This window comes from Daucus carota, chromosome 9, assembly GCF_001625215.2.
Source record: "Daucus carota subsp. sativus chromosome 9, DH1 v3.0, whole genome shotgun sequence".
Taxonomy (NCBI): Eukaryota; Viridiplantae; Streptophyta; class Magnoliopsida; order Apiales; family Apiaceae; genus Daucus; species Daucus carota.
Window position 1 is genome coordinate 10,851,706 of NC_030389.2, and position 288,358 is coordinate 11,140,063.

General features: G+C 34.2%; 21 protein-coding genes, 5 long non-coding RNA genes and 1 pseudogene across 33 annotated transcripts in view; 16 read left to right on the plus strand and 11 right to left on the minus strand.

Annotated features, from left to right (window-relative positions):
- Positions 1–2,349: 2,349 nt before the first annotated feature.
- On the plus strand, positions 2,350–3,796 carry LOC108202221 (ADP,ATP carrier protein 1, mitochondrial-like; annotated as a pseudogene).
- A 15,750-nt stretch (positions 3,797–19,546) lies between these two features.
- On the minus strand, positions 19,547–21,717 carry LOC108202277 (uncharacterized). 2 transcript variants are annotated; one of them, XR_001803053.2, is made up of 4 exons: positions 21,107–21,717; positions 20,243–20,548; positions 19,998–20,079; positions 19,547–19,814 (listed from the first exon to the last, which is right to left on the minus strand). It is a non-coding gene; the product is annotated as an uncharacterized LOC108202277 (long non-coding RNA). The 2 variants fall into 2 exon arrangements; XR_010287801.1 differs by lacking the exon at positions 21,107–21,717 and having other exon boundaries at positions 20,243–21,099.
- Positions 21,718–25,383: 3,666 nt separating this feature from the next.
- Positions 25,384–32,047, plus strand: LOC108200771 (E3 ubiquitin-protein ligase BIG BROTHER). 2 transcript variants are annotated; one of them, XM_017369021.2, is made up of 9 exons: positions 25,384–25,578; positions 25,703–25,784; positions 26,877–27,046; positions 27,490–27,709; positions 28,102–28,136; positions 28,629–28,673; positions 30,428–30,555; positions 31,487–31,595; positions 31,678–32,047. In XM_017369021.2, the coding sequence occupies exons 3-9, from the start codon at positions 26,903–26,905 to the stop codon at positions 31,726–31,728; spliced, it is 732 nt and encodes a 243-aa protein (XP_017224510.1). In that variant the 5' UTR covers positions 25,384–25,578; positions 25,703–25,784; positions 26,877–26,902; the 3' UTR covers positions 31,729–32,047. The 2 variants fall into 2 exon arrangements, with proteins under 2 accessions (XP_017224510.1, XP_063941644.1); XM_064085574.1 differs by having other exon boundaries at positions 25,424–25,466.
- A 1,736-nt stretch (positions 32,048–33,783) lies between these two features.
- Positions 33,784–36,788, plus strand: LOC108200885 (uncharacterized). The gene is made up of 6 exons (XM_017369150.2): positions 33,784–34,097; positions 34,188–34,240; positions 34,922–34,977; positions 35,064–35,561; positions 36,044–36,218; positions 36,409–36,788. Exons 1-6 carry the CDS (start codon positions 33,959–33,961, stop codon positions 36,571–36,573), a joined length of 1,086 nt encoding a protein of 361 aa, XP_017224639.1. The 5' UTR covers positions 33,784–33,958; the 3' UTR covers positions 36,574–36,788.
- A 1,727-nt stretch (positions 36,789–38,515) lies between these two features.
- On the minus strand, positions 38,516–39,315 carry LOC108201249 (uncharacterized). The gene is made up of 3 exons (XM_017369542.2): positions 39,178–39,315; positions 38,866–39,087; positions 38,516–38,739 (listed from the first exon to the last, which is right to left on the minus strand). The coding sequence occupies exons 1-3, from the start codon at positions 39,229–39,231 to the stop codon at positions 38,587–38,589; spliced, it is 429 nt and encodes a 142-aa protein (XP_017225031.2). The 5' UTR covers positions 39,232–39,315; the 3' UTR covers positions 38,516–38,586.
- A 9,513-nt stretch (positions 39,316–48,828) lies between these two features.
- LOC108201250 (36.4 kDa proline-rich protein-like) lies at positions 48,829–54,506 on the minus strand. The gene is made up of 2 exons (XM_017369543.1): positions 54,296–54,506; positions 48,829–49,433 (listed from the first exon to the last, which is right to left on the minus strand). The coding sequence occupies exons 1-2, from the start codon at positions 54,504–54,506 to the stop codon at positions 48,829–48,831; spliced, it is 816 nt and encodes a 271-aa protein (XP_017225032.1).
- A 5,670-nt stretch (positions 54,507–60,176) lies between these two features.
- On the minus strand, positions 60,177–61,022 carry LOC108202418 (uncharacterized). The gene has a single exon (XM_017370790.2). The coding sequence runs from the start codon at positions 61,020–61,022 to the stop codon at positions 60,177–60,179; it is 846 nt and encodes a 281-aa protein (XP_017226279.2).
- A 403-nt stretch (positions 61,023–61,425) lies between these two features.
- On the minus strand, positions 61,426–69,596 carry LOC108202417 (cellulose synthase A catalytic subunit 3 [UDP-forming]). Its single transcript, XM_017370789.2, has 15 exons — positions 69,313–69,596; positions 69,005–69,177; positions 68,566–68,761; positions 68,002–68,207; positions 67,802–67,916; positions 67,528–67,723; positions 66,937–67,203; positions 66,496–66,841; positions 66,273–66,410; positions 65,773–65,898; positions 65,481–65,693; positions 65,029–65,293; positions 64,270–64,472; positions 62,640–62,990; positions 61,426–62,369 (listed from the first exon to the last, which is right to left on the minus strand). Exons 2-15 carry the CDS (start codon positions 69,026–69,028, stop codon positions 61,785–61,787), a joined length of 3,231 nt encoding a protein of 1,076 aa, XP_017226278.1. The 5' UTR covers positions 69,029–69,177; positions 69,313–69,596; the 3' UTR covers positions 61,426–61,784.
- A 5,907-nt stretch (positions 69,597–75,503) lies between these two features.
- On the plus strand, positions 75,504–79,764 carry LOC108202087 (large ribosomal subunit protein mL43). The gene is made up of 4 exons (XM_017370464.2): positions 75,504–75,589; positions 76,134–76,213; positions 78,420–78,526; positions 79,241–79,764. The coding sequence occupies exons 2-4, from the start codon at positions 76,134–76,136 to the stop codon at positions 79,411–79,413; spliced, it is 360 nt and encodes a 119-aa protein (XP_017225953.1). The 5' UTR covers positions 75,504–75,589; the 3' UTR covers positions 79,414–79,764.
- Positions 79,765–83,251: 3,487 nt separating this feature from the next.
- LOC108201252 (F-box protein At5g07610) lies at positions 83,252–84,406 on the minus strand. Its single transcript, XM_017369544.1, has one exon. The coding sequence runs from the start codon at positions 84,404–84,406 to the stop codon at positions 83,252–83,254; it is 1,155 nt and encodes a 384-aa protein (XP_017225033.1).
- Positions 84,407–90,729: 6,323 nt separating this feature from the next.
- Positions 90,730–92,446, plus strand: LOC108201253 (F-box protein At5g07610-like). The gene has a single exon (XM_017369545.2). It carries the CDS (start codon positions 90,768–90,770, stop codon positions 92,001–92,003), a length of 1,236 nt encoding a protein of 411 aa, XP_017225034.1. The 5' UTR covers positions 90,730–90,767; the 3' UTR covers positions 92,004–92,446.
- A 1,654-nt stretch (positions 92,447–94,100) lies between these two features.
- LOC108202010 (polygalacturonase-like) lies at positions 94,101–96,867 on the plus strand. The gene is made up of 9 exons (XM_017370368.2): positions 94,101–94,446; positions 94,521–94,649; positions 95,051–95,218; positions 95,309–95,329; positions 95,464–95,671; positions 95,793–95,874; positions 95,982–96,090; positions 96,201–96,317; positions 96,503–96,867. Exons 1-9 carry the CDS (start codon positions 94,234–94,236, stop codon positions 96,719–96,721), a joined length of 1,266 nt encoding a protein of 421 aa, XP_017225857.1. The 5' UTR covers positions 94,101–94,233; the 3' UTR covers positions 96,722–96,867.
- Positions 96,868–110,510: 13,643 nt separating this feature from the next.
- LOC108200819 (cytokinin riboside 5'-monophosphate phosphoribohydrolase LOG1) lies at positions 110,511–112,410 on the plus strand. Of its 2 annotated transcripts, XM_017369077.2 has the most exons (7): positions 110,511–110,804; positions 110,911–111,008; positions 111,096–111,126; positions 111,229–111,328; positions 111,419–111,489; positions 111,828–111,971; positions 112,113–112,410. In XM_017369077.2, exons 1-7 carry the CDS (start codon positions 110,658–110,660, stop codon positions 112,203–112,205), a joined length of 684 nt encoding a protein of 227 aa, XP_017224566.1. In that variant the 5' UTR covers positions 110,511–110,657; the 3' UTR covers positions 112,206–112,410. The 2 variants fall into 2 exon arrangements, with proteins under 2 accessions (XP_017224566.1, XP_017224565.1); XM_017369076.2 differs by having other exon boundaries at positions 110,911–111,126.
- A 1,461-nt stretch (positions 112,411–113,871) lies between these two features.
- Positions 113,872–122,937, minus strand: LOC108202703 (uncharacterized). Its single transcript, XM_017371218.2, has 3 exons — positions 122,586–122,937; positions 119,307–119,644; positions 113,872–116,744 (listed from the first exon to the last, which is right to left on the minus strand). The coding sequence occupies exons 1-3, from the start codon at positions 122,800–122,802 to the stop codon at positions 114,153–114,155; spliced, it is 3,147 nt and encodes a 1,048-aa protein (XP_017226707.1). The 5' UTR covers positions 122,803–122,937; the 3' UTR covers positions 113,872–114,152.
- A 4,654-nt stretch (positions 122,938–127,591) lies between these two features.
- On the minus strand, positions 127,592–143,106 carry LOC108200264 (uncharacterized). The gene is made up of 13 exons (XM_017368362.2): positions 142,916–143,106; positions 139,118–139,338; positions 138,810–138,936; positions 136,083–136,210; positions 135,935–136,004; positions 135,709–135,811; positions 133,926–134,043; positions 133,766–133,847; positions 132,323–132,384; positions 130,440–130,512; positions 130,283–130,366; positions 130,125–130,205; positions 127,592–127,983 (listed from the first exon to the last, which is right to left on the minus strand). Exons 2-13 carry the CDS (start codon positions 139,312–139,314, stop codon positions 127,813–127,815), a joined length of 1,296 nt encoding a protein of 431 aa, XP_017223851.1. The 5' UTR covers positions 139,315–139,338; positions 142,916–143,106; the 3' UTR covers positions 127,592–127,812.
- A 1,680-nt stretch (positions 143,107–144,786) lies between these two features.
- On the minus strand, positions 144,787–154,136 carry LOC108202673 (uncharacterized). Of its 3 annotated transcripts, XM_064084320.1 has the most exons (14): positions 153,901–154,072; positions 153,466–153,811; positions 151,053–151,230; positions 150,919–150,968; positions 149,907–149,999; positions 149,737–149,825; positions 149,400–149,478; positions 148,930–149,012; positions 147,607–147,685; positions 146,843–147,527; positions 146,176–146,256; positions 145,931–146,053; positions 145,411–145,837; positions 144,787–145,173 (listed from the first exon to the last, which is right to left on the minus strand). In XM_064084320.1, exons 1-14 carry the CDS (start codon positions 153,930–153,932, stop codon positions 145,029–145,031), a joined length of 2,490 nt encoding a protein of 829 aa, XP_063940390.1. In that variant the 5' UTR covers positions 153,933–154,072; the 3' UTR covers positions 144,787–145,028. The 3 variants fall into 3 exon arrangements, with proteins under 3 accessions (XP_063940390.1, XP_017226676.2, XP_063940389.1); XM_017371187.2 differs by having other exon boundaries at positions 144,787–145,161; positions 145,411–146,053; positions 153,901–154,136; XM_064084319.1 differs by having other exon boundaries at positions 145,411–146,053.
- A 19,809-nt stretch (positions 154,137–173,945) lies between these two features.
- On the plus strand, positions 173,946–179,041 carry LOC108201082 (uncharacterized). 2 transcript variants are annotated; one of them, XR_010287485.1, is made up of 9 exons: positions 174,279–174,476; positions 175,540–175,626; positions 175,753–175,984; positions 176,156–176,240; positions 176,677–176,742; positions 177,106–177,190; positions 177,287–177,458; positions 178,092–178,271; positions 178,966–179,041. It is a non-coding gene; the product is annotated as an uncharacterized LOC108201082 (long non-coding RNA). The 2 variants fall into 2 exon arrangements; XR_010287484.1 differs by having other exon boundaries at positions 173,946–174,476; positions 175,753–176,240.
- A 7,749-nt stretch (positions 179,042–186,790) lies between these two features.
- LOC108202219 (protein SEMI-ROLLED LEAF 2) lies at positions 186,791–196,745 on the plus strand. The gene is made up of 21 exons (XM_017370617.2): positions 186,791–186,920; positions 187,019–187,243; positions 188,319–188,393; positions 188,529–188,644; positions 189,595–189,709; positions 189,838–189,966; positions 190,288–190,335; positions 190,490–190,650; positions 190,800–190,996; positions 191,118–191,410; positions 191,564–191,719; positions 191,798–192,190; positions 192,291–192,440; positions 192,808–192,883; positions 193,493–193,620; positions 193,762–193,962; positions 194,075–194,215; positions 194,306–194,434; positions 195,390–195,623; positions 195,909–196,131; positions 196,476–196,745. The coding sequence occupies exons 2-20, from the start codon at positions 187,109–187,111 to the stop codon at positions 196,068–196,070; spliced, it is 3,039 nt and encodes a 1,012-aa protein (XP_017226106.1). The 5' UTR covers positions 186,791–186,920; positions 187,019–187,108; the 3' UTR covers positions 196,071–196,131; positions 196,476–196,745.
- A 3,177-nt stretch (positions 196,746–199,922) lies between these two features.
- LOC108201254 (glycine-rich cell wall structural protein 1-like) lies at positions 199,923–202,381 on the plus strand. Its single transcript, XM_064085124.1, has 2 exons — positions 199,923–199,955; positions 202,052–202,381. The coding sequence occupies exons 1-2, from the start codon at positions 199,923–199,925 to the stop codon at positions 202,379–202,381; spliced, it is 363 nt and encodes a 120-aa protein (XP_063941194.1).
- Positions 202,382–204,532: 2,151 nt separating this feature from the next.
- LOC108200479 (peptidyl-prolyl cis-trans isomerase FKBP42) lies at positions 204,533–209,476 on the plus strand. Of its 2 annotated transcripts, none has more exons than XM_017368647.2 (8): positions 204,533–204,677; positions 204,767–204,821; positions 206,132–206,314; positions 207,554–207,643; positions 207,874–208,058; positions 208,162–208,284; positions 208,382–208,534; positions 208,956–209,476. In XM_017368647.2, the coding sequence occupies exons 2-8, from the start codon at positions 204,776–204,778 to the stop codon at positions 209,280–209,282; spliced, it is 1,107 nt and encodes a 368-aa protein (XP_017224136.1). In that variant the 5' UTR covers positions 204,533–204,677; positions 204,767–204,775; the 3' UTR covers positions 209,283–209,476. The 2 variants fall into 2 exon arrangements, with proteins under 2 accessions (XP_017224136.1, XP_063940901.1); XM_064084831.1 differs by having other exon boundaries at positions 204,568–204,653; positions 204,764–204,821.
- A 1,449-nt stretch (positions 209,477–210,925) lies between these two features.
- LOC135149384 (uncharacterized) lies at positions 210,926–213,055 on the plus strand. The gene is made up of 3 exons (XR_010287855.1): positions 210,926–211,636; positions 212,199–212,461; positions 212,549–213,055. It is a non-coding gene; the product is annotated as an uncharacterized LOC135149384 (long non-coding RNA).
- A 1,589-nt stretch (positions 213,056–214,644) lies between these two features.
- On the minus strand, positions 214,645–216,937 carry LOC135149183 (uncharacterized). The gene is made up of 2 exons (XR_010287386.1): positions 215,853–216,937; positions 214,645–214,972 (listed from the first exon to the last, which is right to left on the minus strand). It is a non-coding gene; the product is annotated as an uncharacterized LOC135149183 (long non-coding RNA).
- An 11,325-nt stretch (positions 216,938–228,262) lies between these two features.
- On the plus strand, positions 228,263–230,833 carry LOC108200853 (xyloglucan endotransglucosylase protein 2). Its single transcript, XM_017369115.2, has 4 exons — positions 228,263–228,715; positions 228,802–228,902; positions 229,248–229,441; positions 230,227–230,833. The coding sequence occupies exons 1-4, from the start codon at positions 228,523–228,525 to the stop codon at positions 230,624–230,626; spliced, it is 888 nt and encodes a 295-aa protein (XP_017224604.1). The 5' UTR covers positions 228,263–228,522; the 3' UTR covers positions 230,627–230,833.
- A 1,046-nt stretch (positions 230,834–231,879) lies between these two features.
- Positions 231,880–233,754, minus strand: LOC108201255 (uncharacterized). The gene has a single exon (XM_017369548.2). It carries the CDS (start codon positions 233,752–233,754, stop codon positions 231,880–231,882), a length of 1,875 nt encoding a protein of 624 aa, XP_017225037.2.
- Positions 233,755–254,391: 20,637 nt separating this feature from the next.
- Positions 254,392–257,056, plus strand: LOC108202975 (xyloglucan endotransglucosylase protein 2). Its single transcript, XM_017371651.2, has 4 exons — positions 254,392–254,747; positions 254,905–255,005; positions 255,128–255,321; positions 256,426–257,056. The coding sequence occupies exons 1-4, from the start codon at positions 254,546–254,548 to the stop codon at positions 256,823–256,825; spliced, it is 897 nt and encodes a 298-aa protein (XP_017227140.1). The 5' UTR covers positions 254,392–254,545; the 3' UTR covers positions 256,826–257,056.
- Positions 257,057–280,967: 23,911 nt separating this feature from the next.
- Positions 280,968–284,948, plus strand: LOC135149118 (uncharacterized). Its single transcript, XR_010287233.1, has 2 exons — positions 280,968–281,762; positions 283,558–284,948. It is a non-coding gene; the product is annotated as an uncharacterized LOC135149118 (long non-coding RNA).
- A 1,628-nt stretch (positions 284,949–286,576) lies between these two features.
- Positions 286,577–288,358, plus strand: part of LOC108200292 (protein TEEBE) — a 2,050-nt gene continuing 268 nt past the window's right edge. The window contains exons 1-3 of the mRNA XM_017368398.2: positions 286,577–286,738; positions 287,127–287,624; positions 287,942–288,358. The exon at positions 287,942–288,358 is cut by the window's right edge and continues 268 nt beyond it. Of these exons, the coding sequence (XP_017223887.1) occupies positions 286,657–286,738; positions 287,127–287,624; positions 287,942–288,358 (997 nt within the window). The 5' untranslated portion in view covers positions 286,577–286,656. The remainder of the gene's footprint in view (positions 286,739–287,126; positions 287,625–287,941) is intronic.

A 288,358-nucleotide genomic window follows, 5' to 3' on the forward strand; every position in this document is an offset into this window, starting at 1 on the left:
GATAAGAAGGAAGCTTTGGTGCACTTGAAAAGGGGTCAGACTTGTACGAATACGAAAACAATAAAGCTCATGAAAGTCTAGCCCCCCTTTTTGGCTAAAGCGTATGACTTAGCGTCCCAAGCAATCATTGAGGCAAAATCCCTGACAGATTTTTAAAGAGTCGAAGCCCCACCATCAATATCATCTCAACATCGATAATTTAGAAAGAAATGACATACCCCTTATCAGAAGTCCGCCGCAAAATTGTAACAAGTCCAAACAACTCACGGCCCGACATCAGCACGGCAAACCCAGACCTTTGTTACAAGTTAGGTCTCGTTACCTACTAACACCTTGAAGAACGTCTAGAGCCACATTTGACAACCTTCAGCATGCCAAGAGCCTCCATACCCAAGATAATATGAGAGAAACTGTTTTAAGATTATAGTCATTTTTGACTTTTGAATAGTCAAATTAATCAAATTTTAATCTTATAATAATAAAATTTGTTTTTATAAATTTAAAAAACCGAAGAATGTATGTTAAGTAGATCAATAATATTTTTAATGATATAATAAAATTGTATGAATTATGTAATATGTGTAATTGATAGTTAAAATTTGTTCAATCTGACCAAATCAAATCAAAACTACTATTTTAAGATGGAGTAAGTAATATATTAATATTATTGGAAGGAAATAAAATATGTTGAGATTAAAGCAAATTGGGCCCAACCCAACAGGTTATCTAGAATCTACACCTTGATGGGGCAGAACAGAAGCATGAGTGTCAGCCCATTTCACTCCGCTTATATTTTGATTATTTTATATATTTGTAGCATTTGGTGTGGGTTCTGTCAACGATCACTGTATTTTTGCTAGTGGGTAATGTTTAATTATATGATTTAGTTTTATCGTTGCGAAATGTTTTCTTGTGATAACTAAATGTTGACACATTGATTTATGATTATTTTATGTTTGATTGATTGATTTTTTTAATATACACTTTCTTCTACAGTGTGCACCCATACACATCGTGCTGGTTTCGGAAATCTGAACATTTTGAATAGTAAAATTATCAATTTTATATATTGAGTGAGTAAATTTATAGATCTGAACATAGATTTTGTTAGTTCAAAAAAATTTTTTGGTCGGAAAAAATATTTATGTCCTGTATTACAAGGTTAAGGATTTTCATTTTGTAACAATATGTCCTGTATTGTATGCAGAGCCTAGCCCTTGTCTCTCAACCGTATATATAGGATTTCTTATCATTTTTATTTTTTGAAACAAAAGGTTTTCTTTGGGATATTTCTGTAATTTTCATATATTGCTTTGACCGTTGTTGAACAAAATTATATTTTATTTCAAAGCAATGTAGTTGAATGCTGCAATTGCATTTTCTATTTCAGTATTGTCATCTGGTTTTTTACGTGGTCACACCCATTTGCATTTTAAGCTTGAATGACTTTCATTTGATGTTATTTGTTCGACATTGTCATTGGCATGTGGACATGTTGTTCTTTTCTTTTTCTTTTTCCCCCCAAGGAATTCATGTTCTTTCGGCTTCTCCAACTTGAATGTTAATTTTAAATATATTGGTCGAAATCATTGATATATTGAGCTGGACTGGAGGTTGTGCCTGATTTTGCTAGTGGAAATTTTTATGTGAAATCGAAATTGTTTAGAGAAATCATATCTTTTGCTTGCATTGTAATCGACCAATATTTATAATATTTGTAGATCTTTGTAGTAATAATAGGCATTACAATTTTATAATTTTTAATTTCTGGATAAATGGTAAACATGGAAGAACATATAGATTACATGTTAATGTGGAGCTTTTTTTTTTTTTTTGTTATATCATTGTTTATATTTATCAATTCACAAAACTATTTGTACTCATACTGTGCAATCGTTGAATATATGTAATATGTTATATAATTATGATATTGTTATGTAATAATACAATCAATTTGTGTAACTAATAGCTTAGATAAAGTGCTCTTATTCTCTTTTGGATCAACCATTTGCTTTGTTATATATTCCCCTTATTATATGTAATTTTTGGCATGTTTTGTATATATGTGGGTGGGTCAGATGGTCATTTCCTCATGCACAAGATGCATGCCACTGTGAATGAGAAAGCTCTATAATTTGTCTAACAACAGGCTATAACTATCAAACTTAAAATGCTAATAACAATGTACTTGTAAATACCTTTGGTATACTTCAATCAATATCCTCGCTCTATGTTAAATTGTAAATATTGGATGTTAATAGTATCATATTAAACCTGACTAGTATTATCTGTTTAATGTTGATGTGTTTCAATTTTAGTGTTTTTTCTTGCATCAGTAAAGACATGGCAATGGATTAAGCACTACATCCAACTGTTACACAGAAGGTAGCCAACAGTCTATTTAGATCTAGCCAAAATCAAGTGCTTGGTATCCAGAATCCATCATTATACCAGAGGCAATTCGTGTTTGGGAAGTACTGCAATGTCGCTTTTCAATATCCAATGGTGAAGACCTGTCGAGAAGGCAATAATATATCAAATACTTCATCAAATTTGTCCCCTGTTTTTGTTCAAGCACCATCGGAGAAAGGCTTTGCAGGGTTTGCTATTGATTTTCTCATGGGTGGAGTCTGTGCAGCTGTGTCCAAGACTGTTGCTGCCCCGATTGAGCGGGTGAAGCTTCTGATTTAGAACCAAGATGAGATGATTAAAAGTGGTAGACTTTCTGAGCCATACAAGGGTATTGGTGATTGTTTCAGCCGAACAATGAAAGATGAAGGTGTCATTTCATTATGGAGAGGAAACACTGCTAATGTCATCCGTTACTTTCCAACTCAGGCTAGTCTGTTTCCTAATTTTTTAAAGGATAATTCTCTTTATTAATTTATGTGCTTATGAATCTATATATTTCCAATAGGCCTTGAACTTTGCTTTCAAAGATTACTTTAAGAGGCTCTTTAACTTCAATAAAGATAGAGATGGTTACTGGAAATGGTTTGCTGGAAACTTGGGATCAGGAGGTGCTGCAGGTGCTTCCTCCCTTTTATTTGTGTATTCCTTGGACTAAGCTAGAACCCGTCTAGCAAATGATGCTAAGGCAGCAAAGAAGGGCGGAGGACGTCAGTTGAATGGCTTAATTGATGTCTATAAGAAGACATTAGCAAGTGATGGAATTGCTGGGCTTTATCGTGGTTTCAATATTTCATGTGTTGGAATTATTGTTTATCGTGGTCTCTACTTTGAAATGTATGATTCTTTGAAGCCAGTCCTTCTTACCGGGAAGATGCAGGTATATGTTATAACTTAATTATTATTATGAGAGAAAAGGCTGATGTGGTTTTGTTGCTAGGCTAACACATCTCATGTGCACCTTTTTTTGGGTTTTAACAAGTCCTTGTTTTATTATTTTTCACTTACATAGAAAAAATCTATGAACATAATCAATATGTCTAAATATAGCTTATAAAATATATCTACATTTTTAATTTAATGGTTTCAGGATAGCTTTTTCGCTAGCTTTGCTCTAGGTTGGGTAATTACTAATGGAGCTGGCCTTGCATCGTACCCAATTGACACTGTTCGCAGAAGAATGATGATGACATCTGGTGAAGCAGTGAAGTACAAAAGCTCAATGGATGCATTTACTCAGATTTTGAAGAATGAAGGTGCCAAGTCTCTCTTCAAGGGTGCTGGTGCCAACATTCTTCGTGCTATTTCTGGTGCTGGAGTCCTCGCTGGTTATGATAAGCTTCAAGTACTTGTTTTTGGAAAGAAGTACAGTTCTGGTGGTGCTTAATTGATGATACAACTGTATGGGTGTTCCATCAACTGTAGATGGTGATCAAATCGTTTCTCTTATATAACTGAAATTTTTTCAGCTTACAGTATTTTAGGTCTTTAAGCAGGAGTTTGCCTTTTGTACTCATGACTTTTTTTTTATGAGAATGATCCATAAACATGAAATTCAATAGTTGCTAGCGCCACTGCTTCAGATTTAGATATTATTGAGTTTTTCATAATGGGAATATTGGGATTTGATACTTTAATGTGCTTTTGAACCTTGTATGAAATTACTGTTGAAATAATGGGTAAAAAAGCATGCTTTATATGTGCATGCTTATATAAGATTACCTTAGATGTTGCCCAAATTGTAAGAACACTTTGTTAAGCTAATGTTCATTGGTGTGTATTTGAATGTCGAGGTATGAAGGAGAAATTATGAGGAATTAAGATTATGGTTTCAGATAAAGAGCGTGTGATTATACCAAGCGATATTCATACAGTTAAATTGCTTAATGCCAAGGGGATACATCTTGAAATTTGGATGATCCCAACCTGGTGACTTGTGTATGCTTTTAGACGAATGAGTAATTAGATATATGTAAGACGAAGTTGAATTATGTAGAGAGGATTAGTTAGGTTTCAAATTTGAGTAAAAGAAAAAAGGAATAAATCTCTTGTGTTTGAAGTGGCCAATCGTTCAACGAAATGACTTGTTGAAGATGGCATTTATCATTCTTTAGTAAAATTTGTGTATGTTTGTGCTATGCAATAATTTAATTGAATCAAATGACATGGAGATGGTAAAAAAGATAATTCCTTGCTTGTTAACAATGGTCTTGTTGGGTCCATGAACACACTTCTGATATACTATCATATAACTAATCAGCCTAATACACTATGCAGTTGTTACTGCTATATATGCTACGTTATTCTTCTCTTATAACACAAGCACCAAGTTCAAATTTTAACAAGCACCGAGCACGGGTCTTATACATTCCAATTGTAACCTTTTCAATGTCATTTTTATAAAATGGGTGGGCAACTTCACACATATATACAAAGACCACAATATATGAGATGAATTGTGTTAGGTCCAAAGTATCGTAGAAGGGGGGGTTGAATACGATACTCACTACAATTTAAAATTCTTTCGAATCTTGCGGATAAATAAATTGCAGTCCTGTAATGGGTTTCGTGTTCCGGATATTTATTGGGTCGATTTCTGAGGATATGAAAATATTAAACCAACACACAATATTTTCCAAGGTATATCTGTATATTGATAAATACCTCGAAGGTGCTACAAATCCAAACCCGAAGGTTGGCTACAATGACCACTCCTCTAAATATTACAAGCCCTATCCACTACAAATATTTATGGTACAAAACTAGGCTAGGGTGTGTGTATATTTGAGAGAGTTTGTGCATAGCACTTGGCCATCCATCCCGAAGGATGATGTGTCATTGTGAGAACCACAATCACATATTTATAGGCTTTCATAAACTAACCATGGTTAACGAGTTCGTCCTGGACGACTTGAGTTCGTCCTGGACGGATTCGTTTTATAAAAATAAAACTAACTCCCAGAAATCAAAGTTGCGCCTGTGAAGTGAAGAGGTCAAAGGTTGCGCTCCCTTTGGTCAAACATGGCGCCATACAGGAGACACACTCTCCACTGTGATGCCTTAGACATTTCTGAGTGAATTAGTTCGGTCAAACCTTGCGCTTGACTTGAAGATGTGCCACCAGTGTATCAATGAATATACACTTAGAATTATTCTAAGTAGAGAACACTCTGTTGGAGGCGCAAACTTTGACTTGGTCAAAGTTTGCGCTCCAACAGGAGTATCACAGTGAAGAACCTGTACTTAGAGTATGAGAGAAGTGTTGCTTGAATCTTGGAATCGCAAACTTTGACTTAGTCAAAGTTTGCGCCCCAAGTGGTGGCACACAGTGTACTGGTGTACTTAGAAAATTTCTAAGTAACAAATTCTTTGACTGTGGTCAATACTTGCGCTGAGAGCAAGTCAAACCATGCACCACTGTTGGTCAAACTTTGCGCCCCTTAGTGTAGTAGTTCCATTGTGAAAGTTGCGCTAGAAGCACTGCAGTGAGAGTGTGGCGCCATCTTTGACTTTAAGTCAAAGATTGCGCTTTGCTCCCCTTCTCCCCAGTAGGTAGGTACTTAGAAGAAATTCTAAGTCCTAATTTGGCACCAATCATATATTATATATGTTATATTATATTCATAATATTATATAAATATATGTATAAATAAAGATATACATATACATATATATAAATAATATTTATATAAACATATAGTAATATATATATATACATATATTTAAATATATTCTCATATATTTAAAATATATATAATATACATATAACTATATGTAAATATAAATATAATTATATATATAGAGATATATATAATTACCTATAGATATAAATATACACATATTTATGCACATAATATAATATATATATATACACTTAAATATATAAATGTTTATGTAAAATATAAATACATATATTATATACATATACATTCATTTAAATATATATACATATAAATATATATATACATATGTTAAAGAAACATATATACATATATATTATATATATTATATTTAATTAAATATACATATATACATATATAATTATATTTGTACATATACAAATATATAAGTGCACACATATATGAAATGTCACTTCCTGATATGGCTTTCTGTGGAAGCTTGACATATGGCATTTGGCTTGACTTTGGCATAGCTGGCATTCGGCTTGGCTTGGCTTTGGAACAAATGACATGATATGACTGGATCAATTCTTCGATTGATAAATACTTTGCAAAGCTCCGTACGTGCTGACGCTTAGTGCACTGGTCTGGTTCACAAGCGACTAACACTGAAGTTAAACATTGTACCTTCTTTGTCAGCAAACATTGATCAGTCGGTTCCGGGTTAGTTTATGCTTCAGTTTGTTGATTATAAATAACCAACCAAGATATATAGAAATATCTTGCTTCAGGGGTTGCACTGAAATCTTTCGAGTACTTGGACAACATCTTCATTGCTTCCACAATCTTGAATACTTCAATCTTTATTCTTCACTGAGGCATGAACATATTAATGAACTTCTTCCAGTGAACTTATTCCTTCAAGACTGTAGATGGCTTCTTCAACCTTTGTCTTCGTATCTTCCGATTCCGGTGCAGGCGTAGTGTTATTTACTTGTCCTGTTCTATTGTTGAGTTATCATCCCTATGTAACAGATAGGGTTGTCTTTACATTTAGACTTACAATCTCCCCCTATTTGTTTGTTAATCATAACAAGCAAATCCTCTGGAGGATAACTCAACTAACACTAGAAAAAGTAAAGTCCTGGACTAGTAAATAATGCTACAAAGTTTCTGGATCATATAATACATTTCCAGATTTCATGAATAGAAACAACAGATGTGCATATCACCTTTATTTCTCTGGTTCTTGCTTTCCTGCCAGATAATCCTCATAGTTTGTCTTGAAGAGAATTCAAAACATTCCATTATGCAAAGAACAATCAGCAGCTTCTTTAAATTCTTCAATGATGATGAATAAGTTCCTGTTTACCACTTTCTGAAGAATAAATGTATCACCATGATTCCTCACAAGTAAAGAACAAGTCTTTGCTTATGCTTCTCCCTCTGTCAGAGATAGTGGTGAACCAATACCACTGTTTCTTAGGAATCATACCACGTACCACCTGAATAAAGATACAACACAGTGGTGAGGTGTACATGAGTTGTTATTACTTCTCCTCCCATTACCTTGATCAAGTACCCCTTGGTGATAAGTAGCTATCTCCCCTTAGATGAAAGATCAATCCTCCTCCTTAGTTGAGAGAAGAATCTCCCCCTCAGTAGTACACAGCTAAAGAGTAGTTTAATCCCCCTTAGTTGTAGACAATAGAAGAAAGCTAACTTACTTTTTCTTCCCCCTTTCATATATTCTCCCCCTAAATATCTTCTCCCCCTTAGTTGTGGAATCCTCCGAGGATATGTGGTATCAAATGGGTCAAGGAATGTGTACAATACTTCCTGTACCAAAAGATAATCTCCCCATAGAGAATTAAACAACACTAAAGTAGGGTTCGAAGAAAGGGTTCAGAAGAAGGGTTTACTTTGATTGGGTTGGTCCCTATGCTGAAAGAATAGGTTCCAAATGGAAAAGTAAGGAACAAAAACTGACATTCCAGTAACAACATCCACTTTGTCTTTAGGTATAAATTTGGTAATTAGTGGGTGTCTCACTAAAATGTTCTGCAGGTGTATCACTCAACACTCAATTTTCTCTCGGTTTTTGGGTAAGGGTGTCACTCACGAGTTCTGTAAGTGTATCCCTCCACACAAATACTGAGCTTCCAAAATGCTGAGTACCTGCAAGAAAATCACCTTAGCCACCCTTAAAGGGGGTCACTGGTGGTGCAATGGGAGTTCGTAATTCCCAGTCCCTGCAGACTCATCGGATAAATCCGAATCATGGTCCACAAGTTGCCAACCATTAAGTGGCTTATCCAATTAAGGATCCAGAGTTGTTTGCTCTGGGAGGTTAGACAAAGGCTTAATTATGGCAAAGGCCTAAGTCCTCCTCAATGTCTGTGAAGACACTTGATTCAAAAGAATCATCAACCATAAGTTCACACCGTGAAATGGAATGAACCGTAGTTGCTTCCGTCAATTCTTTCAACAACTTGTGAGCTTACAATACCAATTATTATTATATGTACCTCACAAGTGTTTCACTCTTCTCAAAATCCTATGTGTTTGCACTCACTCATGCTCACATATTTTCTCATTCTGATATCTCACTGGTCCTTCTCAGAATCTCACCAAGTGTTTAACTCTCAATGTTTGGCTCACAGTGTTTCTCTCAGCACTCAAAGTATGGTCTTCTGTACCTGCATGAGAAAATCACCATAGCCCCTTCAAGAGAGGTCACTGGCGGTGCAATGGGGTTTCGTAAATCCCCGATCCTCAACTGACTCATCAATAAGCTGACTCATAGTCAGAGAGTTGCCGATCTCCTATAAATAGGAAATTCATTCCGATTGGATCCAGATCTGTTCTTATCTGGGGAGGGAGACGAGAATCCTGAAGATTTGGCAATTGAGATCCTCGTTTCCTCCTTACACCTGTAAAGGCATCAACCATCTTATCTACCGTAAAATGGTAAATGAAGAAGTTGCTTCTGGAACAAAACCTTTAACCTTACTGTGCACTCTCTTGTATTGTGTCCATAAGATTTTTGTTTAGGCTCTTCATCAGAGTGATTACTGATGATGTGCTTGACTCAATACAAGATGCTCTGGCTGACGAGCGAATTTCAATGGACTCATCCTGTTGAGAGAATGATGCCAGAGACTGTTTTATTGCCTTTTCAGCTCTATATTCTTTTGAGAGAATACAGATGAGCAACAGTTACCTCAAGTTTGAAAACACCTTTTCTTCTTGAGAGGTAGAGCTGTGGGTACACTATCCCTCACATCCTTATTTGCTGCAACAAGTACAGTTTCTCCCTCATTGACCTCTAGTCTAATAAGTTCCTTATTACTCCAGGGGGAAAGTTGGGATGTGTTCTGAATTTGGTTTTATAGTCTGGGATAAAGATTGTTGGTTTTCAACCTTATGACTATCTAGGAAAGCCAAGAGGCTGATTAAGTTCCGAAGAACAGAAAGAGATATAAATGCACTTTTAGAAAATCTATGATTTTGAATGAGAGCAATTGCATTTAATTTTTTTTGAGGAAAAATGAATCAGTTGTGATTGTAAAAATGATTTTCATAAAGAATGACAATCACAACCGATGAAAGAATCAAAGTTTTCCATTAAAAACTGGTTTGAGTACAAGAGTCTGAAATTATGCATAAAAGGTTTAAATGAACTTGTCTTTGAAAAAGACACAGACTCTTGTTTCTCACTACAATTTTAAAAAGGAAACAAGAAAATTTATGTGCTACAGTGTATAAAGCACTCGCCACACTAATTAGTGAAAAGGCCTCATACTAGCACATCGTCAAAACAGACGCTACAAGTGACAAAGATCACCAAGTACACAAATACAAGATAATTAATGTCTCGTCCTATGACGCTACATGTATAGATGCAAAATATTCTAAGAAATATTTATGAGATAGAGTAGTGGATACCAATTGTTGAAATCTATTGATAAGAAAATTTCTTTGAAGAAACTCACCACTCCAGAACATAAATATGAGACAGAATAAAGATTATGTTGTCTCCCTAGTACTCAGAATATTAAGCACCTAAAATATATTAGCACCAGTGGTTTTAAGAAATATGCAACAATATTTCACCAGTGCCAATACATCACAATCAATTCACAAATAAAACATCAATAAAGCATCAGAAATAGATACCAATTAAATATTTCAAAAATGAATTAATCATGCATCTATTATTCTATCAAAGTCAATCATGAAACAAATAAGCATATAATTGTCATGGATCACAATTTAACTAAGATAAAATAATAATTACCTACGCAATATCATATAATTATCATATCAGCATATAACAACTAAAATCATGACAATCATACAAAGATATACGCAAGCCCGAGGGAAAGTTGAAGAAAAGTTCACGAGTCTTACACAGATAATCATTAAACACAAGTGAACTCACACAACTCCTCGCAGAAAATATTAACAATCAATATTAGTGATCAACATATAAGCATGCAAAATATCACTAACACTAAAAGTATCACACCTATATGCAGTTAGACATGAAATAAAATACCAATTAATAAATCATCAAATATCTAACACAAATAGCTATGCTTCACATATATACACTAATATAAATGGATTCAGCCTAGAGAGAATCTAAGTAACTCCACGAATACTAGTATATCATGACTAAATTCTAACCACATACCAATTACTGATACAAGTCACAAGTCTAGAAACAAATAAGTCATGCTTCAGATTTTATACCTATAAAAGTGAATTCAACCTAGAAAATAATCCTAAGTATGTTCACAAATACAGATATATCACGACCACATTATGATAAAGTTTCTCTACTAGATACCAATTATTAAAGAGGTATAGATCAAGAAAAATAACATAATTAAGTCATGCTTCATGTCATCTCTAATCATTTAAATCATGAACAAATAAGTCACTTAATTGTCATGCAACATAATTTAAATAATTGAAATAACAAACGCTCATGCTAAAACATATAATCACCATCTAAGCATGCAAAACAATAAACATGGCAATCATATATAATAGCAAAAAGCACGAGGTACTGGATTTTAAATAAATTCACAAGTCCTATGTATAGACAATTTAATACTCATGAATTCATTCAAGAAATACGATAGACATGCTCATGAGAGAAGTAATACCTTATAGAAAGTATAGTATGTGATCCACTTGCAGTTAAGTAAAGTGATAAGTTGAATACCTCTGAGACTTGACATTTCAGTTGATGTTACTTTCTTGTACTGATGAAGTCCAGTGGTTGTTGGCATAAGTCTTGGCAGGTCTAGAATCTTCCAAAATGCGCATATTCAAAAGATCCTTGACTTCCTTTTATTGCCATCATTCTTTAGGCTAACTAGTAGACCATAAAGAATTGCAACTTTCCAACAAACTCATCATATCACTAGTCTGCATTCACTTAGCAATTATCTTGCACAAGTGACATTAGTCCACATATAATATAATCATGGTATCACAGCACATATAGTCGTATTGTTTGTGCCTTGTATCATGAGAGGTAATAATTTGGATACCAAATATGACTCTAGCAAACAGATATTAAAATAATATGCTAGTCAGAAGTCATACCACGTCCGTGACGATCATCAGGTGTTGGACAGCAACTCATAGAGAGCTGGTGAAGAAAGAGAATACAAATTCCGTTGGATCTGCAACAGCAAAGTCCTTGAAATGTTGCATGAAGCTTCATCTTCTAGCTCATTGTAATATCCTGAACCCGAGTCTCATTAATGGTGCTTTAGTTCAATCATGAAGGTCGTTGAGTCCCTAAGATGTAGAGTCCTGAACTTGAAGATTCTGTTTCCATAATCTTCATAACCTTCTCCTTTGTAATAACCCTAAGCAACCAAATTGGCTTGTCCCTCGTAACAGAGCCAAAAACATCCAGTTGGAATCTGAATACCCGACAAGTATTAAGTACTGAATTAACATTAGGTCAGGTATTAGAATCCGCACAATCTGCTTTCAAACTGATTGAGATCATCTTGTTGTGCAATCACTCAATCTGGATCCCTTTAAGAGCTTCTGAATCTTCCTCAAGTTTCACTTCAGATTGAAACCCAAAGAAACAACATCCTTTCACAATAGCTCTCCCAGTCTTCACTTCACCATTCAGAACATTTAAGAACTAGAACCCGGGAATGATATTGACTCCAAAGTCCAAACCCTTTGTCTAAGCAGATACGTTCTTCATATGTCCTGTTCATCTTCAATTTGGTGTTGAGTTTGACTAGTGGATCCACCAACTGCTCCCCCTAAGCTGTTGCTGGGATTTCCTTAACAATCCTTATCCTTGCAAGGAGATTCTGCTTGGATTTGATTCATCATAATACGAATGATATAACCTTAACAGCTTGGAGCAAAGTGTCGTTCAATGTCCTGTCCAGACTTACAATCACCTTCTGTTGATTAATCACAATCACCCTGTAGACTGTAGACTCCATTGAGTAGCCGAGGAAAATATTCTTTGAGCTTCAAATGCAAGACTTGCAAAGTGGCATTTTCCTCCAAACACGTACCAAGAGTTAGTGTTTGCTTCTGATTGGCCACTGGCAAGAATGGTGTCTTTCTGGATTTATCAATGATCAGGGTTCATCTTGATCAACCTTCATTTGTGATGTCTCATCCTTCGAACACATACGAACAACACGAAAGAATCTAGAGTAGTCAATGATCATCGCAAAAGATATCTGGCTTTGTTGCAGATATAACATTAACTGATCCGTAGAAATCCATACGTATTATCTGAAGCGGATCAGTAATGTTGATCATATCTTTGTTTCTGTGCGATGCTCCTTCGACTTCCCTATTGACATACCTCATAAGTTTCATCCATATTGAATTCCAGATGAGGTAGTCCTCTCACCAATTCTCTTCTTACGAATAGAAAGAGCTCCTTGTTTTGACATACAAGTGCGAGAGCTTCAGATGCCATAGCTAACACTTATCTCATGAAGCTTTACTATCGAAACAGCTCACTCCATCTTCAATTGAAGTTACATATTAGCTACGAGCAAATTCAAATCCTTCCTGATTTGAGATAAAACATTATTCCATGAACTGACATAATGTCCTTTGTCAGAGAACAGTCTGATACTAGGAATTTGTGTGCTTTGACTCTTTCAAGAAAGATATGTTTCCATGATGACATTCCAGGAAAACAGGCATGTCCCGCAAGAGAATCTTTGTTGTCATCTTTCAAAGATTATTGACGGAACTGCTCATACGATCACATTTGCTAACAGGGTACTTTTAGTGAATCATATGATTTCAGCTACTCAGCAAACAGAGTGCACCAAAAATCATATGGATCATATGTAACCTGCAATCACAAATGGAAAGAGTTCTATGGTCCCCAATCATAACTGGGTCCGGATGGATTAGAGATTTTTCTTTAACAGTGGTAACAACAGAAGCAACCTTAACATGCTAATTCTTATCTAGACATTGCCCTAATGTGATTCTCAAACATGCTTTTCTAAATTCAATGCAAGTACAAAGAAATGCATTCATGACATGAAAATAAGCAGACATGATGTTGATACACATGGCAAACAATTAAAGATAAGACAAAAGCAAGATAGGCAGTTATGCAATTCAGAAGATTCAGTACTCTTTACTTAAACCAATTAACACAAGTGTAACAGGTAGAAAGCAGAATTACAGATATTCAATAATCTCCTAAAAGCATAATGATCATAGACAAATTAATAATCACATTATCAATTCATACTAATCTCACTCTATTGTTATATGGCATTATACTATCTCTATTACCTAAGTCAGTTTTAGATCTAACATGAAGTTCTAAAAGTTCTACTGACACAAGGTAGACATTCCATCATAGAACAAAATAAAATCCTTAAAAAACAATTCAGATAAATAAGCAAATCTAGTTGTACTAGGGAATCTGAAAGTAAATGTTTTAACAAAGTTATATATGCTAGGATCATAACCCCTAAAACTAAGAGTCGTGTTCCAAAGGAAAGCTTCTAATCTCACCAATGCAAATAATCAAATCCTAAATATTCATACACATGTTAAGAATCTGCTAAAGACACATGCATAAGATTATCATCAATCCTAGTTACCAGAACAGTGATCTAGCATACTAGTTCAACATTATCTATTGTGATGCTATCATGCTTGTGTTTGTGTGTTAAACAATTTTACTCAGAGATTTATAACATGCTTTGAATATAAAGAAATATGTATTGCATAGTTAGAAAGAATTCGTACCTGAGAAGTGCGAAGTGAATCATCTTCAGAGAATGCTTGGATAGCCAGATAACCATAATCATCCTTCTCATCAGCAATTGATCCATCTCACACCTTTCCTAAAATAGCATAAGAACTTGTTGTGATGCTTCTTTCAAAACATCCACTTGAGTTTTAGACAATCCCTATCATCCTTGTTTGTCGAGGCTTCAATATATATAGCAACCCTTCTTTGCTAAAGATACCAAACAATATTGTGTGTACTGACCAACTCAGTTTTCAAACAACCTGTCGAACTGAACCCCGAAGAGTCTCCACTTGAAACCAATGGATTCCATCTGAATCTGACATGACTAAACCTCTCAGACAGTGTTATGCTAATCCTTGAAGTTCTGTCCTCACATTCTTCAAAAGTGTTAACTTTCGTCGACTTGAGCTTCCTCAAATTCAGCAGTTACAAACTCTTCTGTTCAATCCTAAGGTTCTGACATAAATGCACGAAACTGATTTGGTGCGGTAGTAACTCGATAATTATATCCTTAAACCTCCACAGTTCTCTGTCTTTGATCTCAGTTGATTCTGGATGGATTTAGCATTGCTACAATTCACTGTGTAATTGTATATCCCCGAATCACTGAGTTAGCTTGAAATCCCTTGAAGATTCGTCCGTAAAAACTTCTCTTTTCCTGCTACCAGTGGTGCCATTCAAAGTTGACATTCCGAGCCCTGGAAAGATGCTTCACTGCAGATGTAGCAAATTCCCATCCTGATCTGGTGATCTGATAATCAAGTAGGAGTAATTACTCAGATCAAGGCCTGAAGTACCTTCTTCAAATTCACTGTCAGTAGTGTCCAATCAGTCTTCAATAGAATCTTCTTCGAATCACAATCAGCTTTGTCGAACATAGAAAACTGCTTCTAATAATCCTTTGAGTAATCAATTGGATTGGGTCATCAATGTACTTCCATTACCGGTTCTGAGAATCTGGTATTTGAAAGTCCGATGTTTGTCTTGTAATCTGTCAGCCTGATCTGTCTCAACTAAATGTCAATCTGATTTGTCTTGGAGTAGAATAATTAAAAAGGTTACGGGACACTTGATTATTTAAACTAAGTTTAAATTATAGAGAAAATAAATTTAAAAATAAGTTTTAAAAGATGAAAGAAAATAAAGTATAAAATAAGCTTAGTCAAATCTATAAAATAAATTTAATTATATTTAAAAAATAAATTCAAATAAATTCATAATAAACTGAAAAGTTTAGAATAAATTTATTTCAAATTCATTTAGTAAATATATTAAAATTTATTGTATAAATTTAATTTTTGAAAATATTCAAGTGTCTCGTCTCTAATTAAATCATAGCTTCCAGAACAAACTAAATTGAACCCTTGAACTTGAACTTATATCCATAATCAGTTAAATCCTCTTAAATTTATATTTTATATTTTAACTTAAATTTAAATCATAAACTATACAAATTTAAATAATAAATTTATAAAAATTTATGATAAACTTGATAAAGTCTAAGAGTAAACTTTACAAGTCTAAAATAAATTTAAGCAAATTTATTAAATGAATTTAGCAAAGTTTATAAAGTAAATTTAATTAAGTTTATAAGATAAATTTAATTAATTCATAATAAACTCAATTAATAAGTTTAAAATAAATTAAGTTAAATTTATAAAATAAACTTATTAAAATTTAAAGTATAAATTTATAAGTCCCGGTCCAAAGTTCAGTATCCGACAGATAATCCTTGCTTAGGCCTACGGACAAATTCAGCAACACAAACCGGAAGAACATTTCCCCTAATCAAATATCAAAAGCTAGGTTCTTGATTTTCCGTACGATAAGGATCCTGATTTGTATATCAATCAACCTGGCTCTGATACCAATTGTTAGGTCCAAAGTATCGTAGAAGGGGGGGTTGAATACGATACTCACTACAATTTAAAATTCTTTCGAATCTTGCGGATAAATAAATTGCAGTCCTGTAATGGGTTTCGTGTTCCGGATATTTATTGGGTCGATTTCTGAGGATATGAAAATATTAAACCAACACACAATATTTTCCAAGGTATATCTGTATATTGATAAATACCTCGAAGGTGCTACAAATCCAAACCCGAAGGTTGGCTACAATGACCACTCCTCTAAATATTACAAGCCCTATCCACTACAAATATTTATGGTACAAAACTAGGCTAGGGTGTGTGTATATTTGAGAGAGTTTGTGCATAGCACTTGGCCATCCATCCCGAAGGATGATGTGTCATTGTGAGAACCACAATCACATATTTATAGGCTTTCATAAACTAACCATGGTTAACGAGTTCGTCCTGGACGACTTGAGTTCGTCCTGGACGGATTCGTTTTATAAAAATAAAACTAACTCCCAGAAATCAAAGTTGCGCCTGTGAAGTGAAGAGGTCAAAGGTTGCGCTCCCTTTGGTCAAACATGGCGCCATACAGGAGACACACTCTCCACTGTGATGCCTTAGACATTTCTGAGTGAATTAGTTCGGTCAAACCTTGCGCTTGACTTGAAGATGTGCCACCAGTGTATCAATGAATATACACTTAGAATTATTCTAAGTAGAGAACACTCTGTTGGAGGCGCAAACTTTGACTTGGTCAAAGTTTGCGCTCCAACAGGAGTATCACAGTGAAGAACCTGTACTTAGAGTATGAGAGAAGTGTTGCTTGAATCTTGGAATCGCAAACTTTGACTTAGTCAAAGTTTGCGCCCCAAGTGGTGGCACACAGTGTACTGGTGTACTTAGAAAATTTCTAAGTAACAAATTCTTTGACTGTGGTCAATACTTGCGCTGAGAGCAAGTCAAACCATGCACCACTGTTGGTCAAACTTTGCGCCCCTTAGTGTAGTAGTTCCATTGTGAAAGTTGCGCTAGAAGCACTGCAGTGAGAGTGTGGCGCCATCTTTGACTTTAAGTCAAAGATTGCGCTTTGCTCCCCTTCTCCCCAGTAGGTAGGTACTTAGAAGAAATTCTAAGTCCTAATTTGGCACCAATCATATATTATATATGTTATATTATATTCATAATATTATATAAATATATGTATAAATAAAGATATACATATACATATATATAAATAATATTTATATAAACATATAGTAATATATATATACATATATTTAAATATATTCTCATATATTTAAAATATATATAATATACATATAACTATATGTAAATATAAATATAATTATATATATAGAGATATATATAATTACCTATAGATATAAATATACACATATTTATGCACATAATATAATATATATATATACACTTAAATATATAAATGTTTATGTAAAATATAAATACATATATTATATACATATACATTCATTTAAATATATATACATATAAATATATATATACATATGTTAAAGAAACATATATACATATATATTATATATATTATATTTAATTAAATATACATATATACATATATAATTATATTTGTACATATACAAATATATAAGTGCACACATATATGAAATGTCACTTCCTGATATGGCTTTCTGTGGAAGCTTGACATATGGCATTTGGCTTGACTTTGGCATAGCTGGCATTCGGCTTGGCTTGGCTTTGGAACAAATGACATGATATGACTGGATCAATTCTTCGATTGATAAATACTTTGCAAAGCTCCGTACGTGCTGACGCTTAGTGCACTGGTCTGGTTCACAAGCGACTAACACTGAAGTTAAACATTGTACCTTCTTTGTCAGCAAACATTGATCAGTCGGTTCCGGGTTAGTTTATGCTTCAGTTTGTTGATTATAAATAACCAACCAAGATATATAGAAATATCTTGCTTCAGGGGTTGCACTGAAATCTTTCGAGTACTTGGACAACATCTTCATTGCTTCCACAATCTTGAATACTTCAATCTTTATTCTTCACTGAGGCATGAACATATTAATGAACTTCTTCCAGTGAACTTATTCCTTCAAGACTGTAGATGGCTTCTTCAACCTTTGTCTTCGTATCTTCCGATTCCGGTGCAGGCGTAGTGTTATTTACTTGTCCTGTTCTATTGTTGAGTTATCATCCCTATGTAACAGATAGGGTTGTCTTTACATTTAGACTTACAATTGGTACAAGCTTAAAATCTCGCTTGTATTGTCTTATACTTCTTATTTTTGAAAACTTACGTGAACGTGTATTTTTCTTGAAAATATATGATTTATTTCTGCCAATAAAAAATGTTAACACCAATCAAATATTTAATATTGAAGAACATTATGTATATGTATTTTTTTTCCAAAAGTAAGTCTTTGTTTTCATCACTTAAAATTTGAGGCACAAGGCAACCGAACTTTTATCCGGATACAAGCTTGTCATTCAATATAGAATGGGTGAGTGAGTCATCCACAAACGTACCAATAATAAGCAAACATATCTTTTTGTTGGGATGATAGACGTTTTTATTTAAATTTTGACACGTATAAAAAATGGTGATGTATATCCTTTTACAAGAAAGAGAGACAATTTATTTATTTAGTTTACTATTAATGATGACACATATTTACATATAATCACTACTACAAATATTGCATTAGACACCGGTCAAACACCGATGTCTGTGTAAAATTCGACCGATGTCTTCGCGTGTGATGTTATATGTATGGTCTTTAGACATCAGTCATAACCCGATGTCAATTGCATGATCAGACATCAAATTTCACAAAAAATTTGATATCTTTTGCTGAAATATTACAAATATATTGCTTGGTTTCAACACAAATAATATATTATTATGATATATGAAGCCCCTTCAACACATACATCACAACGTAAAATGAACCATATGCATCGTTTTTTATAAAAAAGTGATGTTAGAGACACATTAGACATCATCTACAAAAGTTGGCTGATGTGAATAATATCTTTAACATCATTTTAACGGTTGGAACTGATGTCAAATATCATGTTGACATCGTTTAACAAATTAGGACTGATGTTTAGCAACCTTTTAGCATCGTCTAAAAGGTTAGAACTGATGTTAATAATACCTCAAACATCGTCTTAGTATACGATAGTGTAATCAAAAGTATATAAGACATCGTCTTGATAGTTAAAAATCTAAAAGATATCGTTTTTCTTATACACAAATGATATTAAAGTTTCTTACGACATCACTTGCTAAGAAGCAACTAATGTTAAAAATATCCTTAAAACATCACTTGATCTATTTTATTATACCATAATATCCAAAGAGAAATATTATAGAACATTAATCATAAAAATATTAGCATAAATTTATCGCCTCATAGTACAAAATACATGTCCAATATCAAAATGAAGAGAGCTAGTTCTATAATGACATGAAACCATCAACACAAGCCAACTATCACAACGAAATTTAGATGTGCAAGAGTTCAGGGAGAGTCTTTTTTGCAAGATCACCAGAAGCACCAAGCACAACAATAGATACGCATGCAGATTCGGACACCGCTCGTTCACTATCTTCAACAACAAGGTCTGTTACAGAGTAAAAATGCAGTGCAAATAATTCAATATATATTTAATTTCAATTATTTAGAAATACAGTAAAAATTTTAATATGTGTGTGTGTGTCTTAGAACAAGGGAGGTGTATAAAATAGACAGAAAAGATGTATATTTTTGTTAAATATAACTTAAGATAAATTGCAACTTGTATTACCATAATTTTCCAAATTGGAGGCAACATGCTCCAATGGGACTTCTAAACAAGTAGCATCTGCATCAAGGATCCTATGGTTTGCCTGCATTCAACAAATCAAACAAAAATCGAGTTTTCTGAAGAAGATTTACCAAAAAGAATTATAATTGCTTGTGTAAGGGTCAAGTGCTGAATATTAGAGGAAAACAACTAATTGCCTCATGTAATGATCCTCTCAAGAAAGATTACAAGTTGCAAGAACTCACCTAACACTGAGGAAGAACTCCAGACTGCCAATAGAGCAATATGAGGGCAAACCATAGGACATCACCTTTGCTCTTAGCAAACATTATAAAGTACTTAAAATTCTCACCTCCTTATATGTATTGGTGACATCACCCGCTAAGTTCCCTTCTCATTGACTATTGGAAGACAATGCATCAGTCATATCTTTCCTTCCAGAGTTTCAATGAGGCAGTAGGGATCGAAACTTGCTCCAATAAAGGAAGCCCCCCTCCTGGCTTACAAAATTCTTTAACTATTTTATGCACAAGTCTGACTGAAATGAAAGTCTGTATATGTTCACATAATAAAATACAATTAGTTAGCAACTAAAACTCACCACATCTCGACATACTTTTACTGGGGGACTTCTATACTGCAACACAAATTTTTCTAAGAACAGAGCAAGAATGATACTCTTTAGTTTTTTTCATATAATAAAAACAATATCAAAACTGACTAAATATCAAACCTGTTTTAACTCAGAGAGAGGGGGGCACTTGGAAATAACAACAATATCAAAACTGACTAAATAAGACCATGGAACTATTCATAATAAAAACATGGAAATGAAACCTGCTTAATTGCAGTTTGAGATGCAGTTTCAGTGGGCGTTATAGTTTACTTAACATTCTATAATCGATTTGCTTAATAAAGATGTCACTTAACTAAAACCTATAACACAAAAAATACTTGTAACAACAATAGTCACATATAAAACTATGTAGCTAACAAGATAGCATATGCTGCACAAACACTTACAAATAATAATGTTTTATTTGAAAAGATCACGAAAATACGAACAAAAATCAATTGAGATAAAGAAGAAGATACAATAAGATATATACCATGAAGAAGAAGAAGATAGATATAGAGAACAAGAGACCTGCTTTGCTAATTGAAACCCTAAAACCCAATTGAACCGTTCCAAACCAAAAAATCGAATTGACCCCATCACAAATCTGAAATCCATTCGAACTAATTGAGATCCTCCAAGTTACCTTGTAAATCGAACGGATCTTCTTCGAGCTAGTACTGCAATCAGGGTTAAATAAAACAGATTCATATTGGTGAGTTAGTGTGTTTGATATTGATGGTGAGAGAAAGACGGGGGAGGGAGATGGACGGAGGGAGAGAGAGAGATTGAAGGAGATTAAGAGAGAAGAGATTGAGATGAGATGAGAGCCGATAGAGAGAAAGAGGAAAAATAAAAATCTGGTCAAGGGGAATGTTTGTAAGAAAGGCGGTATGTTTTAGTGTGTTAAAAGGGGGAAACAAAAGTCCCGTGTTTTTATAATTTTCAAACTGAAGAAAAGATATCGGTGATTATAAATACCGATGTCTAAAATGCTTTTTAACATCAGTTTTTTCATTTTTGATGTTAAAAACATTTTTAACATCGGTGGTTTTTAAGACCGATGTGGAAGCCGCGATGTTATATCTACTTTTTCTAGTAGTGAATGTTTGACGGTTTCATATCTCGATATTCTTTTTTATGAAATGGTCGACAATTTTGTTAACATATCAACGGACCCCGATTTTATTATTATCAATGTTCTTCGTTATAAGTTGATTGATATTTTACTAATATATTAATGTCTTTTTATATATATTGATCGAACGATTTTATTAGAATATCGTAAATGATAAAATACGTTTTTTTTCAATGAATAATACACGCTTTTACTTGTGGTATAAGAGTATCTCCAACTCCAAGAATCTCAAGTAATTTTTTTATGTGATTTTTAAATAATATTTAGATGACACTTATAGAAATTATCTAAAAATTATAAAACTCTAAAACTCCATCCTCTTAGCAAAAACTATAGTCAACCATGTTTGGATATTTATCGAAATCAAGTAAATTTTTAGGTATAATTTTACACAAACAAACACATAGCAAAATATTTATATAATTAATTTGTCAATAAATATAACCAACTAATATACATATTCCACTTGGAGATACTCTAATCGGTCATAAAAATAAATGATTTCTATAATCTGCTGCCAGGCACGTATATTGCGTATTCGAGTGAAGACTTTACACTTCGATGTTCAAACTGGCGATATTAATACATTGTGATTTAAACTAAAATGAATTTGTGCAGAATAATTGACTTCTAATATATTCGTATTCGGAAAGGTTAGATATCTTAAAAATTACTTCCTTTATCTTATTTTAGTTGTCACATTTCTATTTTTGTTGGTCAAATTGACTAATTTTTTATCTGAGATTAAAAATCATTTTTTCATTAGTTTAAAAAATTGAAAATTACATCTTAAAATATATTAAAAGTTATTTCCGGTGACATATATTTTTATTTTTTCAATTGATAAAATATTAATAAATCACAATTAAACTTTGGTCAATTTGATCGGTACAAAATCAAATGTGACAACTAAAATGAGACGGAGGGAGTATCACTCAATCTAATTAGTAATGTATAATTTCACACTAATAATAATAATAGAATCTCTATTTTCATATCAACCACTTAATTTTAAAAAAAATATTAGATACGAAACTTCGGGTACGTCAAGCAATACAGTGAGGGGTCGATAAATTAATTAATTATCCTTGCTAAGCATCAAAACCGGAAGATAAGAAGAAGATATGAAAGATTAATGTACTCCTCCTTATCTTTTAGCTTTAATGATTCTAAAATTAAACAAGGAATCATACTTTTCAGAAAATTGCAGTAATTAAGAAACAAATAACGATCTCCATCTTTTCCCATATTATTTATCTCGAGGGATTTTTAGACTTCTATTTCATAAATTATCTTAAAAAGGTTTCTTTTCAATAAAAATTAAGTATGTAAATATTTACACAAAAAAGAAAAAAAAATAAAAATAATGTATAAAGCTATATTATATACTCCCTCCATCCCAAATTAGATGAGCTCGTTGACTTCGGACACGCATTTTAAAGTCCATTGACCGCATAGCTACATTACTTTTTTTTGAAATTTTATTTTTACTAATAAAAATTTAAATATGAAATTTTCATTTACAAAAGAAAAATTTTAAAAATAAATTTCGAAACTATACGGTCAATGCACTTTAAGTTACATGCCCAAAGTCAACTAACTCATCTAATTTGGGATGGAGGTAGTACCTATATTTAAAATTTTGTATTAAATAATATGAAAAACTGCAGAGAATCGAGAGAAATGAAGATAATAATTTCTATAAATTTTTGAAAGATAGCTATGTAATTTATCGTCACTGCAGCAATTAACCAACAACATAGGAATTTTGATTTATAGTAGTAAACTATGGATCTAACTCATTTACAAGACAGTGCAGGTCACCTGTTACCTATTACCAGAAAACTATAACATTTAGAGTTAATTACAGTTTGTAACCCCTAGGATTGCTCCAAACGCACTTAAGATCCTGAACTATCAAACGTGACATAATGCACCCTGAACTTTACATTCCCGTGCAAGTTGTAACCCATAGTCACTATTCCATCCAAATATGCCGTTAACTTTAACTGTTTGAGATGTAACAGTGTGTATATTAGTTTCTAACAGCTACTTTACCCCCTGTGACTCCTCAAAGTTTATGTATTATATTTTGAAATTATTTCTGAACACACACAACGATGTAAAAAATATTAAAATAATTTTTAAAATATGTATTTATTTTAAAATTTTAAAGTAAGTTACATCGTTTATGTAAAAATAATAATAAATTTTCAGATTCTAAATCTAGATACATATTTTAAAACTTATTTTAATTTTTTTTACATCGTTGTGTGTGTTCAGAAATAATTTCAAAATATAATACATAATTTTTGAGGGGTCACAGGAGGTAAAGTAGCTGTTAGAAACTAATATATACACTGTTACCTCTCAAACAGTTAAAATTAACGGTATATTTGGACGGAATAGTGACTATGGGTTACAACTTGCACGGGAATGTAAAGTTCAGGGTGCATTATGTCACGTTTGATAGTTCAGGATCTTAAGTGCGTTTGGAGCAATCCTAGGGGTTGCAAACTGTAATTAACTCTAACATTTAATATGACATTACTATAATTTATAATAAATATTCAGTACTCCCTCGGTCCCCCCTGAGTAGTATACATTGGGGGACGGGGACGGGGACGCGGCACGGACTTTAATGCTCCTGTAAAATGTAGTTATGTAATTTATTTTTAAAACTTTCTTTTTCTAAATTAAAGTTTGGATGTAATTTATATGTTTTATAAGAGCATTGAAATGCGTGTCGAGCAGTTGAAAAGAAATGTATACAATTAAATGGGACAGAGGGAGTACGTATTAAGAATTTTAAAATACAAGACACAAGTCACCTCCTATTTAATTCAATTTATAATATATTTAAAAAATGTAATTAGAAAATACAACAATAGTGTTCCAGAAAAATTTCATATTCGTTTCAATTTATAATATAGTTTAAAATCATTATAATATAATTTAGAAATATACTAATAGTGGTCCAAGAAAATGTTAAAAAATTGGAGAAAAATAGAAAAGAAGGCAAGTAGTAGTGAAAAAGCCATGGGGCACAGAGTCACGCGCGCCAACACACAAATCAGGTGTGGCGTAAAAAAAGGGGTGGCGTGTGTTTGAAGTTGGAATAAAAAAAACACACTCTCTCTCTCAGTCTCTCTCTATCTCTCTCCCTCTCTCTCTGCCAACACCAAAAACAAAACACAAACACACTCCTTAGTTTAGTTTTAGTTCTAGTTTAGTTTCGAGACAGAGCAGTTTCAGATTGAGATCAGGGGCGGAGCCACAGCAAAGGCTGTGGTGGGCCGTAGCCCAGGGCAAAAGGAAAAAAATCCAAAACTTTCTATTATCCCGTTCAGGTTTTTAGAATTCAGCCCAGGATAAAATGTGGCCCAGCCCACTTTTTTACGCAAACATTCACTTAAGAAAAGAAGAAAACAGAATAAAAAAACTTAAAAACAGAACTTCAGTTATGTACGTATGATCTCAAATTAACATGTTTCACTGCTTTTCATTTTCAATGCCATAACCGTGAGATATTTTTTTTATTATTATAGTATCTCTATCTTGTAAAATTAAGTGAAGAAAATTTTTCTAAGAGCTAGCCCAGGTGTAATTTATTTTCTCGCTCCGCCCTTGATTGAGATGTGGAGAGATATAAATATGGATAAACAGCTCCAAATTTATTAATGTCTTACGTATGTCATATACATATATAAACAAAGTAAAAGCCAAAACTCTCTTTCTCTCTCCCTCTCTCTTATCTCTCTCTCTCTCTCTCTCTCTCTCCTTGGCTTCACTTTCATCTCTGTTCTTCATTTACCTCATCATTCAATGTCGGTTCTCTCTCCCTCTCTCTATCTCTCTACATTTTTATATACATATTATTATGCAGTTTGGTAATTGTAACAGTTCTTGATTTCTGATTCTTGCACTGTTTTATTGTTTCTTTGCATGTAGATTTGGGAGAATATTGATGGGAGTTGTGAGGTCTTGAGCTTCGGAGTCTGATGAGCTAGATTTCAATTTTTGTTCTTCACTGGTATCATCTCTTACTGTTTGATTGCTTGGTTTGGTGGTTTTTGCATATACTTGTGTATTTTTTTGATTTGATTTCAAGTGTTTTGGTGTAATTGAGGTTAAATTAGGTTGAATGTGGTTCTTGTTTAGGTATAATCATCAAATTAGTGTATTATTTGGTGTAATTTATCTTTTTGGTTGGTTAGAAAATCGAGGGTAGCTGGGTAGGTGTACAAGTGTCTCCAATTTTGTGTTTGGTGATTGCTACAGTGATAGATGAGAAATGTTGAAATCTGTATGCTGTTTTAATTTTTCGGTTTTTTCAGTAATTAGTTTTGACTTACTTTGATGGCACTACTGTTATTTCCAATTCGTGGGGGACGCGAAATGATTTACTCTGCCCATTTTTTTTCGTAAAATATATATATAATTTAGTGTGTAAAAAAATTATTTTTAAAGCTAATAAAGTTTCTATTCATTTTGGTTCTTAGTGTATATTGTAATTGTACATTTGTGTAATGTGTGTGTATCATCCATAAAAGCCTGATCCATTTTGGCAGTCTTGAAGAATTTTGTGTGATTATATTTTTCTTGGCTGCTATTAGGTATGGAATGCAGGGAGGAACTCTTATGTTGGTTATAACATTGTTTTAGGATGAACTTACTGAAATCGTCATAGAAAAAATATGGATCCCCTCATAGAATAAGTGTGGTACAAGGGTCCTTTTGAATTTTTTTCAACTTATACATATTCTACATGAGTCCAAAAATGTAAGAAAGATAAAATTGTTTCGTTCAATGTCAGACTAAAAACACTCTGTACTTCTGATAATTCATGAGGGCAATGATAGAGACAAGTGCGGTAGCAGTTGGTTTGTAATTATATATAGTAGATTTTGAGAAATAACTTAATTGTACAATGAATTTGACTTGTCATTAGTTTTGGCAAGAAAGTCCTACTTTTGTTATTGATTTGATTTTTTCTTGATGTGATCTCCCAGAGTTTTTCATAATAGCCTGTCTTTGTCACTTGCATGAAATGGACTGTTACCTAATCATCTGTTATTCAGTGTTTCATCTAATAGTGATATTGGTACTGTGTGCTTCCCTGCAGTTTATCGATAATTTTTTTTTTCTAAAATGGACGGGAACCGGCAAATGGAGGTGCATTATATAAATACTGGATGTCCTTACACCGTAACTGAGAGCTTTATGGATTTTTTTGAAGGTCTTACAAATCCACATGAACATTATGCTCATGCAGTACCTATGCAGCAGTATCAGGTATTTCATTCGTGCATAAATTGAATTTTGAACTTTGCGGTTATTAAGTGTTTCTAAAAGGATACCACTTACCAGTACTTCAGGTACTTGTTAATTTAGTATAAATCTGTTTCTTGATCCTTTTCATTAATGGGAACAACTTGTATTGTACATCATGTTCTGTAATTAAGTTGTGGCATAGAGTTCTCTACAGAAGATGATTTAAAATTAGTAGAAAGAAATATCTGACCATACATGCTTGATGATAAATCATGTTCATCATATATTGTAACTATACAAACATACTCTGTCTTTATATCTGGTACGAGTATACTTGATTTGATAATGAACTCCTGTGCATGTTATTCATATACTTTATTAGCTTTTAAGTAGAAAGTTGCATGGGAGAAATCTCTGCTTTTGATGATAAGCAGTGTTATTTTCTTTTTGGTGACCTTTTTTAGGAAACGGCATACTGGGTGAATGCCTACAAATTCGGATTACCTGCTTCTGAAATTCCTCCATATTATGGTCACTATGTGGTGAATGATTATCTTCCCAGAAACGATATAAGCAGAAGGGCTTGGGAATACCCTACAATGTCATACAATGAACAACCTACAGCAACAGAGATACAAGCTGAAGAAAATTCAGTTGCTACTATGGAAGCTATTCCGGAAGAATGTCAGTCCTATATCTGCTCTGTATTAATACTCCAAATTAATAAACATGTTGTGACATTGCAGATAAAAAATAAGTTCTATTGGGTTAGCTTTAAAAGTATCAACTTTTTCCTGCACTTCTACTCAATTTTTTTTCAGGTCATTGCTATCAAACACATTTGCCCTTTGCATGAACATGGACATGTTACTTATTAGTGTATTGTTGACTTCACAACAGAACATATTGGATTTACTTTGGTTTTTAAACATTCTTGTACAGTAGAAATAGATAGCTACCATGTCATATAATGATACCTAAGCATGGAATTGAGTTTTAAAGCATGGCCTCACTGTTTAGAATGACACAATGATCACTGATTATGTATTCTTACATTGTTGTCCATACTTTGGCAGGCACTACAAATCATGAGACTGCTGCCAATTCTCAGGTATGAAACTTATTTAGTTAATTAAAAGTAGTGTACTTTGCTTGATATGCTCCATCTTCTTCTTTTTTAATCATGAATTCGAGTAATTACTTTATAATCTCCAGCAGAATCCTCCTGTTTCTTAAGTTTAAAAATCTAATTTATTTTTTATTGTATTAGTATCTGAGGATTTAAATGAAGATTTTCTGTAGTAGATAGGAGACAGTTCCCTTATTGAATACAGTAATAAACTCCATTGGACAACAACTAGACCTCTTTGCACAACAATTGAATTTTACCACCGTCTTTTTGCCTTCAAATATCTGTACATGTCAAACACAAAAGTTTTACTTATAGTGTATATTCTTGATATAATTATTATTTTTAAGCAATTTACTTCCAAGAGATGGGATTTGAGGAACATATGTATTATTAGTTGAATTTTAAGTTGTATATAACTGTGTTTGTATCCGGTGCTAAGAGAACATTTTCTTTTCATTTTAATATTTCCAGGATCTTTGGCAGGACAATATAGACCCGGACAACATGACTTATGAGGTAGAAAATTGCAGTATATTCCCATGTCATCACCTTTTTTGCTATATATTCTCATGTCATTCTTAATATGCAATAAATAAAAAACTTTGTATTTCTATTATATGTTGCTGATCTCCTTGTCGTCCTGACATCGCCAGGACGATGTCATGGCATTGTGCAATTGTGACGAAACAGCATCCTGGCCCTGAATAGAAGCATGGCTGTTTGCCCGGATCGTGTCTTTTGGATCACTGTTTAACATATTTATATAGCATATAAAAAATAGACCATTTGCATTTGGGAATGATATATTTCATGTTGTAGGATACTTAGATATAGTAATTTAGTAATCATAAATTATTTATGTGTGAAATACTAAAATATTGATAATAGATACATAAACATATACAATATATCTGCAGAGAATATATGTGAGCATATTAATATCTTTGAAAATATATATGGGAGATCTATATTGCCATGGCATTCTGGCACTCACCAGCGACGTGGCACCATACATGACCACTATTGTTGATATAGTCACACGATTGATCCCGTGATGCATGAAGAAGGGGGAAAATAGATTAATTCAAATGAGTTGCTTTAGAGCAGTTTAAGAAGAAAGAACATGCTGTGTAATTATAGGGTCTTGTTTTATTTTCATGGACCACTATTAAGAAGAAATATGTATGCTTATTTAAATTAGGTATTGTTAGAGATCATATTAATAGTTGATTCTCTTTCTTGCCTATTGGACGGCTGGCAAACCTTCATATGTCCTGCTGTACCAAAAGGAATGTGGTATACACTGAAAATAATGTTTGGTTGGAGACCACACCCTTTAAAGTGGAAAACTTGAATGAATGCTCAAATCAGGACGTGAGATACATTATCTCAATAATAAGAAAGATCTAATTTAAACCTAAATACAATCAGAGTGCTGCTGACAGAGAAGATGATAGCTCAGGCAATCACTTAGACTCTAGCCCTTGCTACAGCAGTTCTAATGAAAACAATGATAATAGCAATAGCTCTGGTAGTGATTCAGACTCTGGCAGTGACAATAAGAATGAAATCATACCTCCTATAGATGATAAAGAAGACGAGACTGCTAACACTTTTGATAACCACGCTTCAACTAGCAGTGAATGGTTTAAACTTGTTGAAGTGATTAGAGGAGAAATAGAAGCCACTTTCCAACTAGAAGTAGAATGGTAAGTTTGTAGGTGAAAATTTGTTGCAAACACGGATATGATGGTACCTCTAAAAATTGTTGCCTGCACGAGACATGCCTTGTGCCAAGGAAGATATACTGTACTGTTCGTTTCAAACAATCAAGATGGTCTCTTTTGAGTTATTTTTATTGTTAATCAAGCTAAGCTGCCGAAATATGTCAATCATGTGCCTATGTCATAAATCACTGCGCATTCTTTTTTTTCTATATATGATGTGAGGAGCGAAGTACATCCCGGAGAATATATCTGGTTTTGGAGAGGTGCGATTTCATGTGTCATATGGATTGTTTTAGATTAGGTTAGCTACAGAGTAAGTGGATCTGCAACACTTGCATTAGATAGATCTAGATAACCAAGACTGTTGTTGGGTGAAAATTGAATTCCGCCATGCTGAATAATGGATCAATCAGCTGAAATTGGTCTTTTTGTTGTTAGTTAATCTAGACATACTAATTTAAAAGGTCATATTGGTGTCTATAGCTAAGTCTATGATTATTCACTTGGAATTGGTTTTCAAATTGTTTGTTTTACCTTGAGCAGGAGTTACTTGATCTAGGTGAGGCAGTTGGAACTCAAAGTCGGGGCCTTGCTCAAGAACTGATTGATCTGCTTCCAACATCTAAATACAAGTCTAGTGGTTTCTTCTTCAAAAAACGTTCTAAAGAGAGGTAACATCTAGCTTCCTGTAACTTCATTTTTGCTTCCACCATATTTTTTTTAGCTTATAGACAGTTATTCTCACACGCACGCATACCTGCAAGCATATATCAGTATATCACCACTTCAAGTGCACCTACTATACATTTGTATTCTCATGTATTTAAGTATGTACACGCAGACTAGATTACATTTTCTCGTTCTTTTTAACTATGGTTGGTTGGATTAAATCAATAATGCATCACTGCATCTAATTACGACTCTAAGTGCTAGACATATGTTTGTGCTTATCATGTATGTTTATAGTTGGTACTCGGTCCTTCAGCTGAACCAAAGCATCCTAGTATTGATGTGGTCTATGTTCATGTAACATAGTCAACCTATGCGGAGAGTTGTCTACAAAGGATTTTCCTATTATTGATTGCTACTTATATAGATGTTACTAAAGTAACACAACTGTGTTACCTTATTTTGGAAACTGTCGCCATTTATAATCAGCACTCTAATAGAATGAGTTCCCCATACATTCGATAACTACCAGCCATATATAACACACAAAAAATAGGGGCAATATTTAAAACATGTGTCACTCTAGAAGCCTTTGGTTGTATAGTTATACAAGTCCGCTCCCTTGTTTTAGCCTTAAAAAAGCTCATAAGCTCTTCTTATTGAAGAAGATGAAAAGAGATAATCTTGGCCAAGTAATGTACAACATTCGAGATGGTCAAATTAAGATGCAACTCTAACTTGATATTGCTAAGTTCCTGACCCTGGCAGTCGTAAACTAATATTGGTTCCAGTTGTATCTGAGATTGAGAATTGTTCCTATGCTCTTGTTAGTGTTTTCGAGTGATTATTGTCCAAATATGCATTCTATAGACTTTAAATATTAGCCTTAAAGTTTTATGCCCCTCTCACAAAATTCTGGCCTTAACAATCCAGGTGTGTGATCTGCCAAATGAGATATAAAAGAGGGGACCGTCAAATAAGACTGCCTTGCAAACATGTCTATCATAGTGAATGCGTATCCAAATGGCTAAGCATCAACAAGGTGAATTATATGCTCTTCTTGAAGCATAAGCCATAGATGATATGTTATATTTCTTAGAACTAATTCACTCTGTTTTTCTCAGATATGTCCCATCTGCAGCACCGAAGTTTTTAGCGATGAATCGAAGCATTAACACATTAAATGGTGAAGGTCCCATACATTTAACAGGGTTGTGAGACAATAGGTTATATCCCCCCTTTACTTATGTCAGAGCATACAGATAGGTAGTTCATATCAAAGTTGTTCCTTTTTTATATGTTCTCACTTGTAGAGAAATCATTTCGCTTGAAGGTGATTATGATGTACAACTAATTTGGGTGTGCTAGGATAAACTTGGATGTATGTACTAGCTTTTGTTTGTGGGTTATATTAATATGAGCATGTTCCTGTGTTTATTTGACCAAAATAGAAAAAATGTGGCAAGTTGTTTATGTAATATCCCTTTGTAAGTCTGTATGTGCTTTCAAGTCCCTGTAACTTCACCTTTTGAATAACGTGACGAGCACCTGAATTCTGAGCGTTACCGTGACAAGAAAGCACCTGATTTCTGAGTGTTACCATGACAGGAAAGCGGCTGTTCAATGAGAGGAACTCCTTAGTTAGGGGATCATAATTATGGCATACATTGCTTTGTAGCACGTTTTATGTATAACATTTACCTGCATCATCATATATGTTTCTTTTATTTACTTATTGTTGGATGTCTGCAGTAGTGAATGGTTTAATGCTGCTAGAAGTGTGCTATTGTCAACAAGGCTTACTTCTGTCTTCGTTATTGCATTTGTATAACTAACAAGTAACAACGCTTACTTCTGTCTTCGTTATTCCATTGTATAATTAAATTGCATGAATTTATGTAGGGGTTGGTGCATGGTTAATGAGCCTGGTTAATGGGTGGGAGAATCTGAACTTCGAACTCATGTGCTAATGTTTGGATTAGCCATTTTGTTGTGTAGAATGACAATCTCATTTTCCCTTGGTGCACTTGCTACACCTTGGGTACCAAGTCATTCTAATTCGCCGTAGTTACCAAGTCATTCTAGTTCTCATTCCTTCATATTCTCTCCCATTCTCATATCCATCAATTCTTACCACCATCTAGGGGCGGATCCGGGATTTAATTCCTTCCTGGACTGGAGTTAAAAAAAACCACTGACTCGATGAAAAAAATAGACTAGCAGACTAGTTGAAAATCAACATATGCATAAATCATACACTAGTTTACAAATGAAAGTAAAGTTTTACTTAGAGTTGTACTCGTCGATTTTTTAAGCATAAAATTCATCACTTCATCTATAACAATGCCTTCAACATACTCTCTCAATGCGATTTTACTATCTTTTAAAAAAATTACAAAAATACTAGTTTTTTAGAATATATTTGCAAAAATGCGGTTTGTAACTACATGCAACCATATATAACTTCAGTTAAGTGGCCCCACATAGATTGTAAGTACGGTTGCAACGAATTGCATACAGTATTTTTATAAATATTTTAAAAACCCTAAAATATATTATAAATTTTAATTCATATAAAAATTAATCCACTAAAATGAAGTAAGAACCCAGCTGTTCCCACCCACACAAAACCACACTACCCAAGCCCCTCCCTAACATAACAAACATAAAATAAGAGGGGTGTATTCGATTGGGATTTTAATGGATTGTTTTTAGTCTATGGATTTTAATGGATTGTGTCTGATTTTGATTTTGTACGGATTCTTGATAAAATGTCGCAGAGTTGATAGGATTTAAGCACAATGCTTCAAAATCCCATTGATTTTGATGAGATTTCAAAAAACTTAAAATACACTGAAGAATGTCACAAAATCCATCATTTTATGAAATGCAAAAAAATCCATCAGCATTTGAATACCATCAGATTTTAATGGATTTTAAACAATCCCAATTGAATACCATCGGATTTTAAAGCATAATTTAAAATCCCAATTGAATACCACCAGATTTTGTAGCATAATTTGAAATCCCAATTGAATACCTCTAGATTTTAATGGATTTCAAACAATCCCAATCGAATACCTTCGGATTTCATGAATGCAAAAAAATGTTTTAAAATCCCAATCCAATACACCCCTCTAAAACTCACTCCATTAAACACGGCCACTGCCACGTGTCACTCCAACGGTCGGAAAACAATAAATAAACACTTTATTCTTCTTCTCCAACGGTTCAATAAGCGTTACACTCTTAGCTGCATTCAACTCATTATCAATCTCATTACAACCTATACTTACACACAAATATATATATATACAAGCATAGTAATCATCACCCTTTTCAGCTTTCTCTCTCTAAACCCACAAAAACGCAGTGATTTTCTACTTCTCTCTCTAGAATAAGAACATGGATGTGGCTGTGATTGATTGGAAAGACTCAAAATTTGTGAAAGATGAAGCTTTGGAGAATATTAATGCCCCTCAATGGGTTGATTTTAATGCTCCTTTGCAACCTGTTGATGATGATTCTTGGTTCTGTAAGCCAGGTGTGTTTTGATTTGTGTGTGTTTTGTGTTTTTGTGATTGGGTGTTTGATGATTTTTGGTTTATTTGATTTGGGTTTTTGTTTTTTTAAGATTGTAATCATCCCAAGACAGTTGATGATTTTTTGAAGAACCCCCCTTCGAAGGTACTAATTTTTGAATTTTTTATATTTTTTTATAATTTTATTTTTATGATTTAAATGCAATTTTGTTGATTATTGGTTTCGGTTATGTAGCTGATATTGTATTGAATTGCTGTTCCTGTTCTATTTGGTTTTGATTGAATTTGAGGTTTGAATGATTTCCATGGATTTCGATGAAATAAAAGGAAATGTTTATTAGAAATAGAAGCTAAATTACATAAATGAAGAAGTCAAATGGAATTAAATTAGGGGAGGGTAAGGCTTGATTGATCCAGGTACAAATTGATGACTTGACTTTGTTATGAATATGGCAATTAGATAAAAAAGACAGTCACTTGGAATAGACGCATGAGATGAAGACCTACAAGAATCGATCCAAGTACAGATTAATGATTTGAGTTGGGATTTTACGGGCTAATACATATGCTTTTGTCAAGGAACCTACCAGAATTGGCATATATGTGGTGTAATTAGGGATTTTATCGTGTCTGAATCATATTCATGATTTTCGATTGTCTATGAACATATTATTGCCATTTTGCTGTGACATGTGGTCTCTATTTATTCTAGCTACTTGCTTTCTGCCTTTTTGTATTTGTTTACAAATATATGTTCAAATTTCAATTTCAGCAGCTACATTTCTTGATTGATTGTCTAACTTTTATGATTATTCATTTCATAAAGCTTCAAAGATCAGCTAGTGTTTCGGAGATACTTCCTTTTGGTGATCGAACTCGAAGGTACAAAGAAAATTTTTTACTCTTGTTTAAAGTTGGGAGGTTATTTTAAGGAGTATGTTTTAAGCCATTACTTAATTTGCATTTAGGGAGGCAGCCTTAAAGAAAAGAGGCCTTGTGCCTGCATCTTCAGCTAAAGAATCAAAGTTGGAAAAATTGGCAGAGGACAGGGAGAATCAGAACCCTAATTTGTCAACCCCTCTAAAATACAAAGCTAAGTTGAAGGAAGCAATCAAATCGAGTGCCGAGAAGCAGTTTGAAAGTATTTCACTCAAGGATGAAAAGCCGAAGCTCAAAAGTACTCTATCTGCACGAAATTTGTTTGCAGGAAGGGATTTACTGAACCAGATTTCTGATTTTTGCTCCGACTTAAAGAAACTAGCATTGAGGGCGAAAGAAAGGGAGAACATGGAGCATGAGAATCTAAACAAGACTCCGGTGGCTGTACAAATGTATGAGGAGAAGGAATGTTCGGACAGTAAACTGAAGATCGCGGTGGATGACAGAAAGCCATTGCTTGAGGCTCGAAAGGAAAAATCTGAAGTACTAGAGAAGAGCAATGGCAAGGAAAAACTGAGAAGGAAAATGTAAATTTCTCATCATGGTGCCTTTTCCTTATATTTTTATCTAGTTGTGTGTTTGTCTGTGTTCCTGCATATGTGATAATAACGGAAACACTCACTGAATTTGCACATGCTTCCTAAGAAGTTAATAGTTAAAAAGCTTTGATAGGTCATAGTTCATATAATCGATAGATATCATATTATCTGTGTGCACTCGTGAATAAGCAATACACTGATAACAGTCGCACACCATTTGCTGCATGTGTTTCTGAAGGAATCATGGTTGTAAATATTGTTTGTTAATGAGGTGTGATATATAGAAAGGTGATTGATTCACCCAAAATCATGGTTGCAAGACATATATAGTGTGTGTTATGAACAAGTAATGAAAGTAAATGTCATATGTATTGTTGGTTATCTTCTATATATTACATCCGAATGACATTATTGTGCTACAGAGCAGGGCATACTGTAAATAGTAATCATGAAGTTCTTGGTTCTTGCAGAAGAAATGAAGATACAGAGAATACCCCTATTGTTCTGGATTTGAAGTATAAAGGGTGCAAAGAAGAAAATTTGGCACAAATCCGAACAAATCCTCCTTCTCCTCAATGTTTTTCAGCTAAGCGTGGAGTCACAAGTGCTGCACTAACACCAACAGCTTTTAAACCGAGAACTCAGGTACCGTACACAGCATTCATTCAATCATGGAAAATATAATTTTTCATTCAGTTCTGAAAATATGATTTTCTTTTTTATTCTTTCACTTTATTTCCATCTGACTGAAACATGTCATACTATTCATACAATTGATGCCATGTTATTTATTACTCTCTTAATGAAGTATAATAATGGACAACGAATTATACAGGAGAGGGGAATACTTCAAGAACTGGAACTTAGGAAAGATGTAAGGAAGGATGCCGGGGACAGCAAAGGTACTCCCGGAAGAATGGTTCCTCTTCCCGCAGAAAGAGAACCAGCAAAGACGTTGGATGTTTTCTGGTTCCTGAAGCCTTGCACACTTGCTAGTTAGAAAAAGAAGAAAAAAAAATACAACTGTCACAGACTCACATGGTAGTCAAAAATAGTCATTCAATTATTCTTTCATTCACTTAATTTTGATAATTGTTATTACTTGTGAATTGTTTTTGATATGTTACTCCAAACATTTTGGTTCAGTCTATTTAATAATATGAAATTGTAATTTGACAGAAGTATCAATAATACAATGATATAGTTTCTACAGAAGGGATTTAGAATACTTGAGTTGATATTGTCCTGTATTACTGGATTTTGAAGCTTTCTATAGTTTACTCGTAAGATCTGAGGATGTTTAATTCACGACATTTTACATAAACCTGAAGCAGAAGATTATAAATAAACTTTTTCGCCCCCCCCCCCCCCCCCCCCCCCCCCCCCCCCGGTCACAAAAAAGTTCTTTAAAGATCAAACATCCGACAATAATTTTTCCAACACACAGACCGGAGGAGCAACAAAGCTATTAATCGTAGAAGGTAGTTTAGCCAATTGTTCGCCTGTTTTCTAATATAAACAACTGAAACACTAGTCTTGTTTCTAAGGATAGAACAACACTGGTCGATGAGATGCCCTGCTTCCAGCTGGTTATGCTCCATCTTGTTAATGGCCTGTAAATGAATCCGACTCCACAGTGATGGGTTTATCTGATAAATCATTAAGCCATAGTAGCGCTGCTAATATCCCCACCATTTCGGCTTCCATTACCGAAACTTGGCCTGCAAATTTCATGGTTTTGTCTCGAATTAACAGTCTTTCGTGATCCCGAACTACCATTTCAACGGAGAAGAAATTTCCTCCCTCAATTACAGACGCATCCACACTGATTTTTAGAGTACCTTGGGCCAGAGCCACCCACTTCATCTCATGCAGATTAGCATTATTTTGATCACTGCTTTTCCTGCTCTAGACAATAATTTCGAGTTCCAGTTTTGGATCTTTTACCACACCTTGTCCTTTAGATACCGAAAAACAATATTTTTCGACCTGTCAACAAGAGAAGGCAGTCCCAGATATCTACTATTTTCAATATCATTAAATATTCCAATAAGGTTTTAGATTTCATCTTGCTTGTCCCGTCTGGCATTTGAACTAAAGAAGATGGTAGAGTTTTGAAAGTTCAAAGAAATTAGAAAAGCCAAACTTTGAAGAGAGCTCTGCTATTTTATTTCCAGAATCATCATTGCTTTATCAAACATCCATGGACCCCCATTTGACACCCACTGCTTATCATCTTGATGATAGAATTGGAACAGAAATATCCCTTGCTCCAACTCCTTAATGCTAATGCCCCTCATAGGTTTCCATACATCAGCCTCAGCCTCTCTCCGGTGCTCCCATCTCCCCTCAGACTCTCTCTACTCTCTAGTCTCCTTCTCCTCACCCCTGCATTCTCTTCTCCTCCCCGACCTCTCTCCTCAACCATCTCTTAAGCTTCAACTTCAGATGACGCTGCCCGCGCTTACAGACGGCAAAATTTCTAACTATCAAAACTCAAATGAAATTCATCTCTTAAGGCAAATTCTGAATAACTGAAGTGATCAAGGCAAATTTGGTCAATGATTAATCATTTCCCCCTTAAAAAAAAGAAATTAATTTATTAAATATTATAAATTGATTTTCGGTATGAAAATGATACATGAAACTTTTAGGTGAATTTTGTTGGTCCAATTAAAATTATAATATTTACTGTGAAATAAATAATTCCCATTTTTCCCATTACATGAAAATCCTCGGTTAACTCTCCCATTCCAGGAGAATCCAAAGAGCCCGATTTATATTCTGCGTCGTGCAGATAGATAGCAAGAACAGCTAGCACCCAAAAAAAAGAAGCTGAAATTTAGTAAAATGAGACGAAATTTAGTTATATATGTTCCAAATTTTTAGAGTTCTTAACATAAAGATCAAAAAACGGAGACCAGATCTTCTACGAAAAGCCAGAAGCGCTCAGAACCTCATATATATATCACAACAAGATTACACCAAAGAGAGGAACAAAATTTACAAGTCCCTACTTGTTCTTGTGTTTAGTTTTCCCTTTAACACACGACTTAACCAGCTGCTTCAGATTCTTTTTCTTCAATCCTTTCTCATCCGGAGTCGTCGGAGTACTCGGCTGCCCTTCCCCTTCCACCTTTTTATACCCCGCAATTTCCTCTTCTAACTGCAAAAACACAACATAAAAATAACCAGCATCAAAACACTGACCATGTTTCGGTTATCCTATTTTTCCCGAAATAAGCCCTTATTTTTTATAAAAATCCAATATTAACAACAAAAATCATATTACTTGCAGGAGACGATCCTCGACGTGGACTATCCTTTCCATGAGACTTCCTTTCATCTCCGTCTCCATAAGCACATCGTCAATCGGACGGCAGTGCTTCTCTAAGCTCTTCGGCGACAAGAAATCGACGGACGAAACTTGTCCATCACTTGTTAATGTTCCAGTCGACCCACATGAGCTTCTTGGAGTTCCATTGGCACCCCTGATGTCCTCCACTTGCTTCAGCTGCAAAATTTTTCAATATTTTCTATTTATCGAAAGTTACTCACATAAATGTAAATCAAAAGTATTATGTAAAGCTGATTCGGTACTTACAATGTTATCGAGACGATCGAGTCTTGAGAGAATAGGAACTTCTACGCCTGTCATGAGTTTGTTTGATACCAGAGTTTTTATCTTTCTGAATAATGCTTCAGAAAATTATACGTAGAAAGATTGATAATGAAGGAGAATCTATATCAAAATTTAGGAAATGGCGGCGTGTCAATCGCACCACACGTGTCCATGCGTTTACGTTACACGTGTTAAGTTTGAGATAAGGATTTACCCTGTCCCAACACGTACTTGCATGCAGAGATATGATGAAATCAGACGTGTCTGCTGTCATACTCCCTATCTGTACTTTAAACAAACATTGAAAATTTGGTGGGACGGTTTGGTAAGAAATAAAATTTGACGACATGACAGCTATATTTTTTAATTAGAACATTTTATTTTTCTCAGATTCTTAATTAAAAAATCATTTTTCTAAAGATAATACATACAATGTACATATAAAAAAAAATAACATTATTATATATAATTATAAATATATAATCGATGATATATTTCAGATATATTAATGTTATTTCTAATTACTCCATATTATCAATTTAAAAGCAACATAATAAACCTATACTAAATAGTTATATTATACTATACTATTTTTCTTATTACTCTATTAAAACTGAAATATAAATAATTTTATTGGTCAGTCAAGTTTTATCAGCGTGTCGGTATTATTCTACCGGTCTCCTTAATATATAACATGTTCCAATAACTTTTTTTTTATCACTTAAGCCAAAATATTTAAAAATTCAATCAGTAAAATCGGTTTGAATTTCAAATAAATTTAAAATATAAAAACTATAATAAAAAAATAATATAAATCACCTGTGCTTGACACGGGTTATTAAGCTAGTTTCTTATTAAGTTTTATATAATTTCTATTATGGATGTACATCTCATTTCTATACATTTTAAGTTAATAATTTTTAATAATATAAAATATTATTATACACTATTTTCTTCTACTATTTCTATTATATAATAATATAAAAAAAATATTAAACTCACTACTTTTCTTTACTCTATCAAATCTGTTATATAAATATAAAATATCTATCACTTATTCACATTTTATCTAACTTTATTTATTTTTAAGCATTTTTTTGATTTTCAGATCCAAATCGAAGGATACGAAGAAGTACTTGTTCTTACTTTAATGATCGGAACAAACACATTTATGTTTTAACTCCAAATTAGTAGGTATCAGAATGAATTCATCCTTAAAAAATTACTCCCTCCATTCCAATATAATAGTGACTTTGATTTTTTGCACGTATTTTGAGATGCAAAAAAGACATATTTGTATATATTATTCTTCAAATTTTTTTTTAAAATAAAAATAGAGATGACAAACTATTATTCAGAAAAAGAAAATTTAAAAAATAATGTGTAGAAATATGTTTTCTCAAGTTACGTGCACAAAGTCAAAGTGACTATTATTTTGGAATAGAGGGAGTACAAATTACCAGTGGAATACAGATGCACATACATAGACATACAAAATTAACAAATCGAGTATGATATATACATACACAGGCGCATAGAGAGAGTAATTAACAGATGCACATACAAATTGAGTAATAACAAGAATATACATATACACATACACATACACAAGCATATACATATACACATACCAAATTGAGTAAGAATGTACCTTAAAATCGAAGATGAAGACCAAATTAAGCCCTGAGTTTGAAGCTTTCGAACCCTAATTTGCCCTTCTCCAACTCTCCCTTTGCAGCTTTCGAACCCTAATTTTCTCCTCTTTCAGCCCGACTTTGTGAAATGTGACTTGGAGCTACAATAATGTTCAGACAGCACGGGCAATTGTTAGAAACGAAAATTGTTAAAAATTTTCTTTTGTTTAACTAAAAATATGATATATCGTTATATATAAGTCATGTGACAAAATAAACAACCACACATCAGTGGCATAGTGGTCCGCACCGTATACTCATGTGTTGGAGGTCATGGGTTCGACTCTCATGACCTTCTAACACTTAATCAAGTTTTTTCATTTCCAGTCACATTAGTGGGGCCCCTAAGGGTGACTCATATGCCACATCAGCAGTAGTGGGTCCCCTGTGGGTGACTCGTATATGCCACGTCAACAGTAGTGGGTTCCCTATGGGTGACTCATTTCCAGTCACATTAGTGGGGCCCCTAAGAGTGACTCATATGCCACATCAGCAGTAGTGGGTCCCCTGTGGGTGACTCGTATATGCCATGTCAGCAGTAGTGGGTCCCTTATGGGTGACTCATATGCCACATCAATAGCAGTGGGTCTAGTATTGATAACTCATATGCGACATGAGCAGTAGTGGGACACCCATGTGGGACCCACATATATAAAAAATACTGATTTCAAATAATTTATTTTTAAAAATATTTTTTTTTGCTTATACAACTTTTTGGCAACAGTTTATTCATACCAATGCTAACGTATTGAGAAATTGTTGTAATATCCTAGATTAATGTATAGCTACGGCAACATTATCTACAGCAACGTTATGTAAAATTGTTGTAGAAGGCTAGTTATGGTGTAGTGATTGTATAATATTTTGATGTGTGTGTATATATAGGCGATCGTTCGAGAGAATTTGCCTTCTTATATGGAATTTCATAATACATCATTATAAATTTTAAAATTTTATTATAAATTGATATTATAGAAAACATATAAAATATGATTCGTATGGAATATTATGACATATATTATAAATAATTTAACATTTTAAATTTGAATAAAATTTGATTTTTCGAATTGGTTCTATAATAGAATAGTTATGAAAAATTATTATTCTATTATAGAATTAGAATATTGAATAATTTTCAATGATTTTTGAAATAAAAAAAGATTTTTTGAAACTGATAGAGGTAAAAAATGATTCTTAATTATGATTGACTTACTAAAAAGTTCAAAAAAAATAAAACCCAGGTAATAAGGGCATGCAATATGATTTATTAATTAATTTTTTAACTGATTAGTATAGATTAAGTAAAATCCTATTAAACATCCACGTTTGAGGTACGTGGGCTGTCAAACCTTATGGCTCGAGCCCCCAGCCATGTCAAGGCATGTATCTAAAATCTTAGCCTAACTAGGAGGCTACTAAAGACAATCCAGAACTCCAAAGTTCTAGAAGAATTCTAACTGTTCTTCTAACTTTAAGAAGATGACTATGTAGATTCTTAGATTATCAATGACTCAGGATAATGATCAAATATCAATTCAGCGACGGTTTTTAATCATACAATGTGTACTCGTAGTCTTACTTTTAGCGGTAGTCAGCTGCCATGTGATATGTTATGCTTAATGTCTTTAGTTTCCGTGTTCGCGCCCGCAGTTCAACAAACAAACATCTACTTCTAATCCACCTCTAACATTTGAGATCTCTATATCAAAACTAGAACTACGTTTTTTTTATTTGATTCTTGACCCCGGTGAAGATATGTAGGCATCTCGTAAGGACCCGTTCGAGTTCAGATACACGAGAGAATTCATAAAGCACGAAGCTCGCTCTTCTTTTTTAATCCAAAATATCTGACGCGGTTAATGGGAAGAAAACAACAACCATGGCGAGATCAAAAAGAACACTATGCTCAAAAGTTCATGTTCCATCAACCGGAGAAGAAACCGGAACTCAGGATCCACCCATCAGCCAGGTTACCGTTGTACCCACTATAGGAAAGATTCCTTTACTCACCACCGAGGGGTCTGTATACTTAAATCACATCACCACTACACCACCTGTCACACTGATCCTCACCGGAAGTGGTGTTGCGTAAAATACAGATGTGCGAGTGTACACAATTGCAAGCAAGTAACATAGTAGTGAATATCAGATATCGTTCCTCAAGGACTGTCTATTTGTATAAATTGCATATTAATATCAAACAATTCAATTATAGGACACAAGAATTGGTTTAGCATAGTTTTTCTAATTAAACTAATTATTTAGCAACTGAATTAACTAACTACTACTAGCAAAGAGATCTGGATAAGTTTTAGATACTAAAGCTAAGTCAATAATTACTTCCCTCCAATATGTTCATGCTGGTATCAACGCAGTGTAATATTAACGTAGTGGTTTCTCTCGAAATCACTATGGTTTAGATTCTGTAATTAAACTAACATATGTCTATGCCAAATTTAACTTCCAGAATACAAATTAAGCAACAATTTCACACGACTATGCAAGGTAACAATATATGTATATAATGTCACAAAATTAATATCAAAAGATTTAATCATGCACCATTCAAGTTTTGTATCAATTAACTATAACCCTCTCAGTATTATAATTAACTCTATACTTTACTAGAGTTGGACAAACAATAACAAATATTTAACAAGAAACTCACTCGAATGAATAAACTATAAACTACATATAGTACTTCTTATCCAAACACCAACAATCTCATACTAGGGTTCCATAAAAATCCCAAGTCATAATAGTTAGTTCATAATCAAAGTATCAAAACAATCCCAAGATAACCAACACATGTTCATCAGTAGAGATAAATGAAAGATAAGAGGAAACAAAGCCAATGAATGTCTTTAATGGCTAAAATCTTCTCCATTAATGGCTTCCCCTCCTCCCTTCTGGGCTTCTTGTCTCTTGTTTCGTATCTCTGTCTCTAAATTCTCTTCTAATGCTGATTAGGTCTGGATAATCTCTAATACCTCTATTAAAAGTATTTTTAATGAATTAATGCAATCACAAGGAAATTTTCAAATCAGAATAGAATTCCAAAAGAGGAAATTTGTAGCTGACTTTTCGACTGTGTTTCTGGGCTGATGCGACTGCAATATAATTGCAAGACCACTACTTCTATTTTAAATCCATTCTCCCAAGCTTCGCGTGGGCTCTTGAATCACCTCATGTGGACTTTGGCCCAAGTAGTGAATGTTGCGTAACCAGCCGAAAAATCTGAATTTTATTCGAATTAATCTTCAGTGCTTGCTATTTAAGCTTTGGTCCATATTTAATTAGAACTCCTTGCACCCTACAATAAAATATTAAAATTTATTAATTGAAAACAATAAAGTAAAAAACAACTAAAATACATGGACATTAATATTAAGATAAAGTGCACGCTTATCACATCCCCACACTTAGCATCTTGCACGTCCTCGGGAAAAGAATAACAAAAAAAACTATAACTAAAATAACTAGTACCACTTCCGTTGGTGATCATGATTGCATTTAGCATATGTAACAAGCCATTTAAACTCCTAGACAGCTCTAGTGGACAAGTAAGGTCTCGTGAGGGTTTATAGTGAACATACCCACAAAATTACCAAAGTCCCAAATATGCAACATATATGTATGCAAACTAAATGAATATGTCACAATTCAAATCTTGCAAGTATCAACCTCGTTAACATATAATCCTCAGAAATTGCAACATCCAAAGAATTCATCTATCTCACATGTTAGTCATGCTACTCTTTCATTGAAAGTACGAATTGCATTATGTGTGTTCAAAATGCTCTCTAGTGAAACAAAATAGAGACTAACAAACTTCAATAAAATTTTAACAATGAGTCGTTAATCTGAATAATGCTTAAACACTCTTTTACATTAGAGTCAACTCTCGCTTAGGGTCGGGACGCTTCTCAGGATAAGTGAGTTACGACTATCAAGAGACTTCAACAAACCAAATTGTTCAAACATGCGATTTAGGTTACTTATTTGACCGTGCAATGATTGCGATCCTTAAAGATTTATGCATTAATATCCATTTAGCGAGCCTTTAGTCATCAATCCTAAACTATGGAAGGCTTTAGGTTACTAGGCACAAAGTCCCTTTAGACTTAATTACTCGAGTCTTAATGAGCCCAACCTAGTCAATTATACCACCACTTTTTTTATTCGTGAACTTTATTGCTAATGCATGTCTCTATATTTTTTCTTCCTTTCCCATTTTTTCTTCTTTTTTTCCTATTTTTTTAGAAAGGCATGTATACCCCCCAAGTTCCCCCTCACTTATGAATTATAGACTCTAAGCTCAAAAGAGAATAGTAAAAATTCTACACCCGACTCATAACTAAAACTCAAGAATTAAGCTGGCCTAAAATCTTGTCTTTAGAGCATTATATAGTGTAATTAAAATTTACGCACAAATAACATCTAAGCATGCACAACATCACATATAATCGAGATTACTAACCAAGACATTATGCAAAATAAATCATCATAGGATGTCAAAATGGTATAATAAACTTTCGGAATTGTGAAAGCGCACCTAAATAAAATGTCAAAAAAATATTCTACTAAAAAAAACATGCATACAAAATTACATCTCTATATGCTCTATAATTAATGCAACTAATATGAATTTTCTAATGATGAGATAAGACACACACAATTTTATTTATTAAAAAAATATTCTACATTTTTTTATTTTTTTAAAAGGGTTTTTCTATTTTTTATAACTAGTTTGAGATTGAAGTTGATAATTAATCTAGTGGTAGCTTATAAATTTAAAGAAAAAATTACTGAAATGATGAAACTAAGATAGAGACTAGAGAATCAAAGGAGGATCCTAAGGAAATTGAGAGAAGATGCCAAATTTAAAATTGGGAATGACTGGGATTCTACAAGAGATGTAAAATTGAAGCTGAAAACCATGACATCGAGGTGGAAGATATCTTTTCAGCATTCAAGAGGTCACATGAGAATTTACATGAATATCACGAAGTGTTGAATGATATCATAACATATATGAGCATTGGAGTTCTTGTTAGACATAGATGGGTGGTCAATATTTCCTTCGACATAAAGCATCAAAGTCATAAGTACAGGCATGTCACTGAAAAGCTTCTCAAGAGTCTACCTCTTATAGAACTCTTTGTGTTCAAGAATAGGGTAATCGTCATGGGCAAAAGGATAAATAAAATCTTCAGAGATAAAGTCGAGGACTAGATCGAGAATATTGGACTGGCGGTTATATCAATCCAGATACAATAAAGTATTTCAGATACAGAATGTTATGAAGTATCAGCTTAAGGGATGATAACATATCAAGTTGCAATCTAAGCACGAAGATATAATTAGAGGGCCAGCTGAGATTGAAATGGTCAAACACCTAACAAGGAAAAAATACGACGGAGTTCATCTATGCATACATATGTTGAATCATGTTGCTGTCATAAACCAAGATCTGGAAAGTATCAACGGACAAAGTCCATATCCATTGCCTCCCATGGATCCATCAAAGCCACTGAGGCCAGAAGCTACTGCTATTTTATTTGATCTGTTCAGGGTCACTTTTTAGATGCAGAAGTAAGTGAGGCCTCCACTCAAACTCTTGAAAAAATAGGTAATATTTTATCTAAAGATATCTTAAAAGCGGTTAAGAGAGTGAAAGTATTATGTATCAAGGAAGACAAACAGGTTCTGAGGCCACTACTTAAACTTCTTAAGCTAAAACAAAAAATTATGGAAATCATGCATGACACTTCAAGGTTTCATCTCGGATTATCAGAGCAATCAAAGTTATGGAATTAAAATTGTCTTTCAGGAATGTGCGAGAATTAAGACATATACCCTCACTTATGAAATTAAAGGAGAGGTTTCAAAATCCTACTCCAATAAATGCCCTTGAGCAAGCTACACTTAATACTATCACGTCAAGGTTGGAGGATCTTTTAAAGAATCAGGCTGAGCTATGGGAAGAGAAGGCAGCTAAGAAAAAAGCTAATGAAGCTACATTAAATGTAAAGGACAAGGAATCAAAGAAGAATAGTTAAGACTAGAGGAACACTTCAAGGTTATTTGTATTTACTTCTAAATTCTGGAAATTTTAATATATAATCCAAACTGTACTTTTAACTTTTTCTTGTGTCAATTTAGTTATTCTGTTAAAGTATTTGTTTGTCAAACTCTAACAAATAAATATGGGGAGATTGTAAGCCATAATGCATCATAGATTGCAATAGTGATAACTCAACACCATAACCAGACAAGAAACAATAAATAAGCATGATAAGAAATCAACATATCAAATAACTAATAACAACATTGCATTATGCAGTACTCACATAAACACTCTGCAAAGTTTAGTCGTAATGGATTGACAGAATTGTCGAGAAAAATTGTGATTAGTGATTTGTCAGCTTATATCTTACTTATGAGTTAGATTTATGGCGAGGTTTATATAATCCAAAATATATTCCTTGAACTTGTTGAAGTTTGATTACGATTTAAATAAACTAAACGAATTAATCCGTAAGCGACTTAAATCTATAATTTGGTAGTGACGTATTCAACCCCCTTCCCCTTTTACATCACTTTGGGATATAACACACTTTTCACTCTCTTGAAAAGTTAGAGTCAATATGAAGAATATGTGTGTTGATGTGATTCTATTTGATAGGGGCATTAACCTAGTTTTATTGGTTATATAGTATTAAAAATAATTCTATAATGCTTATTCTTGTGTTGGGTATCACCATTCTAAAATATATTTAGATGTTCATGATTGAAAATCGTTTGCCATCTATATATTCTTGAATTCGTTGAACCAATCATCTTTTTTATACATTTTATTTATTCTCTTTGAGGTTTATGGTTTATTTGTATCCCAATGTGAAACCCTTAATAACGTCTCAACAAATAGTTATGAGATGTTCATTATCATTCTTATTAATTAATATTTACCAACCATGATTTTTTTGGCAGGAAATCATCATTTATAATTATCATAATATGTAAATTTTCATATGCCTTTTTCATTGGATGTCTCATGCACTTCCAATAGGACCAACACCAAAGAAAGGCCACTAATGGAATTGTCATGGCCCTCGTGTCGATAGCTAAGGCGGTCGGTCTAGCGATTCATGAAAATATATATATTTGTTATCCTACTCACTCTTGCATCACCACCAAGAACTTCATTACATTCTTTTGTCACATTATTTTAACCTATGTACCAAGCATTCGACAAAACCTCTATATTTGTGTAGGAATTAGCCATATTTAATTTCACTTATTATTATTCCTAGTATAGATCAACACATTGCATGAATTTCATGCGCACATGCTTCTATAATGATGACACTTTGAGCTGAAGTATTTTTCATATATAATATTAAACTTGGAAATAATCCAAATGTTTAAAACTAACGAATTCACAGCGATTATGACCCATTTTAATGTGAGAAGAATGTTATAACAAAGTTATAAGTGACAACAAACAATGCATTATAAGTGGAAATAAACAATGTAGGACAAACAAGACTACGTACTAGACATAATTGTGGTAAAAGCCGTAGATACACAACACAGCCCTTGATCCATGTTAATATAAATATTATATATATTATTCTTTATACATCTTCATTTGGTGAGAAGATATATTGCTTTGAAAAACCTCATCTCATTAATTCCTTCAAAATATAATCTACTTTGAATTTGGCACGCAATATTTGTACTTCCGTAAAATTTCGGAGGCAATACAATTAGATTTCAATATATTTTTATGTGGATGTATGCATATTTTCAGCAAATATTTTGATGTTATGGACAATGGAGTTATAAGATAATAATGAAATAGACATGATGATAATTCACAACGATCCAACTAAACGAGATACAATTGTGGTTGATCAAGTTAATACTAAGCTATTTATGTAGGCCCGAGAGGCACATGGGGTTCTATGCCAGCTGATTCCATTTTGCCGCACCCGACCAATGCTAGGCGTATTGCATGTCCGACATCAAAATCACCAATTTTTATTGCCTTTATCTTAATGGCGTGGCAGAGACAAGCGGAAGCAACTTCCCTCGAAAGGGAGCCCAATGTTGAACAACAATAACCAATAGTATCAGGTCGTAAATCACCGGTTACAAGAATTACGCAAGCTGCAAGACCAAAAGGATCTATTGGACAACCGCTACAATTAAGATTTAAATCACCAATAGTTGGTGGTAACTCAATGCCCAAAAAATCGTTAGAATCTGGTGCTGGTGCTGGTGCTGGAGCCAAGGCCGGATCTAAAGGTGAAGCATTTGGTGCTGAGGCCATGCTCGGGTCCAAATGGGGGGAATTCGTTATCTTGCTTGGATCTAAAGGTATAGGACCCTGTGCTGGACTTGGTGCTAGACCTTCATCACTTGACACTAGGGTCATTCCCGGATCTAATGGTAAAGGACTTGGTGCTGGGGCTATTTCTATGCTTGAAGGTGCTGGGGCGATTCCAAAATGTGGCATGTGAAAATCTGGAATCAAATCTGCATGGGTTGAAGTCAAAAACATAATGTTGAAAAACATGAAGAAAAGAATAATTTTAGAAACCATGATTCTCAATTTGTGAAACTTCTTATCAATGTATTTATAATTTATTTTCCTTTACATATATTCTGTATCTGTATCAGTGTGAAGATTTCGGAGGTGCATATGTGACATTCAAATCAACTATTGCAGGGTTTATCATATTATTCTCAAGCACTATGGTTGAACGTTGAATTACAGCACATCCTAATTTTAGCTTGGGTGCTATTGATTTTATCCGTACATCTTTATTGAAACATTAGTTGCTAATATTCAATCTCGAATCAGGGGTGCTTATTTATAGCAAGAATTAGGGAACATCATTATTCTTTAAATGGAGCATATTATTATAGTCAAAAAAAATAAGTAATTGTAATATTGGAGATTTTATATTTCTTTTTATTAAATAAAATCTTTGTATTCATTCAATTAACTACTTAAGATCTCGTAGTATATAATTTGTACGATGAGTTGTGTCTACGATCATCACAGTATTTTATGCACGGTCACTACAGAGATGTGTTGTCAAGGTTTTAATTGATCAATGTAGCTGGAAGTTAACAACAGGCGAATGATACAATGAACACGTTTGGCTTGTATAAAATGATGAAAATAAAGATTTATTTTGATAAATAACTTTTAGAAATAAATATATACACAGAAAATAAGATCATAAACATTCTTATTTACATAAATAAGTCACTTTTATTTGACGTACCTTTCTCAAACTTATTTTTTGAGAAATAAAAAAATTCAAATAGGATCAATATGCTAAAAGTAAACAGAATACATTCCATATACTTGCACTTTATAAACATTGGTTTATATTTAATAGTTTGAAAATGGGAAGTATTATATACGAGAAATGTGAATACAAGGGAATTACCTTTCGAAGATTACGCGTAATGTTCTTATTAGAATTCTACACGGAAAAGATAGTGTGTCGCAACAAAACTACACTTACGTAGGCCATTTGAGGGATTTAACACCGGGAATTTTAGAATTATCTATTAAAATAAGTTTGAAAAATCAATCTAAAATTTAAAGTTAAACATTAAGCTCTCTTATGATCAATACTCGCATGTTCTTCAACTTCTGTAAGAGCGGTTTATCATAGTAACGAATTACGATGTAAAAGATCAAAGTTGCAGAGCGGTGGTCATAGTAACGAATTATGATTTGAAAGAATATAAGAGTTGTAGAGTCTTAGGCCTTAAACGGGGAGTAAAAAAGTTCCTGCGATTAGTGTTCGCACAGGTTCGTCACCTTCCGTATGAACAGTTGGCCATAATAAGAAACTATGATGTATATAGAGAGTACAAAATCTTGCTTTGATTCGTACACACGCAGGTTCGTATGCTTATACAAGAGCAGCTGGCCATAACAACAAACAAAAGTTTTATCTTAGTAACTTTTCTATATTTTATGTGACTACAAACATGACTTGTTCTGTATCATCATGTCCATGGATATATTATTATTGTATACATGCATATAATTTTGGGTGGTCATTTGTTAAAGAAAGGGAAAACATTGTATACGCGACGTAAGAAAAAATATATCATCAGAAAATGGTTGTACTATAATAAATGGAGTTATTATTATAAATAAAAAGTGATTTTTGATTTTGATATGTTCCTAATAGGTGGTGCTATATGTTATTCTGGATTTAACTTATCCCCCCAATACACCCACTATTTCAGCTATAAATTTAATTTTTAAAATAACTTTACACCAAGAAATCTATCTTTTATTTTAGATCTTGAACAAAATATAATATTTTTTTATTTTAGTACAAGATATTATGTACCATTTAAGTGGTGATTTTTAGTTTTTTTAATATAATATAATTATATGTTAGAAATGCTAATTCAATGAGCGTCATGATCTCATAAGGAAGTTGATCGGGGACTGATGAGGCAACATCATCAACATTTAATATTCATCGGGATCTAGAGTATCAATATTTGACATGTCAGGATTATCATCAACATCTTTTCAGATATCTTCAGTCTTTGTAAAGTAGGAGTGATTGATTTATCGGTATTTCGATTTGTAGGATCGTACCTATCAATTTATATATGTATAGAAACTGATAATGATCGATAGAACATATCTTATAATTGATAGAGGAGCAAGAGATATTTTAGTAGTTCTTAATTACCTCTATAATTGCATCTAAGTCCGCTTTTAATATAGGTAGAAAATTGATGTATGAGAAAAGATCAAGTCTTGTCTCAAACATTGTAAAAATATTAATTCGTAAAAAAGATCGGGATCAAGTTACAAAAGGAAAATAAGGAAAAAAGATGGCTCGGAAGGAGAAAAGGATATTTTGATGATAATGGACACTTCAAATCAAGCGTGTCAATTATCCAAGAACAATAAGAATGAACTTGTATAACTTGAATAGTAGATAAATAAAACATTTTTGTTTTGTATTTTTAAATTTTGGTTGATTCATATTTTATTTTAAATGTACATGTGGTTTGTTCTATTTTTTTAGAGAGGAGTCTTCCTAAATTATTTAGAGAGTATACAATTGGTTGGGACGAACATAATAAATTAATAAAAATTAATTAATACATGTTTATTTATTACATAATATATTAATAAAAAGTAATTAATATCCGTTTTATTTATTACATGATAAATTAATTTAATATACAGTTACTTAAACATTATTTAAAAAAGGCTTAATGACCTTTTAGCCCTCGAGGTTTGTATAAATGTTCTCATGCGGCCTCGATGTTTAAAATCGTTTAATTCAACCCTTGAAGTTTTCCGATTGTACCTTTTAGCCCTTATGTCATATATCGGTATATAACCGGGTGGACAAAGTTGACATTTAACACGTGAGGGTTAAAAGAGGCATTAAATATCGAGGGTTAAAAGGAACATCTAATGCATTTTAATGTATTCTTAAGGGGTCAAAAGGAACGAGATGTATACTTTAGGGGTTAAAAGGTACGCCCAAACCCCCTGAATATGAATTGTCAAGTTTACCTTCCGTTATATACCATTATTTGAAGAAAAAAAAAGGGCTAAAAGGTACAATTGTGAAACTTTAAGGGTTGAATCGAACGACTTTAAATATCGAGGCCGCACCGGAACATCCTTCCAAACTTCAAGGGCCAAATGGTCATTAAGCCTTTAAAAAAATATTAACCGGTCTAAATCACCCAACTCACTGAGTTGTACATGAGTTGAGGTAACAGAACTCGTCGGCCTGTCTCACCTCACTAGCCATACACGATTCACTTCCAAAATAGCTCGTTGCTCTACCACGGAAATATCTAAAATTAGGCCTTGTAAAAATATGTGCAAGTTTTTTCATGATTCCATGTTGCTAGAAATTTAAGCTCACATTAGGAATTATGTAGAAGCTTCAGGAGTTGAGCCCGAAAATAAAAACCTCAAAGAGAGAAGAAAGAAGCTTTCACCAACACAAGTTACAAGCTGCAATCAAGTTTCCTCGATAATTTCAGGGGGAATTTCTGGGCCTCCCAGTCCCTAGATTCAGGACAACTCAAACTTCCGATACGTGTCTTGAGATGTATCATAAATTCAAGAATCGGAAGGAGTCCAATTCGACGTGCAAGCAATCTATACATCATGGCCAAAAGAAAACAACATATATGGAAATAAAAAAAAGCTTTTGTGGATTACAGAATAGTAAAAAAAAAAAGGCTAAAACACACATTAACCCTCCAAGTTGACACCAATATGCACATGAACCCCTCAAGTACGAGTTTCGTATGCTTCCACCCTCCCCCGCTTTTTCCAGCATCAATGCCTGATATGTTACCATTGTTGAGGAAGGGTAGTATGGGCAGCTTGTTTCATGGAACCTCAGTGTACACATTAACCCCGTTCTAGTTTCTTGTTTGGACAGTGTGACTGTATATATATATACATATATGATGCCTACCCTAATCTTTCCATCTCTGTAACAGCTTGATCAACCAAAAAAAATGAGCCGCACACTTGAAGAATGTGATGCAATATTAATCCTCGATTTCGCGTGTGACTGCGACCTTATGAGCGTTGTGAGGACTAGGTGGTACGGGCCGAACGCAGGGTGGAGATTTCGAGAGTGTCGTGATGAAGAGTGTGGCTTTCACAAATGGGTTGATGAACCACCCACTGATCGCACACTGGAGATAATCAAGGAGCTGAAGGAGCGCGATTCAAAACACCTCGATCAGGCTCGGCGACGCCGAGATCGTTTGGTAGCTATGTACGAAGCTAGGCTGACTGCTGAGAAATAGAAACATGAGAACACACTTGTGGGTCTGCTTCTTTTGTGTGATGTGGTGAAGGAAATTACTTTTCAAAAAGAGGGCCCAGAAAACCCAGCTCCCGTGTATAATGGGGATTCAGAGGATTCTGACTAGAGCACTTTAAAGTTGCACACTTGGTGATGGGTATGGTGGCCACTGCTGGGAGGGCTTGGAAGAAGATTATCATGTTCTTAAGTTGTATTTTAAAGTGTATGTGAACATCTATTTAGTTTGGTTAGTTTGATAAGTTTGTGCTTATGAACAATGCTTGTATGTGTTAAGTTTGATCAATAATGTTTGTATATAAACTGCCTATGAATGAAGCGTATGTCTGTTGTTTGGTCAATTAGTTGTTATGTCAGATTAATTACATGCTTCCTTATTAGTGTATTTGAAATGTCATCAGTTTAATCCATGGAAGAATGAAGATGCATGTTTAAATAAAGTTAAGAACACATTCTTAAACGTTATCATAAAGCACACACATTTATTCAAATAGATAATAATTAAGCTTGAATGAAACCCCCTTACAAACAAACCAACAACACCATCAATTTGCCATCTCTCAGAAATGATGGCCATAACAAATGCAGGGGGCGAAACAATGTCGTCCAAACCGCCACGACCAGATAGGCAGTGGGAGGACAAAGCACTTGTTGCAGCATTTGCGGACTCCGAGATGCACTCCAGCTCAAGGCTATCCCATGCCTCTACCCGAAGACTGTTGATCATAGAGACCAAATCAGCCATTGGGTAACGAGGGTCGGGATGGAGTACGTGCCCGATTGCTGATGGACAATCAGTCTCCAAAATGAGACTTTTCCTATGACTCTCCTATGCAAGCTTGAGGCCATAGAAGATGCTCCAAAGCTGTGCCGTCACCCGATCAGCAAGACCTATTAGGCCACCACACCCCTTCTCCCATTCCCCCTCATCATTCCTGATAATGCACCCCACCGCTGTTGCGAACCTAGGCCTATTGAAAATTCCCTTCACATTAATCTTATAAAACATTCACTGATGGTTTGCTCCACTCTGCCATGTCTATTACTAATGCTTGTTTTTGTTTTGGTGCTGTGATGTAGTGAAGGTAAAAGCGTGCTTTATATAGAGGAAAAGTGTAGCTAGCCAGTGTTGTAACCACCCAAATAAATGCCACACACAAATTACAATACCTTGAAACAGCCCAAATAAGACCATAACAGTTTTGACTGAGCCATACAGCAGTTAGGTTAGTGCCACAATTCAAAATAACAACAAAAACTAAATAAAGTTTTACGGAATCTAGGTAGCAGCATTAGATGTCTTACAGTGCACTAACATGTTCACTGATAGGCTAACAAAATAAAGTCAAGCAAAAGTTGGTACAAGTTACTAGTATGCAACTACTGCTTCCACATTTAAGTTGTAATCTACGTGGCATCCTCCCCCACCAACTTCATCTCCATGACCATCTTTATGCATGGTATCATCTGACCAGACAGCTGCATCACTATTGGCCTCACCAAGCTTCCTTTTAGCTATTGCCAGAGCCTGTGATAGAGCACAATGTGTTACCATGTACTTGCCTTTCTTTGTAAATGCTGCCGATACAACCTCAGTTCCACCCACATTTGTCTTGAACTGCTGGACAGGTGTTTTCGAACTACAACCGTGTAAAATGGGTCCATTGTAGTTTGTAGGAGGCAGTCGCTTGTTATTGTTCCCCTTGCCACCTTTGAGAGTGTGCTTGCCTTTGATTACCACATTCACATGTGTTGCACCAACCTCAGAGGGACTCTGTACCTCAACTACAGGCCAAGATGGCCACACAGTTTGTGGTGGTGTGCCAACAACTTCAGGCCACTCAAGAGTACCTTCTCCTTGTGTGCTTTGACTTCCTTGAGTAAGTATTGGTGCCTCATGCACATCCATTTCCAAGATGCAGTCATGGTGTTCATCATCATCCTCAAGAACAGCTGCAGTGTCAAGTGTTGGTGTTTGGACAGCAGTATCACCAACAAGGTCGTCAGTTGAAGAATGTGCATCTTTGCATATTCTCTTATTATGGCCACTTTGCTTACATAGGCTACACCTAACACTAGTCTGATCCACTCTCCTCAAAAGTTTGGCCCCATCTTTATTAGTTCTATCTTTGTCGTCGTTACCATCACGTATTCGCTTCAGTTTAGGTCTTCCTAGTAACTTTTGAATGAGAGGTGGCTTGACCTCATGACCATGCTTTTTCCAGTAAGCTTTGCCATTCATAGGAAAAATGATTCCTGTAAAAAAAAATTGTTGAGGTCGATCCAGGTTGAATTATACTAAAGCAAATATGACATAATTTACCACATACCTGAGTAGCATTGCTTATATGATTTAATTGAATATGCAGCATCAACAAAATCATATGGATCCAAACCAAGCCGGTTGATGGCAGATATGGCATGGTGGCATGGAATCCCATTTATCTCCCATCTACGACATCCACAAGTCCAGTTGTTGAGGTCAACAGCAAATCGATCACCACTAATAGTATTAACTTGAAACTCATTATATCCTACATATGCATCATAAACATTACCACTCCACCTCTTGTATTGTTCAATCATCAATCCACATTTTAGGGTCACTCTCCTATCCTCCCAAGTTGCAGCCTTCTCTTTTTTTTTCTGTAATCTATCCATGAGATATTCCCTTATCATCTCAAGCATTACAAGGATAGAATCAGACCTTGCAACCACAATGCTTTTGTTGAATGATTCACACATGTTATGTAATAGAATATCACATTTGTTCTCACATTTGAAAGCTGACCTAGACCAATGGTGTGGTGGAACCTCTGTCAACCAATCAAAAGCTACATGCAGCTCACTCTTAACTTGTTCCATGTAGTCATTGAATGTTTGCACGTTGGGAGCTCTAGCAGCACACCACATATTATCTTTCAAGGACCTTCCTGGATACTTTTTCTTGAAGTTGTTGTGCATGTGTCTAACACAAAACCTGCATTCAGCTGCTGGCAAGATCTCTGCAGCAATATTTAGAAGTCCTTTTTGTCTATCACTTATAATGGTCCATCCCCTGCCATCCCCAGCATCAATGTCCTGTCTAAGGAGCTTCACAAACCACTCCCAAGAGTCTCTGTTTTCAGCTTCAACAACAGCATAAGCAAGAGGGTACATACAGTTGTTTGGGTCTACTCCAACTGTTGTGAGAATCTGGCCTGTGTAGTGACTTTTTATGTAAGTCTCATCAAAACCAATTACTCTTCTGCAAGCTAACTTGAATCCATGTTTCAATCCTCCAAGGCATAAGTACATCCTTTTGAAAACTCCAGGATGGCCTAAAAGGTTAATTGAATTAAGAAAATAATTGAATATAATCACTGTTTGGGACTTTGAGACATTGATACCTACCTGACTCAAATTAAAGCTCAATAGTAGAATTTGGATTCCTCTGCAGCAACTCCATCCTATAATCCCATAGCTTTGCATACCGGTCAGCATCTATGCCCTTTATGTTCTTCATACACTTCCTCATAGCTCTCCTCAGCACATTGGGATTGAAATCAACTTGAATGTCCATTAGAACCCTCTTATGGAAAGCAGTGATGGGCCAATTTGGATTAATCTTGAACTTAGATTCATATTTTTCATCTAGGAACCCAGAATGAATTAAAGGAAGATCCCTATGTTGTCTAACACAAGTGTGTGCTGCATAATATTTAGATCTAGGGTTACATAAATAATGTACCCATTAAGACATGTACACAGCAAAAAGACAATAATGCACCAAAAAGTAACTAATTCAATAAATACATAAATAAAGAAATAAATAAATGAAGAGAATATAACAGCTTATGTTCACCTGGACCCACTTGCTTCATTTGAAAAGTTTTATCAAAATTCAAGCTTGCATACATATACCAAGGGCATGGATGCTTGCACACAGATCTGACTCTCTTCTTGTCAGATTTAATGAAATGGATTTGTCTGCCCTGCTTGTAGCTGTGCTTGATCATGGAGTCTCTGCATTCTTGCTAGTTTTTGAACAACATGCCAACCTCCCATGCAGGATCATCTGAGTCTTCATAAATTGGCGAAGTTATCTTCTTCATTCCCACAATACACTCATCTGTCAGAGTCTTCATGAACTATTATACAGAATCCACATCCGATTCCTTAGACACCTCTTCATCAGAATCTTGTCCAACACTGTCATCCCCATCTTATGACAATCCCAGTATCTGCTTGTAACTACCTATCCATTCAGCTTCTTCATCCACATTCTCTGCAAATAATCTGTCATCATCCTCTCCTATGGAGTAGTCACTGTCCTCCCATTCATAATCTTCAATTTCATCAATGAAATAGCCTACATCATGACTGTCATTTGAAGCATGTTCATCTAGACAAACATTTGAATAGATGTCATTAGATGTCTGCCCTTTTCTTTCCTCGAGGAAGAAATGCTTAACATACAAATCTATCCTATAGTTGTTATCCTTGGCATACTCTAGCATCTTTGTAAGATCACACTCTTTTTTAATTTCAACCATACCAACATCCATTAGTACTCCTGGAACTCTGTAATAAATGGTTGTGTGCCCAACATATCCGAAGCCTTCTATTTTACAATGAATTTCTTCCAGGGAGATGGAATCTAACCCCCAAAAATCATACACAGTTAGTTGGCCACCTATATACTCGGTATGAGGTATCCAGTTTATCAATCCACCATGATATAACCTCACACTTAACATGTCAACACCACTAGCTACGGACAAAAACAAATTACCATATGTTAACTATATTCAGACAAACAATAAACTCAAATTAACAGCAGATCCACAACACCACAAAAAACAGACGAAATGTAACCTAGATTATGCAAATAAAGACATTACAAGTAGCAGGTTACATACCATATAGTGGTGAATGGGGTCATTGTAATCACGTACAACCATTGTGGGTCGGATGATCATTTCGCGCCACTTCTCCAAGCTAATCAAACGAAATACAGTGGAAAATCAGGCTTGCAAACTCTAGTACCTCTTAGCTCACTCTCCAAAGCTAGCAACTATAAAGCTTGCTCTCTTACATTTTAATTGGAAAGATATTAGGGTTAATGTGTACACTGAACATTGTTTATGGGCAATTACCCCTCTATCCTTTTGAATGTCAAGCATTGATGCTGGAAAAAGAGGGGGAGGGTGGAAGCATACGAAACTCGTACTTGAGGGGCTGAACCGTGCAAAATGGTATTTGAGGGGTTCATGTGCATATTGGTGTCTATGGGTGTGCATTCGGTTAACCGAAACCGAAACCGAATTTTTTTTCGGTTAACCGAAACTGAAATTCCTAGATAGTATATGAAAATCTGAAGGCAAACAAACAACGACTCTAACAAGCAAGCAAGTGTACAGACAATAGGCTAGTAGTTAAAACAGGAAGGCTCTCTGTCTTCAGTCATTACTTTGAAGCATGAATTCACCGATTGGCCTGAATCCTCTCTCCAGACTCCTGAGTGCTGAATTGGTCTGTTGCATCATGACTGGCAAGCTAAGCAACTAACTGAAACCAGAGCACGCAGGTCGGTGGTCGAACGATAGAAGTGTTAATGAACTTTTATTGAAGTGTCCGGTGTCTACTGTCTAATTAGGTATTTAGGTCACGCTTATAAGTTATTGTATAAAATCATAATATATATTATTACTAAGAATACAAAAAAAATATAAAGTATATAAAAAATCGGTTAACCATTCGGTTTTCGGTTAACCGCGGTTAAATAACCGAAAACTGAAAAATCGAAATATCAAATTTTGGCTACCGAAAACCGAACTGAAATTTAAATTTGAGTTAACCGAACCGAAATTATTTCGGTTTTTGGTATGGTTTTCGGTTAACCGAACCGAATGCACACCCTATTGCTGTCAACTTGGAGGGTTAATGTTTGTGTTAGCAAAAAAAAAAAGGGTTAATTATCTAGTGGGACACTCACTTCACACTAATATATTATCCGGATCATTCTCGAATTTTCGGTCTCATTTAAAACACTGTTTTCAGAAATTGTATCTCTGTTAAGATTTTAAAAATAAAATGTTAAATTTGAAAATAAATCGACAGTTTGAGAAGTGTTACTCATAAGACTTTAACACATTAGTCTATAGAAAAGGTACAATTAACTGAATTACCACATCCACGAAATGAGTATATATGGATTATTAGGATTTTTCATTACCCCACCGTCAATTTTACCCATTTTCATTAAAGTTGTCATACTTGTATTTCTATGCAATATAAACTAGGTAGTTCGATGATTGTGGTTTGTGCTTGACATATGTGAACATATATAAGTAAGTTACTGGTGACAAGTAGTGTATATTTTCTCCCTGAAATATGACTGAAAGAAAATGTGTATTGCACTTAATTAATTGATTCAATATTTGCGGCACCCAGCCAATGCTTTCCTTATTGCATCCGGGACATCAAAATCAGCAATTACCAATGCCTCTATCTTAATGGCATGGCAGAGGCAAACTGAAGCGTCTTGTCTTGAGAGGGAGCTTAATGCTGAACAACAAAGATTTAAAGTATCAGGTTTTAAAGTACCGTTTATAAGATTCCCGCAGGCTGCAAGAGCAAAAGGATCTATTCTACAGCCGGTACAGTCTAGATTTAAAGTCTCCTTGGCAAGATCTGGTGGTAAATGGATGCCCATATCAAAAGGGTCGGAATCTGGTACTGGACCCATGGCAGGTGAGCCCGGGTGCACTGATAGGGGAAACGTTTCCATGCTTAGACTTGAAGGTGCAGGACTTGGTGATGGGGCCATACCCGTGCTTGAAGGTGCTTGACTTGGTGCTGGGGCCATACCCGTGCTTGAAGGTGCTTGACTTGGTGCTGGGGCCATATCTGTGCTTGAAGGTGCAGGACTTGGTGCTGGGGCCATATCTGTGTCCGAAGGAGCCAGGCCTAGGGCTGGCCATATATCAGCTGCCACTAAGGCCATTCTCCGACTTGAAGGTTCAGGACTTGGGGCTGTGACAATGTCTGGGTCCAAAGGCGTGGGATTCCTTGTCATGTCTGCATCTGAAGGCGCTGGACTTGGTACTGGACAATTATCACTTGGGGCCGGAGCCAATGTCAGACCTGAAAGTTGAGGACTTGGTGTTGAGGCAAAAACCAGACCTGGCAAATGCAGATTTCGAAATAAATCTGCATGCATGGGACTCAAAAACATGATGTTAGAAAGCAGAAAGAGAATGATGGATTTAAAAGCCATGATTCTCATTGAATTTGTATTAGTGTGAAAATTTTGACATTCATATCAACTATTGCAGGGTGTAACATGTTATCCTCAAAAACTATGATTGAACGTTCAATTACGACCCCATACTAATTTTAGCCCATTTGCTATTAATTTTACCCGTACAAGTTTATCTGCTAATATTCAATCTCTAAATAGGGCTTCTTATTTATAGCAAAAAATAGCAAACATCATTCATCATTAAATGTACTCTGTAACAAAAACAAATATACATTAAATTGTAATGTCAAACTGTTGATACATTATCAACTTTGTATGTTGGTATGCACAATGTGGTACAACTTACAAGACATTTAACCAACAAGGCCAAAAAATGGGAAAGCAATATCAATTGGTTCCACCAACAAAACAAGGCCTATAATCAGAAAGCAATATCATTTGGTTCTATGTGGCTGAAGGTTCAAAAAGCCGAAGATACGGTATACAGAATGCTGGAAGTACAACAAAATCTTAATGTTTACAAACCCCAAGATTCCCAAGTACATTACTTTTGCTCTCACAAGCTTGTTTCTAACAGTGGCAACAAATAAAATGTGAATATATAACTACGTACAATGCATTCTCTTTAGAAAGTCTTTGGACAACGGCAGAATTGTATATAAATACATTTGAATAATTTATATCTATAGCAAAGGTGAATATGACGTGTGCGGAGGGTGAGATTTTTCACCTATCAGCTCATTGACAGGAGTTTTATGAGAATTTGGACAAATCTGATCAGCAATTAATCCCACACAATTGAACGTCCGGTCCAGTAACCCTAGTCGTAAAGGGATCTATCCGCACCCATAACAATGAGAAGATCGAAGCAAGAAGGATGGACCAGACGAGTACAATAGTTGGTGTTCGGTTCTGTCGTCCCATTAGACCTTTGAGGAAAGGATAGAGATGAACAATCACCCAAAATGAAAAGAAAAGTTTACCAAAGAGTGGACCCCATGACTGATAACCACTGTTAACTGCATATGATATACCCGCAACCGAACCGACAATGTTGATTAAGAGGAGGGTCGTTGGTGGGATTAAAAGAGTTGTCCACTTAAAGAGATAGAGTTCAGCAAAATCCCCATCCTCATCTGATGCTTTGGAGGTGACAGTAAAGTTGGTGTCGATTCCAGCAAGTACTTTAAGCAAACCTTGCACCACAGCAAAAAGATGGGCCGACACACCACCGATAACCCAAAACTGTTCATTCCTCCACCATTCATCTATTCCGACACCACTCCACCTCATTTCCAGTATACCAGTAGCGAAAATAGAAAGAAAGAGGGATATAAACCAAATACTTGCAAGGTTGCTGATCTGCAGTAAAAAAAGGTTCATATATTAATAGTGACAAGAGATAACCAGATATTGGTGAGGAGAGTTAAAAGCATGAGTTTTGAACTAAATCTGCAAGTCTTCTAATCTGTTTTAACCTAGTGATTACTCTTCCTATCGTACTACTTGAGAAGAAGGTTGAGGGTCAAAGCCTCTTTAAAGACGGTGTGAGATTTTATTTCTTGCGACAACCTATCTACTTAATAATAAGAACTGAACTGCTATGCTGAGGTTTATGTTGAAATAACGAACCTGTGGAATGATGAACTTTCCAGTGATCAAACAGACAGCTGGAAGAGTACAATAAATGAGAAGGGGTATGGAAGTGATAGGATAAATGGTTGTGTTGATATAAGCAAATCTCTCGAGCCATTTAAGCCTTCCACCATAACCATACCATATTGGGCAATGCCGGCTGAAAAGGATTTCCACCGATCCCAAAGCCCATCGAAGCACTTGGTTTAGACGATCTGAAAGATTAATTGGAGCTGAACCCTTAAAGGCAGGGCGAGGAGGCATGCAGTATATTGATCGCCAACCTCGGGCATGCATTTTGAACCCAGTAAGAATATCTTCTGTAACAGACCCATAGATCCATCCAATCTACAGATAAAGAGACAAACAAGTAAATATAAATTCAGAGCACATATAGAGTGTCCTGAGCATATTATGGTGACACCAACTCGTATAGGGAAAAACATAACATGCTAAAGGTAGATCCTCATGAAGAATGCTCCAACAGTGGAGTTATATCCAGATTATTACAATATAAGTATAGATAACATATCCCTTAACAGGAGAATACATAAATATTGAATACGTTTAAATAAGAAGTTTTAACATAAAATCCATGTACTTTGCACATCAAACTATATTATAGCAAAAAAGGGACAAATGATACTGATGAAAGAATGGGGTAGATCAAAAAGACAGGGCACATTACAACTATTATTTGGAATTTTACAAACTTAAATGTATATCTACTGGAGAGTGTAACACAGTTTGTTTTTGTGATACAATAGTTTTCATTCTAATCACACTGGAGTATTATGTCTTGCCCTATCCAGTGTTTTCTGGAGGATAACCTAGATTCCTTCAACTTACGAAGACAACAAAGGAAGCACCTACGTTACTCGCAATCTTCATTTTGCCGACACTCGGACATGGACACTTAAGACTGACACTTATATTAGGCCAAAAACTTGTAAGGTTTTCAAAATATTATCGAGTCCGAAACATGGACACGTATCCATGTCGGATACTTCAAGCTTGAGTCCGAGTAACATAGGGAAGCACACAAGAACTTTTAGTAAGGTATCAACTGTAGAGCAGATTTTCAGAATAGAAAATTAACTAGTTCACTTTTCATGGAAGAGTCTTCCTTTCTCCTATTTAAACAAAAGGCGGTTCAAGCAGAAAACAAAAACTGACATGAAGTACTGAAGCAAAAGTTGTGAAATAGATCCTTGGTTATATTTTATATTATTTTCAGACAAGAAGCATATCTCGAGCCAATTTGTGAACTAAGTTCAAGCTCAGCCAGTAAATGAAACTCACTACAGTGCAAATAGTAGCAGTTCAAATTTTATAGCATAACCTTGATGTGATATGTATTTTCTGTGTAACGAGCCTGCAAAAAACAACTATTATGGTGTGTAATAGGACATATATCACATTACGTTGGTAACACCAACCACGTTGCATCCCCGTAGATATTAATGTATGGGAATGAAGAGTTCATCTATCAGTTTACCAAACCATAACCCCTCTTGCATTGTACATGATGAGTAAATTTGTAACCCTGAATGTTTTGTGTACAGTAATAATACTATTGAAAAACGTAAAAGTAGTTTAAAGGAGCAAAACTATGCAATTATTATACCTCTTGCCCCCAGTCCGTCTTATCCTCATACCCACAACTGATAACATGAATAGCTTCTTTCAGAAGAGCTTCTGGTGTTGCAGACTGCGGAACACCACCATTCTCCATAAGTGTAGATGCAACAAAAACAGCTGATTGACCAAATCTTTTCTCAAGACTCATTTGTGACATGAGCAATGACTTCTCGTCATCAAATCCAGCACCTGACATGGAAGTGTATATATATTCAAAAAAACCGAGTGACACAAATTGGGCTGATTTTGTTATAATATGCAGATTCGTTCAGTACACATTGTTTCCTATGGTAATACACACCAACATTACGGATTGCCTATAATCTTAATGCATTAAAAATCAACGACAAAAGGCTTTATTTCAAATCTTAATACAGGACTTCTGATGATGTCATAAACACAAAACCAAACTACAATATAGAGTCAACTACAAATAAAATATGAAACCCAGTCAAAATAGGGATCCATGTCGGAATCCAGGGCAACCACTACACATATATACTTATAAGTTAGACAGCACCCTGTGCCCCTGGTTTAGCAGCAATCAAATACAGATTTTGGTGTACTGCATAATGAGTAATGAATACCTTTTGCAGACGTGATGATTATTTAATTATAGTTGATAATATAATGATAATAAAGATACGAGTAAATTAAATTACTCACAATTAAAACTAAAGATGACTATAATGCAATATCGGGTATATTTAAACTTGCATATGTAAATGAAAAGTAGATATTGTACCTTCCACCCCCTCCTCAATATCTTCTAAACTGAATATCGGCACAGTGGGATCTACATGCTTGCTTGATTTCTTTTTGTCAGAACCTTTTTTACTTGATCGAGAAGTTTTCTTCCTTGACCCACCACAGAAGGATGAGAGAAACCCATCTTTTTTATTCTTAGGTTTAAATGGAGGTTCATAGCCATACAGTGCTGTTCTGTTGAAGACACATCCAGTACCCACATAAACTGGTCCTTGAATGCCATCTAAACCTCTCAAGTTAATCTGGTTTCCAAAGAAGTTGATATGTTAAAATGATAATCCAGGAAATAGCTTGGAGATTGCCGAGGCAATATAACAAGTCATATGACAGTAGTGAAAGGTGAAAATTAGCAAATATGGAAGCAACATTTCAAAATAACCCTAAATGAAATATAGTATATGGCAATTTTTGAAGGATGAATTAACTCACATCAAAGAACACGGTATTTCTGTTTGCATATCGATCGTTTCTATCAATCCCATCAAATCTTTGTGGAAACTGAACATAACAAACATATTTCCCAAGATTTGGATCCATCATGAAGCACATGGCTTCTCTAATAGCTTTGCTGTTATTTATGTAGTGATCACAATCGAGATTTAAAAGAAAGGGACCATTAGTAAGGACGGCTGATACACGCACCTGCAAGAGATTTACAGTGAATATTACGTTCTTACAGATCATCTATAAAATGAAAGGACATTAGGAATCTTGCACTCACCAGTGCATTCATTGCACCAGCTTTTTTGTGATGTGTGAATCCAGGGCGCTTCTCACGAGATACATAAACCAACCGAGGAAGCTCATTACCATCAGTGTCAAGACCCCCACTTTGACCTAAGAAAACCTGAAAGTGACAAGTATTTTCACCATTTAATATAATAAAATTTAATCCAGGCTTAGGAAGATAACTGAACTGTCACATGAAATGAAGTGAACTGTCACATGAAAGATATAGTCTATAGACTCCATACAGTGAAGAAAAGAATTAGATATTGACTATGCTAGCATGTTCATCAAAGAAGCCAGAAGAAAGCAACTTATATACATAACAAATAAGGAACATATAGTATCATAGGGTTCAGATTAACCTTGAATAATCTTATATAAATTGTCTAATTATCTGAACCAAGAAAACGAAACAAAAACTATTTACGGATTTGGGTGGTTATCAAAATCATTCGTCATGTAAATAATCTCAGACTGATTGTTTAAACACACCTGGATCATTCCAGGATGATCCCTAGTATTATTTCCCGGCCAAGGTGTACCATCTTGCATGATCCATCCTTCTTCAGGAACTTTCTGGGCCTTAGAAACAAGGCCATTGATGCGAATTTTAAACTCCTCATACTCTCGCTGGAAAAAAGGAAATAAACAGTTAAAAATAAGTAAAAAAATGCTTTGACCGAAACTACAAATGTTTACAAACAAAACTCGATACCTTCATAGCCCTGCGGTCTTTTACAAAAGATGGCTGAACTTTATCTTTTAGGTAATCTATCTTCTGGTTGAAATACCACTCTGGAGCTCGGGGCTCAATGTTGTACTTCTTGGTAAAAGGCACCCACTTTCTTGCAAATTCTGATGTTTCAGACAGAGCCTCAAATGTTAACATGGCAGCTCCATCATCAGAGACATAGCATGATACCTTATCAACTGGGTAATCAACTGCAAGAATCGATAGGACGGTATTGGCTGTCACAAGAGGAGGTTCCTTTAATGGGTCAACAGTACTGACAAATATGTCAACAGCTGCCAACTGAGACGGCTCGCCTTCTCTGTCATATCTGTGCATTTTTAAGAATAAAATTTCAGAGTTTACCTACCATATACAACATGGGATGGGATACAAGACATCTATGATTATAATTATGAGTTGTACCTCAGCGCAAGCCTGTCAAGATAAGTTTCACGATTTACTGGGAGCCATTTGGGGAACTGATCCAATATCCAGGAAAATGCAAACCAAATCTCGCATATTACAGATAACAGCCACAACGGATATGCATTTTTTACAGGATTTGTTATCCGGTAATGCAAAAATATACAGAGAACAACAAGACGAACAACAATAACCATCCTGTAAGGATTTATCCTGGAAGATGGTATGGAAACCTTTCTAGAAAGAGGTTGCCTAGCTTCATCATTCCTGCACCACGGAGGATATAAGCAAAACTATTAACTGCTGTGGTCACATGGCTTATGACTACAACTCAAGACTTTTATGTAATATTTCATTCAACACCAGTCATGCAGTTGCCTGCCAAACATGTCATGTTCAATTTCCGTTTCTCTTATGGAACATTAAACATTATTCTGAGTTCTACGAGGATCGACAAAGTTTGTTATTGACATTAACTCAATATAAATACATACTAATACAACCTTACAAAGAGAAAAAATAGACTAAAAAGATCAAATTTAATCTGTAGCATCAAGAAGAAGTTACAAAACAGTTCAAAAGGAAACTTACAGTAACGAGTCATCAACTATCACATCAGTACTGGCGTCAATGTCACCGCCTCTTTCGGAAGCAGTGTGACTAGTAGTCATTGGAACTACATTTTTGTCTTGCTTCATCTTCCAACCATCAACTCTCTCTTTCCATGCAACATTGCCTAGTCCAGGAGATCCAAACTCTCTCACTGGATCCACAACTCTGATGTTTGCTGCAAGGGGAAATAAAATTCCAGAGGCATGTACACAAACAGTAATGCTAAGTACTTGGGGATTAATAGAAAACTTACGCGACTGATTCACATATGATGAATAAGGAAGGGAATGCATATGTTTTCCCCCTCCTGGTCCAGGAGACGCCATGGACGTATGTTCAGGTGATGCTGCAGATAACTCCCCAGAAACCTAAAAACACTTTTAATCAGCTTCTGTAGCCTGCCTGCAGTGGATGTCTGAGGGAAAGAATATACTTGGAATTTGATTGACATACCTCCACGCTGTGGGTGAGCAAAGGTACATGGTTGTGAGACACCTCTTTATCGTAATTTGGAGTCACAATATCATCCCCGCGTCCATATGTCATGTGCCAGCTCAACATACGTTCTGCAACCTTCTGCTTATCATTTTGATTCTCTGAAGTAAAAAGAGAATCACTATCACCATCCTCCTCACTGTCACCATGTATGGCAGGGCTTCCTGCAATTGAAGAGAACAGCAATAATAACAGTTATCACTTGTACCCAAGAAGCAAATGAGACTTCAACCTATTTATCCTGCTAACCATTATCAGAGTAGGGTTTCACAATTACTAGTTAATACAAACTAGTCAGCCAGGATTTGTTTAATATGTATAATAGCTTAACAAACTATAATATAAAATCAAGCACATCACTCTAAAATTCATATCACCAAAACGACTGATACAAAGATTCATGAATAACGGAAATCTTCAAATCTTATTTTATAAGCACAAGATGAATACGGCTTTCTTCAGAAGATTTGGTGTTTGAAATAAATCTGGGCAGATCACTATGAGTAGATTTAAGCAACAAACCTTTGTGTCTCTTGTATCTAGTTTTGCATTGAGGGCAAGACTTATTTCCATCCTTGCGCTCATACTCGTAGCACGGCCTGCAAACCGGAAACGAACATATATCACAAGCACTAAATAGCTCCCCATCCACCGTCAAGCCAACATTGTCACCACAGATCTGACAAGTCTGGCCACCCAAACTCTTCATCGCCTTCCCCTACACAATTATCCACCACAAACCTATAAATCCATATAATATCTACCACTACAAATATCGAATCAACTTTATTCTGTAAATACCCTTTGCCTAATTTAGATCAAAAAACAATTCTTCAAAATATATAAACCACAACCCATAAGTGACCCATTGCTTAAATCAGATCGAAGATCAACTCTTCAACATATAAATAACAAAACATCAATCAATAGTTATATATGAATTCACACTCTAAATACTAACCCCAGTTTCTCCTTCAGATTCCATTGCTCCTTTGCTTAAAGCAGCACAACAATATCAACTTATCCAATCCAAGCCAGATTTACAATCCAAAACAAGCTAAAAATATGATCTTTCGCAAATTCCACCCCGAAAATCGACTCCTCTCCACAATTCAGCACAATCCCAGCTCAGATCTGTACATAAATACAACAAACACCAAAAATCAACACGACCCTTTTCATCTAAGTCGAAATTTCATTACTAAATGTGTCAATTTGGACATAAAATGAACTAGTTGATCGCTAAAGCTACTTCATTTAATGCATTACCTCATGAAGATCCAGCAAGTGAAGTAAAAGACGGGAGTTTCTAGCAGTGAAGCATCGCTCGAGTAAACACACAGAGTGTGTGTTTTTGTATATAAAGAGAAAGATATTTAAGCAAGATGTGCAAGGTAATAATGGAGATTGATTAGTGTATATATAATATATAAAAAGATGAGGAGATAATAGCTGTAGATGTGATAGAAAATGACAGAGCAGCTGTTTGATTTGTGAGATTAACGACTTGCTTCTTCATGCTCCACTTTCACTCCACCGACACCGACACTCACAGAATTTCTGTCTTTGTTTGCCGATAAAATATATATAAAATTACGTTTATTTTAAGATAAATTGAAGATTACACAAAAATAATTGTTATAATTCCAAATTTGTGCATCACATGTATTTCTTCCTCCCGATCTATTTGTCTCCCTCCCCGGCATTTGTAGCGATAAAATTATCATATTCTTTTCCGTTAACAATATCTCGACATCTTACCTAAAAATTTATCAAGGTCCAGTTTAGAAGTTAAAGGTTTGGGACAAAATTAGAAGTTTGGGGTGAGTTAGAGGTTTGACCACTGGAATCCGCTAATATAACTGTTTGGTAGTTAGCGGATTGAAATAGAGGTTTGGACCCAAAAAGCTACTTTGAGGAGCTTTTTGGGTTAGAGGTTTTGCTTTGTGTCAGAAAAAGCTAATCAATCAGCTATTAACCAAACAGTTTTACGAGAAACAGCTAATTTAATCCGCTAGTCAAAACATCTATTTCAATCCGCTATTCAAAACATCTATTTCAATCCGCTAACAGCTAATCCCCAAACAGGGCCCAAGTATCATTAAAATCACTCTATAATTAATTATGAGATATTCATTTTAGTTAAATTTTTGGTTGACTCATGATATTAGTTAGTTATGTTAGTTAGTTTTTTTGTGATAAGACTTTCACGTCAATGAGTTGTATCGAAATACAATACCGAAGAAAATCGAAGAGCTTCTTTCGTACATGAAAAACTTTCATCCAAGACATGTCGAAAAGCCCCACAAAGTTAGATAAAAATTTTGATAACTCAAAAAAAACACTCAAAACAAAAGCAAAATCCGTGGAACTAAGAAGAAAGGAAAAACTTTCATTCAAAAAAGTCTACAACTAACCAGAGGTCATGCAGATATGGCCCCGGAAATTTAGCCAATAAAACTTTAATGACCGGAAAGAAAACCCGGATGAAAGACAAAAGTCCGCGGAAAGGAAGAAACTAAAGAGGGAGAGAAAAAAAAGAGGAAAGATAGAAAGAATCAAGCACGAAAGATTATGCCAGGCACCGAAACAAAGTCATCAAAAAAGACACAATCGTTTATAAACGACAAACAAAATCGCAATACACGATTAAAAAGCCATCAACTATGGCACTCCCTCGAAAGGGGCACAATAATAAAATCAAAGAAACAACAAGTCTTATAAATCTAGTTATAAAACGAATCATAAAAATCAAAAACTAAATATATAACCAATTACAAAGGACATATAAGACAAATATATTTAAACCCACTAAAACAAAAGATTTCGAACACATACCATTGTCGTGGGGTCAATTCACACAATCCTTACCTTATCAAATATAAATATATGTAATCACTATTATGGCTAAGATTGAATCGCAATCGCTTAACTCGTTATTGGCTCATCTCAATTGATTTATCACCAAATCAAAATATTGAAAATCGAGTAGATCTAAAATCTTGGAACAAATCCGGTAAGGAGTATTATTGAGAAAACGAGAACAAATTAAGAGAAATAAACTGATTCAGAGCTTTTCATCGGTGAAAATCGATGAAATCTCTGATGACGGCCGGAAAAAGAAGAGGGGGGGGGAGGTTAGGGTTTGTGTTGCCAGTCAAAATTGTTAGTTATGACGTGAAAATTTCATGTTATTTATTATCACGTTAGAGTAATATATTTTATTTATAATAAAAAATAAGAATATGTTTACAATTTTTAAAAATAGTCTATCATCCTAATCCATCACATCGGAGCACAACTCTTAAAAATTAAGTAAATTTTATATAGGGAAAATTAATTCAAAGGTCCCTGAACTATTGGTGTTTTATTGTCTGAGTTCCTGAAATAAAGATTCTAATATCTGGGTCATTTATGTTTTCAATTTTCTTGTTTGAGTCCTTCCGTTAACTGAGATTCTAACGGACGATGACGTGGCAGGATTGTTGACACGTGTATATGAATTTTATTTTAAAGATCCCTGAACTATTAGTAATTTTCTTGTTTGAGTCCTTTCATTAATTTTAAATTTATTATGTATTAAGATACTAACATTTAATCGACTTGGAAGCTATTCAATCTTTAGTACAACTTAAGTTTTTTAATTTGTAATTTTTTATTTCGTATATTAATTAATTAATTAATTAATAAACATTAATTTATTTATTGTGTAAAATAAACATTAATATATTTATTGTGTTATATTAATAAATATATTAATGTTTATTTTACTGTGTTATATTAATGTTTTAACTCGTGTTTCCATCTATCTTAATTTATTGTGTATTAGTTTTTTTTTATCACAGAATAAATGACATGTAAAAGAGACTTGGCAAGAATATTGTCATAACAAACGCAAAGGTTCTGTTAAAAAAAACGCAAAGGTTATAGTTGTATTGTAAAAAAAAGGCTCACAAGACATTGTCAAAAAATCTAATAACAAATCAATTTTGAATTTATTTAACTTAAAAGCTCTGTAACAATTCAATATTAATTTGTCAAATAACTATCAATATTAATTTTGCAAAAATTCCAATTAGTGTTACACATAATATTATCTTTTAGACGTCTAAAATAATTATGAATTAAAAAATCTAAGTTGTACTAAAGATTGAATACCTTCTAAGCTGATTAAATGTTAGTATCTTAATCTGTATAAATTTTAAATCATTGAAAGGACTCAAATAAGAAAATTACTAATATTTAAGAGACCTTTAAAATAAAATTCATATACACTTGTCATTAATTCTGCCACGTCATCGAGATTCTAACGTCCGTTAGAATCTCAGTTAACGGAAGGACTTATACAAGAAAACTGAAAACGTAAGTGACCCGGATATTGGAATCTTTATTTCAGGGACCCAGATAATAAAACACCAATAGTTCAGGGACATTTAAATTAATTTTCCCATTTTATATAATGAATTCTTTATATCATTTTAGTCAATTAGTTAAGCTAACGAGATTGAATATATTTATGAAGTGATCAAGATTACATCTTTCTATATTGGAATTCTAAGAATTTTAAAATTCTCTTTAACGTTGAAGTAACCGTTCTTATTATTTGAAGGTTTTTCATCGGCTTTCACATGTGCAAAACCCCAATCTTGTATTCTTTTTATTACTCTTAATCTATCTTTTGTTTTTCTTCAATCTCAATTTATCTATGTTTTGATTGGTCTCACCTTGTTTTTCTTTTTTGGTTTTTGCGTTGTTCATCATGTCTAGGAGTACGGATCTACGAGATTTTCATGTTGTTGGTTCAGTAATAAAGGTTTGTATGGTGATGCATTTATGGTCGCTTACTTAAAATAACAATGGGAGTTGTACATCATGTACATATCTCTCCAAAATTCATCTTGTTGTACCTCTACATAGCGAATAAAGTGTAAGGGGTGTGTTGGTCTTCGAATGTATTGTAGAAGGGGGGTTGAATGTCTTAACATTCATACAAATGGTGAACTGAAGAAATGTAAAGCTATGTATTCACTCTGCAACTAAGCAACTGGAAATAAAATGTATTTTGCATAGAGAAAAGTGATTACACATAGAGCACAAGTAGTGAATTTATACTACTGTTTACAACAGAATTCAGTTATAGTCTAATGTACTTATCACAACAAACTAATCTTTATCACAGATAAGCAAGACTGCATATCAATGCTTATACTGCAATATTCCCCCCCCTTCAGAATGAATGTGCTTGCTTAACATTCAATCTGGAAAGGAGACGCCAATGAGCAGGTCGAGAAAGGCCTTTAGTAAGAATGTCTGCTAACTGAGAGGCACTGGGAACATAAATTAAATTGATCTTGTGAGACTGCACTTGTTCCCTGACAAAATGACAATCAATTGCAAAGTGTTTTGTCTTGGTGTGGAAGACAGGATCAGCAGCAATATCAAGTGCTGCTTGATTGTCACAATGGATAGTGATAGGAGGAGTTTGAGGAACCTGAAGTTCTGACAATAACAGTGTCATCCAAGAGAGCTCACAAGCAGTGTCTGCAAGTGCCCTTAATTCATCTTCTACTGTAGATTTAGAAACTACAGACTGTTTTCTAGAAAACCAGTTGATGAGAGAAGAACCAAGCAACAAGCACATGCCAGTAGTACTTCTGGAGGTATCCATACAAGATCCCCAATCACTATCACAGAAGGCTTCCAATTGGAGAGAAGAATTTGCAGGATAAAATATACCCTGATAAGATGTACCTTTAAGGTATCTGAGCACCCTTTGTACTGCAGACAAATGAGGAACTCTAGGAGCATGGACAAACTGACTTAGAACATGTACCACACAAGCAATGTCTGATCTAGAAACAGTTAAGTAAAGAAGTTTTCCAACAAATTTTCTATATAAAGTTGGATTCTCAAGCAGTGTCCCTTCCTTGTCAGAAAGCTTGATATTAATATCAACAGGAAGAGAAAGTGGTTTGCAATCAAGGAGACCAGCTTCAACAAGTAAATCATGAACAAACTTGTGCTGGTGTAGAAAAATTCCTTCAGGAATCCTATGTATCTCCAAGCCTAAATAGTATTTGGCTAGGCCAAGATCCTTAATAGTGAAAGCTGAATGCAAAACCTTTTTAAACTCAAGAATTACAGCTGTATCATTGCCTGTTAAAAGGATATCATCCACATATACCAAAGCAATGGTAAAAGAAGCACCTTTAGACAAGATGAAGAGGGAATAATCAGCAATAGTCTGCTGAAAACCAAAATCCAGTAAAACAGAAACCAATTTCTCAAACCATTGCCTTGAGGCTTGTTTGAGACCATAAATGGATTTGAGAAGTCTGCAGACTAAACCAGGTGTCCCATACAAAGGATGTCCTTTAGGTAAATCCATGTATACCTCTTCTGGTAAATCACCATGCAGAAATGCATTATTAATATCCAATTGATGAATATCCCAGTTTTTAACAGGAGCCAAAGCCAATAATGTTCTGACAGTAGGCATCTTTGCAACTGGTGCAAAGGTGTTATGATAATCTTGCCCTTCAATCTGAGTGAAGCCCTTGGCTACCAAACGGGCTTTAAATTTATCCAGAGAGCCATCAGCATGATATTTCACTCTGTATACCCATTTACAAGCAACAGTTTTATGACCAGGAGGAAGTGAGACCACAGTCCATGTTTCATTAGTCTCTAGAGCCTGCAACTCTTTTGACATAGCATCAACCCATCTCTGATCAGTAAGGGCTTGTGTGTAAGTAAAAGGTTCTTTAATTGCAGTTTTTGCATCAACAGCACAAGCATAAACAGCAGGAGTTTGTGCAGAAAAATTAAATACTGATAAATTTAAATCTTAATTCAACAACCAATTAAAGATTTAAGTATATCAGCAGAGTAAGATACAAACTAAGTTATGAACACTTGTAGTTTGACTTCACAAAATAAATGGTTTATTTATTTTGCTGTTTCGCTACAACCTTGAAAAAAAATTCTCGAGTTTCAGTTATTTCAAGGAATACACTTGTGTTTCACTCCCTGGGTGTTCTCTCTGTTTGATGTTCTCAAATTGCTTCTTGGCTCAAGTTATGGTTCCTATACTTATATCAGGGTTTAACCTATCTTGGCCACCACGGGTTCCGCAGATCTATAAAGTAGATTTTTGCTTTTGCGGTTACTTTACAGATTACAGCCCATCAGACATTCCTAAAATGCTATTCAACAGTTGTTACATTGTTTGAAAAGCAACCTAAGAGGTGAAGAGTGACTTGTCTCCTTTTCAGGTAACTATCCATGATTTTGTGTATTTTTGAGCTGTAGAAATGAGAAGTAAATAAGTGAATGAAGTGTTTGAAAGAAAACATCTCAGCTTTTTAAAAATGCTTCTGCTTATTTACACAAACAGGTAAAAAAAAGCAGAATACTTTCTGCTTCCCCGAAACAAACACCCCCAATAATTATTTATTTAAAAAAAAAAGTGGCTTTTCACTGCCTCATGAGATTACACAAGTTTTCTGGCGACTGAGAAAGAGAGTTGTAATACTCATCCTCAAAGGTAAAAAAAATACGATATACTTTTTAATAAAGCCTACAGTTAGAAATGTTACTCATACTTGTGTGTTTGTAATTTGATTGTTTCTCTGTTTCTGCTATGTTTGATTCTGTTTCCAATTCTTTTCGTTCAAATGTCTCTGATTTGGATTATAGCTTGCAATTTATATCATTTTGTCCTAATTTCGGTGATATTTTTATGTATGCTCCACTCTAAAGGCCTTTGGGTACAAGTTAGGGTTTGTGGGGTTTATAGCAATAATTGCCGAGCTCATGTTCTTTTAGGCCACATTCGAATATGCTCTATGCTCATACTCACTCGATACTCCGCACTCGACTGTGTCGGGTCACTATATTGTGTTTTTGCTGTGAAATGGTACACAAACTAATTGTGTGTGGTTTTGTGTAGATTCTGTTATTGTTATTATTATGCGTTGTTTGATTAAACTAGTTTTAGACTACTTGATGAGGTGAGTGTTTTTGTTTGTTGCGTATGTTAATATGTATTTGAGGTGAATTTAAATTGTGGTTTTTGCTGGATGGACCAGATGTCGCAGAGAGGAGTTTGGCAACTGAAAAAGCTCGTTGTGAGTTACTGCAACTGGGGAGGCAGTAGTAGGGGTGTCAGGTGCGATGAATATTTTTTTTTTCCCCTTTTCTTTCAGTTGGCGGTTTTCGATTTATTCTAATATGTTTGAATGTTGTACTGTTTAGAAAGAATGTGTGGAGTAATGTTTTGCCATGCTGTGTTGATATGTTAGTTGTTCAATAGTATAATAAGCTATACTTCTGTGAATGGATAATATTTGATAGAAGATTGGAAAATGCTATTCCAGAATGAAGTACTTGTCGTGTTCTCTAATTGTTCCATAAATTAGATTTTATTTGTGTTTGTGTGTGTGCGGCGGGGGGGGGGGGGGGGTATATGTGAACAATGTATGGTATCAGATTAAGTGGCTTTATCTGCTCATGCGTTGAACCCTCTGCTTGTATTTTTGCAATCTCGCCAGCCTCTTTGACACTAATAAATAGGGTTTTATATCAAAGGGGCCACTCATTCTGCCCAAAAATCTCACCTAGACCACCCATTAAAAAACCATATCATTTAAACCACTAAATTGAGTATATATATCATTCTGTTTGATGATGTTATGGTAATTGATAGAAAATGTTGAGTTTTTGAACTTTTTGTCCCAATTCAAAGTTGACGTATTCATCAACGTTGCTTCCGGCATACATTTGACATGGCGTCTAGAAAAAAGGATAAATTAAATAGATTAATCGGGCCAACCTAATAAAAACCTGTAAGTAGAATAAAAGGCCCTAATTAAACTATTCATTCGGGATAAAATAAATTTGGAAGGTCATAAATTCGGCCACTCAAATTTGAATTGGGACAGGAAGTTTAAAAACTTAATGTTCTCCGTCAATTACCATGACGTCATCAAACGGAATGATATATACTCAATTTAGTGGTTTAAATGATATGATTTTTTAATGGGCGGTCTAGGTGAGATTTTTGGGCAGAACGAGTGACCCTTTTGATATAAAACCCCTAATAAATATAGTCGAGCACAAATACGATTACAATATATAAGAAAGGGGGAGGGGCGGATTGTTACTGTTCTTTCAAGGAATTGAGATAATAGTGATTAGATATTTAGATATGAAACAAAGCTTAGTCGAGAATCAGAGATGTCAGAGCATATGCGAGGAAAAACTTTTGTTTAACATTTTAAAAAACCTATATGGATATCTGCAGCAAAAAAAAAACCCACCTGTATGAATATCGGATTAACCTATATGCATATAGGTTAGCAACCTACATGCCAACAATGTTTGGATTAATCAGATTAAGTGTCTTTATCTGCAAATATGTTGAACCCTCTGCTTCTACTCTATTGTATTCTTGCCAGCCTCTCTGGCTGTGATAAATTAATAGTGGGAAAATGTTATAACAAACCTATAACAATATATAGAAAAAAGGGTTAGGGGTGGATGTTAGTGTGCTTGTAAGTTGTAAGAAATCGAAATGGATGATGGTGATTATATATTTAGAGTTAATGGAGATGTTAGAGCAGATGAGAAGGGAATACTTTTATATAACGTTTTCAGAACTATTACTTTTATTCTTTGCTACAGTGTCAGTCCTTAATTTTCCCTATTTTCTCATACTTCTATTTCGTTCTCCAATTTATACTAATATAGCTCGCTAATTTTTTATGTTATAGTAATTTGCCTTTAGCTGGGTCGGGTTCACTCTTGGGCCAGAGTGTGCTACTGCTCACCCTGAGCTTTCATGCACAATAATAGAATTAGTATGCTATAGATAAGGGTTTTAACTTGCAGAAGTTAAAAGCCAGTAGAATTAAATTTTATAGTTATTGGACTCTTCAACTTGTTGCTTAAATTATTTAGTTATTATATTCAATTCTTTAGATTCCAAGTGATAATATACATATGTGTCAGAGAAGTTGTTAAATTAACAAAAAGAGTTTATATATCAGTGTCATAATATTATTATTCTTTGAAGTGAAAATAAATTATATCTATCTTTGTTTCGAACTGTATACATGCAGAAAAGAAACTTTTACTGAACTTTATTTTGGTCAAACTCTTTCTTTAAATTTTATGTATAGAACTGAGCTAAAATGTATGTATGTTCATTGACATGTTCATTGAAGACTTGAAGTAAGGAACTGTATCCCTGTATTCCATATGATTTATGCATAACATTTTCTACAGTTGCATATTGCACACCCTTTGATTTATAACCTAGCTCCGCCACTGGCCTCTAGTACACATTCTTAATCTATTTGTCTCTAATGTCTTAGGGAATTAATGGAAAGTAAGTTGCCAGCATTTAAAGAAAGCAATCCTCAGTTGGAGGTTGAAACCAAGCACATTGGTGGTCAGCATCCGCATTTGGAAGGAATATACAGTAAGAAATGCACCCATTTATGTATATAGTTTAAATAAAATGGGCATTGTGTTTCTTGTAGCTGTCAATAAATCTTGTAGTAGACTGAAGTATCATGTGTTTGGATAAATTAGCGGATCTTTTGATTAAAAGCTGTCCAAATTATGTGAGCGCGGCTTATTCTTCTAGTATTCCCATTTCCTAAATACATGGAAATTTTATCCGTGATCATGTCAGCCAGTTTTGTTGGCCCAATAAATACTATCCCACTTCTGCTAGTACAGGAAAAAAAATATCAGCAGGGAGTTTCTGCCTTGGGTAGTTATCTGATTAGTATATATTAAGGGGTCGTTTTTATATTTGAATGGTGCGTGTTGAATTGTTAAGGTTATTGAAACATTTGGGTTGATAAGTAGGAGAAAACCATTCTACTTGTTCTCTCTTAAATTGGGTTCAAGGGTTTGGTTTGGTTCAAATAAATATCTTAACCTATTTTAATTGATTATAATAAGCAAATGGGCCCTAAGCTTTATCATTTGAAATAGTAAGTGAATGGATTATTGCCTTTTATTTGAATTAGCAAGTGAATATATGATTGCCTTGCGAAAGTTGATGATTAATTATTGTCATATTCTGTTAAGAAACTGCTGCCTTGGGACTGCTGTCAGTGCTTGTTGAGGAAAATTATTTACAATATTATATCTTCTTTACGTTAATTTTTTACTTGACACACAGGGAACAAGAACGAGAGAACTGTCTGTGTCAGGAATATGACCCCTGAAGAAGTGCTCGAGTGTGCAACTAAATTAAGGAATTCGCTTGGAAGAAAGGTGGTGAAGTTGAAGACCAGACATGTTACTAAACACCCCAGTGTGCAAGGAACATGGACGACTGCTTTAAAGTTATGAAAAAAAAGGAGATTGGCTGTTCCCCACATTCCTCTGGCAAAGTCGAGAACCCTTTGTGTTCATCGCTAGTTTTACTAGTATCGTCGCTGCCCTTTGGTGCCCTTCTAGCCAATTTAGTGAAATGGCCTTGCAGGAAGACCTGTGGTTAGGTTTATCTATTTTCATTATAATAAACCTTTAAGTTCCCTTTAGCTATGAAATAGTAAGATCATCTCCAATGGTGTTGCTAAAAATGATTGGCTAAATTGGACCTATATGACATCATATCTGTCGAACCTGTAAAACATTGTGCTTCATGGGAGTGGCTATATTGATTGGCTATATCTTAAAAATAGTATGTAATTATTATTTTAGTTGTTATAAATAAAATATATTGTTTTAGTATGGTAATAGATCTCTGCAATTTTGCTACTGGTCTCTAGAGGTTCCAAATATAGTCAACCATTTCATGTTTGGCTATTTTTTTGCCAAGGGTAGTGAACCATTGGAGTGCATAATTTTTTTCCCTTCTTCCAGAATAATAAAAAGATACTCCCTCCGTCCCAGTCAATTCTATACAGTTTCCTTTTTGGGTCGTCCCATCATTTCTATACATTCCAAAAATAGTAACTTTTAATAATATAAAACACTATTACACCTACTACTTTCTTCCACTATCTTCATTCTATAATAATATAAACACTATTACACCCACTACTTTCCTCCACTATCTCAAATCTATCATTAAATATAAATGGGTCCCGCCGCTTCACCCATTTTTCCTCTAACTTTACTCATTTTTTACACCTTTTCTTGGTCTCCGTGTCCAAACCATTTGTATATAAATCACCGGGACGGAGGGAGTAGCAGATATTAATCATTAGTAAAACATTGACCATTTTATCCACTGAAAAACCAAACCTGACAACTAATCAGAGACCGTGGCAGATGCATGTTTGTGACAAGAAGCGATGCTTTTCTTTTCATTTTTTCCCCCCTGAAAATGACATTAAGTCTCATTTGTAAAATAGTGACTTTTGGGATCATTTCTTGTTCTTCCGATGGAACATCTAAATTGTGATGATCCATCTTTGTTAACAAAACATTTATCATACAAGTCTAGCCGATTCTTATCTTTTCGGATCCTAAGCAAAATAATAAATCAAAGTTACGACAACTATCTTTTTACATAATTTATTAGCGCTCAAGAGAGAATTGGTACTTAAAATAGAACCATGAAACCACTAAAATTCTGCTGCAGAACCCTAAATTTCAAATAGATTTCTAGGATCTAAATCTAAATACATGTTTTTTTCATGTTTTTTCATCGTTGTGTATGTTCAAAAATAATTTTAAAATATAATACATAGATATTGACATTTTTTTGCATGTGAGGTTCTGTGCAGAACCCTAAATAATACTAAAATTAAGGTAAGGGTTCTATATGTTATGATTCTTTCTTGAACATGACCCTATTATATTATTGAAGTGTTTATATTTTACCAAAAAAAGATGCCTAAGCAAATAGGTTCTGACGAGATGCAAAAATAGGGTCTCATAAAAATCGGGCCTACATCAGATGTGAGCCCTTGATCACCGTCACCGCTCTGAACTAATATTTACCAGCCTCTCTTTCATGTTTGCTTGATGGTTGAATGATCGCCTGCCTTGTTTACACCTTTGTTTCCAGCATTGGATGATGGTTGTGTGGACATATCATGCCTTTGTAGACAAAGATCTGGCTCTGGTGTACTTGCAGTTCTAAATAAAATTAAGGTTCTTTCATAATTTGAACGTGATCCACAGCTAGCTATATGTTTCCAGCTGCTGCTGCACCAAAAGAAATAAATTATGTAATTCATAACATGTACAAGCTTGCACTTATGGCTTGTTTTAGCCTCAGTAAGATACGGCGGTTTCTTAATGATACATGAATGTGTGGTGTACGAGTCTGGAGTTGCAGAGTTAAAAATTTCAAGAAGTTGTGCAAGCTCAAGTTGTTGAAAATCTCCCGTGTTATTTTTGCATCATCTGCCAGAAAAAGCTTCATCGATCTTACTTATTAATTGGCACCTTTTAGTTATGTACACACAGGCTTCCTCAGGTGTTCAAAAATGTTGCACATCATAGGGTTAAATTTGAAACATAAATATGAATTGGAGGCTGAAGCTCAAGTGCAGTTAGCCTAATAGTTTTTAAGCCCTAGTTTGAAAACCTATGCTGAGAATCATGAGGTTATATGCACCTTTAAAGTCCGTATCATATGCTGATCATGAGTTATTTCCTAGTACGATTAGTTGATTGAACAGCTTATGAGTAGTATACAGATTGATGGTAATTAAGTTCATCAGAACTATATAAAAGATGACACTTTGGATATGGTGTAAGGTAGTATTATGGATCAACTATTCCAACTTCCTTTCCAACCAAAGTCACTTCATCTTGGAAATAAAAATTTTATGGATGTATTGCTAAATGGATTTTGATGTTCATGCCCAACTATAAGTCCTCAACTCTATGTCTCAGCAATTTGTGCAGAGTCTATAAACAATTTTCTGTGAACAATAACAGCTGAACTGACGTCACAAGTAAATTCCTTTTCTCAAAATCTTTGCATAAGTGGATATTATCTGACATTTTTTCAAATTTCTTGGACATTTTAACAAAGAATTCACATGAATTCTCCACTTACGGGTGAGTATGTAAGCTAAATTATGTGGCTTTTGGTGACTGGTCTGGGTGCAGAAATTACCTTCAGAAATTTCTCCCCCGCCTACAATAGCACCACCATGACCTTTAACAGAGCCAATGCTTGCACAGTGCCAACTGGAGATGCCCTCCACTAGAATGGGGAAAAATAATTTAAAAACTCCCAGGCAAAATTTTTAGGGAGAAAATATTGAAAGATTTTTAATACCCCCCCCCCCCCCCCCCCCCCCCCCCCGGCCAGTGGGGGAGTGGTCATATTTGAGATCCGAACTATCCCCAGCATATTTTAGCTAGCCTAATTTTAAGTAACCTTACCAGGACTTTCGAAAATAAAATTTGCAAGTAAGATGTAATTTTTATAAAATAATTTTTTTAATATACAGTTGTTTATTTATGTATCTTTTAGAGACATAGATTAATTACATGCTTTAAAAACAAAAAGAATAAACGATGATTAAAAAGGCTGCTGAAATAATTGGTCTGCGGAATCCTCTATCTCCTGACTAAGGTATGCCAAAGAAGTTGGTGAAAGCCCAAATAGATAGTCTAATGGTGAAATGGAAGCCTTATATTAGTATATCTGCGGTTGCCAAAAATTATATCAGACAAGGAAGAAAGACAGATCTTCCTGCTTCATACTAATCTTTTCTCGGAGTTTAGTTGGACAGAATGAACAGAGTATTTGAATTTCCTTTCTCAGTTTTAATCAACACGTTCGTTATGTCGATTTCCTCTATTAGTATAGTATTGATGTATTGTGGGATGCCCTTAGAAAAAAGAACCATAGACACCATGACCAACATCAACCCAAAAACTAATACAAGGTTAATCATACACTTTAACAATTCAGGCAAGAGAACACACCAATCACCATCGACAAAAAAGCAACCAAATATTATATATTCAAAAACAGGCTTGTACAAATAGGCTAACACAGTCCAAATATAAAAAAAAACACAGTGCAGTTTTGCACATACATTAAAAGTTCGTAACTACTTGTGTAAATAGTACATTACCGAATCAATCATGCCTATGATCTAGCACCTCGACCAGCAGCATGCTGCAACTCTGCACACAATACAGGTTCTGTGTAGGGGCAAACTTTAAAATCTTCAATTAACCAACAATCAATTTTTTTTTAGATTCAAGGTTACAGCAAAGTCCCATAACAGTTTAACGCTACTACCACGAGATTGTAGCGTATAACCTTACCAGGTATTTCCAATACCAAGAAGGAATCCTCCCGGAAATTTTCTCTTCTGAAGAGTGAGAGCACGGAAACCGCATAATCAAACTTATCATGGAAAATAGACATATGTTTATTCATCTCTGAGAAAACCTTGGCGATTGGAGCAAGATCGACCCAGTACTTGACAAACCAGCCAGAGTAATCACTCTTCATCTCATATATGTTGAGTGAAATAGCATATGGACAAACTTCAGTGACATGCAGATGGCCTTCAGATTCCCCAAAATAATAACTCCTCATTGAAGTCTCCCTCGCACCAATAGGAGGTCTGGGAAATGTTCCCAACCTTTCTTCATCCACATTCAAGTAGAAACAATCAGAAACAGAACAATCTGGAATATCTTCGTGAAATCCGGACAAAAAACATAACCAGTGCAGACATCCATTCCAATAAACAGAAGAATTTGGAATGTCTTTCAGGAAGGAGAATCCTACAGGCTGATGAAAGGACTGAACGGAGGCCTTCCAATTCCCAGTTTCGGAGGAGTAAATATGAAAGTTACCGGATTGATCTTGTGTATAGACAAAAGCAATTACTTTGTAGTGAGGTGACTTTGAAGGATCATAAGTTAAGCCAACATAAAGAACCCCACGCCCATAGAGCAGAGGCTGATTAGGAAGGGTATCTAGATGATCAGTGGAGGGGTTATACACATAACACTTAAAATCTTCGAAACTTATGAAGCAGGAATTAGTGCACATTGCAAGGCCATTGCAGGATTGCACGAGATAAATTTGCTGAAGATTGTAAGTCGCAAAAAAAGTGGAGTTTCTGAGTGGGGAAGCGGCGTTTGGATTGTCTAGAGGGATACAAAAGACTTGATCAGGAAACGGGTAGCGAAAGATGCGTTGAATGAGACGAGAAGAGGCACGGAGAGGAGGGAGGGAACGACGGAGGAGGCGAATGAAGTGGGGATTGGTGACGAGAGAGAGCCATCTCTTTGAAACAGATTTCAGGAGCAGGAGTTGTTTGAAAGGGACGCGTAACAGTATCAATGTTAACAGATCCTCGTCATTCAGAACTATTTCTTGGGAGCTAGAAGCGCGCTTCTTCATCTCTACAACTCAATGTTCTAAGCTTCTTCATCTTCATTCCTATAAATATATATCAGGAGGGATAGGAATCATAATAGGATTAGGAACTTGCATGGGAAATACTATTAGAATCAAGTTAGATTTATATAAACAAACGGATTCATCAGAAACAGACTAGGAAGAGGAATCCAGGAATAATCATAAATCAAAATACAAGAATTATAAGCATACCTAATTGCTGGTGTTTTTTCAAATCATATAGTAAGTAAAAATTATCAGTCAATTGACATGTAAGTAGAAATAACATTTGTAATAACTTATCAGTCAAGTTCACTTATCACTTCTAATTCTCTTCTTTACGTTAAGTAATAAGTTACTTATTTTAAGTTAAACCAAACGGCTTTTTAATAATACTCTACTTTACAAATTAATTATCAAAAATTCTAAATAAAATCATCTAAAACACTTGAACAACTTCTATATTACACTGTACAAAAACTTTGATGACACCTACTTATTTATAATCCTAGCCAAACCAAACACTTCAATAACTAAGAGCATCTTCAACCATCTAAATCTCTTGGCTAAAAGGTGAGTTGACATACTTAAAATAAAAAAATTTAGCCAACAGCTCCAAAAACTCAACTCCAACCATGCTCAGCTGTTGTCTATAAATTTAGCCAACCTCCTATGGATGGCTAAATTTGTCGAACCTCTACCGGTCTGTATGAAAATCTGTAGGAAAATTGTACATCATTTATTACCATATTGAACTGATATATTCTATTTTAATAATTTAAAATATTAATAACATACTATTTTTAAATTATAGCCAACCAATATAGCCAGTACCATTGAAACAAAATGTTTCAGCAAATTTTACATAATGTCTTACAGGTCCAATTTAGCCAACGATTATAGCCAACGCCGTTGGAGATGCTCTAATAAATTATAACCTCCTTGTCATTTATAACTCTAAGCTAAATAGCCTTGTATATCTACAATAAGAGCATCTCCAACCACCTAAAACCTTTGGCTAAAAAGTGAGTTGGCATACTTAAAATAAAAAAATTTAGCCAATAGCTCTAAAAACTCAACTCCAACCATGCTCAGCTGTTGTCTAAAAATTTAGCCAACCTCCTATAGATGGCTAAATTTGTCGAACCTCTACAGGTCTGTAAGAAAATCTGTAGGAAGATTGTACATCATTTATTACCATATTGAACTGATATATTCTATTTTAACAATTTAAAATATTAATAACATACTATTTTTAAATTATAGCCAATCAATATAGCCAGTACCATTGAAGCAAAATGTCTTACAGGTTCAGCAAATTTTACATAATATCTTACAGGTCCAATTTAGCCAACAATTATAGCCAACGCCGTTGGAGATGCTCTAAGTAACTTTTTCTAAACTTAGTTAAACGATGTTAAATATTTATAACAAGTAACTTTTTTTAAATTTAGTCCAACGTCGCCCATATATTCATCGCATTCATATTCTAAATGTGTAAACTGATGGTAAATAGTAATATCATAAATATTATTAGGTAACAGTCCCTAGCATATGATTGCCTGGGAGCTGTTAAACAACTCGCAGATGCTTCACCATTAGATGAATATCCAGCGGTCACGATTATAATTTTTTTTAATACGTGCGGCGCTTTTTAACCGCTAGACGGGGATACGTCGAGCACTTAAAAGTGTTCATTTTCCCCGTCAGCAGTTAAAAAGCGCCAGACGTATTAAAAATTTGTTTTACGCAATCCAGGAACCGTTACCCATATTATTATTGTCGTAATTTAGTGTAATGAGCAGAAATATAATGAAATACAGAAGACAAAGTTTTAAACTTAATCAGCAGTCTATACAAAAGGATGAGTACTCTGCAAAGAGTGAAAAAGTTTCATGCAATGTTCAGTCATCACATCCCAGTGCCATCTTCATAGTAGAATGATCTACTGAGCTCCCGCCCACCAGGCCACCATTAATAGCCATCATACATAGTTCACTTGATTCAAGCTTTGACGTCCAAGTATATTAGGAACATTTTTTAGAGCAGTTTGCCTCTCCATATAGTTTTTTTTTATCACATATTTTAATAAGATACTCCAATAAAAACATATAAAATTTGTCTTTTCCCGAGCATTCTCATAACTCGATGGACGACATTCTTGCTGGCATACAAAGAGTTACATAAAGCAAAATAAACAGTAAAGCTAACATTGTAGTGCTTACCAAGTTTCATTAGTGGCAGAGAATTTAGCCCTCTGCTTCTCATTTCCTCTGTTCTTCTTCAAATGTCATGCCATCAGCAACATTCTTCACAAGCTTGGGAAATATTGGCTCGTATGGCTTCCACGGCATCAAAGAATTGTTGGTCTATTATTTGGGTCATAATGTCGACTACGATACACAAGAAGGATAGTCATGTTGCGGTATACTCCCTTCATCCCAAATTAGATGAGTGAGTTGACTTTGAGCACGTAACTTAAGGTGCATTGACCGTATAGTTCTGAAATATATTCTTTTAAATTTTCTTTTGTAAACGAAAATTTCATATTTAAATTTTTATTTGCAAAAATAAAATTTTAAAAATAAGTAATGTAGCTATGCGGTCAATCAACAGGAAGGAGTATAATCTTTCCTCCAGATTTGTCAATTGCTAGAATCCAAAATCAGGTAAGGTAAAAATTATTACATGACTCATATTATCATTCTTTGTTCTTCCCACATGTACTTCTCCGAGAGCTACAGTTATGCTTAACTAAACCAAAAATGCAGCTACATTTTTCAGTACATGAATTGACAGAAAAGTACCACCATGGCTAAACAATTGAGCACTTATTATAAGCTAAAACAATAAATTTATGACGAAGCAGATCATAGTTTCTGCACACCTGATAGTTATCATACCTAAGGTACGACTAGAGTCCATATCCCATCTCAAGGAGTCTATATCCAATATCTATTTACATATTCTGTACAATGACCGGCCTACAGCGGCTGAAATCAGGGGGCATAAGTTGTGTCATCATTTTGATGTGTAGATGCAAAGTTACTTATTTTGTAATTGCTAGAGATGTCTATAGTCCGGTGTGTTGGAAGCAGAATGCTTTGCAAAGATTGTTAGATAAACACTGCTCCCGTATTGGACTGGCAGGACCGCATAGCCTGTTAGTTTTAATCTACATGTTCGCTATGTCGATTTCCTCTATTAGATGTATTGTGGGACGCCCTTAGGAAAAAACACCATAGACACCATGACCGAGTTAATCCAAAAACTACTACAAGGTGAATTATACACTTAAACAATTAATTTGCTGACAAAGCTCACTTTAACATTTGCAAAACGGGACTGTTTATTATCTAGGTCCCTATCCTATATTTTACATTAATACTATCCTTAAATTTTCATACTTCTCTGATTCGGATCCTTCCGTTAAAAGTCAACTAACATCCGTTAGTCAATGCTTACGTGGCAAATACAAAAAATTAAAGCAATAATAGCTGACTCATCAGAAACTCATCACAGTAATACTCTCCTCCATCACCATCCTCTCTTCTTGATCTTGGACCTTGAGAAACCGGGAAGTGTACATATATATATTAACAGGTGGTGGAGTATACACACACACATACTTACATTCTCGCGCAGAGATACACTCAACATTTGTGTGTATGTATAATGCAAATAAGTGTATTAATAGGTCTTTACTCAAAAAAAAAAAGTGTATTAATATATAGGTCTGATTGATGGGATTTATGTTTAGTTTCTCCCTTCAATTGCATATCCTAGGGAGGGAGAGAGAGAGGGGAGAGAGGGAGAGAGAGATCATGAAGAGAGGATGGTGATAGAAGAGAGTATTGGTGTGATGAATTAGCTATTACTATTTTAATTTTAATTTTTTGTATTTGCCACGTAAACATTGACTAACGGATTTAGTTGACTTTTAATGGAAGGATCCGAATGAGAAAAATTTGAAAGTTAAAGGATCACATTACTACAAATAATAGGATAGGGACCTTGATAATAAACAGCTAATAATTCAAGGACGTTAGAATTAATTATCTCTTTGCAAAACTGATTCGAGTGTCTTACAAAATCAATCAAGTTACAAGTTCCATTCGGAACCTGTTTTCTTTTCCATTTAAGTGACATCTCTTTCGTCATTAGAACCAAAAGCTTTCGTCTTTTCAATGCCGTTTAATATCGACTGATCACATTATAAACACTCCTTATAGACAACTCATTATTAGCTAAACTAAAATCCAACAAACAAAATTAATCTACAAACCAGAGCAATAACTCCATTTTGTTCACAATGATACTAAATCAACATTCACGAAGAATCAAAACTATAAAAGAACTAGATATATAATAAAATCCGCTAACCTATTTTCTACTTTGATTATATAATAGAATCAAGTTAAAAAGCATAATTAAAAAAATATATAATTTGTAAGCAAAACTTATAGTTTTGGAACTAACTTGTAAAATATTATTTAGTTCTACAGTGAAACCAAAACTATAACAAAACTTGACTCTACAATAGAACCAACAGGAATATATAATTTATAATGTTAATAAGAAAATTCTCAAAATCGAAAAGAAAACTAAAAATAACAAATCCGGTTGCAAAACTACAAACAATTCAACAAAAATATGCTATAGTAAATCTTAAATTACAACTAAAATAATCAGAGCTACACAAAACTGAATCTCAAACTATGAACATTTGTTTGATATAAATCAGAAAAATCAAACAAACACTAAAAATAACAAAATCAAAATGAAAAACTACATAAAATCAGCAAAAAAAAAATCTAATAGAACCGTAAACTGTAACTAAAAGAGTCAAAACTATACAAAACTGAATCTCAAATTATTAACAATTCTAAACGGAAAATTAAATTCGAACATGAATATCAACACTCACATATTTGGGCTTGATTTGAGGAACACAGAACTTACCAAAAGGCACCGCACAAAGGGACAGGGCCAGGGGAGACTTATTTACAGGCTACAGCAAAAAATACAGCATTGGCGAGATATACCATGCAGGTTCCATTGAGACTTATTATGCAGATGCTTCAACATCCCACATTCTCCCACACTCTTTACTGAGAAATAGTTCATGACACTTAAGCCGTACAATAAAATTTGATTGAGCACTAATTTTTATCGTCCTACACTATTAGAAGAAAATTCATTAAACCCAAAGAGCGGCACATTAGGCAACTGATGACTCTTTCTCAAACAAAGTATTTTTTATTGCTCAAGTTTGTAAGAGATTGGATTTAGGTTGGGAACATGGCTTAGATACCTGCTGCAGAGTTTTTATAGAGACCACTGAATTTAAGCCTATGGCATAGCACTATGGATTTTTTAAGAATGCCTAATGTTGATGCTGACAATCGTTAGAGAAATACCACCAAATCAAAATCTGTCTTTAGTTACCAGTATTTGAATATAATGGCAAGTATTCTCGGCCCAAACAATATATGAGGAGCATGTTTTGGCAACATACCAACAAACAATTTCTCTTAGATTGGCAGTAGGCTGCTTCTATGCTGGAGAAAAACCAAATGATCTTTTTCTTTCCAAACACATATATTCAGAATTCAGAACAAACATAAACGAAGTTTACAAACTTTTTAGAAGTAATGAAAGATAAAGGTATCAATGCAATAAGCTTATGAAGATTAAAGCTAATAGCCACATAGGAATTAAATTCTATTGGTAACCAAACAAGTACTACTAGATAGGTCATCACTTCCCAGTTTTAAACAGTTGTCCAAATTCCTGGCAACCATATGACCTCTGACAGGGGAAATGAGTTGCCATATTTATTTTATTTTTTCAAAAATACAGAAGTTGTATCCAGTTGCATTAAGTTGATGGTATATTTGCAAATAGCTTCAAAAAATAGTAAAATTATTTTAAAAAAATAATATTCTTGATAAATACCAATTTTTTTATTATAATATCAATTTCGTTATCAAATTTCTAAAATTTAATAGGTCAGATTATTTCAAAATTTTGGCAGGCATTGTACCAGTCTCCTCTCCACCAGCATCTAAGCCGGAAACCAACCAGAGTGGATGTTCGTTTTGATTTGAAAAACACCAGCAATCAGGTATTCTAATAATTCTTGTATTTAGACTCTGATTATTCCTTGATTTCTCTTCCTAGTCTGTTTCTGATTAATTCGTCTGTTTATATAATTAATTAGTTGCTGAAAACACCTGCAAAATCCTAATCTGATTCTAATAGTATTTCGAAAGTTCCTTATCCTATTCTGATTCCTGTCCCTCCTGCTATATACTTATAGGAATGAAGATGAAGAATTAGCTTAGAACATTGAGTTGTAGATATGAAGAAGCGCGCTTCTAGCTCCCAAGAAATTGTTCTGAACGACGAGGATCTGTTAACATTGATACTGTTACGCGTCCCTTTCACACAACTCCTGCTCCTGAAATCTGTTTCAAAGAGATGGCTCTCTCTCGTCACCAATCCCCACTTCATTCACCTCCTCCGTCGTTCCCTCCCTCCTCTCCGTGCCTCTTCTCTTCTCATTCAACGCACCACGAGGTCTTCTTTTCAGTACAGATATGGTACACATAATCAAGTCTTTTGTATTCCTCTGGACAATCCAAACGCCGGTTCCCCATTCAGAAACTCCAATTTTTTTGCGCCTTGTCCACGTTCCAATCCTCATCTCGTGCAATCCTGCAATGGCCTTGCATTGTACAATACTCCCCGCTTAAGAGGTTTCGAAGATTGCAAGCGTCATGTGTATAACCCCTCCACGGCTCATCTAGATACCCTTCCTAATCTTCCTCCCTTCTATGGGCGTGGGGGTCTTTACATTGGCTTAACTTATGATCCTTCAAAGTCACCTCACTACAAAGTTGTTGCTTTTTTCTTTACACAAGATCAATATGGTGATTTTCTTATTTATTCCTCTGAAACTGGAAATTGGAAGGTCTCCATTCAGTCCTTTTATCAGCCTTTTGGATTCCTCTTTTGCAAAGAGGGTGTCTATTGGAATGGATGTCTGCACTGGTTATATATTTTGTCCCAATCTCAAAAAAATATTCCAGATTCTCCTGTTTCTGATTGTTTGTACTTCAATGTGGATGAAGAAAGGTTGGGAACATTTCCAAGACCTCCTATTGGTGCGAGGGGGACTTTAACCAGGACTTATTATTTTGGGGAATCCGAAGGCCATCTGCATGTCACTGAAGTTTTTCCATATGCCACTTCACTCAACATATATGAGATGAAGAATGATTACTCAGGCTGGTTCGTCAAGTACCGGGTCGATCTTGCTCCAATCGCCAAGGTTTACTCAGAGATGACTAAACATATGTCTCTTTTCTATGATAAGTCTGATTATGCGGTTTCCGTGCTCTCACTCGTCAGAAGAGAAAATTTCCGGGAGGATTCCTTCTTGGTATTGGAAATACCTGTTAAGGTCATACGCTACAATCTCATGGATACAAGTTTTAAATTGTTATGGGACTTTGGTGTAACCTCGAATCTAAAAAAATTTGATCATTGGGTCCTTGGACTTGCTCTTAGAATGTGTCCATGGGCACACCAATGAAAAACCAAAATACTAATACAAACGAATTGAACTTTAATGAACCCTTGATGCTCCGACACGACACAGAGGGCAATATAGCTGCAATGGGATCTAATTCGTTGAATCCATGAGTTATCAGGAACCGGAGCAATTATGCGGAAATCTTCAGGTTTGTGGTTACACAATGCTGCAAAATATGAAGTCCATGACCGTGCCACACTTGCCCATACTCAAAAGGTATATTTTCAGCAGCTAGACGACCAATAAAACCGCCAAGCTCTAGTCTTAAACACGCAAATGAGCCTCCAGCAACGGGAAGTTCCGCAGAAAATTCCGTATAACAAAGGACAGAGAGCAGAGCAGACAAACTGAAATGAGATATCATATTATGACAACAGGTCCAGCATAATCCGAGTAGCTTGTCCAGTAATAACATAAACTCCAGCTCCCAAAACAGACCCAACACCGAACCATATTATATGAAACCAGTTTAAAGATCTCTTTTTTTTAGGAGTAATTTTTTTTTTTTTTGGGTTAGGAGAACAAATTTAACGGATCTTCACGCCCGCCACCTTATTAAAAGACAGAAGTAAACTCTGACCACCATTTTTAAATTCGAGCCAATATTTTGTAAAATTTTAAAAATTATGATCACCTTTTTATCGTTTACCCTTTTTTTAAAAAAAGAATTTGGACCAATTTTAAGGTTAAAATGCTAAGTTTCTTGTACAGTCATAACAATTACCTGATTAGAAAAAATACGGGCAATACGCCAATATCTTCCTGTAATATCTAAAAAAAATGAAATATTCCACGAAAAGTCAGACACAAATGCTACAAATGCACTTGTAACAGAAACAGATATTAAGCAAGTAAAAGTTTGATATGATCAAGGTAGGCTAGATAGCAAACAAATTACCTAAATTTTACACTAGCTTTGAAAAACCCAAGTCAACGTCCGTATTGCACAAGTATGGCAAAAGTGATACTTGAACTCCCGTGAACAACCCGCTACCAGAATTTGAAACTGAAAACTGAAAACTGAAAATTGGAGTTGCATCAATAGCACGTATAAATATTTTAAACATTTTTAACGAGCCTTATTGAAATATGTGCACGTGAATTCCATTTATAGTCCAATAGTGTTGTTACAATATGTGGAGATTATGAAATCGAAAGTAATTTTTGATGTTGAATATTTATATTTTGTTGATAGTTTTAAAACAAATATACTTCTCTCTCCCAATTTTCGGATATAATATTTGATTTGTCAATATTGTTTAATCATTATATTTCGTATCAGATATTGTGTTTTGTTATTTTGTATTCATGTTTAGCACTCTATTGGAGAAGTATATTTTAAATATAGCATCACTTTTAACACTAGATATGAATGACAAATACTATCCATCCGATTAATATCTGATCCGTTTCGACTGGATTTTATCATACTCAAAATTTCAGATTTGAATTTGAGTTTGGTGTTTTTTCTAAAATCCAAAATTATTCGGATAAGTTTTGAATTTGAATTTTATGATTCCGAATCTGACCTGAAAATTCAAAGCTCATTTCATCCGAAACGTGAATTCTTTAAATATCATACTATTATATGTTTACATATAATTATTTAATATACATATTATATTTATCTATTTCATTACATATCTACTTTTGATACATGTAAATTTGAATGAAACAGAGGTAGTATTGTTGTACTTGCTCTACTTCGCTTTGTAATGCACGTATGGCTTCTCATCTACTATCTCTCACTAACAAACTAATTATTTTTAATGCGAGCACTAACTAAACACCTATTAACCAAAATAAACATAATTTATCATAATTAATACTAGTGCAGTTTGTTGGTATATTGAACTTATATAAAACCCATAAAACGTATAATTACAACTATAAATTTATATTCTTACTAAAAGTCAACTGCATTTATTCATAATATCTCTGGATTTTCTTATTTATAATGATGCAATTTGGAAATCTTAAAAGCCGGTAAAAATGCAAACTGAAAGCAATTAAAACAGTGTTTGATTTTCTCATTCCGTTGACACAAGAAAAGTTTTGCACCTAAAGTTGGCTAACCCCATGTAATCTTTTCTTCTCAGTCTCTTCTCAATATCCATACCTCTCATCATCACAAACATTCCTTTACTTTGTCAATAATTTGGTCTCAATTTAACCATATAAATATTTGTGACTAGATAGCATATTCCAGACCCATACCATCTATCATAACATGAGAATGGCACCACAAAGCTACTTTATAATAGTATGTTTCATCATCATTTTTGCATGCTGTCCCTTGTGTTTAGTTTCATCACATTCTGATGATGGCCTTGACAAGTTCATTGAGAGCAAGAGGTACCAAGTGACCAAGCACCGGAGTTCCCTCAAGATTGTGAATGTCGATGATTTCGGGGCTAAAGGAGATGCAAGTGATGATTCAGAGGTAGGAGGGTTCAGTTGTTCAGGTTGGTTTTAGGTAAATGACAGATTCTGACCATGTTGTTGTCGTTGTTTTAGGCATTTCAGAAAGCATGGAAGGAAGCATGTTCTTCAGACAGAGCGGCATTTGTTGTTCCTTCCGGGAGAGTGTATCACCTTAAGCCTAATTCATTCCTAGGCCCATGCAGACCTCATCTCAGTATCATGGTAAGGGAAACTCATGTACACTTTGTACAAAATAAAATCTGTTTGTAACAGATTGCATTTGATATCTGCAGTTTCATACTATTAAACTTGTCATAAGTTTAGATGGTCAAATATTTTATTTAATAAGCATGAATGCTAATAAATTAAACTGTTGGCCAGATATGTTATTACAGTTTCTGATATACTCTGAGGGGTGTATTCGATTGAGATTTTAGTGGATTGTTTTTATTTATGGATTCTAATAGATTATATGTGATTCTGATTTTGCGCGGAATCTTGATAAAATGATAATAAATTAAACGGTTGGCCAGATATTCTATTATAGCATCTGATATACTCTAAATTTCAAGATTTATTATTTACATTTTTTTTTTTAAAATTTGTCTGCTATGGGATTGCAGATATATGGGACAATCAAAGCTTCTCCGCATCGTTCAGATTATAAGAAAAACACAAATGAATGGCTTGTTTTCCAGAATCTGACAGATGTAGTAGTAGGAGGTGGTGGAACAATCAATGGAAATGGAAGAAAGTGGTGGCTACATTCTTGCAAAATTAACAAAGCCTTTGTATGTAATAATATTTATCATCTTAAATAAATTTAAAAAAAAATTATTAGAAGGTCACTAATATACTTGTTTCTTTTACTTGTCCTGCAGCCTTGCACCCATGCACCAACGGTATGTTCCAACATAAATTCTTCAAATATTCAAATATAACACATGAAGTCTTGTTTAAGGAAGTTTGTTCCATTGATTTATCCGATATGTAGCATGATCTTTTTTTACGAAAGTAAAATTTGCTCTGTTTTCAGGCAGTAACGTTCGACGGGTGCAAGAATATGAAGGTGGACAATCTGAAGATTAGGAATGCACAGCAGATGCATCTTAGCTTTAAGGACTGTAACAATATAAAAGCCTATAATCTCAGAGTGATTGCGCCCCAGACCAGCCCCAACACTGATGGAATCCATATTACTGACACCAAGAACATTGAAATCTATAGTTCTGTTGTAAGAACAGGTGAACAATGATAATATTTCCTGCAGACGAATAAACAAATTAATGCAAATTGGATTCTATTTAGAGGAACTTTTTTCTTTTAAATTTGGAATAACTTTTCGGTACTTTTAATTTGTTGAAGGTGATGATTGTGTCTCGATAGTGAGTGGATCGAAGAACATTAAAATCATGGACTTGACATGCGGACCAGGTCATGGAATCAGGTTTATTTCCCTTGCTCAACTCATGTAATGGACTCATGTGATAAGTAATGTACTGAATTTCGGGCAAATGATTTAAGTATCAATTTTGTTTTCATTTTGAATGCTAGCATTGGAAGCTTAGGAAAAGGTAATTCTGTTGATCATGTTTCAAATGTACTGGTGGATGGAGCTAGACTATCAGGAACCACCAACGGCGTCAGGATTAAAACATGGCAGGTAAACGAGAAGTCGTTTATCATACGTGCCTATATACTAGCCTGGCTAATATGTCTCAGACAAGCGATAGTAGTTATATAACAGATTGTGTTCCATGATATTTGGTACAGGGGGGATCTGGATATGCAAGGAACATCAGATTTCAAAATATTGTAATGCACAATGTCAGCAACCCGATAATTATAGATCAAAATTACTGTGACAAGAACGGACCCTGCCCAGAACAGGTAACAGATTCGAACTCTCCTGAATCACTAAATACTAATTATATTATTAAATCAACAATCATAATTTTCAGAAAGTACAATTATAATAAATTAAACTAGTTTAACTTCATATGTAAAGTTTAGAGTTTAGCCTTTACAAATGGTCTTGTGTCTGACATATTATGTTCCACAAAAAAAAAAAACAGAAGTCGGCAGTACAAGTTGAAGATATCATATACCGGAACATCAAAGGGACGAGTGCATCAGAAGAAGCCATAAAACTGGACTGCAGCAAGAGTATCCCATGTCGAAGGATTTTGATGCAAAATATAGATCTTCGTCGCCTAGGAGAGGGGGACTCCGATGCCTCATGTGTCCATGTTGCAGGCCTATTGGAAAGAGACACCATATTCCCCCAATGTTGATCAAACTCAGCATATGTTCAGGGTTGTCTTAAGTGATACCGTCATATGCATAGTTAGTTTGCTAGGCACAGAAAAAAGATAGCATTTTTTCTCCTCAGTTAATATATTAATTTGGATACAGAAGTAATAAGTGATTTGTTTCATTACTTGGTCTTCTAATCATCAAATACAAATACAAACATATTGATCAGCTGTTTTGATGAATCGTCAGTCATAATTTGGTCTGCCATGTCGCGAGCATAATCGCTTATGCCTTGGAAGAACCAGGCGCAGAGCCAAGGCATAGCAAAGTGCTATAAATTCGACTCGTTTTCACTCCTAGTTTAAAAGGAAGGAAATAGACCTCATTGCCACCTGCGGATGTAATGTCAAGGAACTCATGGATCTAAATGCACTTGACTGGGAACTACTAAACAACAGCAATGAAACTTCCCTGGACTTGCTGCAGAGGGAAGCAGGAAACCAAATTAAAACCAGAACTGAAAAAAACCGACAAAAATTGAACCGCATAAAATCAAACCAAATCCAAATTGAAAATTAAAAAATGGAATCAATTAAGTGGTTGCGGTTTCAGATTTAGATTAATACTCAACTGAATCAATTATTAAAATAAATAAATGAATGTTACTTGTTTTGCAAAGATTGTTTTGTTTCTTTGTACTACGAATTGATGGAATTGCTTAAGAACTCTCTATGCTATATGATATATATGTCCTGTGTCAGCAACTCAGCATCTGATACGCTATTTTTGCGTTATTTTCCGTTATTGTATTATTATTATCCGTTATTGTTTTCTGGTATATGAGATGTTAAATCTCCGATATGCAATTATGTTTAGCTCTTTTCTGCTCATCTCTGCTTGTAACAGAGAGTCTAGTTATTATTAATATCAGTGAACCAATCAAACATTATCAATTAAAATTCGAGGAAAAGAATTTTTTTGGATATCTAGTTATTTCTTCTGGTATGATGTTTGACAAGCCTTGTGCCATTAATTTAATTAATCTGCTTGAACTATTTACTTTCCGCACTTTCAAAAATTTTGTTCCGTAAACATGGACGGTGGAACCTATATTTTTTAACAATATTTTACTTATTCAAATGAAAGTATACTTCTATATTTGCTTTTTACGGTTCTAAAACTGAAATCGAATCGAGATTTTTGAAATCAAAACCGATATGACGGTTTAGTTACGGTTTCGATTTTTAATATTAAAAATCAAAGGTTTGCGGTTTTAGAATAAAATTGCATCAATCGCACCGTGCTCTCCTCTAACTTGTACACTCTAGAGCTTAGCTAACTCTGTATACATACGAGAAAAGAATTCCTATATAAATTTTAATTAAGTTATTTAAAGTTATATGTAATCTGTGTTTGAAAGTTGGATGACATTTTTGTAATAATAGAATTCACTTCCTGTCTTTACAAAAATATCGAATAGCCTCAATTTTATATTGAAATATATCTTAACTTTAGAAATATCTGAAAGTGATATTAAGACTATCTTCTCTTTATAAAAGTTACGTCTCCTCAATTCAATTCCTGCTATTAGGTTGTAATAACAAATTGTTTTACAATTTTAAAGTCGTATGTTTTATATATATGAAAGTTTAACAAAATTTTCGTAATAATAGAATCCAGACCCTATATTTCCAAAATAACCTTAATTTTGTATTACAGTTTCTTGATTTTAGGTTATTATTTAAAGGTGATTTTAAGATCAGCAAACCCTATTACAAACACTGTTGTAAGCTATTATTTTATCATGAATGGTATCCTGACTTTCTTGCTTGATTATAGAAGGTGAATGTGGTAGTTGACATTTTATTGGCCGAAACTTCATCTCTATAACAAGAGTAATACAATACTAATGAGTTTGTGATGTTTAATTGATTATAAGACCACATTTAAATATCAGTAGCAACTTTGAACCACTATATGTTTCTGTCATATGAAATGCAAATGCTTGTAGCTCCTAATAACTACTAGTTTTTGACAGGGGTTCTTTCTACGTAATTTGTCGAAGTACTTCTTTTCCTTCGTACTAAGGGCTTCACAATTCGTAACTTGTAAAGCCCTTAACGATATTATTTTATTTTTTTTGTCAAATTTATTGTTTCACATGTAACACATATTTTTGTAGTAGCAACTGCTAACTTTTGGAACTGAGTCACTAAATCTCATACAATCATTAATAAAATATTTATAACTATTAAATAAAATAATTCGAAGCATCATCAAGCTCATTTTTCTAGTATAATACAAAATCACATAGCATAATACTAGTAAATTAAGTGACATCAATAGTATGTCACGTCAACCACCATGAGTTGGCAAGTCATATGGATAGTTAGTTAGAATACGTTGAGTATATAAAAGTTAGTTATAGACTAGTTTCAACTCTCTTGTTATATATTCAGGTCAACATATCATTGTAAAAGTAATGGTTTCCATTTCAATATAGTGAATATCTCAAAGTAAGCAGTTTACATTTCTTCAATAGCATATAACATCTTTTCATCGTGAAATTCAATATGGTATTAGAGATTTACGAGATTGATAAATAATTTCATAACAATTATGATCGGAGATTGCCATTTCTTTACACATTGCGCTGCATTCTATGTATAGTATTTCTTCTTTCATCTCAAAGTTTATCAATTCATATCGTTCTTGTTCCTTGTGATTTTCTCAAAATTTATACACAGTGTTCAATTCTTGATTTCATTCTCAAAATTTGATACTCATACTTTGTTCATTCTGATTTATTTTTATCTGAAATTAGTTGTTCCTAGAATGTCAATTGATTTTGAGTTTCATTCTATCATTTTGATATTTAATATCTTTATGGGAATTCTGCAACGAATCAATATTCGTCTAATGCTTCACATATCTCCTAGTGATGCCACAACAAATCAACTAGTTTTAGTGAAGTTTGACGGTAGTGGTTATGCGAACTGAAAGTACTCAAATGATGTTTATCTTGTTTCATAAAAATAATAAGGTTTTGTTAATGAAACAGTTGTGATACCTGATGTAAATTTAATTGAATATCATGCTCGAAAGAGATGCAATTCTTTAGTTATTTCTTAGACTTTTTTTAGACTCGATAAAAATATTGCTCGTAGTGTGTTGTTCCTTAAATCTACTAGAGATATTTGAAAGAATCTTGACGATCGTCTTGAATTTTTTTCTATCACACAATTCTGTTATCTTGAACAAATGTTAGCTGCAATTTCTCAAGGAAAACAAAGTGTTTCAGAGTTCTACAATACTATTAAGGCATTATGTGATAATTTGGATGATGTGTAGATCCTATACCTTAATGTGGTTGTGATAATTGTACTTGTGAGTTGAGTCTAAAAGCGCATCAAAAGGTCCAAAAATATAGGCTGCTACAGTTTCTACTAAAATTGAGTGACAACTATATTTTAGTTAGAGGTCATATCTTACTTATATTATCATTGCCTACAGTTGCTCAAGCATATAGAATGTTAATATTGGAAGAAAATCATAAGAAAATGTTTGGTTGTCAAACTGATAGTATGTTTTTTTTGCTGATAAAAGAACCACATATGGGAACAATAGTCATAACTCGTGTTTCAATGGTTACTTTGGAACTAATGGAGCTTAGGAAACTAGTTTTTCAACCAATGCTGGAAATTCTGGATAGGTTAATCTTGAAAACATGAAGCCAAAACCAAGATCTAATTACTATTGCACTCACTACAAAATACCAGGGCACAGTATTGGTAGATGTTTCAAGGTTCATGGCTTTCCTGCATGTTTTAAGCAAAAGGAAAGAAAGTTTGCAGGATTTGTAACCAATGTTGGGGAGACTTCAACTAATATTGGGACTAAAACTTCAACAACGTTGTCTAGATATCAATAAAAAGAATTGATCAATTTGTCATTCAATCACAACATCAGTAGCACTAGTTCTAATAGTTCAGATTATAGTCAAGCTCACTTGGCGGGTAAAACTTGCATCTTATCTATTCTTGATTGTACTTCGATTCTCGATAGTGTAGCTAAAGACCAAGTTTTACCAAACTTGGAGAATGTTCGGATTCACTTGGTTTTGATAATAACATAACAGTTAGTGCATTATGTAATATAATTAAATATTTGTAACTATCAACGGATAGCATGACACTGTAAGTATTCGTTGATAGGAGTCTTATCAACGGATAAGTATATTGTAACATGTCAAGTTTAGTTCATCTATCAACGGATAAAGTTGATACTTTTAGTGTATAAATTTAGTTACTCATTAACGGATATACTGAATAGGTTGGTGAATTGTAAATATCTTATACGTTGTAACTCTATAGAAGTAAAGGATGGTCAACTAATGAAGAAGCTAGAAGTAATCAATGGATGACACATATGATCTTCAACGGATGATATTGTAATACAATCAATAGATAAATGAACTCTCAACAGATGAAGGATCTTTCAACGGATAAACTCGATATCCGTTGATAGTGACTCACATAGGTTGATTACACATTCTTGGACATGGAAGCCTATTATAGAAACTAAAGAATATGTGAAAGCATATCAGTTTTATGCAAATACGTGGGATTAAGACAAACAAGTCAGTCAAAGATGAAGATAATTTAGAAGATTTTCATGGGACAGAGAATAAAGAAACAAAGCATTCTGAACACAGAAAATAGAGTTATTTTGTATTATAGTTTGCTTTGTAAAACTTAGGGTATATAACCAAGTTATAGCAGTACTTTGGAGATGTAAGAAAAAACTAGCATTTGAGAGTTCCTGACCAATGATAGAATATATTTTTATATATATTCTAAATGATTTTATTCTTATATTTAATTGTATTTTGCGTTGATTTGGATATTTATTTAATAGATTTTATTGTTTTATTGTAAGGGATAAAGAATTCCAAGTCGAGAAGGATTTGAAGATAAAATAGCTATTTTTTAGCTAAATTCTATTAAAATTCAGATTTTACTATGAGAATAAAATCATATAGAATATATATAAAAATATATTCTATCATTGGTCTAAAGTGCTGAAAATCCGCAGTTGTGTATTTGTAAAAATATCATAGTTTCTTGTGGAAAAACAATCCACCCGAAAATTTTAAATATCTTGTGCTAATACTAATTGATTGTTTAAAGTTTCAATAATATTCTATTGTTTTAGTAGAAAAAGAATCAAAAATCCTTGATTGTATTCAACCCCTTTTCTATAATCAATTATGCTAAGTTGTTGCAAAATAACAATATTTTACAACTTATACTCATATCATTGTATCACGATCCCAGATGGGAGACCAATTAAAGCAATGCATATAGGAACAATAGACTTAGGTAACACCGTCATTTTAAATAATGTATTACATGTGCCTGATTTTCAGTTTGGACTCATTTCTTTACACAAATTATGTAAAGATTTGTAGTGTTAATTAATCTTCAACAATGATTCTTACTTTTTACATGTCATCTCTAAAAAAACAGCCAATGCATGTTGGTAAATCGAGCTTCTATATACTGCTTTATTGCTACAACTGAGGTTGAGCTGTGACATTTAAGGTTGGGACACATACCTTATTGTTAGTTGAACTACCACTACCATCATGTGATCTCAAGACTAGTGACTTATAACCACGATAGCCATTGTTCTTAGCTAAAATTGATAACGTAAGTCTTCATTAACAACGAACCCTAAATATCACATCAAACATGATAATCTAGTTGAGCAAAGTCAAATAATTAAACCCAACATTTAAAATTCTAGCTAAACCTATACAAACACATATGTAGATATCTAACCCCTCAACACACACACAAACAGATATATGTATGTATTTATATATATATAGAGAAAATTTCTATGGAGACTGAATTTTGTGGAGGATGGAGAGACTTAATCACAGCCATCCATTTCTAACACATCCAAGGGCTAATGTTATTTGTCCTGCACATTCGTTTTCTCTACCTATCATGTCCTGCACTTCTAAATCGGTGAACAACAAACCGTACTTCTAAATCCCGCATAACATAAAAAAATAATTTCATATTAATGGTGTTCAATCACCGAGATCCTAACAAATAAAAATAATAATTGCATACAAAACAAAGATGTAGTTGGACATTGTTATGATTGGCAATTTGTTGCAAGACAAAACAACAATTACATATATCACAAATATGCGAGACAAATTATTAATATTACATTACTAGAAATGCAAGACAAGAATAATGTATATTATAAAGATAGTTTTGAATTAAAACTAAAACAAGAAATGCAGGACAAGAATATTAATAATACATTACTAGAAATGCAGGATAAGAATAGTGTAAATTATTAATATTACATTACTGAAAATGCAGGACAAGAAATGCAGGACAAAGAATATTTAATCATGTCCATTAATTATCAGATTTTTTTAACGGTAGATCTTGTGGTCTCTAAGGACTCCAAGGGATTTGGTCTCCATTGAGCCCAACTCATATATATAGAGATACATATATACATATATACATAAAAATCCAATACATAACTCAATCAAACATATATACACATAGATTCACATATATTAAATTAGAGAGATTTGAAATCAAAACATATCGAATTAGCGAGAGAAAAACATAGATTAGAAGTTCAAGGTGGAACGGAGGGTACAGTATACTGTAAAATAGCAAATTAGGCTAGATTCGAGTCGTTTAGAATTTAAATGAGTTTGACCTAACACCGACAGACAAATAGTCATTTAAATAATTTACAGTAAACACAGTACTAAAATTTTTAAACTCTGACGTATTAAAATTACTGACCAAAAGAGCAATTAATAATTAAGGTGGTCGGAGTTTTGCTCATGAAAGAGCTCGGTTCCAATTAATGAAGAAATAAATCCCAATTTCTAAAATCCGTAATCCTAAGATCAACTTCTTAACCTGGTTGTTCAAGTGAGAATATCCAACATTACAAAATAGCAACATGTAACACCAAGATCAACTTTTTAACCTAACTCTAATATCACTTGTTGGATCGGACAACACATATTACCTTCACGTTATTATAATAATGTCTTCTCTGAGTCATGGCCAATCCGCACGAACTTTTTTGAGAATCCTCCCAAAAAACCTCATTTTTAAAACACGTCTTTTTTTTATCTTTATAATATCGGACTTGGATTGATAGACACTCTACATTGAAGTGATCGGCCATTTTGTACGATCGATATATAATTAGCAAATGCTCTAATGTGACGGGCCAGAATTATTTGCCTCAAATATAATTATATTGGTATTTGTATATATAGTGTGTCCATAGACACACCGACAACTATTCCCTCCGTCCCTCTCAATTCTTAACAATGGGGGACGGGGGCGTGGCACGGACTTTAATGCTCTTATAAAGTATAGTTCTATAACTTTTTTCACAAATTTTATTTTTCCGAAAAATTTTTATTCAGAAAAAGAAAATTTTAGAAAAAAGTTATAAAACTATGTTTTATAGATGCGTTAAAATGCGTGTCGAGCAGTGAAAAAGAAATGTTAAGAAATGAAAAGGACAGAGGGAGTAGACATACTTTCTACTCTAAGGAAGATTTTTTATTAGTAATTTTTTTATATATTTAAGATGACCATCATTATTAATCTCTGAGATTGAATGGGAGTTAAAAGAAACTTTTCATCTAATTAAAAGTGATTATTAGTATACTCTCACACACATGAAAATAAATCTGTAATAATATAAATGCATGCAGCAGGAAAGATCCTTGCAGTGATGATTACATATTAGGCATGAGGGCCAAACCCATTAGTACGACATTTGTCTTCTACTGTAGTTGGTCATGGTGGGTGAACTTTAGGGATTCTCGGTATACTGTTGCCCCATATTTGACCTAGTGGCCATTATTACTTAACTAGCATACTTAGGTGAGACACTAACTATTATTGAGGGTTCAGTCTTTGTATTTTATTAATAAAATTTAGGTTGTTAGGGTTCAATTTTTAGGCTCACACAAGCTAGCAGCTAGCTAGGTGTATGAAATTATGAAATTGCCAGTTGATCAAGTCAAAACGAACTCCTTCCTCAGTGCTGGTAGGCTCGTTAGCAATGATCTCATTGCATAACCACGTCTATGTATATTACTACTGCTATATATGCGTATAGACAGTATAGTCACCGTTGCCAATAATTTAAAGCAAGTCCAAGATATCACAACCTGAAAAATAGTGTAGAGAACTATTCCGTCTAAAACCTTAAAGTGTTACAGGAGGCCTGGAGGAAGTGGCTCGAACTCGAGACCTCAGCAGACCAGACCAGAGTTCTGATACCATGTTAACTAAATATATGTTTAAAATATAGAGAAGTAGAGAGAAGCGGAGGAATGAAATAAATAGAAGAAATCTATTTATATAATAATTCCTGAATGATGCCCAGTCACAAAGTCCACCTCACTCTTTAAAAGCCACGTAAAATCCACGTAAATGCCACGTAAAATCCAGCTCATTGGTTACTATAAATATGTAATCTCATAATTTCAGCCTCAATTTGTGCTTCCTATTCTTTGGATGTTATGACACAATTAATTCGTGTTGAATGGCTGTCATTTTTGGTATGTATCCTATTTTTTCTTTCCTTCCTTACAATCATTCCAGCTTTTATTTTTAATTGTCTTAACTAATATGTAAAGCATTGATTGTTTTTCAAAATCAAATCAATTCTTATCATCTATTTTAAAAACTCAAATTCATCGGTATCTCTCTCATCTTTTTTATTTTTCTCCTCCGGTTTCAAGTATGTTAATTGAATAATTAGTATAACTTGCACGGGAAGTTTACTAATTGTAACAGACTTTATTTTACTTATTTTGATTCTTTTAATTGATTTCATATGTGTGTGTATATCCATATATTTGCGTATCTATAATTGTAATTAATTACTTCCAATTTCTCATTGATTAAATATGGGAAGACATCCTAAGCACTCTGAAAATTTTATTGTCCGATGTTGCATGAAAAATTAAAAATTCAAAAATTGAATTATCTCTTAAATTGTTGATCATCTTATCTTAAAATATTTAAAATTATAATATATTTATGAAAATTTCAAACAATAATTTTCTTATCTTTATACATTTAATTTATTTCACATCTACATATATATATTTTTGTATATTTACCTATTTTTAATTGTAATTTTTTTGCTTATCTCTTTCGAATTAAATTTGTAAAGACTTCCTAAGTACTTAAAAGATTTTTGTATGATATTGCATTAAGAAATTAAATAGATTGAAAGAGTGATTACCTCTTAAACTACTAATCGTCTTTTCTTAAAATATTTAAAAATAAAGTAAAGTTAAAATATTTTCATAAGATTATATTAAAAAGAATAAGGTATTAATGCACGAATAAATATGTTATACTTTAAAAAATTATGATTTGACTATTATTTTGTTAAATTTATTTATGTGTTATTGTTTTCTTCATTATTTTATTTTTTTAGTTTTAATAAAGTAATTCTTATATATAAAAAATGTGAGATGCGTCATTATATATGTTTTACTCTCTTATTTTTTATTTTAAAATAAATATGAAATTAGTTCAAAATTATATACTAAAGCACTAACAGAGCGTCGCAATAGTAGGGTATGTGAAGCATCATTTAGTTGATATTTAAGCATGCTCAATCAGCTGCATAATCAATGCTTTTTATATACTTAATTGGTTTGAATTTTTTTAATTTTATTTGAAAAATAATATCTTTTGAGGATCAGAAATTGTAAGCAATTTAGAAGGCACATGTGGTCAATATTTAGCTCTGGTTGATTATATGCATGATTGGTTCTTCAGAATGGGAATGGAGTGAATTTCATTCGATTCTTTCCATTACCATCTAAAAATTCGTAAAATTGGAATCATATGGTTGTCTCTCTTCAATTTTAGATTCAAATTTCCTTGATTATAGCTTTCGTTAAACAATAGAATGACAAGAATTAAAACAACGATTTTATGTATTCTAATTTGTTTGATTGATTTCATATCTATGTATATGTATATGTCTATATATCCATATATTTGGTAGAGAGTGGATATATATATTATGCTAATTTGTTTGATTGATTTCATATCTATGTATATATGTATATGTCTATATATCTATATATTTGGTAGAGAGTGGATATATATATAATCGTCATCAAGACCTCATATCCTTGATTGTTTGTATTCATCTTTATTTTTATTTTTCTTTTTAAGGCTGATATGGTAATTTCACATTGGAGTGGATCAACCCATCAAGCTTCCGGTTCGACCCCACATCTTCTTATTCAAATTAACACTGCGATGAAACATTTCGGATCTTCAAGAAACCCGACCCGAGTATCGTTGGATCTGAGAGCACATTCAAATCATATCACGATCATCATATCAAGATTAGAATTTCAAAATAGCATTAATCACGCATCCTTGAATCGTGACACTGATCACGACGTCAGTTCAGATTTAAGCTTTACTACTTATTTGCATATGATATTCTTATCAGATCAAAGCAGATAATTTTAATTTCACATTCAAAACCATTCTTTCTTCCAAGCCTCTAATCGTGACGAGTATGTTTTCTTGCTTAGTTTTCGAACTGATTTGTGTCCTCGGTTGGATTTTACTGCAGTATTACTGATCTTGGCATTCTTTTCACATTAATTTTTCTACCTACGAACTTTGCTTTGCGCTTATTTACTTTATTTAATAATAGAATTCTACTTATCTTACACAAAACGCGTTGATCCGTGTATGCATCAGGTAGTATCTGTCAAAGTCCTTTTGCGACGATGCTTCGACAAGGGATGACGTTTCGAAGTCAAAAAGAGAATAACACCATTGGTCGTGAAATAGGTTTGCACTATTTCCAGCTTAATTTACAATATTTGCTCCATTGGGTATATTTGTTTATTCTATTATTGTTGAACGGGTTCTGAAATTTGTTGTTTGAACGCTGCAGGTATCATAATCAGTATATGATTTTGTATTTAACGTGTTTGATAATTTGCTACAGAGAAAAGCTGAGAAATCCGTCCTCACGATTTCTATTGATTTCATGTTCAAGAATTTGAGATTATTTTTGATTTCTAACGATTATTTTTGCATAATTTCCTTTCGTATTGATAGTGATTAGGATGCACATATGTACTCTAATGCATTTATTGAGCCACTTTTTGTTATTGAGTTTTCCTTGCAGTTGCTGAATAGAGATGATTCGTCCATGCAACTATCGGATGCTCATCGTGTGAAGATTTATATTCACTTTTCCTCAACATCTGCTTATTGATCTAGACTTTTTGTTTACATCTTATCGTGTGTCATTGTTGTTTGACAAGAACCACCGAGAATGAATATGACGCAGTTTCTGTCCAGATACATGAATCTAAGAGCATCTCCAACGGCGTTGGCTATAATCGTTGGCTAAATTGAACCTGTAAGACATTATGTAAAATTTGCTGAACCTGTAAGACATTTTGTTTCAATGATACTGGCTATATTGGCTGGCTATAATTTAAAAATAGTATGTTATTAATATTTTAAATTGTTAAAATAGAATATATCAGTTCAATATGGTAATAAATGATGTACAATCTTCCTACAGATTTTCTTACAGACCTGTAGAGGTTCGACAAATTTAGCCATCCATAGGAGGTTGGCTAAATTTATAGACAACAGCTGAGCATGGTTGGAGTTGAGTTTTTGGAGCTGTTGGCTAAATTTTTTTATTTTAAGTATGCCAACTCACCTTTTAGCCAAGGGTTTTAGATGGTTGGAGATGCTCTAACCTGCTATAACTCATATGTAAATAGGGAAAAGTAGTCAAAATATTGATTTTCAATGATTTTGGCATTTATTTCTTTTGTATAATATGAAGATGTTTCCCTATTCACTATATTCAAGTTTCAAATCTAGACTTTTTGTTATAATTTCAAATTAATGGAGTCCTTTTTCACTCCACAATTTTAGCTCTTGATAAGGAAGTTTTTATATATTAGATTTTTAAATATTCGGATACATGGATCTCGACTGTTATAGCTCATATGCAAATAGGGAAGTCAGACTTTATTTGATTTCCACTGATTTTGACATTAATTACTAAAATACTTTTCTATTAAATTTTTGCAGTTTCCATGTTCATTATATTCAATTTTCAAATCAAGACTTTTTGTTATAATTTCAAATAAGTATCTCACTCCATAATTTTAGCTCTTGATAAGGAAGGTTTTATATATTTTGACTTTTTAAATTTTTTGATACATGGGTCTAGCCTGCTATAACCCATATGTAAGTAAGGAAAAACAGTCAAAATTTATTTGATTTAACTGATTTTGGCTGTTATTATTACAATACTTTTTTGTATAATATATACTGGTTTCCATATTCAATACATTTAATTTCCAAATCAAGACTTTTTGTTATACTTCCTAATCAATGGAACATTTTTTAACACTACAATTTAGCTCTTGATAATGAAATATTTATATATTAATTTTTTTATATTTCCCGATACATGGATATAGACTGCTATAATTCATAGCAAAAAGGATTTAAAATTTAAATTTATTTAAAATATTTTCAAACGATAATTCAAAGCATTGATTCTAGCACAATCCCACAAATTATGCATTCGTTCTAGCTTTTGTTTTTAACTGTCTTAACTAATACGTAAGCATTGATTCGATAACTATAATTCAAAGCATTTGAAATTTAAATTTATTTAAAATATTTTCAAACGATAATCTATTAAAATGGTTGAAGAAACGAATACCACATAAGGATACTAAACCACCTGGTTGTGAAATTGTTTCTTCAGGTACCTCCAGAGTCGGAGCTTACGGTCTAACTTGACTTGCTCAAAATAAGAATTGCAAGACTAATACAAATATGATGCATGAAGAAATGATGGGTGGTAAGTCTGATGTTTTCGTATCATGGACGAAGTATTTTCATCCGGGCTATGTTGATTTTAAATGACATTTTATTTTATTAAATTTAATTTTTAATTTGGGATTATTTGATGGTTTGATTTTCTGTTCTTAATCATAAAAATTATTTCACAACGCCAAAAAAAAAACAACTACAATATCAGGACACCCGTGCGCGGAGCGCGGGTAAGAAAATCTAGTGTTACATAAAATGTGACTATAACATATCAGGATAGTTTCCTAAATCATCCGTACATTTTCAAAATCATCGATCATTTCTTATTTTGTCATCTCTTATCACAAAATAAATAATCCATTTCTCTTTTTTTTCTACACTTTTGATCCCCACTATTTTATATCTCCTTTTATCTCACTATTTTTTATTTACTGGTTTATATTTACATTGCCTTTGTGTAAGATGTACTAAATTATATTCAAAAAATAATTATCTTAATATAATAAATTAAGTAATCGGTTTAATTTTTAAGAGTCAAGAAAAATTTAAAATAATTTGTACGATATTCTCTCTTTCACGGATTTTGTCGAGTATTCGAATAAAGATAAAACACAGAGATAATACAGGATGTCATCAGTATGTTTAATTATAAAAAATATATAGAGTAGGGTTGGTGATATATTGACACATAAAAGGAAAGACAATAGCATGGGCAAGTCTCTATATTTCAACAGACCGTGTATGTGGATGATAAGATAGGATGGTAAAAGTAGAGTTGGGCAAACATTGTTTTGATGTTGGTTTTTTGCCCAACATTCATAAGTTGTATTGCTTTGCTTCTGCAATAATAGACAAAAGGGATTATTAGGGTCTCCGGGATAAAACAAAACAAAGCAGCTACATTTTTATTTCTCGATCTCTCACAGTCACACACTAGTTTTTATCCCACCCTTTTCTTTTCACTCTCTCAGACTCACTCTCATATCTATATCCACCTTGTATATTATTTTTCCTTGTAGTCTACATAGAAATGGAAGGAGATGAAGCAGAGACATCGACGAGTCATGATAAGAAGACAGTTTTACGAAAGTTCAGAAGTATATGTGTATTTTGTGGGAGTAGAGCTGGTTATAATTCTTCATTCACTCATGCTGCTCTACAGCTTGGTAAACTCATGGTAATTCTATTCTTATTACTAGCTAGCTTCAAGTAATTAAAATCAGAATTTTGTATTCAAGTCATGCGTGTTACAAACAGATGTATTTGTTGTGAAACGTACACAGGTTGAGCGGAAGATTAATTTGGTTTATGGTGGAGGAAGCATTGGCTTGATGGGAATGATTGCTGAAACTGTTTACAAAGGTGGTTGCCATGTTCTTGGGTATGTAATCACACCACAAACATGTTTTTATTTGTTATATTTCTCTAAAGAGTTTTACAACATTTCTGATGCTTTTTCTATGTATAGAGTGATACCTAAAGCTTTAGTGGCAGATGAGGTACGTTTTAATTATCAGAATCATAGGATCATTCTTTTCGGGACGGAAGGACGGAGGTAAGATATATATAATTAAGTAGTCTAAGCACTAATTGTTTTTCAGATTTCAGGAAAAACAATCGGAGATGTGAAGATAGTGGGAGATATGCATCAAAGAAAGTCTGAGATGTCTAAGCATGCTGATGCCTTCATAGCACTTCCTGGTACTTTCTTCTTATGTGCAAGAATATTATATATATTAATACATGTGTATTTATGCATGTGACTTCACACATCATGAATAATTGTTTTAGGAGGATATGGAACCATGGAAGAATTGCTAGAGGTGATCACATGGTCTCAGCTAGGAATCCATGAAAAACCAGTAAGAATTTACTAATTACTAACCAACTTGTATATATACTGCTTCTGTCTTATTTTTTGGCATGCATTTTGATACTCTTATAAAGAATAGTTCCCATTTTAAAAATAAATAAATTTCTAAATAAAAATTTGACGTTTAAACTTTTATTCAAAAATAAATAAATAAGCGTTATAGACCTATATTTTACACGAGTCTCAAAATACATGCAAACTAATATATATAAATAATCGGGATAGAGAGAGTAAATTGCTACTACTGCAAATTAACTAACTAACTGTCATTTCAGTTGATGATAGACAATGATTAAAACTAATCAAAAGCATAATATAAATACATAGGTGGGGTTGCTAAATGTGGATGGCTATTATGATAGCCTGCTTGCCTTGTTTGACAAAGGAGTGGAAGATGGTTTCATAGATGATTCAGCCAGAAATATTGTGGTCTCAGCAAATACACCACAAGACCTGATCAGCAAAATGGAGGTACACTAGCAAAACTGAAAAATCTTAGATATTTTTTGTAAGTGGATGAATTATTGGAGAGGTGATAAGACTGAGTTTGGGAAAGGCAAGGAGGGAATAATGATTTGTTAAATTTGTACTACATTGGTGGTGTTTGTGCAGAATTATGTGGCAGTCCATGAGATAGTAGCTTCAAGACAAAGTTGGGAAGTGGACCAATCATTAGAGGCTACCACAAGTGGGGAACTTGTTTAAAAATCCTAATCAACACCTTTAACAATGTGTACATATACAAGTATATTTCATGTCATCATTCACTTCCCCTTTAATCAACTAGGAAAAGACATAATCTCTCTTTCAATCTCAAGTGGGGAGATCCTAGATCCCATTTCATTATTGTGTACCCTCTATAATTGTACAAAACTTGTATTTAATTCTATTAAAAGTGCTTTCTCTTTCATCTCCTCATTATATTTGGATTCCCCGTTGACCATCTTCATATTAATACAAGAAAAAAAAGTTTTGGACAAGTTACACTAAATAAGATTGTTTTAGAGATATAATAGAAAAAATACATAGTTATGGTATATTTGAGCAAGTGAGTGTGTTGCATGATTTGTATGTATTCTATGGCTGGGGAGGCCAATAGGAGGACAGGTTCTGGTCCAGTCCTTTATTGATATTCTTGTAGGTGGTGGGACATTTCATCATGAGTAAAATCTCATCATCTGTGGATGATAGTGCATTGTGTCTTAGCACAAACCCAGTTTATATTTATATCTCTTTTTGTTATATGTAAAAGTAGATAGGCATATGTATAGGAATGGCCGGAAACGAACTGAATTACAACTCTTCTAACTGCTTGTTTAATGGTTTGTGATCAAATAGACCTAATTATTACAATGATTTAATATTAAAATGTGGTTATCAATGCTAAAAAAATATCACTTCTCTATGCCTTGTTTCAAAATTCTTTTAATTTATATATTTTAGTAATTGTGTAAACTAACGTACTTTCAAAAATCATTTTAATCAAGTTTACTTATGTTTCTTATTTTTTGATAAGTTGCTAGTTATAATTTTATATGTCTTATATTCTATATCAAGTACAAGTCATAGTATTGTGTTATTTTTAGTATAATATTTAGCACACAATTAAAATAATAAACTTTAATTAATTTATTTTTAGTATGATATTTAGGAAGAAAAAAAAATTAATTATTTGATACAATATAAATATGAAACGAGATCCATATACAGCACACATTCGAATTGCCCCGACACTAGTCTGTGCATTCTTTCCTGATTTTCGGACAATAAAAGAAATGTAAAGTATTCGCACGTGATTCCAAAATGACCCACAAGCTTACTACCACTCTGGAAAAGAGGTACAATATGGTCAAAAAGTGTCTCAACTAGAATCATTGGTTTAAGCATTCACTCCACGCATTGGTTGTTGACGTTCCCTTTTATGCACCACAACACTATGAATGACCACAAACAAGTAACTAATCAACTCAGATTGCAAGTGAGTTGAGCTTCGAAGCATAAAACTTATGTCACCCATACTTGAGCTGAGCTAGAGAGTTAGCAACAACTCCAATGAGAAAGAGAGCTACTGAAACAAGCTTGCTTATGACATACTTTCCAGTTTCCATATGCCCACTTATTCTCCAATGAACAAAGTTTCATTCACATTCAAATCCAATTTTAAGGAAATATAGTATTTCTCGTAAATTCCCTCGAAGGGTAGATGATTTTACCTATTTCGCCAAGGTGCACCGGTATTGGAAGCAGAGTAGCAGGTTACTCTCATTACATATACGTAACAGACTAGCAACTACTACGCAAAAGCCCATTTGAGCCTGCTGTTTCTACAACTAAAACTCTAAAACAAACTTTTCTGTACAGAAAAGTAACAGGTAGCAACTTTTTGAGTTTATAAAAAGAGACTTATATTCACAAAAGGCAAATATCCAAAGACACCAAACCTATAATTAGGCACTAATTGTTGTTGACATGAACTTCAGAAATCCTAATTTAGTATCATGGACATTCGAGAATGAAATACATAAGTTGCATGTAATATCACACATACCATCATAACGAAACTTTGTTCCAGCAGTCGGACAACAAAAGATTGCAGTAATACCACCTAGTCAGGATATATTTACAAACGACCAACAATCCACTACCCAGGCCTCATATAAGACTTGGTAATACTTCATGCTCCTTGATGTCGAGGGGAACCTGGTGTCCAGCCACATCTTCTGAAGAAACAGGTGCATCATAACTTTCCAAATCAACCAAAAGGAAGTTGTTGCTTTCCCATGTCGGATTTCCTTCTTCAATCACCACCGAACCCAAATCATTTTCTTTTGTAGTTATCTCATCGTCTTTGCTTTTCTGGGTAAAAGAAATTTGCGAATCAGCTTCAGTGTTAGTCAACAGGGCTTTGAGAGACAATTCAGAACTGGTGTTTTCCTGGGAAGTAAATTTAACCTCAAGGATAGGAGTTTCAAAATCCAGCCAAGATGAGATGTCATTTCCAGAGCCTCTCTCATCACATTCCGAAGTTGGACTTAAATTTTTCTCTTTACTGCCTACACCATCCTTGATCTTTGCACCCAACTGTTCAATAATTTTGATTCTGTCCAATATATTGCTGCTACTGGATTCCAGCATCCCAATCTCTCCTGTAGCCCAGTAGTCATCTTTCACGCTACCTAAAGAAAAGCCATTGCCAGAGCCTCCCTCACTACATTCTAATAATGGACCAGAAATCTTTTCTGCAGTGTCCTCGGTCTTTGCAAGCAACTGTTTCACAAGTTCGACTCTCTCGCAGATAGAAATTGGACCCGAATTTTTCTCTGCAGTGCCAACACTATTTTTGGTCTTTGCAAGCAGATGTTTCACAAAATTTTTTTGTGCTAATATATGTTTCACAAATTCGTCTCTCTCATCACATTTTTTCCCTTTAGTGCCAACAGTGGCATTATTCTTTTCATGCACCTGTTGTAAAATTGCAAGCCGCTCCCATATCGGTAGTTCATCTTTGCGGCTGCTGGATTCCTGCAGGCTGGTTTCTTCAGTATCCGGATAGTCACCTTCTGCTCGAACTGACACAGAATTATTAGCTCCACCAACAGTGTAAGCATCACTCTGACCTTCACAGAACTGCTCAGATACATTGGTTTTACAAACAATTGTTGTTTCTTCCCTCTTCAATGCAGAAAGATCGCTGGTTTCTTCTGTAGCCGGATAGCCACCTTGTGATCTAACTGACACAGAATTATTAGCTCCACCGAAAGTGTCAGCATCAGTCTGACCTTCACAGAACTGCTCTGATACATTGGTTTTACGAACAATACTTGTTTCTTCCTTCTCCAATGCAGAAAGATTGCTGGGTGCTGATGTTATATCAAGTATGTTTTCACCTCCATCAGTTGCAAAAGTTCTAGAAGGATGTACAAGGTTTACATCTTCGATTCCAGGTGTGAGGACTTTGACATCACAGATAGTATCTTCACTCGCAAAATCAGGGGCTGTAAATTTGAGGCCCTGTGTATATTTCAAATGCTCTTCACCAGCAGTTTCTTCATTGATAAATTCCACGTCTACATTCATTGTGCATGGATTCTTCATTAACAAGTCCCTGTGAAAATTCGAGGCCCTGTGTATGGATTCTTCAAGCGGTCTATCCAAGGAATCCTCATTAATGCCAATTTCCTCGTTTGGAGATTTAGTAAATTTTTCTGAAAGTTTTTGAGGTTCACTGATTGTGAGAGATGAAAAACCAGCAAGTGCCGCAGCTAATGCATCATCAATAGACATGGGTTTCTTTGGTAGTTCGCCAGGAGAATCCTTCAATGGTGCCACAGCATCATTCTGTTCATCATCCTCGTCACATAAGAACTCAGGGGCTGTAACCACATAACTAGGGATAAACTGAGGAGCCCTTCCTGACTTAAAATTCTCTTCAGTTGACTTAGATATATCATCGCAAGAGGGCTCATGTTTTTCCACTTCTGACTGTACATGAGGAGGATTAGCACAACCATCATTATAGAAGGAGCTGGAGGTGGAGTCTAGAGATGAAAATGCAGGAGCAGAAAATCTTGCACAGGAATGAAGTTCAGAAGTCTGGGTGTTCTTCACAATTGTTTCCAACTGGTTCTCTAATCGCTGCAGCCTTTCCTCCATGCTACTTATGGGGCGTACCATCTTCTCTTCAAACCTCAAACAAATATCTTCAATTTGGCTCATCCGAGAATTTAGTTGTTCCATGACTCTTCCAACATGATTATTACAATCCACAACAGAATGATATTGTCCCGGATTCTCTACATTTGGTGCCAAATTTTTGAACTGGGGAGTTGCTTGGGCTGTCACCTCTGTAACTTCTTGGAATTCAGCATCCTGCCGGTCTAGAACTTTGGATCTTTTATAATGCTCATTTGAATAATTTGTCGAGTCAATATTTCTTGACCTTTCAGCAGACTCTTCTTCGACCACTTTCCTAGAATTGAGTCCATTCTGTGACTGGCCAACATTAGACCTTGTCAATTGCAAAAGGGTAGGGAGAAACATAGTCATAAGAGAACTCCCAGCTAAGGCTCCACCTTGAAGGTTCTGAGCTGCATAATTATCTAAATCAGCGGATTCCACAGCATCAGCATACACATAAATTTCATCAACATATACAAGTCCTTTGTTTTCAAGTGACAGCAAACGTATGATGAGGGTAACAGAAGGTTCTCCATCAGAAATCTCTGCTGTAGCCTCATAGAAGTCCTGCGGAGATTTTTCACCAATCAGTAGATGTATATGTAAATGCTTGTGTGTACGTATCACTAGTTTCAAATTTGTGCAGTAACCCCCTACACTAACTTCAGTTTATTTAACTTCCTTGCCACAATACCACTCAAACATCTTATTTGCTTGCTAATTCAAGGAGAATGAAATAAGCAACATTCTGTTCCTAATTGCAATTTCAGACAAGTCGCAAAGTGATGGATGCAAAATTCCAAATACATTGTCAAATAACAGCCACTTACATTAGGAACATTACTATTCATATAAATAAGCAGAAAAGACTTGTGTGAGTACTTCTCTACTTACATATGATAATTTGCATGTTATTAGCTTCAAAAAATTATATCAGTAATGACAAACAGAAGACCACAACATACATGTTTAAAATTACGGTCTTCAATTTTCAACCACTCAAAGCAGAGAATATTTCAGTAGATCGTTTTTTATGGTAATGGAGACTCCACCCAGTGATCAAAACTGATCACGTCAAGACATCTATTAACCTGTTTCATTAGGCAAAAAGTGGATATCCAGAGAATCACAGACAATAAATACATTAATAACTTTAAGAATATCTGTGTGTGTGTGTGTGTATCTATGTATATGTATGTAGAGGCGAATTTTGGTACAAACTTACAAACTTTATGCGTTCAAGACCTATATAATTTGAGTTCAACATTTTTTTAACATATTTTGTTGAACATCGATTAAAATTGTGTTGGAGAAGTACATAAACTAATTTTTCAATGTAAGAACTAAGTTAAACGTATTATATAACTAATATTTATGTTTCTAGACCCTACCCAAACCCCAGAGGTATAGTTTGAGCATCTTTATAGATATATTCAACACAATGATAATTAGTGTTCTACACCCGATGTTGAACCCCAGTTACAAATGTGTTAAATGCACGATTTATTTATGCGTTATTTTTAAAAATCGTGATGGTTTTTCAAGAATTTTCAACATGAATACTTTCGATAACTAAGGATTAACACGATGGGAGAATAAAAAAATTGAAAAAAAAATGTTTGTAAGTTTGCAACTTAAAAAAGTTTTTATTTGATCCTATCCCTATATATATGTGTGTGTATATATGTATGTATGTATGTATGTATGTATGCATGCATGTATAATGTATAATATTTAAATAGGTATTGCCTGACATATATTTGGCCAGAATTTAAATACAGTCTTAGTTTATGACAATTTTTTTAGGCATAAAAATGAAGGGCATTACAGGCTAAAAAACTGGAAAATGGGTAGGTAACAAATAAAAGCAAAAAAATTACAATAATCATCATATGGTCAATATATCCACGACACACAGTTTGTAAGGTGTCACCATTCTAAGGAGGAGCTTCAACTAATATAACAGATAATTAGCATGGGATATTGGGATTACAATTCTTTACCATAAAAAGAAATAAACAGAGACTCTGATATATTAGCAATGCAACACAATGTAGCACTGCAAAGTCATACATGAACTACAGCACATATCAGACTTAAAAGAACCCCAGCAATGTCCCAGCAACCTATACCCCGTGCACTAAAATAGAGGCTACAAATAAGGAGAGAATTAAACATAAATAGCTGCTAACCATCCATGGGATACATAATTTGATCACTACTGGATCCAGAAGAGTTAAACAATTGCAATACTCATGTTAATGATGAATATTTCCATCCATTTACTTCTAAAAAACACATTTATCTGAGTTTCAAGAACGAGAATCTAAATAATTATGTAGTTAAAGAGAAAAAAGTAGTGGACTAGAATACCAATGTGTCACACACACCAAACATCACATAATAAGAAATCTTTTATGCAATATTCAGTAAAATGGATGAAATGAAGCAAGAACTACATAAATGAACATCGTTGCAGTATAGTGAATCATTCATCAATTCCATTCAAAAAAATTTAACTTCAGCTCAATGCTCCCTTTTTTGAGATGAGCACCCGTTCCAATTTCCCACAATGCTACTCATATTCTTCACAGAACTCATCGTTAATTTATACATTTTGTCCATATATTTCCATTTTCACTTAATTGATCATTCTATCTAATGTAACCTTATTTTCAATACTATTCCTACCTCATTCCATTTAATCCAACCAAGCAACAAACTAATGATAGAATTAGGAGAGCCAAGCAACAAAATCTGCACTTCCAGTCTATCTTCTAAAATCAGGATCAGTGCATACTCAAAATAAGTAACTATGTCCTTTTGATTAACTTACCTCTACTTCTGACCCCTTAGAGATGATTCCCTCATCAAAAACTGTATCCTGTTGGTCAAATAATTGCTTGCTTACCCACTTATCATCTTAAGATAATTTCTACAATATAATAATTTCTTATAAACTTCTGTCAGACAGAGCATGACACAAGTAAAGTGTCAAAAGTCCAAACAAACTAAGAATACTAGTAAACAAGCATGACAGTTCCAAAGAAGCTTCAGTACATTTGTTAAGTAAACAAGGACACAATGGGATTAAACTGAACAATTACCATCAGGACTGAATTTCCATACCTGGAGGTTTCTTTCATCACCAAAAATAGCTTTTGGCATGGACTTGATAACTTCTACAGGTGACTCTGGTTTTTTCACCTCAACCCAGCCATCTTCATTGGCGCTACTGGGCGATTTCTTTTCTTTGTAATCCCTGTCAGATTCCTTAGTAGGTTCGGTAGAACCTTCCCCATGGTTGCTTTCATGAAGTGAATCATCCTCTCTAGAAGCAGTACTGCAACGAACGGTGCACAGATACTCATTGCTACTGTGCACATCAGGTTTATAGTAGATTTCATATGTACGAGCAGTACTTCGCACATAAACTTGCCGGATCTCGTGCTTTTGTGTAAGCGACACTACAAAAGATAGCAATAATTACCGACATATAATGTGCAATAATGTGACACCATGCACACTAAAGAAGACATAGGAATTAAATCAAGATTTGTGCACTGTGATATCCCAGATAATTCAATTTACTTTAGTTATTATAGTTTAAACATATGTAATATTATTTAAAATATAACCTTAGCCTAACGCCTAATTAGTTATTTACTTAAAAAGAATAAATACCTCCGAATAAAATTTTAATAACGAACATAATATGTAACCATGCCTAATGCCTAATTAGTTAAGAATTAAAATATTCTGAATTATATTTAGCAAAAAAAATTTCTGAATTAATCATTTTATTTTGGGTTTAAAAGTTTTATTACAACTTTTTAGAGGTTATATATGTAAAATATCAATGTTTTTATATTTAAGTTAGTAAAATATTATGGATAAGTGGAAATGGAATAGAAGGGTGAAAATACAGAAAACTCTTGTGGTCTTAACATGAAATTAAGGTCATTATATTAGTGGAAATAATGAAGTTGTCTTAACGAAAATTTAATTACATTATGTATTGTCTATTTTGTACAAAATATTGAAGATATCACATTTGAGCGAGATATATATATTCAAGTAACATATGGATGTTGTTTCTCAGGAGAATTCTATATGGAGCAATAAATTTTAGTTTATTGTATATTAATCTGAATACATTATTGCATCAGTTCCAAAATTTTAATTTTGATATATTTATATGTAAAATAAATATTTTTCTTATAAATTCAAATATTATGAACAATTTACGAATTTTAGTTTCTCCACAAATTGATTAGGCACTGCTTGTTTGCTACTAGATACCAGTGGTGCCCATGGTCGTCAGTACTCAAGTTGTGGGAGGTCCAGCTTATCAACTAGTCGACAATATATTAAATAATATATATCTTATCTATCCCATGTATGTGGTTTCTTACATCAAAAATTTTGGTATCACATATCTATTTATCTATCTATCTATCTATCTATCTATCTATCTATATATATATATATATATATACACACATATATATATATACACATAGGGTCCTACTCCAATAGAAACTACTAGAATAGAAACTAAATAGAAACCGATGCGATTAAGTAGAATGATGCGGGTTTTGGGACCGAGGATGGACCCCGAGATGGGCTTAGACGGGGTCTAATAGGGCCGGGTCGGGGCCTAGTGGGACCAAGGTGGGGCCAAAGTTTGGCTCTTTAAGACTGTCTGGAGCCTGTCCAGGGCCTGTGAGGAGCCTTGGCCAGGGCCTGTGAGGAGCCTTGGCGAGGCCCTAGCGGGCCCGGGGTGGATTGAGTGGGGGTGAGGGTGGCCCTAAGTGGATGATGACATATAGGGGGGTGGGTGAGATCATTTAGGTATAGTTTCTCTTGGTTTCCATTTTAGTTTTTATTTTAGTGGTTTCTATTTGAGCAATTGCCTATATACATATACATACACAGACTGTACATATATATACACTATACATACATCAATATCAGTTTTAATCAATTTATACAAGCTCAACACACATTTATATCAGTTTTGGTTCAATGGGGAATAGAAGTAAGAAGAAAAACAATTGAGATGAGCATGTACATGAAGGCTAAAATTTAACATAAGAACGTTTTCTTTCTGTTTTTTATTCACTATTAACCTAATTTGCACCATTCAACCGACTAGTCGACAAGGCGGTTGCCCAAGTCAGCAATTCACCAGTTAAAACCGACTAGTCCACTAGTCGTAGAGCAGTCGTGACAACAGTGGCGGTGCCACACTAGTTCAGCCTGCCTGAACCATAAATTCCTACGGTTATAAATGAACTGATGGTCCATGGACGCTAGAACATATTAGCATGAAACACTTGATCTGTAACTAACATTTGGCGGGATCACTGTAATCATAATTTGAAATGTGATTTCATGGCTCACTACGAAGAGATATATCATGGTGAGATAGATTCATATGAAACTCTTGAAGCATAGAATATTCGACTAAGTCAAGAGCTATAGAATTAAGATAAGTGTATGATAACATATATACAGAAATAGAAAAAATTGAAGACAAAAGAGCTTAGCCACACAGAGGTTCAAACTTCAAATGAAGGGCCAAGTTATCAGGTCCTGGAGGTTCTGACAAAACAAAAGGATGGAAAGATAGAGAACAATCAAGGTAGTGGAAAATATATTGGAAAATAAATAGAAGCGCATAGAACTGAGAACTGACTTATAGTTCAATATGTTGCATAATCTTCTTAATACACTTCAGGCAACACCAAACTGACTTCCATAAGCTACGGCAACCTCTTAGTTTCACCCAAGTATTGCATAAACTCTGTCTTGTTAAATTACCAGAGCTTTCCATGTCAGTTTAGTATCATGTCATACTTAACTAACACATTTTCTTATTTGCCACGTCAATATGCTTCATCATTCATGCAAGTCATTTAGTTCCTCGAACTTCACCGTGCTGTTCAACTATCCACTACATCTATAATCTACACACTTTCCCACTCTTATAAAATATCAAAACCAACAAAGTAGTCATATCCGCAATTAATGCGTACTTACTGTTACGGTTTTCCTTACCATCCTTCCATAATTCCTCGATTTTAATTCCTGCCCTACATTAGTTTCATTTACCTATAATCCTCTTCTTAAAGACACTGATTCATAAAAGTAGCTACCTTGATCCGGTTAATAACAGCCAATCTCCATACCAAAATACTCGATCAAAATGATACATTTAAAAACTGATCAAACTAATACATTTCAAAACTCCACCAAAATCTTAACAAATTCGGTGAAAATAAAATTCACAACATATGATCGAAAAATAATACGAATTGATAAACCAAAACCTAAACCTAAAACATCAAATTCACACTTATGAATAGTGAATTGAACAAATAAACAGTAGATTCACAAACTCACGAGTGATTTCGCAAGGCGAAGAATCCGATTCTGAAGGTTTGAGAACAAGAGGCGCTTTATCCGCTGAATCGACGCCATCCGCGTCGATCGGCGACTCGGACGACTCGAAATTCACGGAATCGTCAAACGAGCCACTCGCGATCGTCCAATTCGACGAGAAACTGAAGGTTTTGCGATTTCCGACGCAATCGCCGGTGATTTCGTCGGAAACTTTCATCGTTCTATAAATTGGTTGTAACAGAAGAGTGTTTGTGTTGTGTTTTATTGCGGAGTGTGGCTGTGGGTATCTTCACTGCGTACAGGTGTAGCGTGCGTATGAAGCTCGGAGTTGTTATGTTGCGTCCGTTTTCCTTGAACGGGTTGATTTCGCAAATTTATTTCAAAAATTAATTTTAGGGAAAATAGATTTTTTTGCCACCCAACTTATTATTTGTTTAGAAACTTACCACTGAACTATAATTTTTTTTTTTTTGTCACTAATGTTAGGTTCGGATTTTTTTTTGTCACTAACGTTAGGTTAGGATTTGATTATTAACACTATGTTATTTTTTTAGTATTATTAAAATATAGTGTTAGTCTGCAATATAATGACGATCTGATATGTGTCTATATCTTTATGTAGTGTCCTAGGTAGTTTACCTTGGAGGACGAGAGTTGGACACGTATTTTGAGACTCCAAAAAATTTCAAAAATTATTTTATTTTATTTTTTCTGAATAAAATTTAATGTTGGTTTTTTTCCCTTAAAAAAACGTTGGATTTTTTTTTGTCACCAACGTTATGTTTTGATTTGATTATTAACAATATGTTATTTTTTTAGCATTATACAAACATAGTGTTAGTCTGCAATATTATGGTGATATGATATGTGTCTATAACATTATATACAGTCATCTATATGTCCCTTAGCTAGTTTACCTTGAAGTACGAGAGTTTAACAGGCATTTTAGGAACCTGAAAAATTTAGTTTTATGAATTATTTTAAGACTCCACAATATATAGTATCACTTGACTTTATAGTTCTTTACCACTACCTGTCACGTATTTAAGGTTTCCACTTTTTATAAATATAGTTCCATAAGTTAATTTTGGGATTTCCTTTCTGAGTAAAAAAATCTGTACTCTCGTCCTTTAAGATAAACTACCTAGGACACATATGGAGTACTACATATAAAGATATAGACACAGATTACTATTATATTGCAGACTACCGAAAAATAGATTTCTGAAAAATATCGTTTAGATGGTCGGAAAATTTAAATAACGGTAACGACAGAAGATAACGGAAAGGGTGCAAAGTGTCTACGAGCTAAAAGTAAGGGGCTGCACAGTGTTTATTCCAAAATTATTAGGTGCAATAATGCAATGTGCAACATGCTGAAATCAAAAGGGTGCCAAATGCAATTAACTCTAAAAAGAATAACATAGTGTTAATAATCAAATCCGAACCTAACGTTAGTGACAAAAAAATAATCCGAACCTAACATTAGTGGCAAAAAAGAAAAAAATTATAGTTCAGTGGTAGGTTTCTAAACAAATAATAAGTTGGGTGGTAAAAAAATCTATTTTCCCTTAATTTTATTACTCACAAATTCAGTACTCCTCCGTCCCTCTAATAAGTATACATATGGATTGGGCGCGGAAACTAAAAAAAGTGTATAAAGTAATATAAAGTAATTGAAAGGAAAGAAAATTGGGTAAATTAGTGGTCCCGTCAATATATAATTGATAGATTTGAAAAAGTAGTTGAAAGTAGTGGGTGAGTGCGATTTTTATATTAACAAAATTTACTATTTTGGAAAAGTTTTGAAATGTATAGAATTGAGTGTGACATCCAAATGAGGAAAGTGTATAGAATTCAATGGGACGGAGGGAGTACTCATTAGCAATGAATATGAAATTATTATTTTTTGCTAATACTCTATTTTATCACTTACTCGATCAAAATTTTCAGTTGATTTGTTAAATGAAAAGAAGTTTACGATCAACTAATTATATCATTTAAAACTTGCAGAAAGGTTATTTCGCTAGTCTTTTTTTTTAAAAAAAAAATCGTGTTAATACTCTATTTTTTCATTATTTTCAATTGCTTTACCGACTAAAGGACAACTTTACAAACATTCTCCCCCTCCACTTATTCAGGCACCGATTTTTTCTCCCCCTTTACTATGATGTCAATGTGTTAAGCAATGTAAATATAGTTGTCCGTAGATTGTGTTCCCCATTAAATTATTTCTACATGCTACTTTGAAGAAGCTAATATAACTGATGCAGTTACAGTTACAGACTCGGGGGCAAGTCTAGGTGATTTATCACAATGACAAAGTCGGCCCTTCTCTTCAATCTTCATCCCTCAGGTGAACAGCTTTCTGGGTATGGAACCTTTAGGTAGCGGGGAACTAGAAAATCTCTTCTCCACTTAAAAACAGCAACAGTGTAACCAAACTCCATAAGCAACTCTTACTGTCTTATATTCTTCTAATGTTATTACGGTCTCCATGCCCCAAAACGCCAAAAATTTCATCACCAAATGAATACAATTGACTAGTAGATGTTATAAGAGCTGTAAGCCGAGCTCCACAAAAAACAACCACCATAATCCCACTATTTTTCTCTTATCCACCTCTGCACCGCCAGTCAACGCCATTGTGGCAGAATTTTTTCCTTCCCGATCTCTTTACTATGGTGTCAATATTTTAGGCAACAGTTCAATCATTTTCACATGCTACTTTGAAGAATCTTATATCAACTGATGCAGCTATAGACTCGGGGGCAAGTCTAGGTGCTTTATCACATTGACCAAGCTGGCCCTTATCTCCATCCCCCAGATGAACAGCTTTCCAGTTATTGAATTTTTAGAAAGCGAGGAATTAGAAGATCCGTTCTCCACTTCAACAAGAGCAACAATGTGCCAAACTCCATAAGCAACCTTATTATGCTGAACTCCCTCAGTTTTTCCACTTCTCGTGGAATTTTAATGTTATTATGATCCCCATGCGCTAAAGCGCCAAAAGTTCCATCACCAAAATGTATACAACAGACCTGTAGATATTATAAGATTTGTATGCCAAGCTCCACAAAAAACAACCATCATAATCCCCGTTCCCTTCCTCTTCTCATTACCTTCATACTCTACCTCCACATCGCCAGTCAAAGACGTTGTGACGAGATTTCTTCCTTCCCGTCCTCCCATCAATTTTACCCAACCCAAACCCGACCCGAAATTTTAATGGGTCAGAATACCCAACCCGCACTACCCGCGGGTAGCCCGACCCGACCCGAAAATTAATATTTATTAATAAATATATTTTTAAATAATAAACAAATATTATTTTAATCCAAATAAGTTAATTGTTATTATATTGAATAATTTTTTTTATTAAATTTAACTAGTAAATATTATAAAAAAATATAAATATATAATATTTATATTATATATTAATTTTCGGCTAATTTGGGTCAATTTCGGGTAACCCGAATTCAACCCGAAAATGACCCCTTTTTCTGGGTTGATTTTGGGTCAATCCGAATTCGATCCTAACCCGAAAAACTCCAACCCGAATTCGTATTTTACGGGTCGAATTCGTGTCGGGTTGTCGGGTTGTCGGGTCGGGTCCAATATTGCCACCCCACCTATTCCCCTCCCTTTCCGACCCTATTCAATCTCAGACCCCCTTCTCAATCATCCAATCACAACACCACAACTCCAAGAACACTCCCACCTCCGATGTAACACAGTCCACATCTTTCTCAACCTCCCCGTCATTTCTCCCTCTGGAAATCTTAAAAACCCCAAATTAAACTTAAGAACCCTAATTTACATATGTAAATCTGAAAAATATATGCAATTCTGTTAAAATTAACATTTGTCGTTAAAGTCAAAGACATGGTTAACAGCGCTGAAATTTTTGTTAAACTTAGTTACGTGATTGTAAATTTCTAGATGCTTTATTATTTAAATAGAAATATTTTTGAGTTGGTCGGCCAACTGAAAGTTATGCTCCGTACTGTGACCGTATATAGCATTAACCCTTTACATGTAAATCTTAAAAAATATATGCAATTTCGTTAAAAATAATGTTTGTTGTTAAAGTGAAAGAAATGGTTAACGACCATGAAATATTTTTTAAATTTAGTCATGTGATTGTAAGTTTGTTGATGCTTTATTGTTTAAAAGAAATTTTTTTTTGCTCGGTAGTTGAACTAAAAGTTATGTTCAGGTAGACCAAATAGAGTATTAATCCTCTTTTATTATAATATATGAATACCCATGAGACCGGTTCATCTTTTTTTTTTTTGAAATATTTATCAATGAATTATCAATCACCTCCATTTTTATCATTAAGTTATATATTTTTACGGTTTTAATTTTAAAAATACATATTTATGTGATTAATCAATATTTCTTATTTTAATTAAAGCTAATTTATTATATTTCATTTTTTAAAAACTTAACTAAAACTTAGTTGGAAAATTATTATTTAGTTATGTATTTAAATATCATACCTGAGTTTACCACAACATACACTTAACTGAATTATTTTAGAATCAATCAGAGTTCAATCCTTTCAAATAAATAATATTTATTCTTCAAATTTCTTTCTATCAAACTTTAATTAAAATTAATTCAAACAATCACATCTTTTTTTTTTTGACGGAATGCAAGTTTTATTACTCATTTAAATCATTCAGAATTCAAGCTCCAATATTGACCGGAACACACCTCCAATCAAATAACCTATCAGAATACATATGTGACACATGTGCCAGCCCAGCCCGTGAGCCGATATAACATCTCCAACACACTAAACAGAGGAGAATGAAACACGTTTACAATTCTAGACAAATATGGTAGTTTAGCTAATGTGTGAGCTAACCTATTTGCTTGTCTGCGAATATGTTTAACACTCAGATCACTTCTTACTCTCAAAATATCATGATAAGAGTCCAGTACATCACCCGCATCTAGCTGGTGAGCAATGTTATGCCTTAATGCATTTGCTACGGTGAGTGAACCTGTCTCCACAATGAATTGTTGTAAATCCTTTTATATACTTCGCCTAATCTTCTAACAGAGTTAGTCTTCATTAATATTGGAGTCCAGAATACAATGAAATCCAATGGAGTATTACTACATGCCATTGCATTTTGTTTCACAAGTATAACAGGTGGAGGACCACTGATCTGCTTCTCTATACATACCTAAAAGCTTAAAAGCTACACAGAAACTAAGCGCAGAGTACCATTTGTTCACTCTCTGTATAGGTATATGGAGGAGGTAGCAAAGTCTTAGAGTTGGCAAAAGTCTCCACACTGCTTGAAGGTGCCTCTCCAAGAGTTTCGTCCAGAACCCAGTCAGGAATAGCATCCAGAGTCTCCTCGAAAAATGATTTTACCGTCTGCAAGATAAAAATTACGCAAATGTTACAAGATTCCTGATTTGATCTGCAAGGTTGTAATATACTGATTGAAGTTCACGAGGGAGCTCATGAAGGATCCTATAAGCAAAACATAAAGCCGTCCATCAATCAGATCCTTGCGAATCAAAATGTAATAGAGACGATGCCCTATGCAGAAACAGTATTATGAGTACAAAGTCTGACCATATTGAGGTAAATTAATTATGTGAGAGGTAGCAAATTCCTATTTCCAGGTGAACTCTCGATGAAGATCAGCAATACTGTAAGTATCAAGTGAGTCGATATATTACGGCTTCCAGCTCTTTCGATGTCTATTCACACAAAGAAACACAATAGACCAATAGAACGGATGCCACTTGAACGAATTTATAAGTTTCATAAGCTTAATCTTAGGCTGATGTCACGGACTCACGGATATACATCTTTGTGATGGTAGCAAAAGGAAACTTTACTGAGACTCTTGATGGATACTCATAAGCTTTGAATTTAATCTATTTTTCAACAAATGTATCATACTTGAGTAGTACAAATTTGTACTACGATGCATAAATTACAAATAGGATGATAAGAGAGTAATTTGTATGTTGTTCTACCAATATGATGATTTATCTAATCACACACAGTCAAGGCTTCTAACTAAATCCTTTTGACCCCACTGAAAAGCTCAAACTTTGTGTAAGTGAATGTCATGCAATTAGTTATTTGACAATCAAAGATTTTAAATCTTTTAATTATCTTTTTTCTTAGAACACTCTTCACCTATTGACATCTCATGCTGTCAACTCGCAGCTTGTTAAGTCATAGTTTTTTCCTAGATTCTAAAAAAAAGGGATCACCATTGTCTTGTACAGTAATTATCTTGGCATCCAACATATGATCCATGAAAACTATGTTGTGTTTGGTTGGGGAGAATGGAATGGAATGAGTAAAAATACTTGAAACTAATAGAGATAGGAAGAAAGTTTTGAAAAAAAATTGAGGGAGTGCAAAATTGCTATGATGAGATTTGAGAAGAAATTGAGGATAGGAGAGAATGGAGCATTCCATCTCAAATTGAAGGTGTGATATCTAGCATTTGATGCAAGGAATGGAATGGAGGAAGGAATGAAATTTCTTAAAAATTGTCCATAAGATATTTCATTTTTCATTCCATTCCTTCCGGAATCATTCACCCCAACGAAACACAACATATGGGTTATATAAATGTATATATCCTTCAGTGAGTTTCTCTGTGTGACTATTCTTGTCTGATAATTCCAGTTCACTCTTACTTTTACCAAAATTCCCATTTACGTAGACCAAACCATCTCTAAGATAGAAACAGTTCGGTCAAATTTAAACTGAGACCTTTAGCAGGAGCCTCTTGCTAATATCTCCCTCAGAGTCCCTCACAAAGATTGTACTCACGCCTTCACAGTACATCGGGCTAATTATCTTTTTACAAACTGAAAAAGTGTTGGTTCAGGCTATATTTTATTGTTTGAACTTGGATTACAAAATTGGATGGCAGGGAAGAATTATAATAAATATTAATTGAACAAAGCTAAGTGCTGGTGTGACCCACTTATTAGTGATCATAAACAGCGTCTAGGAGCTTTGTTGCCCGGACTCTATAGTCCCTTCTTCCGCTCCCGGCTTCGTCGTTTCATCATACCAGTGTCGGACATGACACGAAATAAGTGCAGGGTATGGGATTTGCGTCGGATCCATCGACTTTGAACCGGAAATCTGTTTTGAAACGTAACCTAAGGCTTATAAACAACTTGTTTTTGCATTCTCCCTTTGTTTTTGCTTCATATATATTCATATGTAGCTATGTTCAATTAAATGGTCATTCTTTAGAAAGCACAAAAAGTCCAGAATCTAAAACTTTAACGTTAAGTTTACATGCCAAGTCCATGCACCCATGTCCAATTCCGAATCCATATCCCAGTATCCTAAATTGTTAAAACTAAGAATCCAGCATGTGGATCTAGATAATTAGTCACAAACAACTAGAAACTCTTAGAAGAAGGATAGCTTTTCTTGACCTAAACTTTACACGAGTACAGTAAAATCAGGAGTTAATAATCACACAATACATCTAAATTAAATGTACAAAGCGCCTAATAACCACATACCATGCAGCGTCGTAAAGCCTCATCAGCTTTGCGCTTCCACAAACCATTTCCCGGCGCTGAATGAAAAAGGCCAAGTGTAGGCTGCACCAATTGACAAAATAGATTTTTTTGGACAACGAAATAAACAGAAAACCTTGTCAGACACACATTAAGCTTACCTTAACTATATCTCGAATATTAGGTCTATTATTGCCCTGTTTACCAAGGACTGAATCACCATATACCTGGTACTGCTCAAGTACCTACAGAGATTACAATGAGGTAAGTATTTAGGATGCATAGTAAGGATGCAAAGAGAATGAGTATACAACAAACCTTACGACGAGTAAGACCCCTATGAGGTGCGCCATATACTGCAGTATCAACATGCCCTAAAGCATGCCATGGGCTGTAGAGATTTAAAAATATATATGATATCATGATTCAAGTGTTATATCTACCAACTGCACGCCATTGAGATAAATGTCCTTTTTAAAGATATATGACAACAAAATAAATATGCAATAGTAATATACTTGAATAAAGATGAGACACAAAAAGGCAGGAGAAAAGGCAACTCTACTCGGTATACTTACACTTCCATTTACAAGTTTCTTAAATTGATCCCATTTTTTAATTTCTACTTCTAATAAGTAATTGCAGATCTAACCAAAGATAAAGCAATATGTTGTGCTTTCCCTATACTTGTATGGCCAACTTAAATTGCATCTGTAGCCTGGTTGTCAACTCATATTATGCAACCACGAGGAGATGAACCATTGGTCATTTAAAAGTCCACCAGAGGAAGAAAAAGAGAAATAAATGCAGCCTCCAGGAATATTGTATGGCTGACTCAGAGAATGTGTGGTACGTGGTTTGCACTAACAAATATATTTACAAACTATTACAACATAATACAGCATAACGAAGCTATCAAAATACATCTTATCGTCTTCTATGACAGTTTCAAAATTACATACTTAACTCATCAAATTTCATCCAGTATATTGACATTTTATCAGGAAATAGTTTAATTTTTCAGAAATGTTAAGTTCTCAACCTTTACAAGCATTCACTACAAAGAGCTGTGCACGGGAGCTTATGCTTTGTGTGGGCAGTGGATAAATGTGAAGCTCCATTTGCTATGGTGAAGCACATCCCATTCAGGACTCCTAGAGTCGATTCGCAAAAAAGCAAGAACATGCAAATATTGCAGCAGATTAAATGCGTGTTCATCTTATTGAAAAATTCTAAATTGCAATCTAGATTAAAATATTGATAGGAGGTAATTAAAATTTTCTTATGTGAAATGAGAAATTTAATTAGTAAAAGATTTGAAGAACAATGAGATATCATTTGCTGCAAGGGGAAAAGACAAGAACATGAAAAAAAAAATCAATATATCATTACAGATACTCCTGGTATATTCATCTTTAATAGAAACTTTAATACCAATATAAATTTAAATATCTTGTCAGTGTGACTGATTAGTTCTTTTTCTTACTCAAAGATAAAATTCAATCAAAAAGAGAAGGTTGAGGACAAGGAAAAACCATCAGATGTGAGGTAAGCCCTGCATACATCTTACCCTCCACAGACCCTGTTTTACGGGTGTAATACACTGAGTATGTCTGGTTTGGTTTGTTACTTAAATATCAAATTCTATAACGCTTCTACAAAGAACTTAATAGGACAGACAGTTAAAATCTCTCACTAAAGATCAAAACCAAAAAAATTAATATCATAGCATGTTTATTTGTCCTGAACGAAGAGAATCCAAACAATCACAGTTTTCAACTTACTAGATTTTCAGAAACCTAGAAATGAAGTACAAAAACGATACTTCAAGGAGATAGGCCAAATCAAGCTGACAGGCCCCCAAAAAAATGCCAGAACATTGTCTTTTCTTTGTTCAAAATCATTATTTCTCTAGTCATATGCATATGACACACTAACTCACCCTCCTCAGAACCAGAATCAAATTAAAAATAATTACTAATGAGTATTTTAAAAAGAAGAAGACAACTACGTTGCTAAAAAATTACAAAAATCAAGAAAGAGAATAGGGTGAGTAGAAATGTTGTGCAACTACTGAAGGTCTACAAACATACGTACTGCAAAAGACCAGCTCAGATACAAAATAACACATCACTTATCATATACATATATTATTCAAAGTTCATAGCATAGGATATACTTCAGCTGAACATATTTCATACTTATTATAGGCTGCACGTCCGACCATAACTCCATGAGCCCCTTCCCTTCGTGCTGCATTCACCTATAATTAATACTAAATATTAAAAGTAGCTGAAAAATATTACAGTGCTCTAATTATAAAAAAAAACTGAATAATAAGTTTGGTGCAAAACAGACTTATAAAGCATAAAATGATCAAATTTTAGTGAACCGATAACAAATTACTAATTAGAAGCTTACAGGGTTGACTACCGTACAAGGAACAAAACAAAGAAGATTATACTGACAGAATTGCTCGCAACTTTCTTTCAACCAATCTTTTAAGAAAATAAATTATAAATTATATCAAAAACTATAGAATACTTAAGTTTTTGACTTGGGGACCATTATAAAACAAGTTAAGATCAGCCCTGAGCAAGGACCAGAGAGAGAGAGAGAGAGAGTCCATAATTGTTTCGTAAGGCAAGAGATCTTATAGACCATTTAAAGAAAGTAAGAATATTAAGATAAAATAAAAAGTAACGCGAAATTTGAATCTAATAAGTTTTCATTATTCTAGAAAATCATAAAAAGAACAAGCTTATACAAACTAATATAGTTATTTAAAGATTTTTGATTATTTGAAAACAATCCTAAACTTCATCTCAATTCTTTTGCGAACTTATCAGGATAATGAAACATATATATACCAAAACTTTATAACATAACCTAATTATTTGGATATTCCGAACTCTGTCCTGCACACCCATTTGCCCATAGGAAAGACATTTATTGGATAATGAAATTTATTGAATAATGAAATAATCAACACCAGTAAAAACAAAAGCCAAATAAATTCAAGAATTCATGGAAAGAAAAAAAAAAGAGTAGTAGTTTTGTTGCACTGTAATAGTTATAATACCTTTAGCACGTTACCCCTCACCCTAAAAAATATGTTTAGTATGTATACGGAATAGATCACTTCCAATATTCAAATATGGCAACATATTTCCACCATTGCACATGTACATTTATCTGTGTGAATAAGAGGATGCCAAATATGTTAGGCTTTTGTCAAGGGGTCATACTTTCTGGTGATGATGGCTCTGCAAGATCTATTATGGTAAATTTATCAGTTTTCATCCTCCAATACTTTTCAGTATTAAAAGTATCATTGCTTATCTTTCGATAAGTAAGCAACATCATCATACGATTCAGCCATTCTTAGCCAGAAGCATTCAGAAAATTCCAGATTAAACAATCCAACCTCTTTTGAAGTTTGAAATAACAATAAGAAAGAAATAGTAAATGGGCATAACGAGCAAAAGGCAAGGTGAACCTGGAATTTATTTTATAAAGTTACAATACTGATTACACGAAATTATCAAGAAAGCCTACAAAGAAATTTGTTTTCTTCGTATCATGCATAGACATGAGTATAGGCACCATCCACATTAACTGTGAAATACATAACTGACACTTACCTCAGCAATACTTTTGATGCCTCCATTAATGGTGAACATTAAGTCCGGAAAATCGCGCAATAGGGCATAGTAGAACTCATATCTGCATCATAATTGCCTAATTATATATCTGAGACAGAAGAGATACTAATAGCAGATGATTAACAATCTTAAAACATACTTTAGGGGTGGAATTTTTCTGTTATCAGCAGGACTGATTCCATTCAGCAATGCCTTTCGAGAGTGTATGATGAAATGCTTAGTTGGTGATTTTGCAGACACTTCAGAAATAAAGTCACCTGACAAGAGAAATAAGAAAGGAAAACATGAGAGGAAGCTTTGCCCGCTGCATCTAACATTGCAGTGAAGAAAGACAACCAGAATCATTGTCAGTAGATCTTATCATGTTATAGAAGAACTAAAGACTCACGAGATACTGCTTACGCTTGTTCTAAAGAGTTTGAAGGGATATATCCATACTACCACTTACAATTTTCAGAAAAGATTTCATGGGTTATGTTCAAGAGAGAACCATTAGGGAGAGAACCCTTACCTTATTTATAGTATTAGTTGTTCTGCAGCAGAACTTCAAATGCAAAAAATGTCGATATCTATGTATTATATTTTAAAGTTATTTTTGAACACACACAACGATGAAAAAACATGAAAAAAAAACATGTATTTAGATTTAGATCCTAAAAATCTATTTAAAATTTAGGGTTCTGTAGCAGAACCTCAGTGGTTCTCTGGTTCTATTTTAAGGACTAGTTCTCTCTTGAGCGCGACCCAAGATTTCATATATGTATTGTAAGGTTCTGAATTCTGTAAACTATACTAAAATCTATCTTTCAAATACAATTATAAAAAAAAGTGCATTTAGCATAACCAGGGATCATTCGCTAATGAGAAACTGGGCCATAAAAGAATCTGCGCGCAGCTTACATCAAATATCTCCAAAAAATTTAAAAAAATATCATGCTGCCAGTGGATCTTATTCTCTGTCAATTTTAAAAACATTATAAAAGAAATCATGAGCCTCTTAGGCCTGACCTTCCTCTATTTTGATGACATGTGCAATTTTATGTCCACCTTTATTGCAAAACATGAAAAAAATTACTGTACAGATATTGACTTCAATATGGTGAATTGAATTTCAAACCAATTTTTATTTAAATGAATATAAGATAATATAGCATAAGTTGTTAGCTTATATGTCCTTTTCTATTTGAAACAAAATCATATTTGCATCTTAAACGCACATAAGAATGAACATTCTGATAATATAGGGACTAGTAGTAATGACGTATATGTCGAAATTTCTTCAATTTGTCAACCTGGGGGATCAAGGAACCGGTAGGATTTCTAAGGAATTCACAGGGACCGGTTGGTTCCCAATTAAAAACTTCGAAGCAGCAAAAGTTAATATAGTGCCTTAAAATTTCTGGTACGCTCACTGTCAATATTCAGAACTAAAAAAGGTTTTGCAACTACAATATAAGACAATAATAAATAATATGCAGTGAAGAAATAATTTCTTTTTTTATTCAACAGTCGGACAAAAAGAAAACCTTATTTTATTCATCAACTATTTGTTATGAACCCTTAAACCCAATAGTAATTTTCATAACGAACTTTTATACAGATATCTGTTAGTACTGAAATTTAAGGGTCTAGTAGTACAAAGTATAAGTTAGCATATATATTGCATCAGTTTCATGAATAGTTTGATATGTGCTTTGCAATAAGCAAGAAGTGCAGCAATTAGCAAGTCATTTCAAAAGCTGCACATTGTGAAACATAAAATTATTTATCTTATGGAAACACAATGTGACAGAGATTCGACACAGATTCCCTTTTACTCTTTTACAACTGCAAATTTCTTGAGAAATAGAAGGTGGCCAATTACAAATAGAGTTTTTCAATTCAAGCTCATTTCACATATACAGTTGAAGAAAGAAACTTACAGAGCTCATTATATGAATCATGATTATCAACACCAATTCGACATTTGACACTCACAGGAACATCACAGTTAGCAGCGATCACTGACATGGCCTCAGCAACCAACTTTCCTTGTCAAAACGAAACTTCTGTATGAGAGTGCATTGACATAGAATAAAGGGAAGAGTAAACGAAAATAAAATATTCTTTAAGATAAGTGACTGATAATTAAAAAAAAATGGTCTTAACCTTTGGCTCAAGCATTAGACTGACACCAAAACATCCATGACCAGCTACCTTAGAGCTAGGGCATCCGCAACTTGTAGCAGAATATTTTCAGTTGTCAGAAATTTTTATAAAAAAACAAGACTAAAAGTCAAAAGTGAGAGGCACAAACTTCAGATTAATTTCATCATATCCATAAGGATTTGCAAGTTCTGTTGCTCTTGCCAGTCTATCCAGCTTATTTCCTCCAATTTGAAGCACTATTGGATGTTGCTCTGGTGTATATGCCAAAAACCTGTCCTGTAATAAGCAATGAACTTGAAGTCAATCATCACTTCTAATCAGATATCAGATGTTCTGGTCAAGAGATCAAAAATGCATCTAAGTACATATATAAAATGCATTATAGTTGGTGCAACCTTTTGGGAATCCTAAAAACACTCAAGTCAAAGCACTTATGACATTTTAAATATAGAGTGGTTGACTACCGAATTGGAAGATTATCTAATGAGTGCTGCCAATTTGTATTCAGATTTTACAACCTCGGCACAATGTCATTGTTCTTTCAACGTAGATCTGCCAGAACAGTTACGTCATACGTGAGCGCTAAATTGTAAGACCATCCCACCCCTTGCGGGCGTAATGAAGAAGGGACATTGCATTCCTGATTCACTCAACCAGTTATGTCCATTTTGGAAAAATCAAGGAGTAAATTAACTATTCAACCTCTTGAGAAAGTGGTAGCAATCCAAATGATCCAATAATGCGAGTACTGATCAAGACTTGGTTTGTTTTACTAAACTACTGAAAAGAACACTACCTGATGAAAAAACATCTACATCATAATCGTTTGAAAAATCTAATGACAACATTGATGATTAAGAATCTTACTATCTAACAATTGGGTTATGCATTAAGAATCTGCAAGGGTTGCAATTTTTGGTGAAGCTAGGTTATATTTCGGGGTTCTATAAATACTTGAATCAACCCATTCATCGCACAAGATTTAAGCTAGTAATTTTCTATTCATAGATGTGCAAAAACAAAGTTCAATACTTCAGAAATTAGATATTACATACTACATATATTGCTATACTGATCAGTGGCTAAAAGGTCATTTTAACAACTAAACCTGCCTTGATAATTATAGGACCTTGAACTAAGCCTATTACAAGTCAAAAGTATAGAAAGCTGAAAATTTTATATAAGACAAAAGGGCACAATCCTTTTAAGTAAATAGCAGAGGCTAGTAATCAAGCAACACAAAGCAATTAAAAACTGTCTACAGTAGAGATTGTGAGGCACCGCACAAATGTCAAAGTTGATTTAGAATCAATGTTGCATAAAGGTCTGGTTCCTAAACTTAAGATGCTGGTGGTATATGAAATTACATTTAGGTTATGTGATTTGCATTAAGTACCATTTACCAGGGACTCTATCCCCATTAACTGCAAACCCATCACTTGTAATCTTAATGGGATAAACCACAATTTGCTCCCATTTAATAACCTAGGACCCATATAATACAAGTTTTGCAGCTAAATAAAATATTGTATCCCTTCAACCAAGTTTAATAGTCCTCGCCAATACCTTAAGCGCAAGAAAGAAAAAGAACTAATGGTAGGAAATTAGTCTATATAAAGATAATGAAGCTAATTATAGAGGACAGACATAGGCAAACAAGACACTATGCATACCTTCTTACAGATTAAATAAGTAAGAAAATGACTACATATTGCAAATATGAGATAAATGCTAAGCAAGCAGTAGTAACAAAAGACAGAAAATCAGCTACAGAACATGCAAGAATATTTTTAAACACAAATTGGCATCTTCATGAAAGAAAAGTAGCAATCTTGACTCATTATAATCTCATTAGTAAGTAAAAATTCATTGAAGCAGTCACTTGACTCAAATTTGTACAAAGCCCCCTTAATCTTTTGCTAAAGGAAAAAACCTAGTGTAGTACTGGCCTACTGGAATAATGGCCCATAATATTATCCTTTAGAGTTAAAATGCCCCCAATAACATAACCCAAAAAGATGGACCTGGCTATCACAGAGAGACGTTAAATCGTCTTACGTTTCTGAACAACAGACTCTTGCATACTTTCATTTTTTTTCCTTTTTCTTTTTTAAAAATAATTTTGGTAACCCATAATAAAGTAATAACTGGAACGTAAATTAACAGTCGTTATTTTAGGGTTCATATTTGAATTTTAGAATGATTTATTTATACTTGAAATTAAATTAATTTTAAGAAAATTAATAAAAAAAATTCAAAATGCAACTTTAACTTTAATCTCACCAACCCACTTGTTATTCAGTCATCACATTTGGCCTTCAACTATGACACATCCACATTTGCGCAAACGAAACTCAAACCTACGTTTTAGACTACTTAAATGGCACTTGATCTAGCGTTGTTATTATATCCTGCAGACATCTCAATACCAAGACGTTTATTAAACTAGAGTTTAAGGGTTTAAACGTTAGACGATGTTGCGTTTTGGGTTAATACCCAAAACATTACACTATCTGGCATGAATGAATGATATTGGGGGCCAATTTTTTGAATCTTGATATTTGGGGGATTAAGCTGAGATATTATGTTATTGGGGGCCAACACCCGGCCTACTAGGTGTGTCTGCGCTTTAAACAAATGCCCAGATTGGCATACGAACTTGTTTGACGACACTTCACACCTGCCGCATGTACTTCACGCATAGAGCTTTGATATGAATTGATTATTACTATATTAAATCAATTTGTACAACTGTACTTGCACAAAAAATTCATAATGGTATATCAGACAGATGGTAAAGATAGTTTATGTATTTTGTAGAAGCCTATTTATATATATATATTCTTTCATATATGAGGTGATAAGCGTCTCCTACCAAATTTTCAGTCTGGTGTACTATTGTTTCCGCAGCAACCATTTCTGTATAAAGCCATGCATGTTTTGAAATGAGACGAGCCAAAGTCCTGTAATGATTATCCGTCCAATCCATCATTGGAGCAACACTAGGAAAAAGGTAACATGAATTAGTACAGCTAAAAAATCATTAAGCTTCTTCTCAATGGTAATCCTTTAGATGCCATCATCATTGGAGCAACACCAGGAATCAATTAGCAGAAATTCTCAAATTAGTACAGCTAAATAATCATTAAGCTTTTTCGCAAAGGTAATCTTTGAGATGCCAACCTGAACAAAGGAGAAAGATGCTGCTGAACAGGTACTGTATGTAAATTACGCTTCCGAAAGTGAGTACATAGTCTCTGTGATCTACTTCTACAAATAGAATTTTGCGACAATCTCCCCCTTTTCCCGAGGATAACAGAGTAAACAGGAGTATAAGAAACAGACAAAATCTGCCCTGCAGATGCCATTCCTCTCATCATACAGTAGTATATTTTTTGGTTTACCTATGATCAGTGGAAAATTGTTACATTAGACAAGATGATATCACTTTGCACTAAGCTAAAGATTTTTTTGCAGCTTCAAATCAGAATGCCTTTTAGAAAGGAAAAGATTAAGATGCATAGAAAAATATAAGAATTCCTCAAGTCACACGAGGACATTTCACTCAATCACTCGAATACAAGGGGACTTTGTAATTTGAACAACCAAATATATCTAATCGAGAAAAAAAATAAATGTATGAGGACTCGGAAAGCAATTGAATGTGTCAAGATGATTACATATACAAATCTTGTATAATTGGGTTTGTCTGTAATTTCTTCTAGTTCTTTTAGTGTTAGACATTATATACGTGTGTCTGTGTGTGTGTGTGTGTATCTTTACGGACATGCATTTATAACACACAGATTATGCATGGAATTATTTTTAGATTAAATCTATACTAATTGTAGTATACCACTGGCTGATAAGCTTTATTTTTTCCTTGTTAAGTTACCAAATGTCATATAACTGAGGTCTGAAACTCTGGGTCGTCAACAACACAGATAAGTTAGTTGAGAAAAGTCTACATACTTCAAGGTTTCATACATGCCACCTGCACAGCCTACCCCCACTGAACAATTTCCCTGCCCCTCTGAATACACCAGTGTCGTGAAATGCACAAGATCCAATTTTGGAGCGCAAGTACTGGCACAATTTTTTTCCAAAAATGGAATTATATATACAATTATCTTATTTATGTATATTTTATTTTTATTTTTTTACATATAACAATGGAATAGTACTTAAAATAGTTTAAAACATAATAAAAATTCTCAAACTTAGTAGTAATATCACACAAAAGTATCGAACTATTGATCGATTTATTTATTTGGTCTAAGGGGCCAGAACCTAACACACATTAAAAGTAGTATATTCTCCTGATGTTCAACATTTAGTGGTTATGAAGGTAAGCAGGGTTTATTAAGTTAAGGGTATTTTGGTCTTTTAATACGTAGTGAGAGTGTTTTTGCGCTTTTCCCTATGAGTTTTTTTCTGGTATCTTACTGCATGTTCATTAGCAACTGACATTTTGAAACCTATACATATATGCTCTTGTTAACTATGTTTTAGTGCCAGAGTACAGACACTAAGTTAGTCGATGTGCAACACCTCCGAGCCTCTAAATACACTCGCTCGTGTATCTTATTTTAAGTATTCCTTAGGAGCTATTCCCAACTCAGATCCTTCAGAATTGTTAGTGTACCCCATCTTCTCTTATCTTCTCCCTTCTCAGTACTCCCATGATCGACTCAACAACTTCACTTCAACTTGTAGGGAACAATTTACACGAGGAGAGACACTACTCCTCAAAATATTTAACTTATATAAATATGTGGACGAAATTGTTTCCACTTGTGTACAGTCCTATAATTTTTCCTTCAAGCATTAATAGTTTGACTCTTCAGTTTCGACAATGTACATACGTGTGACACCTGGACACAAGTCATTCCATTTCAGATCCTTTGACAACAATGTCGATACATTCACCAACTCAAAGAACATTTATGAGATTAACTCAAGATACAAAAAAAAAATTGAGTAAAACAAGTTAAAGCATGTACGAAACGTGTAATTTGCTAACCCCACATAACTCTATAAGTTTGAGGTTTATAAGGCTTTGAGATTCTGGTGAAGATTGAATAACTTTAATATTTAAACAAGTGTTCTAATTGGTTATGCCTCTATGCACATCTGGAAAATAACCAATCTCCTAGACCTTCCTAATCATCAGTTATTTACTGGAATTTATCTGCATGTACTAAAACTAGGTGCTCAATTAAATCAAAATGATAGAAAACCGCTTATGCTGAAGTTAGTTACGGTTTACGGTTGACTGTTCCCCTCAAGGATGTCACTTTGATCATAAAACAATTAATAATTTTTTTCATAACATAAATAATACAGACTCTGATCAAAACAATGAAAAGAATACCCTGGTTTCCTACATTCGAAAGATATAAAATCATCTTTAAAGTCAAAAGTATGGCATTAATAAATGTATCAAATCTTGAAAGAGAAGTGTACCGAATTTAACTACATTTGCCAAGATAATATTTCAATCCATCCTCATTTCTATTTTCTTATCTCTTCTTCCTCTAAAAATTACGAAATCGGACTAAAATTTATGTTAATTTACGAATCTCAAATCACCCAATTTCATGATAATGGGATAAGAGAAATCAATAACTACAAAATACTACAAAAGGACTCAACAACTATGTGGGTGTTAGGTTACAAATCAACACCAGTTAAAAATCCAAACTTCTTTTATGAATTATTTTTATTTTCAAAATTGAACTTTACAAAAAAAGTATACGATCATTTGAAAAAACATTTTAAAATATTGTATCATTATCATTATATTAATAATGTATACACATGATAAGTTTTAAATATAAAAAAAAATTCAAACACATAAACAAAAAAAAGTCATTTTTCACTTGTAACTACTCCCTCCGTCCCCCTCAATTGTTTACATTGGAGGGGGACACGGAGACCAAGACAATGTATGAAAAATGAGTAAAGTTAGATGAAAAGTGGGTAAAGTGGTGGGACCTACCAATATTTAATAATAGATTTGAGATAGTGGAGGAAAGTAGTGGGTGTAATAGTACTCCCTCCGTCTCAATTTATAGGTCCAGTTTGGGAAAAAAATTTGTCCCAAAATACTTGTCCCTCTCTTCTTTCAATACAAATTTATCTACATATTAATTGTGATTTTTTTGAAACTCAACATTATTCTCATTTCTCAATGCACTAAATCCCTATATTTATTGTGATTTTTTTGAAACTCAACAATATTCTCACTTATCAATGCACTAATTAATGATACATGAGATAAGATTCCATCTAACCAACTTTTTTCTTAATATGTGTGTTTATTCCAAAATGGACCTATATATTGAGACGGAGGGAGTAGTTTTTATTGTTAAATATGAGATAGTAGGTGAAGATAGTGGGTGTAATTATGAGAAAAACTTACTATTTATAGTAGCGTAAAGAAATGAGAGGGACATCCCAAAATAGTAACTGTAAAGAAATGAGAGGGACGGAGGGAGTAATAAACAATTCTTTTAAGCTAAACCAATCGGGACATGTATACATAATGAAACTCATAATCATAAAATCATATATATTTGGTTGGGGTGAATACAAATGGAGAGAATGGAATGAGATTTAAACTATAATTTAGTTGAATGTATAATAATTTCATTCCTTCCACCATTCCATTCCTATCCCCTTAACTAGAGCTCAAACTCTTCATTTTGCGAAGGAATGCTTCATTCCTAATCATATCTATTTTCTAGCCAAATCTTATCACATAAAATTTGCACTTATTCATTTTTTTTCAAAGTCCCCCTCCTACCCTCTATTATTTTCTTTTATTTGTACTCATTCCATTCCATTCATCCCAACCAAACACAACTTAATTGGTTTTACACAACTTAAAGTTACAAGAAGCAGAAACACACAAGCTAGACAGTATATACACACACGCACACATGTAATTAGGGTTTTACAGGAGGGGGGAAGTCATACTCTTTGCCGTAGAGATGCGGAGCTGTGAATTTCAGAGCATTTTTGTGCGTGTTCACTTGGCAGACTTGCTTTAATGATTACTCTTTTGTAGCGTTCGGCTCTGCCTCACTCGTGCTCTTTGGTTTCAGCTTTATTTTATTACATACCAGACCAGTCTTATATTACTCCCTCCAACCCTCTGATTTCTATACACATTCCTTTTTTGGATGTCCCATTCAATTCTATACATTTCAAAACCTTCTCAAAGTGGTAACTTTTTATAATATAAAAATCCCAACCACCCACTACTTTCATCCACTTTTACAAATCTATCCATTATATATTGATGGGTCCCACTACTTTACTCACTTTTCCTTCTCTTTCCTCTCACTTTATATTACTTTATACACTCTTGACTCTTCTTAGTCTCTGTGCCCAATCCAAACGTATACATATCAAAGGGACGGAAGGAGTATGATTTATGATTATTATAATTTATTTAAATTTAGAAGTTGAAAATATATAAATAATATATGTTAACACTTTTATGAGGAAAACAATTAATTTTACTAAGGAGTTAAAATTTTTAAATAGTTAATCAGAAATTTAAGTGATATGAAAAATAGTAAGAATTGTTTGAATATTAAATATATAAATTAGTGATTATTAAATAAGTTAATATATGTAAATGATGTTGAGAAATATTAGAAAAATGAGAAACACGCACACAAAAAATCGCTAGAATACGAAAATTGAGGATAAGAGATAAGAGGAGAATGGGGATGAACTTATGTTCTAAGTAGACAAGGCAAAATCTAATGCGATTAATTATGATTTAAAAGTTTATGTTTTTGAAAGTACTACTCCCTCCCTTTTTGTACGTGACCTCATTTCCTTTTTGTAGGTCTCATTATACGTGATCTTATTATTTTTTTTTAACGTCCTAAAAAGAATGAACTTATAAAATTTATTCTCTCTGTCCCATTTTAACTGATGTTTGACTTTTTAACACGTATATTGAGGTGTAAAAAAATATTATCTACACTCAATAAAAAATTTCAATTCTTATCTCAAATAAAAGTTTAGATTCTAAACTTTTATTTGATATAAATTTTATACAAAATAATTATGTTTAGGTGTGATTTTTTTAACATCTTAAAATGTGTGTAAAAAAGTCAAAAGCAGTTAAAATGAGACGGAGGGAGTATTATTTTTGAACACTACTTTTCACTATTACACCCACCACTTCTATATTTTATAATCTCTTTTTCTTAAATAAACACTATTACACCCACTACTTCCCTCCACTTCCTCAAATCTATTATTAAATATTGATACGTCCCACCACTTTACCCGCTTTTCAACTACATTTACTATCTTTTTTTTAATCTCCGTGAAAGTCAAACCAGCTCACATAAAATGAGACGGAGAGTGTATATATAAAATGGGCATCTAGCAAAAAGCTATCATATACCGGTCCCTCTAGGTGTCAATTCTGATTTAGTTAAAGTATACTGTATTTTCACCATAAAAAAATCATGTAATAATAAATAAAGTTTAGAAAAAAAAAATTTGCTTATTTATCAAGATTGGAAAATAACTTGAAATCCATCCGAAGAGACCTATTAAAAATAGCAATAGTGGCTTTCTCAGTCATGTTGAATCTCTACGAGCCTATGCAAAATACGGCCACTGTGAAGTTTAATTACAGTAAAGTTAGTCAACAGGTAAACTCCATAAAATTATTTATATTAGAATTTCACAAAATTATATAGAACATTATGAGTTAAAACATAAATAAAATTTATAGAATATTAAATTAAAAGTGTTCAGTGCACAGCATTAGTTCAACAAACTATTGGAAAAGATGCAGAGAAAAAACAACTTCCAGATGAGTAACAGTTGATCTTGATAACCAAAACACTAAACAAGCATTTTGATATTAACCATATACAACGGGATGGATTAACTTATGCCTGCATAATAACAGATACCTCCTAAAGGAATAATACCCAATGGATGAATAGCAAGCGTCAATGTTGTAATTGCTTCTGTTGAAAATTTTACAACTACAAAGTTTTAGAAGCTTTCAAAATGATATGATCAATCATTCATAAAAGTAATTTAACGCATTCTATCGCCTTTGTTTCCGAGAATCAAAACGTATTCCTTCCTTCTCAAGATCCAATGTCTTGGCCCTCCCATCATCTAAAGCAACAGCTAGAGTTGGCGTGCCTTCAAAGACTTCTGTCACAGTTCCCTTGTGCCTGAATGAAGAACTAAACATTCAGAGGCGATGTCTTAATTACAAACTAAAACAAAGCCACGAGATGCTGAACAAAATCAATTAGATTTTTAACAAGTTAAATGATTTCAACCCTGTCTCAAGCATAGCAACTGTAAAGTTTACCAGATCAACTTCGAAACCCTTTTAAGCATAAAAGCATTCAGACCATTTGTTGCATGTAAACCATATATATATATATATATATATATAAGAATTTTTAAAAACTCACCAAGAATTATTAGATGGCTGATGGACTTCCACTCTCTTTCCCATTGCATCTTTCCCTAATGTCTGAAGTATCCAATTGGCTTCCATTACTTCATCCTGTGAACCGTCTTCATACCAATATGAGGCGTCTTCCTCTTCCTTGGCTGTTTTCTCCCTTAAAGGTGATGGTCTCTTTCTTTTTGAACGTTGGCCCTTAACAGAACTCTTCTCATCTTCACCAGCCCACGAACTTGAGTTCTCATTAAAAGGATTTTTAAATTTAAGCTTCAGCAATGGTTTCGAATCCTTTGACACAGGAACTGAGACTGAATGTTGATGCCTTTTACCATCATTCAACTCGTCATCTATGCTATCATCATGCCTAGCTTCTTCAGACTTCATGGAAAACAGCTTGTCACCCCTTGTAGCGGACATCTGGGTTCTAATGCCTGTTGTAGCTATGATCCCCTCAGTGCTCATTTTTCCAAATAAAACACGCTTTTTTATGGGAGAAACAGTTCCATAACCATCTGAAAATTTACCTCCACCAACATTGTGATTCTTATCGTGAACTTCTGAATTAACATTTTTTATCTTTATCAAGTTGGGGGCTCTTCCTCGGATCTTTGAACCTTCTATTTGGTCGGGGTAATCTTTAACATCACCTGAAACAATAAAATAAACATATAGATGTCTTAACATGGGAAGGAATAGATTTAAACACAATGAGCAAGTAGCATAAATTTGACATATTCCCTTCAACCAATCTAGGGAGTAAACCAGATACCTTTTGCATCAACTGAAGTCATGGGTTCATGCCTCTCCCTGCTCCTGTCATTCACTTTTTGCTGGTGTGCATCTTCACTGCCTGGTACATGAAAGTTCCATCATGACCACAGGAAAATACTGGAACATAATATACGACTGGACATCAAATTTATTCAAAATGGTATAAAATCTACATAGGTATATTGATAAACAAATTGTAGAATAAAATATAATAGTAACCCTGGAAATATGATACTTAATACTTACCCAAGTAATGTTTATTTAATTTCCATAAACTTGCTCAAGAATAAACCATTTATACTATATTGAATATCATCAAGGATGCTCTTTTAGAGGGAAAAGGAAAATAAAACAAATTCTATCACTACTCTAGAAAAACACGAGGACTGATGCCAAGATACAGAAAAGCTTGTGCAGTACATGTTGCGGGTCATACATAAATATCATTGTATAACTGAAAATGGACCAAAATCATGTGCAAGGGGACAAAAGAGAGACTATCTTAACTTTCAAAATAAACAGAGGGCGGGAGGGAGGGCAAGGCCATGTACAATGTATGTAGAGAATAGAGATAACCTCCTTAGGCATAAAATGAATTCAACAGAGTACCCACTTATTCATATTATAGAAATTTCAGATTTAATGATGACATAATATGGACATACCCTCTCTTTGAGCACTCGATGCATCAGACCTTGGTGAGACTGCTGCATTTTTGTTTCGAGCACCTAAATGTATAACAAGCTTTGGCCCCTTGGTGCTTTTGGACTTGCTTGCTTGTTTTCCACTGTCCCCTCCTTGAGGCTTGTTACTCTTTAGCTGTATAATCCTCAAAGCCTTGTTCTCATCACTTGCCCCCACCTCATCAACGAACTTGTGCTTCATAGCTTGATTAGTAGAGCACACCCCCTCAGTCAAATTTCCAGCAATAGGATGAGGACATAGATTGCGCTCTCCACTTCTATATGGCTGAAGATCCTCATCCTTATCATCAGCAAGGCTGCAAACCATAGATCGAGCATCACTATGTCCTTCCCCATGTTTACTGGTTAACGACATCTGATATCCCTTTTTCTTACCCAAATTTTTATTAGACGCCTTTTTCCCATGGTCCTTGTTTTTTTTCGGTGATTTATCAACTAACCCTTTAAGACTAAACTTTACGGAACGACCATACTCATTCTTAGGTGCAATAGGACCACTATCTTCATCATCAGAGAAGGGTGAAATAGAAAATATTTCCTCTTGAGTTGGCAATCCAGCAGCAGCCCTTAAGTTTGCAATTAAATCCCGATCAAAGATATCTCTTCTCTTCCAAAGCTCCTGGACAGCATCCTCAAGATCTCTAACCTGGCATTTAAAAAAGACTAATGATGTATTAGCAACAGATGCATAATGGTTTATTAATTCTCCAGCTCTTAAAACGCACCTGGTAGCATTCTCCACGACATGTAGCACATTTGTACTGAAGGTTATTGTTCACTTGATATTGAAGATATCTTTCATCACTGCAAAAGATTTGTCATATTTTAAAATATGAATATATCGCACAAACACATTTACCATCATATTATGGTTATTCAAGAATTCACCCAAGATAAATGGTCTACAGCAAGTTAAAAAATTGCTACAAGACGAGGCTTCAAACTACTTTCCAATCAATAAAAATTAGCTAAAAAACATAGCAGTTCCACCTATACATTGTATTATTAACATATGATCTGTTTTGTACACTTAAATACCCGAAAGTTACTTTCAATATTTTCATGTTAACAAGATAAATGGAAAGAAAGCAAGTTGTTATTATTCCTGGAGAGCATACATAAGTATACTGTCTATGGATAACTACACTTTTCGGCTATTTTTGAAGATCACCAAGTGGTCGTATTCCACTCATAATATCTGGTTAACTGCTTAGTTTTGGACAGTAGCAAACAAGCAATTATTAAAGTAGTGTTCATGAGAAATAAGTCCGCCTCCATATTAATCATTATCTTTCATTAACGAAATTCTTTAAGAACACCTTAAAAAATATATATATATTACAATAATATAATCAAAACAGCATACTACAAAAATCAGTCAACAAAAGATAAGCAGATGGATATCCTCCTCATTTTCTGTTTTGCGAAAACTAGATTACCATCAAGTAAAAAATACACACTTGAGCTGTCTAAAATGTCATCAACTCCAACAAGAAGTTCAAGACTTGGTCAGTTCTAACCTGATGTGGAACAAAGATTTGACATATCAATTTCTATATATGTTATGCTATTATTTAGAAATAAAAATGATTGCAAGTTCAATCATATTATATACACACACTATTAAGAATAGTCTAGATTATCGCAGTAGAATAATACAAAGGATAAATCTTCCTTTATTATTAATTTCCTTGTTACGGTCTACTTGTTGGTCAAGTATTAGGCTTCTACTCCTGTAAGGAGGTATAATCTTCTATTGTACTTAAAGAGTTAATTGATTACAGTATTAGGTATATTTTCTCTTATTATTGGTTGTGATCCATGCATATTCCTCTTCCGCGGTTTAACAATTACGTGTAGTGGTTCTTGTGAGACCGGATCTATTTTGAGCTAGTAGATTTTATTCGGCTAATTTATTCAATTCTATCTTTTTATGTTTTTCCTCAGTTTTCCTTCTTGTCCTTCATTGCAACTCCTCTAGAACAATCAATCCTAAACTAATGCAAAAAAAGGACACTAATTCAACAAGAAACAAGGGAATGAGAAACCTGATGCCATCACATTGGCAATGCACCCATCTCTGGCAAATATCACAGCAAACCATTGGAGTTGCTTCAGAATCTCTGTACACCTGTAGTATTTGTCAATTAGGCAGATAAATGGTAAACAAAATAACCTGTAGAATTACATGGCTGTTACCATAAAACGAAAAATGCAATGCTGCTGCATGACAAAATCAGTGAGCAGGTATACTCAGTTATTTTAAGGTTCACCATTAAAATTCACCATAAGTAGTTATACAATATTATAAAGGATCAAATGCAATATAAACATGAACACAAGACCAGTGACATGTCATCCACCCAGTTAAATTATCTTATCTTTTAGTGGCTATGAACTATCAAGTCGCAATTTTTAAAGTTCTGTTATTATGCCATATAAATTGCATAAGAATTGTTATGTCAAACATAACTTGGTACTCTTTGACTCTCAATAAACAATGTACAATATCAGATACCTTTAAGCAAACTGGGCAGTAATTTCCTTTCACAAATAACCTTCCACAGGCATCACAACAGGTATACCCTAGAAACCACCTGCAAAATTTCAAAATAACTATAAAGAGCATCCCAGACAAACAGATGAGGTTTAAGTTGCTAGGAACAAAGCAAGGCTTGTATGAAGATAATATTCAAACAATATTTTATAGCAATTTCCTTTTCCATTTTAGGTGGAAAATTTCTCAGGTTCTTATGGATATCATTCAAGGTAATCAATGCATATTAAATACAAGGTGACAGCTAGTATAGAACTATTTCATGCTAGATAAAAATGCGAAAATAAAGACTAAATACCTTACACTAAGACCATTTCCTGGAACATTAGACCCGCAGCTGTGACACCTGGTATGCTTAGGGCAAAGGTATGGTCCATGGCTCACATTCTAGAAGATAACCAGCAATTAATATTAGAAGAAGTTACCGCAATATAAGATGACTACAGGAGCACAGGATTTTAATAATACCTTGTGTGGAGGGTGCTGACAGTAACAGTGGTAAGCACCGTCACACCTTTTGCAGAACATAAACTTATTTGGATCTCCAGTTCTTCTGCAGACCTGGCAAAATTCACATGGAGTGCTTTATGTAATAGAACAAAATGTTTATACAATTATGCAAATTGGTGAAGTACACATAAAGAATGACACCATGACAAAATTGTGAGATTAAAAATAACAGTTCTATAAATAAATTATTGCAAAATTTCTAAGATGCCATCAGTAATAGCAAACTATTCAATTATACAAGACAGGTCTCAAAAATAAATCAGATAGACTATGAAAACCTTCATACAGAAACATTCTAAAAAATAGAATGTCTACAGCCTGCAGATGAACACTTCATTTTAAGCTTTTTGCAAATGTATTTGTAATATTTTCAAAATCAAAAAGTTTAGGAGACCTGAAAACGCTCTTTCACTAGATGAAATCAAGCATAGCAATTGGCAACAAATCGTTACCAAGCATTTGGCCTGAATTTTATTATATAAATTCACATAATATTTTATATACAGTATGCCAAAATGTACAGTCTAATTACGATTGATTCTAAACATGTTCATGTAACTACCAAAACCAACATTAACTTGATTGCAGCTCATATAGAAAAAAGGACATACGACAAAATTTTCGAAGATTAAGATCAACCTCATATGATTTTGCATTAAAGAATAATGTAAGTTCACAAGATAAAATTTATGATATTTTATTAACTATAATGTGATATTTTACTCGTTTCAAATAAATAAATATTCCTTTTATAAAAAAGAGTTGTACTCAGAGTTGACATTGATAGCATTATTCTGCAACAGACGGAGTTATAAGATACATCTGCCAGATACCTGTACGTTAATTCCAAATCCTACTATTCTCATTTAGTATCTAAACAATTACTAAAATAAACATATGACAAAACATGTAGCATCTCAGTCAATTTCTTTTTCTTTTTTATAAAAACACAAAGAAAACTAAGACTTACTTCACATGTTCGGCAAGAGGGACAGGTCCACGAACTCCAATGAAAAAGATCTGCAAAACAAGATTCAGTCTTTTATTATCAGTAAATAGTCTCATTAAAAGCTTAGTAGTAATATTTCTTGCTATAACTGAAACCTCTATTTTGAGCCCATGCTTTAAGACAGCTCCTGTGATACTTCTTGTCGCAACTTTTGCAAGTTAGCATTTTTCTTGCTTTTTCACTTCCTTCGTGTTCACCATTAAAGCAAAGCCGACACATTACTTTTACATTGGAAACACCCTGCTCTGCTCCGCTAATATCTTTTACGACACCCTGCACAAGAAACATGTTAATAAATGATAGAATATGAATGAAAACTACATTTTAACAATGTAATTGCTGCCTTATTCTATAACATGTACAACAACTTTTGTTTATGTGATTAGGGAGTAGGAAAAACAATAATACATCAATATTACAATCTAAAAAGTATGAAGTACGTGCATCAGATACACTTGAAATATAATGAAGACAAAATATTTTAAGCTGCGCCTCAAGCAGGACTTAATACTGTGTTACTCACAATAGGAAAAAACACCAGCAGAAGTAAATTACTAAATTATAACATTTTAGTTTCAAAACCGTAAGTATAATATTTTAACTGCACACAAGATGAAAAACTCTGAAAAACGTATCAAAGATGCAGGAAGAAAACAAATGACAAAATCCCGGCTGACTTGAAAAGACAATTTTCAGTCGTTATTCAAAAAATCATGCTCATATTTATAAAAAATCTTTCACCAGAAAGTGGTACATATCTGCACAATATTAATATCTTATATCAATTATATACATATATATGACACTACCAAACTATCATTAGGTAACATAAAAGGTTACTACCAGTGTTATTAAACGCAATATGCACACAGAAGCGGAAAGATATCTATACAAAATCAGTATTGAGTATACACAAGATATCTGTATCGACATGTGTGTACCTATATGCAAGAATCACATAAAAAAATGAGTTATATCTTTGTCTCTCGTTCAGTATCTCTCATTCTTGTATGTATATCTGGTTTTTATCTATCTGTATTGGCTGCTCTAAGGGTGTGCAGATCTTTTTTGACCCATTTCTTTAGAAATGACCCATCTTCAGAGAAGCGCTCGAGGCACATAAAAGCGAGTGCATCATTGAAGGCGCATTGCATCTCCAGAGCGATGCACGCATCACTTCACATCTTGAATATGCGCATTTTTAATAAAACTGGTTATTAATACTTTTAAGTTGAATATGAAAACCGAAATATCGTCTCCAGATACGTTGGATCCAGTGAAGTAGTCTACATATAATATTGCATAGAAATCACATCTCATTAGTATTCATCAGCAGATGGGCCATCTGTCGTTCTCGCATAAGTAGAACTGGAAGTGAACTGTACAACACAACGGTTAATACAGGATAAACTTGTTTGTCATGGTGATGCACATTTTTTAGTAAAACTGGTTACTAATACTTCCAAGTTGGATGTGAAAACCAAAATATCATCTCCAGATACATTAGATCCAGTGAAGTAGTTCTACATATAATATTGCATAAAAATCACATCTCATTAGTATTCATCCGCTTATAGGCCATTTGTCGTTCTCACACAAGTAGAACTGAAAGAGAACTGTACAACACAATATTTGATACCTGATAAACTTGTTTGTCATTGTGACAAGCTCAATAGCAATAACTAAGCATGTTATTGTTTTGCACTATTCTAGTTTATGTATTTGCCAGCATCGTCAAAGAAATAGTCTTCAACCTTGAGAATGACAATGCCAGTGTCGTTGCCTTAGTTATGCTATTAAGGCAGTAAGACATTTCTTTTATGTAATTTAGATGGAGTTGATATGTATCAAAGAAAGGAAAATTTAGTTGAAAATAAGTAAGGGTAAACAGATAGTGCTACTTATTTCTTGTCCACATAGATATGCACCTTATAGTATTCAATGTATGTATGACATGCCATGTAGTACGTGCAGATGTTGTCTGTGACAACCAGACTGTAACGAAAAGACAAGTTTTGAGGCCGATGCAAAGTACTTACCAGTAACCAACACAACATATGATTATGTCAAAACACAGTTGACAGTTGTAACCAGAATTCAACATAAAACCCTTCAAGATCCGCAAACAAGAGCTCAGATGTGCACTCAAATATGAATTCAATACAAGCTTATGATTTTAAGTACTACGTCTCGTCAATTTACCAAACACTTAGTCAGAAACTACTAAAATCTATTAATCAAATTATAAAAATTAACTAAAAACCTCAACAACAGAAAACACAATTACACACACATCTCGGCAATTAACCAAATATGAATCGAAAACTACCAAATTAACATATCAAACACAAAACACAATCCTATCTGAATTTTATCAATTCACTAAATACAACAACCGAAAGCAAAACAAATAATTCAAAAACAAAACACATAATTCCCTGCACATTTCATCAATTAACCACACAATCAACCACAACCAACCAAATTCACAAAATCAAAAACTCGTACCTCCTTATCCCCAATCTCCATCCGCCTCGCGTAATCCTCCGCCACCAAACTCGCCTCCGCCGCCTTCTTCTGCATCGCCGCTCTCTTATTCTGCGCCGACGCCAACTCCTCCGCCTCTCGGTCAACAACCGCCGCCGCCGCAGCCTCCTTCACCACCACCGCCTCCCTGACCGGCACCGGCGGCGGCGCAACAACAACTTTCGGCACAAGCACCTGCACAGTCGCATCTTCACAAGCCCTAAGCAACCACGGATCCCTAATAAACTCCTCGAGCCTCGCGATCTCATCGCAAAACTCATCTCTCTTAACGCCTCCAAACCCTAGCGTACAGTAACAGATCCTCTTGCTGCAAAACACAACAAAACCAACAAGATGTGAGATGTATAGACACAGATATTGTGTGTATAGATGGGTGGGTTTAGGGAGAGAGTGTACCAAGTGATTGGGCAGGCGACGTGAAAAGCCATTACATTCGAATAAATTGTAATTCAACGAGTTTGTAATTTGTAAAAAATTTTAATTTATTTTGTTATGTTTTCGTTACTGTTATTTTGGTTTGATAAGATATATACACATAAAATTTGTGAGCGTTACGGGATGAGATAGATACAGCTTTTGTATGTATAGATAGAGTGTTTTGCGGCCGGAGAGAGAAAGGGGTGTCGATGGGTAAGGGTGTGAGAGTTGGGTATCCAAATAAATAGAGTAGAATAGAAATAGGGTTTTTTTTTGCCTAACCTTTTAAAAAAGATTTACAAAAATACTGTTGCAAACTTTAAATGTTTTAAAATATAATTTTTTATAAATTATTTACAAAAATATGACTTGCAACTTTTACAACCTCATTTGCAACAACATTTTGCTATAGTTGTAAATGAGAAATTAATTTGCAACTTTTGTAACAAATACGACTTACAACTTCTGCAACGTCATTTATAACAGTTGCAAATGACAAATTTCACTTGCAACTTATGCAAATTCATTTGCAACAGTTACAAATTGATGTTACAAATGAGGTTGCACAAATTACAAGTAGTATATGATATGGGTCTGAAATTGGCCCTAAAAATTATTGGATAATTTTGAGCCCGGGTCTGATTAAAGGCCAGAATATAAGGCCCGAATTCTGGGTTTATCACCCAAAATTCGTGGCTAGCAGATTGAGGTTATAAAAAGCCCGTTGGGCATTCATGTTTGAGAAACATGGGCTGCCCAAACTAAAGGCACGAGCCCCCAGCCCGGTCAGGGCCCAGAACTCGAATCCTAGTCCTACTAGGAGTCTGACTGACGAGTCCAGGACTCCGAGAGTCCTACAAGAACTCTGAGTTTCGTGGATAGCTATCTAGAGTCCTAGATAACCTCCAGCAGCTCAAGATAAGGATCAAGGATCAGTCCTATCCTATCTCTGACTCAAATACCTATTTCTACTAGGACTCTAACACCAGGGATCCTACTTCTGATCAGTCTCTAACCCTGAGACATCTATATAAAGGGCTCTACCCCTCCAAAATAGAACTACGTTTTTTGACTTGATTCTTCACCCCGCTGAAGATACGTAGGCACCTCGTGAGGACCCGTCTGAGTTCCGACTCGCGAGATCAGTCAAAAAGCACGAAGCTCACCCCTCGATTTTTGATCCATAACATTTGGCGCCGTCTGTGGGAAGGAGACAACACCGCAACCCAGGATCCACCCTTGTCTCAGGTCACCGCTGGAACCTCAAATCCCGTCACCACCACACCGCCAGTCACGTTGGCCCTTGCTAGCAGTGGCACAGCCACCGCTGCTCAAACCTCGATTCCTATGATTTTTGGCACGCTGCCCCCTATGACTAATGTTGTGGCCACAGCCACTGATCATGGGACTCATTACTCAACCGTTGTGACGACCACAAGAGGACCAACAGATGAGTATGTAGTTTATACGGACGACTCTTCTGAAGATTCGGAGAGGGACTATGATATTCCCCCACGAAGGAGGAGAGACGGAAACCAGAGCCGAGGCTCCCAGCACAACACCGGGCCGAATAACCCCGAGTCCCGTCGACCCACGGACCAGGAGTACGAAGCCAGGATTCGAGCTTATGAACAGGAGATAGCTCAGTTGAGAAGAGACAGGGCGGCACGCCAGACCAGGCAGCCACCACCCGAACCTCGGCAACAAACTGAAAACCCTCAGAACGCAGGTATGAATAGAATTCACTTGTTGGCTGCAGGTGATCCAGATAACCCGATTCCCCCATTCACCGAGGAGATCATGGCAGCAAGGATTTCTCGAAAGTTCAAGTTGCCCACAATTAAGGCGTATGATGGAACGGGTGACCCCGCGAATCATGTACGAACTTTCATGAATGCATTGCTGTTGCAACCAGTCACGGAGGCCATTAAGTGTCGAGCCTTCCCCCAAACTTTGAGTGGGATGGCACAACACTGGTATAGTCGACTACCCCCTAACTCTATATCCTCGTTTGGAGATTTGAGCCGAGCTTTCATAGGCCAGTTTATTGGAAGCAAGACCCACGCTAAGAGTTCAGCCTCGTTGATGAACCTTCATCAAGGCAGGAACGAATCCCTCAGAGACTATATGAATAGGTTCACTAAGGAGGCGCTCAAGGTCCCGGATTTAGACCAGAAAGTAGCCATGATTGCCCTACAGCAAGGAACCACGGATGATAATTTCCGCCGATCACTAGCCAAGAGGGCCCCTGAAAATATGAATGAGCTCCAGGAGAGGGCCGGGAAGTATATCAAGGCTGAGGAAAGCCTGAAGAAATCTCAGAATAACCAGGGACCGACCCCGAACCCAAAGAAACGTGGAAACGACACCGAGTACAACGCGGATAGTAAGTATTCAAAGACAGGGGATGGTGATAAGTCCCCCACCAAAAAGAAAGCAGGACCGAGGTTCACTGAGTATGCAAGGCTGAATGCCCCTCGGAGTCAGATCCTGATGGAAATTGAGAAAGATGAAAGTGTTCGATGGCCGAAGCCTATCAGGACTGACCCCGAAAAGAGAAACAAGGACTTGTACTGCAGGTTTCATAAGGATACAGGACATAAGACCGATGATTGCCGGCAGTTGAAGGATGAGATCGAGTTTTTGATCCGAAAAGGCAAGCTGTCCAAGTATACTAGGGATACGGACAAGAATCCCCGTGACAATGACAACCGTGGAAGAGACAACGATGATAGGAATAAGAGAAACCAGCCTAGAGGGCCTGTGATCAATGTAATCTCTGGAGGACCGACCGCAGCAGGCCTATCTAGTAACTCACGAAAAGCTTATGCTCGTGAAGTGATGTACATTGTTGGAGAGCCCCCGAAGAGGGCAAAAATTGAGTTTGCTTTAGCATTCGACAATTTAGATCTTGACAGAGTTAAATTTCCCCATGATGATCCTTTGGTAATCACCCCGGTGATTGGAAACTCTTCTGTAAAAAGGGTACTCGTTGACGGTGGAGCCTCGGTAGATATCTTATTTCATGATGCATATGAGAAGATGGGATATTCTGATTCGCAATTGACACCTTCAGATATGCCTATATACGGCTTTAATAACGTGGAGACAAAGATTGAAGGTATGATCCAACTACCCGTGACAATGGGCACCGAGCCTAGGCAGGCCACATGTATGCTGAATTTTTTGGTCGTTAAGGCTTCATCAACCTACAATGCTATCCTTGGGAGGACTGGGATACATGCTTTTAAAGCAATCCCATCCACCTACCACTTGAAGATCAAATTCCCTACCAAGAATGGGGTGGGAGAAGAGATAGGAGATCAAAAAATGGCTAGAAGTTGTTATGTGGGGGCTCTGAAATCTGGAGGGACCGGGGGGCAAGTTCTCCCAATTGAGGACTTAGATGTCCGAGAGGAAGAGGAAAGGAGAGGAAAGCCAGCTGAGGACTTGGTTCCCTTCTCCCTATATCCAGATGAGCCCGAGAAGGTGACCTATGTAGGGGCATCGCTCCCCGAGGATATGAAATCCGAATTTGTGAAATTCTTGAGGAACAACCGGGATGTGTTTGCTTGGACCGCAGCCGATATGCCAGGGATTGATCCCCTCTTTATGACACACACGCTTAACGTAAGCCCAGATAGAAAACCCGTGAAACAAAAGAAGAGAAGTTTTGCCCCTGAGAGGCAGGAAGCCATAAAACAGGAGGTCGATAAGCTTTTGGAAGCAGGTTTTATAGAGGAAATCCAATTCCCAGAATGGCTAGCTAACCCAGTCATGGTCAAGAAAGCTAATGGAAAGTGGAGGATGTGTGTAGACTTCACAGATTTTAATGATGCTTGTCCTAAGGACTGTTTTCCTCTCCCAAGAATAGATACTCTAATCGATGCTACAGCTGGGCACGAGATGTTGAGCTTTATGGATGGCTTTAGTGGATACAACCAGATCCGAATGAATAAGGACGACATTCCTAAGGTATCATTCATCACTGATTTTGGTATCTTTTGTTATTTGGTTATGGCGTTTGGTTTAAAGAATGCAGGAGCCACATATCAACGCCTGGCAAATAAGATGTTCAAACATCTGATTGGAAAAACCATGGAGGTCTATGTTGATGATATGCTAGTGAAGAGCTTGAACAAAGCTGATCACCTTGAACACCTGAGAGAGGCTTTTGAAGTCCTGAGGACACATAAGATGATGTTGAATCCAGCCAAGTGTGCCTTTGGAGTTGGGTCTGGAAAATTTTTGGGTCTGATGGTCTCAAAACGTGGAATTGAGGCCAACCCCGACAAGATAAAGGCCATCCTTGATATGGAGCCGCCTAAATCTATAAAGGATGTTCAAAAGCTAACAGGAAGAATCGCGGCACTAGGACGTTTCATCTCGAAGTCCGGGGATAAGTGCTTGCCCTTCTTTAAGGCTTTGAAGAAAGTTAAAGATTTTGAATGGACAAGTGAGAGCCAAGAGGCCTTTGAGCAGTTGAAGAAGTATATGGCAGAGCCACCACTCTTATCAAAGCCCGTGGATGGAGAAACATTATATGTCTACTTGGCTGTCTCTGAGAAAGCACTGAGTGCGGTCTTGGTTCGTGAGGATCGAAAAATCCAGAAACCTGTTTACTATGTTAGTAAAATTTTGCATGGAGCGGAGCTCAACTATTCTGTGATTGAGAAGTTTGCCTTAGCCATGATTACAGCTTCAAGAAAGCTGAGGCCTTACTTCCAGGCTCACAAAATTGAAGTCTTGACAGACCAGCCCCTTAGGAACATAATGCATAGCCAAATGTTATGGATCAAAAATCGAGGGGTGAGCTTCGTGCTTTTTGACTGATCTCGCGAGTCGGAACTCAGACGGGTCCTCACGAGGTGCCTACGTATCTTCAGCGGGGTGAAGAATCAAGTCAAAAAACGTAGTTCTATTTTGGAGGGGTAGAGCCCTTTATATAGATGTCTCAGGGTTAGAGACTGATCAGAAGTAGGATCCCTGGTGTTAGAGTCCTAGTAGAAATAGGTATTTGAGTCAGAGATAGGATAGGACTGATCCTTGATCCTTATCTTGAGCTGCTGGAGGTTATCTAGGACTCTAGATAGCTATCCACGAAACTCAGAGTTCTTGTAGGACTCTCGGAGTCCTGGACTCGTCAGTCAGACTCCTAGTAGGACTAGGATTCGAGTTCTGGGCCCTGACCGGGCTGGGGGCTCGTGCCTTTAGTTTGGGCAGCCCATGTTTCTCAAACATGAATGCCCAACGGGCTTTTTATAACCTCAATCTGCTAGCCACGAATTTTGGGTGATAAACCCAGAATTCGGGCCTTATATTCTGGCCTTTAATCAGACCCGGGCTAAAAATTACCCAATAATTTTTAGGGCCAATTTCAGACCCATATCATTTGCCCCCCAACTTTGGATAAGTTTCGTAGAAACTTTTCTAAAGTTTTAGAGCATTTTTAATCACTTCTCGAGCCTATTCTGAGTAAGGTCAGCCATCTAGGCCGATTCTGGACTTTCCTTAGTCGATCCGAGGCATTTTGGGGGTACATCAAGTGTTCTGGGGTGCTTTTTAAGCGTTTTCCGGGCGCTTCCAGGGCGCTAGACCTCGCCCAGGTCGATTTAGGGCGCTCCGGGCGTCCAGGTCGACGCTGGCGCGCAGCTCGGGCGCACCTCGGGCGCTCACGGGCGCTCGACCTCGCCCAGGTCGATTTAGGGCGGATTGGACGCCCAGGTCGATGCTGGCGCGCAGCTCGGGCGCTCATGGGCGCTCGACCTCGCCCAGGTCGGCGCTCGCGCGCACCGTGGGCGCACCTTGGGCGCTTATGGGCGCTCACGGGCGTTAGGTGTTTTTTGACACCCAAGTCAGTTGTCGACCTCACTCAGGTCGATTTAGGGCATCCTTGGTGCCCAGGTCGACGCTGGTGAGGTCCTCAGGCGCACCTCGGGCGCTCTTGGCGCTCCTGGGGCGCTCATAGGGCGCTCCCAGGGCGCTTCTCGGGCGCTCTTGGCGCTCCTGGGGCGCTCATAGGGCGCTCCCAGGGCGCTTCTCGGGCGCTCTCGGGCGTTAGGTGTTTTTTAACACCTAGGTCGATTGTCGACCTCACCCAGCTCGATTTAGGGCATTTTAGGTGCCCAGGTCGACGGTGGTGAGGTCCTCAGGCGCACCTCGGGCGCTCTTGGCGCTCCTGGGGCGGGTGGCAATCAAGGCTCAAGCTCTAGCTGACTTCCTCGTTGAATGCACCATCGACAACAAGGAAGTCGGGGGGCAGGAGAGTATGGTAGAGGAACCCAAAGAAGAGGAGAAACCTAAAGAGTATTGGTTACTATTTTTTGACGGAGCTTCAAAAACAAAAAATAGTGGGGCAGGGCTGGTGCTCCGAAGCCCGGATGGCTTCACGGTCGAGTACGCGATCAAGTTAGACTTTCCAACTACCAACAATGAAGCTGAGTATGAGGCCCTTATAGCTGGATTGGGATTGGCGAGAACCCTGAGGGTTAAAAACCTGAAAGTATGTGGGGACTCAAGACTTGTGGTGTCACAAGTTAATGGAGAATTTGAGGCACGAGAAGAAACAATGCTGAAATACTTAAGGATTGTGAAAGCCCAGATGACGCAATTTAAAGAATGTTTGGTAGAACATATACCTAGGGAAGAGAATACAAAGGCTGATGCCTTATCCCAGTTTGCATCCTCAGAGAATGAGGTGTGCTCGGGAAGTGTTTACTATCAGGTTTTGAAAACCCCAAGTATCGATGCCAAGCTGGTAGCCCCAATCGACACGGGGGCCACTTGGATCGATGAGGTCAAAACGTATCTCGAAACTGGACATCTACCACCTGATGCTGGGGAAGCACGAAAACTACAAGTAAGAGCTTTAAAGTATGCACTCATTGAAGGGATTCTCTATAAGAAATCTTTTGTTATACCTTATTTGAAGTGTTTAAGGCCGGATGAGGCCCGGGAAGCCTTGAAAGAGGTCAATGAAGGAATCTGTGGCCAGCACCTAGGCGGGAGAGCCTTGGCTCACAAAATTACTCGCCTTGGGTTCTTTTGGCCAAATATGCTGAAGGATGTGAAGGATTATGTTAAGAGATGCGATCGTTGTCAGAGATTTGCACCTGTTGTGCGCCAGCCCCCAGAGATGCTGACATCCATTAACTCCCCGATTCCCTTTGCTATGTGGGGGATGGACATCCTAGGGCCGTTTCCACTCGCCAGTGCTCAAAGGAAGTTTTTGATAGTAGCTATTGACTACTTTACCAAGTGGATTGAGGCCAAACCCCTGGCCAAGATAACCACCAAGCAAGTTGCTCAGTTCTTTTGGGAAAACGTCATATGCAGGTATGGCATACCCCGAGTCTTGGTTACTGACAATGGAGCTCAGTTCAACAATCCAGAGTTTGTGGGATACTGTAACGACTATAGCATTGAGCTACGATTCACTTCGGTTGCCCATCCTCAAGCTAATGGGCAAGCTGAAGTAGCCAACAGGATAATCCTTGATGGGCTAAAGAAAAGAGTCGAGAAAGCGCATGGGTCTTGGGCTGAAGAGATTCTCCCTATACTATGGGCATATCGAACAACCTGCAAGGTCTCCACAGGAGCAACCCCGTTCCAGTTAGCTTACGGGGCTGAAGCCGTAGTGCCACTTGAGATAACTCATACCTCCCCCAGGGTCCAGCAGTATGAGCCCGAAGCCAATGAGGAAGGAATGAGACTCGCACTCGACATGATCGATGAGGTCCGTGATGAGGCTAACGCCAGGATCGTTGAGAGCCAAAAACGAGCTTCCTATTACTACAATCTCCGAGTCAAGGAACGATTCTTCAGAAAAGGGGATTTAGTCCTAAGGAAAGCTGAGGCCTCAGGAGTTGGTCCCAAGGGAAAGATGGCCCCAAACTGGGAAGGTCCGTATCAGGTGAAGGATGTTATTGGTCGCGGCTCGTACAAGCTTCAGACCCTGGATGGAGTTGAGTTTCCAAGGAGTTGGCATGCCACCAACTTGAAGATTTATTATATTTGATTATCTTAGCCAGTAGATGACCATTGAATAAGGTCAGATAGACCACTGCCAGTTAGTTTATAACTTATTTGATTTTAGTTGTTTATCTCTTCTACTATAGATTCAATAAAATTTCTTATGGATTGCTCCATATCTCATGTTTCTAATGTTTTCATTGAGTTTTTGTTTACTTACCGTGAACGGGTCAACCCGGAACATGAATTCAACCATAAACAAGTTACGATTAACATTGATTGAGTGAAAATTACAAGCTAAGGCTTGATAAGTCCGATACTACGAGTTAAGGCTAGGCAAGTCTAATACTACAAGTTAAGGCTAGATAAGTCTAAATAAGTAGACCACGCAGGGTCCTTAATAAATCCTACTCATCAGACTCGGAATCAGCCTCCGAGCTATCTGCAGACCCGGACTCCCCAGCCGGATGCTTTTCAATGACACCCAAATCTTCGACTTCCTCTTCAATAGGGCTAGGAGAGTCAAGAACAATCCTCATGGGACAGAGGTAATCCCATTTAGGATGGAATAGGTCTGGATGATCCTCATGAATGAAATGGACAGCCTCATTCCACCCGTTACTGTAATCCTCTGCAGAGGTGGTCTCATTGTGCTTCTCCAGCAGATTCTTGAACTCATCAGAGTCCATATAGTCGTCGATGATAGCATCCTTTCCCTTTCGAGCCTCGACTAGCTCGCTTCGAGCTTCCACTAGCTCCGATTGAGTCTTAGCCACAATCTCGTCTTTTTCCGCATCCTTGATTCGAAGGGCCTCCATGCCCTTCTCCAAGGATTCCTTAGCCTTCTTGTGGCTCTCAGCTTGTTTTTTCCAAGCTTTAGCCTGATGGAGGGCAGCCTGGAATTGAGCATTGGCCTGAGACAAGTAGATAAACGGTTAAGAAAGACTCGGAGAACCTAAACAATAAGTTTGTAAGAACACTCACACTAGCAAGGGCTTGAGAGCCAAAGCCATCAATCCCCTCGATCTCCGACTGTAGCACCACATCCTGGTAGTCGGCGGGGGTAATAGAGTGAAGGGACCAATCAGAAGCATGAACAGTCGATCCCAGCACCGAGTCAGTCCTTCGAAAACCCCAGGCCGGTTTAAAGGCTTGAGACTTGGAAGCCCGAGGCTGACTAGATGATCCTCCCTCTGCCGAATGGGGTTGAAGGAAGGCAGGCAACTCTCGAGGGACCCGAGGGTCTTTAGCCAACCTATGCCGCTTCATCCGACCCGTCTCCTCTTGGAGAGGCACGTTCTCCTCATTGATTCTTGTGGCAGCTGCGAAACAAAAACAAGAAATAAGGTAAGTCGTGAATAATGGGGTAGACCCGAGAAAAGTCCTAGGTGTAAAAAAAAAAAAAAGGTTTATACCTTCATCACTAACCCTTGAAAGACCAAGCTTTCTAAGATTGAATTCATCAAGGAGATCCCAGCATTTGGATTGGCCATTGTCTTTGACCAATTCAGCATAGGCTGCCTTCTCGACATCCGATAGGTGGATGGAGTCGACACTCCCATCAACGACCTTACAAAACTTGGATCTGAACAGAGTTCCCCAATCTCCCCCTTCCCAGTGTAGCTTGAAGAACTCTTTCTTCCAACGAGGGTTGTTATCCGGAATAGAGGAATTGTTGAAAATATGAGGCTGGTCAGGCCGATGACTAATGAGAACCCAACCCGTGGAGCCCACCGGGTAGTTCTTAAATTGGAAAATCTTACGAAACAATGAGACAGACATGGAAAGGCCTTTAGATAGGCACTGAACCATGAAACAATGGATTATGCGCCAAGCATTGGGCGTCAATTGACAAGGATTGAGTCCCACATCAGCTAAGAGCTTAGGGATGAAGGGATGCAGGGGAAACCTAAGTCCGGCTAGTAGAGCATGCTTGTATACAAACAAGTGCTGCGGATCCCAATGACAGGTCCTATCCCCGGGTTCGGCACGGACCAGGGAATAAGCCTTGGGAAAATTAAGCAATCTATGATAGGTCTTGGCCAACGAAGGCGAACAATCGGCAGCATAGCCATAAGAACCTAGCTCAGCTAGGGAGGGGTATTCATCCCGCATAATATTGATCAAATCAAGTAAAGATGAACAAGAAGAGTTTATGATTATAGGAGTACCTCTCTTGGACTTGGAGGAGGTGCCCATGGCCTTGGAAATCTTGGCCAAGCGTGATGCTTCCCGATCAGCCATTTGAGCTCGAAAGAACCTTGGTGGTGAAAGCTTGAAGCTTGAGAGAATTCTAGAGAGATGTTGTAAACTTGTAGAGTGAGAAGTGAGAAGTGAGAAATGAGGATGCTCACTTATTTATAGGATGGCCAACAGGTCATCTAACAGGTCAACAGGCCAAGTGACCTGCTATTACAGGTCAACTAGCCCAAGCCCAAGAAAAAGCCCATAATCTAGAAGGTTTTGGAAGGATCTAGATTTTCCTAGAGCCTAAAAATAAATGAAAATACAATATTTATACATATTTTCATGTATAAAATATGTATAAAACCTTATAAAACCCTAATCAAGGGATTAGTCTAGAAAAGGCCCCTAAAACCTTGATTAAGGCCTAATCTTATCTTATACCATTAACAAGTCATAATCAAGCATGATTACACTTAATGGTTGCATAATCCATGTTTAAACTATGTATAGTCCTGAAACGCTCGAGAGCGCCCATGAAGCACCCTGGGAGCGCCCATGAAGCGCCCTGGGAGCGCCCATGAAACGCCCCACGAGCGCCAAGAGCGCCCGAGGTGCACTTGAGGACCTCACCACCGTCGACCTGGGCACCTAAAATGCCCTAAATCGAGCTGGGTGAGGTCGACAATCGACCTAGGTGTTAAAAAACACCTAACGCCCGAGAGCGCCCGAGAAGCGCCCTGGGAGCGCCCTATGAGCGCCCCAGGAGCGCCAAGAGCGCCCGAGAAGCGCCCTGGGAGCGCCCTATGAGCGCCCCAGGAGCGCCAAGAGCGCCCGAGGTGCGCCTGAGGACCTCACCACCGTCGACCTGGGCACCTAAAATGCCCTAAATCGAGCTGGGTGAGGTCGACAATCGACCTAGGTGTTAAAAAACACCTAACGCCCGAGAGCGCCCAAGAAGCGCCCTGGGAGCGCCCTATGAGCGCCCGAGGTGCGCCTGAGGACCTCACCAGCGTCGACCTGGGCACCAAGGATGCCCTAAATCGACCTGGGTGAGGTCGACAACTGACTTGGGTGTCAAAAAACACCTAACGCCCGTGAGCGCCCATAAGCGCCCAAGGTGCGCCCACGGTGCGCGCGAGCGCCGACCTGGGCGAGGTCGAGCGCCCATGAGCGCCCGAGCTGCGCGCCAGCATCGACCTGGGCGTCCAATCCGCCCTAAATCGACCTGGGCGAGGTCGAGCGCCCCTGAGCGCCCGAGGTGCGCCCGAGCTGCGCGCCAGCGTCGACCTGGACGCCCTGAGCGCCCTAAATCGACCTGGGCGAGGTCGAGCGCCCCTGAGCGCCCGAGGTGCGCCCGAGCAGCGCGCCAGCGTCGACCTGGACGCCCTGAGCGCCCTAAATCGACCTGGGCGAGGTCTAGCGCCCTGGAAGCGCCCGGAAAACGCTTAAAAAGCACCCCAGAACACTTGATGTACCCCCAAAATGCCTCGGATCGACTAAGGAAAGTCCAGAATCGGCCTAGATGGCTGACCTTACTCAGAATAGGCTCGAGAAGTGATTAAAAATGCTCTAAAACTTTAGAAAAGTTTCTACGAAACTTATCCAAAGTTGGGGGGCAAATGATATGGGTCTGAAATTGGCCCTAAAAATTATTGGGTAATTTTGAGCCCGGGTCTGATTAAAGGCCAGAATATAAGGCCCGAATTCTGGGTTTATCACCCAAAATTCGTGGCTAGCAGATTGAGTTTATAAAAAGCCCGTTGGGCATTCATATTTGAGAAACATGGGCTGCCCAAACTAAAGGCACGAGCCCCCAGCCCGGTCAGGGCCCAGAACTCGAATCCTAGTCCTACTAGGAGTCTGACTGACGAGTCCAGGACTCCGAGAGTCCTACAAGAACTCTGAGTTTCGTGGATAGCTATCTAGAGTCCTAGATAACCTCCAGCAGCTCAAGATAAGGATCAAGGATCAGTCCTATCCTATCTCTGACTCAAATACCTATTTCTACTAGGACTCTAACACCAGGGATCCTACTTCTGATCAGTCTCTAACCCTGAGACATCTATATAAAGGGCTCTACCCCTCCAAAATAGAACTACGTTTTTTGACTTGATTCTTCACCCCGCTGAAGATACGTAGGCACCTCGTGAGGACCCGTCTGAGTTCCGACTCGCGAGATCAGTCAAAAAGCACGAAGCTCACCCCTCGATTTTTGATCCATAACAGTATATTTGTAAATTATTTTAAAAAATTGTATTTTAAAAAAAATTCAACTTGACAGTATTTTTATAAATAATTTGTAGAAAGTTAATATATTTATAAATATTCCTAAAAAATAATATAATTGAATAAATGATATAATGAATATAGGTGATAAAAATCAAACCAAAATTTGGAAGTTCAAAAATTCAAATTCATACGCATCTTGTCCCAAAAAAAAAAAAAAAAAAATAAGTGAATATAAGACTTATAAATATCACAAAATAAATCGATTTGAAGACTTCAAAATATTAAATTCAGCGGAGGAAAATTGTGAAAAAATATACAAAATATAACTTTTTCCGTTGGATAAATATGTTATATATCTTAATTTTATACAAGCTAAAATTAATAAATTTTATTAAAGTTGTATTCAAGACTTTTCTTTTCAAACAAAAATATAAATTATTGAACTATAAAGTAAAGAATTAAAATAAAGTTAAAATAATTTATTTTTATAAAATTATATAGAACAATGAATATATAATAGTCTAACAAATCAATAAATAAATTTATGTATGTATGTATGTATGTATATTAAATTTCAGAAGTCTAGTCATTTTATAATATATATAAATATAAATATAAATATATATTATAATTATATTAAATCCTAAATGTTAAGACGCATGATCTTTTCGATATTTTTTTTTTGGAGAATAAATTACACTTTTGTTAAGATGCGTGATCTTCTCAATTTTTTGATGTTGATCACTTTTCAAACATTAATCTTATCATTCCATACTTTTAAAGTTATATTAATAAATTAGTTATTTCATATGTGGATATAATAATATTTGATAATCAGACAGATATAACAAAAATATGTATTTATTCGTAAGTGACATGTATATTATTCTACTTTCTGCCAACTAAAGTTTTTTTTATAAAAAAATTGAAATTGACAAATATAATTTTAATTTGACAAATATATTATTCACCAACTGTTTACCTGTTTGGAAACCTACCACTAAATTATAAATATTTTTTCCCTTGTCACTACCGTCACTTTAACATGAGATTTTAAGCATTCCATTAGCTATTTCTTTAACTTTCAAGGAAAATGAATTTTATTATCATAAAATTATTCACTATTTTAGAAACTCAACTTCAAACTATAAATTTAACTAATACAATCATTTAATATTACATATGTTTCTCATTTCGGATATGCTTGTTAAATTTTATAATTAACCATTGAAAATATCATCATAGTTTTGATGAGACTACTTTGATTATGTGTACTGATGACATGATAGATATATATAACTTGACTATTTAATAGGAATGATAATTTTACCCGACCCGATGGATACCCGACTCGTTCCGATCCGATTGGATCTACCCGAACCCGATTTTTTTGGATCTGGAGCCGGATTTGGATCTTATTTTTAGACCCGAAAAAGTTTGGATCTGGATCTGGATCTTAGATGTTCCGAACCGAGACCCGGCCCGAAACCCGATTTAAACCCGATCCGATTTAAACCCGATTTTTTCCCAATTATTGTGCATTAAAAAATCTAAATATAATAAAATATAAATGATAAGTTGAATGATTGTATATAATTAAGTTAACATGTTTCACGTGTTTATTTTAGTAAATGAAACATGTAAAATTCTTTTTTATATTCCTAAATTAAAAAAAATTAAGCCATCACATTTTTTCTAGATATATAATTATTAATTTTTATTTTATTTTCTTAAATATCCGAATTAGACCTGAACCCGAACCGAAACCCGAAAAAAACCGACGGATTGGATCTGGATCTTCATTTTCCAGACTCAGACCCGGACCCGAACCAAACCGAAATATAATGGATCAGATCTGGATCTCAAGAAACCCGACCTTAACCCGACCCGTTGTCATCCCTACTATTTAATGCTCGGTAACGGGCATATGTGTGTGTATATATATATATATATATATATATATATATATATATATATATATATATATATATATATATATATATATATGTATGTGTGTGTGTGCGCGCGCGCGCGCGCTCCGTCAGATAACACTTCATAGTCCATCTTGAAAGAGAATTCTTAATAGTTTGTCTTGAATCTATGAGTCCTACAATAATAATGAAAATGTTTATGTCTATCACTTACGAAAGAAACTTACCAACTACTCTCCCGTAGGATTACAATGGTGTTGTCATGTATAACCATGATTCCTCACAAGACAAGAACTTGCCTTCCATTATGCTTCTCTCTCTGTTGAAAAAAAGGCTAACCAATTGGACTACTTCTTTTGTAGGAATCATACCAATTATCCATAATGAGAATTCAAACTAGTGGTGTGGTGTACGATGCTACTTCTCCTCATATTTATTTTTTCTTATTGCCAACCCTTTCTCCTCCTATGACCCCTTATACTTTATCTCTCTTATTGGGGAATCCTCCCATAAAAAAGATTCAAGAGGTGTTATGAAGGGAATCTTTCATCGCTAAAACGGGCTTTCGAGGAAGGTTTTTCATGTAGCGGGTAAGAGAAATAATAAAGGTAGTCTAGCAAACTGTGCCCTTTGGATGCTGCAAAATGACTTCAACAATAGTCATCCTAACATTAAACTTTTTAATGAAAGTATCCTAACATCCATTTTAAAGCATCAATATCTATGATAAAGATTAACACTCAACCGTAATAAATTCATTTATAGTGTAGATAATAAAATTTTGACAATGCATAATCTATATCCAGAGGTTAGGCGCTCGAGTATTTATTCAAATTTGCAAACAAAAACATAATGCGCCCAACACATGTTATACTATAATTTTGTTATTAAGCTTTTCGCTCCCGACACATGTTATACTATAATTTTGTTATACTAAGCTCTTCGCTCAAAACTACTTAAATGTGGATGCATCAATGTTGATATGATATTATTCAAAAAATTTCATACCAAATAATGATATTTTTGATCCTCAGGTTCCTGGTGTTATATCTCTGCATTATAAAAAAATTTACACAACATAACAAATTTCAAAAATTATTTCTTAATATAGGTAAAATTTATAGTATAGATAATTATTTTTCGAACATGCATAATTTGCCAATAATTGTGACTTGATATCATTACTATTAGTTATAATGAATAAACTAGGGTTGAACATTATTTTCTAATTGGTATTTTTCAAACTAAGTAATATTACATATTAAGTTATCTACAATCGTGTAAGATATTTAATTTCTGTTTTTAATATCATGGACAATATTTTTTTAATTTTTATTCTAAATTTATGTACTATAAAAAAATTGACACATTTGTTCTTAATCTATTTTTCATTTATTAAGATTTTACAGTATGATTAGGTTGGTCTAAAAAATTAAAATTTTATGTTTTATGACTAAATGAAATTTCTAAATTTTTATTAGTCAGAGTAAGGAAAAAAATTTTGCAATTGAATTTTAAGAATTTCAAATCATTAAAAAAAATGTAAGGAAATATTTTCATTTAAATCTTATCATCTAATTGTCGAATATGTATGAGATGAAAAATTCATACTCAATATTTTATCAAAGCATACTAAAAAAAGATAAAAAAAAAAGCCACAATATGAATTAATAAAATTTAAAATCAGATTTATGATAGGTTTATACAATAATAATATATACTACAACAAGAAATATATCATAATAATAATAGTATCTATGTATATATAAAATAAAGTCCAACCAAATGTGTTTCATCTGGTGAGATAATTATTCAAATAAACATCGATTGTGATATAACATTATTATTTTTTATTTCAAACTTAAACAATAACCACTTATAATTCATACAAATTCATTAACAACACATAACCACCATAGCGCATAAAAAATATGGACAAAAATGTCATCACATATAATACCTTTGATATAGACATGGAAAGTTATCAAATATGACACAATTTTATTGGAACTGCACTATAAATATAATTTACAATAACTAACAAAATTAAGTTACAACATGATTCTAATTTAAAAACAAAATAATACTACCAGTCAAAAGAACTAATATATACACATACATACATACATACATACATATATACATACATACATACATATAGGCAATTGCTCAAATAGAAATCACTAAAATAAAAACTAAAATGAAAACCAAAAGAAACTATACCTAAATGACCTTACCCACCCCCTATATGCCATCACCCACCCTTATGTGTCATCACACACCTAGGGCCCACCATCACCCCCACTCAATCCACCTCGGGCCCGCTAGGGCCTCGCCAATGCTCCTTACAGGCCCTGGACAGGCTCAAGACAGTCTTAAAGAGCCAAACCTTGGCCCCACTATGGTCCCACTAGGACCCGACCTGGCCCTATTAGGCCCCACTTAGACCCCGTCTAGGCCCATCTCGGGGTCCATCCCCGGTCCCAAAACCCGCATCATTCTAATTAATTGCATTGGTTTCTATTTAGTTTCTATTGGAGTAGGACCATATATATATATATATATATATATATATATACACGGAAGCAGATGATAGGGTTGTAATTATCAGAGATTATCCGAACGAATCATCAAAAGGCTCAAAATCACTATTGATTAGATTAATTACTTCAATATAGTTGTATAAAATAAAAATTGTAAATAATACTAAATCTGGGAGCATAAGATAAACTAAATAGATATATAAACAGAATAAGTAAAATATAAATAACATATCTTAAACTTAAACCATCCGTAGGTTGGTGAAACCAGCCAAATAGGTGGATCTTACTAACAAAAACCAGCCATGAAGGCGGATATAACTAACAAGATTTATATTTACTAAAATATTTTTCAATTTATATGGAAGTTACTTACAAGATTAGCAGAGCATATTTTGCTTGACTGGGTTCTCACTATTACAGATGTATTGTTCAAACTAAATACAAATGTAAGCTCTGTACTGGTTTCTCTCTTCAGACGCTTCAGACGCTTCAGCAAAGATGTGTTTACAGAACGAAAATATGAAAACTCTTTTACCAAATACAATCTGCCTTCTTCTGAAGTTCAGACCTCTTTAAATAACTAAAACTAGATCACTGTGGACACAAGCGTCCGAAATTGAATTATTACAAAAGTAAATAGAAAATTACTTTTACAAAAGTAAAAATTCGGGTGAAATGAATAGTAAAATTGACTTTTCACTGTTTGTCTTCTTCTGCTTTATCACATGGCAAAAGGATCTTGTGAATCTTGGAATAACTGGCTGTTATATGGATTATTATTGTTTATTGAATTTTGACTGGAGCCTGTCTCTTCTTTGTCGGAGGCATCTTCTTCAATATTGCTTACTCTCGCATTAATTACTTGAATCAAGGATTTCAATTCATCATTAGATAATTTACTGACTGAATCAAAATCCAAAGATGTTGAAGGACCAGAAGGACTACTATAATGTTCTTTTTCTTTGGAGATAGCTTTACTGATTTGAATTGGAGGGAATTCCTTCTGTACTTGACCAACAATCCGATATACATCAAACTTATCCCACCATTTAATGAAAAATGTTCTGGAGACATGACTAATTTGACTATGTTGACTGATTATTGCTTCCGACTGTATTGTGGAAACAATTGTTGACTGAACTGGAGTCTTCAGGTTATATTGCCATTTTAAAATCCAAGGGATTTTATATTTACTACAAAATTGAAGCAATATTGGGATACCTTCAGATTTAGGGTTTACTTTTTGTTTACTGAAATGGGTTACTTGGGCTTTAAGCTGATCTGGAATAATGGCATCGGAAGGGCCAAATCTAGACCACCAAAGGGTAAACCATAGAGGAATCTGACTTTTGAATTTATGATCAAATTGAATAAACCAGGAATGACTAAAAGTCTGATTCTGGTATAAGAATACTTTATTCCATGCTTCAATGTAATCATAATAACAGAAATGGTTATTTTCTACTAAATGAAGATCAGAAGGATGATCACCGAATTCTGTTTGAGAAATAATCTGTTTAATATACAAAGAATGATACAAGACTTTGGTATCATCTTTTCTGTCTAAAATGGGCTTGATTACTATGGAATCAGTTTGAATTAAAATGTCTTTATAATAGGATAATGACTTATATGGAGCAAATGGAATAAAATGCCAACCCGCAGGAAAGAACTGGGCAGCAAGTTTTACTGGATTATTTTTTGGTTCCATGAAATGTTCCACAAAAAATAAGTTTACTTCGAAATTAACAATGTAATCTGAAGTAGAACTATATTGACTAAATATGGGCTTTTGGGATATTTTACTAGCAGCATTTGAAGGCCCAAAAGGGTCAAAAGCTGGAGGTTTACTAGCTAAGACTGAATTAAAAGGCCTAGAGACTTGGCCCAAAACCTGATATCTGTTTACTATGTCCACTGCTTGGACTGGGTTTACTGGATGGGGAATAATCGCTCCTCTGACAGAACTAGCATAACTAACTGAAGAAGATTTTCCTCTTCCTCTTGAATTACTGCCGCCTCTAACACTCATTTTGACTCTCCTGTTTGTAAAAACTCTCTGGTTAGGAAATCAGGGATATAATTTTCACTTCCTTTAATATACTCAATATCAAAATCAAAAATACTCAATAAAGCTTGCCATCGAGCAAAAATTTGTTTAGAAGCTATATTTTCAACATCTTTTTCTAAAATATATTTTGCTGACTTACAGTCTATTCTTACTAAGAATTTTTGATTTAAAATATCATTTTGGAATTTATTAATACATAAAACTAAGCTTAAAATCTCTTTTTTAATAGTTGAATAACTCTTCTGAGTAATATTCCAAGCACCTGAATGAAAACAAACAATTTGTTCACGGGAAGTAGGAGTTAACTTTTGTTTGAGGATTCCTCCAAATCCAATTTCAGAGGCATCTGTTTCAACAATTTTGAAAGCTAGAGGATTTGAAATACCTAGACAGGGTAAAGTTTTAACATATTTTTTAATATTTTGGACTATCGAAGTATGTATTGAAGTCCAAGGGGAAGGGTTACTTTGTAAACGTTCAAATAAGGGTTTGCACTGTTTCCTCAAATCTTTATAAAATTCTCCTATGTAGTTAAGAGACCCTAAAAACCTTTGGAGTTGGGTTTTGTCTAGAATTTCATCTGGAATTTATCTGCAAACTCAATAGCTCTGTCAATGGGTTTAATATGACCATATTGAATATTATGACCAAGAAATCTAACTTTGGTTTGGAATAGCGAGCATTTACTGGGAGAAAGAACTAATCCATTGGTTTTGACCGTTTTGAAAAAAGAATTCAAATGTTTCCAATGTTCTTCAATTGAATTGGAATAAATAAGAACATCATCAATATAAACAATTGTGAAATGGCTAAACTGGTTTAGAATATCATTCATGATATTTTGGAATTCACTAGGGGCATTCTTAAGACCAAATGGCATAATACACCATTCAAAATGACCAAAAGGGGTGGTAAATGCTGTTTTATACCTATCTTCCTCAGCTATTTGAATTTGCCAAAATCCGCATTTTAGATCGAATTTACTAAAGACTACTGCTTGACTTAATCTATTAATTAAATCTTTTTTTTTTATTAAAATTATAAAGCCTACTGCATAAATGGGTATGAAAAGTCTGCTTTGTCCCTCTGTTTTTTGTGTATCTTCAGTATTTTGCCACTCTGTACAGCCTCATTATACGGTATATACACGTGCCTACCGCTCAGCCACACAATCTCTCATCTATACAGCTCTTCTCCGCTTAGCACTACGGTTTCAAAATTCAAAACACTATGCCCTAACCTCAACCGCGTGAGCTACGATTATCTCCTTTCTCGGCTTCTCCAAGATAACTAGGGTTTTCAAATTTGAAAACATTCGGTCTAAACTCTCCCGAGCTTCATCTCCCCTCCGTCGTTTCGCCCTTTCATATCATACTAATCATCTTCTCTGACATTTGGTTCTTGATTTTATTCAAATTTGAATCTCGCTGTGTGTATATGTATCCATCTCTCCTTCTTACTCTCATATATTCGTCTATCTCATATTTTAATATATAGCCATTGATGATTGATTGTTCGTTCTTGCAGAAGCTTGATTCGAGAGTATTTAGAGGAGTATAGATTTATGATTTGAAGCGCAGCTGGTAAATCAATTGTCCGATTAGATCTCTCTCGCCGGAGTTGGTAATCGATCTACCCCTCTCTGTTTGTTAATTTGATTTACTTTAATGACATTTAATGCATATTTTTTAGTACTTTGTTCGAATATATATTTTTTGATTTTTTTTTTGCTTTTTCAGTTTCACAGCTTGAGATAGATGTTGTTTGATATGGCGAGTTTGTTTTTGAGATGGATTGTTGTGTTTTATTTGTGCAGCACAACCATTTGATATAAGTTCTTAGAGAAATTTTTACTTGGTAATTATCATGAAATTATGGGTTTTAAGTTGGTATCTATGTAATCAGGAATTCCACTTGCACGTAGTCATATTCAACTTCTTTATAGTTATACAAATAACTATTGCTTAAATAGTTTTTTTCCGAGTTGTTCTCATGTTTGTATAACAATGTGTAGTCAACTACGATACAAAAATGATGACGCAAACAAGTGTTAAACTACCAGGTTAGTATATGTTATTTGCACTTGGTGGCTTTGTATAGTCACGAGGTAAAGACTGCAATTGAATAGCCTGAATTGATTTGTTCTGTTTTCTGATCTAAGCTGTTTTTTTTTCGGTTACTACTATTATGTTGTTTGATTGTAATTGTTGTTGTATTGACTGATTTTAATCGATGTTTTTGATGTTTTCCATATTCTTAATTTTTTATATGTTTTATGTTTCCTGCAATTCTATTTTTTCCCGCTTTTCATTCTAATCCAAAGATCTAAAAGGGATCTTTGTGTTTGATATTTATGCATTAAGTTATACTTCATGTTGTTAGAAAATAGGTGTCAATATAAAGGAGCCCAGTGCCAAAAGTTATATCATGTATAGGAAGTATGCTATGTATCAAAAACTCCAATGTTTAACACATCAAAGGTGCAACTTATTTATGCTTGCAAAAGGAGCCCGTGAAAAAGCATGAAACAAGCATCATAAATTCATAAGTTTTTAAACTAGAAAACTCTTACGTGATGCATGATTAGCATTATTCACATGATTAAGTTGTTCACACACACACATATATTATTTGGTTTAAGTTGTTCACATGATCTCGCTGACATAATTTCTGTTGGTTTTTGCAGATGAGACGGGAAGGTGTTCTTTTACGCGGTTTGGATTCAAGGCTGTCTAAGGATCTCCCTTCTGATCTTCAAAAACTTCGATGCAAGGTACTACAAGCTCTACCCAATATCTAAGTTGGAAATGAAGCCAAGCAGCTATTAGTTTTTGGTACACTTATCCATTGAAATTGCAGGCTAATTGTGGGTTGTTATTCTGTTTTTTTTACCATGTAGGTTGCCTTTCAAGCCCTGAAATTTGCTCCACCAATCTTGGATCTCGGTAATAAACTCACGGCGAGGATACAGAGCAAAGGGCCATATCTTGCACTTCATTTGCGTATGGATAGGACGTGGAAGTGTGCATATAGACTACAGTTTCGTTATTTTGCAGTATCTGACTTATAATCTGGAAATTGAGTTGCAGCAGCGAGGGGCAAGCATCCGGGAAAAGTACATTTGCGAGAAGGTTTTCGATCTCCTCAAAGTTTGTATATAATTTCCTTCAGTAGAAACTACGTACATAATATCTGATTCGTTTTTGGTAATTCTTCTGGGATGCAAGAGCTGCTGCTATAATTTTTATTAGTTGTAATTTATTTTGAGACTACTGTTGCTGAGTATTGTACTACTGTTGCAGAGCTTTTTCGAGAAGCTGTTACTTTTCCCCAAATGCATCCTAATTCAGTTTCAATTTATAATTCAAATTCTCAATTCTCAACAAGGTAAATGTATAATGCTGTGAGGTTTTCTCTTTTTCTGGATCATCGTAATTATTACAAAGTTAACCTAATTATGTTGGGTAAATTTATGTTGCTGTATGTTTATTCTTTCATTCATCACTCATCTTTTACATGGGTTGATTCATTGTAATGGTTTCGGCCATCTTCTTTCTATCAATGGGATGGAAGGAGGGTCTAAGTTCTTATATGGCAAAGAGATAATGGACTTTGGGACCGAATATGCACCAATCTTCACACTCGATAAACCGCCGTTCTTAAAATAAATCATATTCATTATAAATTCTGTTTGCTGATATGCCTGAATATATTTTCTTTTTTGACCTGTATTGACAGTCACTACTGAATATAGTATGAAATTAGTTTATATTTACATTCTTTCTATGTGTGAAAATATAGTATGCATTTTCTGTTGATGCAGGGGATTTACACTTGGTTGAAATATGTACTTGGTATGGCGTTTAGAAGAGACAACGAGCCTTTCAAGGTTTGTTTACTTCTGTAAAATTGGAATCTGATGATATATCGGGATATCCAATTTTTGTAATTTGTTTATTGTTATTAAATTAAATGAAAGTTGCAATGCAAGGATTCACTGAAAATTGTCAGCATGATGAAGTCAAAAAAATTGTTTAAACCTCAGGGTGGCCCAATTATAATGTCTCAGGTCATCTTTGATAATAAAGGAATTGTGTTATTGTATAGATGTGTTCTAATATTGATTTGCCTTCATTAGACATAGTCTAATAGTTTAATTATATGTGAAATCAATCCGTAGTTAAGGATATTTAGAAGATGCGATAGTTCCCGAGTACTGATGAAGTGTATAAAAAGTTCTTGGACTTTTCAGCTTTTGCTGAGGCTGGCATTGTTGTAAGTAAGCTGTCTGTGGATGATTCCAGTTGGCAAAAAGGTGCAAATTTTTTCCCAGATAGGTAATGCAGATAATATTTGTGTATAGGTACTGTCTTTTACCTTCTCGATGACTTTGGCATCGGTCTGCACATTAAAAAGACTCAATTCTTCTGTAGATTTATATCTCGCCAGGATCTCATAAGTTGGAAAGCCAAGCTAGATTATGAAGTCATGCCAGGATTAAATATATTATTGTTTGAGCCATTTAGATCAGTAAAAGAGGCGGTGGCATTGTTCGGGGAGAGAGTTCTGGCAGGGGATGTTTATCATGCAAACAGGCTTCAACAGGTACTTCATTTTTATGTTTTTATGCATAATGCATGGCTGCAGTCTAATACTAGGAATGACATTGATGGAACTCTTGACACTTCCCTGTTTCCTTTTCCTAGAGTTCATTATTAAGCATGTCAATTTGGGAATGACACTAATTTATTATAATTTTTGGCTGATATGATAACATTTTTCCGCGATGTGAAAGCTTGCACAAAATCCAAACAGGCTATACAAATTAAACATATGTGAACTTGAGCAATTTGCATGCTGAATAAAGCTAGGAATGTTGTCATGTTAATATGCTTAAACAACAATGCAAGTATATTTCTTATCAGGTTAGTCAGTGAGAGTTTACAGCTTTTATTACGTGATGAGCAATGCAACTAATGACGATCAGATCAGTATAAGTACTAATCAAATTATAATTAAATGATTAAAGATTGACTATGTTAATGCTAATTTTTGAATTGCCAATACAATATAAGATGATTATACATTGATTATGTATTTTTTAGATGAATAGAGCGAGGGGTGAGATTGACCACGTCCCTCTAAAGATTAACACGATGACAGTAAACGATGTGTCTATTGTTTAAGCAATCCAAATTGGACAGGGGTACAGAATAGACAATCTTCTGAGATATTTAGGTACGAAGTTTTCTGCGTTACGAAGACACGGGCACTTTAATGGTTACAAAAAGCTTTGGAAGCTGATTGTATCAGTTTCTGGATGAGAAGTACTTGACAATATTGAATAGTCGAAGCAATCAAACAACAAAGTGGAAGTAAGATACAGTGATTTGGCCGTTCAACACCTGAAAGTGCAAGGTGCTTGGAAAATATTTTTGGGTGTGCAATTTTGATTATATATAATTTTGTGATAGACTTGATAAACTTGACATCTTTAAGAAATTATTAAAAGAGAAAAGTTTTAAATAGGTACTAATCATGATTATGTGCTATTTATAAGTTTGTGCTTGAATAAGCTTTGGGAAAGATATTGTTTTGGTAAAATATAGTTACCTTTTACATGTTTTATTATATAACAAATGTGTTTCTATTTGTAGTTATGACATTTATTATACTTTTCTGATTGTGTATTGTTTACTAAATTTGTGTAGTTTGAAAGCAATTGTAATTTTAAGTTTCGTTCGGGGGTTTTTTTGTCAAGATTGGTACCTGAAATGTGAAATGCTGTATTTGTGTTTTTCTGTTGTGCGAAGAAGTTGTTTTCCTATTTTACGTTAGTAAAATTCTTGAATTCAGAATTTGGGAATTATATGTAATAATTTGTCATCACAGAACTTGGCATACATAGAAGTGTAGTTTTGATAGACGAGCAGTTTTGATCTCATTATGTGTTTTAGGTTGCTAACTTGCACAAGAATTACACTTTTACTGATCTCATTATGTGTTTTAAGTTACCGGCTCTCAATTTTCTTAAGGATGAGTAATATGTACCTCTTAATATCATCTTTGCTAACACTGAGAGTTTTTGTAATGATTTTAACAAAATTTGCAGTTATTGAGAAGCCTCAAGCTATTATACCAGTAGAAAATTACAAAGGCAGAACTAAAGAGGGCATCAATCAGCAGTCATTTAAAGGTTATACTGACACTCAGATATCTAAATACTGTGAACAGAATGACATTCATTCACCTCATGTTAACTTTTTGTCGGACCTCATAAAAACGATATTGGGACTGTTTGATTTATAATTTATTTAAATATCTATCTACATTATAAATCCTGTTGCGTGTTTTGCTATTAAATGACTGAAGTGTCCTTTTATATTTTCCGTATTTACATCCATATACCACTTTTCAGCTCCTACTATATATACCCAATTCATTCATCTCATTAGTTTGTATACTATCTTTTGGATTTTTTTGGATAAGATACATATTCTTCTTTGTTTTAGTATTATGATAATTTATCACGTGTTCAAATTTAAAGATTAAGAAAGAAGGGGAACTACTCAGAAGTGTTTATATGTTTACCAAGTCTGATCATATTTGTGCAATTTTATTTCTCTAATTTGTTTTCTCTTATCATTTCAGGAATTATGATCTTATTATTACATAAAATAGTAAATGTTGATCCTATGTTATCCGTAGATTGATGAGAATGAGTTTATAGACAAGCACTAATAAGTAAACATTGAATATATGCCGGATTGGGAAGAGAACCATTTTCAGCGGAAATTAAGGAGAGGCAGCTGGGCAGAGAATATAGGAGTTGGTTTATGCAATTTTCTGTGATAATTTTGATAGATATGGGTATGAATTTTGATAATTATGAATTCACTAACAAGAACGGCTCCTCTAACTATTTTTGCATTGTCTCAGGCGAAAGCACTAAATCCTGATTTTGTCCGGGATAAAGACGAGCGTCCCAAAGTTGCCTACAATTAGTTCAGCAATGAAATTCCAGTTACTTCTTTAGCTGGTATCTATGATGATTCTGTTGACAGAGGTCTGAGGTATGCCGTAAAATAGTGGAGGCCTTTGAAGACTGGGCATTTTCCAGGCGGTTGATTTGAAATTAGTGAATTACTTTTTATTTGCAGAGCTGCTTTGCAAAGTAATATAATCTCCTGGGTTTAGAAGAGAGACCTCTAATATGAGCTTATATATCATAGATGAGATATTAAATACATCTTAGGCGGTATCACTGTTATACTTTCTGAAGTCAATAAGAATGTTAAAAATTATTATATTTTAATTGGTCTGCTACTATAAATAAGTTGCAGGTAACTTCAACACCAAAGTCTCAGTGCTAAAGGTGTCTGTTGTCGATCAAGTAAAGTAGGTGACAGAAAATGTCTCCACTGACTCAATTTTCTACCAAATATTTCGACAAGGGTCGTTTATTAGTTTGTTTATGTATATATATGAGCTTGACAAAGTAAACAGGAGGGATTTTTAACATGTTAATTTGAAAGAAGGTAAGCATGATCCAAGTGGATGGAAGAAGTATGTGTGATATAGTTTCTAAGTTATGGACTTAGGAAACGATAATCTTGCAAAAGAATTTTAGTCTATATGCACTGTAATGTAGAATGAGAACAAAGTTTAACTGTTGCTGAAAGCATAGTATTTAATAGTGTTGTATAAAAATGTATTGTAAATATTTACTTAATCTAACTATAACATGACTACATCTGTTTTGTATATTTATTCTAACTATAACAGGACTACATCTATATGTTACATTTAACTTGGAGTAAGCACAACTAACAACAAACAAAAAAATTATTATTAAAAATCTTATCATTTACAAAACCAAAAAAACAATTTTTTTCCAGAACTAATTAAATACAAATTAGCAAACATAAATTTTTTTAAAAGAATTATTTTTATAAGCCCATGCGAAGCGGGCAAACATACTAGTATAGGTAATGGATATCTAATCCATTCAAGGACTTTGTTTAATGGCTTATAATTAATTACTAATCTAGGGACACCTCTTTCTTTTTCAGCATTTTTGTTAACATAAAATGCTGCACAAGACCAAGGGGACTTACTTTTCGTGATTAATCCTTTTTTTAATAAATCATTTATTTCTTGTTTACATAGTTCCATCTGTTCATGACTCATCTGGATAGGTCTAGCTTTAGTTGGTATTAAATGTTCTTTAAATTCTTTAGCATAAGGAATTTTAACAACATGCTTTTTTCTATGCCAAAAAGCATGGGGAACATCATAACATACTTCCTTAACTAATATGTCATTGAAGATTTTTATTTTCTTTTGTAAATAATTATCTTTTAATTGTTCTTCAATTCTCTTATATTTAATTTCAGTTTTTAAATATTTTAAATGGTTTCTTTTATTATTTAATATATTAAGAGCTTTAGAAATTGATTGCTCTTGAATAATTTTTAAATCTCTTTCTCTAGGTTCAGTAGTAAATTTAAACGTTACTTTTTGTCCTAAATGACTACTTATTAGTCCTTTAGTAGTGGTTGTAAATGGGTATAATAAATATATAAACGGTAATCCTAAAATCAACTTATCAGTCATATTTTTTATTAAGACAAAGGACGTTTTGAAACATACGTTGTCTTGACAAATATGTACTTTAGATAATTTATATTTAATATCCATTTGACTACCATTAGCAGAACTTAACCTTTCATTAGTTTTTTCATAATAACTAGTTGGGATTAATCCTTCTTGGATACAATTTAAATCAGCACCAGAATCAATTAAAGCTGGGAGCTCTATAGTGAATGATTTATTAATAACTAATTTAACCTTGATATACCATTTTTGGATAGTGATGTCCTTTAATCTTTTTAAAGAATGTCCTAGGCTTACTAGATTGTTTTCTGTATCATTTTTAGAAGCTTCCTCTCTTTCTTCTTCTGATGAAGAATCATGGATCTTTAAATTTGGTTTAATATCTTCAATTTCCTGTCTTAATTTAGGAATTTCTTGTTTTAAATTAAATATTTCTTTCTTTATATTATTAACTTCTTGATTTAAATTGGCTAAAGTAACTTCTTTAATAGGACTTTTAAATCTTTCAAGAGTTTTATTAAGACTAACCATTGGTTTTTCTAATTTTTTATTATCTTTAAACTCTTTATTATCTGTTAATAATATTTTGAGTTTATTTATGTATTGAGTCTTTAGTTCAGGATCTGTTATTTTACTAATTAACTCAATTAATAAACTTTGTTGTTCTTCTTCTTTAGTTAACACATTTAATGTTTTATTTTTTGTTAAAACATTTACTGTTTTATTACAACAATCTTTATTGCAATTATCTTTACATCCTATGGTTATATTTGGTTCACTATTACTATTATCATCAGTATCACTAGTGTTGTGGGAAGGTATTCCAGAATAATTATCAGAACTATAATTATTCTCAATTCGCATTAAATTTAATATTATATCAGTGTTCTCATCTGATATATTTAATTGGTTAAGTTTTTCTTTAACTCTACATTCATTTTTATAATGACCAAGTTTACCACAACCATGACATACGACTTTACTTTTGTCAAATTTTTTATTAAATTTAGGATGACTCTTAAAGTTTCTTTTCTTAAAAGTTTTTGGTTTTTTATAATACTCTAGATTATTTCTTTTATGACTTCTTGTTTTAATATGGTGCTTAGTTTTTCTAGAAGGTGCTATTGGTGGTAAGCCATATTGTTCACAAAAGGTTCCTAACTCATATTTAGCTTTATCCTTATCTTTATTAATTTGTTTATTGATTTTGGAATCAATGCACATTTTTAATCCTGTCTTTTGAATTTGACTTATTATATCGCCATACGTTAAATTATCATAGTCAATAAATCCCAAGTTTTTACTTAATTCTTCTCTAATTTTGTGTGCAAAAAGATTTGGTAATCCATTAACAAATTTTTCTTTCCAAAAAGCATTGTTACTATCATCTCTCATCATTACTCTTGAGGTAAAAACATCTTTATACCATCTAAAATCACTTGAAGTAGGACAAGTTAAATTGCTTAGCTGATCATGAATTCTTTCTGTGATATTACTAGGTGTTCCTATGAAATGTTTTATTATAGTGTATATTAATGTATTTATTCCATCAGGAGGTCCCATTCCTATATCTATATCAAATATAGGATTCCCTTCATCATCTTTCTGAATAGCATACATAATACTATCTCTAGTTTCTGTAGTAAGATGTTTGTCCCACCATGCTCTAATAGTTCCAGTAAATCCTCCGGCTAGGATTGCTACAATTTCTGGTTGTCCTAGGTTATTAAAGGATGTCAAATAACTGTTAGCTACCATGGACATGTGATTTAGTTTTATTAATAATTCGTGTTCGCTAAGACCATCTATATTCCATTCGTAAGTTTGACTAGAGGAAACAGAAAATTGATTATCTAAATTTCTTTCTTCAAACTGTAGATCTGGGGGAGTTGGTCTAGAGTACCAATTTTTTGTTAAGCTAGTTGGATTAGGGTTTTTAAAATTTAATTTTTTAAATTGATTTTCAATATTACTGATAATAGACTCATCACTATCACTACTATCTTCTTTTCTTCCTAAAACCGCTACTGTTTTAGTTTCTGGTTTATCCAATTTTTTAATTAACCTATCAATAGATTTTACCAGTTCTTGGTCCTTGTTGGGTAATCCCTTACCATATCTATTATTTGTTAAATTTAATAGAGGTTTTTCTAGTTTAATTTCTTGGTTTTGGATTAAAGTTTTATCTTCAAATTTTTCTTCAATTTTATCTAATTGTTTTCCTATGGTTACTAAACATTGATTAGTATAATTATTTTGTTCAATGATTTTCTTTTCTTCACTATTATTCCCATTAGCTATTTTAAAAGGGGAAGCAGTAACAAAGTCATTTTTTACTGGGATAATTATGTTTTCTACAGGTGGATGGCTAGAAGTTACTTTTGATCTATCTTCTTTATTCCATTGAGGTTTAGTAATTACATTACACTTACCATAATATTTTTCATACCATATATAAAATGTAATATTTATTTTTTCTTTTATTATAAATTTTTTCCATTTATTAACTATTTTTTCTCTGTCGTTATGATTGTGGTTATTCCTAAATTGGTGTCTTTTTTCTTTATTATTTTTTGAATTAAAATCTTCATTTAAATTTTCCCAATTAATTGTAAATTCTTTATTAATAACAAGAAGTTGGTTATTAGTTGGTTTTGGTTCAAAATCTGAATGTGTAGGAGATAAATTTTGTCCATCTTCTTCTATCATTTGACTGTTGGTAGAATAAAAAGGACAACTTGTTTGACCTTCATTTATTATACCTTTTGTTCTTATTTCTCTAAGTTTATGTTTACTTAATAGCTCTGAATCTTTCCTGGAGGCTGTTGATGAATCAACTAACTCTTCTAAGATTAGAGGTCTATTTGGATTATCAAAACTTATTCTAACTGTACCATCTAAATATTGTCTAACATTCTCTAAATTCATTATATTATTATTTATTGGTCTTTGGGGTGTTTCATTTTCTAAAATCCATTGACTAGGGAGATTAATATCTTTCCAAAGGATTGTTTTTGGAACTTGAATATTAGCTTCACTTGTACTTCCTTGAATTAAAACAGTTTTATCTTTAGGACTTTTGTTTAAAGAATGAATATTTAAATCTGTTTTCATAGTTTTATAATGGATTCTATATATTAAAGCTAAAGGTTGTGGCCCTTCAATCATTTGGGTTATCTCTCCTGCAGTTTTAATATTTAGTGTTAAAGCTTTTAATAGATGGGGATCATTAAGACTTAAGGTAAAGTCAGGAAAGCAATTAAAATGGATTGGTCCATTATGAAGGCTAGATTCCATTATTCCTAATATACTAGGAACATAGTTTAAAAATCTCGCATCTCTCAGGCATAATAATATACTAGAATTAATACCTTTAATAGTTAATGGTTTTACTGCGACTTGAATTAATCCTATGTGAATATAATTGTAACCTTTTTTTCTATATTTTTTAATTATTTCTTTATCTAAGAGAGAACAGTTTTCATGTTCTTTGTTAATAGCATAAATTCTTTCAACAGTTTTAACATTATAGTTTGTTTTAAAGTTATCAGTAAACGTTGACTCATAAATTTGTTTTGGATTAACACTAGGAATATTCCAATTTCCTAATTCTTGACAAATATTTTCATAACTGTGTTCTTCCTGATTAATAAAATCTGGGATAGGAGGGATCGAAGACATAGATGACCTTGAGCTTACTGAAGAACTAGTTCTAAAAAGTTTATTCATTAAAATCTAGACTGAACTTATTATCTTCTAATTTCAGTTTTTAAATGCATACCCTCTTACCTTAAGTAGGCTCATACCGATGTTTTAAATGCCCTTACCTAAACTGCTCACTCTCTTGAGACTTACAAAGGCTCCTGGCTATGACAAACAAGGTGGACTACAGCAAGATAGGTGACTAAAAACTGGATTATAAGGATAATGAGATAGATCTGAGAATTTGAACGAATAACTGGATAGATTACTAGATCAACAAAAGCACAATAATCACTATAGGCTCTGATACCAAAGGTAGGCGGAAGCAGATGATATATATATATATATATATATATATATATAAACAAACATGTACTTAATAGAAAAATATTCAAATTTAAAAATAACTAAGTTTCATCAGTTAAACATCTTATAGTCGATAATATTATTCACCTTAATATAATTAAAACTAACTAAAAAAATAAATGTAGTTATTGAAAAATTAAAAGTAACTAAAGTAATTAAATACATTCCAATTTTCTAAATTTAAAACGTAAATCATGCCAAAAAAAAAATAGTCAATATCATTAAATTCGACTTTCTGAAAAAAAAAAAAACTAATTTAACCGCCACATCGTTATCACCTACCTCATAACATAAAATACCTTAACGTCCAAAAGATCGTATAACAAATGATCTTTGTTGCATTAACAAACAACAAACCGCAATTAATTCACAATTAGGAAATGAACGAAAAAATTAAGAAGATGCATTTAAAATTCAAAAATACAACATAAAATCAAGCTATGATTATAACTCACCATATCATCAATTAATGTACTAGGTGCTGGGTAGACTATGAGTCAGATTTGGGTCCAAATCAAAATTTTAAGTTTGTAATTCGGAGACTGAGTCTAAACTAAATGTTATAGAAGTCAATCAAACTACGAAGATTTTCGATTTGATTTAGATTCAAATTTGGGTATTGAAAAGAAGATCGGAAGTTTAAAGTCTACTATCTATTACTTTTTTTATTGCTTCATAACATAAAAGACGTAAATTATAATGCACTATAAACTTATTTCTTGAGATGAGGTTGTGTGATTCGAGATTACATTAGCACTAGTGTTGAAATTATCAAATCGACATTGATGAATTCAAGCTCATTTTTGAGAATCAATATCTCTGAGAAGGTTCATACTTAACAAAGGTAAAATCATCTACATCACAGATAATTAAATTCTGAACATGCATAATTCTTTTTTCAGAAATTAGAGCTCACTTGTTTGTTCTAACGTGTAAACAAAAACATAATGGGCCCGATACATGTTATATCATTTTTTATATAAAGCGGTGAAACTTGCTAAGATTCGAAATTTGATACGTTCTAATGTATGAGTGTTTATATGATATTATCCATAAAAAATCAGGCTAAATAATGATATTTTGAAAAGTGCCAAATGATATATCTCTACAACATAAAAAAGTTGACACAACATTATTTTTTTAAAAAATAATATCTTAATATAGGCTTTAGATGTTATTACATCTTAGAAAAAATAATCCAATAAAATGAGACTTCCATACATAAGCCCTGATCATGCAAATGTTATAAATAGGAAAACCAACATTATAGTTTTCATCTCTCTCTTTTTCTTCCTTTCTTTCTTTTGTTCATTGTGTTGGGGGGATTAAGAAAATCAACATTTTCACCCTCCAATAGCCCTCTCTCAGGCTTCAATCCCACAGGTAAATTTTAGGTGCATGCATATGATATATAAATAACTGTGATGTGTGTTAGGATATTTGCTGCTCTCTTGGTTTCTTATGAAATTTGATTTTTTTAGGTTCATTGAAAAATGTACATGTACCAAGGGAATTGAGGGAGGGCAAGGAAATTGCATGAAACATATATATTGGAAAGAAGAAAACAAAAAATGGGTGTGATTTCCAGGACAATTATTCCTTCGTGTGGAGAACTCTGTTTTTGTTGCCCTGCTCTGCGCCCAAGGTCACGCCAACCCATTAGGCGCTATAAGAAGTTGCTCAGCGATATCTTTCCCAAGTCTCCGGTAATTACATTATTTCATTTCTTGATTATTATGTAATAAATTTGCCAATTGTTACAATGGTTGCCATAAGAGGTTGCTATAATATGTTTTTATTAGATTTATATGGGCCTGAGTGTGGGTCGTCGGGGCCTACGTCAGAAATTCATCAAGAATTGTTTTTCTTCTAGTGCTAATTATTGTGTACTTGATTTGCTTGTTTCATTTTTAGATGTAGACGAAGAAGCAAGTGATGTAGGATTGATGAGAGTTTCGTTAACATCATGTATTTAAAACCAGCAGAAGTATACAACTTTTTATTATCTTATCAGTAAATGCAAGAAAGTTTAGGAGTGTCTTTATATTCTAAGAGAGATATAATCGACGATGTGGTTTGTTATGTGAGGCTTTAATATATAATGTTTAAATATTTGTTGTCATTACTTTATACTTGTAGTTTTATGATTGTAACTGAAAATTTAAGAAATAATATCAAGAATGACTAACAAATATAAAATTAAAAGAAGGTCTATAATTGCTATTAAGTTCAAAGTTATATGCCTAGTATCAACTTTTATAATGAAAGTAATGTTCAAGATGCTCCCTGTGTCCCAATTATTTTTTTATAGTTTCCTTTTCGGGAGTCCCATCCAATTCTTTACGTTCAAAACTTACCAAAAATAGTCAATGGGTCTCACCATTTCCCCACTTTTCTTTCCTTTTCACACTACTTTTACTCCACTATCTCCTTCCTTTGTATATATAGCTCCTTCCTTTGTAAATTATTTATTCAACTAAACAATATTGAATGTATAGATTCTGGGCAGCTTATATAATTTATAAGTGACTTCGACCTCAAGATGAAATAAGTAATAAAACAAACTGCATGCTTCATTATTTTTTCTTTTAAGTAGATTATAATGTCCTTGTGCTTCATGTTTCTCTTGACTACTTGTCAAACTTGCACTTTTCAACAATTAGACATCGTAGATACGTCCTTCGTATATTAGCTAATTTTATCATATAGAAATTTGTTGGTCATGACATGCACTCTGACTATTTTTTTTTCCTGATATAATTTAATGTATATTTTTCATAGGCTGAAGAACCCAATGAGAGGAGAATCGGTAAATTATGTGAATATGCTGCCAAAAATCCTCTACGTATCCCAAAGGTAGAGTTGCACAAGTTTTTAGATTTTGAATATGAATTCATGTGTTGAATGGTAGAATGTTTGTTATCAATGTGTATGTGTGGTTTTATTGTTCAAATTTATATATTGATGGTGTTCTTGTCTTTTATGATCCAGATCACGACTTCACTTGAGCAAAGGTTTTATCGAGAATTGAGAAATCAGAACTTTCGCAATGTAAAAGTTGTCATTTTAGTCTATCGGAAGTTGATAATATCTTGTAAGCAGCAAATGTGAGTTCCTTTTTATTTTTTTATTTGTTATATAGAAGGTTTTAGCACTTATTTGCTTTATTATTCATACAATTTATTTTTTACTCATAATGTTGATGCTCACTGAGATACTCGCTCCTTACGTTGTTTGTTCACATTTATATTCGCAGAAGTCCTAGTTCACTCTATTTATTTTTGCAATTTTTTTATTATTATAACATGCACTAGTATTCACATTCAATATATGTGCTAAAAATGGATACTAAGACTTAGAGATGATATATAAACTTCTATTATGTTTTGTACATGTCACTTGTATTGTTTGAATTTAAAAAAATTTCAGCATTATTTAGATAATTTTTGTTTACACTTTGAAAGGATACTCTCTCCTTATGTTGTTTGTTCACATTTATATTCGTAGAAGTCCTAGTTCACTCTATTCACTTTTGCAAAAAAAAAATTAATTATTATAATGTGCACCAGTATTCACATTGTATATATGTGCTAAAAATGGATACTAAGACTTAGGGATGATATATACACTTCTACTATGCTTTGTACATGTTACTGGTATTGTTTGAATTTAAATATTTTTTTTCAGCATTGTTTAGATAAATTTTGTTTACACTTTGAAAGGATGAATTTGTTGAGGTACTATAGATTTGTTCCTTTTGAAAAAAAGTTTCAGTAACCATTATAAACGATATTTTGATAAATGATTGCTAATAATCTTGTCTATTACTTTTAAGTTTAGCCAGATAAACAATGGCTCAAGTTATTCAATTACAAACTTGAAGTGGTCTATAAGCAAAATGCAGCTTATTTCTTGATATTGAAATAGTCTCCAACTTGTAATTTTACTTATGTCGACATCTAGACTAGTGGAAGACCTAGTTGAGTTTATTGAAGAGCTTTATGAAATGCATTTAATTTTCTTTCTAAGACATTCTAACCACTAAAATCGCACCCAGGCCATTATTTGCAGGCAGCTTGCTTAGCATCATTCACATTTTGCTAGATCAAACTAGTAATGAAGAAATGCGGATAATTGGATGTGAAGCCCTTTTTGACTTTGTAAATAATCAGGTAGAAGCCCTTATAATCTCAATCTTAGTTCCATGTTCACCTCGTGAACATTATTCTTAGCCATGAGCTTGTAAAATTTTTCCATTTACAATATTTAAGCTTATTCAGTACTATATTTGCTTGTGTAGCGGGATAGTACTTATATGTTCAACTTTGAAGGCTTGATTCCAAAAATTTGTCTTCTAGCTCAAGAGATGGGTGACAATGAAAAGGTCCAGCAGATGCGATGTGCAGGGATTCAAGCACTCTCTTCAATGGTACCTTACTTTAGTCCATTGCGCATGCTAATGAGAATTGGATTCTTAATTTCCTAATATACAAATTTTTTTATATGAATGGCCTCAGAAATCGACATAAAAAATTTCTGTTATTTCATTTGTCAGATTAGGCTATTGAAATGCTTTGATCTGGAGAATAACCTTTGACATTTGGGTCATTGATTTAATCACATTCCTTGTGTCATTTTTCAAGAGTGTGCACATATCTATATATCATAATATGTTGCGTGTAGTTGTCTAATATCTTTTATCTGTTTTCACATATTCTTAAGTGATAAGTTTGAACATGTTAATTTACAGATATGGTTCATGGGTGAATTCTCTCATATGTCAGCCGAGTTTGATAATGTAAGTGTTGTACTACCTATTAAAACTTCATACAAGATCTCTTAACAGATTAAATGTCTTGTGCCTATCAATATGGCTTTTGTTAAAACTCTTCTCAAATATTTATCACCTCCACATAGTTCGTGTTTTCTGATTGTTTTTTTCTATAAACTAGGTTGTTTCTGTTGTCCTCGAAAACTGTGAGGAGAAGTCAGATAATCTTGCTCAAAATAATCAAGATACTCAGAATAATAAAAAACAATCTACAGCTATCATGTCAAAGAGTACTTCTTGGAAGAACGTTGTAAACGAGCAGGGTGATATTAATGTGACAGCGTAATCTTCTTGCGACTTTATATCGTGTTTATATTTGTTTTAAAGATGCATACAACTTATATTTAAAAAAATTATAGTTATAAACTTTGTTTGGACTTTTTCATTTTTGGTGTACATCTCGTATTCTCTGATTATTATTTTTCAAACAGCGAAGATGCTAGTAGTCCAACATTTTGGGCTAGAGTATGTTTGCATAACATGGCAAAGTTAGCTAAGGAGGCTACAACCGTACGACGTGTTTTAGAATCTTTGTTCCGCTATTTTGATGATAACAACCTCTGGGATCCTGAACGTGGACTTGCCCGTTCAGTATTAGTAGACATGCAATACATAATGGAAAAATCAGGTAATTGACTTCGTGTTTAACTTCATGCCTACTTAGTAATTCCCTATAGTTTTTTGCTCCCAAGTTTAATACTTTAGCATTAGGTCTCTGAGATACACATGTTATGCTACATATTCTACAGGTCAAAACACACACTTCTTGTTATCCACCTTAATTAAGCACCTTGATCACAAGAATGTACTAAAAAGCCCCGAGATGCAAGTAGAAATTGTGGTTGTTGCTACATCGCTCGCCCAGACAACAAAAAGTCAATCAACTGTGACTATAGTTGGTGCATTTAGTGATATGATGAGACACCTTCGGAAAAGCATACATTGCTCAATTAATGACTCAAACTTGGGTGAAGAAGTCATAAAATGGAATAGGAGATTCCAAGAAGCCGTTCATGAGTGTCTTGTACAAATGTCGCATAAGGTGATCTTTTGACCATGCATTATAATCCAGTTACCCATAGCGATCAATTATGTTTCTTGTTCAGTAACCCATTAGACCCGTGATTTCTTCATTTGCGTTCATCATAAGTTTTGATTGTTCAAAATCTTATAATATGATAATTGTGAAAAACAGGTTGGAGATGCTGGACCTATTCTAGAAGTTATGGCTGTGATGTTGGAAAGCATCTCAAATGTTACAATTATGGCTAGAAACACTATGGCTGCTGTTTATCGTACTGCTCAAATTGTTGCTTCCTTGCCAAACGTTTCAGATGAGAAGAAAGGAAAGGTAAGTTAATATTCGTTTTAAATTAGCTCCTTGATAAACTGGGACAACCATCATAATGGGTTTTCCTACATGTTGTAGGCTTTCCCAGAGGCCTTGTTCCATCAGTTGCTTTTAGCAATGGTTTCTCCTGACTATGAAACTAGGGTTGGTGCACATCGTGTATTTTCTGTTGTACTTGTCCCCTCGTCTGTCTGTCCTCGTCCATCCTCCACTAGTATACACTCAAGAAAGACACGGGATATTCAGAGGACATTATCAAGAACTGCCTCCGTTTTTTCTTCTTCAGCTGCACTATTCAAGAAGCTGGGGAAGGAACAGGAGAAAAAGAATGATAATTCAAATGACGAGATTACAAGGAACGACAATCCATCCATATTGAACCGGCTGACATCATCGTATAGTCGAGCTTATAGTATGAAAAGACAGTCATCACCAGAAGAGAATAACAATAGTACATCGGAACAACATTTAGTATGTCTAAAATCTTCAAACGATATAATGAAGCATATTGTTTTGTTGATATGAAGAAAAAATTGCTAATTTATCTTCTCAAAATTTGATTTTATTGTAGGAGGGCATATCTCTCAAGTTAAGTTCGAGGCAGATTAGCCTTCTTCTCTCTTCAATTTTATTTCAAGCTATATCTCCTTCAAATATGGTTGAAAACTATGAAGCGATCGCCCATACCTTTAGTTTGGTGACGCTATTTTCCAGAACCAAGGTAATGTCACTATATTGATCATTTTTTGACTTATGTTGACTACATATTATTTTATATTTTTACCTTTTCTTTTGTCACATAGATTGTAAAACAATTAGGTCATATTCAAGTTTGCATGTTGCAAGTTTTAACTTCGATTACGGGTCTATATATTATTACAAAATCTATCTCTAGTCTTATTGTCATTTTGTAAATTTTTTAGTTATGCATGCTACACATGACACAGTGTTCCCTTTTATATTTTTTCAAGTTAAAGTGCCTTAAAAATACAAACTTTTAGTTTGTAACACAATACACACTACTTACCGACATATGATTCATATTTGTGTTTGTGTTGTTCATTTTTTTAAATGATGTTATCATGCAGAATTCAAGCCAGGATACTCTTATCCGTGGTTTTCAGCTCGCACTTTCCTTGCAAAGCATTTCTCTTGGGGATCGAGGTTGGTCAAATTCTTGATCAGGATGTTTATAGTTTTTATCCTAATAATGTGAAACATTTTCATTCATATAATAAGGTGAAAATCAAAATCGTTATTTAACTCACCTTGAACAAGATGGGAGTAAATCCTACTTGTTTAGATGGTAACATTCTGACATGATGAAGACTATATTTCCTATTTGTTTAGATGTTATTATTGATAAGTATTTGGTTGCTCTTCTTCCAGTCCGTCAAGTGTATAACTGAAAAGAACTATTCAAGTTGGGAAAGGAGTTTGAAGCTCGACTAAGATAATTACACTTCATTGTGTAAAAGTTACATTATAGCTAATTAGCTATGTATATGTTAATTAAATTTAGAAATTGAGTAGTGTATAAGAACAGATCGGTCCAAGTCATAGATATATTTTGTTTAAGTAAGAAATGTTATTATTAATATTTTTCCCTTTTAGTCTCCAAACATCAATATTAACCTTTTTTACCCTCAAACTACCCAATTATGTGTCATTAATTAGTGTTTTATCCATGTCATGTTCTACCATTTGCATTCTGATTGTTGAAATTTTGATATTTAAACACTTACGCCAATTTATTATACTCCATCATTGCAGTGCCACTACAGCCATCACGACGAAGATCACTATTCAACTTGGCCACCTCTATGATAATATTTTTGGCAAAAGCCTACAATATCATCCCTCTCATTCCTGCTGCTAAATCTGCTCTAACAAGTGAAACTGTAGGTGCTAGTATGCTTTAATACAAATCAGCATTAAAACAATATGATTCAGCTTATATATGTACTTTGTTCACTAGTACAAGTGTTGTATTTTCTGTTATGTCTAGTAATATTATAATGTTTACATGATATGTATTACAGGTTGATCCCTTTCTTAAATTGGTAGATGACTCTAAGTTACAAGCTGTAAAGAATGAGTTTGGTAAATCTGGAAAAGTTTATGCGTCAAAAGAAGATGATGAAGATGCCTTGAAGTCACTTTCATCTATAAAAAGAGGTGTGGACCAGTCTAGAGAATCCTTCGCGTCAATTGTAATAAAGAATTTGGGAACTTCATCAGATGTATGTGACATTGTACTTTTATGTACTGATCATCATATGTTGTATATGATTGATATAACATTGACTTGTCTAACCTCTTTTCTTCTTTCGATTTCTCTTTTTGTGGGTTTAGTCAGAGGCTTTAACTGTAAAAGAGCAGTTACTTAAAGATTTTCTTCCAGATGATACTTGCCCATTAGGAGCCCAAATATTTGCAGATTCCCCTGGGCTGATCTACCAGAACGACTCAAACGCCAATAAATCTATTGCTCAGGTACTTGTTCTGTGAAGTTTCTATTGTTTTGTTGGTTCATTTACTTGTTTCATGATATAATTTTTATCATTGAATTTTAAAAATTTTCAGGCTGAGCAACCACTATTCACTATAGATGACGAATTCCTTCCCGATTCTACTGGAAGTCAATCTAGTTCTGGTGTGAGGGCAAGTCCTGAGCTTCCAAGTCTTTTGAGTGTAAATCAACTCCTAGATTCGGTATGTTTCCAAGTTGAACTTTTTCATGATAATCTTGCTCTGAAGGAAGTTAGAAGAAACATTATTTCATTTTAAATTCAGCTACGTAGATACTGTGCCCACCTATGCCTAATTGTGAATATACACCTTAAATTATTGTTCAAAAGTCTCCTGTGATTGCCATAAATCATTGAATTTTTTTAACAAGTTCACCAGTCCAATCAACTACTATTTTTTACTTGAGCATATAAGACATGTTCTTACAAGTTTTACTAATTACATGTTTGTGAATGCTTTTGAAGGTATTCGTATGTTAGTACACTTGCATGAAATAAACTATGTCAATGAATATTTCCCATGATTGCCTTTTTACAAAAATAGTTAATACTCAGAAATCTTTCTGAAGCTAATAATAATTGCAACGAACAGTCCACTTCAATCTTATAAGTGAATTAAATTTATTTTACTCGATTTTCATTACGTACACCAAGAATACCCGTGTATTGACATATGATAAATACACACACACACAAATATATATATATATATATGCATATATATATATATATATGTATGTATATATGTGTATATATATGTATACATATATATGTATATATATATACATATATAAGTATATATATGTATACATATATATACGTATATATATGTATAAATATATATATATGTATCTATATATATATGTATATATATATATATGTATATATATATATGTATATATATATATATATATATATATATATATATATATATATATATATATATATATATATATATATATATGCATGGTATTTATTTATGGAAGATCTAAGTTTGTCCATCACACTAGATTCCTATATATATAACACTATATGTAGTCTTTCCACACTAATTGCACAAGACTCTTGTTTATGCAAATCTAATGCTGCCAGACTGGATTAAGTATATACTAATTTAATGAGGTTCAACTTTTGAGCAGGTTCCAGAGACAACGAATCAAGTTGTACGGATGTCAGTTTCGGCGCCACAAGATATGCCTTACAAGGACATAGCTAACCACTGCGAGAACCTTCAGATAGGAAAGCACAAAAAAATGTCAGGTTTATCAAGTGGTCATCAAAATAATGAAGGATTCTTAATCGACTTCTCAGAAGATCACAAACAAGAAACAACTATTGTAACATATCCTCAAACACATCATAATACCTCTCGGGTAAATTTCTAAATTTTTGAATTTATTTTATAAGAATAATATTAAGTTGTTGAAGGTTTATGTGGTAAAAAGGATCAATTGAACTTATATTCTACAAAAAATTGGAAAGATTATTTCATGAAAATTTAATAGGGACAATATAAAGCCTAGTTTATTTAAATCATACACGGAAGTAGTAATCAAGATCAAGTATTAATGTCCTTAATATTAACTTCATTAGGATTGTATTTAGGAGAAATCAACATTACATATGCATGAATCCTTAATTTTTTTTTATAATTGCAGGCTGGCAATCCATTTGTTGATTCAAGTTCTAATGAGATTTCTCAGCTTCAAAATGCTTCCTCTCTAGTGCCATTTGCAGCCGTGTATCAACATTATCCCAACTCATTCAGATTACCTGCTTCAAGCCCATATGATAACTTTCTCAAGGCTGCTGGTAGTTAGTGATCTTACTCAAGGAAGTCATTAGAAAGGTGTATATTGCAGTGGCCTTAAGTATGTAAAGGTAAAGATCTTAAGTTCCATTTTGTAATTAAAGGTTTCAAATTCTTCCTAGAGCTGAATTACTTGGCTAGCCAAGTGCATTTTCTTCACAAGTTCATTTGAAATTTTGAATAGTCGATTTTTTTTTCCTGTTTTAGTATTCTATCTGTTTTTCTAAGTGTACAAAATATTAAGATGTCTTTACTATATGAAATGATGAATAATATATTGAAAAGGTGAAGTTGGAACTTTGAGGGATTTAATTGGTTGGGTTTAGCTTGATGTGATTTCTAAATGTTTTATATTACATTTTGGTACAACAAACCCTTGATGACATTGTGTTTGAATTTTGTGATATAATTGTAGGTTATGGGTGCTTTAGTTTTATCGATCCTTTTCTCGACGTAAGTTTTCAACAATTTTGACTTGTTTGGTTCGCGGTAGAGAGATCGAGTTGTTTGGTTCGCTGTGGAGAGATCAAGCTGCAATCAAGAATCGGGTTAAGATGATATTCATTTGAGGTATCATTATTAATATCATGTGTTGACTGAGTGCCGGAATGAATTTTTTTGATTTAAAAAATTTTGAATCACTAATTTAATTTAATTCAAAATACTAATTTAATCATTATTTTGATTCTTTTTTGCGTTGATAATTTATTTTATATTATACGATATCTTATTGCTTTGTGGCAAGAGATTCAAGTTATATTTTAGAGTCATACTCATGTATTAATTTGAAATCAACGAAACTAACATTTCGTTCTAGAATAATTTGTCTCAAACAGTCCTTTAATTTTTTTCTTGATGCATTGTGTTGTAGTCCAAGGGATATTTTGAATTTTTTTCAAAATAATGAGAAACCAAAAAGATTAAATTGAAAATTGAAATAATTTGAAATAAGTTTAATTGAAAAATCATAATTTCAAATCCAAAAATAAAATTGCATTTCTTTTTTATAGATTTATCTGAATGGACTATTTGATATCACACTAAATTTATACAGATATATAATATTCAGGTTGAATATTTATGAAAATCTAAAATATATTTTAACATATATTAAAATTAGAGAATAAGAATAATGGGATGTATTTCAAAAAAAAATAAATTCCAAAAGTATATGTTGATTTGTGCTTATAATATCAACTACACAATGAGAGAAAAGACACCTTTTAACTCATAAATAAAATCAAAACGACGGTAAATAAATATTTAAAGGAAGTTTTTATAGTTATTTGTTTAAATACTCATGTTTTGATCTCATATAATTTATTTGATTAAATAACTTAGTACCTTTATTCTCATAAAATTAACTTTGAGAAACAAAGAATTTTGAATTGTTTTTTGTAACATCAACTTCTAATTACTTAATTCCTTTACCAAAAGATTTTCAGTTTATCCTTTATCTCATTCGATTGCTATCTCTCTTCAACTTTTTTTTGCCATTGTTAGAATAACATAGATTTTAGTCCTACATTGTTAATGTCATAATTTTGAGTCATATTTTGAGTAGATCAGTGTGTTTGCATGTCGAAAATTGCTTGGAGCGTATACAAATATGTTGTTTATGCTGGGAGGCATTACAACTATAACAATCGAAATTATGTGATTAATGGTTGATTGACACGTCGTATACTATTCAAAAACCAACATTTAAAGATTTATGTTAATATCTTGAAAATAGTATAAAATCTAAGATTTGGGAGCCAAAAAGTGGTTTGTTTGTCGCTATCTTGACTACAAGATGGTGGATTCCAAGATCGTAAATAATTAGGTGCCAGGATTGCAAGGAGTGCAATTAAGAACTATCTAAAGAATAAGGGGAATGAGATGAGTATGGATGATTGGTTGTCACACTTTGCATAAAGAAGAAAAAAGAAAATTTGAAGAAAAATATAAAATTGACAATAAAAAGGAAGCATGGTAGATCATGCACAAAACTCCCAACTCAAGAAGACCAATTCTAGCAAAAGGGCAAAGTTGACACCTAAAGAGGAATTTTGAAACCTTCCAAATTTCAAAAAATATCCTACAACTATGATAGGATGGGCCATTGTTTTTCAGATTGCAAGAAGCCAAAGAAGCCATTAAAAAGAAGGAAAAGACATGATGGTTGACATTTTCAAGTATATATATCTCACGTAAACCAATGAACTATGGTCTTTGGAGTGAACCTGGTTGTCTCTAGTCAAAGCGAACGATGTATTGATACGGGAGTTGGGGTATATGCGTTTCGATGCGGAGTTTATTGACTAAAAATCGAACGAAATCGCATACGACGGTTATATGAAATTTCCAACTATTATCACAAGTGCGGTTGTAATTAATTGCACCAATGTCAACCATGAATTCGAGGTTTATGCGGTTTAGTTTGCATTTCAACAACCTATCAATCAAGTTTACAAAAAAATAATTAAACTTCTTACAGAAATTAATAATATAATGTCATTACAGTAATTATCCCGAGTCAAGTGCAAACCACATATGCGAATCAACGTATTTTAGACAAGAAAATTAATGTAGATATAGCTATTAAATAACCAACATTGCGCTGAATCCATAAAAGAACAGTAAACTAATGTGCCAATATAGTACAAGATTATGTTTAATTAAGTACATCAACATAACTTTTATGTAACAAAGCAGACGAGGCAGAGACATGAATTGGAGTATTATATATATATATATATATATATATATATATCGAGAGAGAGAGAGAGAGAGTCTTACTCCAATAGAAACCTCCTTATCCTAAAAACTAAAAATCAAGCTAGAATATCACTAAATCCTAAAGCAAATACCACTAAATTCTTAAACAACCTCATCTCCACCTCCATCTTCACTGACCCCACCTCCATCTTCACCAACCCCACCTCCACATCCGCCACCGCCACCGCCTCCGTCGCCGCCTCCTCCATAATCACCACCACCTTTATGCCGCCCGCCCCTCCATAACCACCACCTCCATCTCCACCTCCATAACAACACAATCTCGACCTCCATCTTCACCAGCCCCATCTTGGTCGTTGCTTCAACCTCCTTCAGCCCTGTTCATACTTCGTTCTCCACCACGGCTCCACTTCAAAACGCGGCGGAGCCGCCACTATTCCGGCAACGCTCCAACCCCTTACTTCAAGCCGCCCAAACCTCCGCTACAATCATCCTTCCTCCATCTCCACCTTCACCTCCACCATCTCCACCACCGTCACCACCATCTGAATCGAAAATGTGAACAAATCTGAAGATTTTGAGCAGTTTCTAGAACATATCTGGAAATTATGGGCGGTTTCTGCCTGTTTTCACTAATTCCTGCAAAATATATCACTAAATCCTGAAGTGAACATCACTAAATTGTACTGAGAATATCACTAACTTATATTGGTTTCTAGTTTTTATTTTAAGAGTGGTTTCTATTTGATCATAAGCCTATATATATATATATATATATATATATATATATATATATATATATATATATATATATATTGCGGTTTTTTGTTGCAGTTCAGTCTTTGCAGTTTTTTCGAATCAAATCCGCAGCCAACTCGTAATACGTGGTTTACACAAAAATCAATCCGTAGTCAAATCGTATTTTGCGATTATCCGTAAAATGTGGTTCAGTTGAGAGTGGTGAGAGCTAGCGACGCCGTTGAGCAGATTATTTGTACACTCCTATACAGGAGTATCAAGGCCCGTCTGTCTCGAAAAGGAGACTTTTTTGAACTTTAAAGCTTCCGTGTTGGTGAGAAGCTTTATATGGGAAATTTTGGCGACTTTTACCAATAAAGGGGTAGGTATAGTGAATCGAAAGATGACTTCAAGAATGAATCTAACTTTGAAGAATGTACTCTATATGCATGATATTTACCAAAATCTCGTGTTTAGGTCTATTTCGTGTTGAGCATGAATTTCATCTTGTAATAAAATCATATATTTTTATTTTCCCCAAAAGTGCTATGTTTGGCGACAAGGGCTATGCAACCGATAGATTCTCTAAGCTAATGTCATGAATATTAAAGACAATAATGAAATAAGGAATTCTTCTCTATATTTGCTTGAGTCTCCTAATTTATGGCATGCTAGAGAGGGATGTTATTCCCGAAGTACTTGTAGAAGGGGGGGGGGATGATTACAAGTTTTCTAATCTATGTAAATTTCCCAATAACTAAAAAAATTATTCAAGCAGCGGATAATCAATAAACTCAATGATGAAAATAATTGTTTGTATTAACTCGAACATGTACAAGTTTCTCTACCAATGTGTAATCAATCCTTAACAGTTGTGCCTGCAAATCTCGTAGTTACAAACTCCATAAAATCACTCATGAACCAAGTACACATTAACGCTCAAACGCTTGATTAGACATAAGAGAGTTTATATACTAAGCTACCTATCAACTTGATAGAGGTTGGAATAATTCTTACTCCCTCTGTTCCTCTCATTTGTTTGCATTTACTATTTTGGGATGTCCCTCTCATTTCTTTACATTATCATAAATAGTAAGTTTTTCTCATCATTACACCCACTACCTTCCCCCACTATCTCATATTTAACAATAAAAACTACTATTACACCCACTACTTTCCTCCACTATATCAAATCTATTATTAAATATTGATAGGTCCCACCACTTTACCCACTTTTCATCTAACTTTACTCATTTTTCATACATTGTCTTGGTCTCCGTGTCCCCCTCCAATGTAAACAATTGAGGGGGACGGAGGGAGTAATTATTAGAAGATTATTAAAAAGCCCAATTAATAGGAGCACACATGAAATAATAATTATATTTATAATTAATTAATATGGGTTAAATAAGGCCCATTGGACCTCCACAAATGAGCTAAGTGGACTGTCAAAGCTCGTGGATTGAGCTCCCTCCCATTCAAGGCCCGAATCTATAATCCTAGTCCAACTAGGAGAACGATAAGAAAGATCCAGAACCTCAGAGTTTCAAACAGATTCTAATTCTTCAGAGATGACTATCTAGAGTCCTAGATGACTATCAACAACTCAGAAAAATGATTAAAGATCAGTTTTGTCCTATCTCAAACACAAATACTTACTTCTACTAGATCTTTAACACTTGAATCTTAATTCTAGTCAATCTCAAATCTTGAGATGTATATATATAGGGCTCTACCCTTCCAAATTAGAACTACATTTTTGACTTGATTCTTCACCTAGCTAAAGATAAGTTGGCATCTTGTAAGAACCCATTTGAGTTATGACACACGAGAGCAGTCATGAAAAGCAAAGCTCATCCGACGTTTTCAAATCTATAACACAACTAATAACAACAAATTCGATCATTTCCTTGTAAGTAGGAGTTAAGTTTCTTCTAGAAGTCGATAGTTATCATCAATACTAATCTTTTCACCATATTGAAATATCTTTCCTTCTGAATAACAAGGTTAATTTTATCTCCAAGACTTTCCATCTTTAGATAGGTTTCTCTTTTCTACGACTTTCATTGACTCTTCAAGCATACAGACTCTTCATCTCCCAACGATCGATTTTCATACCATATATGTTATATTTCGATGTAATTTATAGAATTTTTTATTTTAATATTTAGTTTAAAAAGGGTTTGTAGTGGAGTAAGATCATATATACTAAGCACCCTCTAAATACGAACTATAAACCTCATCTTTTATACTACCCAACACTCCACCTTATCAATTTCATCAACCCCACTTCATCTCTCTCTTCTCCCTCCACCTCTGCTACCACATCCCTGCTGACACTCTCCTACCAACACTGCCCCCAAATCACTGTATCCGATTTCACCATCATCACCTCTGCCACCTACTGCTGATATATTTACAAAATTCGGTGATATTTTGATGTACAATTTAGTGATATCAGCTGCACATTTTAGTGATTTTCGCTTTAGAAATTAGTGATATTCATTGCACATTTAGTGATTTTTGCTTTAGAAATTAGTAATATTCGTTGTAGAAAATCTCCAGAATTTGATAAAAAAACCTCCAGATCTGTTCTTGTTTGTTGGTTCTGGTAGTGGTGGCGTTGGTGGAGATGGAGGTGGTGGAAGAAATGGAGGGGGCAGTGGATGTGGGGGGTGGATGTTGGTGGTAGGGACTGTAGAGGGGACTAGAGGGATGACATACGTGGGAAAGGCGACCAAGGGCGGTAGAAGTGGAGGGCGCGGCGGAAATGGAGTAGCCGGGAGTGGAGGCAAAGCTGGAGAAGATGAAGACGGAGGTGGGGTTGTTAAACGATTTGGTGAAATTGTGTTTAGAATTTAGTGATATTGCAGATGAATTTTAAGTTTGTAAAATAAGAGGTTTTGTAGTGGAGCAGAACTCTATACATATACACAAATATATATATATATATATATATATATATATATATATATATATATATATATATATATAGAGAGAGAGAGAGAGAGAGAGAGAGAGAGAGTTATGTTCTATGGAGACCACTTTTTTTGGAGACCGTGGAGACCGTTTATGTTCAGCATGTAAAATATGCATAAAACATTGCAAAACTCATAATTTTGCAAATAATGTTGTACAAAGATCATCATATCATTTAAAATCTTGATTATCATGTATGTTTTGCATGTAGAATATTATAAAATATTTTATCCTGCGCGATATGTTTAGTTTGCAGAACATTTGTTCAATTTGCAGAACATATACATTCTACTTATTAAACATAGATGTTCTTCTATAATTTTAATGAATTGGTGATATTTGTAGAATTTACTTCACAAAATAATGACCCGATGTTTTAAATCTTTTGTACTATCTTACGAGAAAGAGAGGAATAAGGAAATAACTTACGAGAAAAAGTCGTCGTGTCACAACTAGGCCTGTAAACGGATCGGATCTAGCTAAATTCATATCCTGATCCATTTAAATTTATCGGATTCGGATCGGCACTGATCAGGAGTCGGATATTTTACAAGTCAATCCATATCCGGTTCATTCAGATCGTGGATAATCGGATCGGAAATCCGATCCACTCAAAATTATGAAATATATGTTTTCACCTTGGGTTTTAACCTTTCACAAAGAAAAAAAGTGATATCTTCTAACCATATTAATTCATGAATTTTAACGTAACAAGCACAAAAAAACTAATAAAGTAGTAAAATAAAGTCTGCAGATTCATGTTATTAATAAAAGTGCAACTAAAAAACTTTGTTGGTTATTCCTATAAAACCTTCAACATAAAATGTATTAGGTGAATAGAAAAATAAAAAATATGTTGCTTAATACTTTCGGAGGAAGCAAATTATGATCTACTTCTCGATTAATAAGTATTAAAACTAATAAATATATCATAAATACAGAACTAGCTGATTGAGGAGGTTTTAAGTGGAAGAGTTTAGCTTCCCTGTATTTATACTCATTCTATACAAAAAAAGAGTGATTATTAGATTAACACGATATAGTCAGAGTGAGAGTCAGGTCAAGACTTAGGAGCGACTGATCGGTTTATAAGAAAATATGATTTAGGGTTCTGTCTTGTATTTTTAGACTTTTTTATTTTGTATGTAATATATTAATATAATATATTATAATATAATACAATATAAAATATATAATATAGTTAAGCATGGATTGGATCGGATCGTTAACAGATCGGATTTGACTATATCCATTATTTATCGGATCGGATCATTATCGGATCAGATTCTTAGCAGATCGGATTTTTTTAACAAGGATCCGTATCCATTTATTTAACCACGAATCAGATCGGATATCCGATCCATTTACCGGCCCAGTCATAATGTAATAGCAAATGATTCAAAAAAAAAGAAAATACAATTCACCAATAAGGTAATAAGGTTTTTTTTTTTTTTTAAACGTAGGAACCCGCAGCCGCTACCTTTCGAGTGCGCACTTGGTAAACCCACGAGCTCACGCAATAGCCTGCAAACTACGTGAACCAAGGTAAACCGCCGCACTTAAAACGACAGGCTCGACAGGCTCTGATCCAGGAGGCATAATCATAAATTCTGCTCTCTTCGAGAGTCGAACTTGTGACCAAGGGAATATTATGTCCCCTCTTTAACTAGCTGAACCAACCCGTGCGGTAATAAGGTTCTTCATGTCACTTTAAAACATTAATTAAAATACACGGTCAAAATTTATAACATAAAACTCTTTCGATGGTCATGAAATGCCGGTGCTGATACAAATATATGTCCCGTTCATAGGCCGGCGTTTTCATTTTATTTTTTCAAACTTTTTCAAGTTTTCTATAAAATACTATAAACATAAACTCAAAATGTTTTTTAGAAAAAAACGTACCCTTTTATTTTTTTTCCCGTACAAACATGATTTCATATATTTGTTATAATTATAAAATTATGATATTATATTTGAAATATTATTTATCAAATTCGTGATTTATGGGAAAACCCAAAACTGACCAAGGTTACTTAACATCAAACTCGAGTCAAATACACAGTCACACATTTCAACTACTTCTTCGCCGGTCTATCTAGAATCTTCTTTGGTTTTTACAAAACCCCTTCTGCTTTCTTTTGGGATCCAAACCCAGATAGTGTATTGTTGATAACTGGTAAGAATCATACTTAAAATTCATTATTTGATACTTTTTTGATTAAATTTGTAGTTTCTGAGCTGAATTGAAGTGGGGTTTTTGTACAGATTTGGAAAATGGAGCAAGTGCATGAGGAACATCAAGATCAACATCAATCAGCTGGTACCCTTTCATTTTTTATACTTAAAGTTCGGTTTTTTGATTAAATTTGTCGATTGTAATATGTTATCTAAACACCCTTTTCACTAGTGATCAACAAAGTTTTGCAGAATATAGAATTAATTATGCCCTTGTAGGATGCTAATATATATGTGTATGTATCTTGAGTAATGCAGGCTTTGAAGTTTGATAGGAATTGGTTATGAAATAGGTTCCTGGTTTTGTATTGTAATGTTTAAATGAAATAGGGAATTAAAGACTAATAATGATTGGTTTGTGAGGTGATCATATTTGGATCCCTTATATTTTTGGTGATGTGCGAAAAAGATTCAATTTTTGGTTTGCGGATGATACGTGGCTTGTTTCCCCATCTTGTGGTAATTTGTTTCGTATGCAAATATTAAAACAAAACGTGTGTTTTGTGATTTACATTTTTGTCCAGTCTGTGCTGTTGTCGTCATATGCACGTATATGATTCTACTGTCAGTTATATTGAACCCGTTGTCACCAGGATAACATGGTAAGATTGCGCGCATAACATCACTCTGGGCATTTAAGGGCCCTCGAAAAAGTCTACATTTCTTATTTTGTTTTGAAATGTCTCTACCTGCTTTCCATTTCACCGCCTGATATTTCTACAAGTTATTAACTTCATCCTTCATATTTTGTGTTTCTGTCAAGCATATTTATACATCTTTCTTGAATTATAAATATAACCTCCCTTTTTATAGATCCATCTCACATCAATAAATCGACCCCTTCTGTCAATAGGTAGTTTTTGAAAAGTTTCTTTTGAAGTAGATAAGTTGAATGCAGAGTGCGGCCCATAATAATTTCAGATAGGGCTTACAGGAATTTACCATTTTGGCTGTAATTTACCAACTGAAATATTGCTCATCTCTGCCCAAGATTTCCATATTACAATTCCATTTTTGTCAAAGTGGTGGAGTGATCTTCGTCAGATGCAGTATTTACTCTGACTATCCCAGGCCTAACTTGTCATATGAGTAATTAGGTATACTTGCATGAGAATTACAGGGTTTGGCATGCTGGTAGTACCGATGGGCAGTTTACGCACATTCTTGTTAAGGGTTTTGCTACTGACCTTAGTAATTTGCCTCCCCAACTGCTATTATGTTTCCTTTTTTCTGTCATTATGACTTGACATTGATATAGTAAATTTTAGTAGAGTCTAATATTTAACAGAAAAATATTGGAATCAAAAAATGTGTGTATATTAGATGATTTCTGAAACATCAATTACGAATTGTTAGCTTTAGAGAAATAAATATTTGCTGATTTTAATATTCCAGTTCAAGATGGTGAACCTGAAATTGTAACTGAAGGGGCCTCTTTTGTGCATGGAGAACCTCCACAAGATGGCAGTGGCCCTCCAAAAGTTGATTCCCAAGTGGAAGTCCTCCATGAGAAAGTGACCAAGCAGGTTATCAAGGAAGGCCATGGTCAGAAGCCATCAAAATATTCGACATGCTTTGGTAAGCCCATCCTCTACTTAAAGCATGTTTATGAACTTACAGCGGATATAGTAAATTTGCAATCCTCCGTTACTGTTAGGAATCTATGTAACTAAAGTACCTATTATTTAGGACAAGGATGAGTAGACACAATGTAAAAAGACAATTAGGTAATCTTTTTGGAACAGAATAATTTAGTATTTGAAATTTAATTGCTTGCTTCTTTACAAATCAAACCCAAAAGAAGTGAGATAATACTTAAAGCATGCTTTATTAATTTACAGGGAATATAGTAAATTTGCAATTCTCCGTTACTGTTAGGAAACTATGTCATTGAGGTACATATTATGTAGGACAAGGATGAGTGGACACAATGTAAAAGACAATTGGGTGATCTGTTACTACTAAATCATTAACATCTCGACCTTCTGAAGCAGATTAATTTAGTGTTGCAATTTAAATTTCTTGTTATCTTACAAATCAAATTAAAAGAAGTGAGAGATAAGAAAACATATCTAATAATGAAGAAGCAACCATGACAATACCCTGAGCTCTATGTATTGGACCAACAATGATGCTACTTTCTTTTCCTTTCTTTGGTAATTGCTACTGCTTCTTTGAAGACTATGATCAATAAACTTCTTTTTATGTGTAATGCCTGCTTTTAAAAATAATAACCATGACAATACCCTGAGCTCTATGTATTGGACCGACAATGATGCTACTTTCTTTTCCTTTCTTTGGTAATTGCCACTGCTTCTTTGAAGACTATGATCAACAAACTTCTTTTTATGTGTAATGCCTGCTTTTGAAAATTATAACCATTTTAGAATTTTCTTTCTCCCACCTTGTAGTATTTTACCCATGCAAGGCGATATTTTCATAATTAACTCTTGAAATTAAACCATAGTCATTATTTTTTAATGGGACGTGTGTAGCTTAACATGGAAAGGAAGTGGAAGTCCCGCGTAATGATCTTCTTTTAAGTTGATCTATCAGTAACTCAATGAAATCTGCTTTAACTTTAGCCCAATCTCATAATGGGGTGATAGATCACACCCAAATGTTTAACAAGCTGTAAAATCTTAACTAAGTTACAAATTCATCAAAATTGTGAGTCAAGTTCTAATCATCCACAAATATCTCTACTATATTTTTGTTTTTTTCACAAGTCAAATATCTACTATATTGATTACCCCACATCAGCAGAGAATCAGTTGACTGACGTCTTAGCTTAATAAACTGTATTGTTGTTTATAGTGCACTATAGAGCCTGGACTGAAATCACCCAGCACAAGTTTGAAGACACTTGGCATGAACAACAATTACTTGAGCTGATCCTAGGCAAAGGTACCACAAAATTTTCTTTGTTTCATATTACATCTTGTATCACGCAAAGTTTCTTTGTTTCAATATACTGCTTATCGAACTTCATGATCATCATGAATCGCAAAATTGGAGTTTCAATTTTATCACTACACAACGTGTTCTGTGACATAATGCATAATTTTGGCAGGTTAACATCATTTGAGATAGATATTAGGTAAAAGTCTAAAATAAACTTTGATGTCTTGCAACAGAGAAAAAAGAAATGACAGGATTAGCAATTGGTGTGTCCAACATGAAATCTGGCGAACGTGCTCTTTTACATGTGGGTTGGGAATTAGGATATGGAAAAGAAGGAAACTTCTCCTTCCCAAATGTTCCTCCCATGGCCGATATCATATATGAAGTTGAGCTCATTGGATTTGACGAAGTCAAAGAAGTGAGTTGCGTTGAATGGCTTCCTACGATATATTTTTTTCCAGTATCTTAATTGGACTTTATCGTGTTCTGATGTTATAAAAACTAAACCTTAATGTTTTTAGGGTAAGGCTCGTAGTGACATGACAGTAGAAGAGCGAATTAGTTCTGCGGATAGAAGAAAAATGGATGGCAATGCTTTATTTAAAGAGGAAAAACTGGAGGAGGCTATCCAACAATATGAAATGGTTAAGAGCCCTTGTTATTTTTTGTAAATTTTAATTGAAGGATGTATTGAAGAAGCATAGTAACACTTTACTGTTTTATTTTCTTATGAGACTTTAGGCCATAGCGTATATGGGTGATGACTTTATGTTCCAGTTGTTCGGCAAATACCAGGACATGGCTATGGCAGTGAAAAACCCTTGTCACCTAAACATGGCAGCATGTATGATAAAGCTTAAGCGTTATGAAGAAGCTATCGAGCATTGCAGCATTGTACGTATGAAGTTCCATTGCATCATATTATTGTGTTTTAGTGCTAATCATTTATAAGTTCGGAAGTATTTTGAACTTGTTTGGGATATCCAAATATATGACATCTCCTTTACAAGCTTCAGAAAGGATTAGATTTGTTACTTTAGACATTTTTGAAGGTTTAACCTGTTGGCTTTGTTGATCACTAAAAACATAAAGGTTTCAAAACTGTTCACTTTAGATACATAAATTATACTTATGTTATACATTCTGAACATTTTGATCAAAATTGTATATTAATCCTCTAATGCTTACTACTCTATAACAATGTGCATATGCATTTATGTGGACGTGTTTTTGACGCAAGTTATATTGCTGGCAAAAATGCATATCCATTTGATGTTTCCCTTTAACTTCTTTTAATTGTGTTGGCATGTTGTAGGTATTGGCCGAGGACAAGGAGAATGTAAAAGCACTGTTTAGGCGAGGAAAGGCTAAAGCAGAACTTGGACAGACTGATGCAGCTCGAGAAGACTTCCTTAAGGCAGGAAAATATGCTCCTGGTGACAAAGCAATAGCAAAGGAGTTAAGATTGCTTGCTGAGCATGACAAGGCTGTGTATAGTAAGCAAAAGGAGCTTTACAAAGGATTGTTTGGACCACCGCCACAGCCTAAACCGAAGAACACTAATAGGCTAATCCTACTTTGGCAATGGCTTGTAGCATTTTTGTATCGCCTTTTCAGACGGGAAAGACAAAAGACGGACTAAAGTACCGTTGCGGCAGGTAGACTTGTTCTTTATGTATTCTTATTGTACTCCTGAGATAACTACAACAATACAATAGTCTTCTTTACAGCATACCAAAATGTTGTCTGGCAATGCTACTGCTATAACTTTCTGAATAGCATCATAAATCATTATATTTGCAGGGACTAAAATTCTTTCTTGCTTCTGATTTTCCAGTATGATTCTCATGTTCTCGTCTTGTTCCCCCTATATCATTAATTTGATCGAATTAATCACTTGCTTTCTGTTGCAATATTGTGGATTTGTAGGTGTTATCTGTTTTGTGATATAACCTTCTTGAAAACCTTGGGCTTTTGAGGGCACCAACATAATAACATGGTTGATATTATGGGATTGGGCTGATTTCCATAATTTGCAAGTGTTTTGGCAACCAACATAATATGGGCTTGTGTCTCTCAAATATGTCTTATGTCTCTTATTACTGCCTGCATCAATAAAATAAACAAAAAGATTTCTTATTGCTGGTGGGTTGTAATGTCCTGCTTAAAAATTTGGGAGAAAATACGGGCCATCTTCAATATATATAAACCGTGTTGCACCCCATCGAGAACTATCTTATACAGGGTACATCAGAGAACCCCTGTCTATACATATAAAATACATGTAATTTATCAATTTTTTAATTAGTCTCAAACAATACAGTTTCATCATCTTACTCTAACAAAATTATCGAAAATTAATCATAATAATTCAACTGTTCTACTGTCGAACCATATTTGTCCAGAGTGATTCTGTAAACAGAACCAAATTCAACAATCACAAATTTTTGCCTAAGTTTAAGTGTTAAATTATTTGTGCATGTTAGGTATGATTTACTATTATAAATTAGAATCAAATTTTATATGTAGGTATGATTAATTTTAAAATTATTTATGAAATTTTAATGTAGAATCAAGTAATTCTTCATGGGATTTCATATAAGATGGTTCTCTATGGAACGATGACTATACTTATATAAATTTATTAAAAGTTTGGAAAATAAAAAAATTACATGGTAAGAGGCAGTGATTTTCTTACATTTATCGAATATCCTCGTAAAAAAAAATGGGCATCTGTCCTACGTATAATTAACATTATGCAAAAATTACTGTAACAGAGAGCAGCAAAGCACATGCACAGAATCAGATTTTTGTCTCATCAATATTCAGTACCTGACGCCTTATCTTCTTCCCCCTTCACCTTTAATTTTGTATATTTCGTCATCATGCCCATGGAACCTTTTAATTAACGGTTTAAAATGATTTCGATATTCAATCAGAAAAATATTTATTTGAGTAAAAAGTTACGCGTTTTAGTTTATCCATGAGGAAAATTAATTTAAAGATTTCTGAACTGTTAGTGTTTTATTATCTGGATCCCTGAAATAAAGATTCTAATATCCGGATCATTTATTTTTTTCAATTTTCTTATTTGAGTTAATTGAGATCCTAACGGATGTTGGAATCTCGATGACGTGGCAAGTCTCTTTACATGTGTAATTTAGTATGTGATAAAAAAACTAATAGACAGTAAATTAAGACACATAAAAACATGAGTTAAAACATAGATATAATAAATTAAAATAAGCATTTAGACTGACATAAGTACAAGTCGGGAACAAGAGGCGATTCAGAGTTTTCAAGAGCGCAATTAGGGTTCTTAAACCAATTAGGAATTTTCTTAATTGAAGATTTATACCAGGGTTTAAGGTATGAAATTCTTAGTGATATTGCTTTACATACTCTATTTAATCTTTTACTCGTTAATCGTATGTATAATCATGTCTAATCTTGCCGATAGATTCTAATGTAACTTTACATTTTCATCACGCGGGTGAATTCGCATTCACGAATGAGGTTAAATACTACAAAAGAGGTAAGGTTGAACATGTTTATAATCAAAGGTTAGATGTATTGTCAATGCCGATGTTTGATGATTATGTGCGGACTGAACTTGAATACGATGATTCTAAGATATATTGGCATAAATCTGGTTGTCTTTTTAATGAGGTTAATTGCAAATCATTATAGGATGCTAAGAGTTTAATGGAAATGTGTGCTTATGGTCTTAGTGCTGGTAGGTTGTCTGAGTTTATTTTAACAAGTTTAATACTTATTCATGCGTATTGAATCTGAGTTTGTTTTATGATTTTTGACAAGGATTAAAACATGCAATTGATCATTTACTACCAAGAGCAGAGCATAGGTGTTGTGCAAGGCATATCTATGCTAATTGGAGAAAAAACCATCCAAGCACAGCTCTTAAAAACTTCTTCTGGATGGCTGCCAAATCAATAACAGTTGAGGAGTTCAACTTGCATATGGATCAAATTAAAGGTATCTCCCCCCTCGCACATCCAGACTTGTTAAAAACAGAACCAAAATTATGGAGTAGAGCTTTTTCCGATACATTAACCAAATGTGACATGGTTGACAATAATTTATCAGAGTGTTTTAATAGTTGGATTCTGGAGGCAAGATACAATCCTATTCTTGAATTGTTAGATGAAATTAAATTACAGGTGATGGAGATGATTTATCAGAAAAGAGATTGGATGTTTGGTATTGAATTTGAGTTATGTCCTAAAATAATTACTAAGTTAAATTATAACATTGAAGGAACTAGAATTTTGCAAATCTACTTGGACTAGAGGTAATGAATGTGAGGTCAGGGACATTGATGGGAGACAATGGGTGGTTGACATGGTAGGTAAGAAGTGTACTTGTAGGAGATGGGAATTGAATGGCATTCCATGTACACATGGATGTCAAGCCTTATTTAGCATGAATGAAAAACCTGAAGACAAAGTGGATCCTTGTTACCTCAAAAGTTCATATGTCAAAGCCTATTCTCATCAACTTAGACCTATGAATGAGTCATTGTATTGGTCTAAAACAGGTTACCCAAATATACTTCCTCCAAAGGCAAGAAGGATGCCTGGCAGGCCTAAGAAAAACAGGAGGAAAGAGCAAGTTTAACAGGGAGCTGGCCACAAGTTAAGTAAGAAAACAGTGCTCCTTAGATGTAGCTAGTGCTTAAAGGCTGGACATAATAAAGCAACCTGCAAAGCTACTGCAGAGGAAATAACAGAGATACAGAGGTCTGCAATGGATGCAAAGAAAGCTCAAAGTGAGGCAGCAAGGGCAAAAACAACAATAAATGTAAGTACTTCATCAGAGTTGCATTTCAATACTTTATGCTTGATTATTGTTGCCAAATAAAACACTAAATACATGCTATATTTGTAGAGGAGCAAAAAGGCAACAAGTCAAGAAAAAGAAAGCTGCAACTTAGCCACAAACTGCAGCTCCAGGAGAACCACAAATCAAGAGAAAGAGAGGCAGATCAGCAAAAAACTAAAAAATCTGAAGTCTTGCCTCCACCACCTTCATTGCCTCCTCCTAGTGTTGGTGTTTATATTTGTCAAGACGAAGTACCTAACAACAATTGGCCTAACATTTAGAGTCTCACGCTCACAACCAAGTGCCCAAAATCCAAAAATCAATGCCAATCAACACTGTGCAAGCCAGCCATGAAATCAGCCTTGAAATCAAGTCATGGCGAGATTTTTGAAGTACTTTTGAATGTATTAAAAACATATTTCCTCTTCAAGGTCATCTAAGCACTTTTGAATTTTATTTTACTCTTTAGATCAAGTATTTTGGCATGTAACTTGAAAACAGATTGTGATATTTTCATATTAAGTATTTTGGATCTTTTGTAATCGATGAAAGTTTGGTGTAGATTTCTTACAGGTTCATACAATTTTAAGTTTAGCATACATTATTTCAACGCTTGTATTTTGTTTAAATAAATTATGGAAAAAGGTAGGAACAATTACAAGCATAAACTTGCTACAAACACAGAATTACTAATAGTTTAGAACCTGTAAAATAAAATTCATATAAACGTGTAAAGAGACTTGCCACGTCATCGAGATTTTAACGTCCGTTAGAATCTCAGTTAACGGAAGGACTCAAATAAGAAAATTGAAAACATAAGTGACTCAGATATTGGAATCTTTATTTCAGGGAAGGCCATCCTCATATTCGGAAAGATTTCCATCACATCCTCCTCATCCAAAGCACGAAGCCCCTGTTGACCCCTTTGAATGGTAGGACCGCCCTGTTGCAACCACTTAACACTCCCATCCGAAACTTCGGATTTTGTCATTTTCAAGGACGCGCGGTTGCTTCTCCCCTAACGACGGGACCAGAGCCGAAGCCACGGTCCCTTCGGAAACCGGTCCTTTCTCCCCTACATGAGTACCGTTGTAGCTTTCCTCCTCGTCGCTTTCTCCCTTCAACGCCCGCCTCTAAGCTAAGAACAATATCCTTACCTTGGTCGTCCAACAACACTGAAACAAGAAACGATCATAAGTACAAAGCTATCGCTTGACCATCCTCCCACAAACACAATTAACAAACTTAGCATAATAAATGAAATCACTATAACCCATGTCTCTTGAACTTACAATTATGAGAAATTTGAGAAGACACGGTACGAAAATGACATTTGGACCAGAAGCCCTTCGGCTTCCCTCCTACAAACTTTTCAGCCTCTAACACCTCCACATCCTAATCTTCCAACTTCTCGGATCTCTTAACACCCCCTAAAACCCCATCAGGGATACGATACCTTGGTAAGTACCCTAAGTCTCCGCCCCTAAACATCACATGCGACTCGTGCCACCCCTTATTCATGGTAGGCACCTCCACTAGAATACCCCCAAACTCTTACCCACCCAATGCAGTTCAAAAAGAGGATAATAATCCCGCGACGCCTGCAACCGATGTAAAGACCAAAACAAGGACAAAGTCGGCTCCAAACCCAACTCTGTACACCTAGCTGTGAAAGATCATATTTTCCGAATGGTGTTCAGCCCCAAATGCCCCAAAAGCTAACCTCATATTAACGAACAAAGTATGAACGAACCTATGCAAAGGCAACTGTAGGCCTGCCCTGAAGTGTTCCAAGAGGATTCCCACCCACATATCTCCGTCTTGGTGATATATTTTCTCACCCACTTCTGACAACCTCACCTCATAAGCATCAGGGATCTATAAAGCCGCTTTTATCACTAAGAAGTAAACCAGATCAAAATTTCAAGGCTTATTTATGTGCTTTTGTGACAGTCCAGGAATCCGGGGGTCTGGATTCTGACGTCACCACACAAAACCCATTTTTTAAAACACTTTGAAAACCTGTATTTTTTTTTTCTTTTAAAAGATAATGAAAATCCAAAAGAATTTAAAACCGGAAAATATTTGAAAGAGAACATAAATCGAATGATTTCAAAACCTGAATTTCAAACTTGAAAGCCATAATAGGAAAATTTCAAGAGAACATTTAAACTTTAATAAATGATTCGAAAGAGAACATTTTAACCCCCAAAACAACAGGATCGCATCCAGGTTACAGTATTGAAATTAGAATCTACCACTATTATTACACAACATCTCTTACCAAATCAGATCATCTTCGATAAGAAGAATCACTGTCCACTATTCCAGCTATGACTTACACTTGAATCCCTATAGCACAGCTCTAGCTTGCACCAACCTCATCAACTTTCCTGAACACTCCTCGACCACTGGATCCTCAACTCTGTCTCCTCGCCTAGCATTAGCCTTATCCACAATCTCAATCAATCATCTCATCTTTAAGCCTTTCTGAAATGGTTAGAAAGGAATAGCAAGGGTGAGCAACAATGCTCAGCAAGTAATAATAAACAATGATAGTTCTGAAATGATATAACAGAAGTTCACGAGTTCAAGATATAAAAGGATTCAACCTGAGTTCACGAGTTTAGGTATTGTATAAGAAAATCACACTACCTTGCAGCAATTGAATACTGAGGAATTCAATCTTTCCAAAAGAATTATTGAATTGGACTATCATATTTTAATGAAAACCAAGGTTAGGCAGCTGATCAGTTCCGCACTAACCCCGAGCAGGCCCCGCCATGCTCTATCACTGGATCCAAGGCACTCATTGGCCTAACATGACCACGAATCTGGTCCACAGGTTTATATAAAAACAATAATCCAATTCTCTAATTCAATTCAACAAACCAACGTATATCAATAGAACAACATCACAATCATTATCAATAACAGAATATTCCAAACAAACTTTTAAGAATCATCTTTTTATAAATCAAAATTCAAGAAGTCCTTAACTATTCAGTATCCTCCATCATCGGCTAAGTTAACGAGCCTGATAATGGTGGGTTGAATAATCAAGAAGATCCCAATTCATTCAAAGCTCTAACTATCACTGAGCAACACATGCTTCAATGACAATCTGAACTTCGAATTAATTAGTAACACGGAAATTCTTTAGAAACTTGAAGAATAGAAAGAATAGATCCGAACACATGCACTTTTAAATATAGAAATGAAACGTACGAATTCTTGCAACAGATACCCAAGGAATGGATCAGAATATTTGCAATATATCCAAGAGAAGGGTTTAGGATACTTGCAACACATATAAAAAGAATGGATCAGAATATGCAATATATCCAAAAGCAGGGTGCAGGATACTTGCCTTAAATCTGACTCCAGTCTCACATCTCAATCTCATCTTTCCACTTTCACAATCTATGCATCTCATAGTCTCTAGACCATCTCTGGCTATACTCTATCTACCGTACATCTTCGCTTCGCTTACTCGATTCATCCCTTATTCGCTTTGCAATACCACGTGACTTTCTGAACGTCTTCGGGCATACACGTCTCGTCCAAATCCTGTTGAATCTGCATATAAACGGATGATTAAACTTGATTCTACGCGTCGATAGCTTCGTTTTGACTATTCATACGCCTCCATCGGATTCCAATAACACCTTCAAATCTTCGTTTGATTATGAAGAACACGAAGAACACCGCTCGGTTTCTCTCGGTATTCGTGCAGAGAAACTGGTGAAATGATTTTACGGGCGAAAATAAGCTCTAGAAAGGTCTATTTATATTTACAAATAATTGGTACCCCTTTGGATCGTTTATGACATGAAAATACGTATTTAATAGCTTTATATAATAAAACGGGGTCCAATCGGTACTGGTTTTCGAGATAATCATCAAAACGGGGCTTTTTAACTCAATTATTGGTCTGCGGGTCCCATTGCAATTATTACATGATAAGGATGAAGAAAATATCTCGTTTCACGTTTATCGAGACAAACTGGATAATTATCGACAATTTTAGTACCCGAAAAACTCCGCCGGACCGACTCCAGGGAAAACCGTACTCCGGATCGAAAAAGTCAAAACACGAAAAATGTCCGGAATATTCAAATTAGGCTAGAGGTGAGTTTTGTTGAAACTTCCGGGAAGAAAATTTGCTACCTCGTTACGAGTGGACGGTTTTACGGAAGTCAAATAATTAATAAATAAATATAAATATACACAATTAAATCCGTAACTCGATTATAAAATCATCTAACATTCCATAAATCGATATGAAAATATCCAAATAAATTATATTTTCTCCTGAGCATATAGAAATTGAAATCTCGCGAATACGAACACATACGAGCATTCAGCTCAATAAACTAGATAACACAAAATTCACAAAAATTCATATATTAATCATATAATATTAATAATTAATCATAACTAATTAACAAATAAATTCACCAATACCACTTAATCACATAACACACATATATTCACATAATATTCATTCAGAATTTTCAAAACAATATATGAAAATCCGTTTTGAAATTACAATTATTTATTAATAACACAATAACCCGGGGTTTAAATATAAACCTTTGAAAACTCATTAAACTGGAATAAAATATTAAATCTTATTCCTTTCTTTTTAAGAAAATCCTTTATAATATTAATAAAAATATTTTTAAAAATCCGGGTTATTACAATCTACCCTCCTTATAGGGATTCCGTCCTCGGAATCAGAAAAAGAAGGAGGACGCATAATTTGTAAAATCCATATCAATCCACACAACAAGTATAATCATGTAAAACTTTCACATAGTCACTTCACTTTTCAATTAAAGTCAACAATAATATTTAGACAAATAGATTTATAATAATCAATTCTAAATTTAATAATATGGGATATTACATTCTACCCCCCTTATAAGGATTCTGTCCTCAGAATCCGCGATGAGAACTAAAACATATCACTTATAAGATTCCACTATACGCTTCGTAATAACGTATCATCATTCACCTTTGATCGGCCTTGGCATACCTTTAGCTTTAAAGAAATTGGAGAATCAGCTTTCACAATTGCAGAATTCATTTCCCAAGAATCAATCTTTTGGAAATTTCGGAGGAACAAGATATTTTCAAAATAGGTCACATTGGAATACCAGAGTGACTGGGAGATCCATACGATCAAATGAACTTAATGTTGCGTGTCCATATTAGACACTACTAAAGGTTGTTAACCTTCTTGTAATCACAACACACACAAGTGATGGCGTCCCATCCAACTCCTATCACACAGACAGGTATACCTTGTGTCCCCTATAAATAGGGTTGTTCATCCCAATCAAATTGAAGAAATGTTAAGAAATATCAAAGAATATCAAAGAATCTCGAGAATATCAAAGAACATCAAGGGATATCAAAGAAGATGAAAGAATATCAAGGAATGTCAAGAAATGTCAAACAATATCAAGGAACATCACTATCTCTTCACAACAAACCTTTATCACACATCTTTGCTTTCCAACTCATACCAATAATCAATATCAACGTCATCTTAGAATTTGAGAAATTATAGATCTCATTTATCAAAACTTTTGTAAAAAAAATATCATGATAACATCTCACTGATGAGAAAACAAGCAAAAGAATCTTTAGTTGAAGAGAGGTACTGCCAAGGTCTTCTCAAATTCCCACTCTACTTTACGAAATCGTTATTCGATTTATATCATCCTTTCAACGTTCTCGATAATCAATTGATTTGACTCGTAATAGCCTCGTAAGATGTCATCGTAGACGTTGTCGTCCGTAATAACTCTGGCCCATGTAGTTTACATTCTTCTACTTTATCCCAGTTGCCCTTGAAATCCATAGCACAACACGTAACATATCTTCGATTTTCTGAATTGTCGCCCTGTGGGTTATGGGCCCACCTTGTCCCGCTTAACTTAAAACGTCGTCGTCGAGGACTAACGTTCTAACTTACTCGCAGACATCACATCTAATAACTGGACTCAATTCCATGTACTCTCTATCATTCACTTCTCACCTATCAACCAATCTCCCCTTCTAGTCCAATACAACTCATACTCTACACTTACTCTTCATATCTTCACTCAAAACAATATACATCTTCCAAATATCTGACATGGTCAACATACTATGAACCATGCATCTATATCATCCGCAAATCAATACCATAATCCAATTTCAAATATGCAGTATAGTCAGAATACTCTGAACTCTGCATTTTCACCATTCTCAATTCAATCATCCACTATCAAACTCTTCTATATAGGTCTAATCTTGACCTTTCTCACAATTCACCATCTCAATTAGTCAACATACTAGAAATCATATGTCTAAACTTAAGAATCCTAATCTCTTTAGATATCCACACTTAACTTGATCATCTAACTAAACTCTATGCTTGACTCACATCTCTAGACTATTCCTAAATAGTCTGACCTTACCTCTATGTGAGGTTACACCACATTCTTCTCTAGAAAACCTATAACTATGATCTATATTCTAATTTCAAATACTTATAACCTGTGGCTCTGATACCAACTGTGACAGTCCAGGAATCCGGGGGTCTGGATTCTGACGTCACCACACAAAACCCATTTTTTAAAACACTTTGAAAACCTGTATTTTTTTTTTCTTTTAAAAGATAATGAAAATCCAAAAGAATTTAAAACCGGAAAATATTTGAAAGAGAACATAAATCGAATGATTTCAAAACCTGAATTTCAAACTTGAAAGCCATAATAGGAAAATTTCAAGAGAACATTTAAACTTTAATAAATGATTCGAAAGAGAACATTTTAACCCCCAAAACAACAGGATCGCATCCAGGTTACAGTATTGAAATTAGAATCTACCACTATTATTACACAACATCTCTTACCAAATCAGATCATCTTCGATAAGAAGAATCACTGTCCACTATTCCAGCTATGACTTACACTTGAATCCCTATAGCACAGCTCTAGCTTGCACCAACCTCATCAACTTTCCTGAACACTCCTCGACCACTGGATCCTAAACTCTGTCTCCTCGCCTAGCATTAGCCTTATCCACAATCTCAATCAATCATCTCATCTTTAAGCCTTTCTGAAATGGTTAGAAAGGAATAGCAAGGGTGAGCAACAATGCTCAGCAAGTAATAATAAACAATGATAGTTCTGAAATGATATAACAGAAGTTCACGAGTTCAAGATATAAAAGGATTCAACCTGAGTTCACGAGTTTAGGTATTGTATAAGAAAATCACACTACCTTGCAGCAATTGAATACTGAGGAATTCAATCTTTCCAAAAGAATTATTGAATTGGACTATCATATTTTAATGAAAACCAAGGTTAGGCAGCTGATCAGTTCCGCACTAACCCCGAGCAGGCCCCGCCATGCTCTATCACTGGATCCAAGGCACTCATTGGCCTAACATGACCACGAATCTGGTCCACAGGTTTATATAAAAACAATAATCCAATTCTCTAATTCAATTCAACAAACCAACGTATATCAATAGAACAACATCACAATCATTATCAATAACAGAATATTCCAAACAAACTTTTAAGAATCATCTTTTTATAAATCAAAATTCAAGAAGTCCTTAACTATTCAGTATCCTCCATCATCGGCTAAGTTAACGAGCCTGATAATGGTGGGTTGAATAATCAAGAAGATCCCAATTCATTCAAAGCTCTAACTATCACTGAGCAACACATGCTTCAATGACAATCTGAACTTCGAATTAATTAGTAACACGGAAATTCTTTAGAAACTTGAAGAATAGAAAGAATAGATCCGAACACATGCACTTTTAAATATAGAAATGAAACGTACGAATTCTTGCAACAGATACCCAAGGAATGGATCAGAATATTTGCAATATATCCAAGAGAAGGGTTTAGGATACTTGCAACACATATAAAAAGAATGGATCAGAATATGCAATATATCCAAAAGCAGGGTGCAGGATACTTGCCTTAAATCTGACTCCAGTCTCACATCTCAATCTCATCTTTCCACTTTCACAATCTATGCATCTCATAGTCTCTAGACCATCTCTGGCTATACTCTATCTACCGTACATCTTCGCTTCGCTTACTCGATTCATCCCTTATTCGCTTTGCAATACCACGTGACTTTCTGAACGTCTTCGGGCATACACGTCTCGTCCAAATCCTGTTGAATCTGCATATAAACGGATGATTAAACTTGATTCTACGCGTCGATAGCTTCGTTTTGACTATTCATACGCCTCCATCGGATTCCAATAACACCTTCAAATCTTCGTTTGATTATGAAGAACACGAAGAACACCGCTCGGTTTCTCTCGGTATTCGTGCAGAGAAACTGGTGAAATGATTTTACGGGCGAAAATAAGCTCTAGAAAGGTCTATTTATATTTACAAATAATTGGTACCCCTTTGGATCGTTTATGACATGAAAATACGTATTTAATAGCTTTATATAATAAAACGGGGTCCAATCGGTACTGGTTTTCGAGATAATCATCAAAACGGGGCTTTTTAACTCAATTATTGGTCTGCGGGTCCCATTGCAATTATTACATGATAAGGATGAAGAAAATATCTCGTTTCACGTTTATCGAGACAAACTGGATAATTATCGACAATTTTAGTACCCGAAAAACTCCGCCGGACCGACTCCAGGGAAAACCGTACTCCGGATCGAAAAAGTCAAAACACGAAAAATGTCCGGAATATTCAAATTAGGCTAGAGGTGAGTTTTGTTGAAACTTCCGGGAAGAAAATTTGCTACCTCGTTACGAGTGGACGGTTTTACGGAAGTCAAATAATTAATAAATAAATATAAATATACACAATTAAATCCGTAACTCGATTATAAAATCATCTAACATTCCATAAATCGATATGAAAATATCCAAATAAATTATATTTTCTCCTGAGCATATAGAAATTGAAATCTCGCGAATACGAACACATACGAGCATTCAGCTCAATAAACTAGATAACACAAAATTCACAAAAATTCATATATTAATCATATAATATTAATAATTAATCATAACTAATTAACAAATAAATTCACCAATACCACTTAATCACATAACACACATATATTCACATAATATTCATTCAGAATTTTCAAAACAATATATGAAAATCCGTTTTGAAATTACAATTATTTATTAATAACACAATAACCCGGGGTTTAAATATAAACCTTTGAAAACTCATTAAACTGGAATAAAATATTAAATCTTATTCCTTTCTTTTTAAGAAAATCCTTTATAATATTAATAAAAATATTTTTAAAAATCCGGGTTATTACAGCTTTAACTTCCACAACTCCTCGCTCAAAAAGTCATCAGCAACTACACCCCACTGAGGCTTATAATAATAAGCCACCCCAGATGACTTGAAATTCTCCTCCCTATGAAACCCCGTTTGACTCATCACAAACTTCTCCGTACAGTCCAACCATCCGGAAGTATTCCCAAACAACTATGAATCAGAACCTTTAACGCTTTAACTTTTTTTCTAAACGGAATCTCTACCTCCTCCACTTTCTCCTTACCCTTTCCTACAGACATCTCCCCTGCCTTTCGTTTAGAACCCATAACATGAGCCCTCCTACGAGACAACTCACTTATAGGAACATTCTCACTCGAAGATTCCCCTCCGCTTTCAGACCCCCCTTGACTAGTCTTCGCCTCCGAACTATCCCCATCCGAACCCTCCCCTACACTACTAGACGCGGACAACAACTGATTCTCTGAATCGGTAACACTTTCTTCAACACTTTTTCCAACTTCCATCCTACTTTTAACCATGTCTTCTCCTAGCAATATCCACAAGAAAACCAAAGACACATTGATAATCCCCTAAATAAACCCGTTAGTGTCCAAAAAACCCACAAGCATTCAAAGAAAATTTGCGGGAAAAGACGAGAGATATATGTCAACAAGCAATTCGCTAATCCAAGAAACTCCTCCGAACCCCTATTCAAAACACGTCCCACAAAGGAAAGACATCGAAAGAATGTCACCCCTAAATAACTCCTAACCAGAGCTAGACTATTCCCAATCATTAATTAACACTACGACTAAACCACTAACGAAAGCAATAACAAAACTCGAACAAACACACAAACGCGAGTAGAACTCATTCACTAATTGTCAACAAAACTAACAAGGAAAAGAGGATTTACTCAAAAAGCTCTTAAGGGTCGAACAAAGAAGAAAACAGTTCAAATTCCACTGCCTTCACCTAGATAAAATTCTCGCCCTTCTGCATATCGTTTAAACTTTCAAAATACGCTAGAATGATACTTTTAAACAAAAACTCCTTTTTTCTCGGTAAAAGGAACTGCCTCCACTTGAACGCACGCGCGCAGTAAATAACCCGTGGGGGCCTCCACTTACACTTGATAACCACCCTCCCCCCCTCTAAAAACATTGAATTAGAACAAAAACATAAATAATAACGTTTAAAAACTTTTTTACATAACTCAAACATCATCAAAACCCACTCCCCCAAGCGACGCCTCCTAAAGAAGGCTCATCCACCACGAGGGCAAATGATAGACCACAATTTAAACATTAACATGCCAGAGGCCTGCTCTTGACCCCCAACGGTCATCTTAAGACAGGTTACGAACCCATATAACCACAGTCTTAGGAGGCTCACAACGTACCAAAGCCAATTCTACGACCCTACGATCTAACGGCCCGAAGCTTAGACCACTGGACACGTGCCAAAACTCCGTAGCGACAGCTCCCCCCACTTTCCAACTCACTTGCTTGGATATACCACTCCATGCCTTGTCACCCACCCTACTAGCTAATTAACGTAGACTAATTGAAGTGGCAAACAAAGCGGAAAAAGGGGAATGATTCAGGGAAAAAAGAAGGAGAATAAATAAGAAAAAGGAGAGAAAAAAAAAGGGGACCAGAGAGAAATAAGACCATCAATATCGATCATATTTTTTTTCAATATATCATTAAACAATCATACATCAACTCATCGTCAAGTTGGTTACGCAATTCTGTTTCGACATATTCCATCGCAAGATACACCCTTTAATTGCAACGAGTAGAACTAAAATTAGCTTTACAAGAAAATATACCAACGTGTACACTCTAATTTTCCATCTAATATTAGCATCATACTCATAAATATCTCTTCTCGATCTTGGATCAGCAGGTAATTCATTGAAATTAGACTCATTGTGAGTAACACTACGTGCTGAGTTATTACGAGCAAGTTGACCCAACATTTTCAGTTTCAAGTTTTGTTTTAACTTTCGACAAAAGTATCTCCGTTAACTAATTTCCGACTATATATATTTGAGACAGAAAATTTGGTATGTATTTTAAAATTCCTAGAATATCGTCAACTCTGTGAATATATAAAAAAAAGGGCACTTCAATAACTCATTGCCCTTAGTCAAAAATATATAAAATGATTATTCATATCTTGCCGTGTCTCACGTCATTTATTACCATATCAAAATATTACATTTTACTTTAAATTATTTGAAATAAAAATTAACATATCACTTTTAAAATATAATCATTTCTATCGAAGCATAATATCTTACAACTTCGACATATTTTAAATAATATCTTGCATCAACCATTTCACGTCATTTATTATCATATCAAAATAATACATTCTACTTAAAATTATGTGAAATAAAAAATAACATATCACTTTTAAAATATAATCACTCTTATCGAAGCATAGTATCTTACAAATTCGACAAATTTTAAATAATATCTTGCATCTACCATTTAGCCAACGTCGTTAAACTGCTTTTCTAAATTATAATTTCATAAATCATTTAGAAAGAATTTTGAATAAAATGTTAATATTCAAATTCTTCAGAAACAAAAAAATTAAAAATAAATTATGAAACTATAACCTTAAATTACGGGTTAAGTAATAAAAATTCCGTGAAAGAAATTATACGAGACGGAGGGAGTACGTAGGACGGTGGGAGTATACACGATTGAGTAATGCATGGCATTATTTGCATGTGGGCGATGGAGTAATGTAGAATGCATGCAGGTGATATACAGACGGACAGAACTGCTAATTGCCGACCAAAAACAACTGTCTACAGACTACAGCTTTGCAGTTTGCATGAGCAATTATCATCGTCTCTGCTGCATGCAAACTTTTCAACTTGCATTTGTTTATCAAATTTTTTTTTTTTTTTTGAAAGGATCAAATTATTGTTATTCTTTAATGTACCTGAGAGCTGAGATCTTATTATTTGATGTAGATCCACAATGAATGATCTTGAAAAAGCACTCGGGTTAAGAGCATCTCCAACGGAGTTGGCTATAATCGTTGGCTAAATTGGACATGTAAGACATTATGTAAAATTTGCTGAATCTGTAAGACATTGTGCTTCAATGGTATGAGCTATATTGGTCGGTTATAATTTAAAAATAAAATGTTATTAATATTTTAGTTTGTTAAAATAGAATATATCAGTTTAATATGGTAATAAATGATGTGCAATTATCCTACAGATTTTTTACAAACCTGTAGAGGTTCGACAAATATAGCCATCCATTGGAGGTTGGCTAAAAAGTTCACGTGGTTGGAGTATGATTTTTTCAACAGGTTGGCTAAATTTTTTATATTTGGAATGCCAACTCATTTTTTAGCTAAGGGGTTTGTATGGTTGGAGATGCTCTAAATAAAACAAATGGTAAACTCTGAAAATTTGAATTATGAGAAATTTTTTTAATGTGTAAAATTTTTAAGCAGGATCACTTAAACTGTATGGTCATTTCCGAATCCCCTCCCATTCTATTAACTTGAATTCACTAGATCCATATTTGTAGCCAAAGAGTACATATTATATAAACACTTTCGAGAAATAGACAGCTACTGTTAATTGAAAGTACTCCCTCCGTCCCAAAATGAATGAGCTGGTTTGACTTTCACGGAGATTAAGAAAAAGGTAGTAAGTTTAGTTGAAAAGTGTGTAAAATAGTGGGACCTATCAATATTTAATAATAGATTTGAGATAGTGGAGGAAAGTAGTGGGTGTAATAGTGTTTATATGATTATATAATGGAGATAGTGGGAGAATGTAGTGGGTGTAATAGTATAAAGTAGTGTTCAAAAATAGTAAGTATGATGGATTCATTCGTTTTGGGACGTCCCAAAAAAGAATAAGGGTCGTATAAAATGGGACAGAGGGAGTAACAAACAGTCTCATTGTTTAATAACTACTCCCTCCGTCTCTTAATACTTTTCCCGTTTGTCCTTTTCACGTTTGCCAATGCACACTTTTAATCATTCATATGTTTAATTTCGTGTTAGTATTAAATATAAAAATTTCATTGTATTAAAATACTCATAAATACGAATCCAACGAGATCACTCATGACTATATTTGATCCTATAGATTATGCATAAATTAGTAATTTGTCTGATGTCATGAACAGTTCCGACATTTCAAACGGGAAATGTAAAAAGAACCGGAGGGAGTAATTAATTAGTGTGTATAGCTCATGTTCGTCAATTCTTTCTAATAACCCTTATTTGATGATTGGTTTCTGCTTTATCCAGTGGAGGTTCTACCCGGCACATGCTCCCTTTTGTTTCTTAAGAGATAAATAAGTAACCAAGAAAATATTTAGTTGGTGATTGGTTTCAACTTTCATATTAATAAATGTAGTGAAACTTTCTGTATATATAATTATATATAAACTATCTAGGTACAAATTATTTCGGTTCTGATTTTATCGGCTAGGTTCCGCGCGATTTGGTTCAATTATGATATTATGTGACTCGGTTTTATGTGGTTCGATTTTGTCGTTTTATACCGATTTCGGTTATGATTTTGATTTTTAATTATTAAAATCAAAGATATGTGGTTCTGGTTCTGATTTTATTCAAAAATTGGACCGAACTAAGCTGACCCCACCAGGAGTGATCTAAATCTTCTCCAAATACAAGCCACTGAAAAATGTCAGTATAAAATATTTATTTTTTTTTGACAAAATGCAAATTCATTCCATTAAATTAAAACAAGTCTAGTCGGGATAACTCCCCAACTAACAATGCAATCAGGTTGATAAACAATAAAACGAGCTAAACAAATAGCCGCATTGTTTCCAGACTGCTTAACAAACTGAATCCAAGGATTCTTGAAATTGAAAATGAATACAAAGGCTTCTCGAGTAATCCAGCCTACATCAATCCCGAAAATGGTAGCTTCACAACTGACCTTCACAATAGTTCCATGGCTGTTGCGGTGTTCAGACGACTCAGTTGTAAAAACTAAGCAATGAGGAACAAGGGTCCTCGAATAATGAACAACTATAATTTGTGAAAGGTGAGCACATGCGATCGCCACCGTTCCAAGCATACCCCAGCTATCTACATGCCGGAAGCCAGCTATAGACATGCCGAAAGTATTAATGATGCGATAAGCCAGATCTCCCAAAACTCCATCACAATCATTCTCATTGATAACACAGAACGACATATCAACGCAGAATCACCCAAGAATGGGGTACTAAATCAACACGCCAAAAGGCGAGACGGGAAAACACAATCGGATCTTTGATTTCAAAAGATCTGATTTATTCAGAAAGCAATCAAGCCCAAACTCAAATCCGAAACAGATCCGAGAATAAAACTCGATTGGAATCTTCGAGGTTTAAGCAACACTCGCTTTTATTGATGAACAAAAAACTAGTAAATAGTGGAGAAGATGGAAGATGGGTGGGCCCCATTCCCTTGCTTTTTCTCAGCTGACATGGACGCCGCGTCAGCGAGACCACATTTCTGACCCGTTTTTAAGGGACCAACCCCATCGGTCGGTAATCGGTCGGAAATGACCTCAAAACCGACCGAATTGAGTCATTTCCAACCGATTTTTGCGGTCGGGAATGCCCTGTTTTCTTGTAGTGTTTGGATATCAAAATTGAAAATAATCGATTTTATTTAATAATATAATTTATTAATTGATTATATATTATTATGGTAATGGATTATTATACACCATGGTCCATCGTCCATGCACAGCAATTGAGAGTTGAAGATATTTATTCGACATTGCCATATCGTTGACGCGATATTTATTCGACATCTGCAATATATAAATTGTCTGATCTGTATATATAGGTTTAACAGTCATCCGATCATAATTTTAATGAGTTTATGATGCATCATGTCATGTTCTATAAATCTTTCCCAATCTCAATATTCTTTTTGTCAATCCAAATCTTAATAATTCAAATTTAAGTACAAAATGGAATGATAATTCAGCAAAACATAAGCCAATGATAATTTATATGCCAAGAAGTCTTCGAATGTTCTTACTGGTTTAGTGATGGCTGTTCTTTTATACGTAAATAAGTTGCATGTCTCCCGTTGCGGGAGGTTGAGAGTTCGACTCCTCACGTATGCGTGTGTAAAATATCGTAAATTTATTGTATTTAAATGGAAATTTTATCAAATATATTTTAGATAAGGAAAATGCTTGGCGTACAGAATTGTATATGGAGAAAGTATCTTGCATCATTGTGAAAAAGGATGGTTGACTCGTAAGTTTATGTTGTTAATTTGGCATGCAATAACTAATGAAAGAATCGATGCAAGTGAAGATTCCAATCTGGTAGTAACACCATTGAGTCGTTGACCTTGCAAGAAACTGCACATAAAAAAGAAAAAGGAAAGAGGTGAAGTTGATCGAAAGCATCATAAAATAAAGGTAAGAAACAAGGCACACGCCCACACCACAACGTACTAAATTAGCAACTCAAACTGAAAACCTAATATCCTACTCAAACTGTCCAGCCCACGTCTGTACTTAGGCCTATAAATTGCTCTACTACAGTTGCAGCTCTACCCATCTCATCTCAGCACCAAGCTCTCTCATTTCCTCTCCTTAATTCCCTATAATTCTACAAATTTACATGAACCAAAACTACAATATAGGTACATACTGTATCGTAACTAAAGGATCATTGTCGAATCCTGCGATAGCAGAACTAAGAAAGGCTTGAAATGGTTTTTTCTTGTAAAGTTGGTGTGTATGTAGTTGTATTACTAGTGGCTAGTGGAATGGCAATGGGGGCAACCCCAAAGAAGGCAGTGAATGTGCCATTTGGTAGAAACTATGTTCCTACGTGGGCTTTAGATCATATTAAGTACTTCAACGGTGGTAATGAGATTCAGCTTCTTCTTGACAAATACACTGGTACTTAACATTCTCTTTTCATTTTATTACTAAAGATTTATTCCAACTTTTGTGGATTTTTTTAAATCTGTACTTGTGGTTCTCAGGCACTGGATTTCAGTCCAAGGGATCCTATCTTTTTGGGCAGTTTAGCATGCATATAAAGATGGTTCCCGGAGATTCTGCAGGCACTGTTACTGCTTTTTATGTGAGTTTCACATTCCAAATTCCATTCTCTAATTTACTATATATTTCTGTAAATTTTTCATTTAAGGTTAGTTCCGTATGCTTAATATATAGAAATTTAAGGACTCAGAGTACATACGTACATGTTACTTTCCTCAGACCCTTAGTATCTTTGTTTCTATTCCATAGTTTGATTGGAATTCATCTTTTAGCGGTTTTTGTCACTCGAAGACAAACACGAACCATATATAATATATGTTCCAATAGTATGTCATGCTAATAGATCTTAGGTCGGTACCCTGTAGCTACTATTATTATTTGTGAGTGAAAACTTCATGCAAATAATGTATTTCAATTTCATTGGCAGCTATCGTCGCAAAACTCAGAGCATGATGAGGTAGATTTCGAGTTCTTGGGCAACAGATCTGGGCAGCCATATATACTACAGACTAATGTCTTCACCGGTGGAAAAGGTGACCGTGAGCAGAGGATTTTCCTCTGGTTTGATCCCACCAAAGCTTACCATTCTTACTCTATTTTGTGGAATCTCCACCAGATTGTGTAAGTTTGTCTGAATATGATTTGAATTTGAACTTTTTACATATCTTACAAGGAAATATAGGAGCTTATATCGTGCAGCTTTACATGCACACAGCCAAATAAAGCATCACATGTAAACATAATAATTTGTTTGTTTGTATCACATGATCTTCCTCTTCCTTTGAATATAAGCTAATTGGAGAGGAATCAAACAAATTGGTGAATATATAGTTTTGTCCCCATCATGTGTTTGCATATGATGGATAGATGGGAGATTTATTAATCTTTCAGAATCTCAAATCACTAGTTACTTATATAAAATGTCTGATACCGAGACATTTTAAGTGGAGTTATCCCATGTTATGTATGGAAGTCAACACAAGAAGCATTTTGTCTAATAATGTCAAATTCATTTTAAGTGTAGAATCTTCGGTCCTTTTATATATCGGGTCTATCACGCAGTCGCTTGCCCGCACAGGTCATATAACTTACCGATTCATAATTGTTTGATGAATATTTAGCGGCCAGGATTAGAATTATAAGAAATTTTTAATATGTTCAGGAAAATGACCTCGTTCAGTGGTTAAAAGCGCTCAACGAGTTCTCGTCCGGCGGTTAAAAAATGTTGGACGTATTGAAAAAATGTTATAATCCTGACCGCTATATATTCATCCAACAATCAAAAATCAGTAGACGGACGTTGGAAATAGAAATTTAGAGTTTTTATGTTAAGATTTCTATTATTTTTTTGTCAGGATCGGTGAATGATGCTATCTGATTCATTGATGTTTTCTGTGACCTTGCAGGTTCTTCGTTGATGACATTCCCATAAGAGTGTTCAAAAACAGCAAAGACTTGGGAGTCAAGTTCCCGTTCAATCAACCCATGAAACTATACTCAAGCTTGTGGAACGCCGATGATTGGGCAACAAGGGGAGGTCTGGAGAAGACAGACTGGTCCAAGGCGCCCTTCGTCGCCTCCTACAAGGGCTTTCACATAGACGGATGCGAGTCGTCGGTGAATGCCAAATATTGTGCTACTCGGGGAAAGCATTGGTGGGATCAGAAGGCATATCAAGACCTCGATGCTTATCAGTATCGTCGCCTCAAATGGGTTCGGAAGAGATTCACAATCTACAATTATTGTACTGATCGAGTGAGGTTCCCTAAAATGGCTCCAGAATGCAAAAGAGACCGCGACGCGTAGTTTCATCAGTTGTGAGCCTGAGTCATGCTAACACAAGGCTTTGCAATTCTGTTCCTCTGCAACATATGCTTAAATGATCGATGAATGTTGTATGCTGTCTTTTTCTTGGAATTCTTAAGTACGCTCCACAATTCTTCCTCTGGATTCTGGGGCACTATATTTTCTGTATAAATTACTCCAATAATAGTCTCACATCACTGCAAGAAACTGAGCCATTTACAACGGATAACTTATGACGGATGTGCGGCGCTCATTGACTTATGACGGAAATACTTATTCTTTATTTTCCCGAAATAGTTGGAGCCTTCTAAATCTATTATATATATAATACTACAACATGGGTTTTGGTGAGCCAATTTAATCATTAAGAGCATCTCCAAGGGTCTTATTTATATTTGTTAGCTATAATATGATATATAAATAATCATCTAAAATTATAGCTAAGAAGTTCTAGTTTCACTCCAATGGTATTATGTATAATTATATTATCTAAAATTATACATAATAGCTTTAGATGTTTTACAAATGTAGCAACCCGAATTTTAGTTATCTATATTTTTTTGCTAAGGGGTCATGGTTGGAGTGTAGAATTTTTACCTATTGTCTCACTACTAGAAAAACGGGTAAAATTGACTGCCATTTTCGGTCAATTTTAGTTAAAATTGACCGGGTTCGGTCGAATTTAATTAATTTTGACCGGAAACGGTGGTCAGTCTTAGCGTAGTGGATTTTAGTCATTTCCGGTCAAAAATAGTTAATTTTGACCGGATAAAAGTGACCGGTTAATTTTGACCGGTTAAAATTGACCGGCAATTTCGACCGTTTGCGGTCAGTTTTGCCTGGTATGTTCGCACTTCAAATTTTCACGAAAATTCAAAAATCCCGCCTATTTTTAAATTATTTTGACCAACTCAGTCAAATTTATTTTTTTGACCACTTATATCCAGTCATATTTATAAATTTGACCACTTATTTCAATTGGTCAATTTTATATTTTTGACTAGTATGTCAGTCAAATTTATATAATTGACTGATGTTGGGGTGGTCAAATTTATAATTTTGACTGCTGTTGGGTTGTCAAATTTATAATTTTGACTGCTGTTGAGGGGTCAAATTTATAATTTTGACTGCTGTTGGGTGGTCAAATTTATAATTTTGACTGCTCTTGAGTGGTCAAATTTATAATTTTGACGGGATTCGTTCAAATATAATAAGTTTAATTCGACCGAAAACAGCCAAATTTATCATTAAAATTACCCGTCAGGAGGTTGAAGCTTAGAAATCCACCTGAACAACAAATGGAGTTGATCTCTAGAAAGCACGTATGGCGCGCTTGGTATTGTGCCATCCTCTTTTATCCACAACTCACGATGTATTCCCAATTCCATGCAATCACGTCTTGCCTTCAAGTTGTCTTTCGACTTCTTCTTGTCATTAATCAATGTGCAGAATATGTTGTCAAAAACATTTTTCTCAGTGTGCATGACATCAATGCAATGACGAAGTCTAAGTGTCTCCCAATAAGGGAGCTCAAAAAATGGCGAAAAGTGAGTCCAATTATGTGTCACACCATAATCCCTGGGTTTTCTCCAGGATGTCTTTCCTGGAGGGGGAAACTGTATCTGCTCGCACATTGTCTTTGCTATTATTCCAGAATGTCGATATGTGACTGATAGTGCCTTAGTTCTACCAAACTTTGTACTTCTTCTAAGTGGATCATCTTGGTCCAAGAAATATCGAGCAGTGCCATAAAAGCTAGGTTTACCACCATGTTTCAGTTGAGTGGCTTTAACTTCTCCCATACAAACTGGACAAGACAACTTGCCTTTAGTTGACCATCCACTAAGCATGGCAAGTGCGGGAAAGTCACTGATTGTCCACATTAGTGTTGCCTTCATCATGAAATTGGTACGTGAGAATCTATCATATGTTTCCACCCCGGTGTGCCACAATAGTTTCAATTCATCAATCAATGGTCGAAGATAAACATGAAGATCTTTTGTAGGATCACTCGGTCCAGGAATGAGAAGAGGCATGAACATGTATGGAGCCTTCGTGCACATAGATGGAGGAAGGTTGTACACCACAACCACCACAGGCCACACTGTATATTCCCTTGCATGTGCATCACGAAATGGGTCAAATCCATCAGTGGAAAGGCCAAGTCTAACATTTCGAATCTCCTTTGAAAAGTGCGGGAATCTACTATCAAAATGCTTCCACTCATCACCATCAGCGGGGTGAGATAACTGGCCTTCAACTACAACTCTGTTGTGGTGCCACCTCATACACTCAGCTGTCTTCTCAGCCATAAACAAGCGTTGCAACCTTTGGGTGAGAGGAAAGTAGCGCAAGATCTTTCGTGCGATCTTCTTCTTCTTTGGATCCTTTTGCTCCTTGTATCGGCTTGTATAACATATATCACAATGTGTCTTGTTGATGTCTTCCTTGTAAAATAACATGCAATCATTTTCACAAGCATCAATTTTTTCATATCCCATATGCAATCCCGATATCATCTTTCGCACCTCATAATAGCTCTTGGGAAGTTTGTGACCATCGGGTAACACCGATCCAATAAGGCAAAGTAACTCATCGAAGCCATTATTACTACAATGATGCTTGTTCTTGAAATGTAGTAGCTTGTTTACAAATGACAATCTTGTGTAATCCTTGTTATTTGGATAGATTGGTTCAGAGGCATCATTCACCATATTGTAAAATTCTTTGGCATCGGCATTTGGTTCCTCCTCAAAATTCTCAAAATATCTATTTGCATCTGCAAAATCTCTTAGCATGTTATGAGCATCATACATGTCATCATCATCATTACAACCGGAACTCATTCCAACTTCAACTCGGGGCATATCCTTCTCCCCATGTAAATCCCATTTGGTATACCATTGCATAATCCCATGAAGATACAAATCAACTTTCACACCACTAGAATCTTTGAAATACCTATTTTTACACTTTTGACATGGACATCTAATAAGCCCTTCATCTTCATCTTTAAGATTATCACAAGCAAATTTAAGAAAACTATCCACACCATTCTTGTATTCTTCCGTTATATACTTTAACTCATTGTATCGACTACGACCAACCCAACTACGATCGGATGTCATCTACAAAATATACACACAATTCAAATATAAATGGAAATAAAATAAAATCACAAAATTCTAATTAACTCATACCCTAAAATGTATACTAATACACACACCTATACTAATTTCATCATACATGAGTAACATTAAACATTCATACCAAGTTCAAAAACAACACTCTACACTAATTTAACAAATTTAGGAAACACAATTTAACTTATATAGCTATCATAATTTGGTATTGAATTTACATTATTTAAAGGAAAAAAACTAGTAAAATTTAAATACTAGAATGTGATACTTACTTGATGATCTCAAAGATTTGATGAGAAGAATATGATATATATGATGGCATAAAAAAGAGAAATGGTGGAAAATGGAGAATAGAAGAGAGAAAGGGAAACAAACAAAAAAAAAGGGAAAGCGGCGTGAAAGGAAGAGAGCAGTAGGTTTTCAATCTGGGAAGGTTAAAATTGACCGCTTTCGGTCAAAATAATAAAACTGACCGCAGACGGTCAATTTTATATATATGACTGACAGCGGTCAAAAGTTAACAACGACTGGAACCGGTCAATTTAATAATTTTGACCAATTTCAGTCAAAACTACATTTCAGTTTTTTTTAAAACTTTGTGCGGGAAAAATCCCGCCTAACAAATAATTTCGACCGAACTAAAAGTGACTGACGGCGGTCAATTTTATTATTTGGACCGCATCCGGTCAAAAATAGTTTTCGCATATTTTTGAAACTTTGTGCGGGAAAATTCCCGCCTAGATAATAATTTCGACCGCAGGCAAAATTGACCGCGAGCGGTCAATTTTAATGACGTCATCGAATTAAAGTTTGGCGGGAACTTTCCCTCCATTTTTTTCGGGGCCCACCATTTAAAATTGACCGACTAAATTTGACCGAAATCTTATTTTGACCGCAAACGGTCAAAATTATGAGGCAGTCAAAATTAATCGGTCAATTTTAGCCTTGACTTGGTGGCATGCGAGTTTGACCTTATATTTGACCGCGTTCGGTCAAAAATAAGGCGGTCAAAAATAACCGGTCAAAAATAGCCGGTTTTTCTTGTAGTGTCTAAAATGTGCCACATAGATGCCATGTAGGTGCCACATAAACACTTTTACCTAAGAGGTCTAATGCCTTGGAGTTGCTCTTATATCCCGGGTTTTGGTGAGCCAATTTAATCATTAATATCCCTATTAATATCTACACTAATAATTATTTCATTTGATTTATTACACATTATTAATTACTACGTAATAACTACATATCTAATATATGTCATTGATTATATCTAATTATTATGTCTTAATTAATACACCCTTTGTCCCATTTAATTCTATACATTTATTTTCAAGCAATTTATTACACATTATTAATTACTACGTAATAACTACATATCTAATATATGTCATTGATTATATCTAATTATTATGTCTTAATTAATACACCCTTTGTCCCATTTAATTCTATACATTTATTTTCAACTGCTTGACACGCATTTCAATACTCTTATAAAATATATAAAATATAGTTCCGTAACTTATTTTTAGGATTTTTTTCCTAAATAAAAATTTAACATCCAAACTTTAATTCAGAAAAAGAAATTTTTTTGAAAAAAATTACACAACTACACTTTGCAAGAGCATTAAAGGTGGTGCCACGTTCGCGTCTGCGTCCCTCAGTGTATACTATCTAGGGGGACGGAGGGAATTCCTAGCAAATACTAATAATCCCTCTGTTTTTTTATTTGACGTTTTGACTTTTTGGCACACTTCTTTAGATGATTGACCCGGTAGTAAAAGTTATTATTTTTGTGAATAAAAGGTTTAGTTGTATATTTTTATTCAGAGAAAGAAAATTTTGAAAATAATATTTCTAACTACCTGGTCAAAACACTTAAAAGTGTGCCCAAAGTCAAAGTATCAAATAAAAAAAAAACAGAAAGAGTAATTTTCATCTCATCAATCATTATACATTATTAACTACTAATTACTACATATTTAATATATGTTATTAATTACATCTAATTATTATATCCTCCTTAATACTCTCTATGTCCCAAAATAAGTGTTATTTTGACTTTTTCACGTAATTTAAGGTGCAAAAAAAACATACTTCGACATATTATTTTTGAAATTTTCTTTTCCTGAATAAAAGTTTAACATCTATATTTTTATTCAGAAAAAGAAAATTTGAAAAATAATGTGTAAAAGTATTTTTTTTACATTTAAAATTACGCGAAAAAAGTCAAAGCGACACTTATTTTAGGACATAGGAGTATCTAACAAATACTAACAATAGTAATTCTGTTATCATTAGATCATTTCATCAATTATTATACATTGATAATTACTAATATATACATGAATAATATTTGTTAATTATAATATCTAAATTCTAATACATTATTATAAATAAATACTTTTGAATGAATGTGTCCTTAAAATATTTGTAAAATGCTCATAAATATCATTCATTTCATCAATCATTATACATTATTAATTATGAATAACTACATATTCAAAATAAAAATATTCTTTGCGAGGAATTCACCAAGTTAATGCACTCAAAGCAAAGAGTGAACCAATATACGGTTAGGCAACTCAAGTTATAGGTTATGATTAGTAAAGAATTGATTTTAGGCAACTCGAGTTATATGTTATGATTAGTTAGAATTTATCTAATTCATCAAACTAATGCACTTTGATCAAAGAGTGAACCAACATATGGTAGTTAAAGACAACTCGAGTTATATGTTATGATTAATAAAGAATTGATCTAATGAGTTAAACAACTCGAGTTATATGTTATGATTAGTAAAGAATTTATCTAATGTAGTTATCGTATTTCTTAATAGATAAGTTATTGTATCTTGTCAAAAAGACTATGCACACATAATATTACAATAATGGGTAAATCTTTTATGTACTACAACATGGGTTTTGGTGAGCCAATTTAATTATTAATATCCCTATTAATATCTACACTAATAATTATTTCATTTGATTTATTACACATTATTAATTACTACGTAATAACTACATATCTAATATATGTCATTGATTATATCTAATTATTATGTCTTAATTAATACACCCTTTGTCCCATTTAATTCTATATATTTATTTTCAACTGCTTGACACGCGTTTCAATACTCTTATAAAATATATAAAATATAGTTCCGTAACTTATTTTTGAGGATTTTTTTCCTAAATAAAAATTTAACATCCAAACTTTAATTCAGAAAAAGAAACTTTTTTAAAAAAAATTACACAACTACACTTTGCAAGAGCATTAAAGGTGGTGCCACGTTCGCGTCTGCGTCCCTCAGTGTATACTATCTAGGGGACGGAGGGAATTCCTAGCAAATACTAATAATCCCTCTGTTTTTTTTTATTTAACGTTTTGACTTTTTGGCACACTTCATTCGATGATTGACCCGGTAGTAAAAGTTATTATTTTTGTGAATAAAAGGTTTAGTTGTATATTTTCATTCAGAGAAAGAAAATTTTAAAAATAATATTTCTAACTATCTGGTCAAAACACTTAAAAGTGTGCCCAAAGTCAAAGTATCAAATAAAAAAAAACAGAAGGAGTAATTTTCATCTCATCAATCATTATACATTATTAACTACTAATAACTACATATTTAATATATGTTATTAATTACATCTAATTATTATATCCTCCTTAATACTCTCTCTGTCCCAAAATAAGTGTTATTTTGACTTTTTCACGTAATTTAAGGTGCAAAAAAACATACTTCGACATATTATTTTTGAAATTTTCTTTTCGTGAATAAAAGTTTAACATCTATATTTTTATTCAGAAAAAGAAAATTTGAAAAATAATGTGTAAAAGTATTTTTTTTTACATTTAAAATTACGCGAAAAAAGTCAAAGCGACACTTATTTTAGGACAGAGAAGTATCTAACAAATACTAACAATAGTAATTCTGTTATCATTAGATCATTTCATCAATTATTATACATTGATAATTACTAATAAATACATGAATAATATTTGTTAATAATAATATCTAAATTCTAATACATTATTATAAATAAATACTTTTGAATGAATGTGTCCTTAAAATATTTGTAAAATGCTCATAAATATCATTCATTTCATCAATCATTATACATTATTAATTATGAATAACTACATATTCAAAATAAAAATATTCTTTACGAGGAATTCACCAAGTTAATGCACTCAAAGCAAAGAGTGAACCAATATACGGTTAGGCAACTCAAGTTATAGGTTATGATTAGTAAAGAATTGATTTTAGGCAACTCGAGTTATATGTTATGATTAGTTAGAATTTATCTAATTCATCAAACTAATGCACTTTGATCAAAGAGTGAACCAACATACGGTAGTTAAAGACAACTCGAGTTATATGTTATGATTAATAAAGAATTGATCTAATGAGTTAAACAACTCGAGTTATATGTTATGATTAGTAAAGAATTTATCTAATGTAGTTATCGTATTTCTTAATAGATAAGTTATTGTATCTTGTCAAAAAGACTACGCACACATAATATTACAATAATGGGTAAATCTTTTATGAATTTTCATACGCATGAATGTTGAGGGTTTCATGCATGAATGTTAAGGGTTCTGATCATGCTAATTTGATTTAGTTAGAATTAAGGCAACTCGAATTATATGATTAGTAAAAAATTGATCTAATGTAGTTAAGCAACTCAAGTGATATGTTATGATTACTAAAGAAATTATCTAATTCATCGAGGTAATGCACTCAAACCAAAGAATGAACCAATATACAATAGTTAAAGGCATTTCGAGTTATATGTTATGATTAGTAAAAAATTGATATGATGTAGTTAGGCAACTGTAGTTATATGTTATGATTAGTAAAGAATTAATATAAAGTAGTTCTCATATTTCTTAATAGATTATACAAGTTATTTTGTCAAAAAGACTATGCACACATAATTACAATAATGGGTAATTGTTTCATGAATTTTCATATGCATGAATGTTAAGGATTGCATGCATGAATGTTAATGTTTCTAATCATGCTGATTTGATTTAGTGTAGTTGAGGTTTAGTTGTCGATAAGATTATTTCACAGTATAGTATATAATATCATCAGTTCTCCGCTAATTTTCTTTCGAAGACATCATCCAGGTAACTGGTTTGTGGTGATCTTTTTTAATCCACTTTGATAGATGTTTTTTTTTGCCGTTTCTGCATTACATTTTCAAAACATACAAAAAACCCGCATAAACTCAAATATAGAAATGTTTAGAGCATGCCCGTGCCTCGCACGGGCTATAAAGCTAGTTGCAATAGAAATAAACCAACTACGCGTTTTCATTTTTTGTTTCTCCGTAAAAGTAATCTTGCACATCTAATAACACAATGAAATGTAGTTCACTATTTAAATTTGTGAAATAATCTTCTCAATACGCGAATATGTGAAATAATCTTCTCAATACGCGCTCCTGATGTTAAATTATATGAATGAGTTAATTTTGTATACATAATTTTAAGCACATTAATCACTTATTTGCAATGTTCTGAAAATCTCTGATTTAATTGATTAGTTTTCAATTAATCCTTTTTAATTTTGCCGACCGATTCGATTTTTGAAATCCGATTAATCCATATAAGTTTTTCTTAATCGAAATATATACAATAATTTATTAAAATTAAAATATTATATCATTTTAAATATGAACAGATTTATAATATAGTAAAGATATATTTATTAATAAATAACCAATACAATAATAATTAAATATTAAATAATGTTGTAATATTAAAATGCATCCGATTTTCACTCAACTTAGTCCTTCCGATTAATCCCAGATATTCGATTAATCCTCGGTAGATCAATCGATTATCTCCGATTTCCGATTTCTGTGCCTATTTGTAAACTCTGTTTTCAAAAGTTTTATTTAAATTTTTATTATCGGTTTTTCTATGGTGTACCCATGAGCACACAATAACCTGTGAGTTTGGTGCATTTTTATTGGTCACCTAATCATAAATAAAGATGTCCCCCCTGCATTTATATCAAGTCCACCAATCAAAATCCACCAAAATCATCAATTTTGGTGTATATTGTGTGCTCATGAGCACACACTAGACAAACCCTTTTATTATTAGAGAAAAAGTTTTAATTAAATTGTGAAACTATCGATGCATATTAAATTGTGGTCCAAAATCACCAAACTTGTATGATTTGGAAGTATGGAAGTATCCATGTAAAACTTCCAACAGGATGCACTATTCATGAAATTCAGGGTGGCCTTGTAGTTCCACACCTGCCAATCTCAACACAAGGGCTGGCTTGCTGTTGAGATATTCACGTATACGCCATTAACTTTCTGCATGTTGCATGTTTCCCTAGCTCATCTTGCTGCATCTTTATCTCTTTCCTCTCCAATCCATCTTCTCCTCGCTCAAATCTCTCGTCACCTTTCCCACAAAACCCCTGCCCCGATTATTATTCACAAGTAAATGTTACGAAAAACATTGTGATAATAAATGGCAGTTGTAAGGTGTAACAGATCACGTGCCTCGGTGTAAGCTAAACTGAGGAGTCCACTCTGTAAACAGACGGGATATACACATCATCATTATTCATTTAAACAACATGCATGTACATGTACTGTCTATCCAGTTTTCACTCGCTACCATTATTATTTTATGTGCATCATTCAATGCTCTCCTACCATTTAATGACAATAAGACAGAGCTAATAAATATATTTCTAATATTTTTTACTCCTTGCACAAATTCTTTCTATATTATTTCTATGCAGTGGTGTAAAAAACCGAAATCAGATTAAATATATGAAATAAAGATTAATTAGAAATTAATTGAATAATCTGATATTTAATCAGTTGAGTGAATTATATCACAAAGATTAATAGATAATTAATCACGACTAATTACGGATTTTTAAAACCATACTTTTATGCAATTTAGAATGTATGATTACATGTATTATAATTTTCAAAGATTTATATATAAATTTTATATGTATTACTCCTAACACAATTAATTAAATATGCATTATTTTTTTTATGTTATTATATTAAAACTTATAATGTCATTATTGATGAAATATATGGATATCTGATGATTACCGATATATAAAAAGAGGATCAAAATCTCTGCAGCATGTTAAAGTTCGATATTATAGTTGTCATATCGTTTATTGTATAATAATTGTAATACATGGATCATCAGTTAGTTGCATGTTTGATTTGATGAGTTCATTCTGTTTATACTTGTATCCCGAATCTCTATAATCCATCTGCGATTCATTACTCCCTCTATCCCAAATTAGATGGCCCCGTTGACTTTGGCCACACAATTTAAGGTTCATTGACCGCATGGATACGTGATTTATTTTAAAATTTTATTTTTGCAAATAAAAATTAAAATATGAAATTTTCATTTATAAAAAAAAATAAAAAAATAAATTTCGTAAGTAGACAGTCAATGCACCTAAAATTACGTGCCCAAAGTCAACGAGGACATCTAATTTGGGATGGAGGTAGTATTATTTTAGCTATTTTAACTATTGAGCACGAATACATTATAATAAAATTTAATGTGGCATTAAGAGCACGGTACTCCAATCATCAATATACTTATATAAAGGAGAAGCGAGGGGCGTGTAGGTGGCGCCTCTCACATCGCTCCGTTTTATTTTTCTAATTTTCTGGAATTTTTGGATGAAAAATATTAAAAATTAGAACTACCTTTTTTAGTTTCGGGTATTGATGTGCTCAAAATATGATTTTAATCGCAAGTGCACGATCCCGTTTTAGTAATATAAGATTCGTTCCACAAGGACTAAAGTTATTTTCGCGAAACTTAATTCTTAACTTAATCGAATTAGACCAAATTAATTTGAGAGGATTTTTATATATCTACATGACAAAAAGTAATTTAAGAAAAGAAAATAAGAATTTTCATAAAAGCTTAAACTAATTAATTGTAAATTAGTTATAAAAGAATCCAAATTACCTAGAATTGGAAACTGGCCAGATTGATAAAGGAAGAAATTAACGGGAAAAAAAAACTAAGTGCGCGGTAAATAAAATAAACAGATTAATAAAAAGTGAGACATGAAGTAGATTCGATGGTCAAGACTCAAGAGTGTGGGCGCAGGATCAAAATAAAAAAAAACAAACAAACCTCTGCTTCTGAAATTCACACACGCGCGACGTTAAGAAAAACTAATAATAAAAGAAAATGCGACGCGCGGTTAACACAACTAACAGCGAGAGCGGCTCACCGGAAATAATGGAGATGCCCGGAATAGCTTAAATTTCGCCGGAAAATTAATTTAACCGGAAAATCTAGCCATTCCAAATTTATATAATCAAACCCCACTAAACTCTAAATCAAATTTAACAACAAATTCTACACTAAATAGCCTCTAAACTACCCATTTCTTTAACAAAACAAGACTCAAATCAAGCCAAATCAACTCTAAACTACACCAAATTTCAAATCTAGCCTAAACATAATATTTTCAACATAAACCCACTAACCTCAAGTCAAAATCATAAACTAAAATTTACACCCAAAAGCCCCCCAAAAATACCAAAACAAACAACAAGGACAACACCAAATCATACTAAACTAACTCCAAATCACACAAAACTTCAAAACTAGCTTATCACCAAGTCTCTAACAAAACCCCATCAAACTACAAGCTAAAATCAAAATCTAGAATACTAAACCATTGAACCCACTAATAATATTGAGAATTAAAAGGGGCTTAATCTAAATATCAAAATGTAAACTAAAACATAAAATAAAGGCTCTTTCAACCCACAAGTGGTTGGCATACATGCCACTTTATCCACTTGTTGGAAAGAAAATAGATCATAGCCATAAATTTCAACAAGGTAAAGATGTAGGAGATGAAGAAACTAAACTTGAAATTATATTAAACAAGAAAGTGTTTACAATATTTGAGAGATTACAATTTGAAAAAGAAAGCTAGAAAGTGATGAAGGAGGCTACTAACAACTAGGTAAAACTAGGGTAAAGACTAAGATGGTGGCTAATGAGAGAAAAGGATGTTTATATAGGCCAAGATTAGGGTTTTAGGGGTAGAAGGGTCTTTGTGTCTTGATTTTCTTTTCCATTTTTCTTTTTCTTCTTCTTCTTTTCTTTTTCTTCCTCTTTTTCCCTTCTTGCACCTTTTTGTTCCTTTTTCTCTTGAATTCTTGATTTCTCTAAAATTTCCTGAAAACAAAACAATTAACTAATAAAAATACGAAAACAAGCAATAAATAGGTAGTTAAAATGTGCAAAATAATGGACCTATCAAACGTCCCCATACCTATCTTTTGCTCGTCCTCGAGTAAAAATCAAAAGAAGAGAAAATAAACTAAGAAAACTAAATGCAAGTCCTAGGCTCCTTTTCGTAGGCGTGACGGGTGATTTTAGGTTCACCAACCCGTTAAACTCATAGACGATCTCTACAAGAGGAGTTTTGTCTCCTAAGGGTTTACAGAAGATATACCCATAAAATCTTCGAGACCTTCTAGCAAGTGTCTACTCGACTCTACTCTAATTTCGTTGGTGTTAACAAAAAGTGTTTTTAAGGAAAATATGACTCAAAGACTCTTTTACTAATAATCAAGATACAGTTGTCCCTAATCTACTTGCATCGACACAAAAATTTACTAGAAATCCAAGGAGTGTAAGTAATTTAAGGCCTTTGATGGATCCTAATCGTCTAATAACATTTTCTCTTTTTCAACCAATTTTGAACTGACCCAATCTCTATCGAAACAAATATCTAGCCAAACTTCACAAACTCTTATTTTTTTTATTTTTTTTTCCTTTTTTTTTGCATTGACTTTATTTTGTCCGTTTTCTTAGGCAAACAATGTTACCCATGTAGCGAGCTTTGGGTCAGTGACTCCCAAACCAAACGGTCTTAGGGCACTAGGTTTTGAAATCCCCCTACGGACTTAATTGCTCGAGTAACAAAGGCCACAAAACGAGACTAGCCAATCTACTTTTTCCCATTTATCTAAAGATTTTATCTATAAAGAACAATGGGTATTGAAGTAGTTATTCCTTCTTTCTTTTTTTTCTTTTTTTTCTATCTCTCTTTTTTTTTTTCTTTTTTTTATTCGCAAAGGTTCGATTCGACATTGTTTCAACATGTGGGTTCTCTCTCAGGTATCGAATAATATCACTAGACAATCTCTCCATCAAAGGTCTTGTGCAAAAGTGTGTGCCATCTTGGAATTTCGAGTACAAATCGGTCGATACAAGTTTCAAAAAGACAACCTTACTCAACTACGTTCAAATCATCTAAAAGACATTACATATATATACTTTTCGAAAACATGTTAACACCAACTACTCCTAAAGTTCGAGTGAGGGAAAGACAACTTAGCTAAAAGTATCTCTATTTTTGGATTTTTCTATTTTCATTTTTTTAGGGTTTTTCATATTTTAAGAATTACACTAAAGCCCTCCCCATACCTAAATCATGCATTGTCCTCAATGTATGCAAAAGAGAGAATTAAAATGAGAGAGTAAAGAGAAAAATACCTGAAATGGATATGAAGGGGATTTTTATTTACGAATGAACACTTACACTACTCGCACACATTTCCTTCCCCATACCTGAACTTCATGAGGGAAGGCTCGAAGAAAGAACCGAATCAACCAATTCCGGAAGGAAAGATGGGAGGAAGCTTCGAGAAAGAGTCAAAATGTGTGCGAAAATTTTTAGGCACAAAAACTTTCTCTAGCATATGACCATCGTTTACCCCTATAGGATAAGTATCACTAATGTTCTCCATAAACCAACTTAATGCTTCTTTATTATCAAGCAAATTAGAGAAAATGCAATTTTGGTCATGGGATAAATCACTAGGAATGATGTACGGACTGGTTTCAGCTTTCCCTAAGGCACTATGCGAATGATGGAACAATGAGTCAAATATAGGTGGTTCACCTACTTGACTCTCAAAATCGGGCCTAGGGTTAAAACTAACAATCTCGGGTGGAGTTTCCCATTTTGAACAAATGTCGTTCAATTCTCCTAACAACTCCTCCGAGGTCAACTCTTTCAACGACTCATGATACGTCCTATTATTCTCATGGTTGACTTTGAAATCCTCATTAAGAAGAGACTCAATCTCGCTATCCTCATAACTAGACCATGTGACAAACTTGTTGACCACATTGACCCCTATAGGTTGTTCATAAAGCTCATTGGGTTCTTTCCCTACATTGAAAATGTTTAAGTCTATGGTCATGTTTCCAAAAGTGAGCTTCATTGAACCATTCCTACAATTGATTAAGGCATTGGATGTAGCAAGAAAAGGTCGTCCTAAAATGATAGGAATTTGGTTCTTAGGATTTGAGACGGGTTGAGTCTCGAGCACAACAAAGTCGACGGGAAAGATAAAATCACCGATTTTGATCAACACGTCCTCAATAATTCCCTTTGGCATTTTAATCGAACGATCGGCAAGTTGAAGGGTCATATTGGTGGTCTTGAGATCCCCTAAACCTAGGGCTTGGTAGACCGAGAAAGGAAGAAGATTCACACTCGCTCCTAAATCAAGTAAAGCTTTATCCACAAAAGTATTGCCTATGACACAAGAAATTGTAGGACAACCGGGGTCCTTATATTTCACGGGAATTTGATTTGAAAGAATCGAGCTAACTTGTGAGGTCAAAAAGGCTTTCTTTGGAACATGAGTGGTTCTCTTATGGGTACATAAATCTTTTAGACACTTGGCATAAGAAGGAACTTGTTGAATGGCATCTAAAAGAGGTATGTTGACCTTGACTTGTTTGAAAACTTCTAGGATTTGTTCCATTTGGGCCGATTGTTTAGGAGGAATGAGTCTTTGTGGGTAAGGAACCCTTGGCTTGTAAACTTCTTCGTTGGGCTTTTTAGAAATGGGCCCGGGACTAGGTTCACTCATAGACTCACGGACTCTAGAACATTCGGGTTTGTCATGATTAGTGCTAGACAAAGAAGGATTTGTTTTAGGAATCGACTCCTCATTTTCATTAACGTTCTCACCAACTTTGTTATCCACTTGATTTCCCGACCTTAGAGAGATAATCGCATTAACATTCTCGTGGGGTCTTTGATTGAGAGGAAATTTTGGATTGACCTCAGGTTGACTTTGGAATTTGTTTTTCTCGCGCTCACACAACGTGCTAGCTAATTGACTCAATTGGGCCTCTAACTTAGAAACGGCTTGCACATTAGAATGCAAAAGTTGCCTATCTTGGGTTAGGGTTGTCATGAAAGTTTGTTGTGATTGAGTCAAATTAGTTTGCGATTTAATTAAGGCCTCGATGTTTTTCTCTAAGGAGTTAAGTCTCTTATCCGATTCATTAAACCCGGGAGGATTCAATAGAGCTTGACTCGGGTTTTGATAATTAGGAAAAGGATTGGGGTTGGGCCTTTGAAAATTAGGTTGTGGAGGTTGAAAATTTTGACCTTGGGTCCACGAGAAATTCGGGTGATTCTTCCACCCGGGATTGTAAGTTGGTGCAAACGCGTCATTCCTAGGATTTTGGAACATAGCATTTACTTGCTCAAACTCGTGCAAGGGTTGAGTTGCGGGATTTTGAAAATTGTGATTAAGGTACGTCGACATTTGTGTGGGAGGTTTACTAGTTTCTAGAGCTTCAAGTCTCCTAGTTAGGGTAGCTAATTTGGCATCGGTTGCCACATTGTTTCCTATCGAGTGCAAACCCCTAGAGCTAGACGACTCGATTGACTTTTTCGGTTCCCTAGTTGACTCCCACAACATTGTCTTTTCCGCTAAGTCCTCGAAAAATTCCCACCCTTGGTCCTCATCTTTCTCCATGAATTTTCCTTGGCACATAGACTCTAACAAAGCGGTTGTTTGACTATCTAAGGCCTCGTAAACAATTTTGTAAAGTCTCCATTTTTCAATTCCATGGTGGGGGCATTGTGATAGAAGATTTTTGAAACGATCAAAGAATTTCCAAAAAGACTCATTTTCCTTTTGTCGAAATTGATTTATTTCATTTGTAATTCGAGTAGTCTTATGATTTGGAAAATACTTTTTAAGAAAAACCACCACAAAACCCTCCCACGTGGAAATAGAATTAACGGGAAGACTATACAACCATTTTTTAGCATTTTCTTTTAAAGCGAATGTGATTAGTCTAAGCCGAATGGAGTCTTCACTCAATTGTTGGAGTTTTTGCAAACCGCAAACCTCCTCAAATTCTTGAATAAAAAGGTATGGATCCTCACCATCACTCCCTAAAAACTTAGGCAACATACTAATGTGATGTGCCTTAATCTCGAAATTATTCCCATTAACGGGAGGAAGGGTGATGCACGATGGTTGAGCGGAACGGGACGGGTAACAGCGGTCTTTAAGAGACAACGCCATGTTTACTATCGGTTCGCTAGCTTCTATGGGTTCGGAGTCCGAAGAGGACGAAGATGGAATTTCGATGATCGGTCTAACTAATCTAGACGATTCGCTCCTAACCCAAGTAGCTCGCATAAACTAGATAGTAAACACGTAGCAAATAAGTGCGAAGAAATAAAACAAACAAAAGAAAGGGTGTAAAAGTGAAAGAAAAACTTAATTCTAGGGTTCCCTAATAAAAATAAACTAGACCTTGCTCCTAACGTTAAGGACCACCAAAAACTCGATAAATCCAAAATTATTCGGACCGGTCTGGCCAGTTTGGAGCAGGCATTGCCAAGAGGCCAATCTCCGCGCTTAGACACCAAACCTTAATCGGCCAGGTAAGCTTTCGCTTGCCTAGACACCGAAGAGTCGGAATAATAAAAGATTACCTCGTCTTTTAGGTACCTTCCTAATTGAGCGCGAAACCTAGGGGCCAATGTCTAATTCAATTTTATTAAAAGGCTAGGGTGTGCAAAATGAAGAATTACGTTGTTGTGGGCCAAGGAAAGAGTGATGAAATCCCTTCCCTTATCTTATGAGTGGGTTTTGCCCTTAAGATTTATTTAAAATGATGCACCACACAACGAGATAATAAAAGCTATAAACAATTATGGATGCTTAAACTACGTGTTTTAATCTAGAGAAAAGAAAGAAATTAACGCACCTTAGGGTCCTCCAGCGATCACCACAAATAGGTACGAAAATTTAAAAAAAAATAAAAATTAAAATCTAAATGATGTGCCCTAAGTGTAAAAATGCATGATGCAACAAATATGTAGTTCTAACTAATATTTTTGGATTTTAAAATTTTTTTATTTTTTTGTGATTTTCTAAATAAATAAAAAAATATTGAAATAGGAGAGAGATACAAGTTACCCAAGCAAGCTTCCAATACTCCAAGAATATTCTCCACTTATCCCAAGCTAGCTCATAATCCTCCAATTTCCTAAAATTCAAACAAAAAGAAGTGAGAGAATATAAAAAAAACTAATCCGAAAAATTAAAAATTAAGGCGCGAAAATTAATTTTAGTCCCCGGCAGCGGCGCCAAAAACTTGATGTGCTCAAAATATGATTTTAATCGCAAGTGCACGATCCCGTTTTAGTAATATAAGATTCGTTCCACAAGGACTAAAGTTATTTTCGCGAAACTTAATTCTTAACTTAATCGAATTAGACCAAATTAATTTGAGAGGATTTTTATATATCTACATGACAAAAAGTAATTTAAGAAAAGAAAATAAGAATTTTCATAAAAGCTTAAACTAATTAATTGTAAATTAGTTATAAAAGAATCCAAATTACCTAGAATTGGAAACTGGCCAGATTGATAAAGGAAGAAATTAACGGGAAAAAAAAACTAAGTGCGCGGTAAATAAAATAAACAGATTAATAAAAAGTGAGACATGAAGTAGATTCGATGGTCAAGACTCAAGAGTGTGGGCGCAGGATCAAAATAAAAAAAAACAAACAAACCTCTGCTTCTGAAATTCACACACGCGCGACGTTAAGAAAAACTAATAATAAAAGAAAATGCGACGCGCGGTTAACACAACTAACAGCGAGAGCGGCTCACCGGAAATAATGGAGATGCCCGGAATAGCTTAAATTTCGCCGGAAAATTAATTTAACCGGAAAATCTAGCCATTCCAAATTTATATAATCAAACCCCACTAAACTCTAAATCAAATTTAACAACAAATTCTACACTAAATAGCCTCTAAACTACCCATTTCTTTAACAAAACAAGACTCAAATCAAGCCAAATCAACTCTAAACTACACCAAATTTCAAATCTAGCCTAAACATAATATTTTCAACATAAACCCACTAACCTCAAGTCAAAATCATAAACTAAAATTTACACCCAAAAGCCCCCCCAAAAATACCAAAACAAACAACAAGGACAACACCAAATCATACTAAACTAACTCCAAATCACACAAAACTTCAAAACTAGCTTATCACCAAGTCTCTAACAAAACCCCATCAAACTACAAGCTAAAATCAAAATCTAGAATACTAAACCATTGAACCCACTAATAATATTGAGAATTAAAAGGGGCTTAATCTAAATATCAAAATGTAAACTAAAACATAAAATAAAGGCTCTTTCAACCCACAAGTGGTTGGCATACATGCCACTTTATCCACTTGTTGGAAAGAAAATAGATCATAGCCATAAATTTCAACAAGGTAAAGATGTAGGAGATGAAGAAACTAAACTTGAAATTATATTAAACAAGAAAGTGTTTACAATATTTGAGAGATTACAATTTGAAAAAGAAAGCTAGAAAGTGATGAAGGAGGCTACTAACAACTAGGTAAAACTAGACCTGGCAAATCGTTCGTGTCGTGTATAAACGTGTCGTGTACTTTCGTGTTTCGTGTATCTGGTGGGTATACACGAACACGACACGAATTCAATTCGTGTACACGATTGTAAACACGAACACGACACGATTTAGAAACAGGTAAAAACGACATGAACTGTAGTACACGAATTTTTTCATGTACACGAAAACGACACGATACGAAATAGTACATGAAAACACGAAAACACGAAATATACACGAAAAAATACACGAAACTGGTAACGAATTAGTACACGAAATATTAATATTTTACAAATATTGTCCAAATTCAGGCTTAAACATAAGCAAAGTTACATAAAATAAAGGATAATTGGGAAACTTTGAATTTGTCCGCGACCAACTCTTAATCTGAAGGGTAAATATATATATATATATATATATATATATATATATATATATATATATATTTATTTATTTCGTGTACCTCGTGTCGTGTCGTGTACCCGAAAGGTAAACACAAAACCGACACGACTTCTCAGTCGTGTATTTCGTGTCGTGTACCTTTTCGTGTCGTGTACTCAAAATGCAAACACAAACACTAAATTTTCGTGTCGTTTTCGTGTCGTGTATTCGTGTCGTGTGAAAATTTGCCGGGTCTAGGTAAAACTAGGGTAAAGACTAAGATGGTGGCTAATGAGAGAAAAGGATGTTTATATAGGCCAAGATTAGGGTTTTAGGGGTAGAAGGGTCTTTGTGTCTTGATTTTCTTTTCCATTTTTCTTTTTCTTCTTCTTCTTTTCTTTTTCTTCCTCTTTTTCCCTTCTTGCACCTTTTTGTTCCTTTTTCTCTTGAATTCTTGATTTCTCTAAAATTTCCTGAAAACAAAACAATTAACTAATAAAAATACGAAAACAAGCAATAAATAGGTAGTTAAAATGTGCAAAATAATGGACCTATCAGGTATATTAGAAGCAAGTTTCAGAATCTGATTTTGTTTCAATTTTGTTTCAGATTATTTATGGAATATAGTATCTTGAAAGTTTTAATCTGATTTTGTTTCAGATTATTCAATTATGGGAAAGACAGATTATTTATGGAATATAGTAGCTTGAAAATTTTAATCTGATTTTGTTCAGATTATTTAATTATGGGAAAGAGTAGCAAACAAGTCTCTCTCCACCTATAAATACTCGTATAAATCGTAGTATTTTGGATCATCAAAACACAACCTCCTCTCTCAATACCACAAATCTACCCGATAGTTCTCTTACTCGATTTTTAAAGGAGAAGCGAGGGGCGTGTAGGTGGTGCCTCTCACATCGCTCCGTTTTATTTTTTAATTTTCTGAAATTTTTGGATGAAAAATATCAAAAATTAGAAATACCTTTCTCTTGCTCGATTTTTAACTCGGAGGTGTCGTTATTCTGCAACGATAAGTGAAGGCTGTTACAGTAAAGGTTGTTGCAAGCAAATGTAGTTATAGACCGTTATATTGGAGTCGACAAATCCAAACACGGGAAAAGAATATAGTCTTGACAGGATATCGATGGTTGATGTCAATAAATTAACTCATAAATAAATCGTACTTTCAACACATTTATAACTGGGTTCAACATCGGGGGTAGAACACTGATTATCATTGTGTTGAATATATCTATAAAGATACTTAAATTATACCTCTGGGGTTTGGGTAGGTTCTAGAAACATAAATATTAGTTATATAATACGTTTAACTTAGTTCTTACATTGAAAAATTAGTTTATGTACTTCTCCAACACAATTTTAATCGATGTTCAACAAAATATGTTAAAAAAATGTTGAACTCAAATTATATATGTGTTAAACGCATAAAGTTTGTAAGTTTGTACCATAACCCACCCCTATATATATATGATATGTATTGACTAGTAATCTAATACAAACTAGTCTTTATATATATGATAGTAATACAAACTAATCCTTTTCCCAAGGATCTAGCGGTAAGAAGAATGCTTGGTATAAATAACTCACTTCTTGACCTTCGTCCCCCTCAGTTACTACGAGCGCCCCCGATCGGTGTAATGTGATATGTCTATTTATCTATCTCTTGATTCGAAATGGGAGCCAGGTATGCCTTACAAATTAGTATCTGTTCTGTTCTAATAAATCTCGGGGTGAGCCAGAGTCGAACCCGGGTGTCCCGAGACAACAGAGGATAAGCCCACCACTTGGGCTATCCAATCGTGCTCAATAAAGATACTTAAATTATACCTCTGGGGTTTGGGTAGGGTCTAGAAACATAAATATTAGTTATATAATACGTTTAACTTAGTTCTTACATTGAAAAATTAGTTTATGTACTTCTCCAACACAATTTTAATCGATGTTCAACAAAATATGTTAAAAAAATGTTGAACTCAAATTATATATGTGTTGAACGCATAAAGTTTGTAAGTTTGTACCATAACCCACCCCTGTATATATATGATACGTATTGACTAGTAATCTCATACAAACTAGTCTTTATATATATGATAGTAATACAAACTAATCTTAAATATCGAAAGGAAAAGCGTGAAATTCTTTTTCCTTTTCCCAAGGATCAAGAGATTGGATCTAGCGGTAAGAAGAATGCTTGGTATAAATAACTCACTTCTTGACCTTCGTCCCCCTCAGTTACTACGAGCGCCCCCGATCGGTGTAATGTGATGTGTCTATTTATCTATCTCTTGATTCGAAATGGGAGCCAGGTTTGAAAAAGGATCTTAGAATGTCTAGGGTTGGGCCAGGAGGGTCTCTTAACGCCTTCTTTTTTCTTCTTATCGGAGTTCCTATCTTATCTTCTTTTTAACCCACTTTCATCTCACCCCCTCCTCCAAATTCACCACCGCTGTCACACTTGCGACTCGCCATCCATCTCCCTATTCTCATTTCAGCATTATCGTCACCAACTCCGCCCTTCTATCCCCGCCATCATTACCTTTATCTTTTCTCTGCCTTCACCACCTCTGCCCTTTCTCTTTCCTTCTCCCGATCTTTTTTCGACGACCTTTCTCTCAATCTCTTGAGTGACTAGAACTCTATCATGGATTCTAATGTTGTTAAAACTTTGATATAACTGTTGATATAGTTACAAAAATCGACGATTGATGTTATGCAAATTAGTGATATTCATTTTAGAAAATAGTGATTGTCGTTTTAGAAAATAGTGATTGTTTTAGGAAATTGTGTTTTTTTTTTGTTTTAGAAAATAGTAATATTTGTGAATTTTGAAGCACAAACTAACACTTATTGTAATTCAAATTTATAATCCTGTGTAAACGAGAAAATTAGAATTTAAAACGGATAAATATTACTCAAAACTCATCCATATCAGTCAGTCGTCACGCGAATAACCCGTCAACAAAGATCAATCATCTATACTTTTCATCAGTGCTACACCGTCAAGGATCACAACCGAGGTTTTATAATAATATATTTATTATGCTAAAAAGGTTTCTAATCCAAGTGCACCGTCTCTCTTTTGTATACACACTCATGTATATAGACAATTGTTCAAGTACAAAACACTAAACTAAAGTTAAAATACAAATCCAAAAAAAACACTCCTATATGAGTTTATCCATCCTCTACATGACATCACCATCCAACCCAACTATGTCCCATCCACCCTTTAATTGTCTGAATTATATTGATTTATGTTTAATTTTTATTTTAATAATTTCTGTTGGAGTTCGACACTCTCGCTATCTCTTTCCCTCTCTATATATGTAGTCACACTTCATGTCCAAAGTGATTATGTGATATAATCAAATTTAAAAATTAAAATTTTTATGAATGTTAAATTATTTACGCATACAATTAGTATTATATCTTGGGCTTGTCTCGTGTGTGCCCATGAGCACATGCTAAGCACAAACATTTATAAAATTGGAGGGTTTTGATTGGTGTGGTTGTTAAGTCAATAGAAACCATCCAATTTCATAAAATTTGATGCTTAGTGTGTGCTCATGGCACACCATAGAAAAATCGTTATATCTTACAATCAAATTTTATGTTAAATATAACTATGGTTTGGCTAGTGTGTGCCCATGGGCACATGCTAAGCGCGGAAATTTTTGTATTTGGGAGATTTTGATTGGTGTGGTTGGTGTATTTGCAGGGGGGGTCCACTATTATCATGAGATAGGAGCCAATCAAAATGATCCAAGCACAAAATTTTCCGCGCTTAGCATGTGTCCATGGGCACACCATAGAAAAACCGATATAACTAATTTCAAAATTATGTGTGAGATTATATAGTAGGATGAAATGACTCTGCTGGACTCTGTATAAAAGGCTTCTATACGGAAGAATGTCGTTCATGTATAAACTAATGTTCGAATAAAACCTATTATTGTTAAGAAACTTAAAACTCAATCTAAGATAACTGTTTTCAAATATAGAAGTTATATGTTTATACATTATTAATAATGTCGAAAAATTATCAATTATGATTTTTCATAATTGAAAATTTTACTTATGCTAACTATTGATTAACAATCTGTGATGGTTCTGATGGTTCCATCCTAAATTCTTTCTTATTCCCAAATTCCTTGATTCGAATATATCTCGTAACTTTTTAAATAATTTGAGTTTCTCCTTATCCCGTTAATTCTATAACATTTATTTTAAAAAAAAACAGCTCTAGTGTACTCCTGTTCCAATTATATAAATTGAAACAATTATTCAAAAAGTACTTATAGCCCACAAATTAACAATGAATTGCACCATCCCGTAAACTCGTCAAAATTAACCGTCCAAAATATTCACTGCAGAAACAAACAACAAACCAACACGGGCCCAACAGTCCAGCCGAGTCTACCACAGTCCAACCCATGAGCAGCTAAGAATGGCAGTAATAATACACTTCTCCCTTCATAACCCGACCCGAAACTCATCCTCTTGGTGCAGTTCAGTTCCTATAAAAACCTCAAACTAGAGTGCCTACTCTTCTCACTCAAACTCTCTCTTCCTCAATCTCTTTTTACCATCTTGTTACACATTAACAATGAACATGGGGTTCACTTTTAGAAATGTAGGCATCTATGCATTAGTGTTGCTAATGGCTAGTGGAATGGCCATGGGAGCTGCCCCAAGGAAGGCTGTGAATGTACCATTTGGTAGAAACTATGTTCCCACTTGGGCTTTTGATCATATTAAGTACTTCAATGGTGGTAATGAGATTCAGCTGCTTCTCGACAAATACACTGGTAAGCTTTCTCTATTCTTGTTTAGTTACCTTTAGGGAGGAACTTAGAACAGGCTAGACTGTAGTCCCGACTGAACTCGTAAAATATAATTAACAGTTTTTATAGTTGTTTTGCTACATGTAGTGAATTTTTTATTTTTTTTGTAATTATTTATCAGGTACTGGATTTCAGTCCAAGGGGTCTTATCTTTTCGGGCATTTCAGTATGAATATCAGGATGGTTCCCGGAGATTCTGCTGGCACAGTCACTGCCTTTTATGTATGTTACTTTATGCTACGAAATGAAGTCATTTGGTCACATTTATACAATATAATGCTGAGATCTAAAAGATGGTAGTAGCTAGTAAAATTTGTTAAATTGTAATTTTTTTGTGTGGGCAGCTATCATCACAAAACTCAGAGCATGATGAGATAGATTTTGAGTTCTTGGGGAACAGATCAGGGCAGCCCTATATACTACAGACTAATGTCTTCACCGGTGGAAAAGGTGACCGTGAGCAGAGGATTTTCCTCTGGTTTGACCCCACCAAAGACTTCCACTCCTACTCTATTTTGTGGAATCTCTACCAGATTGTGTAAGCCAATCCCCCCTTTTCATTTTTAAAACTTAAATGGTCTCGGTGTGAATTGTGTATGATGGTCTTCTTATATTCTCGGAAAGAATTTAATTTAATCTGATAGTGCTTTGATTAATATTTATACAGGTTTACTATGTTTGTGTTGCTTCATGTGTACATAAGGTGATTAAAAAAAAGATAATGTATTTATATGCATAAGGCTTCGTCGTTTGGGTTGATTCTTGATTTTTAGAACCCTGTCGTGAGTGAATTGGAGTAGATAAAAATATGATGTTTCCGAAAGGATCTTATCACATGATTTCACTGCCACTTGTTTTGGATAGAAGCTTGTAAGTTTATTAGTATTGTTACCATATCATGTGCCCATGTGTTCATGTGCGTGCCTCTATATGTGTTGTGTAGTGAAGAATCGAAAATGGGAATAAGAAAACTATTCATTTCCACCATTTGCTCCTAATCAAATGGTAGAGGTGTCGAGTGTCGACATCTACTTTAGTTGGTAGAGGACATGTACCCTTTTGTTAATATGCTCCTATATGATCAAGAAAGCGCAATTTTCCCATGTTATGTATGTTTTTTGAGTCAATAGCAGTTTCTGCTATTGTCTTCATATTTAATGGAAGATGTAGAATCTCGGATGCCACTTTAGATTTGGCAATCAACTTTTTAGTCATTTTTAAACCTTGTTTTCTTTGGACCCCTCCATTTCGCACATTCAGTATTGGACTTTTTGCACCCTTGGTTATCATGTTAGTTTCAAATTTTTTAGGGAAAAAGTGCAACTATTATTGATTGCAATTCAAGATTAAATGGAAGGGAATGAGAATCAAACTTTGAGTTCATTTTGAAACCGGTAATTTTACCTTATCAATAGGTTCCCCCTTGTCGGCCCTTGATCTCGATTATTTTAGGACTATTAATAAAATGAGAACCTAGCAATGGTTTACGTGTTTAAAAGTCCAGTTATAGTTAGAAAAAGTAGTAGGGTGGTTTCTCAATTTCAACAGACTTCCATATTAGGTAAAAAGTAATGTAATGTTTCTGATTTCAGTGTTGTTAATTTATATGAGCTGGGTATTGAGATTTGTGATCTTGTTATAGGTTCTTGGTTGATGACATTCCAATCAGAGTGTTCAAAAACAGCAAAGATTTGGGCGTGAAATTCCCATTTAATCAACCAATGAAATTGTACTCAAGCTTATGGAATGCCGATGACTGGGCAACAAGGGGAGGATTGGAGAAGACAGACTGGTCCAAGGCACCCTTCATTGCTGCTTACAAGGGCTTCCACATTGACGGATGTGAGTCGTCAGTGAATGCCAAGTTCTGTGCCACTCAAGGACAACGCTGGTGGGATCAAAAGGCCTTCCAAGATCTTGATGCCTATCAGTATCGTCGCCTGAAATGGGTTCGCGAGAGATTCACAATCTACAATTACTGTGCTGATCGAAAAAGGTTTCCTACAATGGCACCCGAGTGCAAAAGAGATCGCGACGCCTAGTTGATCAATCTGGATCATGGCTGTGCAACACCATTCTGTTCTAAACCAACATTTACCTTCTCTTTTGTACTTATATTTACTGCATTGTATGTTTGATTCCTCTTGTATCCTACATATATGCATCATGCATCCCTGCGGATTATGTTGCTGTCAACATTACAAAAATATATTTATATATGCAGCTCACTCTTTGTGAGGACTATTTGCTCCTATAATATTTCAGTTCACAAATACGTTTGTCGTTTGTGCAGTTGCCGTACCTTTCTCTAAAAATCCGATTAATCACCGTTTAATCCGCAACTCATCATCAAAATTAAAACTCATGTATTTAACTCATTTTAATCTCATGTATTTAACTCATTTTAATCTGTTCATATTTCTTAATAATGATGAACTTCCTGCATATATATACAATAATCATTCCTATCAAAATGAGGCTCACCTGACTAATGCTTGTTTTGTATACTCATCGGCGATTAAGTCTGATTCAATTTATTTTTATTTCTTTGAATTCGTTAAATAAGTGGAAGTTTCTTAAAGCAAATGCCACTTTAAACAATGCGAAAACAACTCATTTTGGGGCTGTTATGAAATTAAACATGAACTGGTCCTCACATTAAAAAGTGACCTTTGGTTCATGTTCCGGGACACGTAGTCATAATGTTTAGTCTTAAACAAAAGCAGTACAAACATTAATAGATACCAGAAACAAAAAATGTTTAGCACGTTAGCACATGGGCCTGTTGAACGCTTCATTGAAAAGATTAACCGTTCTTTGGGTTACAGATTTATAAGCGCGTATCTTATTTAATGGAGCTCAGTTTTTCGAACCTAAAGCCTACACTAGTTAAGCCGAATTCAGAATATTACTCCCTCTGTCCCATTTTAACTGATGTTTGACTAGTAATTATCAAAATTTAATAGACTAAATGTAAATGCATAACTGTCGAATAAGTTGATGAGCCCCTGCCCAGCACATTTTAATTTCTATTTACAGTTGCGTAGTTAAGATTATTAATTTCAAATTCCTGATCTCCTCTTCTCGGGTACCTAGCATTTTCCCGTTAATACAAAAGAAGTAAAAATTCTAAATGCGTTGTGTATACTGCTGTTCAACTATACTCATATATTTATTTTTTCTAAACAAGGGGAATCCAGCTCTCAACCTTTGTCTAAAGTGCATCCAGTGAAAACAGCTTGTGTACATCTCGGGCGGCAGGCAGGTGGCAGTTCATGACTACTGAGTCGTACAATTTTGACAAAACGTCCGCTTTTTATCGCATTGTGTCCTGTTAAGTAGGTTCGGTCCGTTCGGATGTGGTAATAGTAATATTCAAGGTTTTTTACACGAATTCCAAGTTTCTGATCTGATGCTGAGTTGCCATATATTCCAAACAAGAAAATAACAATTATTTAATACTCACTCCGTTTCAAATTAGATGTCCATTTTAAAAAAATCACACAGTTTAAGAAAAATGGATGTTTACAAATTAATTGCATTAAATGATCAAAATATGTGGAGTGAGATTGATCTAGGAAATATAAATAAGAGATATGTGGAGTAGACTTGACTTTGGAAATATGATTTTGCATTGAAAATTGGAGTAGACAAATAATTTGAAACAAAAAATTTCTTAAAAATGGACATGTAAATTGAAACGGAGGGAGTATTTAAAGAAAAGACTCTGGATTTCCCAAAATGTACAATGATGTGTAAAATAATAGAGTAGGAATAAAGGGTCTAGCGTTAGTGTAGGTGACATAGCTGATACTCTCAAGGTTTTGATGATCACACTGCCAGCAAGCTAATAGCATAAAACTGATACTTGTTAACGAGCTATCAAAGGATTATATATATATGCTAACAGTTTGCTAAGTTTTTGTATAATGTTCAACTGTCAGCAAGCTTGCAGGTTTATTATCCAATTTTATCAGCAAGCTCACAGCGTGAACAGAATAGCAAATGGATAAAGATCAAAGTCGAAATTCATGGAGATCTATTAGGAATCGATTTATAAGGATTTTAATATTTATATATGACTTATATAAATATTAGAGCTCAGTTTTTAAACAAGAGTTTTAAATAAAAACGATTTCTTAAAAGATAGGAGTGTTTATCTCTAGTCGATCTTATCTATAATAACTCATATCCTATTTCAAATAAGTTGGTTTTCATACACACGATTTTACTGGGTCTATTCACAAACGTTCTATGGTTTTACTCAGTAACGTTCATGGTGCTCTAACGTTCATTTCTGAACAAATTAAGCGTGAGTTCGGTTGATGAACAAGAACGTTGCAATTTGTTGCTTATTTGACCGTTGGAACATTGTGTATAAATACTTGAGTGTGGTTGGCATTTTCACTAACAAGAACACACTTCAAGCTTTCTGAAAATACAACACTTTCATTGCAAAATCTTTCTTTGAGCTCTAGTACTTATATTTGGTTATATATCTATATTGAGTTCATAGTTTCGGTTGTATTACGCTCATACATTGTATTGTTCAAAGTGTAAAGTTTTGTTGCTGTGTATCCAGCTTGTGAAACAAGGGAACAAGGGAACAAGGGGACTAGTTAGCTAGAAGAGTATACTTGGGAAGTATAGGTTTTGGAGAGCTTTTGGTTCGTGGTTCAGGGGTTTCAGCAAGCTGATAACAGGAACAAGGGTTGAAGGGAGTTATATTATTGAATCTTGTAATCGTTAACATTCTTGATTAATAATATAATCTCTTACCAGTTGGTAGGGGACCAGGACGTAGACCAATAGGGTTAGGGGTTTACTGATTATATCTGTTTTACATTGCATCTACATTGTTAGCTAGCTGACTGTCTACTCTAAAAATTAACAGCAAGCTGTCTGTGACAGTTTAACTATTCGGTAACAATTAAAAATCGGTCATATTAGCCAACACCTATTCACCCCCCCCCCCAGGTGTGTAATTTCAATAGCATTTTGTTTTAACGATTTTTCTAGTGTGTGCCCATGGGCACATGCTAAGCGCAGAATTTTATAAATTTGACTATTTTTTATTGGCTCCCATATCTTTATAATGGTGGACTGCCCCTGCATATACAACCACCACACAAATCAAAATCTATCAAACCTTTAAAATTTCGTGCTTAGCATGTGCCCATAGAGGCACACCAGACAACCCCTTGTTTTAATATATAGAATGCTATAGTGTTATGAGTTTTTAAAACAACCTACACTGCTTCATGTAGCGCCCTCCAGAATTCATCATTAATTATCTTCTAACAAATCTTTTGATATTTTGTTGTGGTATGACCCTAGGGTTCTCCCTCACCTATGTTATGAAATCTCAACAATTAACTATTCTTAACGGCATTCAAATAGATGGTGGTAAGCAACCGCCTCCCAGTTCATGAGGCTAAAACTTTATGCGCAAAAAATATCCTCTCCCTCCTCTATCATTCTCGACGTCGCCAAGAGCCTCCGTCGCCGACAACTCCGGCCGTCCTCCTCCCGTCCCCACTCACAATCAGTTTTCAAAACCTCATCAAAACACTTTCTACCTGTGAGCCCAATTGTACAGTAGTGTGCAAACTCTCCAAATCCATTTATAACTTTGGCCTTGGTTTGAACATTTTATTATTTATTTATTTTTGGTAGAGACAAAGACTTTGCTCACAGGAAGCCTTGTATTCTGTTTTCTCTGTTAAACTAAAATAGCCAGTTTTGAACCATTTCATCCTTACTATGATTTGAATCACAAAATCGATTGAAAACTCGAGGATCCCTAATCCCTTTTCCAGAAATCCCTTGGCTTAATTGAGCGAGTTAATGTTTTGTTAATTGTGCCTTAATTGAAGGCTTTAATTGTCTCTTTTATGAGTTATTATGTTTGTGGAATATTTTGACCACAATTAAATGTCATTTATTGGCGTGTTTTTATTTTTATGTTTAATTAATTACCATTTAATGCTGTTGCATTTGAATTGTTTCCATACTATTTTATCTTTAGTTTTGCTAAGTATTTTTATTTAATGTTTATAATATCTTGCAGGTTCAACGTTAAATATTGAACTCTACGGAATTTTAGAGGTAGCGGATGGAAAAGGACACAAGTGTACAAATCATTTTAGCATCGGAGGATACGAGTTTTTTCTTGTAATTTCTTTGTAAAGGATGTATATTTTCTTTGTAGGGTATTCTTTTTCCCCTTTGAGTTTTTTTCCCATAGGGTTTTTACTCTTGCGGGGTTTTAACGAGGCCCAATTGGTGGGTTTTCTTTTCGGACATTAAAAGGCCATATCGTTTAAACGTACGGGAGTACTAGCATACTCTTCGGTTAGATGGTATACTTTTGTGGATGAAAGAAACTCTGTTCCGTCGGACATTGTATCTTCGATATTCAATATCAATGGAAATTTATTTTCTTTTCAAAAAAAAAATAAATAAATAAATTTATGCGCAGAGACTATGATGAATAAGGTGAAACCAGACTTTGACAATCTAAAATGTCACACGATGTAGCGTTATTTGTGACATCCCTCAAATTCGGGGGTCTGGATTTGGTGCCACTAAAAGAAAAACAATTTAAAACCTGTATTTTTAAAAGAAGCTAAAAACAATTATTTCGAAACCTGGATATTTTTAAAATGATTTAAAAGTAGAATTCAATTTCACCCCCTGAAAACAGAATCGCATACAGGCTATAGTATTAAAATCAGAAAATCGAAAATATAAATCTTATTAGAACATATTCTACATTACCAGATAAACTTCGACAAGAAGAATAACTGATAACCAAAACTTAAATCTGCTTTACATCTGAATCAAAATTATACTATCTTAATCACAACTAGTTCCCTTGACATCTTCCAAAATACTTCACCTGACCATCGAGGTCTGACATACTCACTTGGAATCCTTGCCTAGCGTTATTCTTAAGCGCATCTCAAACAGGCGAACCATCTTCGTATCTAGCTGAAAGGATTAGATAAACAACAGAATGAGTTACAAAAGCTCAGCAAGTAACTATGGTAAATAAATAAGTCAACGGTTCAACGGAATAAGACAGGAGGTTCTAATTATAAGCAAAGATACAAAATTTTCAACATAGGCTCCAAAAATTAAGGAGGTTCTGATTGTTTTTAAGTTTTATTAGCAATCTCCACCCTTTTAGAAAATATAAAACTGCTCCTCGATCCTCTCCATGTACTAAATAAAATATTGTAATTCTCAAATATAATAAATATTATAATTCTAATTTATTAATAATTTGTTTATATTCTTGATAACTTTATATATTTCACAGATTCACTTAATTAACTCTTTTATATTTATTAAATAAGTTAAACATACAACAATTAGAGTTACTCAACACAACTTGGTTGAATAATTTATAAAATAAAATGTTACATGATATAGTGTTAATAAATGATATTCGGGGTCATATATTTAAGTTATTTAAGGCATTAGAACCTAAAATTATGATAATGACCGTCAATATCCTAATATTTAGGTTCAATATTATTTTCCATTTTTATAATATTAGTGATATTCTTAACTATCACTTTGTATACTTTTTCAACTCAATTCATATTCTTATCATATGTTATGATGTAGTTTCTAGGCAAATTTATTATTTTGAATATGTAAAGGGACTTACATCTCAATGACTCTCTCTGTGTCCCATTCAATTTCTATTGAGTTTTTTTTAATAATATCTTATATGTATTTAAAATATTAAATCCACTTCCATAATTTTTATTTAACTTTCTTTTCATATTATAATTTAAATATTAAATTTTATTCAAGAAAAAATAATTTTTTATAAAATTCTAATTTGATCTTAAAATACATCTCGAATTCCCGTCTTCTTGTAAAGCAGTTGAATGAAAATCGAAGAATAATATTGAATCTCAGTCCTAGTGGTGATTGGTTAATAACGTGTCCACGGGTGGTTGCTCTTAAGTCGAAACCAACACAATCCGCAGCGATAAGTGCCCCATTAAAAAGTCACACCGACCTGCTGAGATTCTGCGAACCCTGGGCCTGGTCTACTAAAGATTTTTTATTATACTCGTCCTGCTCAATTAAAGAGAGAAAAGCTACAGTACCTCGTAATTGGAGATAACAGGGCTGGTCAAAAACTCGAACCTGGCGGTGCTAGAAACATTTAGCTTTTGGCACATGGGCACGGTTGGTTGGATAGTGTGTGCGGATAAAGATTTGGTCTTTACTGCCACAATGTATGAATGTATGGGCAGTGGGTACATATGTCTGATAATTGCAGCTCAGAGTGTAATCACAACATTTACAGGAAAAGAGATCGATCCGGCAAGGCGGCAACCGTTTAATTTCTTACTCCCTCCGTCCTTCCCATTTCTTATCAAATGAGTTGGGCACGGAGTTTAAGAAATATGTATAAAGTAATGGAAAGGGAAAATAGATTTTTTTGCCACCTAACTTATTATTTGTTTAGAAACCTACCACTGAACTATAATTTTTTTCTTTTTTGTCACTAATGTTAGGTTCGGATTTTTTTTTGTCACTAGCGTTAGGTTCGGATTTGATTATTAACACTTTGTTATTCTTTTTAGAGTTAATTGCATTTGGCACCCCTTTGATTTCAGCATGTTGCACATTGCACCTAATAGTTTTGGAATAAACACTATGCAGCCCTTACTTTTAACCCGTAGACACTTTGCAGACCATCTAAACGATATTTTTCGGAAATCTATTTTTGGATAGTCTGCAATATAATAGTGATCTGTGTCTATATCTTTATATGTAGTACTCCATATGTGTCCTAGGTAGTTTATCTTAGAGGACGAGAGTACGGATTTTTTTACTCAGAAAAGAAATCTCAAAATTAACTTATGGAACTATATTTATAAAAAGTGGGAACCTTAAAATACGTGACAAGTAGTGGTAAAAAACTATAAAGTCAAGTGATACTATATATTTGTGGAGTCTTAAAATAATTCATAAAACTAAATTTTTTAGGTTCTTAAAATGCCTGTTAAACTCTCATACTTCAAGGTAAACTAGCTAAGGGACATATAGATGATTGTATATAATGTTATAAACACATATCATATCACCATAATATTGCAGACTACCACTATGTTTTTATAATGCTAAAAAAATAACATATTGTTAATAATCAAATCAAAACATAACGTTAGTGACAAAAAAAATCCAACGTTTTTTTAAGGAAAAAAAACCAACATTAAATTTTATTCAGAAAAAATAAAATAAAATAATTTTTGAAATTTTTTGGAGTCTCAAAATGCGTGTCCAACTCTCGTCCTTCAAGGTAAACTACCTAGGACACTACATAAAGATATAGACACATATCAGATCGCCAGTATATTGCATACTAACACTATATTTTAATAATTCTAAAAAAATAACATAGTGTTAATAATCAAATCCGAACCTAACGTTAGTGACAAAAAAAAAATCCGAACCTAACATTAGTGACAAAAAAGAAAAAAATTATAGTTCAGTGGTAGGTTTCTAAACAAATAATAAGTTGGATGGCAAAAAAATCTATTTTCCCTAATGGAAAAGAGGAGGAAAAGTGGGTGAAGTGGTGTGACCTATTGATTTTTAATGTATAAAAAGAAGATAGTGGAGTAAAAGTAGTGTGAAAAGGAAAGAAAAGTGGAGAAGTGGTGGGACCCATTAACTATTTTTGGTAAGTTTTGAAATGTAAAGAATCGGATGGGACACCCCATAAAGAAAAGTGTAAAGAAATGGGAGGGACGGAGGGAGTATTATCCAAGTAAAGATATTTCACTCATGAGCAGTGTTACACAAATCGGGAATCCGATCTAATCGGTTGAGCTACCGATTCAAGGATTAATCGGAAATCGGGGATTAATCGGAAAGATTAATCAGAGTTAAAATCGGGTTTATTTTAATATTAAAATATTATTTAATATTTAGTTATTATTATATTAGCTATTTAGTAACTAATATATTTACTATATTCATAAACTCCATAATTATTCATATTTAAAGTAATATAGTATTTTAATTTTAATAATTTATCACATATACTTCGATTATGAAATATATATATTAATCGGATTTTCAAAAATTGGATCGGTGGCCGACCTTGCAGAAGATTAATCGGGGATTTATCGGTTAAATCGGGGATTTTTAAAACAATGCTCATGAGTCATATGACTTTTAATTTATGTTAAATTTTAAATAATTAAACATTGGGTTTGTATTTGAATTTCATGTGTATCACAGTGGAATTTGATTAATAAACGTATACTATTCTCAATTTTTTAAATATCAAATATGATAATTTAGATTTAAAATAATAACACAAGCATATAATCTTATTTTACTACAAACCATCTTATTCTACAAATTAAAAACTCTAGCCCAACCCAAACAAATTACAGCCCAACCCACTAGTTTTTAAACAATTGCCCACCTTTTCTAGAGTTCAAGTTCCCGACATATGATTGCTGGGGACGAATTACACAACCTATACACTTTCGACCGTTGGATGCAAGGATGGAATGTCAAGATTTAAAAACAAGTCCACGTTTTTTTAGCGTTGTATAGGTGTTGTCCAACGCTAAAAAAGTGTCGTAAGTGTACATCTTTTTAATACGTCTAGCGTTTAAAAAGCGCCGGAAGCACAGTTAAGTTTAGAGCTTGTGTAGGTAACATTCACACAAAAATACTTACAAATTTTTTTATTATATTTTAACATATATTAATAAAATTAAAGCATTTATTGATTAGCATTGATAAATATAAAATATAAATATATATTTTATAAATACTTTATAAAAATATTTATTTTATTTATAAAATAAACATTATATATTTACATAAATAAGATTTCTTATTATATTTATATTTTATATTTTATAAATAAATAGAAAATGGAAAATAAAAACAAATATAAAATAGGTAATTAGCATAATTAAATATAAAATAATGTATACACGAATCAAGTTATATTCAATCCCAGTAGTTCTGTTTTAATCTTCTTTGTGATCGAAGCCTGCAAGTATAGGTTTGTTCTTCAATCTTTTCCTGAATCTTATGAAATCGAGGGGCTACAGAAATATATACTGTATACTACTCCCTTCGTCCTCTTTTACATGTTCATTTTGACTTTTGACCGGTCAAATTGACTATATTTTGATTCAAATTTACATATATCATATGATTGAGAAAAATAATAAAAATTATATCATTAGAAAGTATATTTAGCCTATTTTCATACATAATTTTCAGATCTTAAAAATAATAAGTAGATAATTTGTAATGTTTAGTCAAAATTTGGTCAATTTGACTTCGCGAAAAACAAAATGGATATGTAAAAAGGGACAGAAGGAGTAGTTTACTTCACAAAAAATTTGTTTATGATATTATTGTTCGCGCCAAATAGATTAAGATAGGGGTGTGCACAGGTCAGTTCGGCTCGGTTTCTACCTAAAACCGTTACCGAACCGTGTATTTCGGTTCGGTTCGGTTTTTAGATGGAAACCGTAACCGAACCGTTTCGAACGGTTTTTTTCGGTTCGGTTAACCGTTGGTGGGTTTCGGTTTTTTCTCCGGTTTTTATATGATTAGAAACTACTATACAAATTTAATACTTTTATTAATTTTAGAAAAATATTTATATACTTATTATGTCAATTTCTCTTACTAAAATATATAATTAATATATTGTTGCATATATATATATATATATATATATAATATGTTATAATAATATATAATAAATGTTGTATTTTTATTATATACTATATAAACGGTTTGGTTTTTTGGTTCAAACTACTATACAAATTTAATACTTTATTAATTTAGAAAAATATTTATATACTTATTATATCAATTTCTCTTACTAAAATATAAAATTAATATATTGAAGCGCGCGCACACACACACACACACATATATATATAAAATATGATATATATATATATATATAATAATAAATGTTATATTTTTATTATATATTATATAAACGGTTCGGTTTTTCGGTTCGGTTTTGAGGGTAAAACCGTAACCGTTACCAAACCGTTATATCGGTTCGGTTCGGTTACGGTTTTTTTCGATTTTTGTTGGTTACGATTTTTTTCGATTTGATTTTTCGGTTCGGTTTGGGTTTTCCCATTTTTTTGCCCACCCTTAGATTAAGATGACTTATGTATATTTTAATACTCGAGTGTCTAACCAAAGCTTCCGCTTTGGTTAGACTTTTTTATTTTCTTTTTAATATCATTTTTTAGTTCTAATATATTTATCATTGAATAAGATAGTTTTTTTAAAGAATTATATATCATATTTAGAATTTCTTTTCACAATATATCCATTTTTTCTCTTATCACTATTCTTATGTTTGTCTTTGTTTGCTTTGATTTTCAGGATCTTGTAAATAAATTTTTCGGTTTTCTTTATCGGTTTTTAAAGTTTTATTGTCTAAACGTCCGGAAATATCTTTGCGTATAAGTTTTATTGTCGAAACGTTCGGAAATAACTTTGTGTATCTTTCGGTTAGATGATAAACTTTTTGAATGGATGGAATCCCTGACGCGGCTATTGTATCTATAACTGATCTACGAGTATGTAGACCCAAAAAAAATAAAAAAAAAATAGCTCAAATCATTGTTGGTTAAGTGAAAATTTGGCCTTTAAAGAGGACTCAAACCATGGGTGGACATTGGTAAAAAAAAAAAAAAGAAAGAAAGAAACCATGGGTGGATTGGGGGTATTAAAAAAAAAAAAGACTTCTTTTGTGTGATTTTTACCCCACTTATGACTTAACTAGATTTCTAGATCCTTATTCCTTCATGAGAGCAATCAATTATTCAATTATAAGTATCATTTTGTCAATATATATATAATCCTTGCTATAACTTGACATAATTCAAAAAATGGGTCCTGAGATCAGATAATTTTGGATGCAGATATGCTTGAGATATGAACTTTGAGACCATAGATCTAACTTTTTCTTTATTGTTCACAATCTGGATTCATCCAACAAAAGCTGGACCCATTCTATATTTGTATGTTTTGGACTAGAGTTTCAAATTAAACTTTCAGCTAGGAAGTCTGATAATTGCATTACAAAATCCACAATATAAAAATATAGTGGGATAGACCGCATGTGCAAATACCATGTGATGTTTAACTGATTTACACACTGGAAGTAAGATCCTCCTGCTAGCAGTGTAATTAACAATATTTATAAACTGTTCTTCAATAATTTTGAACCCAATATGAAAATCAATAGTCCTTATCAATCGATATGTATAATGCAATGTAATCAAGCTTACATTTCTGTTGGTCGTTCTTGAATTCATCTTTTCCGGTGCTCAGCTAATTGTTCGTTTATTTGGGTGAATAATTGGAGTGATGCGTGTATACTATAACAAAGGAGGCAGATGAGGGGATGATTGCCCATGTTTTGAGTTATCCTGTCCTTGACTTTTGTCTCCCTTCTTCTAAGTTCTAAGAGCAAGTCCAACAGCTGTCCTATTTGTTGTCCTAAATCATAATATAGGGCATTTGATGAAAAAACTTGATCCAACAGTGTCCTAGTGATGCCCTATATCACTAGGACAACTCATTCAAGCCTTATTTTTGAGGCACTCTCCCTCCTTGCCTTATCCCATATTTTATAATAAATTCTTACAACACTCTCTTTCTCTCTCTATTTTATATTATGTTTTAATGATGAAAGTGAACTTTTAATAATAAAATATTAAACATATAGTGAAAATAAGGCACATTGTTGGAGTTGAAGTTAATAGAATATGTCCTAAACTACTGGGACATAATTTTTTATATTATATTTAGGGCTCCAACTAGGACACTGTTGGACTTGCTCTAAGTTCTATAGTCTAGTTTGGTTTTGCTGTTCACGATCTCTGTTATAAAATTAGTAATTTATTATGATTAATCATTTATTAATTTCTGTTTCATAATTTACTGAACTGATTAAATATTTGATTATTTAATCATCTGATTAATTTCTGATCAATTTGCTAGATTTCTGATTTATCCTTGTTTCGTGATTTCACCAATTATATATCTGATTCCGATTTCTTATAACACTATTCAAGAGTCGGTGCCTTTCTGATTATTCATACATTGCAAATTTAGATTAATAAAAGTTTATATATAGTTATTTACAAGGGACTGAATTAGGTTTACAATTTTTGTAGTTCGCCATATTTATTGAATTCTAAAATTATAATGCGTATATACTCATCTGCAAATTACATATTTTGAATATTTCCCTTGTTAGAAACAAAAAGAGGTGTAAAAAAGGAAAAATTAGTGTGTAAAATGTTATTGATCTCACACAAATTCATTTATCTTTTATTGTCATTTGGTCTTGTTTCTGTAAATGTAAGCTAAGAAAAAATATTAATTCTGAAGAATACATAAATTTCACAATTGTATTTACATAAATATCATATATTTATGTGAAAAACTTTCAAGTACTCCTACACATAAATCAAATAAGGTTCGAATGGGCAAAAACTCTCCTTAGAGCAACTCCAAGGGAACACCTCCCTTACCTATAATGAGCTTACGTGGACAAAAATAGGGGTTGAAGTAAAATTCTTCACTCCAACCATCCTCTCCTTACCTAAAATTTTTAGGTGAGAGAAAACAAAACCCTTTCTTTTGGGATAGAAAAGTGAGCCCCTATTTCTTCCAACTCAACTTTTTCTGTCTCATTTTCTTTCATTTTTTATTTTCCCTCCTTTTTTTATCTACCCCACCATAGTAAAAGTTTTAATAAAATATTTTTTTTTCCAAATATAGGGATGATTATAGGAATGCCATTGGAGTAAAATAAGTTTTTGCTTACTTATATTTTAGGTAATCATTATTTTATTATATTTTAGGGGTCGAAGATAGGTAACACCATTGGGGTTGCTCTTACAAAGAGCGAAAGACCTTCCCGATAAACGCTATCAATAATAATTTTTAATTAATATGAAGATAATAAAGCATGAAATTAAACAAATTTTGCCATTATTGTTAGTAGTTAAATAATTATTAGGGTATAGTGGTATGTCGGTATTTTTGTATCTACTGAAATATTCTCTAAACAATAATTACAGGAGGCATTTTATATGCCAATGAAAATCTGAGTGTAATAATAAAGAGTAAATCACGGCAACAATCGTGTTAATAATAAGACAATCTGGCTATTATTTTGCTAATTGTAATCTTGCCCCCACCCTGTTTTTAAATCATGTGCTATTAGGATCTTCCAATTACAACGACGTTGCTTCTGCGCACACTAATCAGAAGCTCCTATGTATGTTCCTTGAATCATACTGTACTATTATCGAGACATTTATTCATTTAGTTTCTTAACAAGATTCCCCACGATCGTAGATTTAACCCAAATTTATTTATATCATTCATTATCTATTTAATACAAATTAAAATATATCTATTATGACGGATTACATTATTTAATCAAAAACATAGGTTTGGTTTATCACAGTATAACTACGGTATAACTATAAGTTAGATAACTAGTTTAATTTATCTATTACTTTTCTAAAATATTATTTCTTTTCTAATCATTGTTTAAGTGTTAGACCCAATTTTGTACATGAGAATGACGATGCTAATAACCCGTAAAGAGAAGAATGCTAGAAATGTTTCCGCGATTCACTCCGATGTGAAAATAACGGAAAATAAGGAAATATAAATTACACTTTTTAACATTATAGCCACACAAGGTCTCACGTAGAGGGTGGTGATATAGTACAATACTACAGCGACCGCTACAGTCCCCGCTACGGTGTCCACCTCCCACTACAGTGCGCGGACATCTCAAAATGAAACTCATCTTTACAAAGTACAAGACAAACAGGATAAAAAGCATGCACAAATCCTAAAAGGACACTGAAAAGGACAGTTGATACATAAAACAGACAATCATGTTGGGGAGCAGGTATGGACCCGCGTCCGCAACTGTAACCACAGTGACAGACAAGGGCCTATATAAAGAGCTCCCCAGCCAAAGTGAAAGGTAAGTGCAATTTTTTCCACAAAAGCTCTTCCCACAAAGCGTATCACACGCAGAGGCGGATACAAAGAAGAACCCCTGGGGTCACGTGCCCACCTAATAATTTTATTTTTGATTTTTTTGAATTTTTTTACTTTTGTTTATGTGAATATCTGCACTTTTCCCCGTATATATTGTTAAAAAATGATAGATCAATTCTCCTAAGCATAAGAAGCAGACACGTGCATATATTTGACTTTTGAGCCACTCATTTTGGGGTTTGGGGTTAACACTTAAAACTTAAAATTTTGAAGAAACACTGGCTTGGCAAGATGATAAACTGAAGATCGAAGAGCATCGGGCAATCGGCATTCTATTTCTATATATCATATCCATATGTGATATGTAAGTGTGTCTTTGCCTCAATTCTTAATTGCAGTCTCAATTTTGTATGTTAATTGTTGTCTCTTAAATAAAATCCCAAATGCTTGAGTTATGGTGTCTTAAATAAAATCTCAAATGCTTGAATCCTTTTTTCTGCAGGCTAAATATGTGTTTAATTGATAAGTTTTTATTATTTATTTCAGTATTTGAGCCATAGTCATGGAAAGATTTTATGAGAGGCTTAAACCATCCGATAGTAATCCTGTGATTCCAGAAGTAGTAGTGATTTCAGAAGCTAATATATCTAATGAACCTGAAGTAGCAACTCCCCTTGCCGAAGTTAATATGTCTCCAATTAAAATTGATATTTCTGATACTGAAGTTGATCCGGGACTGAGGAAACCTATCAGCGAAATTTCTCCAAATGAGAAAGATAGAATTCGACGAGCATATATGCTAAAAGGGCCTTTCCAACCAGTTAGCCATTTATTTTCTTTTACATTATTTGGAAAGAAAAAACGAAAGTTTAGAGTTTCTTAGTTTAAAGATTATGCTAGTTGGTTGGAATATAGCATATAAAAGGATGCTGCATTTTGCTTATCTGTTACCTGTTCAAAGATGAGTGCGGTGCTCGGGGAAACAATGAGACATTTGTCAATAAGAGTTATAGAAATTGGAAGAAGCCCGCGAGATTGGGAAATCACATTGGAAGGCATAATAGCATTCATAGTCAATGTCAGAGAGCTCGTGAAGATCTTATGAACCGAAAACAACATGTCGATATTGCTATTGTGAATCAGTCAATTCAATTGAAACATAATTATCAAATTCAACTAGCTGCTGCCATTGATTGTGTCAAACTTCTTTTAGTTCAAGGCTTGGCTTTCCGAGGACATGATGAATATGAGACATAAAAAAATAGAGGTAATTTTTTGTAGTGTTGAAGTTTCTTACAAGTCATTGTCCGGACATAAAAGATGTGTTCAAAAATGCTCTTGAAAATAATAAACTCACTGCACCCTCAATCCAGAAAGATATAACCAATGCTTGCGCAGTTGTAACAGCAAATGCAATTTCTTTGGAACTCGGTGATGAAGTATTTTCTATATTAGTTGTTGAGGCCCGTGATATATCAAATAAAGAACAGATGGCTGTAGTTTTACGTTTTGTGGATAAAAAAAGTTGTGTTGTTGAAAGGTTTGTTGGTATTGTACATGTGACTGACACCTCTGCTGTACCTCTCAAAGCTGCAATTGAGTCATTACTGGCAACATATGGATTAAACATAACAAGGATACGGGGTCAAGGTTACGACGGGGCAAGTAATATGAGGGTAGAGTTCAATGGACTTAAAAGTTTGTTACTGGCAGAAAATAAATCAGCTTACTTTGTTCACTGCTTCGCACACCAGCTCTAGTTAACACTTGTGGCTATAGCAAAAAATCACAAAAAACTTGGATCTTTTTTTAATTGCATTGCAAATTTGACAAATGTTGTTGGGGGATCTTGTAAGCGCATAGATATTCTTCGGGAGAATCGATTAGTAAAAGTAGTTGAGCAACTTAAGTGGTGAACTTACTACTGGGCGTGGTTTAAATCAAGAAATTTCATTAAAACGAGCTGCTGATACAAGATGGGGATCACATTACGGTGTTATAGTGAATCTGATTAGCATGTATCCTTCTGTAGTTAATTTACTGGAATATGTAGAGAATCATGGAACACTTTCGGATCAAAGGTCTGATGCAAATGGATCTTCAAGATGTTATTCAATGCTTTGAATTTGGTTTCTTACTACATCTGATGAAAATGTCTTAGGCATAACTAATGAACTATCACAAGCTTTGCAGAGGAAAGATCAGGACCTTCTGAATGCCATGGATCTCGTCAAATATTTTGTGCCCGCTGGTGCAAAACTTTCTGCGTCCGCCCCTGATCACACCATACACATTTAGAGTGAAAACTCTCTGATCACCCTACTTGTCGAGCATTCCGATCACTGATTATCACGCTGGAGGCGCTTCACGGGACACATCCCCCATGCGGCGTTGTTTTGCAGGTTAGTTAGCGACCTGGGCTTCCCGAAACAGTGCATTGGAGCCCTAGACGAGAAAAGGAGTTATCAGGTGGCAAAATATGTGGTTTGTTTTGGTTTTGGTTCTCATAAAATGGATCTAGTTTGACTAAATGAACCAAAACCATTTCCAAACCATATATTAATAAATGTGATTATGATTTTAGTTTGAATTATAAGTAAACTAGTTTAATAAATAAAAAACAAGTATTATATAATGAACAAAAATGAATACACTAAAGTGATAATATATGAGAAAAGTGCACTATGTGTACCTGCACTTTACTCTGTCCAGCATTTTCAATATTGTACTTCCATATCCTACAGATGAAATACTGCACTTAAGAATTTTCACCAGTCAATGTACTACCGTCAAATAAAACGTGACGACGTGAGATTAGTTTGTAATCCAGAAAAGGAGAGATAAAATCCATTTACGCACAGTCGGCTGCAGATTGAAAGTGGAATTAGGGTTGCGAATCAAGTGTTATATTCAATTCTATCTTTCAATCTTCATCACTTATTTATGCAAGTCGTTTGTTGTATGATTAATTATGTATGTAATCATCAGGGTGTGTGAGTTTTTGGGTTTTGTTGAGTTGGGGTTGGATGGGCGACTAGGGGTTAATCGATGCCGCAAGGCGGCGGTGGCAGCGTGAAGGTGCGGCGATGCTGCGTGTAGTAGGAAGAAAGGGTGTCATGTGGTTGTTTTGTGGGATGAAGATTCAGTGACTGGTTATCGTGTTGGTTGTAGGTAAGGGCTGCGAGAAGTTGAGGTGGCGGTGACAATGTGTGGTTGTTCGATGATGGCGCGGTGGCTGTGCAAGGACAGGTCGGAGGAGATGATAGAAGGGAGGCGGAAGGGGGTGAAGGAGTGTGGCTAGGAATAGAAAGAGTTGTGGTGGCCTGTGTTGCTGCGGCGGACGAGGCTGCTGTAATGACCCGGATTTTAAAAAATATCTTTATTAGTATTAAAAGTGATTTTCTTCAAAGAAGGGAATAAGATTTAATATTTTATTCCAGTTTAATGAGTTTTCAAGGTTTTATATTTAAACCCGGGTTATTGTGTTATTGATAAATAATTGTATTTTCAAAACTGATTTTTTCATATATTGTTTTGAAAATTCTGAATGAATATTATGTGAATATATGTGTGTTATGTGATTAAGTGGTATTGGTGAATTTATTTGTTAATTAGTTATGATTAATTATTAATATTATATGATTAATATATGAATTTTTGTGAATTTTGTGTTATCTGGTTTATTGAGTTAACTGCTCATATGTGTTCGTATTTGAGAGATTCCAATTTCTATATGCTCAGGAGAAAATATAGTTTATTTGGATATTTTCATATCGATTTATGGAATGTTAGATGATTTTATAATCGATTTACGGATTTAATTGCGTATATTTATATTTATTTATTAATTATTTGACTCCCGTAAAACCGTTCACTCGTAACGAGGTAGCAAATTTTCTTCCCGGAAGTTTCAACAAAACTCACCTTTAGCCTAATTTGAATATTCCGGACACTTTTCGTGTTTTGACTTTTTCGATCCGGAGTACGGTTTTTCCCGGAGTCGGTCCGGCGGAGTTTTGCGGGTATTTGAATTGTTGATTATTATCCAGTTTGTCTCGATAAGCGTGAAACTAGATATTTTGATTATTATATTAATTCTTATCTTGTAATAATTGCAAATGGGACCCGCATACTAATGATTGATTAAAAACACCCCGTTTTGATGGTTATCTCGAAAACCGGTACCGATTGGACCCCGTTTTATTAATATAAAGCTATTAAATACGTATTTTCATGTCATAAACGATCCAAAGGGGTACCAATTATTTGTAAATATAAATAGACTTTTCTATAGCTGATTTTCACCCGTAAAATCATTTCACCAGTTTCTTTTCACGAATACCGAGAGAAACCGAAGTGTGTTCTTCGTGTTCTTCGTAATCAAACGAAGATTTGAAGGTGTTATTGGAATCCGATGGAGGCGTATGAATAGTCAAAACGAAGCTATCGAAGCGTAGAATCATGTTTAATCATCGGGTTGTATGCAGATTCAACAGGTGATGTTAGATTATTTTTATAAAATTCGAATTTATCTTACTTAAATGATGAATTTTCGCAAACGTGATTGTTCTGTTGTTTTGATGATACCATGTTGTAGTACGTGTTGTTCTCGTCGTTTTGGTATATTATATGTTGAATTTGGAGTTTGGAAACATATAGAAAATGTTGTTTGATTCTTGACAAGATGTTCTTGAGTGTTCTTGAGTATTGGCCGGAAAACTTTAAATTCTTGCCGGAGAATCACTTCGGCTTAACCTGGGTAGACGTTAAAGCTATAAAAACGTTCCTGGTGATGATTAGAATATGTGTATATAATTATTTGTGGTGTTGGAGCTCTGAATAACTCGCCGGAATCTGGGGAGGGGCGGCGGCAACGCCGTCTTTCCGGTGATTTTCAGGCCATTTTATCAGCCCTCTGCAAAAACGAAACCCACAAATGAGTTCCTGATAGTATGTAGGCTATATCTGCACATTTTGGTGAAGTTTGGAGCTTTGTAGCCGTTTCACGGCGAAAATCCGGCGAAGGCTAGTCGGAGATGGTGACCGGGGGTCAAATTACAATTTGATCCCCAAACTTATTAAAATGATACGGTGTGAACCCTGAAGTTTATAAGTTTTCAATTCAGTCCCCTAATAGTTTAAAAAGTTTGCACAGTGAACCTTGGAGTTTTAAATCTTTTCAAAAAACATTTTATTTATTTATTTTAATCTCGAAAATTATTGATTTTAAATTCAAAAATGTTTTTTTAAATATTTGTTTATTCAAAAATAAATCTAAATTAGTTTATTAATTACTTTTAATTAGTAATTAATTATTTTAATTGGTCAATTAATTTAAATATTAATTGATTAATTATTTTAATTAATTATTAATTGATTTTAATTGATTAATTAATTGGATTTAATTAATTCTTTTTGATTTAAAAATTCCGAAAAATAGTTTCGAGCTTTAAAATATTTTCCAAATTATTTTCAAGGCTCGATAATTGTTTATGAAGGATTTCAAGTCCAATTTCAAGTATTTGGGACTTGATTATTTATTTGAAAAGTGATTCTTTTATCGATTTTAATTCCGAAAAATGTTTAAAAATTCTGGAAAATTCCCGAAAAATCATTTTAAACCCAAGACTTGATTTAATATCAATTGGGATGGGAGACCTTATATGAAATATGTTGTATGCTATCTGTTTGATGTGTTATGTGGCGATAGGAGAGTGAGAAAACTGTTTTGAGCATAACTTTTGATCCGTAAGTCGGAATCAAGTGAAACGAAAGAGAGACAGAAGCTTATAAAGTCTAGTTTGATATAACATAATAATATGATGGAGTCGAGAATGTGAATAATTGTTGTTAAATATGCACAATGTGATCATATGTTATTTGATTGCTATTAATTGATGATTACGTGATATACATGTTTATTCATGATAGTATACATGTGTGATAAAAGATTTGGATGACATAGTGTCGTGAGTTGATTGATATTGGATAAGAAGATATGGATTATCATGATTGGATTTGGTTGGTTGATTGTTGATTGAGATAGGATAACAGGTGGATAGTCTAATAAATAGACGAGATGATGTCGGATTTTCGATAGGATTCATATGATAAGTGATTGGTAATATGTTGTGGGGAATACGACTTGACTATATGATAGAGTCCAAGCATGATTACGTGTTAAGTGATATGTGATAAGTTTAAAGGGGTATATAAGTGGGTATCGATATACGTGATATGTATATGCGATATATTGTTTAGTGACTATAGTATTATCTTATTTTTGTAAAGGACTTAGACGAGACGTGTACGCTCGAAGACATCAGGAAGTCGAAATGGTATTGCAAAGCGAATAAGGGATGAATCGAGTAAGCGAAGTGATGTGGCGAATAGAGTATAGCTAGAGATGGTCTAGAGATTACGAGATGCATAGATTGTGAAAGTTGAAAGATGAGGTTGAGCTATGAAACTGGAGTCAGATTTAAGGCAAGTATCCTAAACCCTTCTCTTGGATATATTGCAAATATTCTGATCCATTCCTTTGGTATCTGTTGCAAGAATTCGTACCTTTCCTTTCTATATTTAAAAGTGCATATGTTCGGATCTATTCTTTCTATTCTTCAAGTTTCTAAAGAATTTCCGTTTTATTAATTAATTCGAAGTTCAGATTGTCATTGAAGCATGTGTTGCTCAGTGATAGTTGGAGCTTTGAATGAATTGGGATCTTCTTGATTATTCAACCCGCCATTGTCATGCTGGTTTAGCAGGCTAAATTCAGTTGCTTAGCCGATAATGGAGGATACTGAATAGTTGAGGATTTCCTGAACTGTGATTTATGAAATGAAGGATCATGATTTATGAATAGATTATTATCAAAGTTTGAATTGGAATTATTCTGTTGTTGATGATATTTATGATGATGTTCTGTTAATTTACATTGGCTTCTTGAATTGAATTAGAGAATTGGATTATTGTTTTTATATAAACCTGTGGACCAGATTCGTGGTCATGTTAGGCCAATGAGTGCCTTGGATCCAGTGATAGAGCATGGCGGGGCCTGCTCGGGGTTAGTGCGGAACTGATCAGCTGCCTAACCTTGGTTTTAATTAAAATCTGATAGTCCAATTCAATAATTCTTTTGGAAAGATTGAATTCCTCAGTATTCAATTGCTGCAAGGTATTGTGATTTTCTTATACAATACCTAAACTCGTGAACTCAGGTTGAATCCTTTTATATCTTGAACTCATGAACTTCTGTTATATCATTTCAGAATTTTCATTGTTTATTACTACTTGCTGAGCATTGTTGCTCACTCTTGCTATTCTCTTTTAACCATTTCAGAAAGGCTTAAAGATGAGATGATTGATTGAGATTGTGAATAAGGCTAATGCTAGGCGAGGAGACAGAGTTGAGGATCCAGTGGTCGAGGAGTGTTCAGGAAAGTTGATGAGGTTGGTGCAAGCTAGAGCCGTGCTATAGAGATTCAAGTGTAAGTCATAGCTGGAATAGTTGACAGTGATTCTTCTTATCGAAGATGATCTGATTTGGTAAGAGATGTTGTGTAATAATAGTGGTTGATTCTAATTTCAATACTGTAACCTGGAAGCGATCCTGTTGGTTTGGGGGTGAAGATGTTCTCTTTTAAATCTTTTATTTAACGTCTTTCAAATCTTTTATTAAATGTTTTCAAGTATTAAAATTCTTTTGGATTTTCATTATCTTTAAAAAAAAAAAAAAAAAAAACAAAACAGGTTTCCAAAAGTGTTTAAAAATGGGTTTTATGTGGTGACGTCAGAATCCAGCCCCCGGATTCCCGGGCCGTCACAGTTGGTATCAGAGCAACAGGTTATAAGTATTTGAAATTAGAATATAGATCATAGCTATAGGTTCTCTAGAGAAGAATGTTGGGTGACCTCACATAGAGGTATGGTTAGACTATTTGGGAATAGTCTAGTGGTGTGAGTGAAGCATAGAGTCTAGTTAGATGACTAAGCTGAGTGTATAGGGTTAGAGAGATTTTGAATCCTAAGTAGGCATATGATTTCTAGTATGTTGACTAATTGAGATGGTGAATTGTGAGAAAGGTCAAGATTAGACCTAGATAGAAGAGTTTGATTGTAAATGATTGAGTTAAGAATGGTGAAGATGCAGAGTTCAGAGTATGCTGACTATACTGCATATTTGAAATTGGATTATGGTATTGATTTGAGAATGATAAAGATGCATGGTTCATAGTATGTTGACCATGTCAGATTTTTGGAAAAGGTATATTGTTTTAGTGAGATGTGAAGAGTTACTGTAAGATATGAGTTGTACTGAATCAGAAGGAGAGATTTGTAGATAGAGGTTGATAGATGAGAAGTGCATGATAGAGAGTAAGTGAAGTTGATTCAGGTTATTAGAAGCGATATTTGCGAGTAATTTAGAATGTTAATTCTCACGACGACGTTTTAAGTTAAGCGGGACAAGGTGGGCCCATAACCCACAGGGCGACAATTCAGAAAATCGAAGATATGCTACGTGTTGTGCTATGGACTTCAAAGGCAACTGGATGAAGCATGAGAACGTGAACTACTTGGGCCAGACTTATTACGAACGATAACGTCTACGATGACATCTTATGAGGTTATTACGAGTCAAATCGATTGATCATCAAGAACGTTGAAAAGAAGACATATATCGTACAATGATTTATTGAAGTAGAGTCGGAATCTGAGAAGACCTTGGCAATACCTCTTTTCAACTAAAGATTCTTTTGATTGTTTTCTCATCAGTGAGATATTATCATGATATCTTTTCTACAAAAGTTTTGATAAATGAGATCTTTAATTTCTCAAATTCTAAGATGATAATGATATTGATTATTGGTGTGAGTTAGTATTGAATCGGTGTATGATAAAGGCGTGTTTACGAAGAGACAGTGGAATTCCTTGATATTATTTGATATCCCTTGATATTCTTCCATATTCTTTGATATCCCTTAATATTCGATGATATTCTTTGACATTCTTTGATATTTCTTGATATCTTTTCGATATTCCTTAATATATTCCTCGATAATCCTTAACATTCTTTGATGCTCCTTGAGATTTCTTGGGATCTTTCCATCTGATTGGGATGAACAACCCTATGTATAGGGGACACAAGGTATACCTGTCTGTGTGATAGGTGTTGGATGGGACGCCATCACTTGTGTGTGTTGTGATTACAAGAAGGTTAACAACCTTTAGTAGTGTCTAATGTGGACACGCAACACCAAGTTCATTGATCATATAGATCTCTCAGTCACTCCTTTATTCAAATGTGATCTACCTTGAAAACATTTTGTTCTATTCAAAATTCCAAAAGATTGATTCTTGGAAAATGAATTTTGCAATTGTAAAAGTTTGATTCTCTTATATTTTTAAAGTCAAAGGTATGCCAAAGTTGATCAAAGGCGGATGAACATGTGATATTATGAAGCGTGTATAATGATCTTATAAATGATACGTTTTAGTTCTCATCGCGGATTCTGAGGACAGAATCCTTATAAGGGGGGTAGAATGTAATATCCCATATTTTTAAATTTAGATTTGATTGTTATAAATCTATTTGTCTAAATATTATTGTTGGCTTTAGTTGAAAAGTGAATTGACTATGTGAATAGTTCTATGTGATGTTACTTGTTCTATGGATTAATATGGATTATACTGATTATGCGTCCTCCTTCTTTCTCTGATTCCGAGGACGGAATCCCTATAAGGAGGGTAGATTGTAATGACCCGGATTTTAAAAAATATCTTTATTAGTATTAAAAGTGATTTTCTTCAAAGAAGGGAATAAGATTTAATATTTTATTCCAGTTTAATGAGTTTTCAAGGTTTTATATTTAAACCCGGGTTATTGTGTTATTGATAAATAATTGTATTTTCAAAACTGATTTTTTCATATATTGTTTTGAAAATTCTGAATGAATATTATGTGAATATATGTGTGTTATGTGATTAAGTGGTATTGGTGAATTTATTTGTTAATTAGTTATGATTAATTATTAATATTATATGATTAATATATGAATTTTTGTGAATTTTGTGTTATCTGGTTTATTGAGTTAACTGCTCATATGTGTTCGTATTTGAGAGATTCCAATTTCTATATGCTCAGGAGAAAATATAGTTTATTTGGATATTTTCATATCGATTTATGGAATGTTAGATGATTTTATAATCGATTTACGGATTTAATTGCGTATATTTATATTTATTTATTAATTATTTGACTCCCGTAAAACCGTTCACTCGTAACGAGGTAGCAAATTTTCTTCCCGGAAGTTTCAACAAAACTCACCTTTAGCCTAATTTGAATATTCCGGACACTTTTCGTGTTTTGACTTTTTCGATCCGGAGTACGGTTTTTCCCGGAGTCGGTCCGGCGGAGTTTTGCGGGTATTTGAATTGTTGATTATTATCCAGTTTGTCTCGATAAGCGTGAAACTAGATATTTTGATTATTATATTAATTCTTATCTTGTAATAATTGCAAATGGGACCCGCATACTAATGATTGATTAAAAACACCCCGTTTTGATGGTTATCTCGAAAACCGGTACCGATTGGACCCCGTTTTATTAATATAAAGCTATTAAATACGTATTTTCATGTCATAAACGATCCAAAGGGGTACCAATTATTTGTAAATATAAATAGACTTTTCTATAGCTGATTTTCACCCGTAAAATCATTTCACCAGTTTCTTTTCACGAATACCGAGAGAAACCGAAGTGTGTTCTTCGTGTTCTTCGTAATCAAACGAAGATTTGAAGGTGTTATTGGAATCCGATGGAGGCGTATGAATAGTCAAAACGAAGCTATCGAAGCGTAGAATCATGTTTAATCATCGGTTTGTATGCAGATTCAACAGGTGATGTTAGATTATTTTTATAAAATTCGAATTTATCTTACTTAAATGATGAATTTTCGCAAACGTGATTGTTCCGTTGTTTTGATGATACCATGTTGTAGTACGTGTTGTTCTCGTCGTTTTGGTATATTATATGTTGAATTTGGAGTTTGGAAACATATAGAAAATGTTGTTTGATTCTTGACAAGATGTTCTTGAGTGTTCTTGAGTATTGGCCGGAAAACTTTAAATTCTTGCCGGAGAATCACTTCGGCTTAACCTGGGTAGACGTTAAAGCTATAAAAACGTTCCTGGTGATGATTAGAATATGTGTATATAATTATTTGTGGTGTTGGAGCTCTGAATAACTCGCCGGAATCTGGGGAGGGGCGGCGGCAACGCCGTCTTTCCGGCGATTTTCAGGCCATTTTATCAGCCCTCTGCAAAAACGAAACCCACAAATGAGTTCCTGATAGTATGTAGGCTATATCTGCACATTTTGGTGAAGTTTGGAGCTTTGTAGCCGTTTCACGGCGAAAATCCGGCGAAGGCTAGTCGGAGATGGTGACCGGGGGTCAAATTACAATTTGATCCCCAAACTTATTAAAATGATACGGTGTGAACCCTGAAGTTTATAAGTTTTCAATTCAGTCCCCTAATAGTTTAAAAAGTTTGCACAGTGAACCTTGGAGTTTTAAATCTTTTCAAAAAACATTTTATTTATTTATTTTAATCTCGAAAATTATTGATTTTAAATTCAAAAATGTTTTTTTAAATATTTGTTTATTCAAAAATAAATCTAAATTAGTTTATTAATTACTTTTAATTAGTAATTAATTATTTTAATTGGTCAATTAATTTAAATATTAATTGATTAATTATTTTAATTAATTATTAATTGATTTTAATTGATTAATTAATTGGATTTAATTAATTCTTTTTGATTTAAAAATTCCGAAAAATAGTTTCGAGCTTTAAAATATTTTCCAAATTATTTTCAAGGCTCGATAATTGTTTATGAAGGATTTCAAGTCCAATTTCAAGTATTTGGGACTTGATTATTTATTTGAAAAGTGATTCTTTTATCGATTTTAATTCCGAAAAATGTTTAAAAATTCTGGAAAATTCCCGAAAAATCATTTTAAACCCAAGACTTGATTTAATATCAATTGGGATGGGAGACCTTATATGAAATATGTTGTATGCTATCTGTTTGATGTGTTATGTGGCGATAGGAGAGTGAGAAAACTGTTTTGAGCATAACTTTTGATCCGTAAGTCGGAATCAAGTGAAACGAAAGAGAGACAGAAGCTTATAAAGTCTAGTTTGATATAACATAATAATATGATGGAGTCGAGAATGTGAATAATTGTTGTTAAATATGCACAATGTGATCATATGTTATTTGATTGCTATTAATTGATGATTACGTGATATACATGTTTATTCATGATAGTATACATGTGTGATAAAAGATTTGGATGACATAGTGTCGTGAGTTGATTGATATTGGATAAGAAGATATGGATTATCATGATTGGATTTGGTTGGTTGATTGTTGATTGAGATAGGATAACAGGTGGATAGTCTAATAAATAGACGAGATGATGTCGGATTTTCGATAGGATTCATATGATAAGTGATTGGTAATATGTTGTGGGGAATACGACTTGACTATATGATAGAGTCCAAGCATGATTACGTGTTAAGTGATATGTGATAAGTTTAAAGGGGTATATAAGTGGGTATCGATATACGTGATATGTATATGCGATATATTGTTTAGTGACTATAGTATTATCTTATTTTTGTAAAGGACTTAGACGAGACGTGTACGCTCGAAGACATCAGGAAGTCGAAATGGTATTGCAAAGCGAATAAGGGATGAATCGAGTAAGCGAAGTGATGTGGCGAATAGAGTATAGCTAGAGATGGTCTAGAGATTACGAGATGCATAGATTGTGAAAGTTGAAAGATGAGGTTGAGCTATGAAACTGGAGTCAGATTTAAGGCAAGTATCCTAAACCCTTCTCTTGGATATATTGCAAATATTCTGATCCATTCCTTTGGTATCTGTTGCAAGAATTCGTACCTTTCCTTTCTATATTTAAAAGTGCATATGTTCGGATCTATTCTTTCTATTCTTCAAGTTTCTAAAGAATTTCCGTTTTATTAATTAATTCGAAGTTCAGATTGTCATTGAAGCATGTGTTGCTCAGTGATAGTTGGAGCTTTGAATGAATTGGGATCTTCTTGATTATTCAACCCGCCATTGTCATGCTGGTTTAGCAGGCTAAATTCAGTTGCTTAGCCGATAATGGAGGATACTGAATAGTTGAGGATTTCCTGAACTGTGATTTATGAAATGAAGGATCATGATTTATGAATAGATTATTATCAAAGTTTGAATTGGAATTATTCTGTTGTTGATGATATTTATGATGATGTTCTGTTAATTTACATTGGCTTCTTGAATTGAATTAGAGAATTGGATTATTGTTTTTATATAAACCTGTGGACCAGATTCGTGGTCATGTTAGGCCAATGAGTGCCTTGGATCCAGTGATAGAGCATGGCGGGGCCTGCTCGGGGTTAGTGCGGAACTGATCAGCTGCCTAACCTTGGTTTTAATTAAAATGTGATAGTCCAATTCAATAATTCTTTTGGAAAGATTGAATTCCTCAGTATTCAATTGCTGCAAGGTATTGTGATTTTCTTATACAATACCTAAACTCGTGAACTCAGGTTGAATCCTTTTATATCTTGAACTCATGAACTTCTGTTATATCATTTCAGAATTTTCATTGTTTATTACTACTTGCTGAGCATTGTTGCTCACTCTTGCTATTCTCTTTTAACCATTTCAGAAAGGCTTAAAGATGAGATGATTGATTGAGATTGTGAATAAGGCTAATGCTAGGCGAGGAGACAGAGTTGAGGATCCAGTGGTCGAGGAGTGTTCAGGAAAGTTGATGAGGTTGGTGCAAGCTAGAGCCGTGCTATAGAGATTCAAGTGTAAGTCATAGCTGGAATAGTTGACAGTGATTCTTCTTATCGAAGATGATCTGATTTGGTAAGAGATGTTGTGTAATAATAGTGGTTGATTCTAATTTCAATACTGTAACCTGGAAGCGATCCTGTTGTTTTGGGGGTGAAGATGTTCTCTTTTAAATCTTTTATTTAACGTCTTTCAAATCTTTTATTAAATGTTTTCAAGTATTAAAATTCTTTTGGATTTTCATTATCTTTAAAAAAAAAAAAAAAAAAAACAAAACAGGTTTCCAAAAGTGTTTAAAAATGGGTTTTATGTGGTGACGTCAGAATCCAGCCCCCGGATTCCCGGGCCGTCACAGCTGCTGTCGTCTTAGAAAGAGAGAGAGATGAGATTACAAACTATTCTCACGCCGTCACACTTTATTTGACTGTGGTACACTGGCTGCTGAAAATTCTTAAGTGCAGAATTTCATATGTAGGATATGGAATTACGGTATTAAAAAAGTTGTACCGAGTAAAGTGCTGGTACACATAGTGCACTTTTCTCATAATATAATAAAATAGTGAATATACCAATATTTTATATGGGTGTGTGAGTTGATGTAGTGGTTCAAATTCTTGACTTATCCAAGAAAGGTTATGAGTTCGAATCACAGGATATACGTTTGGGTGTGGGTGTGTGTGTTCTAAGCACTAAATTATGGGTTGATACTTGACTCAAATGTAATAAAATGAATTATTATTTGTTTAAGAGTTTATAAAACTGTACAAATACTTAAAATTAGTGAAACTAAAATTTAAATAGAGAAATTCATAATTTAAATTTGATAAAATGATAATTTCAATAAAATGATAAGCAAAAAGAAGAAGGGAAAAAAACACAAAAGTGTATGTCATTAAGAAATCTTAAAAAGAGATAGACAAATGTAGATAGATCCATATTTTGTGAGAAATGCGAGATTATGAACCAAACCAAATCTATTTTTTAAATGTGATTCAAATTCACAAATTTGATTTGGTTTGAATTGGTTTAATGATTTTGCAACCATATTGCCACCTCGAGTAGCACGAAAATAAGGAAAACTCGACAATTTTGTCTTTCGTCGCCCCTGCTATAGTCCGCACAGGAGTCTTCTCATGTCAGCTGAATACTTATCGAAAAAAGAGAGTCGGCCATTTTGTTATCATCAAACAACCAGAACATGGGTGACCTAATCCATGGACAAATGCAACTTTGCACCTTTCAGCACTTTGCTAAAATTGTAGTGCAGATGAAATTATAAAAATGGATAAGATCAAAACTTTATTTGATTGATAAACTTTAGTCATCATTTTCTCTCTCGTAACTACGACAATTATCGAATTTGAAAGCTGGGCAGAGTGGTAGATACGCTCTTTCTATTCTCATTTAAATCTACCTGCCTCCTCTCGTAATAAAGCAATACTGTTAATTATTTCTGCCGCCTCTGTTATAATCATAACATTCATCTTCGATAGTAATTCAATCAAAATTTTCACAAAATATCCGACTTTACAAAATTTAAAACGAGACTAGACAAATCATTAAACCCAATGCTCGGCCGACTTAACGTCTGAAAGAGGATACAGAACCTATTTCTGAGAAACAGAAACTACTTGTGTCTTCTACTTTTCTTGATCCGATTATATAAATAAGTAGATATATTTTTAAAAAATTGAGAATACTAACTACTGAGAAAAAAAATATTATATTTAAACTTAAATCGATTTTGTAATAAATATTTTAGCCCCGATTATTTTGAATGTGCTGAGATCTCAGTCATGAGTATGGTGTATGCTTGTAGCATGATATATTATTATATACTCAGCATCGTTATAAGAAACCATAGTTTGGCAATTCCCACATCCATTCCTCTCCCCTGTTCTCTGAAAGAAATAAAAAATGAAAACATTCACTTTAGCAGCTCTCTTCTCAGCCTTCATCTTCTTCACTGCTTCTGCTCTTGCAGCTGTTCCTCTTGAAGGTAAACATTATTTTTTACTGTCTCTTCAGTTATCTTACTTGATTGTAATACTAAACTTACCCTCTACTTTGCTCACTGCAAAATCTTATATTGCACTTGTGTTAAAGTTTGTGTTCCTTCCTAATATACACTTACCCTTTTCATGTAATTACAAGATACCATCTTTACATTTTCAAGAATGTCATGGATCTATTTGTAATAGTTTAAACATATTTAAAACACAAAAATTACAAGAAAGATATCTGTGGTTGTGTTCTTGAAGTGAAGTAGTGAAAAATGGCTTGAGTTTAGTTGATGTATAGTGTAAAGTTTTGATCTTTATCTTGTAAATATAAGTGTTGCTGAAGTTTATGGTTATGAGAGCTAAAAGATGAGTTTGTTTGTTTAGGACTACTTGCTAATGGCAACTTTGAAGAGTCACCAAAACCAAGTGACCTCAAGAAAACAGTAATTACAGGAAAGTATGGACTCCCCAAATGGGAAATCAATGGTTTGGTTGAGTACATTTCTGGGGGACCCCAACCCGGAGGAATGTACTTTCCGGTAGCCCACGGTATCCATGCCATTCGGCTTGGGAATGAAGCCTCGGTGTCACAGACAATTCCTGTTAAAAAGGGGTCTCATTATGCACTTACCTTTGGGGCTTCCAGAACTTGTGCTCAGAATGAGGTCTTGAGGGTTTCAGTGCCTCCTCAAACCGGAGATCTTCCACTTCAAACTTTGTATGATAGTATGGGTGGCGATGTTTATGCGTGGGGATTTGTTGCAACTTCGGATGTTGCTAAGGTGATTCTGCACAATCCTGGGGTTCAAGAGGATCCCAGCTGCGGTCCACTCTTGGATGCAATTGCAATCAAGGAGCTCTTTCCTGCACAGTATACCAAAGGTTTGTACAGCAACTATCTTTAGCAGTATCCAATTTTTTTTGTATATGTTCCCTAAAGTTTGTTTTAAATCTATAATTTAAGTGCTGATGTGATGGTTTCATTACTATAATCATTCCATTATAATTGGGTTTTGATCTTAGAGGATTATCATAGTTGAAATTCAATTCAAATATGCAATGACAAGACTTCTGCAACTCACATAGGAAAGATTTCAATATTTAGTGGCTAAAGTGATTTAGTTCCAGGATGTAACAATCAACCAACATATCTATGCCTTCGCAATTAACATATGTATTTGTGAACCGATTCATCACAGGTAACTTAGTGAAAAATAGTGGTTTTGAGGAGGGTCCTCATCTTTTGATCAACTCTTCTCACGGTGTACTTCTCCCACCCCGAGTCGAAGATCCATCTTCCCCACTTCCTGGATGGATCATTGAATCTCTCAAAGCTGTCAAGTTCATCGACGCAAAGCATTTCAAAGTTCCCTCTGGACGAGCTGCGATTGAATTGGTTGCAGGCAGAGAAAGTGCTATCGCACAGATCATCCGGACAGTCCCCAAGAAGGTTTACAGTCTCACTTTCACTGTTGGCGATGCAGAGAACAATTGCCACGGATCAATGATGGTCGAAGCATTTGCTGCAAAGGAGATGTTCAAAGTTCCATTCACATCTCAAGGTAAAGGATTATCAAAAACCGAGACTTTCAAGTTCACAGCTGTCTCGAGCAGAA

Bases quoted from the DNA above. Each gene is read 5' to 3' on its own strand.
- LOC108200819 (XM_017369076.2), top strand. From the start codon at position 110,658: ATGGAAGGAGATGAAGCAGAGACATCGACGAGTCATGATAAGAAGACA. The intron at 110,805-110,910 runs GTAATTCTATTC...AAACGTACACAG, and splicing joins TACAGCTTGGTAAACTCATG to GTTGAGCGGAAGATTAATTT. The intron at 111,972-112,112 runs GTACACTAGCAA...GTGTTTGTGCAG, and splicing joins ACCTGATCAGCAAAATGGAG to AATTATGTGGCAGTCCATGA.
- LOC108200885 (XM_017369150.2), top strand. From the start codon at position 33,959: ATGGATGTGGCTGTGATTGATTGGAAAGACTCAAAATTTGTGAAAGAT. The intron at 34,241-34,921 runs GTACTAATTTTT...CATTTCATAAAG, and splicing joins TGAAGAACCCCCCTTCGAAG to CTTCAAAGATCAGCTAGTGT. The intron at 35,562-36,043 runs GTAAATTTCTCA...TGGTTCTTGCAG, and splicing joins GAAAAACTGAGAAGGAAAAT to AAGAAATGAAGATACAGAGA.
- LOC108200853 (XM_017369115.2), top strand. From the start codon at position 228,523: ATGGTTTTTTCTTGTAAAGTTGGTGTGTATGTAGTTGTATTACTAGTG. The intron at 228,903-229,247 runs GTGAGTTTCACA...TTTCATTGGCAG, and splicing joins GCACTGTTACTGCTTTTTAT to CTATCGTCGCAAAACTCAGA. The intron at 229,442-230,226 runs GTAAGTTTGTCT...GTGACCTTGCAG, and splicing joins TGGAATCTCCACCAGATTGT to GTTCTTCGTTGATGACATTC.
- LOC108201254 (XM_064085124.1), top strand. From the start codon at position 199,923: ATGACTTCAAGAATGAATCTAACTTTGAAGAAT. The intron at 199,956-202,051 runs GTACTCTATATG...TTTTTGCTTTAG, and splicing joins TGAATCTAACTTTGAAGAAT to AAATTAGTAATATTCGTTGT.
- LOC108201255 (XM_017369548.2), bottom strand. From the start codon at position 233,754: ATGACATCCGATCGTAGTTGGGTTGGTCGTAGTCGATACAATGAGTTA.
- LOC108201249 (XM_017369542.2), bottom strand. From the start codon at position 39,231: ATGACAGGCGTAGAAGTTCCTATTCTCTCAAGACTCGATCGTCTCGAT. The intron at 39,088-39,177 runs GTAAGTACCGAA...AAAATTTTGCAG, and splicing joins TCGATCGTCTCGATAACATT to CTGAAGCAAGTGGAGGACAT. The intron at 38,740-38,865 runs GTAATATGATTT...GTGTTTTTGCAG, and splicing joins TCGAGGATCGTCTCCTGCAA to TTAGAAGAGGAAATTGCGGG.
- LOC108202010 (XM_017370368.2), top strand. From the start codon at position 94,234: ATGAGAATGGCACCACAAAGCTACTTTATAATAGTATGTTTCATCATC. The intron at 94,447-94,520 runs GTAGGAGGGTTC...TCGTTGTTTTAG, and splicing joins ATGCAAGTGATGATTCAGAG to GCATTTCAGAAAGCATGGAA. The intron at 95,219-95,308 runs GTATGTAATAAT...CTTGTCCTGCAG, and splicing joins GCAAAATTAACAAAGCCTTT to CCTTGCACCCATGCACCAAC.
- LOC108202087 (XM_017370464.2), top strand. From the start codon at position 76,134: ATGTCGCAGAGAGGAGTTTGGCAACTGAAAAAGCTCGTTGTGAGTTAC. The intron at 76,214-78,419 runs GTGCGATGAATA...CTAATGTCTTAG, and splicing joins GGCAGTAGTAGGGGTGTCAG to GGAATTAATGGAAAGTAAGT. The intron at 78,527-79,240 runs GTAAGAAATGCA...CTTGACACACAG, and splicing joins GCATTTGGAAGGAATATACA to GGAACAAGAACGAGAGAACT.
- LOC108200479 (XM_017368647.2), top strand. From the start codon at position 204,776: ATGGAGCAAGTGCATGAGGAACATCAAGATCAACATCAATCAGCTG. The intron at 207,644-207,873 runs GTACCACAAAAT...GTCTTGCAACAG, and splicing joins TGAGCTGATCCTAGGCAAAG to AGAAAAAAGAAATGACAGGA. The intron at 208,059-208,161 runs GTGAGTTGCGTT...TAATGTTTTTAG, and splicing joins GATTTGACGAAGTCAAAGAA to GGTAAGGCTCGTAGTGACAT.
- LOC108202219 (XM_017370617.2), top strand. From the start codon at position 187,109: ATGGGTGTGATTTCCAGGACAATTATTCCTTCGTGTGGAGAACTCTGT. The intron at 192,191-192,290 runs GTATGTCTAAAA...ATTTTATTGTAG, and splicing joins GTACATCGGAACAACATTTA to GAGGGCATATCTCTCAAGTT. The intron at 194,216-194,305 runs GTACTTGTTCTG...AAAAATTTTCAG, and splicing joins CCAATAAATCTATTGCTCAG to GCTGAGCAACCACTATTCAC.
- LOC108201253 (XM_017369545.2), top strand. From the start codon at position 90,768: ATGAAGAAGCGCGCTTCTAGCTCCCAAGAAATTGTTCTGAACGACGAG.
- LOC108202418 (XM_017370790.2), bottom strand. From the start codon at position 61,022: ATGGCTTTTAAATCCATCATTCTCTTTCTGCTTTCTAACATCATGTTT.
- LOC108200264 (XM_017368362.2), bottom strand. From the start codon at position 139,314: ATGATGAGAGGAATGGCATCTGCAGGGCAGATTTTGTCTGTTTCTTAT. The intron at 135,812-135,934 runs GTTAAGACCATT...TGACAAGGAAAG, and splicing joins GTCTAATGCTTGAGCCAAAG to TTGGTTGCTGAGGCCATGTC. The intron at 127,984-130,124 runs GTATGTGGTTAT...TTTATCTTGCAG, and splicing joins AGGCTTTACGACGCTGCATG to ACGGTAAAATCATTTTTCGA.
- LOC108202975 (XM_017371651.2), top strand. From the start codon at position 254,546: ATGAACATGGGGTTCACTTTTAGAAATGTAGGCATCTATGCATTAGTG. The intron at 254,748-254,904 runs GTAAGCTTTCTC...ATTATTTATCAG, and splicing joins GCTTCTCGACAAATACACTG to GTACTGGATTTCAGTCCAAG. The intron at 255,322-256,425 runs GTAAGCCAATCC...ATCTTGTTATAG, and splicing joins TGGAATCTCTACCAGATTGT to GTTCTTGGTTGATGACATTC.
- LOC108202417 (XM_017370789.2), bottom strand. From the start codon at position 69,028: ATGGAATCTGAAGGAGAAACTGGG. The intron at 67,204-67,527 runs GTAAGTTTCCTT...TCCGTGGTGCAG, and splicing joins ATAGTTGATGACTCGTTACT to GAATGATGAAGCTAGGCAAC. The intron at 66,842-66,936 runs GTACAACTCATA...AAAAATGCACAG, and splicing joins CTTGACAGGCTTGCGCTGAG to ATATGACAGAGAAGGCGAGC.
- LOC108202703 (XM_017371218.2), bottom strand. From the start codon at position 122,802: ATGAAAGTTTCCGACGAAATCACCGGCGATTGCGTCGGAAATCGCAAA. The intron at 119,645-122,585 runs GTGAGTTTGTGA...TATCTTTTGTAG, and splicing joins TTCGCCTTGCGAAATCACTC to TGTCGCTTACACAAAAGCAC. The intron at 116,745-119,306 runs GTATGGAAATTC...AAATCTCCGCAG, and splicing joins GTGATGAAAGAAACCTCCAG to GACTTCTATGAGGCTACAGC.
- LOC108200771 (XM_017369021.2), top strand. From the start codon at position 26,903: ATGGACGGGAACCGGCAAATGGAGGTGCATTATATAAATACTGGATGT. The intron at 28,674-30,427 runs GTAGAAAATTGC...TACCTTGAGCAG, and splicing joins CGGACAACATGACTTATGAG to GAGTTACTTGATCTAGGTGA. The intron at 30,556-31,486 runs GTAACATCTAGC...TTAACAATCCAG, and splicing joins AAAAAACGTTCTAAAGAGAG to GTGTGTGATCTGCCAAATGA.
- LOC108201250 (XM_017369543.1), bottom strand. From the start codon at position 54,506: ATGGCTGATTTGGTCTCTATGATCAACAGTCTTCGGGTAGAGGCATGG. The intron at 49,434-54,295 runs GTTTGTTTGTAA...CAACCCATGCAG, and splicing joins GCAAATTGATGGTGTTGTTG to ATTTGATTCCAGATTTTCAC.
- LOC108202673 (XM_064084319.1), bottom strand. From the start codon at position 153,932: ATGGCTTTTCACGTCGCCTGCCCAATCACTTG. The intron at 151,231-153,465 runs GTACGAGTTTTT...TTTCTTGTGCAG, and splicing joins TGGAGATTGGGGATAAGGAG to GGTGTCGTAAAAGATATTAG. The intron at 145,174-145,410 runs GTGAGTTTTTAA...CTGAATGTTTAG, and splicing joins CAGCCATCTAATAATTCTTG to TTCTTCATTCAGGCACAAGG.
- LOC108201252 (XM_017369544.1), bottom strand. From the start codon at position 84,406: ATGAAGAAGCGCGCTTCTAGCTCCCAAGAAATAGTTCTGAATGACGAG.